The sequence below is a fragment of the Dendropsophus ebraccatus genome, chromosome 3 (genome assembly GCF_027789765.1).
Source record: "Dendropsophus ebraccatus isolate aDenEbr1 chromosome 3, aDenEbr1.pat, whole genome shotgun sequence".
Taxonomy (NCBI): Eukaryota; Metazoa; Chordata; class Amphibia; order Anura; family Hylidae; genus Dendropsophus; species Dendropsophus ebraccatus.
The window spans coordinates 161,806,008-162,094,365 of record NC_091456.1 but is presented as its reverse complement, the minus strand read 5'-3'; the positions used below and the strand labels follow the sequence as shown (position 1 = coordinate 162,094,365).

The 288,358-nt window shown below is 43.7% G+C and overlaps 4 protein-coding genes, 1 long non-coding RNA gene and 1 pseudogene across 8 annotated transcripts; 2 read left to right on the top strand and 4 right to left on the bottom strand.

Annotated features, from left to right (window-relative positions):
* Positions 1–32,891: 32,891 nt before the first annotated feature.
* On the bottom strand, positions 32,892–66,021 carry CMYA5 (cardiomyopathy associated 5). The gene is made up of 14 exons (XM_069963036.1): positions 65,787–66,021; positions 62,827–63,407; positions 57,373–59,231; positions 54,326–54,421; positions 52,933–53,166; positions 50,894–50,916; positions 49,591–49,712; positions 46,525–46,674; positions 45,165–45,311; positions 36,954–37,101; positions 35,827–35,960; positions 35,506–35,605; positions 35,139–35,315; positions 32,892–33,623 (listed from the first exon to the last, which is right to left on the bottom strand). The coding sequence occupies exons 1-14, from the start codon at positions 65,903–65,905 to the stop codon at positions 33,371–33,373; spliced, it is 4,143 nt and encodes a 1,380-aa protein (XP_069819137.1). The 5' UTR covers positions 65,906–66,021; the 3' UTR covers positions 32,892–33,370.
* LOC138787656 (U2 spliceosomal RNA) lies at positions 55,556–55,730 on the top strand (annotated as a pseudogene).
* Positions 66,022–73,695: 7,674 nt separating the features above from the next.
* Positions 73,696–99,402, bottom strand: TENT2 (terminal nucleotidyltransferase 2). Its single transcript, XM_069963035.1, has 14 exons — positions 99,048–99,402; positions 96,634–96,762; positions 93,445–93,700; positions 90,487–90,601; positions 89,964–90,055; positions 87,480–87,546; positions 86,854–86,920; positions 84,619–84,695; positions 81,809–81,937; positions 80,097–80,140; positions 77,166–77,302; positions 75,906–75,997; positions 75,304–75,383; positions 73,696–73,905 (listed from the first exon to the last, which is right to left on the bottom strand). Exons 1-14 carry the CDS (start codon positions 99,191–99,193, stop codon positions 73,828–73,830), a joined length of 1,509 nt encoding a protein of 502 aa, XP_069819136.1. The 5' UTR covers positions 99,194–99,402; the 3' UTR covers positions 73,696–73,827.
* Positions 99,403–104,151: 4,749 nt separating this feature from the next.
* Positions 104,152–111,487, bottom strand: LOC138787416 (uncharacterized). The gene is made up of 3 exons (XR_011362372.1): positions 111,399–111,487; positions 108,464–108,572; positions 104,152–104,329 (listed from the first exon to the last, which is right to left on the bottom strand). It is a non-coding gene; the product is annotated as an uncharacterized lncRNA (long non-coding RNA).
* Positions 111,488–118,798: 7,311 nt separating this feature from the next.
* On the top strand, positions 118,799–212,994 carry HOMER1 (homer scaffold protein 1). 4 transcript variants are annotated; one of them, XM_069964712.1, is made up of 11 exons: positions 118,799–118,916; positions 123,236–123,490; positions 125,985–126,543; positions 148,676–148,832; positions 153,764–153,895; positions 159,837–159,929; positions 170,768–170,910; positions 205,746–205,905; positions 207,743–207,853; positions 209,223–209,303; positions 212,469–212,994. In XM_069964712.1, exons 3-11 carry the CDS (start codon positions 126,539–126,541, stop codon positions 212,655–212,657), a joined length of 1,071 nt encoding a protein of 356 aa, XP_069820813.1. In that variant the 5' UTR covers positions 118,799–118,916; positions 123,236–123,490; positions 125,985–126,538; the 3' UTR covers positions 212,658–212,994. The 4 variants fall into 4 exon arrangements, with proteins under 4 accessions (XP_069820813.1, XP_069820812.1, XP_069820814.1 ...); XM_069964711.1 differs by having other exon boundaries at positions 118,799–118,936; XM_069964713.1 differs by lacking the exon at positions 123,236–123,490 and having other exon boundaries at positions 118,799–118,936.
* A 40,834-nt stretch (positions 212,995–253,828) lies between these two features.
* On the bottom strand, positions 253,829–282,422 carry JMY (junction mediating and regulatory protein, p53 cofactor). The gene is made up of 11 exons (XM_069963034.1): positions 281,344–282,422; positions 275,168–275,341; positions 265,121–265,271; positions 263,615–263,784; positions 261,443–261,608; positions 260,321–260,508; positions 260,034–260,120; positions 259,138–259,230; positions 257,592–258,138; positions 257,059–257,369; positions 253,829–256,194 (listed from the first exon to the last, which is right to left on the bottom strand). The coding sequence occupies exons 1-10, from the start codon at positions 281,989–281,991 to the stop codon at positions 257,062–257,064; spliced, it is 2,532 nt and encodes an 843-aa protein (XP_069819135.1). The 5' UTR covers positions 281,992–282,422; the 3' UTR covers positions 253,829–256,194; positions 257,059–257,061.
* Positions 282,423–288,358: the final 5,936 nt, after the last annotated feature.

Here is a 288,358-nt window from a genome sequence, read left to right as displayed (position 1 = left end):
TCATAGATGGCCCCCTCCTTCCCCCCACCCTCATAGATGGCCCCCTCTTTCCCCCCACCCTCATAGATGTCCCCCTCTTTCCCCCCACCCTCATAGATGGCCCCCTCCTTCCCCCCACCCTCATAGATGGCCCCCTCCTTCCCCCCACCCTCATAGATGGCCCCCTCTTTCCCCCCACCCTCATAGATGCCCCCCTCCTTCCCCCCACCCTCATAGATGCCCCCCTCCTTTCCCCCCACCCTCATAGATGCCCCCCTCCTTTCCCCCCACCCTCATAGATGCCCCCCTCCTTTCCCCCCACCCTCATAGATGCCCCCCTCCTTTCCCCCCACCCTCATAGATGCCCCCCTCCTTTCCCCCCACCCTCATAGATGCCCCCCTCCTTTCCCCCCACCCGTACAGGCTGATAAAAAAACAAAACTTAACTCACCTGACATCGCGCTCCCACGTTGATCCTCTCTCCTCCTGGTCTGTCCCCGGCTGCTGCGCGGCTGCCGGGGGTGTCGCGTCTTATCCCCGGCAGCGCGCGCATCCCAGAACTCCCTGCGCGCCGGAAACAGGAAGTCAGGGCCCAAGGCGCGCAGGGAGTTCTGGGATGCGCACGCTGCCGGGGGTAAGACGCGACACCCCCGGCAGCCGCGCAGAAGCCGGGGGAAAGACGGAGCCAGTCTCTTGTGACCGCAAGCAAAACAATGCTTGCGGTCACAAGAGTGATTGATCGGGGGGCCCCGCGGGCCCCCCTTGTGGCGGGCCCGGTCGCGGCGGCGACCCCCGCGACCACGGTGGCTACGCCACTGTGCCCATACTGTAACACCACCACTAGACACACCTGCCCTCACTGCAACACCAGCGCTAGACACACCTGCCCTCACTGTAACACCACCACTAGACCTCCCTGCCCTCACTGTAACACCACCACCACTAGACACACCTGCCCATACTGTAACACCACCACCATTAGACACACCTGCCCTCACTGTAACATAGCCACCACTAGACACACCTGCCCTCACTGTAACACCACCACTAGACACACCTGCCCTCACTGTAACACCAGCGCTAGACACACCTGCCCTCACTGTTACATCGCCACCACTAGACACACCTGACCATACTAAAACACCATCAAAGACAACAGTGGCTGATGCATAGTGCTCTTCTACCCTGGATGAGGGACCAGTGCTGTTCACCGATGAAAGTTGATTCATGCTGAGCAGAAACGATGGCCGCCAACAATGTTGGAGACGTCAAGGAGAGTGCTGAAATGGTCACTTATGACTTGTGGTTGTATTGGGGGTATTTTAACTGGAATTGGGGCATGTGTGGTTGTCACTGACTTCTATAGATGCTTCAGTGGCTAAGGCTATGTTCAGATGAGAACGATACAGACATATTTTTGCAACAGGGTTACGCCTTAAAACCTTGTTCCTGACATGAAAATCTGATGATGAGATTTGCAACCAGTGTTGGTACTACAATGTACCTAAGACCAGGTTTAGATGAGTATAATTTCTGTATCTGCAATATGACTGCAGACCCCAGCCCGACCACAGCCCTTCCCCGTTGATCTTTGTCTATAGCTGGCATGGGGAACCTCCGGCCCTCCAGCTGTTGCAATACTACAATTCCCATCATGCCTGGGCAGCCGAAGCTAAAGCTTTGGCTGCCCAGGCATGATGGGAATTGTAGTTTTGGAGGGCCAAAGGTTTCCCGTCTCTGGTCTATAGTTTTTAATGATGAAGTCCATGCCTGAAAGAACCGCACCGTGTTTGCTGCAGACTTATCCCTCTTAACAATTACTCTTTGATTATCCGACATTCCTAAAGGATGTGTATGTGACACGGGAAGAACATTGAACAGCTGTATGTTATACCCACTATTCTACTTTATTCCATTGTGTATGGAGACTGGAATATAGCACAGCAATCATAACATGCCATTCATAATCACTTTTATATCTCCTGTCCCTGACATCTGCTTTCTGGATTGCAAGCATATATATATATATATATATATATATATATATATATATATACACATATATTACACATATTTTCCAGGCCGTGATCAGAGACGATTGGTTTACCATTGTGTTACTGCATGCCAGACTTGTTAGTGCGGAGGGTGATTGACGGGATAGGATGTCTGTTCTCCCTCCTGCCAGGGACAGACTTTATTCCTGGGCTCTATCTGTCTTGTGTTTTGCAGACCCTGGAAAATGGATCATCCTTGTTTTAATAGAAAAACATGAGATCCTTGCAAATAGTCTAGAACAACAGCCCCAGTTGTCTCAAAGATAAGTGATAGTCAGGAGTAGGTGTCGGACGTAGGGATTCTTCATGTGTTTTTCCTCACTGAAGTCTGGTTATGTCATCAGGGCTTTTCCTGGACAAAAAGGATTTTGTGTATCACCTAATGAGTGAATGCAATAGAAATCTAGGTAACACAATACTCGCTTAGGACGTCTTATTCAGGGAACACGCCAATCACATTCTTTTCGTTTATTCCTGGCAATATGAACCTACAGCTGGCTGCTGGATCGGTAGCAACTGCTTAATCATTGTAAGATGCCTTTTATACCTTTGCAAAATAACAATTACATAAAATGTACGATTTTATCAGACACGTACTGACTTCTCGATCCACTGGTAGAAGTTAGACGCTGCCAATACAGATTTCTGCGGCGGATTTCCAGGCTAAGTGCCCTGTGTCCACATGAGAATTAACCCCTGTTGTCATTCATGAAGACTAATCCTTGACTTTTCCCTGCAGAATCTGTGGAAATCATGGCACTTAATATGGTGGCAACACCAAAAATCTGCAGATTGTCACCAAAATTTTTGCAGATGTCCATGTGAAATGTTTTATGTCTTGCCATCATGAACAGGGACTTACACTCCTGTAGCCAGTGATCTGGAATTTCTACTAATCTGACATCTATTACCAACGGTCACCTGGAAACAAAACATAATTAAAGAAGAAGTCTGTTGAAAATTTTTATTTAAGTATTGTATTGTCCCCTAAAAAGTTATACAAATCACCAATATACACTTATTACGGGAAATGCTTATAAAGTGCCTTTTCCCTGCACTTTGCTGATTTATGTAGAGGCGCACCAGTGTGTGCGCCGAGGAAGCCTGCGCCAGCTCAGAGCTGGTGTAGGTTTCCTTATCATTTTCCGGTGTGAAAAATGATAAATTAAGCGGACCCGGAGTACGTGCCCCCTGTTCCACCCCCTCCTCGACCCCCCCCTGGCAAAGCTGGCCGAAAATGTCCCGATGCAAAAATTTATTCGAAAAACTGCCATTTGCGCATCTGGCCATTTTCCACCAAAAAATACAACTTTTTGGATGTTAAATGTCACCCTAACTGTTAAAATAACACAGGGAAATCCACAACACCTACAAATGAGGCGGTGCAGGAGGAGGCGACTGACAATCTGGGCGGCCCACTGAGCATTTGCTCGGTCTACCAGATTGCCGGTCCGGGACTGTTTTGACTCCCCCACTGAAGTCAATAGAGATAATCTGCAGCATAAATTGGCATCTTGCACCTTTATTATAGGTTAATTCATGAGTAGATTTTGTGAGAAGAAGATTTTTTTTTTTACCAGCCGCTACTATAATGGTTTGACAAGCAGCAGCGTATCAACCCTATGTGAATATACCCTTTAATTTTTCTGTTCTATAACTTTTCAAAGAGCTAGATGCCCTTCTAGAGTGCAAGTAGTGTTTGTAGCTATGTGTCTTTGGGCCATAGTACTAGACATATACACATATACACATTAGACATATACATTTGGGCAGCTATAGAAAAGGACCCCAATTGCCGATCTGTAGTATTAAGATTGTAAAAGACAGGTCAACATGACACTTCTTACATGTGAAATATAGGCAATGGCCAAGTGCCATGTTGCGGTTACAATGCATAGCTCCTCCGCTGTCTAATAACATATGGAGCATGCATAGGCCAGTGCAATCCTATTAAAATCAGATTTTCTGTTCGGAATGTTCACTGTAAAATACATTCCTTCTGTAAATTTGCAAATCATTGAAATTTTACATTCTGGGATTTGCTGTTCTATCTTCAAAGGCAAAAACTCTGTCAGCTGTGGTGATCAAATGACATGGAGAACAGGAAATGAAAAAAGATCTAGAATTAACCGAGAGACAGCAGTGATTTTATGGAATTAGATACTATTAGTAATACATTTACTAGAAATAGATATACAGTTCTGAAAGGACATATATACTTTGTATTATATTAAAGCGTATTTATAATGTGTTCATTATCCCTGGTAGAGATGCACCTTGGTGTGCTAAGTACTTTATAGCTGGCTTCTCTTAGGCTGTGCCTTGCCTTAAAGTGAAAACTTTTCTATTTCTAGCTCAAAGAAGCTTGGTGCAGGGGGGTGGTAAGACATTCTTTATTCTTGTCCAGGACTATATCCTGGCTCAGATCCATTGACTGCTTTGCCAAGCATCTCTGAGAAGGATGAAGTCCGCACTGTAAAAGTGAAAGGTCTATTAGCTGGTATCTTCTGGGGAATTCCTGGTTGGCTTGGTGGGGTAACACAATAAAGAAGCAATACTTTCCCGTCCCTGACAGCCACCGGACTTCTGCAGCTCCCAATCCTGTCACATCCCTGCTCAGGAATGCACACTCAGCCAGTGAGTGACTATTGCAAAACAGTTTATACTTACCTGTCCAGGCTCCCCGGCATCCTGGTGCCTTTTCCCTGCTCCCCGCAGCCGCCTTCTGGCCCTGACACTTCTGGCCCTGTTTCTTCACTGACAGGCCGCTCAGCTAATCACTGGCTGCTGGGCTGTCCCGTCTCTGTCAGTGATTAGCAGCCTGTCACTGAAGAGACAGGGCCAGAAGTGTCACAGGCAGCCTCAGGGAGCAGGAAACACAGGGAAAAAACACCAGGACATCAAGGGAGCATGGGTAAGTATAAACTTTATTATTTTCTTTGTGAAAGCAAGGACTTCACAGACAATGCTTGCTTGCTTACACTGCTCATCGGGTCGTGTCATACACCCTTACTGTGTATACAGGAATGTGTGGTTGACTGATGAAATTAATAAGATGCACATACAATGCAGCAGTTGCTCATGCAGCCTGGCTGCTTGGTTGATTAAGGGTTCTTTCAGACAGGCCAATTTAAACGAGCGCCGATCTTCTAGCCTATTACAGAGGGCAGAAGAACACATGGAACTCTTTGCAATCTGGGCCTATAGACTTCTATGGCATTTTGGCATGCACCTGGTAAGTGTGCTTTGGCTTATCCTTTTTAACTATATCTTTCTCATTTCCAACTCAGGGTATTTTATATTCTGCTTTAGAAACTGAAACACCGGAAATTTGCATGGAAAACTTCTTTATCCCTTGGTATTCCAGTACCAGCGATGTTTAGCATCCCATGGTAGTTTAGAGGGGAATTTTCAGCTATCTTATGTATAATACTCACTAAAACAGGGATGGGGAACCTGCAGCCCTCCAGCTGTTGCAAAACTGCAATCACCATCATGCCTGGACAGCCAAAGCCTTTGTCTTTGGCTGTCCAGGCATGATGGGAATTGTAGTTTTGCAACAGCAGGAGGGCCACAGGTTCCCCATACGTGCACTTAAAGTCCATTTCTATACCTACAATCTATTCCATTTCCAGTTTCACTGGCTGCAGGTGCTCCGCTATATTGTATTTACATTACTTATGTCCTGTCCCATTACATCCCATTGACTCATTCGTCTGTCATCCACTAGTTACTGGTAATAAAATATCTGAGCTTCCTGAGAATTTCGGTGACGTTCCAAGGTGGACTCCAGCCATCTATAATATGGGCATTTTTTCCTGCAGACGGAGTAGCTGTGTTTTGTACATGAAATTCCTTTCTCGGCAAATAATTTCCACTTTTAGATTTATTGGCCACAACCTTGATTTCGGTAATAACTTCACAATGGATTCCAGTCCGGCGTGATTAATGCACAGCTTGATTCTGATTCATAGTTACGCACTTGTATGGGATGAAAATCACATAAAATCCAAGCACCTTAACCCTTTGTAAAGCCTCATTACATTTCAGTATGTCTATGGAGCAGGATTTATAAGGTCAGATATAAATTCTAAGATATTGTGGAGCCACCAATACAGAAGCACATATCCCCAGAACCATTTTTATTTAGTTTAACGCAATAGCATCAAAGTCTTAAAGGGGTTTTATCACAAAGATAACCTGGTCTAAAATGGTACATTACGTGAAATGTATCAATTTAACATGTCCAGTTTGAGTGCTCATTTGCAGTGCCTTCAGAAGGCATAATCAGGCTGCCAGGCCGCACGAACGATTCCTGTATTGTTTGTGTGGATAAGTAAATGTATTGCTATTGGCCACATCCCCCCCCCCCCCCCCCCCTTTTACACAGGGAGATCTGCAGCTAGCCGATAGCAATATTTTTCAGCGTGGCCCAAAAGATGAGACCAGCCGAGGATCGGGCATTTTCCTGCTCTTTGGTTGATGGCTGTTACTTTTACCCTGACCGATTATAGGCCAAAGGAGCACTGCTAGCAAGGCTCCTATGTCTCTGCTGTGTGTGCAAGCAAGCAAGGGGCTTGTGGGAAAGTTTGATGCATGGTAACTGTAGGGTTACATTTCAGAAAGGAAACCAGGAAGTGATCAAATCCATGGGCGAGAAGAACAGTATAGTGATGTAGATCACTCTGCTATTAACTTTGCTTTGTAAAAAAAAAACCTTTAAGGTCCTTTGGGTACTTTCAACAAACTTTCAGCTGGATGTGATTTGTAAATCTACAGTAATTAAATTTAAAGGGAACCAATCAGCCCAATCGGCTGATATGGTTCCCTGAACCGCTGTATACAGCTCCTGCAGCAGCCGCGGCACGTACTGGCGGCGGCTGCAGCAGGAGCTGTATAACCGGAAAAAAAGCACTTTAATCCCCTGGGCACATGACAGGCAGAGGCGGGGAGATAGTCATCTGGGCGGCTCCTTGCCCTTATCTAGTCACTGCGCTCTGCCTGTCAGTGCGCTCCGAGGGGATGAATGACAGGCAAAGAGGTCCTTTACTGGTCTCTCTGCTTGTCAATCATCCCTCGGAGTGTGCTGACAGGCAGATCACGGCAGACTAGATGACAATAATCCTACATCCCCATACACATTAGAAAAAAGTTGTCCAAACCAGTTTTTATAGTAATCATACTGTCTAATGTATACAAGTATATGAGCCCTCTGTTTTACATTCATTCGGACTTCATTGGTACTGAGATATTATCGTTATTCAAGGGGACCATGGCTCCATACACAAAGTCCAATGGAGCTCGTACAGCTCTGAACTAAAGGCTGCAAACAGACAGATTTTTTGTCCAATACACCATATAGCTATGAAGTCACTAAAACAGAGATGAGGAACCTTTGGCCCTTCGGCTGTTGCAAAACTACAATTCCCATCATGCCTGGACAACCAAAGCTTTGTGGTCCAGGTATTGGTAGTGAGCTGGTTCAGCAGGGACCATGGCATTGAGCTCAGCAATTTCTCACAGCATTGGACTTGGGCTCATGAGTTGTGATAAAAGACAAAGCCTACATCATCTTGTGCACAGTTTTTAGTAACGTGGAAACTTCTTCGGAGACAGAAAACAACTGTTTTCCATAGAATAAATGTATTCTGCCTCATGGCGAGTCTGAGCTGGGAACCCTTTTACTGTTTTACATTTACAACGGAAGCTGAACACACATCTGGGGCGCACATCCATCTGGATATAGGAGTATAATAGATGATAGTGTCCTGGAATCATGACCATCAAACTGAAACAACATGTCGATAAGTCCACCGCTACTGCATACAAGGGTCTTGATGTATATTCCATGCAATCCTATAGCTAAGGTATAAATGGATTGGATGTCTCATACAGATGTCTTTGTGTAACTTTAGAGTACGTAATGGTGAATCAAATACCCACATAAAATGCTAAGGAGCCGAGTCTCATCTTTCATTGACAGCTTAGATGTGTTATTGTGAACTAGTATGAAGGTCCTATAAACATATAGTTGCCTTTTATCTGAATGGCAACTTATGATCAATGTTATTCAATAGGGTCAAGATGTTAACAGCTGAAGACAGAAGGATCGGACTTGTAGTGTGTGTGTGGGTGGAGGGGGGCTCTTGAATACTTCTTAGATGTTGAGTTAAGAGCTAATGTGAGAGCACTTCTAGGTTTTTATAACTAACTCTGATTCCAATAGGTCAGCTATATAGGCACATTCAGCTCTATATGAAGCTCAGTGTTTAGAACCATTTATATGCAAACTTCATAGTACCACAGACACAAATTAGACTGTTTTACGGTGCATTCACACCTACAGGATCCGCCGCAGATTTGATGGTGCAGATTTAATGCTGTGTTCAGTTATTTAAATGAAATCTTCTGCGGATCTGCTGCAGAAAATATGCTCCAGATCCGGTAAGTGTATGCTGCAGATCCCTAAGGGTGTGTTCACACCTACAGGATCTGCAGCAGATCTGCAGCAGATTTGATGGTGCAGATTTGAAGTTGCAGATTCAATGCAAATTCAAATGCAATTCCACTGGCCGAGGAGGGCCCGATCAACGATGTAAACGAGCGGCGATCGCTAGTTCACTAGATCGCCGCTCGTTTACTGGGCCTATTCCACGGCCCGAAGATTGTTGAGCGAGGGCTGCAAGGACATCGTTACCGATGTCCTTGCAGCCCTTGCAGCATCATACATTACCTGTCCAGGCTTCTCCTCCGCGCTGTCTTCATCCCCGGATCCCGCGCGCTCTATCTTCAGAATGGCCAGTCAGCTGACAGGCCACACTCAGCCAATCACAGGCCGCGGCAGTCCCGGCCTGTGATTGGCTGAGCGCTCCGTCAGCTGACTGGCCATTCTGAAGATAGAGTGCGCGGGACCCGGGGATGAAGACAGCGCGGAGAAGAAGCCTGGACAGGTAATGTATGATGCTGCTGCTTGTCAAATCGTTGGTTGCCCGCCGCGCACCGCTATTCAACCGTAGCGATGCGCGGTGGGGGAACAATGTTTTAGGTCTGGCCCTAAATGAACGATCAGCCGATGACACGATCATCGACTGATCGTTCTCTCTATTTCACCGAACGATAATCGGCCGAATCGGGCCAAATGGGGCCGATCCGGCCGATTATCGTTACTGTGGAATAGCGCCCTTACTCTGGGCCATCAAATCTGCTGCGGATCTGCTGCGGATATGCTGCAGATTCTAATCTGCGCCATCAAATCTGCTGCAGATCTGCTGCAGATCCTGTACGTGTGAACGCACCCTTAGGGCCCTATTCCACTGGCCGATTATCGTTCAGATTATTGTTAAATCGTTCGAATCTAAACGATAATCGTTCGGTTGAAATGCAGTTAATGATTAACGACCAAACGAGAAATCGTTGATCGCTTTATAAGACCTGGACCTATTTTTATTGTTGCTCGTTCGCAAAACGTTCACATTGAATAAGACATTGTTCGGTCGTTCGCAGTAGATACGAACACAATAGCGAAGAAATAGCGATCGTTTGAGATCGTTTAACGATTATGCGAACAATACTCGTCCGGTGGAATTGGGCCCTTAGGATGTTTTATAGGGCAATGTATGGAAATTACCTTTAAAAGTCATTTGTATTAGTTCATTGATCGCCTTCCATAACAAATGGTGTTGAGATTAACTATTTTGGTCAGTTGAATAAAATTGCTGTCCTATTTAAAGGTGTGGTTTGCAATTAAGTTCCATTTACTTCAATGAAAGTGGGTTTAAAACTTAACCCAATCTGGAGACAAGAGAGGGGGAAAAGTAGCCATGTTTTTGTAGCACTGGATAACCCTTTTAAGAGTGCCTAGTTAAAAGGGTTATCCAGTGCTACAAAAACATGGCTACTTTCTTTCAGAGACAACTCGACTCTTGTCTCCAGTTCAGGAGCGGTTTGCAATTAAGCTCCATTCACTTCAATGGAACTGAGCAGCAAAAACGTCACCCAAGCTAGAGACAAGAGTGGGGCTGTATCTGGAAGAAAGTGGGCATGTTTTTGCAGCTCTGGATAACCCCTTTAACCCCTTAACGACATCGGGCATAAGCATACGCCCCCGCAGGGTGGGCTTTAACGCAAACGGGCGTATACTTACGCCCGATGTTTCCCCGAACGCTGTGTGTTCACACACAGCGGTCGGGGAAGATGGCCTGCTATAATGTATAGCAGGCCATCTCTGCTCGTCGGCACAGGGGTGATTAACCCCTCCCGTGCCGACGATCGCTGCTATATGCTGATCTACACAGATCAGCATATAGCAGCTGAAAACAGCTTTCCGGGTCATCGGTGACCCGGTGACCCGGAAAGCAATGCCGATTGGTGCTGTCCGAGACAGTACCAATCGCCATTAGTGTCCCCACCAAAGATGGCGCCGATGCCACCCCCACGATCGCCGTGATAGGCCGGCCAGTACCGGACGGCCCATCATGGCAATCAAACTGTAAAAAAACAGTTTTGTCGCGTTCTGCACCCCTCAGCTAGGTAGCTGAGGGGTGCAGAACAGGTGTGTGTGGTGCAGGTGTACCATACTCACCTGATCTGGGCGTCCGGAGCAACGATCTGCGGTCCGCGCCGTCCTCGCTTCTTCTTCGGGTCACTTCCGGGTTCGCTCGGGTCCTCATGTTCGGCGGGCCTCGGTAATCTCCGGCAGCGTCGCTCTACTGCCCCCTAGCGGCTGATCAGTGAATATCATTCACTGATCAGTTGCTTTGGGTTAAAAAGATTTTTTTTTGCGCCCTAACGCCGCTGAGTGCTGATCAGCATCGCCCGTAAGTGCGCCGCTGATCAGCAACTCCTCCTTTTTGGCGTAGGGGCGTTTTTTCCCCCCTATATCCTACCGCCACTGGCTGCTGATAAGTGCCGCACATAAGGGCAGCATTTATCAGCAGCTCCTTTCTTGGCGAAGGGATATTTTTTCTTACTGTCAAAAAAACACGTAAAAAACACTACACTACACCAGACTACATGGAATAAAGTTTTACACTACACCACTACACATTTACATACCCCATATACCAATCCCCGTATAAAGATGGCCCCCAAGGTGTTTTCGGTGTTGGACGCATACGTTATTATTGCCTCCGACACCGAAACAGCCAGTGAGGATGAATGGGGGGATCCTTCTTTCCTCCATTCATCCTCATCATCCTCATCATCCAGTGACGTGTCTGGGGGTAGCGTAGCGTACGATGCCCCCCAGACACGTCTTTTCCGCCAGTACCGTCCCAATAAGAGATGACGGTATGGCGTGAAATTTTACAAACTCTGTGAGAGTACCTCAGGGTACACTTACAGATCCAGGGTACGTGCACACTGCGGAATGGCGAAGGATAACCCTTTGTGCATTCCGCAGCTGGCACCCGCCGGCGGACTGATGCAGGCGTGCGTCTCCACCCGTGTCATAGACTCCATTCTATGCACGGGCGGATTCCGTCGTCCATCCAAAGAATGAACACATTGGACAGAGGGCAGAATCCGCTCGTGCATAGAATGGAGTGTGACACGAGCAGAGACACGCGCCTCCATCAGTCCGCCGGCGGGTGCCAGCTGCGGAATGCACAAAGGGTTATCCTTCGCCATTCCGCAGTGTGTACGTACCCTTAGAGTGTATGAAGGAAGGGACACCCAAATCCAGCCCCCAGATGCCCCCTCCCCCCCCCATCCTCGGAACAAGTGGGAAGATCGTTCGGGAACTGATCTTCCCACTGCTGAATAAAGATTACCACCAGTACGGGGATAACTTTTATACCAGCACCCCCTCTTCTGGTCCCTCGCTGCCCGAGCTACTGTAGCTTGCGACACGATCCGTAAATATCAGAAGCAGTAATAAAGCCCTAATATTTAGCAGCCATGGAGCGGACCCAGCGCTTCTGGATATGAAGGACCCCGGATCGCACCAGGACAACATTTTCCAGGTGACGTCCCCCACACTGGAAAACAGGAGACACCAGAAGAAGTGCAGAGTGTGGCGTAACAGGGGGATCAGGAGGGACGCCATTTTCCAGTGTGCCACCTGTCCTGATCCCCCCGGCCTCTGCATACTGGATCGCTTCAAGGCGTACCACACGTCATTGGGGTTCTACATTATCTAAATTCTGTCCCTTATTCCTATTTCAGGGGTCACGTTGATCCAGGGATTATTCTGATCACCATTATGGAGTCGGGAAGGAATTTTTCCCCTGTGATGAGGCTACTGTCGTCTGCCTTACGAGGGTTTCTTTTTGCCTTCCTCTGGATCAACACAGGTTGAATTTGATGGACACCTGTCATTTTCAACCTTATAAACTAATAATTGGCCCAATACCCCCAAATAAATTAGAATGGTCCCTTTTCCCCAGCTAAGTAGGTATGGCCGCCATTCCCATTAGAGGATGCCATGATGCAATTACAAAGCCTCTGTGCGGCCAGGACAGTAGAAACCCCATTCTGGAAACTACACCCCATAAGGAATCTAACGAGGGGGGCAGTGGGGATATGGCCCCCTGGTGACGGTCACATTTGGGCCGTGAAAATGAAAAAATTGTATTTTTTATTTTCATGGCACATGTTTCACTTATGTGCCCGTCACCAGTGGGGTCCTTATGCTCACTGTACCCCTTGTTGGATTCCTTATGGGGTGTAGTTTCCAGAATGGGGTCACTTGTGGGGGGTTTCTACTGTCCTGGCAGCACAGGAGCTTTGTAATTGCGACATGGCCTCCATCCTCCATTCCAGCCTCTAAATGGCGCTCTGTCCCTTTGGTGGCTTGCCCTCTGCCCATATGGCACATTATATCCACATGTGGGGTATTTACCCTACACGTTTTGTGTTCACTTTCTTTTTTAACTCCTTGTGGAAAAGGAAAAAATCAAGGCTAGACCAACATTTAGTGTAAAAAATGTTTAATTTTTACACTAAATCATTGATCTTGTCTTGATTTTTTCATTTTCACAAGGGGTTAAAAGATAAAAAAAACACTAAATGTGTAGAGCAATTTCCCCTGAGTACGGAAATACCCCACATGTGGACATAAAGCGCCATGCGGGTGCAGGGTAAGCCTCCAAAGGGAAGCGCCATTTGGCTTTTTGAGGCTGGATTTAGCTGGAATGGATTTCGAGGGGCCATGTTGCATTTAAAAGGCCCCTGTGTTTCCAAGACAGTTGAACCCCCCCCCCCCCCCCCACAAGTGACCCCATTATGGAAACTACACCCCTCAGGGAATGTAACAAGGGGTGTAGTGAGCATATGGACCCCACTGGTGACGGGCACAAATGTGGAACAATATGGCGTGAAAATGAAATATTAAATTTTTTACACTATAATGTTGGTTTAGCCTTAAATTTTTCATTTTCACAAGGGGTTAAAAGAGAAAAAAACACACAAAATGTGTAGAGCAATTCCCCCTGAGTCCGTAAATACCCCACATGTGGACATAAAGCGCCATGTGGACGCAGGGCAAGCCTCCGAAGGGAAGGAGCGCCATTTGGATTTTGGAGGTTGGATTTGGCCAGAATGGATGATGAACACCATGTCACATTTACAGAGCCCTCGTGCTGCCAAAACACTGGAAACCCCCACAAGTGACCCCATTCTGGAAACTACACCCCTCAAGGAATCTAACAAGGAGTGCAGTGAGGATATGGACCCCTTGATGACGGGCACATTTGTGCCGTGAAAGTGAAAAAATGAAATTGTTCCCTTTCACGTCACATTGTTCCACATTTGTGCCCGTCACCAGTGGGGTCCATATGCTCACTGAACCCCTTGAGGGGTGTAGTTTCCAGAATGGGGTCACTTGTGGGGGGGGGTTCCAGTGTTTTGGCAGCACGAGGGCTCTGTGAATGCGACATGGCCCTTGAAATCCATTCCAGTAAAATCCAGCTTGCAAAGGCCAATTGGCGCTCCTTCCCTTTGGAGGCTTGTCCTGCGCCCGCTTGGCACTTTATGTCCACATGTTGGGTATTTCCGTACTCGGGAGAAGCTGCGCTACATGTTTGGTGTTTTTGTTTTCTTTTATCCCCTTGTAAAAATGAAAAATGAAGGCTAGAACATTTTAGTGTAAAAAATAGAATTTTTCCTTTTTTACACCACATTGTTCTGAAAATCTGCGAAGCACCTGTGGGGTCCAAATGCTCACTGCACCCCTTGTTACATTCCTTGAGGGGTTTAGTTTTCTGAATGGTGTCCCTTTAGTGGTGTTTTTTAGGTTTTGGCACCCCAGAGCCTCTGCCAACCTGAAGTGGTACGGTCAAAAATGACCAAATATAACGGAGGCGTTGAAATTCACTAGGCGCTCCCTTATATCTGAGGCTTGTGGTTGCGTCAAATAGCGCAATAGGGCCATATATGGGGTATTTCTATAAACTGCAGAAACGGGGCAATCAATATTGGGGTGCATTTCTCTGCTAATAGGTTTATCATTATGAAAGATATTGGATTACAATAAAATCCCTGCACAGAAAATAAAAATTTTCAGATTTCTTACACACTTCGCTTTTATTTTTGTGACTCCCCTAAAGGGTTAAAAAACTTTCTGGATGTGCTTTTGCAGAGTTTGGGGGGTGCAGTTTCTGAAATGGGGTGCTTTGTGGGGCTTTCTAACATACAGGCCCCTCAAATACACTTTGAACCTGAACAGGTCCCTAAAAATATCTGATTTTGAAATTTTACAGAAAATTTGGAAAATTGCTGCTAATGTTTTAAGCTTCCTATTGTCTAAAAAAAATGAAACATAGTTTAATAAATGCCGCCAACATAAAGTAGACATGTTGCTAATGCTATTTAATATATAATTTATGTGGCATAACCATTTTCTGTATAAGCAGAAAGGTTTCAAAGTTTGAAAAATGCATTTTTTCACAATTTTTCACCTTCTTTTGGTGTTTTTCATAAAGATTCGTTATGAGTATCGACTCCATTTTACCAGAAATGTAAAGTACAATATGTCACGAGAAAACATTCTCAGAATCAGCCGGATAGGTAAAAGCATCCTGAAGTTATTAATGAATAAAGTGACACAGGTCATATTCATAATATTTGTCTCTGTCCTTAAGGCCATTTCAGGCTCTGTCCTTAAGGGGTTAAATTGTTTTTGTGAAGGCCAGAAAAATGCCACAAAAAAGCTGTGTAGGCACCCCAATGGCCGTTTTGAACCTTACAATGCTGGTTAGAATGCTTCATTATTTTATGATCAAAAGCCATTGTTGTCTTGCCCTCCAATATTATCTGTGTATAATCGAAAGACGAAATTTCTAATGGGGAAGATTTTTGGAGCCGTTGTGTATTTTAAGGATAACTCCTAAATCTTCTATTCTTGGATTCAGAATGTATCGGCTTGCAGATAATCACTAGGAAGGGAAGCTGTTATTAATTCCATCTGGCCACTTGCTGTGTAAGCAAGAACGATCTGGTAGAAGAAGAGGAGCTTTCAGCTTAGAACCCAGGCTGTGTATTGCCAGTGTGTGCACCTATGAACGGCCCTTGGTACAATGACAATCTATTATTATTATTCACCTAACTGAATGTGAAGCCGTTTTTTTGTTTTTTTTTAACACTGAGCAGTTGTACTATACTAATTTATTGTAGCTCAAAATATAAAAATAATAATAATAAAAAAAAAAGTTGTTTAGTCGTTTGCCACCTCTTGACTAGATGTAAAATTTACACCTGTTTCAGTTTTTGCCCTAATGAGAAAAATTGCTCAAATACACAAAGGTTTTTTTGCACAATAGGTGAATTTCACATGAAAGAACCCTGCAATAAAAGGAGGCACACAGAAAAAAAATCGCAGTTATTAGACTGAATGATAATTTTCCCCCCTGACTCTTGTCTCCAGTCTGGGTGCTGATTTGCAATTAAGCTCCATTCACTTCAATGGAACAGAGCAATACACCCAAACTTGAGACAAGAGTGATGTTGTTTCTGGGAGAAAGCACCCACCTAGATAACTACTTAAAGTAACTTTAAAAATAGTTTTAAAAGGGTTATCCAGTGAAAATCTTCTTCTTTCAAATCAACTGGTTTCAGAAATTTATATAGATTTGTAATTTACTTCTATATAAAAAATCACAAGTCTTCCCACACTTCCAACTGCAGGAAGTGGTGTTTTCTTTTCAGTCTGACACAATGCTCTCTGCTGCCACCTCTGAGATAGAAACTGTCCAGAGCAGCAGCAAATACTGATAGAAAACCTCTCCTCTTTACAGTTCTTGTCTTGGACAGAGGTGGCAGCAGAGAGCACTGTGTCAGACTGAAAAGAAAACAACATTTCCTGCAGAACATACACCAGCTGATAAGTATGGTAAGACTTGAGATTTTTAAATAGAAGTAAATTTCAAATCTATAGAACTTCCTGAAACTAGTTGACTTGAAAGAAAAAGATTCTCGCTGGGTAACCCCTTTAACTTTAGCATTTTCCTTTTTTCCTCCTCGCCTTCTAAGACCCATAAGTCTTTTATTTTTCCACCTACAGGGCCATGTTAGGGCTTTTTTTTTTTAGGAACAGGTGTACTTTATACTTTGGTATTTTTCAATCTGCCGTAAAATGTATGACGGAACCTCCAAAATATCATTTATGGGGTGAATTTGGGTCAAAAAATGTGATTCCCCTAATGTTGGGGGGGTTCCATGTTTATGTAATGCACTTTACGGTATAACTGGCATTTTTCTTTATTCTATAGGTCGGTCTGAACCCAGCGATATGCATGTTTACTAGGTTTTCTTATGTTTTACTATTTTTATTAGCAGTAAAACTTTTTTTTTGCAAATAGGTATATTTAAAATGGCCCTATTGTGACTCTTAGAGCGCTTTTCCACCTACAGAATCGTATGGGGCATCATTTTTTGCGCCATGATCTCTAGTTTTTATTAGTAACATTTTTTTCTAGATCAGATGGATTGATCCTTTTTTATAAATTTTTTATACATAAAATGTATTTTTTTAAAAAGCAATCTCGGCATTTTTTACAGCTTTTTGTTCACGCTGTTCACCGTGTGGGAAAAATATTGTTTTTTTTAATAGATTATGCGATTATGCACGCTACAGTATATTATATGTTAATTAACTTTATTATTTTTATGTTTTATGTATAAAATGGGAAGGGGGAGGGGTTATTTTCACTAATTGGGGGAGGGGCTTTGGGGCATTTTTAAAAAACTTTTATTAATTTTTATTTTTACACTGTTTAGTTCCCCTTAGGGAACTTTTACATTATTACATTAGATTTCATACACTGATCACTGCTATGCAATAGCATAACAGGGATCAGTGTAATCTGCGATCTTCTGATAGAGAACCAAAAAAAAACCTTTTGCTGAAAAAACTCAAAAAAGTACAAAAATGCACTCTAAAAAACTTATAGATGTAAAAATACATATATTACACCAAAAAAATCTTCATACAGAAGAAACATCTGAGTTAACGCACCAATTTTTATAAATGATTAATAAAGTTTATTGAGAAAATTATTTTAAAGAACATGATTATAGAACAACAATTTCATAAAATATTTTTATACAAAAAGGAGGACAACACAAGACTGACAACACAACAAAAGGAAAGGGAAGCCACACAGCTCATGCATGAGTTATTAAGAGAATAGAGAACATGCTTTGACCAACGAATCATATATATCACAAAGTGCTGTATGCATCGTGCAATAGACAAAAATAATGAAGGCAAAGCCTGTACAAGGAATAGGACAATTGTTACAAAGTCAAATTTCCTTTAATTTTTACGTCAGTGACTGAAATACGTCACCTCCGCCACAAGCTGCAGATGCCCCAACCAATATGGCCGTCCGGAGTGCAGTGCGCATGCGTGGATCGCTAAATCGCATTGCAACTGCTACAGCCACAATTACTAAAACAATGATGATGATATAGGAAAGATGTATCTAATGAGATTATGTCTATCATAGGGAATTATTACTGCAAAACATGATGTCCCTGCGTGGACGACCGGAGGCACTGCGCATGCGCCGAAGAAATATATCGGCGCCTGCGCATTGGCTGCAAGTCACCCAAAAGCACACAAACACCCATACATGAGAAGACGAACCTGGAACAACGGGACAAATCCAACCATACAACGTACAGGGGGAAGGTACAAGTTGAAACCCACGTAATTATAGAAAACATAGCCGTAATGGACTGTCATTTCATTATACATCAATATATTAAAACATAATATTGCATATAATCCCCTTAAGCCAATTACATACCCACATGTCAGTACCCCAAATATATACTGTAAAACAAGTGACAGAGCATAAATTCATCAAAATTATTATACAAAAATACATTACAATGCTAAAGTGATACACACGTGCGCAGTGCGTAAGTGAACAGTGAACATACAGAATCAAATTAAATCAAAAACAACCAAACATTATAATAATAAATAATCAATCACGGAGGTAAGGAGTAGAATTCCAGCAGTCAGGCAGTGTGACCGGGACCCCCAGTGACATGATGCGGGTGTCCGATCGGTAAGTGGCAGGAGATACTCCTGTCACTTACACTTAAACGCCGCATTGCGGTGTTTAAGGAGTTAATGGCGGTCGGTCGGCCCGTCATTAATGGTTGGGGTTAGGCTGCTCATTGCAGCCGGTCCCCACCTGCTAGGAAGTGAGGTCAGCTCCTGATCTCGCTTCATAGCCCCCCCCCCACCCCCCGATGGGTTGTACATTTAAGGCCCTTTGCGTTAAGGCCCAACCTGCAGGGGCGTAAATGTACGCCCCTGATTGTTAAGGGGTTAATTACCCACTGCTCTATGCACACCTATGTGTCTCCATGGTTACAGACTACAAACCTTATGTAGTCTGATCCTGCACTTATAGTTTCTTACACATTTCCCCTACTTCTTGCTAACCTGTTTTTTTTACTTGTTTATGATGAGCAACCGAAAAACAAAGGGCCTCATAAACGAGAATAATTTTCATCACAGCTCAGCTTTACCAGAGTCAAGTCATTTAAGAAATGAAAGCTGTACCCTGATTGGTTGCTAGTGCCAACAGTGACCACTACAATGGCGTGACTCGAGCATACCACACCCCCTTGTGGTAGGCTCCACCCACTTATAATATATAGCTATAGAAAGAAGAGAAATACACAGGCTAGGCTTTTGTAAGAAAACATTGTAGTCGGCATTGAGGCATTGAGCGCACTGTTACATGGTATTATTTATTATATGAGATACGGTAAACATACTTATAGTGGAGCAAACTATTTGGGGTCAGGCTAAAGCGGAACAGGAACATTTTGTGAAAATTTGAAATTCTCTAAAACAGGGATGGGGTAGCTACAGCCCTCCAGCTATTACTAAACTACAATTCCTATCATGTCTAGTCAAGGTACGATGGGAATTGTCGTTTTGCAACAGCTGGAGGGCTGAAGGTTCCCCATCCCTGCACTAAAAGGTCTTAACATTTTTAATATCTGAAAATAAAAATATTTTCCATGTACCATGTTATTTTTTTCTTTCCTGAATTGTTTTGCACTATGAAATCTCATTTTACAACATTTCACAGCAAAACATTTGACTGTTCCGCTATAATTCCCATCTTGTTGAATTCTTCTTGGATCCAAGTGTCGGATGCCTTTGACTTTATATAAGTATTTTTTCAATAATGGCTATTTTAACTTCTTTTTTTTTTTTTTGTCTGCAAAACAACATGTTTTTGGACAGGGTTTCCAGAAATGACATGCTGGCTTAGCTCATATCTTCCCAACATCAGTCTTTCTAAGCAGTATACCAGACCGGTTTGGTATCTTCTCATCTCTAAGGCCTATTCCGCAGTAACAATTGTTTATGTGATCGCTATTACATATGGCTGGGTGCTCTGGAGTTCAACATATTTTGTTTCAAGTAATAAAAGTCGATTTTTATTTATAAAAAAGAAAGATGTAAAAAAAAACCACCTGAATTATGGTTCTCTGTAGAGATGAGCGAACTGGGTTCGGGTTCGAGTCGATCCGAACCCGAACGTTCGGTATTTGATTAGCTGGGGCTGCTGAACTTGGATAAAGCTCTAAGGTTGTCTGGAAAACATGGATACAGCCAATGACTATATCCATGATTTCCACATAGCCTTAGGGCTTTATCCAACTTCAGCAGCCACCGCTAATCAAATGCCGAAAGTTCGGGATCGGATCGACTCGAACATGCTCCAGGTTCGCTCATCTCTAGTTCTCTGTAAAAAGGGGATATAGACCTGGATAGCTCATCTGTACTAGTAGCGGCATGGAGCATTTCCCTAGGATGGCTGATCAGGTCAGGGATTTACAAGTGACAATGCCAGCATTTCTTCCATTAATTCTCATTTTTGTCACCTTATTACATGTATAATATTACACATGTATGCACAAAGTGGTTAACGTTTTTTTTTGGACTTTAAAATGTCTGGCCTACTCTTAGGATAGGCCATCAGACTACTCCCATCAAGCCAACTGATCGGCCAATTGAAGAGGCTGCATCCCCAGAATGTTACATCCAGTGTTTTTTATTCAGCGCACCCTAGGGCGACTATGCAGGTCAGTCAGTATCAGACTATGATGCAACATATGGGACACTGGATGCAAAAGAGGCAGCTTATTCCATAACCAACCAATTTAGCTTGTTATTGCTTTGTTCGTATCATGTAAATGGAATGGATATGTGGATGTTTGACTGCTTTGACATGATCATGTGTTATGCAATTGGCATGCTCCCTGAGGTCCTTGGTTGCTTGGACTGGCAGATTTTACTCAGCAGCTTCCATTTGGCCTGTGAGATTTTTAGGCCTGAGTGGTCCATTGCTGGTGTAAGCTGTAGGCTAGTGTATCATGGGATTGTTGGTGGGCCATGAGCAGCCTGTGAAGATGATGCAAAGTGAATCAACTGGATTGTGCCATAGGTGCCAGCACAACATCACCTAGCAAGGCCTTAAGAACATCATTGGGACGCAGAGTAGTGGACTAGGATAGTCTAGGCCAGTCATGTTAAACTCTGGCCCGTGTTGCCACCATTTTTGGCCCGCCAGGCAATTGATTGAATTACATCCGGCCCACCATGGCTACTATATAAGAGACTATGGGGGAGGGCTGGCTACTATATGAGACTATAGGGGAGGCCTAGCTACTATATAAGAGGCTATGGGGGAGGGCTGGCTACTATATGAGACTACTAGGGAGGGATGGCTACTATATGAGACTTATGGGGAGGGCTGGCTACTATATGAGACTACTAGGGAGGGGTGGCTACTATATGAGACTTATGGGGAGGGCTGGCTACTATATAAGAGACTATGGGGGAGGGCTGGTTACTATATGAGAATACTAGGGAGGGCTGGCTACTATATGAGACTTATGGGGAGGGCTGGCTACTATATAAGACTACTGGGGAGGCCTACCTACTATATAAGAGACTACTGGGGAGGGTTGGCTACTATATAAGACTACTGGGGAGGGCTGGCTACTATATAAGACTACTGGGGAGGGCTGGCTACTATATAAGAGACTATGGGGGAGGCCTGGCTACTATATAAGACTACTGGGGAGGGCTGGCTACTATATGAGACCACTGGGGAGGCCTACCTACTATATAAGAGACTACTGGGAAGGGCTGGCTACTATATGAGACTATTGGGGAGGGCTGGCTACTATATAAAAAACTATGGGGAAGGGCTGGCTACTATAAAAGAGACTATGGGGGAGGCCTGGCTACTATATGGGACACATGGGGGGCTGGCTACTATATGATACTATTGGGGAGGGCTGGCTACTGTAGGAGACTATTTTGGAGGGCTTGTTACTATATGGGACACAAGGGGGGCTAGCTTCTATTTGGGTACTACAGGGAGGGCTGGCTAATATGTTGGGCAATTTTGGTTGGGTTGGCTACTACATGGGGCAATATTGGGGAGTTGGCTAGTACATGGGTTGGGGTTTAATCATGTCATAGCAATTTATCATGTCATTTATCATATTGCACAGTGCTGGGAGATGCACACCACTGACAGTACCAGGAATGCAGGAATGCTGCACGCTTCTCTGACAGTGCCAGGCCCACATAATTCACGCTTCAATAATTATCAAGGTTGGCCCACAACTTTGTCCAATATTTTAATTTTGGACCACTGTGTATTTGAGTTTGAGGTGATGTGGCTTAAGCATTCTGTTAGTTTGGGAAGGACACTGGAACAATATGGAATCTAATAAGAAGTCACTGATTGGCTGACCGGCCAGTCGATCGGCAGGCCTTTTCCCCCAAATCGTAACATCATCACAACTCTGGGGGAAATGCCTTCTGGCAGGGGTCCTGGGGCCGGTGACACAAAGCATTATGGGCATGGGGAGAAATAAGGGATGCTTACCTTTCTTATTTTTAAAACAGCCAGACTTTTCCTTTAATCCGCCACTGCAACCAACACCTTTGGGATTACCGAGGACAGAGATTGTGAATGGGATAAATTTCTCACAGAACCTCTAAAATCTTGAAGAAAGGCTTACTAGAAGAGTGAACATTGTTATAAACGCAAACTCTATAACAATGCCAATGGGTTTAGAATGGCATGTCCTGTAGGTGTAATGTGTAGGTGACCAAATACTTTTGCTCATATAGTGCATCTCCAGCAAAAGACAAGGGCATTTTGTTAAAAAATGTAAGCAAACTCCTATAATGCAAAGACTGCACAATTGCACATTTAACACCCTATTGCAATAATTTTAGTAAGCATTTATTTGGAGAAAAGTTGATGTTATTCTGACATCTAGTGGTCAAAGTATAAAAATACAGAAATAAATTAACTGATAGTCCTCTAGTTAGATTAAAGGGGTTGCCCAGCGAAAATCTTTTTCTTTCAAATCAACTGGTGTCAGAAAGTTATATGGATTTGTAATTTACTTCTATTAAAAAATCTCAAGTCTTCCCATACTTATCAGCTACTGTATGTCCTGCAGGAAGTGTTGTTTTAGTTTTAAGTCTGACACAGTGCTCTCTGCTGACATCTCTGTCTCGGTTTTATATGAATCCCCATAGAAAACCTCTCCTGCTCTGGACAGTTCCTGTCTCGGCCAGAGATGGCAGCAGAGAGCACTGTGTCAGACTAAAAATAAAACAACATTTCCTGCAGGACATACAGCAGCTAATGAGTACTTAAAGTGACTCTGTACCCACAATCTGCCTGCCCCAAACCGCTTGTACCTTCGGATAGCTGCTCTTAATCCAAGATCTGTCCTGGGGTCCGTTTGGCAGGTGATGCAGTTATTGTGCTAAAAAACAACTTTTAAGCTGGCAGCCCCGTGCTGTACGGGAGTGGCCTGGATTGTGTATGCATTAGGCTGGCCCTCTCTGTCCCTCCTCCCCGCCCTCTTCATCATTAGGAATGATTGTCTCCTATTCGTCAGCTGTGAGAACACGGCACATGGGCTGGATTGTTAAGACATCTGTGCAAATGTTCAGCATGGAGCACAGATACTCGCATGGGCACGGGGCTGCCAGTTCAAAAGTTGTTTTTTAGGACAATAACTGCATCACCTGCCGAACGGACCGCAGGACAGATCTTGGATTAAAAGCAGCTATCCGAAGGTACAAGTGGTTGGGGGGGGGGGGGGTCAGATTGTGGGTACAGAGTCTCTTTAAAGACTTGAGATTCTTTTAATAGGAGTAAATTACAAATCTATATAACTTTCTGACACCAGTTGATTTGAAAGAAAAAGATTTTAGCTGAACAACCCCTGTAAAACAGCAGCTGTTGTTTGCAATGTTAAACAACGGCCGCTGTTTAACGTGCAGTATCGATTGTAAACTGCTGGCTGTGTGGGTGTGTCTGAAAGTCAATTAACTATTGACTTTCATGCACGCTATGGCCGGTATGACAGTAACACAGTGTGTGAAGTGTCAATTATTTGCAGCTATTGTTTCTAAATAGTGGTCACAAATAATTTACATGTCATTTATTTGTTCGTCACCGTAAAATAAGGACCAACGGCCGTTGTAAATGTAAATGTAATGTAAATTAATTCTGAAAATGCAGGATGAATGTGTGAGCATACATCCCCCCCCCATAGGCCTAGGATACCATAAGTACTGAATGCTTCATTTCTTTAAAGAAAATAAAAAAAGGCAATATGGGGGTGGGGTACAATATGGGGGTGGGGAACAATGTGTGTGTGTGTGTGGGGGGGGGGGGTGTTACAGCAGGGAAGACCGTTTTATTCCCCACTAGACCTGCATAATTCAGACCCCAGAATTTGTTCCCCAGTATCAAGCTCATAATATAACATAGATCCCATTATCAGGCCCCCAGCATAATACAGACCCCAGTATCAGGCCACCTGTATAACACAGATCCCATGATAAAGCCCCAGACTAAGCAAGGCACCCAGAGGAAAGGGCTGGCATTCTTCTTCTGTACCCTGCCACAATATATGGACAGTCTCCCAGGACTGGATACAGCTTTGCCTAGCACCAGCAGCGGCACGGATTTCAAACGCAGCAGGCTGATAAGCCGACCGCTGAGCTGAAGAAGCGCTTTGTTATCACTGTAAATTTGTTCTTCTCTACTTAAAACACATACATGAATACACACGCATACACTTACTTTTTTCAAAAAAGAACCAGGGATGTCTACATATTGTGCCAAGGCAGAAGCTCCTGGTCTTGTCTGCATTGTCACTCCACCTGCACAGTGCAGCCTGTGGACTTGTGAAATATTGTATAATGGCACGCTGATGGTGAAACAGTGTATAAGGTTAAGCTGTTGGGGGAAGTATACAATGACAAGCTGATGTAGGAACCGTGTACAAGGGCAGGGTGTCATTGTACACTGTCCCCCATCAGTGTGTCATTGTACACTGTTCCCCCATCAGCATATCATTGTACACTGTTCCCCGATCAGCATATCATTGTACACTGTTCCCCCATCAGCATATCATTGTACACTGTTCCCCCATCAGCATATCATTGTACACTGTTACCCCATCAGTGTGTCATTGTACACTGTTCTTCATCAACGAGTCATTGATTACTGTTCCCCCATCAGCTTCTCATTGTACACTGTTCCCCCATCAGTGTGTCATTATATACTGTTGCCCATCAGCGTGTCATTATATACTGTTGCCCATCAGCGTGTCATTGTACACTGTTCCCCCATCAGCATATCATTGTACACTGTTCCCCCATCAGTGTGTCATTATATACTGTTGCCCATCAGCGTGTCATTATATACTGTTGCCCATCAGCGTGTCATTATATACTGTTCCCCCATCAGCATATCATTGTACACTGTTACCCCATCAGCATATCATTGTACACTGTTCCCCCATCAGTGTGTCATTATATACTGTTGCCCATCAGCGTGTCATTATATACTGTTGCCCTTCAGCATATCATTGTACACTGTTCCCCCATCAGTGTGTCATTATATACTGTTGCCCATCAGCGTGTCATTATATACTGTTGCCCTTCAGCATATCATTGTACACTGTTCCCCCATCAGCATATCATTGTACACTGTTACCCCATCAGCATATCATTGTACACTGTTCCCCCATCAGCATATCATTGTACACTGTTCCCCCATCAGCATATCATTGTACACTGTTCCCCCATCAGCATATCATTGTACACTGTTACCCCATCAGTGTGTCATTGTACACTGTTCTTCATCAACGAGCCATTGATTACTGTTCCCCCATCAGCTTCTCATTGTACACTGTTCCCCCATCAGTGTGTCATTATATACTGTTGCCCATCAGCGTGTCATTATATACTGTTGCCCATCAGCGTGTCATTGTACACTGTTCCCCCATCAGCATATCATTGTACACTGTTCCCCCATCAGTGTGTCATTATATACTGTTGCCCATCAGCGTGTCATTATATACTGTTGCCCATCAGCATATCATTGTACACTGTTACCCCATCAGTGTGTCATTGTACACTGTTACCCCACCAGTGTGTCATTGTACACTGTTCTTCATCAACGAGCCATTGATTACTGTTCCCCCATCAGCTTCTCATTGTACACTGTTCCCCCATCTGTGTGTCATTATATACTGTTGTCCATCAGCGTGTCATTGTATACTGTTTCCCCATCAGTGTGTCATTGTACACTGTTCCCCTGCACCTCCTGGACAGTACCTGTCTCGGAGGTGGTAGCAGAGAGCACTGTGTCAGACTGAAAAGAAAACAACATTTCCTGCAGGACATACAGCAGCTGATACATATGGGAAGACTTGAGATTTTTAAATAGAAGTAAATTACAAATCTATATAACTCAATGAAAACAGTTAATTTGAAAGAAAAATATTTTGCCAGATAAGCCCTTTAAGCAGGGGCTATCAAAGCAGGAAAATACCCCTGTCCACCTCTGGAGGGACTGATCATGTTTCTACTCAGGAAATCCTTAGATCATTCAGGTCCTGTGACAAGTGCTGCAACTAGCCCTTGCTAACAGCACCTGGCACTTATGGATAACCACACGGCTACCTAGTTAAGGGCATGCCTATCTACTAGGGGGCCATCTACCTACAGACAGAGAGGACACCTACCCAATGACATCCAGTACCTATCTATTAGGTGGCTACCTACCCAAGGATATACCTCTCTAAATGGGAAAACTACATACCCAAAGACATACCGCCCTACTGAGCGTGAACTGAGGGCATACCTGCCTACTGGGAGTGAACTACCTACCTGAGGGCATGCCTTCCTACCGGGGGACTACCTAATAATAAAACTACTGACCTGCTGTTGGTACCTACAGAGGATTGTGTACAGAGGGTGCTAAGAAAATGCAGAGCCTAACAGGTTTTTCGTTTAGATGCTGCGGACATTTTAGTTGGAAGAATTGATCATCATTGATACTATATAAACACATATCTATAGTTCACCTCAGCAGACAGGCCAGATTGACCACAGTGGACAAGATAGATGGATCATCTAACAAAATGACCGGATTACACCCATATATATGGCCCCAAGAAGCAGGATGCTACAGGGAATTAGGTCATGAAATTCCACCTAACTGCATTCTTAAGACGACTAAATAGGTCTGTGCGAGAGTCTGGATTCAGCTGTAAGGTCATTGGTAGTGACAGCTGATATCACAAGGCACAAATAGCATCCACAGATGTTTTCTCAGCAAGACGTGGCAGTAAGGCTCCTGCACGAGGCTCAGGATATGTCAGACGGGTTCGGCTTCTGTACAGCTGTAGCTGCTACTTTACTTTTACTGTCAGTTTAAATTGACTTTGTGCTTAACAATTTACAAAAAATTCTGGGACTTAATAGTGTGAATTAAAGGGGTTATCTAGGATTAGAAAAAAAAACTAGCTGCTTTCTTCCACAAACAGCACCCTTCTTGTCTCCAGTTTGGGTGGGGTTTTGCAGGTCAGTTCCATTAAAATGAATGGAGAAAAAACACACTTAAACTGGAGACAATAAGGGTGCTGTTTCTGGAAGAAAGCGGCCATGTTTTTCTAATCCTGGCTAAACCTTGAAGTACCATTGGCTCAAGATCTTGCAGGCTAGTGTGGCATAAAGAGGTACATGACAAAGCCCCGTAACTTATGTGCTGTCCATTCAAGGCTGATTCCAGAGTTTACCGACCAAAGGCAAAGCTTGTGAATTACGTCCATGCTATGGCATGTAGGAAATATATTTTTAGTGTCAGTGTTTTTTTTTTGTTTTTTTTGCAGAAATCAATAGTACAGGCGATTTTAAGAAACTTTGTAATTGTGTTTATAAGCCAAAAAATGCATTTTTATCTTGAAAAAGCAGTTTGAAGCTCTCCCCCCTTTCATGGTTCTCTTATGGAGAGGGGAGGGGTTTAGGGAGATGAGGCACCAAAACAGGACAACAAAGAGTTAATTTACAGCTACATACCGGGCTATCTCCTCTGAAGTCAGCACTGACCTCTCTGACCTCTGAATACCGGCTTTCACACAGGTCCTGCTGTGTAATCATTTGTTCTCTGCTGTCTGCTGGTGACTTATCTCCCTCCTCCCCCTCCCCTCTCCATGGGTTACACAGGGCCCGACTGATGTAAAAGAGTCGAGATTTCCTGATAATGAGCAGTGAATGAGAGAGCAGAGGGAGGGGGGGACCTGGGGAAAGTCTTTTTTTAATGCAGATAATGGCATATTTACCTAATAAACCCAAATACAAAGTTTCTTAACCCTTAGACGACCCAGGGCGTAGAGTTACGCCATGGAAGTCTGTCCCCAGACGACCTAGGGCGTAACTGTACGCCCTGGGTGTTTCTCCCGCTATAAAGCGTGCTCCGGAGCGGAGCGCGCTTCATAGCAGGTGGGGGCTGGCTACAATCAGCAGCCAGGACCTCACCGGTAATGACACGCTGCAGCGATCGCGCTGACGCGTGTCATTAACTCCTTAAACGCTGCGCAACCGCGGCGTTTAAGTGTAAGTCACAGGGGGAGTCCCCTGTCACTTACCAATCGGGACCCCAGCAGTGTGACTGCGGGGGTCCCGATCGGTAAAACGGACTGCCGGAGGTCTCTCACCTGCCCCCGTGCGGTCCGATCGGCGATCTGCTGCACTAAGCCTGCACAGGCAAGCTCAATGAGCAGATCGCCGATAACACTGATCAATGCTATGCCTATGGCATAGCAATGGTCAGTGTAGAAATCTAAGTACTGTATGTAAAAGTCCCCCAAAGGGACTTCAAATGTGTAAAAAAAAAAAAAGTTAAAAACACTAACACACTACCCCAAAACCCCTCCCCCAATAAAAGTTGAAATCACCCCCCTTTCCCATTATATAAATAAAACATATAAAAATAAATAAACAAATAAACATATAATATACCGTAGCGTGCGTAATTGTCCGATCTATTAAAATATAACAAGGGTCATTGTGACCGGTAAACGGCGTACACGAAAAGAGGGAAAAAAGTGCGTGGATTACCGATTTTATGTTACATTATATATAAAAAAAAATTAATAAAAAGTGATCAAAACGTCCGATCTTCACAAATATGGTATTAATAAAAACTACAGATCATGGCGGAAAAAATGACACCCCATACAGCCCCGTAGGTGAAAAAATAAAACCGTTATAAGCGTCACAATAGGCCCATTTTATTTATACTTAATTGCCAAAAAAAAGGATTTCATTTAAAAAAAATATATATATAACATTAGAGAATCTGTGTAACCTGCATATGGTTGTGTTCGGACTGACCTATAGAATAATAGTGTCATGTCGCTGTTACCATATAGTGCATTACGTAGATACAGGAACCCCCCAAACGTTACCATATTGCATTCTTTTTTGCGATTTCACCAATTTATATCTTCATAAATAATATATTTGGAATTCCATCATACATGTTATGGTAAAATGAATGACGCCATTACAAAGTACAACTATTCCTGTAACAAATAAGCCCTTACAGGGCCTTGTAGATAAAAAACTGAAAGTGCCAGAGCTCTTAGAAGGGGAGGAGGGAAAAACGGAAACACTAAGATCAAAATTTGCGTGGTCCACTGGGTCATTTTGGGCCTGGTCCTCAAAGGGTTAAAATCGGCTGTACTATTGATTTCTGCAAAAAAACAAACAAAAAAAAAAACGACAGTGACACTTTAATATGTTCTCCCATTTTTGTAAATTGTGCCAGATGCATTGGCTGAAGCAGTATGAAGAATCCATTCACAGCAATGACAGATAACCAAATAATGGAAAACAGAACACATCAAGTTCACTTAAAATGTCATTTATTTATCCATAAATTCATAGGTTACTCTGCTATGGATGGGATATGCAGAGTACGGGTAAATGCACACAGACGGAAGTTGCAGAGGCCGTTGCAGATTTCAGTGTGGATTATGCAACAATGAAATTTACTTGTGGATTTTGGTTTCCTCAATGCTTGAAAGTCCACATAATATCTGCAGCTCAATGTCCCTGGGAGTTCTGTGCTTGTGGATGAGATTTTAAAGGGAATCTGCCAGATGTATGTTCTAAACTGATGATGATATTAGATCAAGGAGACACGTGGTACCTTTCATGTATCCAAAAATGAAAAATGCTTTTATTCTCCTGTGAAAAGTGTTCAAAGGGGAATTCTGCTCAGCTCAAAAAATCGGTGTCTGCACTAGAACATGTCCTTTTTTTTAGCATTGGTTTGCATCTTTGTACTCTACTGAAAGTGTGAATAGCCCAATAGACAACAATGTGCACTAACTCGGATACAGAAATACAGATCCGTAAATTACAGAACGTGTGAATAAGGCCTAAGACTAATATTTCATTCTATACTTGTTTTTATCTATTCAGTCTCCTTCCCCCAGTTCTGAGCTGCTGCTTTTGGCTGAAGGCACAAAAAACTGAGTGAACTTTTCTCTCTGTCTCCTCCCCCCCCTCCCCCTCCCTTCTGAGACAGCTGAGGTAAACAAGTCCCTGGCAGGCTTTATCTGCAACTTTGTCGCTTCTTTGTAGGGCAAGTTGCTGATGATCCTCCAGGCATTACAAAGTTGCAGAGACAGCTGGCTAGGGACAGGAGGGAGGAGGAGGGAGAGATGGAGAGAAAAACTTACATACAGTCTTCAGCAAAAAGCAGCAGCTGAGAACTGGGGAAGGAGATTGAATAGATAATAACAAGTATGGAAGGAATTGTTAGTCTCACCATGGGCAGCAACATATGAAAAAATATATTTGAGCTGAATACCCCTGTAAGAGACATTCCAAAGCTCCCAAAATGCTGTAATGTCTCTTTGCTCCCCTTCCCACCCCTGTCCCTGCTTGATGAACCCCAAACAGCTTCAGGTATGGGAGGGGGAATAAGGAGACATTACATCATTCTGTACTTCAGGGGCTTGGGACGTCTCTTCGACACTTAGCACAGGAGAATAAAAGCATTTTCTGGAAACACAGACAGATATATGAACGTTACCAGGTGTCTCCCTGATCTAACAGTGTCAGCAGTTTGGAATCTGAATTGCAGCTGACAGATTCACTGTAAAGTCTCACCCATATTACTATTACAGACAAAATTCCACAGCAGAAAACTTGGCACATATCTGTCCGGTGTGCATTTACCCTCATACAATTCAGATTAGAATAGTTCTATAAGCTTCCAGTGTTTTTTGCAGATACAACATATCTTTTAATGCTACGGCTTTAAAGACTATCAGTTTATGTATTTAAAGTGCAGCTCCACTTCTGAACAAGTGCAGAACATCATGGCAAATGCTTTTTGTTTGCTAATGTGCTAACATAAAAAAAAAAATCCATCACACACTAACTCCAATGGGGGAGATTTATCAAACATGGTGTCAAGTGAAACTGGCTCAGTTGCCCCTAGCAACCAATCAGATTCCACCTTTCATTTTCCAAAAAGTCTGTGAGGAATGGAATATGGAATCTGATTGGTTGCTAGGGGCAACTGAGCCAGTTTCACTTTACACCATGTTTAATAAATCTCCCCCAATAAGTGTAACTGAGTTTCCTGGAAACCAAAACTGCTGACAGCTGTGTTAAAGGGGTTATCCAGCGCTACAAAAACATGGCCACTTTCCTCCACAGACAGCACCGCTCTTGTCTCCAGTTTGAGTGGGGTTTTGTAACTCAGTTCCATTGAAGTGAATGGAGGTTAATTGCAAACCACACCTGACCTGGAGACAAGAGCGGTGCTGTCTCTAGAAGAAGAAAGTGGCCTTGTTTTTTGTAATGCTGGACATCCCGCTGCGAGTATGTAAGGAGACCGCCCTGGTCGGGGCATGTGCCGCTTGCTTTGACATGAAATCCTCTGTGGATCCGGCGTGTGTGTTTGTAGCCTAAAGCATTGGCCCTTCCAAATGGACCCAATCTTAATCAAATTGTCGGTTAAATTGTTTCTGTTAAATCCAGGCTGATGCAGATATTTTTTCCCCCAATAAAATTCAATCTGAAAGTATTTAAAAATATATTTTCCTCTATATGTGATTCTTACAAAAAAATTGTGTTTTCCATTAAATAATTTCACCTTTCAGTCTTGTACAACAACATATAAAAATATCAGGTTTGCTTTTCAATGTCAAAATAATATACAATAAATATCCTTATAATTTATTGTGATCGTTGAAGCTCTGTAGCCACCTACAATTTAATGCGATCCATTCATAAAACATAAAAATCGGCTAATATGTCCTCCACAACTAGTGAATGTCTATTCTTGAACACTATTTATAGGTCTCAATAGTGGCCGGAGCGTAGTTTTTCTGATTCAAAGCTCCAAATGAAATGATAACATTTCAATACTGCCGAATACTGTTTATATATTAAACTCAATCATAAATATGTATGCGGTATGCTCCTAAGCTCCATCTAGTGGTAACTTTTAACAGACAAGAAAGTTATAATTTTTGTCTATGTCTATGCAGGGATTTGAGGCTCCAACATGACAACATAGTGTTAAAAGGTAGATTCCCTTTTACAAATAAAATATCTTCTTTTCCTCTCATGGGGCCCTATTCCACTGGACGATTATCGTTCAGATTATCGTTAAATCGTTCGAATCTAAACGATAATCGTTCGGTTGAAATGCAGTTAACGATTAACGACCGAACGAGAAATCGTTGATCGCTTTAAAAGACCTGGACCTATTTTTATCGTTGCTCGTTCGCAAATCGTTCGCGTTGAATAAGACATCGTTCGGTCGTTCGCAATAGATACGAATGCAATAGCGAATAAATAGCGAAGAAAAAACGATCGCAATTACGATCATAAGTAACGATTATCGTTCAATGGAAATGAGTGAACGTTTTCAGGTCTTTCGCAATAGTGGTCGTTTGAGATCGTTAATCGTTAATGATATGCAAACGATAATCGTTTGGTGGAATAGGGCCCATAGTCTAGTTTGTTACACAATTGGATTCAGTCAGAATTTCGGCATAGTTCAGTTTAACCTTGCTAAGTGGTAATGATTGTCTCCTTAGGATAACAGGAGATATTGACATCAAGACATCGAATTACATGAGTCTACTCTCTTCAAAGAGCTATGCTAAGGCTTTATTGATCTGAACTACTCACAATTCTCTATACAGAGATCAGAAATTCTGCCTACCCTCACAGAACCTACCGCCATTACAGATAATATCCAGCCTGCCCTACATAAATCTTGACCAAAAAACGGAGAAAACCAATCCAAAATACAAACAACCCCCTGAGAAACCGACTGCATAAAAATCAGGTTAGTGCTATGTCTATTGTTAACAGTATGTGTATTACTCCCAAACACCCCCGCACACAGTGACTCTGCTATCGAGCAGGGGCTAGTAAACACGACTTATGGCTTTTTAGCATTTGGTACACCTTTAGGGGTTGGGTGCTAGCTCTGTTTGGCAAAATGAGGCAGTTCAATTCCGGTATGGAGGTGAATCTCTCCAGGGGCCTCCAAGGCAAATGTGGGGTGAGCCGCCTCTGTAAACTTATGCCTAAAGGTGAAGAGCAGCTGCCCCTTCTGGACATTGAAGAAAGAGAGTCTCCCCTTCTCGTAGTCGAGGAGAATCCCCACTCGGACTGGAGGTTCTGTTAAATAAACTTCACTCCATGTCTCCTTGTGGAGGAATCTGTAAGAAAAGCTGGAAAAGGAAATGTGTGTATGGTTATAGATAGTACTGCATAATATTCATAGCGGCAAAAGAGATGGTGCAAGGTCTGTGCTTGAACTGTACAAAATATATGGCCATAGTGTGGAACCTTTCAAGTTCAAATAGCAAACCAGTGTTTTAGGGTTAAAAAAAAAATAGCAATTCTTGCTCAAAGATGCCGAAGGGAAGGGCTTTGGTGTGAAAGGGGTATTACAGCAGAAAATTCACTTCCTGGCGATCTCTGTCCCCCCCTGCTGATCTCCGTATTGGGCCCCGTTGGCTCTGTTATGAATAGAGCCGCGGGTATTGCGCATGACCCGCTTCTATATTCATTCCTATGGAGCAATGGAAAGAGCCAAGTATGCCAGAAGAGCGCTGTACTCGGCTCTCTCCGTTACCTCCATAAGAATACATTGAGCCGCAGGTCAAGTGAATTCTAACTGGAATACCTCTTTAAGGGTAGTGAAATTCGCAAATTTTTTGTGCAACTCTAGTCGTTAAAGGGAACCTGTCACCTGAGAAGAGAGGAAAGAGCCCGCCCGACCCCCGGTGGAGTCCCGGATACTTACTTCATCCTGCAAGTCCCGCTCCAGAAGCCGGAGAAATCGCCGCCCGAGGGCCTGCGCGTGTGATATGTAAATGAGAATGCCCCGGTGATTTCCTATGGACGTCGGACCCATCTCTTCTCATCTACATAACGCGCGCAGACTGTCGGGCGTCGATTTCTCTGTGGAGGGCCCGGCTTCTGGAGCAGGACTTGCAGGATGAGGTAAGTATCCGGGGCTCCACCGGGGGTCGGGCGAGCCCTTCCCTCTCTTCTTGGGCGACAGGTTCCCTTTAAATAAGGTACAAACCACATGTCAAAAAGTGCATATCCATTGTGAGACAACTTGATAAATTTTCAGCAACTGAAACAGCCATAAAGTGCAATCTTTCCCCCCTGGAAGCTGTATGACCACTGTGGACATAACAGGGGTTATGCAACCAAAATTGCTGTGTTGTGTGGACTGAGCTGCGTTCCACCTAAGGTATATAAATAGGGTCACATCGTGACCCAAAAGTGGCAGCATTCACAAGCAGACAGTTATCTGAGATGGCTGTATGCCTAGATAAAGATTCATAGTTCTCCTATGCACAATAAATGTAAATGTTTAAAGGGAAAGGGGTCATTACTATGTACTATATAATATACCCACTGCTATATAAGTGATGTAATAAGAACATCTCTGTTGCCCATCTAAGCAAGAACATAACTGAGAAAACATAGTGTTCTTATGTTGTGTGCTGTATATTATTTAGATGGAGAGGTTTACTATGGAGGTTTGCTACTGCTCTGGACAGTTCCTGACATGGACAGAGGTGGCAGCAGAGAGCTCTGTGTCAGATAGAAAAGAATACACCACTTGCCACATACAGCAACTCATAAGTACTGGAAGATTAAATAGAAGTAATCTGTAACTTTGTGACACCAGTTGATAAGAATGTATGGGAATATGAGAAGATTACCTTGTGGAGGTGCTGGAGCACTGCATACACCATGATGTACTGTCCTGTGTTGTGGCTGATTCTTCTGGCGCGGGATGAAATGTTGCACCAACGCTATATGAACTGCATTCAGTAACCATCATCTCCCAGTAATGGTGTCCTTCAGCTGGCAGCAGCTCCCCGAGAACTAAAGGAATTCTACAAAATGGAAACCAAAAACATAGCAGTTTCCTTAGGGCATATGGAAGCCACTTGACATTTCATAAACTTAAAAAAAACCTTCTAGGCATTTGCATTATGGAAAGAAAGGGGTTAATAAAATGATCTTGAATTTGGATCCAGCAATAATAATCAGATAAAAATACTAAAAGTGTAAGCGTATACCAACCCAACAATGTCACTCTGCTCTGCAATACTGATCACAGTCCCATCCGGTGACAGGTCCATGGCTGGGTGCGCCGTGTTTCTTAGCAAGTGAAATCTGGTACCTGCAAAAATAAACAACAGAATTCTTTTTTACGCGTTTTATTTAGGTTGTGTGTGTTATTACAATACGATAGAACTGAACTGCAATACCACACCCAAACTGAGGACAAGAGTGGCGCTATTTCTGAAATCGTGGCTAACCCTTTAAGAAATCGATGCACGGTATTGTGATATGTGATTGGCTCACAAAGGGGTCACAGGGGCCCAGAGCTGAAGTACTTACCTTTGGTAGATATGAGAGCAGCTTCACTTTGCTCACTTGACCCAAAGGTGTTGGTGGCTTTTACATAGAAGAAATAATTCTCTCCTGGTTGAAGTGAAACCCTCAGCTGCTGATCTTTGATTCCAGCAACAGACCTGAAAGGCAAGGCACTACTTATCACAGGTATTGATGAGAGAACTTGCCAAAAGTTTAGGTTCAGCAGAACCCAAATGCTCGGTATTTGACTCCCAATGGATGGAGAAGTTGGTTGCCTCCCTAGGGCTGCCAGGAAAAAATGGATAGTTGGATCCAGCCTACGGCCTGTGGCCGTATCCAGGTTTTCCAGGGCTCTCTAGGGCTGCAAACAACTTCTCCAGTCATCGGGAGTGATATTCCGAACATTCGGATTTGGCTGCACCCGAATTTAGGGCAAGTTCTCTCATCACAAGTCACAGAGAATGATGAAAAACATACAAGTGCACTTTAAAGTGTCACTGTTGTATTATTATTATTTATTATTTTTTTTCTGCAGAAATCAATAGTCCAGGGAATTTTAAGAAACTTTGTAATTGGGTTTATTAGGCAAATATGCCATTATCTGCATTCAAAAAGACTTTCCCCAGGTCCCCCCTCCCTCCTCTCTCTCTCTCTCTCTCTCTCTCTCATTCACTGCTCATTATCAAGAAATCTCAACCCTTTTATATCAGTCGATCCCTGTGTAACCTATGAAGAGGGGAGGGGGGAAGAGGTAGGAGGAAAATTAGTCGCCAGCAGAGCGCAGAGAACAAATGATTACACAGCGGAGCTGTGTGAAAGCCAGCATTTAGAGGTCAGAGAGGTAAGTGAGGTCAGCGCTGACTTCAGAGGAGATAGCCCGGTGATGTAGCTGTACATTAACTCTTTCTTGTCCTGTTTTGGTTCCTCATCTCCCTCCACCCTTCTCCCTCCATAAGAGAACCATGAAGACAAGGGGGAAGAGCTTTAAACTGCTTTTTCATGATAAAAATGCATTTTTCGGCTAATAAACACAATTACAAAGTTTCTTAAAATTGCCTGTACTATTGATTTCGGCAAAAAATAAATAAACGACAGTGACACTTTAAGGCTATAATCTCACACAGCAGATCCGTTGTACTGTTCACCTTTACCTGAGCCCTTCTCCCTCTGAAGAGTACTGTTTGCACCATTCCAGTGTAAAGGACTCTGTGGATTGCAGATGTGCCGTGCTCCACCTGATGACTGCCATGTCCCAGCAGACTGTGCACTCCTCGGCTTTGATCACTGGGGTGGAGGGAGCTGGACAGGAAATAGGGATAAAACATATAATATTAACATGACAATACCATACAGAATACTTATTACACAAAGTGATTATCGGCTGTATTTAGCTGCGTAATAGGAGTTGCGGCAGCAGACCGCCGCTATCTCCTATGAACTCCCTGGACGATCTAAACATTGTCTGCGGAAGCCCTCCAGCAGCTTCCTGTGCCCCCCCCCCCCCCCCCCACACTTAACCACTTACTGTTGGTGCATGTAAAAGCACCAGCAGTGAGCGGGGAACGAGTTGCTTGCTCCCGCTGATTGTCCTGTGTTATAGGAGCTTTAGAGCTTTACACAGATCAGATTGACATACCCTTTGATTGACATGGATGACCCTATTAGGGCTAATCCACATACAGACTACTTGATGCAATTTCTGCATAGAATTCACACAAAGTGTCAGTAAGGACCATTTTACACAGGCTCCATATGACAGATCAAAGAAGGGGTATGTGGAGCCTCAGTTGCGAGTCTCAAAACACGGGAATAGCCAGATATCCCTCCAGGGAAGGAATCCTATTGCCAAGGGGTGCCTCCTAGTGGGGAGAGCACCAAACCACCCTGATACGTAGTCCCTCAGGTCCTCACTCTGTTGCGAGCTTTGGGACCTAAATAGGGAAACACCAGGGTGGCCCCTGTAAGTCAAAGTCTAACTCTGTGGCGAGTATAATGACATAATACAAGGGTTACCAAGGCTAGGCATCCATCCACAGACTGCAGTTTCAGGGTATTTGCCCCTCATCAGTGTGGAGTAGGATTCTGGCTACTGGGGCAATGAAAAATAGACCAACAAAACACAACAATCACTGAACTCAGGGAGAACAGCCGAAAAAAATCCACATGACAGATCCCTGTGATTGCTGCTTGTCTGCAGGGCCTTTACACAGAATCAAATGGGCGGAGAACATGAACAATTGTTTGATGAGGTTTGTGCAGCAATTAATCTCATCATTATTGCCTGCACATCCAGTTTACATAGGGCTATGCGATCGGGTGACATTGGTCTGTTTTTTTTGTTTGTCAGCTGATTTCGTGCCCCTTTTACTTGATGAGGGGCTCATTCGCCTGTATAAAAGGGCCTTTGGTATCACTTTTTTCTAATTCTTTATGTAAGTATTCAGTCAGTATAATGTCACTGTGTGGTTACAGAGGTTTTGGTGCTGTGTGACAGGAGAGCTGACCATACAATGCAAGCACCCCCAGAATTCTCTGCTACTGAATGTGGATACCCTGTAGCTGTACACATGCGTTGTGAAGGTAGACAACTAGTGGCTTTATGTATAACGTTGTTTTAAACATGGGAAATAAAAAAATAAAAAAAGAGCATATTGCAAAACGGTCAGTGATTACAAAATAATTGTGACAGTGCCTCTTTAAGACAATATAAAATATTCCATGCAAATCCTTGTAAAGCTAACACATAACACATTCATTTCTTCATCAAGGCACCACTTAAATTAGATGAATACTGAGTCTGCCATCCTGTACACTACTATAAGTCCACATAGATGCTCGGGGAATGTTCATCACTTGGCCAAGTGGACGTGCTAAGCCCTGACACCACAACTACAGTATCTGATAAACAACAGTATCAGATGTGCGGGGTGAGTCAACAACAAGGCACATTTGTCCCTCATGTGTTGGTATAAAGATGAATAAAGTTAAATAGAATGGCATTTCACAGAATCACGTACAGCGCCATGTTAGGGGAAGTTATGGGGACCTTACATATTATCATGGAACAGTTGCTGGCAGAGAGTTAAAGGGGGTTTCCTCACACAACAAGGGCTTGTCTTGATACAATTGTGTTCTAGGCAGAGGATTACAGAGCAGGATTATGTCTCAGGGCAACAAAAGCAAACAACCCTGAGGATGTAAAGTTATGTCTCCAGGCAAAAGTAAAGTGATATCCAGGAGAGGTTTTCTATGGGGATTTGTCCATGTCCTGTCATAAACAGAGGTGGCAGCAGAGAGCACTGTATCAGACTAGAAAGAATACACTACTTCATTGAGGGCATACAGCAGCTGATAAGTACTGGAAGACTTCAGATTTTTAAGTAGAAGTAAATTACAAATCTATATAACTTTTTGAAGTCAGTTGATTTGAAAGAAAAAAGTTTCACCGGAGTTCCCCTTTAAGCTTTGTGTACTACAGATAAAACCAGAAAACCTAAAAACAAAACATCAAGACCAGTTAAATGCTCAACAGCACCTGGGATATCTATAATAATACACATAGTGTTTTTTTACATTGATTTTCCTATCAAATTTCTCAATATTTGGAGTTTCCATTCATGGAAGGTGAGAAGGTTCTTCCCTAATCCATGGAAATCTGCCTTTGCACTTAGGGCTTACATGAAAATCCTTTATCAATACTAGCTGCCAGCTCCTGAGCAAATAAGTTGTGTCCAAGATATTTCTACCAAAACAGTTGGTTTCCAGTCACAGAACGACACATGAAACGGGTAACAGCTAAATCCTGGGTGTCTAGCCTCTCGGTCTTAAAGGTTTTCAAGTGTTTAATAATAGGAGATGCCCAGAACTATGCCAGAAATGTGGGGTGCTAAGATGCTGTTCTAAAAGAGGACACATGAAGGACAATCATGAAGCCATCGAAGTAATTCAATCTCTGATAAAGAAGAGTAAGAAACCATAGAAGATATATTCACCCTGAATCATAATGACAGCCAGGGTACATGTTGGTCTTCTGAAATAATGGGGTCTTATATTACAAAAACTGCGATAATATAAGATGGTAAGACCACTTAGATATGCCAGGTCCTTTAATACATGTAATGAGATTAGTTCTGATATTAATCAGCTTGGTTCTTGTACCATATTTATATATGTAATGAATAAATTAGTTAAGTTACTGTACAAACTGAGCTTGTCTCTGGTGCTGCATATATGAACTGAGGTTGATTCTGGTACCATATTTATGTAATGAACCCAGTTCTGTTACTTTACATACTGAGCTTTGCTCTGGCGACGCATATACATTCACCGGCCACTTTATTAGGTACACCTGTCCAACTGCACGTTACCACTTAATTTCTAATCAGCCAATCACATGGCGGCAACTCAGTGCATTTAGGCATGTAGACATTGTCAAGACAATTTCCTGCAGTTCAAACCGAGCATCAGTATGGGGAAGAAAGGTGATTTGAGTGCCTTTGAACGTGGCATGGTTGTTGGTGCCAGAAGGGCTGGTCTGAGTATTTTAGAAACTGCTGATCTACTGGGATTTTCACGCACAACCATCTCTAGGGTTTACAGAGAATGGTCCGAAAAAGAAAAAACATCCAGTGAGCGGCAGTTCTGTGGGCGGAAATGCCTTGTTGATGCCAGAGGTCAGAGGAGAATGGGCAGACTGGTTCGAGCTGATAGAAAGGCAACAGTGACTCAAATAGCCAACCGATACAACCAAGGTAGGCAGAAGAGCATTTCTGAACGCACAGTACGTCGAACTTTGAGGCAGATGGGCTACAGCAGCAGAAGACCACACCGGGTGCCACTCCTTTCAGCTAAGAACAGGAAACTGAGGCTACAATTTGCACAAGCTCATCGAAATTGGACAGTAGAAGATTGGAAAAACGTTGCCTGGTCTGATGAGTCTCGATTTCTGCTTGAACATGACAATGAGTTCACTGTACTCCAATGGCCTCCACAGTCACCAGATCTCAATCCAATAGAGCATCTTTGGGATGTGGTGGAACGGGAGATTCGCATCATGGATGTGCAGCCGACAAATCTGCGGCAACTGTGTGATGCCATCATGTCAATATGGACCAAAATCTCTGAGGAATGCTTCCAGCACCTTGTTGAATCTATGCCACAAAGAATTGAGGCAGTTCTGAAGGCAAAAGGGGGTCCAACCCATTACTAGCATGGTGTACCTAATAAAGTGGACGGTGAGTGTATGTACTGAGCTTGATTCTGGTACCATATATATGTAACAAGCTTAGTTCTGTTACTATCATACTGAGCTTGACTCTGGGGCTGCATATATGTGATGAGCTTGATTCTGGTACCGTATTTAGGTAATGAACTTAGCTCTGTTACTATACATAACGAGCTTGGTTCTGCATATATGTACTGAGCTTGATTCTGGTACCATATATATGTAATGAGCTTAGTTCTGTTAGTATACATACTGAGCTTGGCTCTGGTGCTGCATATATGTACTGAGCTTGGCTCTGGTGCTGCATATGCATACTAAGCTTGGCTCTGGTGCTGCATATGCATACTAAGCTTGGCTCTTGTGCTGCACATATGTACTGAGCTTGGCTCTGGTGCTGCATATATGTACTGGGCTTGGCTCTGGTGCTGCATATACTGTACATACTGAGCTTGGCTCTGGTGCTGCATATATGTATTGAGCTTGATTCTGGTACCATATTTATGTAATGAGCTTAGTTCTGTGACTATATATACTGAGCTTGACTCTCTGCTGCATATATGTACTGAGCTTTGGTGCTGCATATACATACTGAGCTTGGCTCTGGTGCTGTATATATGTACTGAGCTTGGCTCTGGCACTGCATATAGGTACTGAGCATGACTCTGGTACCACACTTATGTAATGAACTTAGTTCTTATATTGATGACTACTCTAATATATAAAATGTTTAGAGTTTTATAATTATTTTATTTAATTATTAGGATTATTTTATACAATGTCTTGCAATATAGGCATCCTGCATGTATCATATATGTTCAGCCAAGAAAGGAACTTACGATAAGGTGGAACCCCACCCTTGCATTTAGTTAAAGATTTACCTCTAGTCATTTGCCTCTTTGTAGGAATAAAAATTGAGAATGCTTTGTTTCCTATTATTTTTTTCTATTTATTGTTTACCACTGGTTCATACCAGTAGACGGATCCCACAAACTGAGGTCACTGGTATACAATAACCTCTCACTATTTACCAGAGTCATGTAGGAGATGTGCTGGAATTTCTGGAATTCAGAGATGTAAGTTCTTTGGCCCTGATGCAGACTCTACAAAGTCATAGATAGTACTGGTCTCCTTGTGAGACAGAGGGGTCTTTTGGACCCCCTCTAGATAAGCCTCTGGCATAAATGATGGAATCCCCTAGTGTGATCCTTCAGTCTTACTATTGTAAGTCATTCTAACCTCTACAAAGGACTATGAGAGATCACTAGTTAGATTCTCACCACTAGGGGCAGTGAGTTCCCCCTCCTAGTCACTGCAGGTATTCCATATGCAGTGAGCTCCCCCTGGTGGCGCAGAACAAAAATATTACTTAATTCTTTATTCTTATACATAGTTCATTTTAGTTTTTAGGTACAAGGAGCACCGCCACCTTAATGCTTCCAAACATGCAATTTTTTCTTCTGTATTTATTGCCAAGTCTGCATATGTCATGAACATCCTACTATCTATCAGCGTGGTCTGTGTTACCTGTGTGGATCATCATCTTTTGATTCCCATCCCCATTGTCTTTTGTATGCATTAGGCTTGTCTTTACCAAAGAAATACACTTTATGGCTATGTTCACACATTGTATGACACCGGGCGTTCCGTGACCCGGCCAGGTCACGGAACGGCCAGTGTCAGATAAGATCCATCCGGTACCGGATGGAGCTGTGCGCTTCATTGTGTGCACTGGCAGGTTCTCTATGGCGACATGTCAGTTTTTTGCGGCGCCGCTAGGGATCCCGGCCGGAGTGTATACTATGTGTTTACGCTCCGGCCGGGATTCCATAGACTGCAACGAAATGTATATTTTAGTATTATTCACGGCCATTGTTGCAATCGGCTACAACGCCTGTACTTTTACAAAAATATACGTTGTGTGAACATGGCCTATGGTTGTATATAAAGAGACGTAATGCAGAAAATATTGATACAATATTTATCAATAGCCAAAACAACAGTATACTTCTTGGCTTGTAGTAAATTTAATAGCCCCATATCTAACATAGATTCTACCGTATAATCTACGTTCGCAGATCATAAGCCAAAATACACTGAGCCTGCCCTATATTCTCACTCAGCACCTGACTAGGAATAGCACTCCGGTCACATAACCACCCACACTTGTTTGCTATTTGAGCCCCTCTGCCTTGCGTTACTCACAGTATATTCACCTTAAGCTGTTTCCATGTTCTAAGTCTTACGAGACGGTAAATGTAAATATATAAGTGAGTCCTGCAAAGATTTGATGGGACAATAGACACATGACACTACTAGGACATTGGCAGGTCCCAGACACACTGTGGAGTCAGCTGCTCAGTAGACAATATTTGCACTCGTATTTATCATTGGGCACTCGTGGTCATGTGCCTAGGGCAGCAGTGTTAAGGGGGGGCTGTAAATATAGCCCAAAAAAGAATAAGCAAAAGCAGCATTCTATAAACTCATATACTTTATGGTTATTACGGCAGTTATAGTGGTCTGTAATTTACTATTAGACATAGGATTCTTTCATTCTATGAAAACGATAATCTGCCGAGTCAGGCTGATTCGGAAGATCATCGCTCCATTGAAAATTCATATGTTGTTGATCACATTTTTTGAGCTGACCATAAAATCATTGTTAATTGTTTGCAAATTACGATCGTAACTAACAACTATTGCTCCGTGTATTATGGTGAGTGATTTCAAGTCGTTCCCAAAAAAGCTCATTTGCAATTGCTTTGTCTAATAGGACCCTTAAATCATCAGCTGCTGGATGCACATTGCTTTCTGTAAAATAAAATAATAAATTTATACATACCTCTCTGCGCACCCAGATGTCCTGCTAGCTTCGGCCCAGTCCCCACAGCCGCCACTGGAACTTCTGAGCTGGTCTATGGAGTAACAGTCCGCTCAGCCATCCACTGGCCAGCTCAGAAGTTCCAGTGGTGAATGCGGGGAGCAGGCCGAAGCTAGCAGGACATCAGGGAGCACTGAGAGGTATATGTAGCTTTATTATTTAACACTTATTAGGTAAGGGCTGCATGGACATCGCTAACGAACGATAGATAGATAGATAGATAGATAGATAGATAGATAGATAGATAGATAGATAGATATCACTTGCTGCGCAATTATTGAGCTGTGTAATAGGCTCAGTAAGCGAGCACCAATCTAGCAGATCAGCAGCGCTGTTGTGGGCCATGTAATACAGCCATAAGAGTGGTTGCCTTCACCAATGCAATGCAATGTTCTCACATGTATATCTGACATGTCACTATTCTACATATAACTGAAATAGGCCACCAGGATCATACTAAGGTAAGGCAATCACAGTAAGATATTATGCTATTAGTGGAGCTTCAAATGGTTTATATTTAACATGCATAGTCATGGATGCAGCCCTAAGGAGTCTAGGAAAACATTGATACAACCTGAGGCTATGTTCACACAATGTATATTCTCGTAAAACCACGGCCGTTGTATAACAGCCGTGATTGTTACGAAAATATACGTTACCTTGCCATCTATGGGATACAGGCCAGAGCGTATGCACATAGTATACGCTCCGGCCGGGATCCCTAGCGGCGCCACAAACAACTGACATGTCAGTTTTTTGCGGCCGCTATTCATTAAATAGCGGCCGTAGAAGACCATGTCAGCACACACTATGGAGTGAGCGGCTACGGCCCAATGCTCTATAGGGTGCTGTGGGGAGTTCTGATGCAGGCGTGCACGGATGCGTCCGCATCAGAACTCTGCGGCTCTAAAGATCATCCGGCCAGCAGTGCACCGTCCAGGATGATCTTTTCGTGGACTGGCCAGGTCACGGAACGGCTGGTCTCATACGTAATGTGAACATAGCCTATGGCTGTATTCCTGTTTTATAGGACTCTCTAGGGCTGCATCCAACTTCTTCAGCTACGAGTAATCAACTGCAGAACGATCAGACTTGAACATGCTGACCATTGCTGGTGGCCCCACATTGAGAACATAAAACGACTATTTAAAAAATGAAATTTGCAGAATTAGTCAAATTTGTTCTGTCCACGGACTACTGGCATCCTATCCCCCTCAGCAATGCTTCTAGTGTTAATAGGATCAGCGTTGCACATACCAGTCCTGAATATTGACTTGTCGCTGGGTAGGCTGCAGCCGGTGTAATTTACGGCCATAACCCAGACACTGTAACATTTATCTGGCTCAAGGTCCTCCAATATGCAGAAACTCTCCTTGACTGTGACGCGGTATTCCTCCAGCAGACCTAGAGTAATAAGATGATAGAAGAGACAACTATAAATCTGGCTGCTATTAATACAGAATAACAGCACAGGTCTCTGGATTGTGTTTCTCAGGATTCTACACAAACACTATGTCCATAGACTATCATGTGGTTTTACAGTTTTCCCTATAACATAAAGAATTGTAATGTCCCAATATGCTCTGCGGTTCTGAATCGGTAATATAGTCCGTCACTTTCATTTCCCTTGGGCAAATTTCATCGGAAGCCAATAAGTCAATCGATACTTTGTTGGCGTAAGAAAGGAAACGAGAGTAACCCAGTCAATTTCAGATACAAGTGGGGGACAACTAATCGATTCAATGTATACTTAAGGTAAGCGGGTTAGGAATTGATTCACAGATTGTTGAAATGGCAGATCAATTGCGTATCTGTAGTTGGATAGTGATGGTGCTCTTGTCTACTACAGTGCAGCAGAATGTATGATAATGTTGACCATCTATGGTATCATTCATGATGATTGAAACCGCTTGTACAGTCGGATAGCTGCTTTTACTCCAAGATCTGTCCTGGGGTCCGTTCGGCAGGTGATGCAGTTATTGTCCTAAAAAACAACTTTTAAACTTGCAGCCCTGTGTCAAATTGGCATTGCCTAGAGTGTCTATGCCGCAGGTCTGCGACACCCTCTCTGTCCCTCCTCACCATTAGGAATGCCCCAGGCAGGATTTCTCCTATTCATCACTTTTCTGAACACTGCACAGGTGTCTTAACGATCCAACACATGTGCAGTGTTCAGACAAGTGATAATAGGGGAAATCTTTCTAGGGGCATTTGTAATGGTGAGGAGGGCGGGGAGGAGGGACGGAGGCATGTCGCAGACCTAAGGCATGGGTACTCTAGGCCACGTCAATTTGACACAAGGCTGCAAGTTCAAAAGTTGTTTTTCGGAACAATAACTGCATCACCCCAGGACAGATCTTGGAGTAAAAGCAGCTATCCGAAGGTACAAGTGGTGTGGGGGGCAGATTGTGGGTAGCGAGTCCCTCTAAGCGTTTAAGGCAGGTATGGGGAACCTTCGGCTCTCCAGTTGTTGCAAATTACAATTCCTGTCATGCCCGGAAAGCTTTAGATGTCCGGGCATGATGGAAATTGTAGTTTTGCAACAGCTGGAGGCCGAAGGTTCCCCATCCCTGGTGTAAGGCTGGACCCAAACCAGACAATCGGGTGCCGAGCTTACCATTATCATCACCTTTCCCTTGAGGCTCCTCCATACAGTACACCTGAAAACAGTCAATGACGTCTTCGTCCCGCATTGTCCAGTACACCGTAATTGAATTGCTGGTTGCGGAGTTGTGTTCTTGTGGCTTTAACTTCGGTGTTTGAGGAACTGCAGTAAAAGAGACAATGATATTTAAAGAGGCTTTACCACAATATCAACTGAAGGGTAAAATGTATTTGATTGGTGTCGTCCGATCACTGGGATCCCACAGGAAAAGTGGACCCTTATCCTCGAGGGAATGAGGCATGAGGGTATATCCTGGACCGCGCCTTCATTCATTCTCCATGGAACCTATGAACATTGCTGAACATGCTGAACCATTCACTTGTTTTACTATGTTTTGAAGGCAATGAATGAAGTGTTGGCCAAACAAGAGGATCTTCATTCTCATCATTGGTCAGACAGCCCCCCCCCCAATCAGCTAGCTATCCTGTAGATTGGGGAGATCTTGCAATCTTGGGATAACCCCTTTAAGGAAAACTTTATTTTCACAGTAGCATGCCATGGCACCTAAGTGTAGAATGGTCTCAGGTTGTTCTCAAGGAACGCCATCAATCCTGATTTGGACCCCCTACCTTCAGGGTCCCTACAGTAGTCTCATGGTCTGACTCTATAACACATACCCCCAGGAATTAGGTATTAAAGGAGTACTCTAGCAATTTTTTTTCTCAACAGGTATCAGAAAGTTATACAGATTTGTAATTTAAAAATCTCCAGTCTTGCAGTACTTATCAGCTGATGCAAGTCCTGCAGGAAGTGGTGTATTCTTTCCAGTCTGACACAGTGCTCTCTGCTGCCACCTCTGTCCATGTCAGGAACTGTCCAGAGCAGGGAAGGTTTTCTATGGGGATTTGCTGCTGCTCTGGAAAGTTCCTGACATGGAGAGAGGTGGCAGCAGAGAGTACTGTGTCAGGCTGGAAAGAATACACAACTTCCTACGGGACATACAGCAGCTGCTAAGTACTGGAAGACTTAAGTTTTTTAAATAGAAGTTAATGACAAACTATATAATTTTTCTGAAACCAGTTGATTTAAAAGAAAAAAACATTTCCCTGGAGTACCCCTTTAATGCATGGAAGTATACTATACTAAAAAACATAAACCCTATACTAGCATTAATATTAAGTATGTATTACTTCCCGTTTAGATAAAAGCCAGGTTAGACATTAGTTAGTATATAAATATAAGCCATATTCTTCTTCTCCTAACACCTGAAGAGGGCACAGGGGTACCCTTAGCCCCAAAAATTCATGCAATTACAAAAGCTAAAGCTTTATAGCCACCTGGTAATGATGAAAGCACCCGGGGTATATGGATAGTGCCGCTGCCTTAGCCTTTAATAATGAGCAGTAAAATTCATATATATGGCTATTACATAGATGTCACATCACAGTGGGGATGTATAAAAGCGTAGAGGCCAAGGATATTCCAATAACTAATAGTCTGGGGACCTGTGATACATTGAGTGCAGCTGAAAAACCTGACGCATCAGCAATACAGAGGCCGGGTGTATGAGCAATGTGGATAATATCTATTATACTTGTAGGTGAAGATGTAACGGACAGCAAAATACAAGCTGTAATACTGAGACCTATAATAATGAGAGCATACAAGCAATATGGCAGGAATACAACTGGGGCCGACTCATGTTAATATTCAGCTGTTAATGCAGCGATGGAGAATTTTCGGCTCTGTAGTTAATAGGCCCAAGGCAATCTGATACATAGTCTTAATGCTTGTCAAAGCTGAGGGAAGGAAATAGAGTTGAGTGAATCACCAATACGAATGAATCATCCTTCATTCATTTAGTCATTGGAAAAAAATTATTCCCTTCTCCAAGTTTGTAGATTGCCTGGAGAAGCTTGGGGGGGGGGGGGGGGGGGAGGCCTACATGACATACCCGCGTGGATCAGTCGGGAGATGTGCGCAGTAGTGGATCAGCATCTAGGCAGCTCCATCAGAAGTCTATGGAACTACATGGACAATTGGCACAATATGGCTATAGTAGACACTCTATGGGAAGGGGAGGGTAAGCCGCAGCCACAGAGCTCTAACTGCAGGTTATGTGCCCCATAATAGGGTTGGGCAGTGATTTTCCATCATCTGTCGGTGGTCGGTCATCTAGAGCTAGCGGCGGGTATGGCCAACAAAAGTATAAAGACCTTTAAGGTGACCATACAGTTTCAATAACTGACAGCCATACAATTGTTTGGCCATCAGTTATCTCTCCTATCCTCTCCATACACAGGAACATTCAGCACGGCTGATCATTCATATGTTCTCTATGGTGAGGGGAGGGGTAAGCTATAACCAGACGGCTCTGGCTGCAGCTTTATCTCTCTGAGAATAAAGGGGTCAGGCAGTGATTATCCATCACATCTGACCCCTATCTCCACCAAAATCATCTATTGCTGGATGGTTGAAAGCGCCCCATACACTTTATTCAGCAAATGGTGGGTATGGCCCTCAAAAGTATAATGTGTATGGGTACCTTTAGAATGCCCCGATCATGTAAAACAGTGTTTTTAACATTTCTACCCGATTTGTAATGCACACGCTTTTATTTATCTCCCCCAGTGTCTTTTTGCTAGTCATAGGAGATTCCAAAAATATTTAAAAAAAAGTTTTTATAGTATTGGTCACATAGCATCCCATCGTCACAGCCTGTGCTAAGAAAAGGAAACTAAGTGAAAACTGGAAAGAAAAGACAATTGTAAGAAGTTTTCCCCTCTGAACAAATCCTAGCTATGTAAAGCTCGCTGAACAAAATGTGCTATATATATGAGATTCAGCCGCAGCGGCCAATATCTTGTGACTCCAAGCAGGTTATCTTACATATCAGTCTTCTAGAATTAGCAAGTGCCGTCTGCTAAGAAGCTTATGGTTTCAAAGTGACGCGTCATCCCACAGCCCTGTCACATTTGATAGATGTCCTCTCCTATGCTTCATAGCTGTTACCGTACGCCACATGATGTATACCCCATATCATTCAGATTCAGTGTATGAGTCGAGTACAGTTCATACCTGGCAGGTGTTTGACTGTCTTCTGATCGGCCTTAGAAGACTTGGCAGCAATGTGATCAAAGAGAGAGAATGCGCTGGGCATCTTGTCTAGAGATACAGTGTTCTCTATGGCTTTCAGTAACCTGTAGGATTAAACACAGAAACCTTAAGGAGACACAATGGCCATTTATACTATGCAGGGACTGAAAGAGTACAGAGAACATTTATGGTGGCTTCTCAATGTCATGAATTGGGCTGGACAAGTTAGACTATAGCAAGAGCAAGATCAATAGTTTTGTTCGGGCAAGATCCCAGAACTTCTAGACAAAAGTAGTCAAATTGCGACCCTCCAGCTCTTGGAAAACTACAATTCCCATCATGCCTGGACAGCCAAAGCTTTAGCTGTAGGAGTTTGACACCCCTGTTCTAGACCATTGGACGCCAAATCAGAAAATAATGGACATAACCAATTCAGAGATTTTCTTTATTATATTATTATTATCTTTTTTTTTATTATTTTGGCCTGTCTTTCATTAGATTTAGTATTTTTTTTGTACCCTGGAACACCTCATAATAAGACACTTCTAAGTTCTGCATCAGAGGCTTCGTTCAGAGCATCTGTTTGGCAGTATGATAAACACAAACGGAGCCCAGAAGGCCCCACCTATTTTAATAGGGGTCTGTCAGGTTTTACAATGGTGTCCATTATTTTGCAGGATTCCATCAGCATAAAAAAAAATATTTTTTTGTTCCATTACATAGTTAATAAGGTTGAAGAAAGACACATGTCCATCAAGTTCAACCAAGGAGGGGATGGATGCAGGAAAGAGGGGTATACAAGGAGGGGATGGATGCAGGGAAGAGGGGTATACAAGGAGGGGATGGATGCAGGAAAGAGGGGTATACAAGGAGGGGATGGATACAGGGAAGGGGGGTATACAAGGAGGGGATGGATACAGGGAAGGGGGGTATACAAGGAGGGGATGGATACAGGGAAGGGGGGTATACAAGGAGGGGATGGATACAGGGAAATACTCTTTACTATAGAGGGAAATACTGTTACTATAGAGGGAGTATAACAGTGAAATAAATCATCAGCCTACTTTAAACTTTGTCAATTGGGCAAACTTCTGCAAGGTTATGTTCACATGTGGCAGATTCCATTTTAATGGGTTTTGCTTCCTCAGTATGTGCATGGATTGTAACAACCTCTATTCTGATGAATGAAGCAGTCAGATCTACCATGTAGGACTATATCCAAATGTTTAGTTGTCAATTTGGAAAACAGACATTTATCACAAAGCACAAGCAAGAAGGACTGTACCTGCTATTGATATCATTGTGAGCCTAGAAAAAGGAAAAGGCAAGAGATTTATAAAGAAAAATATACAATAATGGCATTTCTATACTTAACCTACTCACGACATATATTCACTGTGAATTATAACAAATTTAGAGACAAATTCAGGCTCCCCCATTGGGCCCCCAGCTAGAATGGACCCCCTGCGCCAGGTCACTTGCAGCACCCAGCAGCCAAATGGGCCTTCCCAAGATGAGCAATTGCTGTTAAATGCGTAGCTGTAATTGACAGAACTAGGAGCCATTAGCTCCTCACTCTGCCAAAAACTCTTGTGGCCACAGGGAGCATAATGCCTCTGGCCACAAGAAGCCGCTCCCTCTCCCAGCAGAGTAGGGAGGGGAGATGCCGGAGGACATAGCCAGGTGAGTATGGTGGAGTTCTGCATACTGCATATTGGTGTGTGCAGGTGAGTATGGGTTGTCTTCTTGGAAACTACAACTCCCAACATAACCTGAGACCTTTATAAGTGTACAACATTCTGAGAGTTGTGACTAAAAACTTATTATTTGTGGACATAGATAAGGAACCTACACGGTAAGCTTCACCCAAGCCAAAGCAATTGTCCTTCGATTCATTTAGCCTTATAAAGGTCATTCTGCTTTTCAAACATTCAGACAAATCTGGAATGAGACTGAACTGTGCCTTTCCAGACTACTCCGGAAAATCACAAGACTTGGAGAGTGAAAAAACTTTAAATAATCTACATGAATTGACAAATGTTTTATTAGATTTGGGTTTGGATAATTTCATTGTGAATTTGTCATGATGAAACTATTAGTATTAATCATAGATTTAGAAGATTTAATTGACTGTGCAGACTGTACCACAACACCAGACGGTTCACATTGTCATCTTTATTAAACATAGCATGTGCCAAAACCTCCAGACTACAGAGAATGAGGTGCACAGGGGGAGGTCCACTGATGCCCGAGAAAACCGGGAATAGTAGGCGCTGATGGGCAAAGCTGTGTACTATCACATCATAAATGACGGGAGTCGCAGTACCAGAAAATGCTACTTTATTTGAGATTCTCCAATATGACATACAATTTTAATAAGGTTTTTATGCTGACCAGAGAGGAGTCTTCCTGGGTATTTTCAAACTCTAATTGAGACTCCCATGGCCTCCTCCCTCCCAATATATATGTATCATAACATTTTCTGGTAATACGACTCACATAAATTATTATGTGATAGTACACAGCTTTCCCGATCAGTACCTACCACTCCCGGTTTTCTCAAGCATCGGTGGACCTCCACTTGTGCACTTCAATCTCCATACTCCTTACCATACAACTGATTGTACACTCTCTAGGCATCTGGCGGTGCTATGCTCAGAGTGCGACCGCCTTAGATGCGCAGTATATCACCCCTTTCATTAAGTGATTTATATTATCTGCGGTATTACACTATGTGCGCCCCCTGGTGTTTTTAATCTATTTTCAGTACAAAATCTATAGACTAATAATGGCCGAGAAGGAGACAGCAGATATCAATGATAAGAAACGTAACCTTCAACAAAATAGAAATTGTTCTCCATAGACTCTTTTTAAAAAAAGAAACCACACGTTAATGGTTGTGTCCACCATTCAGCATGGTAGGACCCCCTCAATTGCTAATAACAAGGGACAGAGGGGCTCAGCCAAGTGCTAGTCTAGCGCGTATATTACACACTTCAAATGAGCCCATGCTGTACATTGATAACTAGATGCAACTGGATGCAGCCCTAGGGAGTCCAGGGAAACATGGATACAGTCATAGGCCATTGCTTTAACTCTCTTGCTTCCTCTAAGAGCCAAGAAAATCTGATCAAATAGGAAGAGGCACACAGCTCAGCCCTTGCACAACTTCATTTTAGCAATCAGTGGGGTCTCAGCACCCATAACCCCAACAATCAAAACTTTTAACAGCTCAAGAGTTTGATAAAATTATGCATTTGACACATCTATCCAAAAATCCCTACTCACATGTAATATATATTATATTATATGTTCCGGACTTACACTCAGAAACATGACAGGATCCAGCTCTTCAAGCTCCTTGGCGGCTTTCTCCAGTATTTCCTTTGCTGTATCAACACTCTGCTGGAAACTGACCATCTGATCATACAAATAATCCATCTTCATCTTCTTCACTTCCTCGGATCCTTCCCTCTTCTCTTTGTGGTGGTCAACCACTTTTTGGACCATTTTTTCATTCTCTTCTGTCAGTTTTTTCTCAGCTTCTGAAAAGTTTTTCTATTTAGATAATATGGATTGTATAAATTGCAGTATTCTTGATGAGAAGCTTATTAAAAAAACAACAATATAAAGGAATATGGTATTAGAGAATTTTGGCCATCCCAATAGGAGGGCCTAGTATGCTTCATGTTCCATGCTCCTAAGGTCCATTGGAGACAGTCCTGGGAGATCTGTACTTATAATCCCAGACTGTTCCATGCATTTGGGCAAATAAATCATATTGTAAGGACCCTTTTACAGACGCCACTTATCAGCAACGAGCATTGCTAGAGGCGCTCATTCGGGTTATAATTGACCCAAGTAAGGCTGGGTTCACACTACGTATATTTCAGTCAGTATTTCGGTCCTCATATTGCAACCAAAACCAGGAGTGGATTAAAAACACAGAAAGGCTCTGTTCACACAATGGTGGAATTGAGTGGATGGCCGCCATATAACAGTAAATAACTGCCATTATTTCAATATAACAGCCGTTATTTTAAAATAACAGCAAATATTTGCCATTAAATGGCGGCCATCCACTCAATTTCAACATTGTGTGAACAGATCCTTTCTGTGTTTTTAATCCACTCCTGGTTTTGGTTGCAATATGAGGACCACAATACTGACTGAAATAAACGTAGTGTGAACCCAGCCTCAAAGTGTCAGCAAGGAGCAGGAAAACATTGACTCATCGGCTAGTCGCATATGTTGAGCAGCCCTATAAATCATCATATATTGGCTGCACAGGGAGTGTGCGGCCGATAGCATTGCAATGTATGTAAATGGCAGCACAAACAACACATGGATCGTTTGTGTGGACCGCTCGCTTGTGTGGCCCGTTTCGATAGTTTATAGCCGCAGGTGGCAGAAGATCTATCAGTGTAAAAGGACCTTAACTCAGAATATCATTTTTAAAAATGTACTTCATATGTAAAGTATTGGCCACTGACATCAACAGTGTTGTCTGTGAGAGACCATGGCTTCTACTGTGCACAATTGAAGAAAGTGTATGAATCAAATTAATTTAGTTAACCCTCAGTCCTTGGGACATTGCATGTCTAGGCTTAGGTGGACACCACAAGACTGCCCCCATCAATGAAATATATGCGAGGGCGCCTACATGAAAGATTTATTTACTTCACAAAAAGGAGAATGATGTAGGATGACCACTTACTTCAACGTCATTAAACAATGCCTCCACTCTAGTAACAAAATCTTCCGTTTTCATTGAACGTTCCTGCAGTTTCTCCAGCTGATCCTCCAGATTACTCTGCAAATACAGCACGCATTTAGTGTAGCTACAATGGTTTTTTTAAATCAGATTTCGCAGGGTGTGCCCCCATAATCAGGTGAGGACGATGTCAAGCATTTCTATGTGGTCATGCTAAAGGCCTTATACTTTTGTCAGTGTAGGGTGCATGGGGCTCTCCCTGCTGTCCACCGACAGATGATGTCAGTAGTGATAGGGACCAGGTGTGATGGATAATCACCTGACAAACACCTTAAAGTGAATGTACCATCAGGTACATAGCATTGTGTTTCTTTAAATGTAAGGATCGGCGCTGCAGTGGGGGTACCGGTGGCGTAGTCCTCTTTTTGAACCGCCGTCCGGTTTACGCGCAACCTAATGTACCTAATGATACATTCGATTTAAGCTTCTGTGCAGGATCCTGCTTATACAAGTGTTACCACTTTTATTGTATGCTGGGCAATATAGTAAAGAGAAGAGAATTTATTATACATGTTCAAGAATTGACTTCTTTGTAATATCATTCCCGATATACCATTATCCACTCATGTAGCTCTATGGTAGCCAACACGTTAGAGCATGGGTGGTTATCATGGTATAGCCTGCTCTCATCCATGAAATGACATTGATACAATTTAGAATTGCATTTTTTGTGCAGTCAGGTAAGGTAAAGAAATGCAGGGAAGTGAAGTGTAAATCTATACCACCACATTACTATATAAGATGGTGCTATAGGTTGGAAGCTATGCTAAGGTATTTTATTGGGATAACATAAAAAGTTATTTGGAGGCATGCTTCTGCCAGAGTGTTAAGCCCCTGTCCATGTGCTGTCAATCATATCAGGAATGCTAGAAGTGAATTCTTGATCCCTGCTTAACCCGTGAGGTTTTATAGGCTTTACAAGCATTAACGTTCAGATGGCTAACCATTGGGAAGGCGAACAATGCCTGGGACCTCAGCTTTATCGTAACGCCTGCTGTAACTTAGTTGGGTTAGGGATTACACTGGAATATCATTGAATGCAGAATTTTAATGTAATAAAAAAAAAAGGAAAGCTAATCATTATATTCCAGGTTCTGTATAGGCCGCATTGCTGCACTATTTGTGTATGAGAATGGGAAATTAGATTGTGAACTGCATTAAAGAGGACCTGTCATCGCTTCTCGGCCTTTTGGCTAAGATCAAGTGTAGTATCTGTTCTTATCAGTTTAATATCTGGGGAGCATGTATTACATGGATTTTTAGAACAGGGAGATGGAAAAAGAGCTTTCTCTGTCCTCTCCAGGCATTGACCTGGTATTGCAGGGCTTCCAGGTTCAGTGCACAAAAAAAAGAGGACCTGTCATCACTCCTGACCTGTCTTATTTAGTAAATCCTTGTATTCTCCATGATATAACATTTTAGGAACATCTTTTCTTATAGCTCTGTGATGTGCCGTTCCTTTGCTATTCTTGAGACGTATGAGTAAATAGCCAACTAGGTGTTACCATTTGAAGACGTGGCAATATACTCTGTCTATCACTATCCAATCACAGCTGACAAGACAGCAAGACAGCTTAGAGCTTTGTTCCTTGTGTAGCAGTGTTGGTGTACTGCAGCCACATCTCCCATTAACTTCAATAAGACCTGGGTACCCTGATGCCGCAGCCACACAGGGAACAGAGCCAACTGCTTCTGGCTCCATTCTCACAGTAGTGTGGGTGCCAAAAAGCTGGGGGCATCCTAACAATAAACTATCGATAGCCTATCCTGTGACAAGGCTATCAATTCTTTTTTCCTTTTTATATTTTGGCATAAAGGACCAAGCCCTATTTTTCAAATCTAAACAGTCTCATTTTATGTGCCAGCCCTTAAAGGGGTACTTCAGCAATTTTTTTCTCTTTCAAATCAACTGTTGTCAAAAATGTATATAGATTTGTACTTTACTTTTAAAAATCTTAAGTCTTCCAGTACTGGTCAGCTGCTATATGTCATGCAAGTGGTGTATTCTTATGCATCTAAAACAGTGCTCTCTGCTGCCACCTCTGTCCTTGTCAGGAACTGTCCAAAGTAGGAAAGGTTTCCTATGGGGATTTGCCACTGCTCTGGACAGTTCCTGACATGGACAGAGGTGACAGCAGAGAGCACTGTGTCAGACTGGAAGAAATACACCACTTCCTACAGGACATACAGCAGATGATAAGTATTGGAAGAGTTTAGATTTCTAAATAGAAGTAAATTACAAATCTATATACATTTCTGGTACCAGCACAGTGTAAATCAGCTAAAAGTTGCAGATTTTTACTGAACTAAATGTTGCACATACATTTGCAAGTCTGCTACTGCCAATAACCTGACCTAAGTAAATAATATATTGCCCCCTGTATTAATAAATGCAATAAACTAAAACATTTTTTGAAAAATATAGCTGTTTAACCTTAATAAGAGAAAAACTAAAGTGGCTATTAGGGTCCTGAAAGTGTCAAGGGGGAGGGGTTAAATTTATCTATGCTACATTGTATCTATAATATGACAAGAACCTAAAGTGCTTAAAAGCTCCTGCAATGTAATTAGAATAAGCCACGGATGTAATTTGCATAATATGCCTATATTTTGGCGCCAAAATGAAGGCTGTCCAATAAGGTGGCCGTGAAATAGCCATAAACAGCCATTGCCTAAGGGTCCATTTACACAGAAAGATTATCTGACAGATTATCTGCCAAAGATTTGAAGCCAAAGCCAGGAATGGATTTGAAAGAGGAGGAATCTCAGGCTTTCTTTTATGACCTGATCTCTGTTTATAGTCTGTTCTTGGCTTTGGCTTCAAATCTTTGGCAGATAATCTGTCGGATAATCTTTCTGTGCAAATGGACCCGACTGTCTAGTTTAACTTTCGGCACACATACACAGTTTTATCTCTCCAATGTATTATATATAATTATGCGTATCAAATCAGTCAATCACATTAGAATAAAAATAGATAAAACACTGACCGTCATTTCATTCACCGCAGTCTCTAATGTGGTGGCATTGTGGTCCTTATGGTCACCAAAGATCTTATCAATGGCAACTATTGGGATTTTACACGTTTTGCAATAAGCATCAATCTGAGCCTTTCTGTCCTCTGATATAGAAGTTTCCAACACGTCTTCGGATTTCTTTTCCTCTTCCACCATCTCAAAACCAGATTCTTCATGTTGAGGTGAGGCTCGTTGTACGGCATCCTGAAACAAGTCACTCTCGTGTTCTAAAGACTCTTGATCTTCAAATGTTATTTCCTTTAATAAAACGTCATCTTCATCAAGGTCGTCTGGAGACACAATGACATAATCTAGGTCCTCGTCATTCTCCTTATCTCTAAGCCCCTTCTGTTCTATTGTCCCTGATACTGGACCATTAGCTGTTGGTGGTACCTTACATGTATCATTCAATAGATCTGATTGGTCATCCAGGCGGAGTGCATCTTCACGCACTAATTTTTTTTCTCTCTGCTGATGCTGACTTTCCACCTCCACTTTTTGACCTGCACTATGTGGTAGAGATGGAGATTTTTTGTCTTCAAGGACTATTTCTTTCTGGTTTGCTTCTTTATCACCAAGTGACCCTTGCGACAAAGCTTCGTAACTTAGATACTGTTCCTCTTCGCTACCTTCATCGCTATAGAAATCATCCTCATCTGATTTTTCACCACCCGGTGGGATCTCATCCTTCAAGTTAAATTTTTCAAAATATACCCCTGTGCCATCATCATCTGAGATTCTACTATGGAAAGTCTGATCAGAAGTGGTACTTTCCGCATCTGATCGGTCGTGTTCCTCTTTTGTTTTACCTCCTCTGGCTTCTTCATAAAGATCTGTATAAAGAAAAGCCATGGCAGGTGGTTCCTCAAGGAGTTCAGGGTTTATGGGGTAAGATGTCGGAAAAAAAAACGACTTGGTCAATACTCCTTCTTCTTCACCAAACAAGGTTAGTCCATTTGGCTTCTTATCTTTTTTTTCCAAATCTTCATCGGAGATAGATTTTTCCGGATTAGGAACCTCTTGAAGTAACGCGGTGGCATCACTGTCCAAAGATACACCATAGAAGGACTCATCCAGACTTTGAAGTAAATAAGAGTCATCTTCAATGGATGATTCACTTTTGTTGGAAGGAACGAGTTGTTCTCCTTTAATTTCGACAGTTTCTTGTTCTTGACTTTTAAAGGTAGACTCCTTGGAGACCTGGGCGTCAAATAAAGTAAATTTTTCAAAGTAATCAACATCATTAACAGTTTTATCTAATTCTGTATTTTGGTTGATTCCAGGACGTATAAAGTTCTCTTCTTGTATGGTCTCCTTAATGTTTTGGGTATATTCCTCATAAGAACTAGCTGTTGAAGCGTCCTTGGTACAGGGCTGTTTGGGGATGAGTAAGGGGTTTTCCTCTAAGTACTCTAGTTTATCTTCCATCTCTATGCTTGCCTCCTGGTCTACGGTAGATATAAGATCCGGGGCCATGATGTTTAATATCTCTGACCCATCTGAAACTATACTGAACACGTTGGATTGGGTGCTGGGAGGCTCATTTGGGTCTTTCAGTAAAGCGGCCTTTTCAGGATTACATAATATATCTATCTTTTCTAAAACGCTCCTTAATTCTACTAGGACAAATGGTGGGTAGCTGTCATCGTGCTTACTTGATATCATTTCAGTTCTATTTTCAGAGAATGACTGGGGCATACGTCCCTTTGGTTTGGTGGTGTTTGTGGCATCTTTCTGTGCTGTTTGCTTTTCTGGTACACTCTTTGCTGGGCTCATTGCTTCACTTCCAGTGGTATCATTTGATTCAGGTGGCTTGGGCGTCTTGACCGGCTCTGGAAAATAAATCAGGAATAAGGAACTCAATAAGAATAAGCTCAACGTCTACCAGCAGGTGTCTTACATACATAGGATCCCTTGAAAGATGGTAACTTTATTTTGGCTATTCATATGGAGTGCCTATCTTATCAGTTGTTAGTCGGTATGAATGATCACTAGTATGACACCCTCACACCACTCTACTGTTTCTACTGTAACAAATCGCTGAAAATACACATATATAGGGACACTCCTAAGTATGTAATACAGTGGTACCTCGGTTACTGAACTTAATTGGCTCCGGAAGGCAGTCTGAGAACCGAGCAGTGTCTTTCCAGAGGAAATTATGTAAATGTGTTTAGTTGGTTCCAGCACCCACCAATAATTACCTACAATATCATTTATTACATTGATAAGTGTCCAGTGTAATCCCTACAGTACAGGACAGAACAGCACTATACTGTACAGTACATTATACACAAGAAACATTCAACAAAACCAGCAACTATAGTACAGTAGTCACTAACTCCTTACTCATCCCTTACTGTCTAGAGTCCCCCCCATCCCAGTACTGTAACAGATGGGAGATGGTGGTGCACTGACTGTACTACTACTGTACTGTATATGCACTCCAGCAGTCTTATACAGTACAGGATGGGAGATGGTGGTGCACTGCCTGAACTACTACTGTACTGTATATGCACTCCAGCAGTCTTATACAGTACAGGATGGGAGATGGTGGTGCCCTGACTGTACTACTACTGTACTGTATATGCACTCCAGCAGTCTTATACAGTACAGGATGGGAGATGGTGGTGCCCTGACTGTACTACTATTGTACTGTATATGCACTCCAGCAGTCTTATACAGTACTGTACAGGATGGAAGATGGTGGTGCCCTGACTGTACTACTACTGTACTGTATATGCACTCCAGCAGTCTTATACAGTACAGGATGGGAGATGGTGGTGCCCTGACTGTACTACTACTGTACTGTATATGCACTCCAGCAGTCTTATACAGTACAGGATGGGAGATGGTGGTGCACTGACTGTACTACTACTGTACTGTATATGCACTCCAGCAGTCTTATACAGTACAGGATGGGAGATGGTGGTGCACTGACTGTATTACTACTGTACTGTATATGCACTCCAGCAGTCTTATACAGTACAGGATGGGAGATGGTGGTGCCCTGACTGTACTACTACTGTACTGTATATGCACTCCAGCAGTCTTATACAGTACAGGATGGGAGATGGTGGTGCACTGACTGTACTACTACTGTACTGTATATGCACTCCAGCAGTCTTATACAGTACTGTACTGTATGTGAAGCCTCACCAGTGCTAAACTCACCAGGTACAACCCACCATCCAGGCTCGCAAAACATTAAGATACCAAGTACTTCAAGACTGGAGGCCTGAACTGGAGGCCTGAACTGGAGGCCTGAATCGAGCAGGAGTTTGAGAACCAAAGCAAACTTTCTTTGAAAAAACTGTTTGAGTTCCAAGCAGTTTGAGAACCGAGTAGTTCGAGAACCAAGGTACCACTGTATATGGAGCCCATTCCCGATGAAAGCTTTATTAGGCTTATAGCAAGCATACAATATATTCACTAAAGATGAGTGAATCTCGAGTACGCTTGGGTCCATCCGAACCAAAGCGTGTGGCAATTGGTTACCGGTGACTGCACTAGGGAGCCCTACAAAACATGTATACAGTCTATGGTAAAGATGAGCGAACCGGGTTCGGGTTGGAGTCCATCCGAACCTGAACGTTCGGCATTTGATTAGCAGTGGCTGCTGAACTTGGATAAAGCTCTAAGGTTGTCTGGAAAACATGGATACAGCCAATGACTATATCCATGATTTCCACATAGCCTTAGGGCTTTATCCAAGTTCAGCAGCCACCACTAATCAAATGCCGAAAGTTCGGGTTCGGATCGACTCGAGCATGCTCGAGGTTCGCTCATCTCTAGTCTATGGCCATGGCCTAGGGCTGCATCCAACTTCTTCAGCCATCGCTAATCCAATGCTGCACACTTGGGTTCAGGTTATGCCATACATGTTTATAAAGATACAATATGCATATGTTAATCTGCAATTCCCATCATGTCATGGCAGCCTTCAGTTCTGTACAACATGCTGGAAACCTGACAGATTGCATTATAGTCAATGGGGTCAAGCAAGACAGTGATCCGCATGAAAAAATGGAATTGTGGTGCTTTAAATGGGCACACTGTTAGATCTGCTGGATACTATGGATTGCCTAAGATTGGGAAAGGCCGGGGGGGGGGGGGGGGAACCTTCTGGGAATAATGTAGCATTTGCCAGCAAGGTGAAGCCTAGAGTAGAGTGTGACCTCGAGATCCAGTCATGGTAGTGGTTATAGGAGGATATCAGAAAAAGATTGCTCCATTCTCACCCAAGAAGGAGGCATCATGGTAACATACCTGTGGGTAAACCATCTCCACTTCACACAGAGTATGTGTTATATAGGTATGGATAATAATCTCATGTTATAAAAGATGTAACCACCAACCCAATTGTGAAAGCCATGAGATCTTTCCAAGTCCCCTTGGCTATCTTTACACTGTCTCCCCATAGTATATAAATATATGTTGGGGGAATTCCCTTATAAATATCTTTGACGTATACCACCATGCCATGTTAATAAATTATACCGCACTATGGGGGAGATTTATCAACTGGTGTAAAGTAGAATTGTCTTATTTGCCCCTAGCAACCAATCAGATTCCACCTTTCATTTTCCAAAAATCTGTGAGGAATGAAAAGTGGAATCTGATTGGTTGCTAGGGGCAACTGAGCCAGTTTCACTTTAGACCATGTTTGATAAATTTCCCCCTATATCTTTCGTTTATTGTATATTGCTCTATGGAACATAGCAGTAACCTGCTCTCCTAGATTTTATAGAGCAAATAATAGTAAACTCCATCGTAGACCAGCCATATGGAGACCTTTTGGCATCTATTAGCTAATGGGGGTTTATGGATATGATTACTGTATACCTGCAGCTGTGGCTAATGGGCACAGAAAATGTTACGTGAAAAGAGTCTTATCGGTTATTGTTGACCCTACTTTGTCTACATAGAGTACATGTACATGTAGTCGTTTTATCGGCTGCATTTTTGGTAAAATTGCAATAGAAAAAGTGGAAAAATTTCAGTAAAATCAGGATAGGTTAAGATGTAGAAACAAGTATCTATTCTAAAGATATTACTTGGCATGGTTTCTTCATCTATCTCCATAATTTATCTGGCGTTGTATGAGATGTCAGGCTTCTATGAAGGCTATTAGTATGATGTTGGAAGAAAATGAGAAAAAGAAGCCTAACTTGGTCTGACACCCAATTTGCAGTCTTTGATGAGGAGGTCCTGATCTGTTTACTTCTCCTCTTGATCAATGAGATGAGTCGAGACAGTGACGTACCCCTCTGACAGGTCATTTACCATGTTATTTAAAGGAGACAATATGCTTACCCCATCTGTTTGTCTAAAACAAGGATGGGGAGGGCCGAAGGTTCCCCATCCCCGATCTAAAACATAGATTAAGAAATGATATTGGAAAATCAGGTTCCGGCCTTTGCTTACCTGGAGCGGCACCTGTTGTTTCTTCTGCTACTTTGTCTGGTAAGATATTAGAGGCCCCGGCAGCGGATGGTTCTGGTTTCTCCTCTGGAGGTTTATCAGAGTTCTTTTCTGGTACGTCAGGGTTTTCTCCTGTACAGTCTCCAGTATTCCTTGCAGCACTCTCAGCATTACCAGCTTCTTCTGTGTGGGTGGACAGATGACGTTTGGCTTTTTCCAGGGCTTGCTTAAAAGATTCCCCCATATTATCAGCAGATGCTTTGGGATTTTCAGCACTCTTTTTATGATGTGATGACTGCCGGGCAAACTTTGTTGATGTTGAAGGTCTGACTCTCTTTCTCCGTAGCTTGCCCTCGTCCATGATGAAGATAACCTTGCCTGGAGGGGTACCGGCTGATTCCATGCTGAACACCTCTGAGGTGGTGCTGGCTTCTGAAGCCCATGGTGTGGAGCATCGGCTTGAGCTGGTTTCCCAATGTATCCCGCTGTCTTCACACTGAACGGTCACCATAGAGAAGGCTGGATTTGACATGAGACATTGGAGCTTGGGTTTCACTTCCCCGGTGTTTACAGCTTCCTTTAAACTGGAACAAAGTCAATGGGAACGTTTAGGATAGTGATGATGGGACCAAACCGGATTTATTAATAAACTAGAACCCCGAAATAACTAATTTCTATTAATAAATGAAATGTTATCTTAAAGGGGTACTCCAGAAAAAAAATATTTTTCCTTCAAATCAACTGGTTTCAGAAAGTTACATAGATTGGTAAATTACTTCTATTTAACAATCTCAAGTGTTCCTGTACTTCTCAGCTGTTGTATGTCCTGCAGGAAGTGGTATGTTCGTTTCAGTCTGACACAGTGCTTTCTGCTGCCACCTCTGTCCATGTCAGGAATTGTCCAGAGCAGGAGAGGTTTTCTATGGAGATTTGCTCCTGTTCTGGACAGTTTCTGACATGGACAGAGGTGGCAGCACAGAGCACTGTGTCAGACTGAAAAGAATACACCACTTCCTGCAGGACATAGAGCAGCTGGTAAGTATGGGAAGACTTGAGATTTTTAAATAAAAGTAAATTACAAATCTATATAACTTTTTGAATTTGATTTGAAAGAAAAAGATTTTCGCTGGATAACCCCTTTAAGGGGAGTAGCAGTGCACATTAGTGGTTACTATTATCATATATCAGATACCAACTTTTTGGGGTGAGTAACATGGACAATGGGCATTCACATCTACAAGGAAGGAAGGGCACAGCTATCTGCTTCGTTCCCTGATTTACTAAGATCTCTGTCGGGATGTAAGAGACTTACTCCATTATAAGTCTATGGGGGAACTGCAAACTGAAGGAGATGACAGTAACCGGGGAGTGAAGCGCACAGCTGCGCTTCTCCTGCTTCATTCTAATGATTATTGAGGGGGGGGGGGGGTCTAATCAATCAAAAGTAGTTTTCACATGTCTCTATGACAGGCCAAAAGTTTTGTTAAATGACAGGGACCCTTTAAGGTGACTGAGACTGACAAATACAAACAGAATGTGAAGCTGCCAAGATCCACAAAAACTAAATCGGGACAAGTAGTTCCCTGGACCAGAAAGTCAACCCGTAACCAATACACTATATTATACTCATGTTAATTATAATTTACTACTTTTTTTTTCCCCTAACAGGGCATTCCCCTAAAATTAGAATAAACTTCCGGAAAATGTCACTCTTATTGTAGATTAAAACGGTATGTCTCAAGTAATTCTCCTTGGCACATAGCTTAAATGCCTGACGCTATTTTAACTCCTTAGTGTCAGTTTAAGTCACATATACATTTTATTAAATAGTTTTTACAATTTTTTCCCGCATACTAAATAGCTGCATTTTTTTTGTGGCAACTTTGTATTGTAATTTTTTTTTACTTTTAGAAAAAACAAGATTGTCGGCAGAAAAAGACCACTGGGTCCATCTGGTCCACCCACTTAGTATTCCCTTTTTTTATCTTAGGATAGATATATGTTTATCCCAGGCAGGTTTACATTCTGTTATTGTGGATTTACCAACCACATCTTCCTCTTCCTACTGGTATTACCTCTAGCTATACAGCCCAGCATACCATAATATATACAGCCCAGCATACCATAATATATACAGCCCAGCATACCATTATATATACAGCCCAGCATACAATTATATATTCAGCCCAGTATACCATTATATATATATATATATATATATATATACAGCCCAGCATACCATTATATACACAGCCCAGCATACCATTATATATACAGCCCAGTATACCATTATATATACAGCCCAGCATACCATTATATATACAGCCCAGCATACCATTATATGTACAGCCCAGCATACAATTATATATACAGCCCAGCATACAATTATATATACAGCCCAGCATACCATTATCTACACAGCCCAGCATACAAATTGCTTTCCATACCACCTGGTTGCATTAGTGACACCTAAGGCTGTCACTACCTTTAAATCCTTCTCTTATGATCCTTGATCCTTTTACCCCTTTTATATATCAACAAATTCTTTTAGTTTTATATTTGCCTTAGAAATTAAGAAGAAGGAAAAAAAATGAGAATTATCAACTTGAATGTTCTCAGATCTGCGGAGAAGCTGAAAGGTCAAACCCATAACTGTGACCCAATGCCGGATATGTGCATAGTGTAAATTATGTCACCAAAATCTAACCCACAACTGGCACATCACACATGACAGCATGGGATCATTATGTGACCAGCTTCCAGAATGGCCGGGGAGGGGCAGGCCAATACTCCCCAGCTGTCAGTTCTGATGTATCTTTAAATAGAAAAAAACCCTGTGCGCAGCCAGCTCTGGAGTAACATTCAGGCAATTGTACATTAAGGGGATCTATAAGGGTCAGTGGTCTAGCAGGTGCAGTGCTCCCCACATCCAAGTGCATTGTTTTGGGTCTACGTCAGCTTACCTCCTTGTGAGATCCTCGGTTTCTTCGCTGTTGAGGACAGTTTCAGGTGGGACATCCTCCTCTAGACAGAAGGAGGCTTCAGAAGCCCTATCGGGCTCAGGAGGGCACAAACTTTCCATTCTTCTATAGCCACTTCTTCTGTGGGGTGCGGGTGTGTTCCCCAAGATCAATTCTCTCTTGGTCTCCCCGGAGAGACTGGTGTCATTGCAGCAACAGGAGCAGCCAGCGGCTTCTATTCTCCTGACTAAGGGGAGTCTTAAAATAGACGGCCAGAAAACAGACTCAAACACACATGCTTTCAGCACCAAGTACTGCCTGGCCTGTCCCTTGAGTCTCCCGGCTGGGTCCTAGGGCTAGAGGTGTTGTATAATACAAATACAAACTTCAAGTCTTATTTTATAAAAACCCTTTAAGCAGATAAAGAATAAAATATTACACGTCAAAATGTTTAATGGGACTATAAAGCATATGAGCCAGAGTGCTCAGTGGTTACAAAGAGTGTATCTCGCTCTGGGGGACCTGTCCTGCCTTACCCACACAACCCACTGATTTGAATGGGCTCTGTGTAATGCCTAATGACCCCTGTGGTGGTGCTGCAGGGAAACTGAACACTTACTGCAAAGATGTAATACCACAACAGACCTGAGGATAGATGTGGCGCTCAGCTAAGTTTATTCAATCCTGGATAACCCATTTAAAAATTACTCTAACATATCTGTATATTTTTTGAAAACCAGCACCTGCAACATTATTAAAAAGCAACTCAGCACTAAATACACAGTACGTTCATGCAAGTTTGCATGAAAACATGGGTGTTAAAAACACAGATATATACTGGTACTGGTAGGTACAAGTGTTACCCACACCTCCAAAAAGTGAATGTTTAGTACATGCACAATGTACAAAGCCCAGAAGACCAGCAGCGTGAAGAGGTAATGTATGAACAGTTTAAGGCAAGGGCTGCATGGACATCGTTAACAATGTCCATGCAGCCCTTGCAAAATGATTATCGAGCCATGTAATAGGCTTAGTAGCAGATCGGTGCTCGTTTACATTTTTGATCGGGCCGTCATTGGCCCATCTAATAGTCTACATGTTCTGTCTCTTTAGAAATCCACCAGAATTGTAAATTTTTTCTTTTTCTTTGAGGAGGGGGGGGGGGGGGGGGGGCTGGTGTTGTTGACAGCTAAGACCGTCCTCACATCATAACATTTTCAATATAATTAGATAACAATTTATTGTTATCACTATAGGGAAACACTATAAGGGCAGACTAGATGGACCCAGTGGTCTTTTTCTGCTGACAATCTTCTATTCTTCTATGTTTCTAATCCCCATGATAGTCCATATTTAGTTTCCTTATCATGTAAAAAAATGCCATACTCCAAATTTTAGTTTTAATAATTACCATAAAAGGGGCAATGTAATACAACCATCTTGCTTCTTATTCTGGGGGTCAAATACAAAATTGTGGCACCATTTGAAAAACCTTGTGTAAATAAGGTGATCTCTGCCCTGTACCGATGTTACCATTCCTCCCAAAACTCTAGACTCGTCATCTGTAACGATTTAAAGGGAACCTCTCACCAATTTGACGTCACCCGACCCACAGGCAGCACTTACAGGCTCCTTCTATATAGTGTTAAAGGCTTTGGCATATCAGAGTAATCGTAGATACCATGACTATCTGGGGACAGGGACAAGTCACGATTCTCTGCCATATGAAGAATAGCACTGAGCCCCCCTATGATGTGCTGGCTCCCTGTCATTGCCCTATGTCATTCTTCTATTTGCCCCATTAGCATTGTCTATTTAACCGTAATTGAGATGAATTTTTTGTGTGATTAAATGTGGCGGCTCAATGACAGCAGCTCGTGCTTATTGCTGGCTGATCCATAACCAGCTCAATGTTATTACTGGAAGGTGGTAAAATTACAGACATATATATATATATATATATATATATATATATATATATATATATATGATCATTTATGGGAAAGAAAAATATTGCAAGCCTGAAAACGCTTCTCTAGTAACCAGACAAAAAATGGACAATATCTGGATTTGCAACTAGAAAATAACTTAAAAAAAAATCTAATATGTAATATTCCTTAGGAATGGACAGAACCACCACTAGAATAGAAAATCATCACATGGTGGGCCCTATCACAACAGGAAGCATGGCCATCTAAGGCTGTGTTCACACAACGTAAAAATAAGGGTAAAAAACTTTGGATAAATATGTCCGGAAACAATGATCATGTTATTTATCCAAATACGGACGTATTTTACCCTTAATTTTACGTTGTGTGAACCTGGCCTAAAGGTGTATTCTATAGCTTATACTCTGCCTGATGAGAAGTTATATAATTTCCCAAGCATATGTTCTGTATATAGAGTGTTTCTTAGGATCTGTGCTTGCCGTCAACCTTCATTGTTGTTAAAGGGGTTATCCAGCGCTACAAAAACATGGTCACTTTTTCCCCTCTCTTGTCTCCAGATTGGGTGGGGTTTGGAACTTAGTCCCATTGAAGTAAATGGAGCTAAATTGCAAACCGCACCTGAACTGGAGACAAGAGAGGGGGAAAAGTAGCCATGTTTTTGTAGCGCTGGATGACCCCTTTAACTTCCAGGGGATAACAGATCTGTCTGGGTCATATGATAGCTTTACCTAGTGCTGCACACTCTTCAGTGTTTTTCTATACCATGGGTGTCACACTCAGGCCCTCCAGCTATTCCAAAACTACAATTCCCATCATGCCTCCACAGCCAGTGGTAAAGCTTTGCCTGTCCAGGCATGATGGTCATTGTAGTTTTGAAACAGCTGGAGGGCCTGAGTTTGACACCCACACGGGAGCACTATTGTACTTGCTGTAGTTGCTAGTACTGCAGCTCCTATTCAGATGAATGGGCTGGCTTGCAGTACTGGGCACAGCTATGTACAGTACACATGACCTGCTGTAGAAATAGACAATAAACCTGTTACATGAACAAGAATTCTAAAGTTTTGTCACATGTGCAGTGTCCCAGAACAGAGTTCCTTCTCTTGTTGTTTCCTTCAAAGTGTATCTTTATATCGGAGTCAGTCAATATGTTATTGCCTCTGTTCTGGAAAACTATGGTCCACTGCAAACTGTATGATGTGTCACCCCTTTCAGTATTCAGGTCTGCTGTTTCACTCATTTTCATGTATATTTGGTCCTATATGTCCTAATGGTGTGATGATGCAATGGCTTGGTGTCACGTGAGTGTCCCCTGCTTCCATGGTAACCCCAATGGCCATCGAGCTTTGGCTGGGAATACCATGCGACTTCCTGTCCTACCTCAGTCTTCTCTCCACCTTTAGGGGAGAAGGGTGTGTTGCTCTGTTGTTCCTGAGTCCTATCGCCTACCTTCAAGGGGATAGGGTGTGTGACCTCTCTCCACTGCCAGGAGAGAGATATGTGTGCTCTGCTGCTCCAGTGTCACAAGAAGTGTTCCGGTCCAGTCGGGACCTGGCTGTGTCCTTATTCTCAAGTCTCAAGATCCTCATTTATACTAAAGATCTGGGTGTCGTTCTTCAGTCATTCCTCTCATCATCTTCTCTAATCATCAACAGCAAGTATTTATCTCAGTTTCATTCCGCCCAGCATCTCAACTTCAGTATCACTACTACTCCCATCATCCAGCACACTACTCTCACAGCCTATTGCAGCATCACCCATTACTCCGCCTTATCCAAGTCTGCCTTATACCCGGAGAGACTGTCGCTACGAGTTACCACCGTTATAATAAATACACAACTACAGTCTTTTCTGAACCTTGGCATTGGTGTAATTATTGGTGCCCTGACTAAGGACAACGAAGAATTGCTCAGCCTCCGCTTGGTCAGGTTCCCGGTCTACAGCTGCTGTCCCTCGTGACCATACCGTGACATACTATCAGGCAAGTAGCTAACCAGGTCCCTACCCAGTACTACCACCTACTACTACTCTCAGCGGAGTGGCCCAGCGCACATGCATATTATAGATGTAACAATGCCATGTTGTATATGTGGCTGCTGGATTAGTAGTAGTATTGGGATAGTCTCATTGCTGTGTATCAGTTATATTGTGAGGACATTCACAACCAGCTCAATACACACACATTACTAAGACTTACACTTATTACAGAAGCAAGTGAACTCCATGCACCATGTAACATTAACCTTATCCTGATTTAACAATGAATTATTAGGAATTAAATCTAGTTTATGAGATGTGACCTGTCACCGTACTGTCCACTTCTAAACTTGATGTTTGTATAGACAAGCTGACACCTAGTGGATATCATGGACATGTGTCTTAGGGTCCTATTCCACAGAGCGAGCGATTCGGCCGATTATCGCTCCGTGGAATAGAGACAACGATCAGCCAATGATCTTGTCATCGGCTGATCGTTTACTTAGGTTCAAACCTAAAATCATCGGGCACCGACTGCGCATCGCTGCACAGAATAGCGGTGTGCGGCAGGCAACCAACGATTTCACAAACACCATGCTTTACTTAAGCCAGCACCGCCGCGGCCAGTGACTGGCTGAGCTGCCTGTCAGCTAAGGCTGCATTCCCACGTTCCGTGATCCTGACGGATCACGGACGTGGAATGCATGTACCGGAGTCCCCCCGCGCCCGGACAGCATCTGTAATTAGATGCTGGGAGCGGGGGAGACTGTATTCATAAGCGCCACGCTGTAATGAATCAGCCGCACAGTGCTGTTACTACAGTGCGGCGCTCATGAATACAGTCTCCCCCGCTCCTAGCATCTAATTACAGATGCTGTCCGGGTGCGGGGGGACTCCGGTACATGCATTCCACGTCCGTGATCCGTCAGGATCACGGAACGTGGGAATGCAGCCTAAGGCAGGCCGCACCGAAGCTGTTGCTGCGCGCGGGACCGGGAGGAAAAAGGAGCGCAGGAGGAGCCCTGCAACATGTTTAGGTAAAGTATGGTGTTTAAACAAGGGCTGCAAATAATGCGCCAGTGGAGCGCCAGCATATGCCATGTTATCTGTCAGCTGAGAGTTTATATTTGTCTAGTTTACGTTTTATATTTGTAAAAATCTGGGTTCAATATTCTATGAGATAGCTTATGGATGGATAGAATCTTTGATCATATTATCTGCATTTTTCTGATAGTCTATCCTGGTTGGTTCTTTTTCTTATTCTCTGTGCTGTTTTTTGGAATGTTCCATATCTGCTGTCTGTGAACCCTTTAATAAAAACAGATTGAACATAAACAAGGGCTGCAGGGACATCGGTAATCTCTTTCTAGTCATGGTTCTGGTTTTGGAACATGGGCAGCATCCCATTTAATTATCCCTCAGCTCCCACCTATTCTTGTATAGTTAGGGCTGTATCAAACTTCAGCAGCCCCCGCTAGTCAAATGCCGAACGTTCGGGTTCGGATGAACTCGAGCATGCTCAAGGTTGGCTCGTCTCTAGTCAGTTCCCATCCTGCTGCTGCTGTAACTACAGACCACCACCCTGCCTCCTCCAGAATGATTGACAGCCGGAGGAGGCAGGGCGGTGGTCTGTAGTTACAGCAGCTGCAGGGTGGGAACTGACCAGGCTGCATCACACAGCAGTGCAGAGTTGCTTGTGTGATCTGGAAACTGACAGCACAGATGCATACCTACAGTATGCAGTCAGTTTCCATGGCTGCACAAAACGTACGGCTTTATAAATTGTGCCATGTAAAAGGACCCCAAGACATCTAATATCAATAAGTGTACAGCAACAACATAATCACGATACAAAGGTTTTTTTTTTTTCTTTTTACATAAACTTTATTCCGAATGACAATGTACAAAAGAAAACAAAGAACAAGTTTACAGAACTCTGCAACAACAAAATTAAAAATTATCCTCAACAGATTGACAAATGCACCAACCGTGCTACAAAGGGTCTGAAGGGAATCTTGCTCAGGACTGGATTTCCTGAGGCCTGGAAGGTCCTTAGAGAAATTTGATATGTTATTAAAGGAAAACTCCGTCCCAAAATTAAAAATCCAATGCGGAAACACAATAAAGTAGCTACAGTATACACACCCGTTTCCCAGCAGCACTGTCACCAGCTCACTCTCATCCTCAAGGTCTCTAGTTTCTCCTGGGTTCCTGTGTCATCACAAACCGGCGTGAAGTACCTGCTAAGCCAGTCAGTGACTGCAGCAGTATCCCACCCCAGGCACTGACTGGCTGAGCGGCCATTACTGAGGGGGGACGAGATGTTGCAGGAGCATGAGCTTCAGGAGACTGGCGGGGTCCGTGAGTAGTGATGCAGTGCTGCGGGGACACAGAGACGCGTATCTTTATTATGTTCCCACACTTCCTGCACTGGATTTTTTTGTTTCTGCCAGAGCTCTACTTTAAAGGGAATCTGTCAGCTCTGTACCATGAGAGCTCAAGTGCCAAGGAGGTGTCACTGAGCCACAGGATGCACACCTCTCTTAACAGATTAACGTACAGGACTCAGCTTCCAGCACTGAGCCCTGCATGTCAATCAGTCAAGGCAGGGAGTGGTGGGGAGGGGGCATGCATGCTGCAGCTCAGCATAGCCTCCATAACAGACGAGCTCCAAGCATGCTATATAGAGCTGCCAGACTCTAATTACGAATGGCAGTAACATTTCCATGATTTCCCCATCACTTATATTAAGGAATACATAAAAGAATAGACAACACAATAATGGGATGGGAATACATTATTTCAGCAGCAAGACTTTGAGGAGGGGGACTTTTGTTTTATTTAGGGACTTAAAGGGCCAGTAACAAGTAGTTCATTACAGGGACTTGTCATGAGATAATGGATAACGATTTCATGCAAGAATAACTATTCTCAATAAACGCAAAAGGTGTTCTCTTCTATGAGGATCTGTCAGCTACCCCGCCCTGTTGTTTTAGGTAATGTTTATATCATAATTGTTCATTTACTTTTTCTTTAACCTCCGAGTTGTGCCTCTGTTGCTCCTCTGGGAAATACATACATAAATTGACAACTGAACCATTATGTCCAAAGAATTGTTATATTACAGGGACAGGTCAGGAGGGTGGACAGGTCCACTTTACATTAAACACATCAGGGCAGTTACCATGGCAGGGAACATGAAGAGTTAATGGTTGCTAAGATGGAGAAAAGTGACAGAATTTACAATATCTAAGGTCATCATTAGTGTTGGTCGAATTTACTGTAAATGCAGCCAGATACGACAGCTCGGCCGTTGATTGCTTTAGTCTGCGTAGATAAGTTCTGCTTTCAAGTATTTTAGGTACCTGGAATAGATGGATAAAGTTGTAGGAGACCCAGTAATTTATGAAGACTAAAGCAATCAATGGCCGAGCCGTCATTTACTGTACGTTCACTCAACACTAATCATGATATAGGCACAGCACCTGCATACCTCTGTACAGCTCAGTTCTCATACAACAGTATAGTTCATCCTTCAGCTCTCCTATATATTTTACACAACCTATATAAAAATTAATCTGTCCATACAGATAGAAAACCTCTCACAAAATATTTCCATACATCAATCCTGAACGGAGATCACGGTTTCAGAAGTAAAAAAAAAAGTGGGTGGTCCAGTCCAAAAAAATTCCCTGGAACAAAGAAAAAGTCAGCAGCTACTGAGGTAAACATATTCAAGCTTATATGTAGTCTTTCCTATTGACGTGTAGTATACTGCCAAAGGAGAGCTACGGATTGAGGCGGGCTAGGAGAAGACCATTTAATCAATGTGTAGTGCAATTCTAGGATTTCTCACAAGGAAAAGACAGCGATGGCCTCACGCTCACGTATATTAAATCAGGGTCCAGCAAACACTCCCAGATACAAACAGCAAAACGTACATAATAAAAAGGAACATACTGTGCACACAAAATAATGACTGTCTCTAAAAGTTTCTTCTTTTTTTTATATTGAGGGTTAAAAGGTCATTGAAGTCTTGAGGTGTAAGCATATTGCAGAGGAAAAGTAAAGTTTTTTTTTTTTGTTTTTTTTTTTTAAAGGTCCATCGATAAGACGCATCATTTCTGCTTTCCGGCAACTCTTTGAAGAGGCAGCACGCTATTGAGATCTCTGTTGTCTCTCAATCTCACCCAAGCCTAAAGTGGGGAGGGAAAAGGGGACATTTTTTAGTATAGATTTTGTTTATTAATGTTTCAGCTGCATTTAACTGTGGAGGAAAGACAAAGATATAAGCAACTGTTGTATATTTTATATCAATGGCCATACACCTTTAATAAACGATGGCTGAGCAATCCTGTGTTCCTTATGGGGAGGCTGTAGCTTATCTCTCCTAGAGCGAAGGGGGAAACCACTGACGAACTCTCAGCGCTGTATTACATGACACGATTAACCCTTTCACGATCTGGGGTCATTGATGCATCAATGCCCAGGTTGTGTTTGGACATCAGCTGATGGGGATCATAATGATCCCATAAGCTGATGTCCTTATGTCTGCCCCCTCTCCTCTGTCCCCTGCAGCTGTTACAATCTTGTGACAGCGGCAGGAGAGAGAGAGGAGAGGGCAGAGCGCATGGCCGCACGCCCTGCTTCCCTCCCTCCCCCCGCTGGCCTCCGTAGCCAGGAAACCGGAAGCCTGAGAATTCTCTGTCAGGAGCCCTATAGATTCTGCGGTCGTGCAGACTATAGTATCTATAGGGTTAACTCTCAGCATCGGAGCGTGGCTCCGGTGCTGAGAGTTGCAGTGGGTCCCCGGCTATCACTGTTGGTTGGGTTTAGTCACAGGGAACATCCGGTAATCGTTTGCTTTAATAGGTCACTCAGTGGTCAGTTGAGAGAGCCCAATATACCATATACTGGTGGGTATGGCTGACAAAGGTATAAGGTGTAGGGGGACCTTAAGGACTGGCCATCAATAAATGATGTGCAAGGGTGCTGGGGGAGTTGAACCCCCACAAACATCACCTTCAACTCCCAGCACATCACTTCCTACTAGGACTAGTTCCATACATCATAAATTAAGTACTAGCTGTACCTGCTACTGCAGCTTGCCCAATTAAGTGAGCAGGATGAGCTGCAATGAGTTACATGAGGTACAGCTGCTAACTATGGTACAGAGCTGCCCAAATGCAACCAGCCCTTCTTCAATCAAATAAAAAGCAGAGATGCAGTCCCACCCCTGAAAAATTGGATACTGATGTCCTATCTTTAGTATAGGACACCAGAACGCCATGTACAGGGAGTATGGAGTCATTATATGGCACTCATTGAAGTGTTTACAGCCCTATATTGCTACACATATGAATCAGACCATGATCTACTGATGCATGCCCCGTTGCAGCTTGCATGTATGTTTAGAGGATAACAGCTTGCCTACTATAAGGGTCATGTTCACACAAGGATGGGACGGTGGTGTAAGAAATGCAACATCAGAGTGTGAGGAAAAATACAAAAGGCTCTATCCATCTTCTGCAGTGTGAAAGGAATCGACAAAACCAAAGCGCATTAAGGTGTAATATTCGGCAGTAGCCTCTTACCTTCATGAATTCCTCCTGAATCATGTCAAATTTGTATTTTTCGTGTACAGCTCGAGCAGTGTTTGTTCTGTCAAATGGCTCTACAAAGAAAGGAAAAACTCTCAGTTTTTACATAATATATTCTAAGGACATGTCAAGACCGAGGTGCTGGACCACATGAGAGAGCTGTTTTTTATTGAACACCATGACCACAATTTCTGGGAACCTTTGTTTTCTCACGTGGGCACGGGTCAAATATTGACAAGATTAAACTACAAAGCTATGCCCACCTATGGAACCATTTTAATAGTATGAAGCCATAAAAAAGACTTTGCAGTTGGCCTTGGTAAAACACTTCTTACCATCTATAGCTCTTATACAGACACGTGTGTCTTTATGGTAAGAGATACCAAACCAACCGCATGTAGTCCAATACTGGTCATAATCACAATTATCCTCTACATCTTGAAACACTCATTCAGTAGATAAAAAAGGGAAAGGGAGCTGACTGAAGAGAGTATGACTGCAGGATCAGACTACAGGACTTGTTTGTTGTCTGTCTCCATGGAGATTTATATGTCTAGTTTGTACTGTATACTGTTTGGGAAGCACCATTTCTTTACCTTCCACACAGATGTATTTGTTCCTCCATTCCATGCCATCTGTTCTCTGCATGGCTTTGCCTTCACGGACAGAAATCATCTTGTTTGTCCAGCTGAAAAAGAGAAATACAGCATTATTATGGGCCCAAATATAATCTGCCTTCTTCAGGGGATACACTACAGAGTATATGACAATGTTTATGAACTTTAGGTGCAAAGTACCTATTTTAAATGTCTTAAATGAGACCTGTCACCCCCCGTGTCGGGGTGACAGGCTCCCGACCCCCCGTTACAGCCCTCTATACTCACCTGATCCCGCCACGTCCCGCTTCCTGATCTGGAGATATGAGTGCCCGAAGCCCGGCGCGCGCGCTCATAGGAGAGTCCGATGCCCATAGAGAATCACGGAGCATCGGACTCCCCATTCATTCTCTATGAGCGTCGGACTCTCCTGTGAGCGCACGCGCATATCTCCGTGACCCGGCGGGATCAGGTGAGTATAGGGGGCTGTAACGGGGGGTCGGGAGCCTGTCACCCCGGCAAGGGGGGTGACAGGTCCTCTTTGAGTTGCAATAGTTCTGCAGACCCACAACCATCTCAGACATACTGCTCTGACCGGTCATATACCATGTTATTTAAAGGAGACAATATGCTCACCCCATCTATTTATCTAAAACAAGGATGGGGAACCTCCGTCCCTCCAGCTGTTGCAAAACTACAATTCCCATCATGACTGGGCAGCCAAAGCTAAAGCTCTGTATGTCCAGGCATGATGGGAATTGTAGTTTTGCAACAGCTGGAGGGACGGAGGTTCCCCATCCCTGGTATGAGGTATACAGGTAAAAATAATCACTTGTCATACAGTATAATTAATATCTCCAGTCTTTTTGATCAGATAACACTATAAAAAACATAGATAGATAGATAGATAGAACAAAAAAAAAAAATTGTTTCAGCATGTAGGTTTTAAAATCACTTATTTTTGTTTTGTATTTTATGGAGATTCATAAATAAATGATTTTAGGACCCACGTGCTGGAACTATTTTTTTGTTTATTTTGTCCCTGCATGCAATCCTGGAACACAGGAAAAGGAGGAAGGTATTGTGATTCACTTTTTCATGCATTTTTTCAGCATAATTATGGCAATTGCAGTTTAAAAAGCTATTATATAAAGGGATTGTTATAAGAAACCCTTCACATGTTTTCCTGCTTCCCATGCCTGGTGTTTTGCAGTGGAGTTTTACTCCATCTTAGTAGTTTAGAATATTTGCACCACTTACTCAAATTCAATGGCATAGTATTTCAAGAATCCCACGAGAAGGTCGCCCAGGCTTGATCCATTTTTGGACACATACTTGGGGATATTGCGAGGAGCATGATGGACAAGGTGCAACTGCATAGCAGGGTTAAAACATTCCTGTCAAGGAAGAGGAAAAAGTAATATCAGTATTGCTACATTATATAGACCACATAAATATTTTATATCACATAATGGTGGAGAAAAATCTATACATAAAAAGGGTTAACTCCCAAAGCTTTCCTTCAGAACGGTTTATACTTTATAGTAAAATTGTGCTGTGAGTACAGCATTAGTGTCATCAGTAAGTGCTGTGCAACAGCAGCTCCATATGTACCCCAAAGCTAAAAGATCCCACCTTTAAGGGCCTATTACATGGAAAGGGAGATCAACTAAAACACAGCGGAGACACAATCACATGTTTCTCAACTTTAGTGAACTAGCCTGAACTTCTACTGGGAAAGAACAACCAAGCTAAGGGGTGTCTCTGGTCAAGGAAACCACCTTCAAACAAGCCAAGATCAAGAAGTACATGACTTGGGAAATACTCATGCTGTCTCCAGTAGTATTTTTGCATATTTGTCTTCGCAGGGGGCAATGTTCCTGGATTCATGTGATGGCATCTGCTGTGTTTTGGTTGATCTCTCTGAGGTCAACCATCATATTAGGCTTTGCTCCCACTAGGGACAAATACCATGAAACAGCTGTCTGTGGATGGATACTTTGCTTGGGTATTTCCCAAGCCATGTCATACTCGACTGTGGCTTGTTAAAAAAAAAAAAAAATGGTCTCCTCGACTGGAGACCCCCTTGCCCTTAGCTTTGTTGTTCATCCTAGTAGAAGGTCTGGCTAGTTTGCTGATGTTGAAAAACATGACTGTGTCTCTGCAGTATTTCTGCATTTCTTGTGCCTGTCATTGGGGGACACAGCACCAGTGGGTATAGGCTACTGCCACTAGGAGGCGACACTAGACAGAAGAAGAAGTGACTCCGCCTGGCAGCCTATACCCCTCCTACAGACACCAGGCTAACTCAGTTTTAGTCTAGTGTCCGTAGAGGTAGACACAGGTGCCATGCACCTCCATTTTTTATTTCTTTTTCTTTTCTTTTAGGTTATCAGGGGGACCGTCGGCGTGGGCTGCCACATCAGACGCAGTTCCCCCTGAGGGTGCATGGAAAGTTTCTTTTCCCTGCGCCGGTCACCCGTCCCCCAACGCCCGCTCCCTGCGGCAGGATACCGGTCCCCCACTAAGGTGCGAGGTGACCGAAGGGGTGACCCTGCGCGCACCTGAAGACGCCGGACAGGTGAGTATTCCTGTCCTTAGGTCAGCTCGGGTCTACCATCGCGTGTGGAAGTCCTTCTTTTCTTGGTGCGAACAGAATAATTTTCACCCCTTGGTGTGTTCCACGCCCAAGATTCTTTCCAAGATTCTTTCCTTTTTACAGTCCGGGCTGGATAAAGGCCTCAGTCATTCCACTTTGCGTTCGCAGATTTCCGCCCTGTCTGTTCTTTTTCAGCGGGCTCTCGCTTTCCGCCCCCAGGTGAAGACCTTTCTTCAGGGGGTGGTCCATTTGGCCCCTCCTTTTCGTCAGCCTTTAGAGCCCTGGGACCTTAATTTAGTCCTCGAGGTTCTACAAGGTCCTCCCTTTGAGCCTCTTCGGGAGGTGTCTCTCTGTTTCCTTTCTTGGAAAGTCGCCTTCCTGGTGGCGATTACCTCCATCCGTAGGGTGTCTGAACTGGCAGCGCTCTCTTGTCGCTCCCCTTATCTGGTCCTTCACAAGGACAAGGTGGTGCTTCGTCCTCTTCCTTCCTTCCTGCCGAAGGTCGTGTCTGCATTCCACCTTAATGAGGACATCATTCTCCCCTCTTTTTGCCCTGCGCCCTCCCATCCTAGGGAACGGTCCCTGCATTGTTTGGACCTTGTCCGGGCCATACGGATCTACTTGGCAGTCACTGCTCCCTTCCGCCGCTCGGATTCCTTGTTCGTGGTCCCGTCGGGTCCCCGCAAGGGGCTGGCGGCTTCCAAGACCACCATTGGGCGTTGGATCAGGGCAGCCATCGCAGAGGCCTACCGCGTTCGTGACAGGGCTCCTCCTTTTCGGGTCACCGCTCATTCTACTCGAGCTGTGGGGGCCTCTTGGGCGGTTCGCCATCAGGCCTCAGTGTCCGAGGTCTGCAAGGCCGCCACCTGGTCTTCAGTTCACACTTTTTCAAAGTTTTATCAGGTCCCTATCCTGGCTTCCTCTGACGCCAGTCTGGGCCGCAAGGTTCTGCAGGCCGCCGTGCGTTAGGCAGGCCGCATGGGGATTGTAATCTTCTTTCCCCACCCTCTGGGACTGCTTTTGTACGTCCCACTGGTGCTGTGTCCCCCAATGACAGGCACAAGAAAAGAGGATTTTTTTGTACTCACCGTAAAATCCTTTTCTTGTGGCTTCATTGGGGGACACAGCTCCCACCCTGTTTGAGGTTGTGCTCCCGGGGCTTGTTCTGTTCTTGGGGTTTTCGTTCCCGGGACCAGCCTGGTTTTTTTTTTTGCCTGTTTTCGTTACTACTTTCTACTGCTTGTGACTAAACTGAGTTAGCCTGGTGTCTGTAGGAGGGGTATAGGCTGCCAGGCGGAGTCACTTCTTCTTCTGTCTAGTGTCGCCTCCTAGTGGCAGTAGCCTATACCCACTGGTGCTGTGTCCCCCAATGAAGCCACAAGAAAAGGATTTTACGGTGAGTTCAAAAAAATCCTCTTTTTTCTTCATCCTAGGGGTCAACAGTCATTCCTTTATATCACTACCTGGGCTGAAAGGATGTGAAGCTGCAACTCCACAACATTGTTCAATGAGATCTAAATGTATATCTAGTGTAATAATACATAAGAAAACTTTATATAGATATTGCAGTTTTATAGTAAGGCAGTACTTACTGGGTAGTTCTTTTGTAGAGATGGAAGAACTGGTTCAGGTAGCGCTAAAGAAAAAAAAATTAAACTTATCATCTACACAGTGGGGTAATGAGTGCATCCTACCAAAGCCCTCATCTAACGTGACTTCCAGATTTGGAATCAGCATAATTTATCTTTTTACTCACTTGCATTACCCCCCCCCCATAAGCCTACAAATTGGGCATGCTGATAAATAGAGAGTGCAATAATATAATAGAGAAGACTGCTTAGACTCCAATGTTTGTAGGTTTATAGCAAGGCAATGCAAGTATGTAGAAAGATAAAACGTGCAGATTAAGAATCTTTAGTCCTTAATATAGTATGTCTAGATAACTATGGAGAAAGGTTTTTTTTGCATGTAAATCTGCATGTATTAAGGAGTCTGTGGCAAATGACATCAGGTATCCTGGGAGGCAAGGCAGATGAGAACAGGAATAAGGCATCCATACACATTAGATAAAAATGAACAAAACTACATGTGGGGTGAAAATACCCACATGCCGATAAACATGTGGCTGAAAGCACGACCTCAGCCATCACCCAATGGCTACACAAGGCTCCCAATAATCTCTGCAACATCAAGGGAGAATAAGGGGCATAGTCTCTGCTGCATGCATTCACCAGCTATTGGGAACACTGCCTTAAATATTGTGTAACGCTTGACCGATAACAGACTGTCAATAGTGTTTGAAATTTATGGCCATTAATCATAAGAACATTGGCTCAGTGGTTAGCACTGGAGTCCTCTGTTCACATCCCACTAAGAACAACATGCATGGAGTTTGTATGTACTCCCATGTACTCTAGTTTCCTCCCACTCACCAAAGCGGACAGATAGGTGAACTTAGGTTCCGTTTACACAGAAAGATTATCTGCCAAAGATTTGAAGCCAAAGCCAGGAATGGATTTGAAAAAAGGAGAGATCTCAGGCTTTCCTTTATGACCTGATCTCTGTTTATAGTCTGTTCTTGGCCTTGGCTTCAAATCTTTGGCAGATAATCTTTCTGTGTAAATGGACCCTTAGATTGTGACCAATTTGAGTAATGACAATTCTCCACCCTTTGCACAGCAGCCTCCATAACATGCAGATTTAGTCACAGATTTCATCATGAACAAAACATATTAGCAGCAAAATTCACAATAAACAGAACAAACCCCATTGACAGTATATTTGTACTGAATCAGGCCAGGAGGATATTGCTACTCTCACAAGGATTGCAAATACAGCAGCCTTAATTCATAAAAGTATATAGTGCAATGCAGGCTGAATATAGGCTTTTGGCTCTTTTATATTAGTCCAGTTGTTGACTAAGCAGTGAATGGTAGCTGATGATTGTTTATAGCTGTGGGCTCACAGAGAACTCTGCAAGGCAGCTCAGACCTCTGCAGAGATTTCTTCCCCCTCACTTTAGCCCACTCCCTATTCTCTCCACACAGCCTCCTTGCCTCCTTTGTATGGCTAATCATGCGAGCGGAGCCTTTCTTCACTAATGATGACTGTTCTCCTGCAGAGTCAGTGAACAGCTGTGAGTAACAGTCAGGCCCACAGGGAGAACAGGAACTCTGCAGAACACTCAGCCCCCACAAGACCCAGCGCACTCTTCACTTCCCAGTCTGAGATCCCAGTGCTGTTCCCTTATATGTACCAGAACATTTCTCAAACAATAGTACACTATGCCAGGCTTTTCACTTACTTTGTAAATAGTGCAAAACCATTAAAACAAGACTATAGCTGCTTAAGGTTCCTCGGCTGGCATCATTTATACCATGGTGACCGGCCCATCGCTTGACAACCAGTACTAATGGACGAACGCGGCTCTCTACTGCGGAATGAAAAAAAAACACGAAAAGCACAATTAGCAGTGATATGACATGATATGCAGAATGTGTAGTAAAATCTTCCCTCTTTACGCAATATTTGTATGTATATATATATATATATATATATATATATATATATATATATATATATATATATATATATACACACATACATACATACACACACACACACACACACACGCACTTTTGTTTTTTCCTCCTCGTGTTTAAAAGGCCATAGCGGTCGAATTTTTTCACCTACAGACCCACATGAGCCCTTATTTTTTGCGCCACTAATTGTACTTTGCAATGACAGGCTTAACTTTTGCATAAAGTACACTGCGAAACCAGCAAAAAATTAATGAAATGTGATGAAATTAGGAAAAAAAAAAAAAAAACAACAATTTTTTTTAATTTGGGGAGTATTTGTTTTTACGCCGTATGCCCTAGGGTAAAACTGAGTTGTTATGCATGTTTCTCAAGTTGTTACAATTACAACAATATGTAACATGTATAACTTTTTTATTTTATTTGATGGCTTTTAAAAAATTAAAACCTTTTTAATAAATTAATGTTCCTTTAAAATTGTTCTATTCCCAGGCTTATAGCGCTTTTAACCTTTGGTCTATGGGGCTGTGTGAGGTGTCATTTTTTGCGCCATGATGTGTTCTTTCTTTCGGTACCTTGACTGCGCACATGCAACTTTTTGATCGCTTTTTATTACAATTTTTCTGGATTTGATGTGACCAAAAATGCGCAATTTTGCACTTTGGGATTTTTTGGCGCTTACGCCATTTACCGTGCGAGATCAGGAAGAAAAATAGTTCGGGCGATTACGCACACGGCGATACCAAACATGTTAATTAATTTATTTTTATTTATAAAATGGGGAAAGGGGGGGTGATTCAAACTTTTATTAGGGGAGGGATTACTTAATAATACTTTTTTTTCTACACATATACTAGAAGCCCCCCCTGGGGTTAGGGTTATTCCCCTGGGGGACTTCTAGTATATGCACACTGATCTCTCATAGAGATCTATGCAGTATAGATATACTGCATAGATCCATGAGATCGGCACTCTATTGCTTTCGGCTCGACGGTGTCGATCCCCCCCTGGACACCAGGGAAGTGGCAAAGCTGCATTTAAGCTGTCAGCTTTGACAGCTGCATTTAAAATGCTAATTAGCGGGCACGGCGATCGGACCGTGCCCGCTAATTGCCGCGGTCCCGGGCTACAAACGGCACCTGGGATTGCAGCGTTTCAGAGCGGGGTCGCCACGCGTTAATAATCATTTAACATGGTGGTGGATTTATAATCCTATTCACTGTCATTACTGGAGACTCGCTATTTTGGAAGATATCTGGCTCACATAAGAGTAACTTCACATAGGATGATATTGCTGTGGATTTTACTGTGAGATTTACTCGAGAGAGAACCACTCTGTAAATGGGGGATTGAAACGCAGAAAATGTACCTAATGTGAACTTAGGAAAAAAAAAAAAAAAAAGCACACACAACTATTTTATAGGAAAGGTCCCATGACAATATGTTTACCCCAAGATTTAATGCATCACCTATCCAAAGGACAGGAAATAAGCTGCTCATAGGGGGTAAAACCGTCAGAACCCGCAACAACGGGGCACGCATTGCTACGTGTAATAGCGTTGCACGGCCAATGGCTGATGAATATGTAAAGATAAATTTCCTACATTACCTCTGCCTGCTCCCTGGTGTTCTCTTCGCTTCTCCATGCTCCTTACAGCCACCAGTGCCAGGATGGGACACGGTCAATGATTGCCTGAGTGGCCTGTCACATCAAAGACTGGTGTAGAAGCTTCAGCGGCGGCTGCGAGGAGCGTGGAGAAGCAAAGAGAACACCGGGGAGCATAGAGAGTTAATATATGAACGGACATTGCTAACGATAGCCCTTGCTGCACAACAATCGAGCCATGTAATAAGCTCAGTAAATGAGCGCCGATCTAGCAGTACAGCGCTCGTGTAATATATTGATCAGGCTGTTTAATAGGGCCCTTTTAGAGCATCCCAATACTGCAGAGCACTGTACTTTGCTAGGTTTTGAAGTCCTCTAGAGAGTTAATGGAGCAGTGGCTGAGCATCAGACCCCCACATATTAGTTATTCCCTGTGCAGTGGATAGGTGATCACTATATCTATCTATACATAATAGATATATGGACAATTTTTCCTGTCAGGTGAATGGGTCCTATGGCTACATTTGGTTATACCAAGTTAATTGACCAGAGCAGCTGTAGAGGCAAGATGACTTCAACCGCTATAACGTACAGGAAAAAACTAAACTTTAAAAAAAAAAAAAAAAAAGATTTTTTTTTTTTTTTTAAAAAAAAGGATATGTATGCATATTGAGTTTTACGTAGTGAAACAATATAGGCGATACACTCTCCTTTAAATTGGTTATCCAGCATTAAAAAAACAAGGTCACTTTCTTCCAGAGATGACACGACTCTAGTCTCCAGTTCAGGTGCAGTTTGCAATTAAGCTCCATTCACTTGAATGGAACCGAGCAGCAAAACCTGCACCCAACCTGGAGCTGTCTCTGGAAGAAAGTGGCCATGTTTTTTTTAACGCTGGATAACCCCTTTAGGCCACAATCTACATATTGCTACCTGATCAGGGAGACATAGATGGAAAAAAAGACTTACTGTGTGCATAGGTTCTTAGAAGGAATGTATTCCTGATTCCCACAACATTGTTTACATTCAAGTCAAACTCCACACCACTAAAAGAGAGAAACAGTACTTATCACACCATACATACTATCTACAAAAGGGCAATGATATACTGATCCTGTGTAGATGCAAGATAACCTGCACAGTATTCTAATGGACAAAGTAGTTTTTTATGAGAATACTTGTATAAGGAGGAGATGCCTATGCTGATCAGAGAACTATACATGTGGGATCTAGCTTAGCCATGACATGACATGCAAGGTTAGATCCCAGTTTCCATAAATTACAGTACATACAATAAAGGTCCCCACACACTCAATAACTGTGGGCCAAACAAGCATTCAGCCAACTATTACCTCCCCGTCCCCCCCATACATATGATTGTTCGGCACTGATGAATGTTCTTGTGTTCCCTATGGGGAGGGGTGACAGCATCATCTGTCGGTGGATTCTCGGGAGCCGCTCACACACTTTATACTACAAGCAGCAGATTCAGCCAACATAAGCATAAAGTGTGTGAGGGGGGCCGGCATGAGGGACGGATGGAGCGGTTCGGCCGGCCTCCCGAAGACTACGTCCATTGTCCCAAGATGGCGGACGGGGGTCGACACGAGATGCGGTGAATATAATGCACCACACTTCCGGGTCTAGCGTGGGTGAGGGAAAACACGGGAAAAGGGGCCATTCACATACATAACACACATTACAAAGTTGTATAACTTTGTAATGTGTGTTATTTTGTGAATAATTGTTTAGCACCGCACTACCCCTGTAAGGTGGAAAAAAAAAAGTATGTGGTACCTGTTTAATGACTTCTTGAACTGAACCATACTACTTGCACTGGCTATAGCTTACCAACTATTGCTAAACAAAGCAGGCAGCTCACCTCAGCATGCCTTACTGAATATACGAGCCAAATGATAGAAGAAAAATTGGGATGGCTTTATAGGACGTTTAGTCTTCTGTGGAGATTTGCAGAATGATATCAGAATTCTTTCTGAATAAGCATGTATAGTAATTTAGCAGTGAGCCGACTGCTACCAAGTAGTATCTGATAGGATATTAAAAGCACATGTGGACCACTGGACTGAATTCACTCCCTGTATGAGCAGGGGATATTCAGGTAATAGGGCCAAGTTGCACATTTGATTCCTTAAAGGAGTATCCCCATCTGAAAATGTTATCCCCTGCACACAAGGATTGGTGGTAGCAAGCAGGTCAGTGGGTGTCTAACTACTGGAACACCCCTGATTGTTACAATGGGAACATTATCCCAGCACAGACTGAAATCTGTTCACTCTCTATGGGGCTGCCAAACCGCTGGGGACAATTTTGATTGTTGGGGTTCCATTAGTCAGTCTCCTACCAGCTTGTTATCCATTTCCTGTAGATTGGGGATAAGGTCTTCAGATGGGAATACTTCTTTAATACACACACACCTACAGAAGCTACAACCCATAAATTCTCATCGCAGCAATTGTTTAATATCAATGTAACCCCCCCCCAGGCAGCAATAAGGAAATTTGTATAAACATCTAAATCATTAAGACATCAGACATCCCCCTCATCAGTAATGGACTGTTTACTTCAGATGTTCTTTGTAGACCGTATTAGCCAGACAGCTTTCAGCAAACACTCTGAACACGGCCCTTGGTCATATACACCCTTTCAGCAAACCCTCGGATGTTTTGTGTCAGCTAAGCATTCTGCTGACACAAATACTATGCAGTATGCACAATACATAAGCGTCCATTGGATATTAATGTCTCAAATTTAGGACAACAAGTGAACAGAGCCTTAGAGGGTTTACACAGGGGCAGAGCTCTATATTGTGTAACCAGACCAAATTGCTCCCTTTGGGATCTCATTTTATGCTATACGGTATGATATAATCGATAAGTTCGGAACGCTCTGTTCTCATAGGCATCAGTGCAGCTTTCACTAGTTTTCCAACTATTAAAAGTGATATTGCATGAATATGCCAGATCTACCGATCCTAAGACGGAAGGAGCCACAGCACTAGTTAGACACTGCGGCTCTTTCACAGGGCCGGCCAACTTCAGGAGACTACAAAACACCCTCTTTAATAGAGCAATATTATATAAATCCTTATGGAAGGTGATATCAGAATCACAGGATAAGCCTTTATAAAGGTATTTGGAGAACCAGTTGTATTAATGTCTTTCACACAGAGAATAAGCAACTTACCTGACTTTGTCCCTGAATTTTACAATTGGCACTTTTGCTCTGATTAGTTGAGGTCTCTCAATGTATCCTGGGTAGGAAAAATAAATCATTCTTATATGGTGTGACAATCCACAAAAAAATAAAGCAGGCAAAGTTGTTACCAAAGAAAATCCAAGTTAAAAGGTATTCTGATATTTCACATAAAGTTTTGGGTTGTCTGTGAACTATTATTTATATGCAAATGTGGTATAAAAAAAAAACACAGAAATTAAAGAAACATAGGCTCCTGATCTGATGCCCTGCCATCACTGTGCCTGACCCCGCTTCTCAGCCCTTCCTGCATGTCCCCCCCTCAACCAGCAGGCACTTCTTTGTGTTGATACTTTAGAAACAAGACAGTTGGTATGGCAGCGTCTGGGAATCGGCGCAAATGAGGACAGAAGTAAAAAGACTGCAGCATGAGGAAGAGATTTACAAAGTTTCATCCACTTAAATTGTACTTGCAGATTTATATGGATTTTATCTGTTGCCGATGAAAGGTTATTCTCATGTAAAGTTATCCCCTGGCCACAGTACATGGTATACCAGGCTGATCATGTGTGATTACTGTGTGACCAATTCATGATGAGGATCTGAAAATCACCTACCAAGTCTAGTGTAGAAGTGTTTTTGGAGTAAGCTGAGTATATGCCTTGCTTCTGTTTTCTGATTCATCTGTATTGGGATGGAGAAAAAACAATTAATTATTTGGAAGTACATGTATGTTAAAAGTGTTCTTTAGTATTTGGTTTAACTTGGTTTAAGAGTGTTTTGGTTTAAGAGCGCACAGTTTTTAAAAATTGTGACTTTGTTTAAGAGCATTGCTTTGTTTAAGAGCTCCCTGTACTGGGTGGGAGCGCGAGTGGAAGAGGGGCATGGCCTGCATAGCGGGGTCTACAGCCCTGTACTCTGACCCAGGAAGTCTCCCTCACCTTCCAAATCATAGCAGACCCACTTCAGGCTGGGGCTTACATCAGGGGACAGGACTGTGGAGGTAATCTCTCCATAGCTGTAACCCCCTCTCTCCCCGGACAGAGAGCGCTGCATGTATGTGCCCACATCTACCCTGCTTATTCCTTCATGCTCCCTGCAGTCTCTGTCCACCCTTGTGTTTCCCATCCTCTCCATTCCTGTACAGTAACTTATAATATCACATATTCTGCTGTTACTGAATGTTTGTTTCATTTGTTTTACATGTTATTCAGAAAAATAAATCATTATTTTGGGGTGGGGAACCTATTGTCTGCATTTCTATGATTTCTTATGGAAAAATTTGCTTTTGGTTTAAGAGTGGATTGGGATTACAAGCACGGCCATAGAACGAATTATGCTCGTAATCCAAGGCACCACTGTATACACTTTTGGGGGACTGGTATATTAGAGATTACTTCAGACCCCATTACACTCATTGTAACCTATTAGAAAATGCAAACCAAATCACCAAAATGGCAGAAAGGGGTATATGGAACAGGCTTGGAAGCTGAGCATGCTCCCATATGCAACAGACACCTGCAGCTATCCCTTTGATACCAGGGTCATTTAACGTGTCACTGCTGTTACAAAAAAACATGTCAAAGTTTAGATCAGTCCGGGTCTAAGTGTTCAGACCCATTCCGATCAGGAGAACGAGCAAGAAGTGTTCCCCACTCTGTGTCAGTGAGAAAAGACAGGCCCCAGAGACTTTCATTATATGGTCTTTCATTATGAACACTAAAGACCCTGATCAATCATAACTTTTGATGTCTTTCCAACATGTCAATAGTTTTTTGTAATGACAGTGACACTAAGCTCCTTGCAGTGCACAACTGCATTTAGGTTGTAGCCTTTTTGGTTTCGCCAGACATTTTATGGAAGGGAAGGGGGGGGGGAATTGTGGTTTTTGGAACCCGAGGAGCAAATATGAAAAAAAAAAAAAAAAAAAACAACATGAGGGAAGTAAATGTGCTCACATTGCTAAGCCAATAGACTACTTAGGTCCCATTAGTATTCTTGGAGAAGTAACACTTCCTCAAATTTTTTAGGATATTTCACCCAAACTATTTTGGTATATAGCATCTAAATGATGATTGACACACTGAAACTACCTACATCCACTGCTACCTTTGTTGTTATTAGCACACCGTGGAAGGTGTGGTTCACTGACATATTAAAATGTAGTTTCTGCTATGCATATTCTGCATCTCCCGCCAGAAACGTAAAGGGGCTTTCCGGGCATTATTAGCTTATCTAGAAGTGAGCCGGGGCTTCCAATGTACATAGCCGGCACCCCACTGATCAACTATATTAAAGATTTTTTTCAGGCACAAAAAAGAAGGATACACATCTTAGAGGATGTGGCATATTTATAGGATTTCAGAGCCTCTCATGTATGATATTATATATACAGTATTATAAATAACATGTAGAACAGATGAAACAAACAATAAAAACAGCTAAATATGTAATATTATAAGTCACTGTACAGTATAGTAATCAGCATGTGGTGTATAATGTACAGTAACTGCATAAACCTGAAAAACAGCAGCAGTTTGTAGATACAGGATAGAGATGGAGATACCCACAATGCAGTAGCGTAGTACAACAGGCTAGAATAGAGAAGCAGGGCTGCTGTCAGATCTGTGTGGACAGCATGACAAGGGGTTCAGCATGGACCAATCAGGAAGTGAGAATGACAGCTGTGCAGGACGACAGTGACAGAAACTTTTCTATACAGCAGTGTGTATATCTGAGTGTAAGTGTAAGCACATTATAGTAAAAATGGAGAGGATGGGAAACAAGGGCTGTCAGAAACTGCAGGGAGCATGAAGTAGGAAGGAAGAGGATCTGTCATGATTTGGAAGGTGAGGGAGCCTTCCTGGGTCAGAGTGCAGAGCTGTAGACCGAGCAATACAGACCATGCTCCTCCTCCACTTGCGCTCCCACCCATTACTGGAAGCTCTTAAACCAAAGCAATGCTCTTAAACCAAGTTACAATTTTGAAAAACTGGGGGCTCTTCTTGCAAAAAGCCCTTAAACCAAGGTACCACTGTATATACGTACACACATGTAAGCAGCAATGAAATGAAGACATCACTACGTGTCCCGGTACTCACCGGCTCATCTTTTATAACTAAACACAAATCTGCATCGCTGCTTCTTGTGCCAAACCCGTTAAGTGATGATCCGACCAAGTACAGTCTGCTCTCTACAAAAAGTAAAAGAGGATATGCATCATAGAACAGAACAACATATCTGCAATACTCTACAAGAACATTAAAGGGTAGTCCAGCGGTCAGCCTTTTTTAATCTATTACTGCTGGTTCATATAAAACAATAAACATCCTATGCTTACCTGTCTGTGCCCCCTTGATGTCGCAAAGCCTCCACTTCCAAAACAAACTCCTCTTGGGAGTGGCTGACTTAAACAGGACAGCCCTGCGGTCAGCCCTGAGGCTGTCACTCCCAAGACGAGTTTGTCTCAGAAGTGGAGGCTCTGCAGTCAGCGGGTAACACCAGAGGAGAACAATGGGGGAGCACAGAGAGGTAAGCATAGGATATTTATTGTTTTATATGAACTAGCAGCAATATAGACCACAGGACAAGCCTTTTAATTGAAATCCCCACTGAAGTACATACGGGGAAATATTTGCTGAATTTCCCTCTGGAGTTCTGCCCGACAAATATCTTTCTTCTTGAAGTCAGAGATTTGCTGTTGACAAGCCTGAAACAAGTCCAAAATCTGTTGACTCAGCTATAAGAAAAAAAAGAAAAAAGAATCATTGGTTTCATTATAGCTTCTTATTTATACTGCACTTACATTTTCCACAGAGAGAAAGCACTCACATTCAAATTTTTCAAGGTACACAGATTTCAGTAACAGTAAGCCACCCCTATTATTAGCATGATGTGGGATAATGAATTAAAGAATGTAATAGGGAGAATGACACCTTATGGAGTGCATCTGGAATGAACTACTGTATACATGGTACTATGAGCAGCAATGCCACTATAGTATAAGTTTGTCTTAAAGTCCTGTTACAGCTTCAAGAGGCTATCCAATGAGCTGAAAAGGTATTCCCTTAATATTTCCAAAATATTTTTGTCATTGAGGACATTGGCCATTGCATGCAGGGCTGATTTCTTCCATATGCAAATATGCAAAACAGGAGTCCATGGAGCCTTGGTTGCGAGTCTCAAAACACGGGATAGCCAGATATCTCTAGCCTGTTGCCACGGGGTGCCTCCATGATCGGGAGAGCACCACACCACCCTGATAGATAGCCCCTTAAGTCCCACTAGTTTTTGTCAACGTCTAACTCAAGGTGCGGGTATTGCGACATGACAAGGGTTTGCCAAGGCAGGAATCCATCCGCAGACAGCTGTTCTGGAGTATTTGCCCCTCGTCAGTGTGAAGCAGGATTCTGGCTAGTTGGGGCAATGACAAATTAATCAACAAAACACAGTAATCACTGAAAAATTCCAATGAAGTACTCAATCAAGAGTCTCCACTGATGCCCCCAAAAATGTAAATATGCAAAACAGGAGTCCGTGGAGCCTCATTTGAGTTCAGTGATTACTGTACCTGCCCCACTGTGATTCTACCTGTGATTGTACCTGCCCCACTGTCACAGTGCAGGCCACTTAGGAAGAAAATATCTGACGGAGACTGCTTCAAATTGAGCTATAAACATAGATATATATATATATATATAGATATATATATATATATATATATATATATATGTGTGTGTGTGAAGCGCTTATATATAGAAGAAAATTATGCAGTACTTACATGTCCATGCTCCCTAATGTCCTCCTGGCCTCTCTGCGATCACCGCAGCCACCACTAAAATGTCTCTGAAGTAACAGACAGCTCGGCCAATCACTCATCAAGACCGGACAGCACCGCGGTGAGTGATTGGCTGAGCGGCCTGTCACTGTAGTGACAGCCTTAGAAGCTTCAGCAGCAGCTGCAGTAAGTGGGGAAAAGCCAGAAAGACACTGAGGAGTGTGGACCAGTAAGTATTACTATATTATTTTCTATACACTGTTTTATTGTCCTACGACAGTGCACCTCCTATAACACAGAGCAATGCACGGTCGGCGCCCAGTGATTTTTAAACCTGCTGAAAGAATGATCAACCAATGATCTGCTCCTCGAATGATGCCTGAATCAGCCTGATAATTGCTCTGTGTAATAGGGTCCTTTTACACGGCCCAATGTACGGACATTTACATGCCATGTACGGTCGTGGGGAGTTGCGGGAGGGGCATGTAAAAGTGTCAGCTGACAAGCTAAAGCTTGTCCGGGTGGCTCATAGGTGAGGGCTGTGGTCTGCAGCCGCTGCTCGTATTAGACAGAGCAACGGCCAGCACACCATTGCTATCGTTATCTGGATTTTAGGTCATGCTTTAAAGGGAACCAATCACCTCAAAAATGCATATAAAGCTTAGGAAATGTGCTGTTAGACCACACAGCACACTTCCCACACATGTTTTCATAGCCTCCTTGCCTCCCCCGTGTAAGCCACAAAGTCACTTTATAAAACCGGCGCCCTGTATGCAAATTACCTGAGGTAGTCATCAGGGCGTTGTGCGGATAGCAGGTAGTCACGGTCTGCTGGGCGTCCCCTATCGTCCTGGGCGTTCTTCCGGTTTAATCACGCCCCGTGGGCGTGATTCAAATTGCCCAGTAGCTGTGACGTCACTCGGGAGCGCGCCGTGCCCGACGTCGGCGCGCCTACGTTGTGACGCCGCCGCGCATGCGCAGTACCGCCACTTCCATTCCGGCGGTACTGCGCTCCATTCCGGCGGTACTGCGCCTGTGCAGAACAGCCTCGAAATCCGGCTCACACTGCGCATGCGCGGCGGCGTCACAAAGTAGGCGCGCCGACTTTGGGCACAGCGCTCTCCCGAGTGACGTCACAGTTACTGGGCACAACGCCCCGATGACTACCTCAGGTAATTTGCATACAGGGCGCCAGTTTTATAAAGTGACTTACACGGGGGAGGCAAGGAGGCTATGAAAACGTGTGGGAAGTGTGCTGTGTGGTCTAACAGCACATTTCCTAAGCTTTATATGCATTTTTGAGGTGATTGGTTCCCTTTAAAGGGGTTATCCAGCGCTACAAAAACATGGGCACTTTCTTCCAGAGACAGCCCCACTCTTGTCTTCAGCTTGGGCGGGGTTTTGCTGCTCAGTTCCATTGAAGTGAATGGAGCTTAATTGCAAACCGCACCTGAACTGGAGACAAGAGTCGTGTTGTCTCTGAAAGAAAGGGGCCATGTTTCTGTAGCACTGGATAACCCAGTTAAATCAATCAGCCGACACTGTGCATATTGGCTGATCATTGATTAAAAACATGACCTATTACATGAAAGATCAGACAGTAATCGGCCAAGTACAGCCGATAATCACTGTTTTATAGTACCCTTACAGTATGGCAGTAATCTGGAGTAACTGATGAAAACTTTAGTGAACATGCCTATACAGATGTCAGATGTGAACCTAGGACACCGATTCTGAAGCGGAAGTGTTCAAGAACCAACCCATGTTGACAAAAATCAAGGAAAAAGGTTCATTCCCAGTTTTACCTTGTCATTTGCAACAGGCAAAGTGGTTTCTACTTCGTCAAATAGCCAATTGTCTCCTGAGGATGGAACTCGACCATTTAAATCAGGGCTCTGAGGGGCCTGCCGCAAAGGCATCCCTGGAAAGGAGTATTGGAGGTCATCTCTTAAAGGCACTGACTGGTGAACGATAGAAGGTGGCGGCTGCTGCTGCTGCGGAGGAGGAGACTGAAACCTCTGCTTCTTGGGATCAAACTGATCAAACTCGTCACTTCTCCTCCTGGAAGAAAAAACAAAGAAGAAAAGACGAAATGCATCTAGCACAGCTCACACCACCACCAGATGCCAGGTATACAGAGGTGATCCTACAACAAACAGTACATCAGGTGTATCATGGACAATCCGCGTGAAGGGCACCACTTATATAAGTGAGGAAGCAAACTTTGGGGGGAGCTTACCGTAACAGTGATTCAATATGTAGAATTTGTCTAAGTAAAAATGGTAATCTGGGCAAAAAAGAACCCAAATTCACTGTGCACATCTTAACACTGAACATATAAGATTGACTACAATTCTATATTTATACATCAGATCTACTTACTCCAAATGTAGCTTTTATAACCTTTTTTTTTTTTTTTTTTTTTACACCCCACTATGAGATTACTACTTGATATCATTATCTAAAGGCGTGAATGTCATTGGTAAAAATAATTGCTAGGTCATCCAGACATGTCACAAGTTTAGATTGCACCGATTCTAACCTGGAGATCCGCTCTGATCATAAGTTATAGCTGGCCAAAGTGCCCCTCTGACAGATTACTGGAGGCAGGTGCATAAGATTTATAATGCAGCAATACTCCCTTATAATTCAAAAAAAAAATTATACATTATATATATATATATATATATATATATATATATATATATATATATATAGGCTATAAAGTGGGGCTGCATCACACAGCTGTAGGGTATTGCTCAGGTTCAGGTACAGCAGAGCAGCTACATGTATAAAGAACGCCTTATACCTCTGCCATGTTGTCAAGATCCCTTTAAGATCCAATGTCAGTGCTTACAAAATTACACAGATGATGTGTGCCAGCAAGAAGGTTAGCGTGTGGCTGCAATATAATGCAGCTCCAGATATTAGGTTTTAGTATAAAAACATATACTAACATATATAAGACAAACACATGAGTTACAGTAACCAGAGCAGACTGCTTTGAGACCTATTCACCGCACCGACCCACCCATGACAGCCTTGCAGAACAGACTGCTGGCCTATCCTTATGACTGAAATAGTTTACAGGCACATAAGTGTATATACGCTGAATAGCGTTCTTTACAGCGGGCCCCCAAGAAAGCTAGACTTGATACGATAGAAACAGATGGGAAAACACTGTCACACACGGTTACATCAGCAAGTTTTTTTTTCTTTTGCTAAAAGCTATTTTGATTTAACAAGCAGCTGTAACAGCCCCGTGGAGATCCTGATGGGCCTCACTACTGCGTACCCCAAGGACTCGCATCATCCAGGTGTTACACATGAGACTCACTATGCCGCTTGTTTATAGAGAAAAATACAACGAAGCCGGGACCACATGCAGCGCTCCCATCATAAAACATAACTGGTGATAAAGTAACCATTTTAACCCTCTCTGACCTTTTACTGTCACCATTAAGGGGGTCTTATACTACTTACATAATGACTGCTTTGCCCTTGCGTTAACAGCTAGCTTAACCCTTTGAAATAATTGGTGCTCTCCCTTTCGACTGGGTCAATGAGAGACTGGGAGAACCCGATGCCGTCAGTCCTGGAGACTAAAGGGACCTCAGGGCCGTCTGTTTGGCATATTTTGCTGGTAGCATTATCTCCTTCTATTGGGGGTTCAAGCTGTCTCATCTATACTGAATGGTCGTTTACATACATCAGTACTTTTAATGGAGACTACCTAATTGATGTATGAGCATTCCCGGCCATGGTGAGCGGTCATTGTGCACCTACTGTGATGGGCAGGATTCTGCAGCATGACAATACTTTTGCTGATCTCCTCATTTAATCTCATTCAGGAGTACAACACACACTCGCCATGTAACAATCAGACTAGCTGAGTTTGTATCATAGTTCCATGGAGGCATCAGCTGTAACGTATCTGGAACTATTTTGTTTAAACAGCCTTTTTGGCCACTTTTCGGCTATGTTTATATGTAGCGTTTAATTACCATTAAATAGTGCACATTAAACTATGTGAACATAGCCTTAAACATGGCAATAGTACTGTGTAGCTGCCACGAGCTTTACTGATTTGCACGGTTCCCATGCTCAGCCCTGTTTTTTTCCTGAGCAAAGGTCCGGCTTTATAGACTGGAGGCAAGCTTGAAGCCCCCCAATGTGACATGACTCTATTAGAATCAATGGAACCGCGTCACAGAGGGGAGGGAATATCGACAAACAGGGCGAAGCGGGCGTGCCTCCAGTGCAAAGAAAGGGCCACACCATCAGCATCCTGGCACCGCCACTGATCTATTAAAGGGAACCTGTCACCCCCCGTGCTGGCGAGACAGGCTCCCGACCCCCGCTGGAGCACGCTATACTCACCTGATCCCGCCGGGTCCCGCTTCTGGAGGTGGTCGGGTGACTGAGATATGAGCGCCCGAAGCGCCCGGTGGTCGGGTGACTGAGATATGAGCGCCCGAAGCCCGGCGCGCGCTCCTCAGATGAGTATAATATTCTCTTAGAGAATGATGGAACGTTGGACCCGCCTGTCATTCTTTATGAGCGATGAACTCATCTGAGGAGTGCGCGCGCCGGGCTTCGGGCGCTCATATCTCAGTCACCCGACCACCTCCAGAAGCGGGACCCGGCGGGATAAGGTGAGTATAGGGTGCTCCAGCATGGGGTTGGGAGCCTGTCACCCCGGTACGGGGGGTGACAGGTCCTCTTTAAGGTTAAAAAAGCAACGATGTACCTGATGGCACATTCACTTTAAGCAGTGTGAAGTCTGGGTGCTGCCTTAATTATCGGGCAATCTCAAGTGCTGGAGGTTAGCTGTTAGCCACAAGCCCTCAAGATTTCATGATGTGACAGGGTCTGGTTTTGCCTACATGCCTTGACCAATGGCCGACGTGCTGCAACATTGCCGTTCGCAAGACCAGCCCCATCAAAACAACTGCAACATTGTGACAGAAGAGGTGACAATGGACCGCACTCACTTTCTGTTTTGGAATTGGGAAGGTGGAGAGACCGGATTGACTAATGGGTTGCGATTTCCAAAGGCCCATGGCTGTGGGGACACAGGAGGCATCGCCAGGACATTCCCGCTCATCAGCATCCTAGAGAGGCTAAAAGACCAAAAGGTTATCAAACGCGTCACATCCAACACATACAGGTTATATATTGATCACAAACACCATTGGGGCTTTAACCATTTATAGTTTATATGGGCAATATTGTATTGATATACAGTCCATCTCACTTCACTTCTTATTGCTACAAGCCGTCTACAATAAGAAATTAGGTATCTTTGCAAAATAAACATGAATATTGGGGTCATCAGAAGCTGGCACAGTGGTACACAGCCACTCGGGAGCTGCGAGGGAGAGAAGTACTATATAGGTCAGTATCCCAGGGACACACCGGCTTTCTGTCAAATACGGCATGCTGGTCAGGATATTAAGATGAGCAAGATAATGTGCGTGCATGGGAAGTGGCCAAGTTCAAGCCATTAAAGGGGTTATCCAGCGAAAATCTTTTTCTTTCAAATGAACTGGTGTCAGAAAGTTATATAGATTTGTAATTTACATCAGTCAAAAGATCTCAAGTCTTCCCATACTTATCAGCTGCTGTATGTCCTGCATGAAATGTTTTGTTTTCAGTCTGACACAGTGCTCTCTGCTGACATCTCTGGCCGAGACAGGAACTGTCCGTAGCAGCAGCAAATCCCTACAGAAAACCTCTCCTGCTCTGGACAGTTACTGACATGGACAGATATGTCAGCAGAGAGCACTGTGTCAGACTGAAAACAAAACACTTCCTGCATGACATACAGAAGCTAATAAGTATGGGAAGACTTGAGTTTTTTTGACTGAAGTAAATTACAAATCTATATAACTTTCTGACACCAGTTCATTTGAAAGAAAAAGATTTTCGCTGGACAACCCCTTTAAAATGAATGGAGCAGCTGCTGGGCAGTATAAGGATCCCTGTCAGTGTGTGGAGCGCTGTCAGTGTAGGGATCCCTGTCAGTGCGGGGGAGGGCGGTGTCAGTGTGAGGAGCAGTGTCAGTGCGGGGATCCCTGTCAGTGTGGGGAGCAGTGTCAGTGCGGGGATCCCTGTCAGTGTGGGGAGCAGTGTCAGTGCGGGGATCCCTGGCAGTGTGGGGAGCAGTGTCAGTGCGGGGATCCCTGGCAGTGTGGGGAGCAGTGTCAGTGCGGGGATCCCTGGCAGTGTGGGGAGCAGTCACTGTGGGGATCCCTGGCAGTGTGAGCAGTCACTGTGGGGATCCCTGGCAGTGTCAGTGTGGGGATCCCTGGCAGTGTCCGTGTGGGGATCCCTGGCAGTGTCCGTGTGGGGATCCCTGGCAGTGTCCGTGTGGGGAGCAGTGTCCGTGTGGGGAGCAGTGTCCGTGTGGGGAGCAGTGTCAGTGTGGGGAGCAGTGTCAGTGTGGGGAGCAGTGTCAGTGTGGGGAGCAGTGTCAGTGTGGGGAGCAGTGTCAGTGTGGGGATCCCTGTCAGTGTGGGGATCCCTGTCAGTGTGGGGATCCCTGTCAGTGTGGGGATCCCTGTCAGTGTGGGGATCCCTGTCAGTGTGGGGATCCCTGTCAGTGTGGGGATCCCTGTCAGTGTGGGGATCCCTGTCAGTGTGGGGATCCCTGTCAGTGTAGGGATCCCTGTCAGTGTAGGGATCCCTGTCAGTGTAGGGATCCCTGTCAGTGTAGGGATCCCTGTCAGTGTAGGGAGCAGTGTCAGTGTAGGGAGCAGTGTCAGTGTAGGGAGCAGTGTCAGTGTAGGGAGCAGTGTCAGTGTAGGGAGCAGTGTCAGTGTAGGGAGCAGTGTCAGTGTAGGGAGCAGTGTCAGTGTAGGGAGCAGTGTCAGTGTAGGGAGCAGTGTCAGTGTAGGGAGCAGTGTCAGTGTAGGGAGCAATGTCAGTGTAGGGATCCCTGTCAGTGTAGGGAGCAGTGTCAGTGTAGGGATCCCTGTCAGAGTAGGGATCCCTGTCAGTGTAGGGATCCCTGTCAGTGTGGGGAGCAGTGTCAGTGTAGGGATCCCTGTCAGTGTAGGGAGCAGTGTCAGTGTAGGGAGCAGTGTCAGTGTAGGGATCCCTGTCAGTGTGGGGAGCAGTGTCAGTGTAGGGATCCCTGTCAGTGTGGGGAGCAGTGTCAGTGTAGGGATCCCTGTCAGTGTAGGGAGCAGTGTCAGTGTAGGGAGCAGTGTCAGTGTAGGGATCCCTGTCAGTGTGGGGAGCAGTGTCAGTGTAGGGATCCCTGTCAGTGTGGGGAGCAGTGTCAGTGTAGGGATCCCTGTCAGTGTGGGGAGCAGTGTCAGTGTAGGGATCCCTGTCAGTGTAGGGAGCAGTGTCAGTGTAGGGATCCCTATGAGAGTACGGAGCTCCCTCCCCCCTGACTCACTTGGCATTCTTCTGGTAGGTGAGGTGGGCCTGCAGCAGCTCCGGGGGCACGGCCAGCGGCACCTTACCGAACAGCTCCCCGGGGTGCTGGGGGATGGAGCGTGAGGGGTGCGGACTGCGGCCCACACTGGGGGAGTTAGGGAACATGCTCCTCCCGGCTAGGGCCGCACATTAGCCTGGGCTCCGCCAGGCCGCAACCCGGGGAGTAGCTGTAAATCCACCAGCTGGGAATACGTGCTGTGCGCCTAATACTGCGACTTTCCACACAGACTTCGGAGGAAATGGCGGACACCAGGAAGAGAAAGCTGGAGGGCGGCGACAACACGAGAGTCAGGGGGGAGCGGGCGGCATGGCAACCAAGACATATCACGTGGTGACGGGACGTCGAGTCGTACGCTTGCGTTCCGCCGTTCGCGCAGTGTGGGGAGCGCCCCCTGGTGTAGGAGGAGTCACCTGTGCAGCAGCAGCGCTCCCTGACCTATGCCTCTTCAGCGGCTGCTGCGGGGGCATGCTGGGAGTTGTAGTTGTTAGAGCCATATTTTGTGTGTGTGTGTGTGTGTGTGTGTGTGTGTGTGTGTGTGTGTGTGTGTGTGTGGGTGGGGCAGTGATGGCTGAGCTGTCTGTCTGCTGTTCTCTAAATAAACACTGTTATTGTAACATTCTAATGTGGATTGTGGTAAATAATAAAACAAAAATTACACCAGAGACGTGAAAGAAGCAGCAGCAGCAGCATAGCAGGATTTATTATAATGTTATTATGGAGCTCTTATAGGGCTGTCAGCCACATTGGACCATATAAGATAAGGCTGAAGCACAGAACATATCAGGAAAGACTTAAAGGGGTTTCCCGATTAATAATTACCAGTCCCCTAACCACGGGATAGTAAGGGATTGTGTGTGTGTGTGTGGGGGGGGGGGGGGGGGGTTAAAGCGACTCTGTACCCACAATCTGACCCCCCCAAACCACTTGTACCCTCTGATAGCTGCTTTCACTCCAAGATCTGTCCTGGGGTCCGTTCGGCAAGTGATGCAGTTATTGTCATAAAAAACAACTTTTAAACTTGCAGCCCTGTGTCAAATTGGTGTGGCCTAGAGTACCCGTGTCCTAGGATTGTGACACCCCTCTGTCCCTCCTCCGCACCCTCCTCATCATTAAAGGAGAAGTCTGGCCAAAATTAATTTTTGATATGTTGTTACTTATGAAAAGTTATACAAATTTCTAATGTACATTAATTATGGGAAATGCACATATAGAGCTATTTCCCTTAATTTAGTAGATCAGGAAGTGTTAGAAATATCTCTGAAGAAGTGACGTCACGACCCAGGGTGTAATTCCTATGGAGTGTCCAGCAGGGGGCGCTCTCTATATAGAAGTCTATGGGACTTTATTGTTTCTATGGGTTTCTATGTAATGTAATGTAATGTAGTGTACAGTGCTTTATTGAATGAATACATCTATGGAATACTTTGGGGAGCAAGTGTCCTTGCTCCCCAAAGTATTGCATGAATGTATTCATTCAATACATTCAATACACAGTAAGCCCGCCGATCCGCCGCATTTCCGCCGAATTTCCGCCGATCCGCCGCATTCCCGCCGATCCGGACCATATACATTGAACTACAGCTCCCATCATCTGCTTCTAGTATGAACAGGTGATGGGAGCTGTAGCTGGGTAATGGATATGACATGCCGCCGGGCGCAGGGGGGAGCCGCTCAGTACACAGGAGCGCTCCCCCCTCCTCCTCCTCCTTCCGTGATAACTTCCGCCTATACCAATGCTGAGTCCCTGCCTGGCCGCCGCTCTCCGCTCACATATACCGGCTCCCGGCATCAGCGCGGACACCAGGATGCATCGGGAGCCGGTATGTATGGGGGGGAGAGCGGAGAGCGGCGGCCAGGCAGGGAGTCAGCATTGGTATAGGCGGAAGTTATCACGGAAGGAGGAGGAGGAGGGGGGAGCGCTCCTGTGTACTGAGCGGCTCCCCCCTGCGCCCGGCGGCATGTGATATCCCTTACCCAGCTACAGCTCCCATCACCTGTTCATACTAGAAGCAGATGATGGGAGCTGTAGTTCAATGTATATGGTCCGGATCGGCCGGAATGCGGCGGATCAGCGTGTGGCGGATCGGCGTGAATGCGGCGGAAATTCGGCGGAAATGCGGCGGATCGGCGGGCTTACTGTGTATTGAATGTATTGAATGAATACATTTATGCAATACTTTGGGGAGCAAGGACACTTGCTCCCCAAAGTATTCCATAGATGTATTCATTCAATAAAGCACTGTACACTACATTACATTACATTACATAGAAACCCATAGAAACAATAAAGTCCCATAGACTTCTATATAGAGAGCGCCCCCTGCTGGACACTCCATAGGAATTACACCCTGGGTCTTGACGTCACTTCTTCAGAGATATTTCTAACACTTCCTGATCTACTAAATTAAGGGAAATAGCTCTATATGTGCATTTCCCATAATTAATGTACATTAGAAATTTGTATAACTTTTCATAAGTAACAACATATCAAAAATTAATTTTGGCCGGACTTCTCCTTTAAGAATGCCCCTAGAATAATTTCTCCTATTCATCACCTGTGTGAACACTGCACATGAGCTGGATCGTTAAGGCACCTGTGCAGTGTTCACACAGGTGAGGAATAGGAAAAATACTGCCCAGGGCATTCCTAGTGATGAGGAGGGATGGAGGGGCGGTGCAATCCTAGGCCATGGGCACTCTAGGCCATGCCAATTGGACACAGGGCTGCAAGTTTAAGTTGTTTTTTTAGGACAATAACTGCAACACCTGCCGAACGGACCCCAGGACAGATCTTGGATTAAAGGCGGCTATCCGAAGGTACAAGTGGTTTGGGGGGGGGGGGGGGGGGGGGTTGGGGACAGATTGGGTCACTTTAACGTCTGTGCCCCCTGGTGATCTCCAGATCGGCCCCCGGCTCCTTTGTTTTGAAAAGAGCTGCGGGTTGACATGTGACCCTCTACGGAGCCACCAGAAAGAACGGGGCACCAATGCAGTTGCTGATTGGCTAGGTGGACCTGCAACATCATGACACCAGGTCCTGTAGGCGGACATTGAATGTGTGGGATGGAGGGTTCATGGGCCAACTACAGATGGGGGAGGTATAAAGCATGGCGACCACCTGCAGAGGGGGGATGTATACAGCATGGAGTAACAACTACCGAGGGGAGAGAGAGGTATGGTAACTGCAGAGGGGGATGTATACAGTATGAGGTAACAGCTACCGAGGGAGGAGGGGGTGTATACAGTATGGGGACTACCTACAGAGAGGGATATATACAGCATGGGGGAACAGCTACAGAGGGGTATAAGGTATACAGTATGGGAGGGTCTTACTGCAGAGGGGATGTATACAGCATAGGGGAACAACTTAAGAGGGGGGTGGGAGGTATATAGTATGGGGGGTCTTACTGCAGAGGGAGATGTATACAGTATGGGGGAACAACTGTGTGTGTGTGTGTGTGTGTGTGTCAGTATGGAGGCCTAACTACAAGGAACTTACAGTATGGGAGCCTTACAACAGTGTGGCGGCTAACTACTGTCCAGAGTAGGGCTACAGTGTAGGGGCATTCTGTGTTTCTCTGAAAATAAGACCTAACTCGAAAACAAAAATAATAATATAAGGCCCTGTCTTATTTTCAGAGAAACACAGTACTTGGATGGTCTGCAACTCCCAGTGATAATTCAGTAGCGTACAATGCTCGAGTTTCTGATCACTGTAATGAAGTTAGAAAAGACTATAAAATCACCTGTTAACAACAAAGCTCCAGGGGTGGATGGATGGGGAGCAGACCTCTATACACTATACTCTGAGGTTATACACCTGCACCTAGGTCCCCAATTAACTGCAAAAGGGCTACAACAAATGAAACTAAATAACTATATTTTTAATTAAAACAAAAAGCATATGAACATGGTGAAGGAAACATGAAGGATAAGACTGGGCAGGCAAGGGCAAATAAAGTGCAAAGTGTTAGGCTGGGTTCACACTACGTTTTTCCATACAATTCCATTATAAAAAAAACACGGATCAAAACGGATCAGTTTTTTTTAACGTATACAAAAACGTAGTCGACCTGATTTTTGTGTCCGTTAAAAAAACAAACCTCTTTTGATCCATTTTTTATGGAAGTCAATGGAAAAACAGATCAAAATGGGTGCACACAAAGGCATCCGTTTTTTTGCAAATTAGTAGAAAGACCGAAAAATTCTGACTGATTTGATCCTACAGGAGCATGTCACTGTGTGATATAGGATTTCATATGGGACTTGTTGAAACACTCATTTAGTCGTAAGACTGCTTCACGTATATGTCCTTTATGAAGCCATCCAGCGGAATGCAACAAGCTTGATTTATTACATCCGGCATCCAATCTGGTGCCCAGTAGAGCACAGCATCCGATGTATGGACCTCCTGGCATAGTTGCCCTTTGGCGTGATTTTGCCACGTCAATGCTTTTGATCTGGTGTCTGCAAGTCAGTTTTTAAATATGCCAGATTGCCGGACGTGTGAACTAAGCCTTATAGATCACCCAGTAGTGGAGAAAGAACAGCTGGAGACCAGGCCATCAGGAAATTCATCTGATGGACGTTATTTGGAGTGGGACACAGCAGCCTGTACTTTATAGGAAAACAAGTCTAACATCGGATATGTCATTCTTCTTTTACAATATTCACTGTGGAGGATCAGTGACACATTTAAAACATGGTACAAGTAGAGTGGTTAAAAACAATTAGTTGAACTTTTATGAGCAACGGTTCGATTGCTTATACAGTACACTGCAATACTATAGTATTACAGTGTACTCACATCAGTGATCCACTAGTGTGGCCTACCTATAGCAGGTTGTAATAGTAGGTTAGTATATGTCAGCCACAGAGGTATATGGCATTTTTTTCACCTTTGTGGGTACCATGTATAATTTAAAGTGTACCTGTTGTTATAACTTTCAAAATCTAAATCAACAGTAGATGTGATATAAAGCAAGTTTACAATATAGATTCATTATTTTTTATGTTGTTATCATGCTGTAAAACTAAGCTGAACTTACCAGAAATCCAGGTCCAGTCTCCTGACAGCAGATTTTCTGATTGTGCTTGTTGAAAAAAAAATGTGACTAAGCACAGGAATCACGGCCAGTACAGAGAGCCACAACTCAATGTGTCCATCAGTCACATGACTGCCTTCTCTCTGTGAGCGCTCAGATGACCTGGGATACACAGGACTTCCTATTTTCTGTTTCCTGTTTTATTGAGAAAAAGAGTCAGAAAACAGTAAGTACCGTGTTTTCCATGAGAACTAAAAAAAAAAATGTAAATTGCAAATCTTTTTTTGGTTTAGATAATGAAAATTATAACGACAGGTACACTTTAGGTTTTCACTTAGATAATGGATGGAAAATAGCTACTATGACGTCTCTCGTATACTGTACACACACAGAGGAAGAGATTCTGCCCCACTATATCTCCAGCACACCCTCAGAAGCAGTTGCATCAGCATGGAGGACATTATAGGGCAGTAATGAACAGTGTAAACTCCACATCCAGCACTGGGCTAAGATATGATACCACCAGTTCATGTACTTTCTCTGCATTTCTCTATGTCTCTGTCCAGCCACAACCCTCTCTTTCTTCCCCCTCTTCATTCCATAGATGTCTATGGGCAGCCAATCGGCTGTTTTTCAGAGTTTGGAGAAAGTGGGTCAGCCTGGTAAGGGGAGGAGCAGGCATTATTCTCTGACAACATACAATACAAGATTTCAAAGTAGATATTTGCAGTGACTATTTCAATGACACGTCTGGCTACTTACCCATCATTTCCCGATACAACCACCCAGATGTTATTGCAGAAGTTTTCAGATATTTTTTCAATATCTGACAACTTCGCGAAAAAGACAAAGACATTACGCATAGTAAATAAATGCAATAGTTAACTCCAACAATAAAATCACTTGAGAAGAATAATTAACACTTTAATTATAATCACAGCTCATAGGACGCTACGGTAACTGCCGGATGTTATCACTTATAACTAATTGCCAGAAACATTGTAATGCTCTAAAAACAAATACTATTTGGCGTGTCTTATCCACATGAATTAATATCAATTACTAGCATGCTTATTGTAGTTCTTAACTACTATAGTCCTGTAGGAGAGCAATACAGTACACCTATATGGTCTTCAATATTCCATCACTAGTTGTTGTCCCAGTATTCACAACTACAAATCTAGATACAGGAGGGCTATCCAAATTCCTATGGGAAGTCAATTAGAATAATATATACAGTGCTGAAGAGACAAGCTTTCATTCTGTGTAGTTAGAATAAGGACCACTGTATTCAAGTGTACAACCTTCAGGCAATATAAAGCCTTAAAGGGGTATTCCTATCTGAACTAACATATTTAAAGCGACTCTGTACCCACATTCTGCCCCCCCCCCCCCCCCAAACCGCTTGTACTGTCAGATAGCTGCTTTTAATCCAAGATCTGTCCTGGGTCCATTCGGCAGGTAATGCAATTATTGTCCTAAAAAAAAACAATTTTTAAACTTTCAGCCTGTGAATTGGTGTAGCCTACAGTGTCCGTGCCCTAGGCTTGCTGCCTATCCATCCCTCCCCACCTCCCTCTTCACCATTAGGAATGTCCCAGGCAGTATTTCTCCTATTCTCCTTTTCTCCTATTCTCCTATTCATCAAATGTCACTTGTCTGAACACTACACATGGGCCTTAACCAGGGCTGTATTAACAGCTGCTGCTGCCCTAGGTACTAAACCTGAAGACGCCCCATCTTCACGCACCTATTGGCGATACCAGACCTGACCAATACCACCATACCCCCGACCCCCCTGGAAAGACACCAGATTTACTGGCAAGTCTGAACAGGAGGAGGGAAACTAAAAAAATAAAAACAAAAAAATTAGTTTTTTCTGTCCCCCTGCTCCCTGGTGCTGCCCCCCTGCAAGGTGCTGCCCTAGGCACCGGACCACGGGTGCCTAGTGGTAAATATGGCCCTGGCCTTAATCATCCAGCACATGTGCACTGTTCAGACAAGTGATGATCAGGAAAAATCCTGCCTGGGGTATTGCTAATGATGAAGAGCATGGGGACGAGGAGCGGTGCAGGCCTAGGACACAGACACTCTAGGCCACACCAATTTGACACAGGGCTGCAAGTTTTAAAGTTGTTTTTTAGAAAAATAATTGCATCACCTGCTGAACGGACCGCAGGACAGATCTTGGATTAAAAGCAGCTATCTAACGGTTTGGGGAGTGGGCAGATTGTGGGTACAGAGACGCTTTAACTTGTAGGCCTGGTCAAGGTAAATATTTTTGCTAATTAGTTCATTTAGGAAAACTTGTCACATTCTCCTGATATGTTACTCTTTTCTTCCCATTGACAGCTTCTTGTCTAGGTTATCGTCCACTGTCGGTTCTAAAAGCAGTGGTCTGGCTGGTATATATACACTCACCGGCCACTTTATTAGGTACACCTGTCCAACTGCACGTTACCACTTAATTTTTAATCAGCCAATCACACATGGCGGCAACTCAGTGCATTTAAGCATGTAGACATGGTCAAGACAATCTCCTACAGTTCAAACCGAGCATCAGTATGGGGAAGAAAGGTGATTTGAGTGCCTTTGAACGTGGCATGGTTGTTGGTGCCAGAAGGGCTGGTCTGAGTATTTCAGAAACTGCTGATCTACTGGGATTTTCACGCACAACCATCTCTAGGGTTTACAGAGAATGGTCCGAAAAAGAAAAAACATCCAGTGAGCGGCAGTTCTGTGGGCGGAAATGCCTTGTTGATGCCAGAGGTCAGAGGAGAATGGGCAGACTGGTTCGAGCTGATAGAAAGGCAACAGTGACTCAAATAGCCAACCGTTACAACCAAGGTAGGCAGAAGAGCATCTCTGAACGCACAGTACGTCCAACTTTGAGGCAGATGGGCTACAGCAGCAAAAGACCACCCGTTTCTAGCATGGTGTACCTAATAAAGTGGCCGGTGAGTGTATGTATACTGTATTGCATATGGTATATATATGTATACTGTAGCTATAGCCTACATATTCATATGTATTGCACAGTATACCTACACTATATATCTACACATCTACATTATATCCATATATACACAAGCCAGATCACTGCTTTTAGAGTAGAGTGGTGGTTGGTAATCAAAGGGAGGGAAAAAGCAGTGTATCAGGAGTTGGAGGCAAGTTTGCTAAATAAAAATATTTGCAATAATGTTTAATTTGATGTGTCCTACAAGTTAAACTGTGTTAGTTGACATAAAATACCCATTTAAAGGGGTTTTCTAAGCAGGGAGGTATCTTTATCTAATGCCTACCGATGCACTGAAAATGAAGCATCAGATATACTCACCCACCCCAATCACCTGCTCAGACGCAGCCTGGTCCTCCTTCCTTTTCTCTTCTTCTTGGTTTTTCAGCCTGGAAATCCCGGCTCAGCCTAGTGATTTGTGCCCCTCCATTTACTTGGGGTATCCCTATTCTCTGAAATGGTGGGGGTCCCAGTGGACAGACAAGCCCCCCCCCCCCACACACACACACACACTGATCGGATATTTATCATTTATCCTTTGGGTAGGTGAGAAGTAGGCAAGGATTATTTTCTAGATATTTTATGTGAAATTTTTCTCATTACTTCCTAGTGAAGCAGTTGCTCAATACTGCACTTCCTAAAATGCATTGCTTTCCCTTAGTTCTCAATCACAGTCCTCCCACCGTGCCTACTCCCCTTCCACAGCACTCCTGCCAGTTCCCCACCAAAAGCTGCTGCAGAATGTTACATAACACAGCAGAACACTCTGAAGCAGCTGTATTTATTCCCTGTCGGCTCCTTTGCCTGTGGCATTGTTCCGCACACTATAAATGCAATTAATAATTCCTTAAATCTCTAAATAAAGATATATATGTATATGTGTATATGACAGGGATATATGGTGCTGTAAACTGTAGAAGCTTGTTAGAAGTTTTAACATCACACAGGGGGATGAAGCTAGAGCTCAAAGACAAGATCCAGCAGACCTTTCTTGTGACAGCAGAAGACGATGGCTATTCTTGGAGGGAGAAGGAGTAGCTAGGTAGCTCAACACTGGGATAACACTGAAAATGAAGGACTACACAAGCCAGCACAATGTGATAACACTATATTAATATGCTGTATGTTCTCTTTTTATTATTATCATTATTATTATTATTATTATTATTATTATTATTTTTTAAAGATTGTAGCCCCCATTATGTCATACATGACCTGGGGGGAGGGGGGGCATTTTATCATTATATTATATATTTTTTTTATATTGCTGGTGTACCCTGTAAATGAAGATGACATACTAGCCCTAGCTATACCTCTTCTCTTCAATGAGTCTGTTTTCATGCTTGCAGGGGTTCTCTGGAATGCCCTTGTCATTTGCAGGCTGGACGGACATGTTTAGTCATTTTGGGTGTCCACAGCAATCTATAAATAATAATAAAAGTATCACTTCTCACTGTTGAAAATTGATTATTCATACATAAAATGATTGTGGTTGTTAGAGACAACACATCCAACCTTGGAGCTCATGCGCACACATTGACTCCTAATGTGTCACCCATAGACTCCAGCCCTACTGTACATCCATATCATGTCTCCAATTGTATAAGGGGAGAGAATTCTGCATGAATGCACAGAGAAAAGAAAATTCCAGTATGCTTTATTGCATGACATAAGACAAAGGAAATTTCCCCAGGAGGCGCTGGTTGTATGGAAAAATAGATCTAAAATATGGAGCCATATGTGGCCACCATGCTGTGGCACACAGAGATATAAAGAACGGGGCCTCAGGGATTTGATGTGTCTTCCTGCACATGGCTCTGCACCAATAAAATTAATAAGGCTCTGTTCACACTGTCTGTCTATCTGTGCTATGTGTTAGGGCAATTACCATCAATTAGAGATGAGCGGATTTAAGGCCCTATTACACAAAGTGATTTTGGGCCGTATTCAGCCAATACCGACCGTTATGGCCGATAATCGCTTTGTGTAATAGATGTCGGCTGATCATTGTCTTTTAACATGTTGAAAAACCATCGTTCACGATAGCGGCGATCTGCTGCTGTTGCTCCGTGGAATCTTCTCCTGCTATCTTCTATGGGCTGCCCGGACGTTCTAGCAATCACCTGGTCAGCCCCCCGCAGCTCCCTGCGGCCCCCTCTGCACTTACCTGCTTGCTGCCGACATGTATATTAGCACTGGCAGCGTGCAGGGAGCGAGGAGCAAGCTAGCGCTAACCTGACAGGTAGGTGCTCATTTGCTCCCTCTTGTCGCCTCGTGTAATTGGTAATTTTACAGTAATACGAGCGTATATTTACACCCTGAGGTCGATAAGGGAGTTCAGAGGGGGGCCACGCGGCGACCCTGCACTGAACCGCTGCAATCCCGGGTGCTTTATGCAGCCCAGGACCACGGCTATTAGCGGGCACGGTTCAATCGCTAATTAGTTTTCTAAATGCAGCTGTCAAAGTTGACAGCTGCATTTAAAAAACAGCTTTTCCCATTCCTTGGTGTCTAGTGGGGGGGATCGGCCCCCCGCGACGTGGTCGCGGAGGAGCGATCCCAGCATCTGAAGCCAGCCAGGTTCTGCGTTGTAATGGCGCTGATCCCGGCTCAGCACTCTATCGTTTTCGGCTGCAGCAGCCAAAAGCAATAGAGTGCCTACCTCATTGATCTATGCAGTATTACTATACAGCATAGATCTCTATGAGAGATCAGTATGGATATTCTAGAAGTCCCCCAGGGGAATAACCCTAATCCCAGGGGGACTTCTAGTATAAGTGTAAAAAAAAAGAAAGTTTTTTATTATTAATAAATAATCCCCTCCCTAATGAAAGTTTGATTCACCCCCCTTTTCCCATTTTATAAATAAAAATAAATAAAATTCCAAAATTTGCACATTTTTGGTAGCCTCAAATCCATAAAAACTGTAAAAAGCGATCAAAAAGTCGCATATGCGCAATCAAGGTATTGATAGAAAGATCACATCATGTCGTAAAAATTGACACCTCACACAGCCCCATAGACCAAAGGATAAAAGCGCTATAAGCATGGGAATAGAGCGATTTTAAGGAATAGATCTTTTTTTTTTTAATTTTTAATTTTATTTTTAATTTAATTTTTAATTTTTAAGTTTTAATTTTTTAAAAGCAATTAAATAAAATAAAAGCTATACAAGTTACATATCGTTGTAATCGTAACAACTTGAGGAACATATATATACGCGAATGGCGTAAAAAATAAAATAAAATAAAACAAATGGTTTTTTTGTTTTTTTTTTATTTCACCACACGTTTAATTTTTTTCTGGTTTCGCAGTGTACTTTATGCAAAAATTCAGCCTGTCATTGCAAAGTACTATTAGTGGCACAAAAAATAAGGGCTCATGTGGGTTTCTAGGTGAAAAATTGCAAGTGCTATGGCCTTTTAAGCACAAGGAGGAAAAAACGAAAACGCAAAAATGGAAATTGGTCGGGTCTTTAAGGGGTTAAAGCAAGGTGCTTTGTTACCTCTGCAATCTGTTTATCAACTGGCTGCCTTACAACTGACTGCTGCTCCTCCCCAGGTGTTGGGAAAAGCTGGATCCAGTCCTGGGAAACTTCTCCCAGTTTTTCCAGGACTGTAGAATAGAGAATTTACACCTTTCTGAGTTTCGAAACGCATGTAAATAAATGTTTAGCATGCTTGTTTTTTTTTTATTACTAGAAACATAGAGGCTTGTTGACAGAAAAAAAAACCCTGGTCTATCTAGTCTGCCCTTATATTATTTCCTTTCTTATTATATTAGGATAGATATATGTTTATCCCAGGAAGGTTTACACTCAGTTATTGTAGATTTACCAACCACATCTGCTGGAAGTTTGTTCCAAGCATCTACTACTTTTTCAGTAAAGTAATATTTTCTCAGATTACTTCTGATCTTTCCCCCAATTAGGTATTTTCATACATGCATAATTCTGATACTAAAACATATCATCCTAAAATCTACCCCAGCCTCTCCTCTCTCTCACTATATGTACACAACCAGCTGAAATAATAGAGAAAAAATGTAGTTGCTTGAAAAGGGCCGACTCCAGGTTTTTGCAGGCCCTTGGGTGACAGAGCCTCAGCGGGCCCCTCATTCATCCACTATGCACCCATCATCCACACACTATGCACAATCACTTGAGACACCACTAACATACACAAACACACATTACTGACACTGACTGACTTGACACAGACACTGACTGACTGACACAGACTGACTTACACTGACACACTCAGACACTAACATACAGCAATTACAGCTCAGTCTTCTCCCTCTTTCTGTCTGTCAGGCTGCTCTCCATACTGTAAGGTTGAGGACCTTTAAATCATGTGATCAGGTCCTTCCCCCTTTTCCCTCTCTGTGCAGGTCCTGCTCTTTCTCTGTCTTCTGATGTTCAGCACTGACACTGCACTACAGTGAGCAGGCTAAACATTAGAACACCGGGCCCCTCTCCCTCTCTGGGCCCCTAGAGTTGCTGTGGGCCCCAACACTTGCTCGGGTGGGCCCTGTGCTCGAATTTTCTCCAATATGTAGCAACCCTGTTTTTCACTTTCAGAAACTTTAGAGATTGAAGGGGTCCTCGTTCTCTTAGACTTCTATATTTTATGTGCTTTTAAATCCTTTTATTTCCCTATAATTATTATAGAGAATAATTATTATTTTCTCTATAATTTAGAAAAAAGCCTATTACTCAACCTCTTCCAGTAAGGAACTGTAGGAATTTTCATCGTCATCAAGTTTTTAGTGAAGATTGACTCTGCAGCCAACAGCATAGCGAGAATGACTGGACCCTTGATATCTGTGCAACTAATTCAATTTAACCCGTTCTCTACTGGAGAAGTGTTTATTATTTTGGGATACATATGTCTTTTTTTTCTTCACAGTTTTTTTTAAGTGGAATAACAAAAAACATTAAAGAAGAACTCTGGGCAGCATTGTTAAGAGTCATTCTCTTCTGCAGTTTTCTCCCTGCTGTGTATCTTTTGCTGTTCGTCTTCCTGTGCACTGACATGCCCATCCCACATCTGTATCCTCGGCATGTGCTCAACAAACAAACTCAGTGTGAGACGGAGGTCACATGATCTATGTCTCCTGGGGGGGGGGGGGGGGAGGGAAGAGGCAGCAGAAGACAGAGTTTATTGCAGGTAGGGTAGTTTTCTTCACTTCCTGGATGTCAATCAACTCCTAGTGAGGCAGAACTGTGAAGACACGCTATTACATTATATAGACACATCTGTTTAACTTTTAATGTACTTTTCACTAGAACGTAATTTTCCCTATCCTGAACATCCCTTTAAAGGGGAAGTCCCAGGGAAAAAATAGAGACAGGGGGCGCTTGGGAGTTATGAAACAAAAATAAAGCCTTGAAGATTTTACTAAGGAACAAGCTGGACATTTTCTTGATACCATTGAAAAGAAATCCAGATCATGTGATCAATGAATCACATGATTTGTCAAAAAACAAAAAAAAAAAACATAGATTAAAAAAGCACAAAAACGAACATGCATGTATTTGGGAAATACACTTAACATGTTGAGTCTAAAATAACGGCAGTCATTTAGCAGCCTGGCCTCCCCTTAGTACAATGACGGCTGTTGGTACATTATTCTAGTTTTGGGTTACTAATTGCCCTTTGGATGTGACTTAATTGAAAAGTCCATTGAATTTAATAGTAAAACGGAAAAAGAACGGGGACAAAAGAAAAACTGTGTGTGAACAACTAATAAAAAAACATCCGCTGTTTGCAAAAGACGCCCAAAAATATTTGTCATGATCATTATTCTGAAGTCCGCAGCAATAACGTCCGTTATTCAATACATTGTGTGCATTGGATGTCCGTCTTCCCATTGACTGCATTGCATTGCAGTCAGGTAAATCGTGATAATAACGGACGTTATTTTAAATTTCAAAAGCTGCCGCCTTTTCTCTATCTTTGACATTGTGTGAACAGATTTGCTTTGCATCTGCAACTTCAAATCTGCTGCAGATCCTGTACGTGTAAACGCACCCTAAAAACCATACAACTAATGCATGAACGAAATAAAATAAATAAACTGCTGGCATTTTTACAGTTTTTGTTTTCTTGCACTTTTGAGGTTCCATAAAAGTGCTCTATGGTGAAAAAAAAAATTAAAAATTAAAATAAAATGGTGCATCCAGCACACGCACAAAAAAAAACCTCAGGTTTTCAGGTTGCCCATACAATTACCTGCATTAAACTTACTTTGCACATTTTGTTCAGTAAATGTAAAGTGGGTACAGCATGGTTCTCATTATGTACCGGAGCACCATTGTTGGCATACTGAATTAAGGACTTAATTATAAGGATTTTAATGATGGTGAATTTTAGAGAATTTTACGGCTTCCATCTCTAGCTTCTAGAACACAGCTGTTAGCTGTATGACAGTCAGCAGTGGTTTGTTCCATATTTTACCACATGCATATACAACTGACTTTTGACCAAGAAGATAACCCCTCCCTTAATAAAAAAAAGTGCTGGCCTAATGTAAACTGCTAATTTGTTTCAGGAACCCTAAGACCGTGTTCACACAGTGTGCAGTGTCCCGATACCTGTATCCCAGCAACTAAATACATAAAGTTGTGTGGTTGAGTAATCTCTCTAAAACTACACTAGTCCTATGGATTTGCATGGGTTAACACAGTTCTGTCTTACCACTCTTAGTAAGTGATATGTTAAGGATGTAAGGAACATGGTCACATGACCTTCTCTTCCACCAGAAGTGTGGTCAGAGGGAGGAATCTCCCAGGGTTCAGCCCCTTTTCCTGGTTTAGAACCAATCACTTAAAACCTTTCTTCCCAGAGGGCCAGGTCTACTCCTGTTTGCTAGTTTTTTTTAAAAGGTTTAGGCTAAGTTTGTTCCAGTTCCCAGTTAAAGCGACTCAGTACCCACAATCTTACCCCCCCTCCCAAACCACTTGTACCTTCGGATAGCTGCTTTTAATCCAATATCTGTCCTGCGGTCCGTTCGGCAGGTGATTCAGTTATTGTCCTAAAAAACAACTTTTAAACTTGCAGCCTGTACAAAACGGGAGTATCTGTGCCCTAACTTTGCACAACCTCTCTGTCCCTCCTCCCCACCCTCTCCATCATTAGGAATGCTCCAGGCAGATTGCCTCCTATTCCTCACCTGTGGCAGCACAGCACATGGGCTGGATCGTTAAGGCACCTGTGCAATATTCAGACAGGAGAAAATGTTTCAGTGGCATTCCTAATGATGGAGAGGGTGGGGAGGAGGGACGGAGGGGTGGTGCAAAGTTAGGGCACAGATACTCCCGTTTGGCACGGGCTGCAAGTTTAAAAGTATTATTTTAGGACAATAACTGCATCACCTGCCGAACAGACCGCAGGACAGATCTTGGATTAAAAGCAGCTATCCGAAGGTACAAGTGGTTTGGGGGGGGGGGGGGTCAGATTGTGGGTACAGAGTCGCTTTAATATCTAACACAGATAAGTTAACCATGCTCAAATTGCTCACCTAAGACAAATCTGGGTTGAGATAACAGTGACTACGCACTTTGCGGAGTTCTAGGAAGTTATACCCAAGACTGTCTACACTCTATGTTGAAAGGGCAAATCAACTCTAAAAATCCTGTTCCTAATCCAATAGGGGAAATTGGCTAGACAGAAGAGAAAAGGACTCTTCTGCAAAACTTAAAGGAGTTTTTCTCTTCAAGAACAAAGGGGTCAGGTGGTGATATTCACTCATGCTCGACCCCTTATTTCTACCAACATCATGTGTCGGTGATCGGTGGGGAGAGCTTCATACACCTTATACTGACGGCCATATCCACCATTAGCGGTAAGCGCAGCTGACAAAAGAATAAGGTGTATGAGGACCTTTAGGCATCCCATTTTTCTGACAGAATACTAACATATATCTGGGGTGTACAGCCATAATGTGTGAATCTCTGTTGGGTGAGGACTGTAAAAGCTTATCTCAGGACTGAAACCTCTGCAGGTGCCGCTTCTCATGCTAAGTCAAACACATTGTGCTAAAGTTTCCGCACTGTAGAGAATTTGTAGTATTACATGGTCGACCGTTTCGCTGAATCCCCAGCCTCTTGGCTTCTCTCTTTCTCATAAATGTTTCATACAGGACAGATATCAGTCCTGAAGTTAAATTTGCTTACATGCATTTTCCTATGGTCCAGTGAAGAAGTTCTTCCATCAGGGACTGGGAGGAGGCGTCATGTTTCTTCACCAGCGTTCATCATTCACTTCTGTGCTCATAGCGTGGACAGGGGGATCGGCAGCAGCTCGGTTTGCCAGGATGTCACTGAGCACGGATCATAAGAAAAGGAAAAGATCTGGCAATGTTTTTTATACTGCAGGGATTTTCATCTGGAATTGTGACCATATATCCTCAAGGATGGGGAACCTTTGGCCCTCCAGCTGTTGCAAAACTACAATTCCTATCATGCCTGGACAGCCAAAGCCGAAGGCTTTGGCTGTCCAGGCATGATGGGTATTGTGGTTTTGCAACAGCTGGAGGGCCAAAGGTTCCCCATCCTTGGTGTAGATCCATGAAAGACATGATGCCCTGAGATACAGGCGAGCACCAGTACATAATGAATTATAATGGGAAGGGTTAATATAGAGATAGATGGATGGTCAGAGGTTCCAAGTTTGGTGGCATAGCTTACTTCTAGCTTATAAGTCCCTTACCACTGCAGTAAGTCCTAATGTTGTGGTGGTGGCACAACACTGGAGCGGTTAGGGTGCCCTATGGGTGTCAGGGGGAGTCCAAAGTTGCCCAACCACCCTCATGTGTGCCACTTGAAATAACATACCCTATATAGAGGTGTGCGGCCATCATTGGTACCGATTGAAGTCCCAAGAAAATGGAACCATAGCTTTAAAGCCTCTTAGACTGACTGCTAAAGAAACACATTGGGCCGTGGTATCTTATCTGGAGAGCTTCTGTCTGAAGTGAAAATAAGGGAAGTAAAAACATATTCATGCAATGTTTGAAGACGGAAAGTCCATCGGTATATCAAGATAGAAAGTCCGGCACTCACCATAAGTAGAGACTACGATGATTTATTGCAGAATAGAAGACTCACAGGGAGGGAGACATTGTAGGTGAACACACAAGTTCTAGGACAGCTGTTTCGGGTTTTCCCTTCCTCTGACAGGAAGACTCCTGGCAGAGGAAGGGTAAACCCGAAACAGCTGTCCTAGGACTTATGTGTTCATCTGCAATCTCTCCCTCCCTGTGAGCGCTCTACTCTGCAATAAATCACCGTAGTCTCTACTTAGGGTGAGTGCCGGACTTTCTTTCTTCATATATCGCATGCTCTGTTTCCATCTGAGCACCACAGTGACATACCGTATATTGATCCTGGGCATATACAAAGGACTAGATACATTGTGTGTTACCAGTGCGGGTCTTCTGTCTCTAGATATAATAAAAAAAAACATATTCAGTTTGTTTGTTTTAACTTAATTTTTCTTACAATTTTTTTTTCACATGGATTTTTATTATGTAAAACAGAAATATTGAGACGTAATGGAACATGTTTTAGCATCGGCATTACCATAAGTGAGGGGCAATAAATGTAATAATGGGGCAATATGAAGTCTTTATGTTGCAATACTTTGAACTATTTACATATATTCCTATGGTGTGATGGTCGTGAAGAGTAAATGAACTGTAAAACTACAGTGTTTTTTTTTATTTTTTAACTAAAAATCAAACAAAGGTTAGTCTATTAAACGAATATCCCAATAATCAGTAAAACAATTAAATAACAGGAATTAACACAGTAGTATACAGCTATATTGCTGGTCAGTGAATATACTGTCTATTCAGACACCTTCAGGACCCCCCTTCCCCGCCCCTCCGCTCTTCTAGGAAGATTTTCGAGGTTTCTATGGGAAGTTTTGCCCATTCATCTGAAGAGCATTGTGGGGTCAGACACTTGGGTGAGAGGCTATGGATCACAGTTTTTTTTATACTAGTTCATCCCAATGGAGTTGGATGGGGTTGAGGTTGGGTGTGATCCATCACTCCATAGAGCCCACTTCTCGCACACCAGGGCCCAGTGGTAGCAGCTTTACATCACTCCATCTATCTCTTGGCATTGTGCTCAGGGATGTAAGGCTTGCATGCAGCTGCTCAGCCATGGAAACCCATTTCATAAAGGTGAGGTGAAGTTTTTGTGCTGATTGTAATGCAAGATGGGGTTTGGTCAGCAGAGTGATGGTGACTTTTAGGAACTGTGCACCACAGCACTCATAACTTTATATGGTCTCCTCCACCTAATGACTGAGCTCCTGTGGTTCCTTTACCCTTCATCTTCTTAATAATACTGCTCACAGCTAAAGGTGGGAGATCTAGGAGGGAAGAGATTTCAGGACTTCTTGGAGTGATGGCTCCTGTTACAGTACACACTGGAAATCATTGCGCTCTATAGAACGGCCCATTCTTTCACTAATGTTTGTGAAGGCAGACTGCATTGTGGGAGATGGATAGTATATACCTGGGGGCACTAGATACAGGGGGGCACAATCCTTATCTCTGTATAGTGTGGATAGGGGTGTGAGTGGGATCTCTGACCATGTGCCTAGGCTTCTGCTGGGGATCATGATGATGATGGTAGATGTGTTTGGGTGGGTGAGGATGATGAGGGTGATGATAATGATGATGAGGATGATGATAATGATGATGAGGATGATGATGGGTTTGGGTGGGTGAGGATAATGTGTTTAGATGGATGAGGATGAGAGTGATGATGATGTGTTTAGGCGAATGAGGGTGATGATGATGATGTGTTTGGGTGAGTGGGGTTGATGAGGGTGATAAGGGTGATGATGATGTGTTTAGGCAAATGAGGGTGATGATGATGTGTTTGGGTGGATGAGGATGATGAGGGTGATGATGATAATGTGTTTGGGTGAGTGGGAATGGATTACACAGTGTTGCTGTTATTTCCTCCTAAAGTTCAGCCGCATCATGTCTCCTCACACATCTATTTTTGGTGAGCAGCACAACAAAGCCTCCTCCCCGGTCCTTACTCACCTCTCCCCCGCCCCCCTCCTCCCTCCCCGGTCCTTACTCACCTCTCCCCCGCCCCCATCCTCCCTCCCCGGTCCTTACTCACCTCTCCCCCGACCCCCTCCTCCCTCCCCGGGTCCTTACTCACCTCTCCCCCGCCCCCCTCCTCCCTCCCGGTCCTCACTCACCTCTCCACCGTCCCCCTCCTCCCTCCCCGGGTCCTCACTCACCTCTCCCCCGCCCCCCTCCTCCCTCCCCGGTCCTTACTCACCTCTCCCCCGCTCCCTCCTCCCTCCCCGGTCCTTACTCACCTCTCCCCCGCCCCCCTCCTCCCTCCCGGTCCTCACTCACCTCTCCCCCGCCCCCCTCCTCTCTCCCCGGGTCCTCACTCACCTCTCCCCCGCCCCCCTCCTCCCTTCCCGGGTCCTCACTCACCTCTCCCCCGCCCCCCTCCTCCCTCCCCGGGTCCTCACTCACCTCTCCCCCGCCCCCCTCCTCCCTCCCCCAGCCTCTCTGCCTCTCCCTTCGCCCCTTATTTAGAAACCGCTTCCGGCTGCGCTGAGCACTTTGACGTCATCCCCCACACGGGAGTGACGTCAATGCGGAGGGGAGAACGGGATGACGTTGCTTATTTAAATGTCTCCAGAGCAGAGGGATGGAGAGAAGGTCTGAGCAGACTGACGGCACCGGCCCGGCCCGCATCCCAGCCTCAGAGCCTCGGTAACCGGGATCATCAGGCGGTCAGTGCTGCCATCATTGGCTTCTGTGTACGCTGCACCCGGTACAATGCTCTGTGCTCACTGGGTGCTCATCGTCTGTACATTGCTGTGCACATACCCAGGCAGTGCCGACACAGCTGCAGGGGATGTGCACACAGGGCACACATCCTGCACAACCATAACACACAGGGCACACTCACAACCTGCACACAGGGCACACATCCTGCACAACCATAACACACAGGGCACACTCACAACCTGCACACAGGGCACACATCCTGCACAACCATAACACACAGGGCATACTCACATCCTGCACAACCATAACACACAGGGCACACTCACAACCTGCACACAGGGCACACATCCTGCACAACCATAACACACAGGGCACACTCACAACCTGCACACAGGGCACACATCCTGCACAACCATAACACACAGGGCACACATCCTGCACAACCATAACACACAGGGCACACATCCTGCACAACCATAACACACAGGGCACACTCACAACCTGCACACAGGGCACACATCCTGCACAACCATAACACACAGGGCACACATCCTGCACAACCATAACACACAGGGCACACTCACATCCTGCACACTCATAACACACAGGGCACACTCACATCCTGCACAACCATAACACACAGGGCATACTCACATCCTGCACAACCATAACACACAGGGCACACTCACAACCTGCACACAGGGCACACATCCTGCACAACCATAACACACAGGGCACACATCCTGCACAACCATAACACACAGGGCACACATCCTGCACAACCATAACACACAGGGCACACTCACAACCTGCACACAGGGCACACATCCTGCACAACCATAACACACAGGGCACACATCCTGCACAACCATAACACACAGGGCACACTCACAACCTGCACACAGGGCACACATCCTGCACAACCATAACACACAGGGCACACTCACAACCTGCACACAGGGCACACATCCTGCACAACCATAACACACAGGGCACACATCCTGCACAACCATAACACACAGGGCACACTCACATCCTGCACACAGGGCACACTCACATCCTGCACACAGGGCACACTCACAACCTGCACAACCATAACACACAGGGCACACTCACATCCTGCACAACCATAACACACAGGGCACACTCACATCCTGCACACAGGGCACACTCACAACCTGCACAACCATAACACACAGGGCACACTCACATCCTGCACAACCATAACACACAGGGCACACACACATCCTGCACACAGGGCACACTCACAACCTGCACAACCATAACACACAGGGCACACTCACATCCTGCACAACCATAACACACAGGGCACACTCACAACCTGCACAACCATAACACACAGGGCACACTCACATCCTGCACAACCATAACACACAGGGCACACTCACATCCTGCACACAGGGCACACATCCTGCACAACCATAACACACAGGGCATACTCACATCCTGCACAACCATAACACACAGGGCACACTCACAACCTGCACACAGGGCACACATCCTGCACAACCATAACACACAGGGCACACTCACAACCTGCACACAGGGCACACATCCTGCACAACCATAACACACAGGGCACACATCCTGCACAACCATAACACACAGGGCACACATCCTGCACAACCATAACACACAGGGCACACTCACAACCTGCACACAGGGCACACATCCTGCACAACCATAACACACAGGGCACACATCCTGCACAACCATAACACACAGGGCACACTCACATCCTGCACACTCATAACACACAGGGCACACTCACATCCTGCACAACCATAACACACAGGGCATACTCACATCCTGCACAACCATAACACACAGGGCACACTCACAACCTGCACACAGGGCACACATCCTGCACAACCATAACACACAGGGCACACATCCTGCACAACCATAACACACAGGGCACACATCCTGCACAACCATAACACACAGGGCACACTCACAACCTGCACACAGGGCACACATCCTGCACAACCATAACACACAGGGCACACATCCTGCACAACCATAACACACAGGGCACACTCACAACCTGCACACAGGGCACACATCCTGCACAACCATAACACACAGGGCACACTCACAACCTGCACACAGGGCACACATCCTGCACAACCATAACACACAGGGCACACATCCTGCACAACCATAACACACAGGGCACACTCACATCCTGCACACAGGGCACACTCACATCCTGCACACAGGGCACACTCACAACCTGCACAACCATAACACACAGGGCACACTCACATCCTGCACAACCATAACACACAGGGCACACTCACATCCTGCACACAGGGCACACTCACAACCTGCACAACCATAACACACAGGGCACACTCACATCCTGCACAACCATAACACACAGGGCACACACACATCCTGCACACAGGGCACACTCACAACCTGCACAACCATAACACACAGGGCACACTCACATCCTGCACAACCATAACACACAGGGCACACTCACAACCTGCACAACCATAACACACAGGGCACACTCACATCCTGCACAACCATAACACACAGGGCACACTCACATCCTGCACACAGGGCACACTCACAACCTGCACAACCATAACACACAGGGCACACTCACATCCTGCACAACCATAACACACAGGGCACACTCACATCCTGCACACAGGGCACACTCACAACCTGCACAACCATAACACACAGGGCACACTCACATCCTGCACAACCATAACACACAGGGCACACTCACATCCTGCACAACAATTACACACAGGGCACACTCACATCCTGCACAACCATAACACACAGGACACACTCACATCCTGCACAACCATAACACACAGGGCACACTCACATCCTGCACAACAATTACACACAGGGCACACTCACATCCTGCACAACCATAACACACAGGACACACTCACATCCTGCACAACCATTACACACTCACATCCTGCACAACCATTACACACTCACATCCTGCACAACCATAACACACAAGGCACACTCACATCCTGCACAACCATTACACACTCAAATCCTGCACAACCATTACACACAGGGCACACTCACATCCTGCCCAACCATTACACACAGGGCACACTCACATCCTGCACAACCATTACACACAGGGCACACTCACATCCTGCACACTCATAACACACAGGGCACACTCACATCCTGCACAACCATAACACACAGGGCATACTCACATCCTGCACAACCATGACACACATCCTGCACAACCATGACACACATGACACACTCACATCCTGCACGACCATTACACACATGACACACTCACATCCTGCACACCATTACACACATGACACACTCACATCCTGCACACCCATTACACACAGGAAACATTCACATCCTGCACAACCATTACACACATGACACACTCACATCCTGCACACCATTACACACATGACACACTCACATCCTGCACAACCATTACACATGACACACTCACATCCTGCACAACCATTACACATGACACACTCACATCCTACACAACCATTGCACACAGGACACACTCACATCCTGCACAACCATAATACACAGGGCACACTCACATCCTGCACAACCATTACACACATGCATTCACCTACAGTCATTGTAATCTTCCACCCATGATGCACACTCACTATGCAACCTCTCAGCCTGCACTAGCATCACACATAGGATTGCACACTCCATCAGTCATTGAATGCAGCCTCCTCCTCCTCCTGTACTGACACAGAACTAGTGCATGTGCTATAACGCTATTGTGACAGATGGGGGAGTGTGCACAGCCTCCTATGCACATCCAGCAGCTCTTCTATCTGGGGCCTTCACTTGCATTAGGAGGTGAGTGGCTGCCAGTTTCCTTCTGTTCCTCCAGGCATAGTTGCATAGGTCTGTAGCCATGTTACATAACATGAGGCTTTTCTTGCTGCTGATCTGTAGATCGGGGGGGCATATGCCACAGAAGTCAGGCAATGGGGGTATATAGAGCCAGGTGGCAGCATGCAGACTGTAAATTGCTTATCCTTGTTGTGTTGGTGTAGTCTGGGTGCTATAATGCTATGGCAGCGACCTGTGCATGTAACCCAGCTGGCATGGGATCCAATGCAAGGGCACGGGAAGGTGGCAGCCGGGCTGGGTGGCCACTTGGCCGCGGATTAGAGGCGGCAGGCCGAGCTGCTGAGGGCGGCGCTGTCCTTGCCATCCGGGGTTATTACGGCTGCTGTCTCCGCCCCCCGTCCCCGTTACCCTCCTGTCCCTGTGTATTACAGAGACATGCTCGGTGCCAGCAGCTGAAGGATGGCTGCCTGCTGTGCCCTGCTGCCGCTGCTGCCGCTGCTGATGGCTGCCCACGAGCTGCTCCCTCTGCTGCCAGCGAGCGCCCACTGCTGCTGTCCATGGTGCTGAAGGCGCCGCCTGTGTGAGCCCGGCTCTGGAGGAGAAGCTGCAGCCCCCTGCAATGTCACATTCTGTCATCCCCGACCCTCCAGCTCTGCTGCTGCTGCTCGGCTAGGATCCAGCACCAGGTACATCCCCTGCACTGTATATCACCATCTATTTCATGCATGAACCCCATCATGTAATGCACTAGTGAGATGAGATAGTCTGCAGCACTGTCATAGACCCAGCACCCTATGTATATACCCCAGTATAGGCTCCTATATCTCCTGCTCTCTCCTCATCCCCATCCTACAGGAATATTCATTAGTGGAATAAGAGCTGCAGAATATAATCCATATTAAACTAGTTTTACTTCATGTTGCATAATATAATTTTCATGAATATACAGCAGTATCCTAGCCGTCCTGCTGCAGTATGCCGGTGCTCTCCGAGGAGCAGTCTCCTAAGGATATGGACTTATCCAGGACCCACATCTAATGTGTTCAATGTAAAGTTACATTCTCTAAGCTTCATGAATAATAGGTCAGGTATATACCCAGAGCAGCCGACTCTCATGTTACCATCTGTCCCATGTGTAATGTATCCACTATGCTACTATCTATCTATCTGTGACTATCCATCTATCTGTGACTATCTATTATCTATCTGTTACTATCTATCTGTCTGTGACTATCTGTGATTATCCAGCTATCTGTGTCTATCTATCTATTTATCAATCTGTGACTATCTATTATCTATCTGTTACTATCTGTCTGTGACTATCAATCAATCTGTGACTATCTATCTATATGTGACTATCTATCTATCTGTCTGTGACTAACTATCTATCTATCTATCTATCTATCTATCTATCTATCTATCTATATGTGACTATCTATCTATCTATCTATCTATCTATGACTATCTATCTATCTTTTTATCTCTGTTGTTTTTCTACCTATCTACTACTATGTCTATGTATATTTCTATCTGTCTGTCTATCTCATATGTGTCTATGTATATATCTTTTTGCCTACTATCTAGTTATCTAGATTAGCTATCTAATCTATTTATAGCATCGATCAATAGATCATATTATAAGTCTACTGTCTATTTATCTATCTATTTATCTTATCTTTGTACCTTTTTATTTATCTAAATATCTTCACTATCTGTATATATATAGCTTTCATGTTCCATCTTTCTGATTTTTTTATCAGTCTACTTTCTATCTATCTATCTATTTATCTATCTCCTATGTATGTATGTCTCTATCTATCTATCTATCTATCTATCTATCTCCTATGTATCTATCTATCTTTCTATCTATCTATCTATCTATCTCCTATGGATCTATCTATCTTTCTATCTATCTATCTATCTATCTATCTATCTATCTATCTATCTGCTATGTATCTATCTCCTATCTATCTATCTATCTATCTATCTATCTATCTATCTATCTTCTATCTATCTATCTGCTATGTATCTATCTATCAATCTATCAATCTATCTATCTATCTATCTATCTATCTATCTATCAATCTATCTATCTATCTCCTATCTATCTATCTATCTATCTATCTATCTATCAATCTATCTATCTATCTGCTATGTATCTATCTCCTATCTATCTATCTATCTATCTATCTATCTATCTATCTATCTGCTATCTATCTATCTTCTATCTATCTATCTATCTATCTATCTATCTATCTATCTATCTATCTATCTATCTATCTCCTATCTATCTATCTATCTATCTGCTATGTATCTATCTTCTATCTATCTATCATCTATCTATCTATCTATCTCCTATCTATCTATCTATCTATCTATCTATCTATCTCCTATCTATCTATCTATCTATCTATCTATCTATCTATCTATCTATCTATCTGCTATGTATCTATCTTCTATCTATCTATCATCTATCTATCTATCTATCTATCTATCTATCTATCTATCTATCTATCTCCTATCTATCTATCTATCTATCTATCTATCTGCTATGTATCTATCTTCTATCTATCTATCTATCTATCTATCATCTATCTATCTATCTCGTATGTATGTATGTATCTATCTATCTATCTATCTCCTATCTAGCAAGCTAGCTATCATCCATACATCCAGATCTATCTATCTATCTATCTATCTATCTATCTATCTCCTATGTATGTATGTATGTATGTATGTATCTATCTATCTATCTATCTATCTATCTATCTATCTATCTATCTATCTATCTATCTATCTATCTATCTATCTCCTATCTAGCAAGCTAGCTATCATCCATACATCCAGATCTATCTATCTATCTATCTATCTATCTATCTATCTATCTCCTATGTATGTATGTATGTATGTATGTATGTATCTATCTATCTATCTATCTATCTATCTATCTATCTATCTCCTATCTAGCAAGCTAGCTATCATCCATGCATCCAGTTCTATCTATCTATCTATCTATCTATCTATCTATCTATCTATCTATCTATCTATCTATCTATCTCCTATGTATGTATGTATGTATGTATGTATCTATCTATCTCCTATCTAGCTAGCTAGCTATCATCCATACATCCAGTTCTCATCCTGCTTTGCCTCCTGATACTTTCTCCTTGTGCTCCATAGTACTGGATCCCTCCTGCAGAGAAGTCCCAGGAGGAAGAGGAGGCTTGGTTCTAGCACAGGAAGGAGACCTGGGCGGTCTGCAGTTATTGGTCACACTGGTGCATACTGTATATATGTCTGTGTGTGTGGGAAGAGGAGCGTGGGAAGCGGATCTTTGTCAAGAAGGACATGATTGGAATAAGCATTGGGCTGGCTTCCTAGTGTTGCCTGAAACTACGAGACTCTGGGAGAAGAAGGCACATGAATGCGCGCCTATTTTGGTGGATATACTTTTTTTAATATACAGTTGTTATTTTTTACTACAGTAAGTTCTACATGAAAAGAAAAAACTGCTCGCTCCTTTCATTTGTTTTCATTTTGGAATTATCCTTGGATTTAAAAGCCAGACAATTCACGTATCTGGGTTACTCTGAGGAGTGACGCACGGTGGAGGAGTTTGACCGTCTATGAGACAAAATCTGATTCAAGAAAACACAGAGCAGTGCCGATGGTAGAAGAAGAAAAAGTGTGAAAGTTCTGGACATCACTTCAGTGCAAAATCTTATCTGGGCAAAATGGGGTAAGTGTGCATTCACCCGTCACATCTATGGCATGACCTTAACATGGAGTCCGTCCGTCTAGACATCTATATGATTCATAGCCAAGACTACTTTGTCAGACTCTGTTTTCTTCATGCATAATGTGTACAACCTAAATGCCCCATAAATCAGCCCATAGGATACTAAAGTGACACTAAGGCATAGTTAATGGTAGTAAAGTGACATCATACGTTAGATTTATTGTCTGCCGCAAATACATAAAACTCTTAAGGGAGATTGATGGGACTGTCTGTTTTAATAAAATGTATTAAAGCAACTGGACACTACACCAGATCGGCGCTCCGTATACCGTCACCTTATTAAAGGCATGGTTCACCATTTTATTTTTTTTTTTCAAATCAACTAGTGCCAGAAAGTTTCAGAGATTTGTAATTTACTTCTTTTAAAAAAATCTCCAGTCTTACAGTACTTATCAGCTGCTGTATGCCCTGCAGGAAGTGGTGTAATCTTTCCAGTCTGACACAGTCAGGAACTGTCCAGACCAGTACCAAATCCCCATAGAGAACCTCTCCTGCTCCCCAGACTGGAAAGATCACCACTTCCTGCAGGGCATACAGCAGCTGTTAAGTACTGGATAAGTTGAGATTTTTTTTAAATAGAAGTAAAAGACAAATATCTGCCACTGGCTGCCACCAGTTGATTAGAAAGAAACAAAATTGGGGTGAACTACCCCTTTAACCAGTCGAGTTATATACAACTATTAAAAGGCCTCCCATCAGTATGATGTTTAATGATAGCTGCGGGAGTCCTAGTCAGATTTGCGCAAAAATCAAATATTTTGTTGGAAAATATAAAGTCAGTATATTTAAGGGGTCAGCTCCTCGAAAATGAATAGGTAAAGAGTTAAATACGTGATAGGATGACTGCTGGGAAGTTGAGGCTCACTGCAGCCTCCAGCCTGGGATTGTTAATGGACAAGTGACCTAAGGTCGTGATAGAAAACCATATAAAAGTAAAGTATACAAAAAAAGACTGCCTATATCCGGCATGTCTATGTAGGTAAATAATTCTGAGGGGTCTCAAAACTGGAGCGACAGGAAAGAAAGAAGGATAGATACTTCTTGGACTCAGATGGTCGGCTGCTCACAGAAAATATTAAGATCAATATTCAATAAATAATGTTCTGTGTTGTTGGCGTAAATGATCTGAAATGTTGTTCTTGTTGGGATGTCTCTGAAATGTTAGGAAAGCCTAAAATAAACTTCTCTGGAGCAGAAAAGGGACCTAGAGTAGGCTCAGTAGGCAGGTGTCTATGGCCCCATGTAAAGGTGGGGGGAATAAATCATAGAAAGATGACCTTTCAATTTTCTGTGCTTAATTTCATAGTATTACTCGTTGAGTGCTGTATCTAAGTTGCGGTGACAGTGACAACTATTTAGCACTACCCTGTAATGAAGAGAGATATGAGTTGTAGGAGCTGTTACACTCAGATGCAGGTTAGGTTGTCAGCTGGACCCAAACGTGTAGAGGGGATAAGGCTGAGGGAGATGCTGGTGAATAGAGGGCCAGGGTGCAATTTGAGTAGAGACTTAGGGCCCTATTACACGGGACGATTATCTTGCGAAAAATCATTATATTGTTCGAATTTAAATGTTTATCGTTCTGTGTAATTGCAGGCAACGATTGAAAAATTGTTTGTGTGGCGATCGTTGATTTAGATCTGAACCTAAAATTATCGTTATTCATTCGCTAATCCTTCACTAATCGTTCGCTGTAATTCCACATTGTCCATTGCTTTGCTGGGATCAGAAGGAGTAAACGATCGCAGTAACGATCACAATAACGGTCATAGTAACTAACGACCATCGTTCTGTGTAATATGGAGAAGGATTTTAGGTTAACGATAAACAATCTCGTTTGCAATTGTTTATCGTTATGCTGCGTTTACACGTAACGATTATCGTGCGAATTTGCGCGATAACGGTCGAATTGGAACGATAATCGTACGTGTAAACGCAGCGAACGATCGAACGACGCACGATAAATCGTACATCGTGATCTTTCATCAGGTCAGCAAATCGTCGTTCATCGTACACAAAAAATTCGCAAATCGTTCCATGTGAACAGTCGTTCACCGATTTAACTAATGTGTGAGATAGGCTTAAACGATCGCAAAACGATCGCAGTGCAAATTTTCGTACGATATATCGTACCTTCTAAACGCTGATCGTTATAAAAAAAAAATCGTAAATCCGACATTGCTAATCGTACGATCGGGCCAATAATCGTTACGTGTAAACGCAGCATTAGTCGTTAATTGTTCAAAATCGTTCTGTGTAATAGGTCCCTTACAACTGTCTGATCAGCAGATCCTGATAGCACCATCTGAATGGATTCAAAGTTGAGTCTGTGCACTGCCGCTCCTTCCAAACTCTACGGGATTGCTGAAGATAGCTGATTGCCATGGCTGCCCCGTAGAGTGTAAAAGGAGGGGCAATATTCATACTCCTCCCATTCAAACAGGGGTACTAAGGACCCCCACTCTCCTTATTGCCTCCCCAGCCAGACACATATCTCTTGTCCTGTGCATAGATGATTAGTGGTCATTTGGGATAACTAATATGGGGTACGCTAATGCTGTGTTTACACGTAACGATTATCGTGCGAATTTGCGCGATAACGGTCGAATTCGAACGATAATCGTACGTGTAAACGCAGCGAACGATCGAACGACGCACGATAAATCGTACATTTTGATCTTTCATCAGGTCATCAAATCGTTGTTCATCGTACGCAAAAAATTCGCAAATCGTTCCGTGTGAACAGTCGTTTGCCGATTTAACCAATGTGTGAGATAGGCTTAAACGATCGCAGTGCGAATATTCGTATATCGTACCATCTAAACGCTGATCGTTATAAAAAAAAAATCGTAAATCCGACATCGCTAATCGTACGATCGGGCCAATAATCGTTACGTGTAAACGCAGCATAAGACCTTTCATTTCATTACTATTTCTAAATCAGAGTTGCAGCACTCCAAAGGTGTTTCATGATATCCTTCTGAGCAAGGACAGGACGGACTCGCTTAGGGTTGCATTCGCTTGTCTGTAAATGAACACTGATCTTGGTGGTTAGGCTCGATCAGTCATGCCTTCTGCTATTGCACATGCGGCCAATAATTTTTTAGCAGGTCAGCCAATGAATAAGCATCTACTTGTTCCTCAACTGGTCATTAGCCCTATTATACAAGGTGATATTGGCCTAATAATATTCCTGTCTAATACTAAGGTAAGGCACCCAGGGATCAGCAGGATAGCTGTGAAAATGAAAAGGAAAGGACTCTCCACACCAACCTGTCTGTATGTCCCATAAGGGGATATGGACACCATAGCGGGGTTCCACAACTCTGTGTAGCTGGCTGTGACATCCCCCAGCAATAACAGCTGTTCACTGGTGGTTAAAGGAGTCAGACCCACAGCCATCTGTAGGTACGCTGGTTTCATTTTAAAAGTCATGGACTTTATGAGACACGTTCTTTAAAGAGGTGTTCCAGAATGAACATTCATGTTATGTCCACAGGATATGCCATAGATAGATAGATAGATGCCGTTCCTAGCTCTGTCTCAAGATCAAGGCCCACCATCCAGAGGCGGCCAGGGTGCATCTACACTGTTTTTACAACTCTATGGGAGTTAAGTAAATCATGTAAAACAGTCCATTTACAGCCACATTTGGTGGTCACAGACAGGCTGGAGGGGGTTGGCTTGCCCTTGATCTCAAGATAGGCCCAAGGACCTATAACTATCAGACTATGAAGATGTCATAAAGGATTAAATAGGAATACTCCAAGGTTGTTCTGCTATTTGTAGTCCCCTACAAGACAAATATAGACTTAGGCATATAAGCAGTGGGCAGTAGGATCCAGTAAAGACTCTTTCATCAGATACACTACGCACAGATAATAGTCATTTTTGAGCTACTGAACAATTCACTGTTTCATGATATCAGTCCCATATTGTTTGACAGCTACCTGATGTCGGTCCTGGGTAGGAAGCTATCTGGTCTGTGTTTAGATGATAAATAAAAGCACATGCATAGAATATGATTGTGTAGCTTTCAGAGACAGTTATGTTATTGTAACAGGGTGAGATTGTGTACGCCTGGGAGTAGAGTCCTCTATGGAAGTCACAGGGTGAGATTGTGTACGCCTGGCGGAAGAGTCCTCTATGGAAGGTACTGGGTGAGATTGTGTACGCCTGGGAGTAGAGTCCTCTATGGAAGGTACTGGGTGAGATTGTGTACGCCTGGCGGAAGAGTCCTCTATGGAGGGTACTGGGTGAGATTGTGTACGCCTGGCGGAAGAGTCCTCTATGGAAGGTACTGGGTGAGATTGTGTACGCCTGGGAGTAGAGTCCTCTATGGAAGGTACTGGGTGAGATTGTGTACGCCTGGCGGAAGAGTCCTCTATGGAAGGTACTGGGTGAGATTGTGTACGCCTGGCGGAAGAGTCCTCTGTGGAAGTCACAGGGTGAGATTGTGTACGCCTGGTGAAAGAGTCCTCTATGGAAGGTACTGGGTGAGATTGTGTACGCCTGGTGAAAGAGTCCTCTATGGAAGGTACTGGGTGAGATTGTGTACGCCTGGCGGAAGAGTCCTCTGTGGAAGTCACAGGGTGAGATTGTGTACGCCTGGGAGTAGAGTCCTCTATGCAAGTCACAGGGTGAGATTGTGTACGCCTGGTGAAAGAGTCCTCTATGGAAGGTACTGGGTGAGATTGTGTACGCCTGGCGGAAGAGTCCTCTGTGGAAGTCACAGGGTGAGATTGTGTACGCCTGGTGAAAGAGTCCTCTATGGAAGGTACTGGGTGAGATTGTGTACGCCTGGTGAAAGAGTCCTCTATGGAAGGTACTGGGTGAGATTGTGTACGCCTGGCGGAAGAGTCCTCTGTGGAAGTCACAGGGTGAGATTGTGTACGCCTGGGAGTAGAGTCCTCTATGGAAGTCACAGGGTGAGATTGTGTACGCCTGGTGAAAGAGTCCTCTATGGAAGGTACTGGGTGAGATTGTGTACGCCTGGTGAAAGAGTCCTCTATGGAAGGTACTGGGTGAGATTGTGTACGCCTGGCGGAAGAGTCCTCTGTGGAAGTCACAGGGTGAGATTGTGTACGCCTGGTGAAAGAGTCCTCTATGGAAGGTACTGGGTGAGATTGTGTACGCCTGGTGAAAGAGTCCTCTATGGAAGGTACTGGGTGAGATTGTGTACGCCTGGCGGAAGAGTCCTCTGTGGAAGTCACAGGGTGAGATTGTGTACGCCTGGGAGTAGAGTCCTCTATGCAAGTCACAGGGTGAGATTGTGTACGCCTGGTGAAAGAGTCCTCTATGGAAGGTACTGGGTGAGATTGTGTACGCCTGGTGAGAGTCCTCTATGGAAGGTACTGGGTGAGATTGTGTACGCCTGGGAGTAGAGTCCTCTATGGAAGTCACAGGGTGAGATTGTGTACTCCTGGCGGAAGAGTCCTCTGTGGAAGTCACAGGGTGAGATTGTGTACGCCTGGCGGAAGAGTCCTCTGTGGAAGTCACAGGGTGAGATTGTGTACGCCTGGGAGTAGAGTCCTCTATGGAAGTCACAGGGTGAGATTGTGTACGCCTGGTGAAAGAGTCCTCTGTGGAAGGTACTGGGTGAGATTGTGTACGCCTGGCGGAAGAGTCCTCTGTGGAAGTCACAGGGTGAGATTGTGTACGCCTGGGAGTAGAGTCCTCTATGCAAGTCACAGGGTGAGATTGTGTACGCCTGGTGAAAGAGTCCTCTATGGAAGGTACTGGGTGAGATTGTGTACGCCTGGTGAAAGAGTCCTCTATGGAAGGTACTGGGTGAGATTGTGTACGCCTGGCGGAAGAGTCCTCTGTGGAAGGTACTGGGTGAGATTGTGTACGCCTGGCGGAAGAGTCCTCTGTGGAAGTCACAGGGTGAAATTGTGTACGCCTGGGAGTAGAGTCCTCTATGCAAGTCACAGGGTGAGATTGTGTACGCCTGGTGAAAGAGTCCTCTATGGAAGGTACTGGGTGAGATTGTGTACGCCTGGTGAGAGTCCTCTATGGAAGGTACTGGGTGAGATTGTGTACGCCTGGGAGTAGAGTCCTCTATGGAAGTCACAGGGTGAGATTGTGTACTCCTGGCGGAAGAGTCCTCTGTGGAAGTCACAGGGTGAGATTGTGTACGCCTGGCGGAAGAGTCCTCTGTGGAAGTCACAGGGTGAGATTGTGTACGCCTGGGAGTAGAGTCCTCTATGGAAGTCACAGGGTGAGATTGTGTACGCCTGGTGGAAGAATCCTCTGTGGAAGTCACAGGGTGAGATTGTGTACGCCTGGCGGAAGAGTCCTCTGTGGAAAACACTGGGTGAGATTGTGTACGCCTGGCGGAAGAGTCCTCTGTGGAAAACAATGGGTGAGATTGTGTACACCTGGCAGGAGAGTCCTCTATAGAAGGGCCTAGGAGAGATTGTGTATGCCTAGCGGAAGAGTCCTCTATGGAAGTCACAGGGTGAGATTGTGTACGCCTGGGAGTAGAGTCCTCTATGGAAGGTACTGGGTGAGATTGTGCACGCCTGGAAGAAGAGTCCTCTATGGAAGTCACAGGGTGAGATTGTGTACGGCAGGGTGCTGTGCCAGTGTGTTGGGTGAATCTTACCAATCTAATATGGATGACCAATCATGAGGATAGGCTATTGATTATTAGTCTTCATAACCCCTCTATTGTTCCCAATAGTTTGGCCAATCTATTGTCCTTATGAAGTAGATGCCACTTACCTCGTACCAGGGGGGAAAATTCCTTAATGACTCCAAATTGACAGTCAAAATAAGTCAATAGCCTATATCCAGAAATCAAGTACTTATAACTTATGTTATATTTTCAATAAATAACCAGGCCCCCCTTACATTAGTTTAGTGATTCAGCCATCATTGATATTTGTGCATTGTGATCGGTTACTTTCGTTCTTAGTGCTGTTTTCCTGCAATTCTCTCTTATTATTATTAAGTTGTCCAAAAAATAAGACAGCGTCTTATATTAATTTTCGCTCCCAAGATGTGCTAGGTGTTATTTTCAGGGGATGTCTTATTTTTTCATGAAGAATTCACATGTCACATGCAAAGCAGGGACAGGGCGTATGGTGTGGTGGCTTCCGGCCAGGGGGAGCTCACCACAGTACACTTGTACTGCACAGCAGGGACAGTGTACGGTATGGCGGCAGTCGATGGGATAACCGCAGACTGTGTGCAGCTCTACATCTGGCAGTAGGGGACAACGGGGATGGCAGCAGGCGACTTGCCTGTTAATGCCTTGCCTGCACATTTACAAACGACTGCCGCGGAAGGGAATATTGGGGTTGGTGGCAGGTGATGGTCTTCATGTTCTGCATGCTGCTGTGCAATGGACGGTGAAGGTACAGGACAAAGGGGGCGGGCTAAAAAGAATCCCAGCTACATGCCCTGGTGCTTTGTTTGGCGGGCATGCTTCCAGACAAAAACTTTGCTAGGTCTTACTTTCGGGGGAGGCCTTATATTTAGCAATTCAGCAAAATCTCTACCAGATCTTATTTTCAGGGGATGTCCTATTTTCAGGGAAATAAGGTATGTAACAAGGCAGTTCAGTGCACTGGTACAGACCTTGGTGAGAATTTGTGATTTTACTTGGATATAGCTTGTGACTTGTGGTTCTCATACACCTAACAGAGCCTTAATAGTTTGGCAAAGAAGCTTTGGAGAAGATAGCAGTATCTATATGCACTAATGGCTAATAAAGGCCTAGTAGTAGTAGTAGTAGCAGTAGAAGTAGTAGTATTACTAAAGCTAATATATATATTTATATATCCTTTGCACTGCCACATGTATATGTGTAGTGTTTGTGCTTAGAGGACATGTATAGAGTTGAACGAACTTCGAGCATGTTCAGATTATTTTAAACCCAAGTGTGCGGTATTTAATTAGTGGGGGCTGCTGAAGTTGGATGCAGCTCTAGGGGGTCCTGGAAAACATGAATAAGGCTCAACTCTAAATATGTAAAAAAAAAACAACAATGGGTCCTGTATGGGCTAAGTCAGATGGTGATGGGTCTTTTAATAAAACAACTCGTTTCAGGAGCCTGATGAAAAGCATGGCATAGCTCCTAAAATGCATTGTGTCATTTAAGGTGAAAAATCAGCAAGATAGACGATTCTAACCTGTTAATAGCCCCCTATAGCATCAGGGAGGAAGAAGGTATGTGTCTTACCTTCCTCCTCTGTGCTGATCTCATGCTGTTAGTCGGGGTAAACTCCGCTCTGGAGCACCACCGCATCACCTGGCCCACCCCTTGTAATGATAATCAATGGAGGGACAAGCCGGATGACACAACATTGCTCCTAATGGTGCTCTGGAGCTAACTAATAGCAGCGCCAAGGAGGAAGGCAAGACACATACCTTCCTCCTCAGTGCCATAGGTGGCTATCAGCAAGCTAGATTCATGCAACCTGCTGATAGTTCCCCTTTAAAGGATCCATCATAATCTGAAGATTTCTCTAGCAATACCTTCTTTTAATCTTAGGAGTTATTTGCCGATTCAAATCAACTACAACTTCGACTCCTGGTCCATTAGTATTTTCTAGAGATGAGCGAATACGATTCGATTGAGTAGGTATTCGATCGAATATTGCGGTATTTGAAAGATTCGAATTCAATCGAGTAGTGAGGTGAATACGCGGGAAACATTCGAAAGCCCTCCCATTGCAGTTTTTTTAATCCAATGACCATGCAGGGAGGCCGTACACAGCGCGAAAACAGCGTATACCCTCATTGCATAGCAAAACCACATGACCTCGAATCTTAAATACTTGGCTCCCGCCTCTCGACCGCAGATGAGCTTTTAACCTAGCCAGGTAAAGATCTTGCAGCAGGGAGAGATAGGTTTTAGTAGCGTTTTGGTTAGGCATGATTACTACTGAACCCAAAAGTTCTTTTCAGGGCTAAGATCAAGCGAAAAAGTCATCTCTGAATCCAAAGCACTTCTCAGTGCTAAGAAATAGATGATATAACAGCAGCAGCATCAGGTGTATTCATTCCAGTACCCTGTGTGTACAAGTGACTTATAGTGTCCCTGTTTAACACCACTAAGGGCACGTTATACATATTGTTCCAGTAGCCCACAAAGGGCACCTGATATATACTGTTTCAGTAGCCCAGTAAAAGGCACTTGATACATATTGTTCCAGTAGCCCAGAAAAAGGCACGTCATACATACTGTTTCAGTAACGTTTGTACAGCATTATGCGTGATACGCGCGAATAACATGACGCTCTGCGGACGCACATTAGAATCATGTATGTAACACTGCGCAAGAAATACGAACGAAATGTGTGAACATTGCCATAAATGTTCGTAAAGCATTCGCAAATATTTTTCCTTCGCAACTGCAGAGACTGGCATTATACTGCGATTTTGGGGTGTTAAGTGCACCCAGGCATGCTCCCCCTAATGTCCCAGTGTCATTCCGGCGGTGTTTGCATCATTTAGGGAGGTTTCATGGGGGACTTGGTGACCTCCAAGTGGTCGAATTTTGCTGCAAATTTTTTTCCCATAGACTGTAATGGGATCAAATACTTGTTTGAATAGTCGAATATCGGTGCCTATTTGATTCGAATTCTGGAAAGTCAAATATTTCACTACTCGCTCATCTCTAGTATTTTCCCTTTGCATTCGCACTTCTGTTGCAAAGGAACCCGTGAAAATCCATTCTCCTGTGGTCGGCTCACAAATCTACAATCGAAGTGCACCATCATTTGGTGAATCAAAGGGGGAGATTTATCAAACATGCTAAACAGCCATATATCTGATGGGGTCAGCTGGCTACCGTGTAGAATATTAGTATTATACATACTACGGGAGAATTATCAAACATGGTGTAAAGTGAAACTGGCTCAGTTGCCCCTAGCAACCAATCAGATTCCAAAGAGTCTGTGGGTAATGAAAGGTGGAATCTGATTGGTTGCTAGGGGCAACTGAGCCAGTTTCACTTTACACCATGTTTGATAAATCTCCCCCTAAGTGTCTATCTGAAGGACGTCGGGGCTGTCGAATGCAATAAAACTAAAGAAGCGCCTATCGGCTGTCTCTTCTGCAGCATCCCTGCCATCCCCTTTCCCACTTTTGTGAATAATGGAAAGTTACAGCTTTAAACCAGAGTGTGCCCACCACCCGCTTATACAGTTTTTGTCATTTTTCTCTTTCTTTGCGGCTGCTAGTGAGATTGTGCAGCATTGTGAATGACGCTTTAGGAAGACGGTTCTGAAAACAAAAGCTGCCCATTGCCGTGCCACATGCTTAAATTACATTCGGTGGGGCACCTTTCCATCTGCCCGCACATACCTTTATGCCTCCCGCTATCAAAGTGGTGTCCTGGTGCTTAAATCTGTTACTGTTTGTCTGGTAGGAGATGATTACCTCTGAATGACTATACAGATTACCATAACTACTTAAACTCATTTACGGCTCTGGAAAATGTCTGCATATGAATGCATTGGCATTATAGCTCGTGCATGGGTTACATTTTGCTTTTATTGTCGCAGCTATTATCGGGCTGCTTTTTAGAACAAGGTTACTTTTGATTTTTTTCTTAGTCACCTATTGATTTCTCCTATTTATCAAAAAACAAAAACTGCGCAGTCGTCCACAAGTCTGGCTAGAGGGCAATTTCCAGCCATTGCCAGTTGGTCTCATTATGTCCTACTCAATTTGGCGCTTTGTTCACTTTTCTTTTTTTAGTTAATTTCAATATGTAGGGGTCAATGAAGAAAGCTGTTTGAGTCTAACATTGAAATCGTCTGCAGCCAACAGAAAGACAAAAGATCTGAAGAAGGATTTGGGTTACTGTATGACACCCGTTGCAGCCTCTGTTAAAGTTTATGGATGCAGAAAAAATTATGATAAAGAGTACCAAATAGAGGGCACAAGTGTAAAGGTCTCCATGTATGTTAGCAAAAAAGGGAGCTGATCCTGCCAATTTCGCTATGACTTTCTAACATAATTAATAAGGTTGAAAAAAAAGAACAAGAGTCCATCAAGTTCAACCTACAGAAACCCTACTGTGTCGATCCAGAGGAAAGCAAAAACCCTTATGAGGCAGATTCCAATTTCCCCTATCACAGGGGGGAAATTCCTTCCCGACTCCAAATGGCAATGAGAATAATCCCTGGATCAGCGTCCTATCACTAGAAATCAAGTGCCCATAACTTGTAATATCATATTTATATTATATGACAACATTATGTGGCACAGAGTTCCATAGTCTCACTGCTCTTACAGTAAAGAATCCGCGTCTGTGCTGATGGTGAAACTTTCTCTCCTCTAGACGTAGAGGACACCCCCTTGTCGGGGTTATAAGCCTGGGAGTAAAAAGATCACTAGAAAGATCTCTGTACTGTTCATTCATATATTTGTACATTGTGATCAAATTGCTCCTAAAGGCCCTATTCCACCAACAGATCTGACGACAGATTATCTGCCAAAGATTTGAAGCCAAACCCAGGAGTGGATTTGAAAAGAGGAGAAATCCAGTCTTTCCTTTATGACATGTTCTCTGATTATAGTCTGTTCCTGGGTTTGGCTTCAAATCTTTGGCAGATAATCTGTCGTCAGATCTGTTGGTGGAATAGGGCCTTAAGACGTCTTTTTTCTGAACTAAATAGCCCCAAGCTTGATAACCTGACCTAGTCCTGTAAGCCACCCATTCCCTTAACTTCTTAAGGACGGAGCCAATTTTCGTTTTTGCGGTTTCGTTTTTTCCTCCTTGTGTTTTAAAGGCCATAGCACTTGCATTTTGTCACCTAGAAACCCACATGAGCCCTTATTTTTTGCGTCACTATTTCTACTTTGCAATGGCAGACTTAATTTTTGCATAAAATATGCTGCGAACCCAGAAAAAAATTATATGCACGGTGAAATTGAAACAAAAACGCAATTCTTTTTTTTTGGGGGGGGGGGGGGCTTCGTTTTTACACTGTTAGTCCTATGGAAAAACTGACATGTTATTTATGTTCCTCAAGTCGGTACGATTAAAACGATATGCATAACTTTGCATAACTTTTATATTATTTGATGGCTTTTAAAAAAATAAAACCTTTTCACAGAAAATAAACGTTCCCTAAAATCGCTCTATTACCATGCTTTTAACGCTTTTATTCTTTGGTCTATGGGGCCGTTTGAGGTTCATTTGTTGTGCCATGATCTGTTCTTTCTTTTGGTACCTTGATTGCGTATATGTGACTTTTTGATCACTTTTTATTAAATTTTTCCTGGATTTGATGTAAACCAAAATGCGCAATTTTTTACTTTGGCGAGTTCTTGCGCTAACGCCGTTTACCGTGCGAGATCAGGAATGTAATAAATTAATAGTTTGGGAGATTACACACGCGCCGATACCAAATATGTTAATTAATTAATTAATTAATTTTTATTTATAAAGTGGGAAAAGGGGGGTGATTTAAACTTTTATTAGGGGAGGGAATTTTTTATTAAGAAAAACACTTTATTTTATTCTGACTCACAGTAATTAGAAGCCCTCTGGGGGACTTCTATATACACAGCACTGATCTACCATTGAGATCAATGCTGTGTATATAATAGAGGAATGATCCATCAGATCATTGCTCTATTATGCTGGTCTGCTGCAGACCACATACATGGAGTGCCGAGCCGGGATCAGCATCGGAGCGACGCTGAGCCCCGGCCGGCTTAGTACAAGCATCTCCCCTCCGCGATCGCATCACGGGGGGGGGGGAGATCTCGCACTAGACACCAGGGACAGGGGGCACAGCAGCTATTCAAATGCAGCTGTCAGCTTTGACAGCTGCATTTGAATAGTTGACTAGCCAGCTGCGGCCGCGGCGGCTAATGCATGCGGTCCCTGGCTGCACATACCAACCGGGGACAGTGGGCTGCAGAGAGGGCTCACGCGGGGAGCCCTCTCTGGTCGCCGTTAACGGCCGCATGACGGGTATACCCGTCATGCGTCGTTAAGGGATAATGACCTTTGTCGTCCTCCTCTGCACACGCTCCAGTCGAGCTGTGTGCTTTTTATATACTGTTGCCCAAAACTGTACACAGTATTCCACATGCAATTTATAAAGAGGCAAAACTATGTTGTCATCTTTAGCATCTATGACTCTAACTGATCACAAAAGTGGAGTTTACTGTCCACCAATACCCCTGGGTCCTTTTCAGAAGTAGTTTTACCCAGTGTTTTTTTATTTAGCATATAACTGTTCTTATTATTTCTACGGCCCAAGTGCATAACCTTATATTTATCCACAACTAACTTAATTTGCCATTTATCTGCCCAAGTCCCCAGCTTCTCCAAATCTGTCTGTAATATGATATTATCCTCCTCTGTGGTGATTACTTTAGCCAGTCTAGTGTCATCTCCAAAAATGGAGATTCTACTCTGTAGCCCCTCTACAAGGTCATTATAAATATATTAAAAAGAAGTGGACCCAACACTGAGCCCTGCAGTACCCCACTATTAATTGTGACCCAATCTGAGTATGTTCCATCAATGACCACTGTCAGCTGCATTTAAATGTATTAAGTGCCCCTTTCCCTGGTGTCAAGCGGTGGGGATCTCCCCCCAAGATGTGATCGCGAAGGGGAGATCCCTTCTCCTTACCAGGCCAGGGCTTAACATCGCACTAACGCTGATCACGACTCGGCAATCGATTAATCTGGTCTGCTGCAGACCAGTGTTATACAGCATTGATCTAATTGATCATTGCTGTATTAAGTATACTGCAGTGATCTCGATTTCTCGATGGGAGATCACTGCAGTAATAATAAAAGTCCCCCAGGGTGACTGAAAGTTAAAGTATGAAGAGAAAAAATTAAAAATATAAAATAAAATTCCCCCTCCCCTAATAAAAGTTTGAATCCTCCCCCTTTTCCCATTTTATAAATAAAAACAAATAAATAAATAAACAAACATGTTTGGTATCACAGTGTTCGTAATCACCCGAACTATCAAATTATCACATTTCTGATCATTTCTGAGAGAGGTAAAGTAGACATGGTGGACAGGGCTGTCATTGAGGGTCTTCATGTATTGAAGGTTAGCGGTAAGAGGAATATTACATGGAGGGACCTCATGTCTCCTAACTAAATCATTGAATTAATGAGACGGTGTGTCCACCAATATTAGTATATTGTAAAAAAAGACAAACCTGGGTTTCATTACCTAGCTGGGGACATCACCTCCTTCATTCTATACTGGTTCCTGCAAACTATATTTTACAAATCTTATCAATCAGACAACATAGAGTTGTATATGTGATTTTTTTATTGGGGGTGGCAGGTGTGGACCTTGTCTAGTCAGAGGCCAAATTCAAGAATACTGAAAACTGATTCCAGCAGGATTGATAGCACGCTATACTGATGTGGACTGCCAGCGGTATCCAGGATTTAGTGTTGGGAACAGAAACAAAACACTTACAATAAACCAGTACAAGTATTTGGCAGTAGGCTAATGTTTGGAAATCGTATCGGAAAGGTGCTTCATGTACTCCACCATTCCAGCAGTCATCTATGGGAAAGGCAGGGCTATCAGAACTGAACACAGTAGTGCGGTCTTGGAAGCCTCGGCTTTGGACATTGTGTAGCAGTGGTTAACGGCAGGGCAGCTTCCATCCACTTTCATAGGATCTGCACCGCTGTAACCCAGTACCACCGCTACATAACATATGGACCCATCTGCTTCTTGCCACTGTTACTGTGCCAGCACCCTGCCAATCAGATGGCGATGGCCTTTCTTGGGGACAGGCTATCAATAAGATTTCCCTGGAAACCCCCTTTAAATAATGCAACGCATACCCTGTTTCCCCAGACCTAAAACATGCCCTGAAAATAAGACCTAGTAGAGGTTTTGCTGAACTGCTAAATATAAGGCCTCCCCTGAAAGTAAGACTTACAAAAGTTTTTGTTTGGAAGCCTGCCCGCCAAACAGAATACCAGGGTATATAGCTGGGATTCTTTTTAGCCCACCGCTGTTGTCTCCTACTTTCAACGTCTGTTGCCGAACAGCTGCATGCAGGACATGAAGACCATCACCTGCCGCCAACCCTGATGTTCCCTTCCACAGCCGTCACTTGTAAATGTGCAGGCAAGGCATCAAGAGGCCTGTCGCCTGCTGCCATCCTCGTTGTCCCCTACCGCCAGATGTAGAGCTTCACAGTCTGCCGTTTTTCCATTGCCTGCCGCTATAGTTTACGCTGTCTCTGCTGGGCTGTACAAGTGTGCTGTGCTGAGCCCCCGGAAGCTGCCATACCGTACACTCTGTCCCTGCTGTGCGCATGGCATGTAAATATTCCCTCATGGAAAAACAAGACATACCCTGAAAATAAGACTTAACACATCATTGTGAGCAAACATTAATATAAGACACTGTCTTATTTTCGGGGAAACATGGTAGAGTGATTTATAACCAGGGGCGGTCTTGGCATTTCTGGGGCCCCAAGCGAAGTTATGTCTGGGGCCCCCCCCTCGACACGCGTTCCAAAACAATAGACCGCTGTGTGTTGTCCCCAGTAGTATATACCCCTTGTGTCCTTCCCCCAATAGTATATACCCCTTGTGTCCTTCCCCCAATAGTATATACCCCTTGTTTGCTTCCCCCAGTAGTATATAGACCCCTGTGTGTTCCCCCAGTTATATATAGCCCCCCCGTGTGCTCCCCCAGAAGTATATAGATCTCCTGTGTGCTGCCCCAGTTGTATATAGACCCCCTGTGTGCTCCCCCACTAGTATATAGACCCCCTGTGTGCTCCCTCAGGGGTATTTAGCCCCCCTGTGTGCTCCTCCACTTGGATACAGACCTCCTATGTGCTCCCCCACTTGGATATAGACCCCTGTGTGCTCCTCCAGTAGTATATAAACCCCCTGTGTGGTTCCCCCAGTAGTATATAGACCCCCTGTGTGCCCCACCAGCATTAAATAGACCCCTTGTGTGCTGCCCCAGCAGTATACAGACCCCTGTGTGCTCCCCCAGTTATATATAGACCACCTGTGTGCCTCACAAGTAGTATATAGACCCCCTGTATGTTCCCCCAGTAGTATATAGACCCCCTGTGTGCCCCACCAGTAGTATATAGACCCCTGTGTGCTCCGCCAGTAGTATATAGCCCCCGTGTGCTCCCCCACTTGGATATAGACCTCCTGTGTGCTCTCCAAGTTGTATATAGACCCCATTCTGCTGGCCCAAGTTGTATATAGACCCCCTGTGTGCTGCCCCCAATAGTATGTAGACCCCTTTGTGAAGCCCCAGTAGTCTATAGCCCCCCTGTGTGCTCCCCCTCTTATATAGCCCCCCTGTGTGCTCCCCCCATTTATATAGACCCCCGATGTGCGCTTCCCCCAGTTAAACAGACCCCTGTGTGCTCCCCCTCCCATACAGTATATAACACAATAAAACAAACACTTATACTCACCTGGGTCCGGGCGTCTCCTCTTCTCTTCACTCTTGTGGCCGCAGGAAGGGTTTTCCCTGCGATCACAAGAGACCGCACTCCCCTTGTCCTGGCACCGATGCTCCAGTGATGTCACTGGAGCGCCGGCACCACAAGGACAAAGCTGCCACTTGTGACCGCAGGGAAAACCCTTCCTGTGGCCACAAGAGTGACTGACAGGAAGGGAGCCAATGTCTCCTGCCCTGTCAGTGCTGCTGCATGTAACTATGAGCGCTCATTACGAGTGCTCATAGTTACAGTTCAAATGGCAGCAGCGATCGGGGCAGCGTCTCTGTCCAGTGGTCTTGAGCACAAGAGTGGGCCCCCCTGGATGTTGGGGGCCCCAAGCGATCGCTTGGTGTGCTTGGTGCCAAAGACCGCCACTGTATTATAACTACATAAAATGGACCATTATATGTATTTTGAACCATATGACTATACTGTATATGTAAGGAACATTAAATTGTGTGCTTTAAAACATCACTGTCATTTCATGTAACTATTGACATGTCCTCTAACATGTGAAAAGTTACTGATCACACCAAGTCTCACTCCTGTAATACCGAGATACAGCCAGGGGAGTGAACAGCAGTTTGCTTAATGCCTGACTGGCAGGGACATCCAATTGGTTGGCTCCATAGACTGTAATAAAGCGAAAAAGTTAGATTTGACTGATAGCTGGGGAGTACTGCTGTGCGCTTTCTCCAGCTGTACCCTGGGATCACAGTGGTTTTCAGGAGTGAGACCCGGTGCTATCAATGACTTTTGACATGTCTTTGGAAAGTTCCTTGAAATGACAGTAATGCTTTAGTTGACTAGCTGCTGTATGTCCATCATGTTATTATGCCTTCTCACTCAGAACATGCCGGCTTTCCGAATACATTTTTGAAGCTTTTCCACCCCCCCTTCCCCTCCCTTGTCCTTTCCGCCTTGGGGGACAAAGCACTCAGAAGAAAACCTTCCCACGTAAATGAAAGTGCAACATGAGGAGCTGTCGGTTTTATTTGATTTCTCCAGCCCGTAATTGATTTCTTATAATACCGATTCGGGAGAAGCAGATCTGTAAATTGTCAGCGGCATTAAAATCGCTTTTTTTTTTTTTTTTGAGCCGCATTTTATAATGCAAAGATTAAAACCTCAGTCCATCATATAAGCTGATAAAATATCACTTGTGATTTTCCTTTAAGTCCTGATAAATGGTGCCCATTCCATGTGCTGATTTTTCAAACCCATTTACGATATCAGGAGAAGTACATGCTAAAACTGTTGGCACATTTCATTATTCTGAGATAAGACACAATCTGCCGCTCGGCCGGATGACATCAGCCGCCATTTGTGTAAATCAAGGGCAGGCAAATGTTGACACCCCGGCTCCCTCTTGAATATAAATGTCTGTGTACAATCGGCTGGGATCGGGGCTATTAGTCACTTCTATTTGTATTTACTTCCAATTCAATCTTGATAATTGTACAATTGCACAAGGGTGGTAATTTCCCCGGGGAGCATTCATTATGTGTTATATGTGGATTTCGTATGGGACGTGGTGCTAGTCATGAAAACACCAATGGACTGCCCTGTAATTCACGTTACTCCAGAAGGAAAAAAAACAATGTTAGAGGGGTTTTCCCGAGAGCAGAAAAGGTCCTACCTCTTCGGCTCTCCAGCGCTCCATTTCCTCCCTCTGACTGTCCATGGTAAGATGGGGGTGAGAGCATGCTGTTGGCTTTGCCCACACACAATGACCAATAGCTGCCCGATGTCACCTTGGAAGATATCACCAAAGATGGTCAGAGGGAGGAGGTGAAGCGCTGGAGACCATAAGAGGTAGGACCTTTTTCTGCTCTCTGGATAACCCATTAAGGGTACAAACCCATTTGCCGGATCCGCAGCGAGTCCCCTCGCTGCGTATTTGCAGCGAGACTCGCTGCGGATCCCGGCCCTATACTTTCAATGCCAGACAAACTCGCAGCAGGGATGTACATCCCTGCTGCGAGTTTGTCCGTAGCCCGCCCCGTTAACCCCCTGCCGGCTGGACACGATACATTACCTGGTCCCCGCTCCTGCTTGCTTCGGCGGTTCCTGGCACGGACGTGCCAATCAGTGCGCTGCCCCGCCACAGTGCACTGATTGGCCGAGTGGGACGTGCAGACACCGGGAGCCCTGAAGCAAGCAGGAGCGGGGACCGGGTAATTTATAGTGTCCAGCCGGCAGGGGGTTAACGGGGCGGGCTGCGGACAAACTCGCAGCAGGGATGTACATCCCTGCTGCGAGTTTGTCTGGCATTGAAAGTATAGGACTGGGATCCCCAGCGAGTCTCGCTGCAAATACGCAGCTAGGGGACTTGCTGCGGATCCGGCAAGTGGGTTTGTACCCTCAAACTAGATAAATGAGAATCTCCTCCAAAAGGAAGAGTCAGCCATCTGTTGACAGCAGTTTGACAGTTCTTGCTCCTTGTAAGTACAGAGCAGACTGGTTGTATAGAGAGATGATGCAGCTCAGAGAGGTAAATGATTCTCATTGAAGAGAGTCTCTATACCGGTTACCTGTTTAAAGGGAAAGTCCAGAAAAATAAAAAAAAAACTGCTGCACAGGCAGGGGGTGCAGGGACATAATAAGGAATCTATACTTTCCTGTCCCTGTGAAGCCACGTTACCGCTCCCGAATCCCCACGGGCCTCCTCCAGCTCTCCCTCCTGCAATGTCACTACGCAGCCAATGGATTGCCTGCTCAGCCTGTCATTGACTAAGGCAGAACACCACTGCACTCATGCCATCGAGCGGGCAATCCATCAGCCGGATCATGTACTTACACCCAAGTTGTCACATAGCAGGAAACCAAACGAAAATGAGTTCTCGTGGAGGTCAGACCGCCGGTGATGCGGCACTGCAGGGGCACGGGGATAGGTACGTTTACATTCTTTATTATGTTCCTCCCACCCCCTGCCTGTACTGTAGGTTTTGATTTTGCTGGACTTCTCATTTAATGAATATCAGCATCCCGCCACCATACTTTGTACTGAGAAAAGACAAGAACCCCTTCCTTTGGAGGAGACTCTGATTTGGTGAGTATGGTTTGTTCTAAGGTAGCTTTAAAGTGTTGAAATAATAACTTTTCAGGGGCTTTTACTGAAGACACAAAAATCTGTGTGTGAGCCTTTCTCTCTGTCTTCTTTGTCTCCTCCCCTCTCCCTTCTGAGACAGCTGATATAAACAAGTCCCTGGCAGGCTTTATCTGCAACATTGTAGCTTCTTTGTAGTGCTGGGAGGCTTATTTTGAGGGCAAGTGGCTAACTCAATCACTGTGTGGCTTAATCCTCCCAGCATTACAAAGAAGCTACAATGTTGCAGATAAAGCCTGCCAGTGACTTGTTTACATCAGCCGTCTCAGAAGAGAGGGGGGGGGAGGAGGGGGAGACAGAGAGATAAGCCCATACACAGATTTTTGTGTCTTCAGCAGAAAGCAGCTGAGTACTGTGAGAAGGAGACTAAATAGATAATAACAAGTATGGAATGGATTGTTAGTCTCACCATGGGCAGCAACATATGAAAAGTTATGTTTGAGCGGAGTACCCCTTTAAGGCCAACATCGTTGAGTTTAGCGACATCTCTGACCAGGTCAGGTTGTCTGAGGGCCATGGGTTGTGGTTGCAGTCATAATAAAATTCTATGACATGAGCGTCCTTGACAGAATACATTTTCAGGGCACGCTCCAGTCTCATTTTCTCAAAGCGGTGTCATCTGATCTTCCTTGCCAATATGCAGTCCTTTTAAAACCTGAAGAATATATCCATTATCATAAACAGTCATACAGTTAGATGGGAGTTTTGATGGACTATGACTGTGACCAGCTACATTTAGCATCCCCCTGTATAATCTTGTTAGAGAGTGGGTATATACAGTATATATGCACAAAAAAAATGTTGTTTTTTTAATTTATACTGCTTACACGAGGCTTTGGTTATATCGGGTCATGGTGTCCCTTAGTAACATTAGCCATGACGCTATGTCAGATACATAGCATTATAGAAGCAGCAGCAGACGGACCTCATTGACTTACAGTGGGGTTAGTTGGGTATTTTATTGGGGTTTCTGCTGTACTATATGTTGCAACATTCTTGCCAAGATGTAGACACAGATATCTAAGAGTCATATTTGTACATAGAGAGCTGCCAGCATCCACTAACCTACTAGCTATCAGCTATTTGTTGTGATATGTTAATTAAAGGGGTACTCCAACTCCAAATTCTTTTAAATCAACAGGTGACAAAGTGCCAGAGATTTATTTACTTTTACTAAAAAAAAATGTATTCTTTTCAGTCTAGAGAGCAGAACAGGTTTTCTATGGGAATTTGCTGCTCCTCTGGACAGTTCCTATCACAGACATAGGTGGCAGCAGAGAGCACTGTGTCAGTCTGGACAGTATACACCACTTCCTGTAGGTTTTTTTTAATAGAAGTAAATTACAAATCTCTAGCACTTTCTAACACCAGTTGATTTAAAAGGCCTAGACTATCAAATACGGCCTAATCACCACTTCTCAGTTTTTATAGAGAAGAGTGCCCAGACACCACAGTAAGAATTGAACAGTGGTGTCCTTGTGACAGTCCACAGACTGCAAAAATACCCATAGGCTGCCACTTATGGTGTGGTGTGGTGCCGTGTGACGGCCATTATTGCTGCAGAAAATTGTTTCGGGGGGGGGGGGGGTCTACAGCCATGGATGTGCAGCCATGGATGTTTTTTTCTCCTTGGGAAGTACCAGACCATCCAGGCCACAATCTAAGCAATTGTTAGCATGTCAGGCGTGGAAATGGCTACAAAAAGGGGCCTAGAAGAAACAGAAAAGCATCTAAGTTTGTGGTTGGTTAATGACAGTGGGGCGGTGGGGAGATGGGGCTGCAGTATTTCACCTTTAGTGTTTATGAGAGGGGAGATGGAACTGTATAAAGTGGACATGTTTTACTCACAATTGTGAACTACTCACTTAAGTGGGAGTTGCCATCATGGCCACTACACAGTGTACAGAGCTGTCCTGCTTACGTACAGCTGCTTTCGCTGTGTATGTGTAATTATAGATGGTTCTGGCAAACGGCTTATCAGGTGGACCCCTACCAATCAGATATCGACTGCCTATCCTGAGAATAGGCCATTATAAAAAAAAGTCCTGGAAAACCCCTTTAAGAAAAAACTGCTGAAGAAAGAGAAAAAAGGCCCAAAATATGCAGGTTACACACAACATTTCTGGCTGTACTCCATCTAATCTACATCTACAGCTGCCTAAGGAGCCATTGTCATGTATTTTGTAACCATAGATACCCTTTAATGTTAGTATTCCATATCTAGCCCCATGTTCCTACAGAGGCAATACATTGTACATGGTGGGTAGTGTTCTTGCTATGCAGATTCCCTCAGCTTAGGTATAAATTCTGATACTTTGAAGACTAATGTATGAGCGGCGATGTGAGTCTGATGACTGGAACGGCACTTCTCTTTATAGTGATAATGAGTTATTTTTACCAATCTGTTTGATTGACTATCACTGAGGAATCATACATCTCATTGTCTGCCATAATGTTCTCTGTCTGTCACATATATTCTTCTATCACAAGGTAATGTTTTCTTTTTTTGTTCCCGTAGAGAGCAACCCATCTTTAGCACCAAAGCCCATGTCTTCCAGATTGATCCAAACACAAAGAAGAACTGGGTTCCCACCAGCAAACATGCAGTTACTGTGTCCTATTTCTACGATAGCACAAGGAATGTCTATAGGATAATTAGTCTGGATGGGTCGAAGGTAAAAAAAAATATTTACAATCTTTTTTTTTCCTTTTTTTCCACCCTTATAGTCCATTGGTGAAGGGTCACTTTAAAGGGGTTGTCCCAGAGAGTTCCTGGTCAGAATGGAGAGATAGGATGTGCATGCTGCGGAGGTAGCTCAATGCTAATCTTTGGCAATTGTCATAGACAATGGATTCAGTGGTAACTCGCATGCCCGTCCCACCACTCCATTCTGATGAAAGTCTTGGGGTCCCATTATCAAGATCATGGAGGGTCCCAACAGATCAGACAGTTATCCTCTATCCCAAGGATTGGAGATAACTTGCAACTATGGGACAACCACTTTAACAGAAGTTCCACAGAGATTCTATACACCACTTGCTATGAGTGGCACTGCAAAGCTAAGAGGGTTTCCCAAAATTAAATGTTATGCCCACCCACTGTCACCCACTCCAATCACGATAGCAAAGGCCCATTGTTCCCCAAGTAAATGGAAAGGTAGTGCACATGCTTGGCTTCTACTTCATTTACTGTCTACGGCATGTACTGTTACAAGCAAAGTCAAGTTAATTAAAGGGGTTATCCAGTGTTAGAAAAACATGGCCACTTTCTTTCAGAGATAGCGCCACTCTTGTCTCCAGTTCAGGTGTTTGCTATTAAGCGCTACTCACTTCAATGAAACTAAGTTGCAAAAACTGCACCCAAACTGGAGACCAGAGTGATGCTGTCTATGGAAGAAAGTGGCCATGTTTTGTGGCATTGGATAACCCCTTTTAATGGAGCGCTGGCCAACCATTCACGCTACCACTTAGTTCAGGGAACAACTGGCCATTGTTCTTGTGATCACAGGTGTCTCACCCTCCACTGATCAGCTATTTTATCCCCCATTCTATCCTGTTAATAGGGGAAAACATTTAATTTTGGAATAGCCTCTTTAATGATAGCTGTATACTGCTTCCATTCTAAATGATCCGGACCACCATAAATGACATTATGGACTGATGATGGGATATGGCATGCCATGTTGTTCCAGACATTGTTGGTATTCTCTAAACACAAAGAGGAGACTCTCCACCTACTGCTGGGTTCACAAGCTGCAGTACAGTGCAGTTTTACAAACTGATGTGGTTTTTCAGTTTTTACAGGTATTATGTTAAAAACAAAATATCACGTCATCGGGCATGTGGAAGAAAAGGGGTCCAATAGCATCTGTAGTATAATTTCAAGGCGTAGACAGGTACATAATATGCAGCGTTCCAACCCCAAGCATATACTATAGCCTTGAAATTATACTTCAGATGGTGTTGGACCCCATATGGGTTGTTGGACCCCATAAACTTCAGATGTTGTTGGACCCCACTTCTTCCATACATCCATGCCTACCTCAGCGTGCATCCACCATCTACTTTGGGCAGTTTCTGGAGGATTGGTCCTTTGTTGCTCTTGAAATATATACAGTTGAAGGTGATGTCATGAGGCTTGTCAGATGATATTGATGAGACCCACTGTCATCAGGAGATATAGCCAGAAAGAATGCAGCAGTACGATCCACTTCCCAGGCTGGCTGTTAATTCTGACAATGTAGCCTCATTGACTTAGGATAATTAAAAAAATATATCAGGAGATACAGCTGGGGAGTGGATGGCGTTGCTTCCGCACTCTCTCCCCAACTATATCACCTGAAATAGCTGTGAGACCTGCTGCGATCAATAACTTTTGACATGCCTGATGACAAGTCAAAAGTTACTTTTAATGACAAATCACATTAACAATCACAAAGCCAAAAACTGCAGTGTAGTACCTCATGGATCAGGCATGCTACACACATGCAAAGTTAGAGGCAATTAGAAAGGTCAGATTCATGAAGAATTAGTGTAGTTAAGCTTTTAGTTAAAGGTGTTATCCAGGAATTACTTTTTACAGTGAAATGAGCTGCATCTGGGGTAAAAATGCAAAAACTATATACTCACCTGCCCTATTTCCCCTCCGCTGTGGGAAGCCAGGACATATTGCAAAGCACTTCCTGGTGTCAGGCTTAACATATGGAAGTGTCAATTGGTGGCAGCAGCAGTAACCTCTGCCTCAGCCATTGATTGGATAGGTCAGCACTTCCTTGTGTCAAGATCAAGACCAGTAAGTGCTACACTGTGGGTCCAGGCTTCGATGGTGGAACAGGGGAAGTAAGTACATTTTTTTTTTATAACTTTTACCCCTGCTCTTCTGTAAAAAGTACAACACCCTTCAAGGGCTCTATAGCAGTAAAAGAAAAAAAAATGTTGTGTGACAATTGCAAGAATCCAAACACATTTGGGCCTTCATGCCATAATTTATTTGCGACTTATGGTTGACCACAAGTCACACTATAAAGAGCAAGCTTAAAGGACAACTGTGACTTTGGGGGTCTAACCCTATTGCTTTTATTCCTGTCTAGTTATATGAGATCTTGTAGAGCCCCTGACAACAAGCAGCTCTGTGTCCTGACTATGAAGCTTGGAATTCCTACCAGCACTACATTTATCTCCGTTAAGAAAACTGCTGTTTCAGTGTTGTGGTACATACATCTGCCGGGCGGGCCCATTCATATACATGTCATAGCAGCAGTCTGCTATATTGGTAACATTCGGCATTGATGGAGAGGTGCAGCGTCTTGCAGACATATTTTAAATAAATCCATTCATTCGTGGTCCGGCAGCAGTTTAATTAACTTTTCTCTCGGCTCTAAGCTATATTTGTAAGTCGGAGACTTTGTCAGCAAATACTTGTCTTCGGTTCCCTAGTACAGATGTTTGAGGTTTTGTGATGATTCTGCTTCTTGCTGTGAATGAAACCCGCTGATCCGTTCATTACTGCATGCCTGTATAAGGCGGCTGAATAGAGGAAGCCAAATTATTAATAGATGTGAAGCAAATACAAGCCAAAGCAAACAGATGCATGCTGCGGATAACACGCTACTCTATTAGTGCCCCATTTTATTTTGAGGCTTTAGAATATAGCAACTTTTTTAATAAAAATGTTTTATTGGTTTTATGATCATATAGCAACTTTTTGAATTGATGTATTGGCAGAGCAAGATGTGATATGCGCCCCCTAATCCCCTAGAGATTGCTATGTACACCTTATACCAAATTTCTTACTCCTCTAGACCAGGGGTGTCAAACCTGCAGCCCCCCAACTGGTGCTGAGCTACAATTCCCATCATGCCTTGACAGCCAAAGCTTTTGCTCTAGGCATGATGGAAATTGAAATTTTGCAAAACCTGGATGCTCTAGAGTAGACAGTTCCTACCATGACCAGAGGTAGTAGCAGGGAGCACCATGCGAGACTGGAAAGAATACACCACCTCCTGCAGGACATACAGCAGCTGATAAGTATCCATTATTAGGAGCACAACAGAAGTCATAAAATAGAAGTGCCTGGTTAAAGGGGTTATCCAGTGCTACAAAAACATGGCCACTTTTCCCCCTCTCTTGCCTCCAGGTCAGGTGTGGTTTGCAATTAAGCTCCATTTACTTCAATGGAACTGAGTTTAAAACCCCACCCAATCTGGAGACAAGAGAGGGGGAAGAGTGGCCATGTTTTTGTAGCGCTGGATAACCCCTTTAAGTCTTCCAATTTCTGGCACCTGAGTTATGCTTGTCTTAAAAATTCAGCTGTTATGGTGTATACACCTAGCTGCAATGCTCAAGCACAGGAGGTGTGTGACTCTATGGCACCAGCCTTATGTAATCCCTGGCCTGTTCTGTCTCTGTAGATAAAATAACTGAGACCAATCTTACATACCCTGCCCACTAATGGTCCTTTTACACAGACAGATTTATCTGACAGATTTTTAAAGACAAAGCCAGGAAGAGACTATAAACAGAGAACAGGTCATAAAGTAAAGACAGATTTCTTCTCTTCTCAAATCCATTCCTGGCCTTGGCCTAAAAAAAAATCTGTCAGATAAATCTCTCTGTGTAAACGCACCATGGGGGAGATTTATTAAAACCGGTGTATAGTAGAACTGGCTCAGTTGCTCCTAGCAACCAATCAGATTCCGCCTTTCATCTTTGAGGAAAGAAAAGTGGAATCTGGTTGGTTGCTAGGGGCAACTGAGCCAGTTCTACTATACACTAGTTTGATAAATCTCCCCCACAATGTCTTCCATATATAACATTCAGTATCAGGCATTTGGCATAATAGACAGAAAAAATATCACCGATTACTCAGCAGCATGCTCCTCTGAGGTCACAGAAGGTAATATATACCATACAGCTCTATAAACACAGCTACAATAACAATTTGGTGGGTTTAACATGTACTCAGCTAAGAATATATATGTTATGAGACAGGGAATAGTATAGGAATCTTGTCCACATTTCCCTGGTCATACTTCCATAGGCTGTATCCATGTTTTCTTGGACTCCCTAGGGCTATGTTCACACTACGTAAGTTTCGTAATTATCACGGCCGTTGTTTCCGATTTGCAACAATGGCTATGATTACTACGGAACTTACGTAGTGCTGCCGTCTATGGAATCCCGGCCGGAGTGTGTAGACATAGTAAACACTCCAGCCGGGCCGCTATTCACTGAATAGCACAAACCTGTCAGTGCACACAATGGAGCGTGCGGCTCCGGCTGCGCACTCCATTGTGTGCAGCGGGGAATTGGGATGCTGACGCACACGGATGCGCCCGCATCCCAATTCATCAGTACCGCCTGAGATGATCTTCTCTGACACGGCCGATGTCTTATGCCATGTGAACATGGCCTAGGGCTGCATCCAACTTCAGCCACCGGGAATCAAAGGCTGAATGATCGGACTTAAGCATGTGCCCATCTCTATTCATATTGTATAATATCTGGGTGAAAATCTAAAGAAGCAAGAAATTGGCACATGGGAATTAGTACGGCGCTTATCTAACTTGTTAATGTTTCACTCATTTATGTCTTTTTCTTCTGCCAGGCAATAATAAATAGCACCATCAGTCCCAATATGACTTTCACTAAAACATCCCAGAAGTTTGGCCAGTGGGCGGACAGCAGGGCTAACACAGTATATGGCCTTGGCTTCTCCTCTGAGCATCATCTCACAAAGGTGAGTATACTCACTGCACGATACGGTATGGACATTTGGTCAGTTGCTACAATGTTCATATACCAATTTTTACATGTATTTTAACATCTTAGACATCATATGTCTCTATTCTGCCCAAAAATGCATTTGTAAAATTCCCCAGTATGCAACTCTCTATGAGGAATATGTGTGAGTGACATTCAATGTGTAGTGTATTGGGCTTTTCAAATAAAATTGTTTTTTTAATCCACTGGTGTCAGAAAGTCATATAGATTTGTGAATTACTTCTATTTAAAAAAAATCTCAAGTCGTCTGGTACTTATCAGCTGCTGTACGTCCTGCAGGAAGTTGTATATTTTTTCCAGTCTGACACAGTGCTCTCTGCTGCCACCTCTGTTCATGACATGAACTGCCCAAATCCCCATAGAAAACCTTTTCTGCAGAGAGCACTGAGTCAGACTGGAAAGAATACACCACTACCTGCAGAACATACAGCAGCTGATAAGTACTGGAAGGCTCGAGATTTTTAAAGAAGTAATTTACAGATTTTTTTCCCTCGAGAGTACCCATTTAAAATTGTATTATACTGTATATTATAAGCTTGTATTGTATACTGTATATACAATACGCATTTACCAGTTAACTAAATCTTCTTCTGTAGCAAGCCTGTGAAACCGCAGAGCAAACCTGTATAATAAAATACAAAAACTAGTGTTATATATAAACACTTCTAGGAAGTTTATTCTAAAATTGCTTTTTAAGATAAAATAAAAACTTCTGCATCACCTGTGTTGGACCTAATGGTACCCTAAAGTAATAATGTTCAGCCTGTTGCTTTCCTGCTGTTGCATCGATTTTGGTGAATTGCTTCTAAGTTTTTAGATATTAGAAGAGGTGTTCTGCCCCAGGTCATTAGCCTCTTCTTTGGCTTTGTTGTCCACTGAGACGTACAGTAACTGCGCCAGGTAAAAGCTCTACCATCACTCGCAAACACTGGCGTAGCTACCATGGGGGCAGGGTACGCCGTCGCTATGGGGCCCGGGGGTTCAGGGGGCCCGGGCCCCCGCGTTAAAACATGCCCCCGCCCCCTGTATTGCCGCTCACTATGCATATGCATAGTGAGCGGCCCTGAGCCATCCCCCCGCCCGCCCCGCCCGCCCCTTCTATCGCCGCTCAGCTGAGCCGATCAGAAGCCCGGGAAAGTGCAATGAGCAGCACTTTCCTGGGCTCCTGATCGGCTAAGCGGCGATGGAGGGGGCGGGCTGGGCAGGCGGAGGGGATCGCTGTCCTACTCACCTGTCCGCCGGCCCCAGCAGCTCCTCTCCCGACTCTCTGGTCTCCCGTCATCCTCCGGCACAGGCAGCGGGGTACAGAGACGCTGCCTGTGTCCCGGAAGTGTTCTGCAGCGGCAGATGAGGATGATGGGAGACCGGAGTGTCGGGAGAGGAGCTGCTGGGGCCGGCGGACAGGTGAGTAGCCTGTTTGTTGTTTTTCTGGTCGCAGGGGGGCTACTATGGGGGCACTGGCTACTGTCTGGGGGCATTGGCTACTATGGGGGCACTGTCTTCTATGGGGGCACTGTATGGGGGCATTGGCTACTATGGGGGGCACTGTCTTCTATGGGAGCACTGTATGGGGGCATTGGCTACTATATGGCGGCATTGGCTACTGTATGGGGGCATTGGCTACTATATGGGGGGCACTATATGGGGGCATTGGCTACTATGTGGGGGTATTGGCTACTATATGGGGGCATTGGCTACTATATGGGGGGCACTATATGGGGGCATTGGCTACTATATGGGGGCACTATATGGGGGCATTGGCTACTATATGGGGGGCACTATATGGGGGCATTGGCTACTATGTGGGGGTATTGGCTACTATGTGGGGGTATTGGCTACTATATGGGGGCATTGGCTACTATGTGGGGGCATTGGCTACTATGTAGGGGCACTATGTGGGGGCATTGGCTACTATATGGGGAGCACTATATTATGGGGGCATTGGCTACTATGTGGGACCCTACTCGCTCGCAAATTTTGTGAATTTCTACAATAAGGATGCATTCACACTACAGAATCCACACGGATAACCTCCAGCGAACTCCGTGCGCGCTCCCACTTGATCATCTGGTCCCATAGGCTCCATTCTATGCTAAGGCAGATTTCGCCCTCCGCCCCAAAGAATTGACATGTCAATTCTTTTTTGGGTAGACAGCGGAATCTGCCTGAATAGAATAAAGCCTATGGGAAAACCAGATGTTTAAAGTGTCACTGCCATTATTTTTTATTTTTTTTTGCAGAAATCAATAGTCCAGGCAATTTTAAGAAACTTTGTAATTGGGTTTGTTAGGCAAATATGCCATTATCTGCATTCAAAAAGACTTTCCCCGTTCCCCCCCCCCCTTCCTCTCTTTCATTCACTGCTCTATATCGGGAAATCTTGACTCTTTTACATCAGTCAGGCCCTGTGTAACCTATGGAGAGGGAGGAGGGAGATTATTCGCCAGCAAAGAGCAGAGAACAAAAGATTACATAGCGGGACCTTTGTGAAATTCAGAGGTCAGAGATGTCAGTGCTGACTTCAAAGGAGATAGCCTGGTGATGTAGCTGTAAATTAACTCTTTGTTGTCCAGTTTTGGTGCCAGATCTCCCTCAACCCCTCCCCTCTCCGTAAGAGAACCATGAAGACAGGGGGGAGAGCTTCAAACTGCTTTTTCATGATAAAAATGCATGTTTCGGCTAATAAACCCAATTACAAAGTTTCTTAAAATCATTTACAGGAGCAGGTACTTCTCTCTTTGATAGGAGTCCCTGCTTCTGTACAACAGCCTAGAGGTAAGCAGCAATTTTCTATGCATCTTATGCAACCCAGTCTAAATTAGCCTTAGAACCACAATCAATAGTCGACAGTTACAGGCTATTTAGGGGTAAATTTATTGTTTTAGGGCAGGTGTGTCAAGCTTGCTGTCCTCCAGCTGTTGCAAAACTACAATTTCCATCATGCCTGGACAGTTTGTTTTAGTGGTATTGAGTTTTCCAGAAACAAGACTAATTTAATTTCTGGATGGAGTAGCCCCAAAATATTCCAAACATCATTGGCATCTGAAAAAAAACAAACATTTTTTTTTTGCCTGTATTACTGTATTGAAGTTCACCTCTCTCTGCTGACTCAGTAATGATTCAGCCGACAAAATGACTGCTTCTCCTCTGCAGTAGTAAAAGGTACCAATTTCTGTATAACATGGATGGATTGTTCCTGTATCCTTTCTTTTAATTTAAGCTATAGCCGAGTTTTAACACATGAAATATGGCTCAGAGGGGCAGATTTATTAGGACAGAGGCCTGGGGGAGGATTGGCGCTAGGTGCCATCATTAATTTGAGCAAAGTCTGCTCTGTGCTTCATGCTGCATGGCTCATGATAAATGTCTGTAATACTCAGGCTCAAGCCCTGCATCGGCTCTGCTGTATACAAATGTAGGACAAATTTAGACATTCATATCCACCATGGGTGGCAACCGAAATGGTTGTGAATGATCCCAAAGGGCGACATGAATTTACAGCAGCCGTACTGTCGCTATTCTCAAAATTTTAAGTCTTCCAGTACTTGTCAGCTGCTTTATGTCCTGCAGGAAGTGGTGACACTGTGCTCTCTGCTGCCACCTCTGTCCGTGTCAGGAACTGTCTAGAGCAGGAACAAATCCCCATTGAACATCTCCTCTACTGTGGACAGTTCCGGACATGGACAAAGGTAGCAGCAGAGTGTGCTGTGTCAAACTCGTAAGAATACACCACTTCCTGCAGGATATACAGCAGTTGATAAGTACTGGAAAGCTGTTCTGGCTTTGCTGTAGAAGGAACTTGGTCAAGCATTCATGTATTCTGAATGGTGACCGTATTTGTAAGCCGTTTCCTGACTCCTGTGGTGGCAGCAAATCTCCCCGAGAATAAAAGATCAGGCATTTAAATTCAAAGGTGCCTGATCCATCACTTATCATCTGTTTGAAAACAGCCATTATTTCTAATGTGTATGGGGGCCTTACATGCAACTAGAATAGGGGCAAGGGAAGGTAGGAGTTAGGGGATGTGTGCAGAGCATGTCAAGAACAGTAATGGAGGTTCCCAGTTCTGCAGTTTCTTAGAGTGTTTGGATTCCATTGCTTTGCTAGGATAGGGTGGATTTATAATGGTCCCCACTGCTTCATGTTGCTGGATTACAGAGATATACAGTGCATAATGTACATATTTTAGTATATTCACACCACATTCAGTTTGCATGTTGAACATATACATCAGGAGATATACACTGAACATGCCCTTTTGGCATGTTCTTATATCGTTGACCAATGCAAAAGTGCTCCCTGCTGCCACCTTTGCCCATGACAGGAACTGTCCAGAGCAGGAGCAAATCACCATAGAAAACCTCTCCTGCTGGAAAGGCTTGAAAGAATTTAGAGTCCCCGACTTGTTTCTAGTGATAATTCTTGGTAGTATTGCAGCAATGGCGAGTGATGGCATTTTTAAAACACTGCCACAAAGTGGGTTTCAGCACTTTTGGCATCTTTCTTGCACAGTGCTGATCCCTTTCAAGTAAATGAGCTCGTAGTCCCTGAATGCCCATGACAAAAGTACATGGAAAAAATCTGAAGAATCTACATTACTTACCAGTGCTTCAAGTTAATATTTGTAAATCACTTTATTAACCAAAAGTGACTCCTCACCCTAGAAAAAAAGCTTTGCGTCTCGCTTTTCTGCAATCTGCTGTCCATTGCCTGTTGTTAGGGAAAATCTGTCTCTAGTAACAGCTAAATAAGTACAAATTACAGGTAGGGGTTTAACATGTGCAGGAGAGAGTGAGAGCCTGAAAAAGCCTGGGCTGCTTTTCTGCAAGCTGACCCAGTCTGCCCGCTGAAGATGATCTATACTGTACTTTAAAGGTAAATCAAGGCTTCCGTATCATTATTTCTGCTCACAAACTTAGTGCATCACTATCCCCTTCCCCCTCCATATAGTACTATGTAAATCATTAGCTCATCACAGTTCCAGCCTGTTCAGTCCATGTTCTCTAGCCTTATGTTATGGTATAGCAGAGAAGAGTATGCGCTGTGATTGGCCAGAGATGTATGGGAAAAGAAGTCAGCTCGGGTCCCATCCCCCTGAAATAGAGAGGGGGATGGGACCAGAGCTGTGCGCTAAGGATGGGACTCTCAGGGCTTCAATAATGGCAGTGAAAGCACTAAAATCACATTTATCCTGCCTTTAAGAGCAGAGGGTCTTGCTTATGCCTGGACCATATTGTCCCATACTGCATTCCTTATTGTCCTGTATTTTATCCGTATAGCACATAGCATTGTACCATAGTAGCACAGATGTTTGATATGTGGGGGTACCATCTCTGTATACTGTCAGAAGAAGAGGCATAACCATCTACTTGGTAAGGCTGGGTTCACACTACGTTTTTGCAGTCCGTTTCTGCAAAAAAAGGGATGAAAAACTCATGAGAAAAATGGATGCAACGGTGTACATCCGTTTTTCCATTGACTTCCATTATAAAAAAAAAAAAAGGATCAAAACGGATCAGTTTTTTTAGCGTACACAAAAACATGGTCGACCTCATCCATTTTGATCCGTTTTTTTTTTATAATTGAAGTCAATGGAAAAACGGATGAAAACGGATGCACACACGCATCCGTTTCTTCTATCTGTTTTTATTAATCCGTTTTTTGCAAAAAAAAACAGATGAAAAAAACGGATTGCAAAAATGTAGTGTGAACCCAGCCTAAGGATGGTGCCTTATTTAGATAAAGTACTAAGATCACAGGTGACTGTCTCAATCCACACTGATACACTTGCGTCATGTATAGTACAAGCAGTTTGTTCTTATTACTGTCTTGTGTACCCAAATCTAAGCGTAACCCTTTACTGCCGGACTTAATCCATTCTCCATTTCATTGATTAGTTTGCAGAAAAATTTCAGGAATTTAAAGAAGCTGCTCGATTAGCAAAGGAGAAATCCCAAGAAAAGATGGAGCTGACCAGTACTCCTTCCCAGGTAATGTTATCAATCATTGCTATACTTCATAGTGCATAGTGACCTGCTCATTGTTAAGATCGAATGTCCAACTGTCTTCACATTTGTTTCAAAGGAGAAGTACCTATATCCGTAGGCAAAGCCATACACGCCTACCTCGTTCCCCTGCTGCACCGAAATGGGTGAAATCCGTAAGAAAAATTCACAACAGAAATTGACATTCTGCCGATTTCTATCTGGAAATAGTTTACAGCATGTGGATGAGAGTTGTAAAATCTCATTTACTTGGCTGATACTGTAAACCTCTGCCATAAGTAAAATTTGTGGCTATTCCATTCTCTGTGACTTTTAAAGGATACTCAAGCTTAATGAACTGGTGCCAGTAAGTTATACAGATTTGTAATTTACTTCTATTTAAAAATGTCAAGCCTTCCAGTACTTATCAGCTGATGTATGTCCTGCAGGAAGTGGTGTATTAATTCCAGTCTGACACAGTGCTCTCTGCTGCTATCTCTGTCCAAGTCAAGAACTGTCCAGAGCAGTAACAAATCCTCATAGAAAACTTCTCCTGCTTTGGACAATTCCTGACATGGACAGAGATGGCAGCAGAGAGCACTGTGTCAGACTGGAGAGAATACATCACTTCCTGCAGGACATACAGCAGCTAATAAGTACTGGACGACTTGAGGTTTTTTTTTTAATCATATGACATAATTTGTGCTAATATGTTTATATTTATAAAGTTTCCCAATACAGTGGTTCCTTGGATTACGAGTATAAATCCACTCTTAAACCAAAGCAAATCTTCCCATAAAAAAATCAGGGAAATGAAGACAAATGGTTCCACGCTCCAAATATAATGATTTATTATTCTGAATAACATGTAAAACAGATGAAACAAACAATGTGAAACAGCTGAATATGTGATATTATAAGTTACTGTACAGTATAGCAATCAGCATGTGGAGTATAATGTATAGTAAGGGCATAAACCTGATCACACAGCAGCAGTTTGTAGATACAGGATGGAACTGCAGATCCCCATAATGCAGTAGTGTAGTACAACAGGTTAGAACACAGAAGCAGGGCTGCTGTCAGAGGTGTATGTGGTCACATGACAGCAATGGGGAAAGGGGGGGGGGGGTGTTCAGCATGGACCAATCAGGAAGTGAGAATCACAGAGCTGTGCAGGAGGACAGTGACAGAAACTTTTCTATACAGCAGTGTGAATGGCTGAGTGTGAGTGCAGGCACATTATAGCAGCAGTGTGCATAGCTGAGTGTGAGTGCAGGCACAATATAGCAGCAGTGTGTATAGCTGAGTGTGAGTGCAGGCACAATATAGCAGCAGTGTGTATAGCTCAGTGTGAGTGCAGGCACATTATAGCAGCAATGTGTATAGCTCAGTGTAAGTGCAGGCACATTATAGCAGGGATGGACAGGATGGGATACACAAGGGCTGACATAGACTGTAGGAAGCATGAAGGAATGAGCAGGGCAGATGTGGGCACAGTATAGCAGCACTCTCTGTCCGTGGAGAGACGGGTTACAGCTATGAAGAGATTACCTCCATAGTCCTGTCCCCTGATCTGTAGAGCTGTAGACCCCGCTATGCAGACCATGCCCCTCCTCCACTCTCCCTCCCATCCAGTACAGGGAGCTCTTAAACCAAAGCAGTGCTCTTACACCAAGTTATAATTTTGAAAAACTGTGAGCTCTTCTTGCAAAGCGTTCTTAGTCCGAGTAACTCTTAAACCACTGTATTTGAGTTTTTTTCATTGTTGCACTTTACAAAGATTTTAATGTCAAAATGTAGTATGTATGGTGAATCCAACCGCACAAACTACAACCTGATCCTCATAATGGGTAATGATACCAAATCCATGACTTCTCCCTTCTGACCCCATAACACTAGCCTGTAGATATATACCAAACATCCTATAATAAGTCATATAGTGATATACCAGGATATGTTTGCCTATTGAGTTCTATAGCATACAACACCTCCCGAGCTGACCTGTAACCTTTGGACTCCAGAATAATCTGGTCTACATTCCTGATTCACCATATATATCAGGATCATATAACAGTAACATCAGAATACACGTATTCTAATTCTTATGCAGAAACTTGAGCAGCAACTAAAGGATGGATATTATTATAAGGTGACGCCATCAGTTTAGTTCCTCACTTGTTGTCTATGCACTTTAATCCTGGGCCCCATTGCAGTTGCAACCCATGACCCCTAATGAACATCAGGAACACATATACTGTAGATTCTACCCATAGGCATTCACCTATATGGTAATCTAAATAGGCATAGCAAAAATACATCCAGTACGATGCAATTATCCCATAAATCTGACAAATTCTCGGCCAACATGTCTCCTTTCATCCGGTGTCCCTATGTTATATGGCTGTCGTACTGTTTCCTCCATTCACCGGCCTCATGGATCTGATAGAAGGCCATTTGCATCTGACATCTGGTCATTTCCTGTCGAGTAAGGAATTGGTGGCGGTCCAGTTTACGCAACACAGGTGTCCAAATTGGCTGGAAAAAGCCGTAATCACAGTTGGCATGGCTTAGACGTCTCCACCGAGAGATGAGAGATTGAGAGCCCGCTGACACAAAATTCTAATCCAATTATGTAGATATTGGTCCCATTTATATTGGTTCTCTTGTATAAGAGGGACATGCTATTCATGCTCACAACTCACATTATATTGCTGAAACCAAGCCACGCTGATGGATTACGTATATCCTTCTGGTTTCTTCTACAAGAGTTCTAGGTCATCTCAAGGTGACATGTTGGAAATAACTTTCTTCAAGGTTATCGTCAAACTTATATTGGATTAATTTTGGAAATAAATATAGTAATATTCCTTTCATCCGCCGGTAATGGGTTCTGACGGCTGCCGGACTAATAGATGTTTGGATTAATGGACTAGTAGAAACATGTGAAGTAATTTTGTATAATAATCTAATCTTTGCTCTAGAGCAGTGATTTTCAACCAGTGTGCATGTTCACATGGTGGGGTGTGCCGCGGGGAAAGTTCCCCAAACTATGGTGCCCCTGCAGATCGTCCCGCTGCTGCTGTCCGCCTCACCTACTGGCCGCCTGTAGCGCCCGGATGTGCTCCTCCTATCCAATCAGCGGAGACCGGGAGCGTGGTGCGGGCCCTACGGGTGGCCAGTAGGTGAGGCGGACAGCAGCGGCGACCATCTCGGAGGAGGTGAGGAGGAAGGGGGGGAGAGAAACCTGGGGATGGGGGAGCGAAACAGGAGAAAACATGGGGGGGGGGGGAGAAACCTGGGGATGGGGGAGAGAAGCATGGGGGAGAAACGGGGGGAGAGACAGGGAGAGAAGCATGGGGGAGAGAAACATGGGGATGGTGGAGAGAAGCATGGGGGAGAGAAGCACAGGAGAGAAGTAGGGGGGAGAAGTATGGTGGAGAGAAGCGCAGGAGAGAAGTAGGGGGGAGAAGTATGGTGGAGAGAAGCACAGGAGAGTAGGGGGGAGAAGTATGGTGGAGAGAAGCACAGGAGAGAAGCATGGGGGAGAGAAGCTCAGGAGAGAAGCAGGGGGGAGAAGTATGGTGGAGAGAAGCACAGGAGAGTAGGGGGGAGAAGTATGGAGGAGAGAAGCACAGGAGAGAAGCAGGGGGGAGAAGTATGGTGGAGAGAAGTAGGGGGGAGAAGTATGGTGGAGAGAAGCACAGGAGAGAAGTATGGTGGAGAGAAGCACAGGGGGGAGAAGAAAACAGGCCCAGGTTTCACACTGAGTGAGTATAAATACATTTAGAATCTATATTATTAACTATATGTATAATGTGTACTGATTTTGTGCCATTTTGGTTGGTGGTGTGCCCCGGGATTTTTTAAGTATAAAAACTGTGCCGCAGCTCAAAAAAGGTTGAAAATCACTGCTCTAGAGGTTCTATTCAATCTTCTGCTTCTGGTCTTGTGAGAGTCTATGATATGTGACAATCCTATGCTGGGGGGCAGTGTCAAAGGGAATGTGTCATTAGAAAATCACCTATTGTTTAAAGCGACAATGTCATTTCACAAAACTTTTGTTTTGATCGGTCCGGCTCTGAGTTCTCAGACCCATACCGTTCGGGAGATAAAGCAGGGAGAAGACACGCTGCAGCACGTCCTCTCCCGTCTCTGTGTCACGTGATCAGTCAGACTTAGGCAGGGGTGATTCTAGCCTCTCTGCTGCCCGAGGTGAACTATAGGATGACGCCCCCCCCCCCTGTCAATCCGCCCACATTATAATCCACTACTGCCCCCCCCCCCCACTGCTGTCCCCAATAAACATAATGTTTGGTCCCTTGCTGCACAGAGGATGTCAGGAGAGGAGGGGGCTGATCTTATAGGGGAGGTCACAGCAGCACAGAGGAGGTCAGGAGAGGAGGGTGCTAATCCTATAGGAGAGGTCCCAGCAGCACAGAGGATGTCAGGAGAGGAGGGTGCTAATCCTATAGGAGAGGTCCCAGCAGCACAGAGGAGGTCAGGAGAGGAGGGTGCTAATCCTATAGGAGAGGTCCCAGCAGCACAGAGGATGTCAGGAGAGGAGGCTGCTAATCCTATAGGAGAAGTCCCAGCAGCACAGAGGATGTCAGGAGAGGAGGGTGCTGATCTTTTAGGAGATGGTCCCCCTCTTCCCCCCTTATAGATGGACCCCCTCTTCCCCCCCTTATAGATGGTCCCCTCTCCCTTATAGATGGTCCCCCTCTCCCCCCTCCCTTATAAATGGTCCCCCCCTTATAGATGGTCCCCCCCACCTGTGGCTGTGACTTCCGGCACACGGGGAGCTCTCTGATGCGCGCGCTGCCGGGGACGGATCACGGACGTGGAATGCCGGTACCGGAAACCCCCGCGCCCGGACAGCATCTGTAATTCAGACTGTATTCATAAGCGCCGCGCTGTAGTAACAGCACTGCGCGGCTGATTCATTACAGCGCGGCGCTTATGAATACAGTTTCCCCCGCTCCCAGCATCTAATTACAGATGCTGTCCGGGCGCGGGGGTCTCCGGTACATGGTACAATCAGTGGCGGATTATAATGTGGGTGGCCGCCCGAACCGCCCATATTATAATCTGCCACTGAATGCCGCCCCCAGGGGCGTAGCTAAAGTCTCATCAGAGGCCTCGCGGGCCCCCCTTTGGTAGCGGCCCGGTCGCGGCGGCGACCGCTGCGACCGTGGTAGCTACGCCACTGGCCGCCCCCATGATAACAGCTGGACACTGGACTTAGGGTACTATTACACCAAGCAATTTTTCGACGACTAACGATTAGCGATAAACAATCTTAAACAACCGCTAAGGTAAACGACCCGAAATCGTTCGCCCAATTACATGGAATGATGATCGTTATTTATGATCGTTCTTGCGGTCGTTTAGTCGCCAGTATTGCGTACATTTCAGCTGCAAATTCTTATTCCACCGAACGATGTGCGAACGATGAAACGATAAAAATAGCTCCAGATCCTATTAAATGATCAACGATTTCTCGTTGGTCGTTTAATCGTTGCCTGCTATTACATGAAACGATTATCGTTCAAATCCGAACGACTTAACGATTTTTCGAACGATAATCGCTCCGTGTAATACCAGCCTTATAATGGAGCTCTATGGAGTCTGCCTGATCAAAACATTTGACATGTCTCCATAGCCCTAAGGCTTCCGGGAAAACACGAATACAGTCATTGGCCATAGGCTATATCCATGTTTTCTAGGACTCCTTAGAGCTGCATCCAACTTCTTAAGCCACCGGTAATCAAATGCAGAGCGTTTGAGTTCAGAAGAGTCCAAGTGTACTTGAGGTTCACTGATCTCTACTCACTATCATCATAGATAGTATTATGTTGTTAGGCTATGTTCAGACTGCGTTAGAGACCGGCCGTTCCATGACCCGGCCGGGTCATGGAACAGCTGGTCTGTGAAAAGATCATCCCGGATGGTACTGGCCGGATGATCTTTGCAGCCGCAGAGTTCTGATGCGGGCGCATCCGTGCGCGCCCGCATCAGAACTCCCCACTGCTCACTATGGAGCGTCCAGCCGGAGCTGCTCGCTCCACAGTGTGCACTGACTAGCAGCCGCAGAAAACTGACATATCAGTTTCTTGCGGCGCCGTAAGAGATCCCGGCCGGAGTGTATACTATGGGCCACATGTATCATCCTGCGAACGGATGATTTTCGGCGGAAAGTGCCGATTTGCGTATTTTTTTATACGCAAATGGCCGATTTGCGAATAAAATATTTGCAAATCGGCACTTTCCACCGAGTACGCCAGGGGGGTGGAAAGGGGGCGTGTAGTGGGCGGAACGTAGCTGGCGTAGGTTTTCGGCGGTGCGCACCGGCGCGCACGAGATTTATGTAGAGGCAGTCCGCCTCTACATAAATCTCCGTAGCGCCGGAGCTGCGGGGGCATTTTTAAGTCCGGCGTAAAAAACGCCGGACTTAATAAATGCCCCCCTATGTGTATACACTCCGCCCGGGATTCCATAGAAGACAAGGCAACGTATATTTTCGTAAAAAGTAAGTCCGTTGTTGCAGATTGCACTTGTACTTTTACGAAAATATATGTTGTGTGAACATAGCCTTATGGTGAAAGGTGGCACAGATAGATAACTATTGCAGGATCCACCATTCACAATATCAACCTCCCTACCCAGTGACCTCTACAGAGGTCACAGATCATTCCTACAAAATGCTCCAATTCGGGTCTTGTGCCAGACCATGGGGCTGCCGTAAAGTAAATCTCTAAATGCCGTGCAGTATTTAGTCAGCACATGGCTGCAACATAATAATATATATAATTAAAATCAGAAAAGGGAAACAGCTTGCAAAAAAAACTAGACTCAAAACTATTTGGTTTTAACCAGTTAAAAGAAAAATCATGGTGGCACATTCTTCTTAAGATCTGTATATCCTAACGCCACGGATGGATACGTGGAGCCTATATGGCGACACTGGTCCCTCTGGGTCTCTGATATAGTATTGTAGGACCTCCATTGGCTGCCATACGACCCCGAGATGTCTTAGCCTCCCCTAGAAACATGGCACTTGCTTTTTCTCATAGATTCTGACAGTAAAAATATGTTCCTTTGTAATTCTACCTTTGTTATTTGATCATTTTGTCAGTATGTAAGTGATACAGTTAGGTTGGGTTCCTTACGTTGCATTACACCTTCTGTAGCTTCCCAGACAGAATAAGGAATATGAGCTCCCCCTGCCCTGCAGCCATGTTGTATCACTTTATCACTTATTAGAAAGAAAGATCAAGTCGTAACTTTATGGTAATTTACTTTTTAACATTTTGTAATATTTTTTGTAAAGCAGCTAAAACATTACACCTTAATGATAACATGTAACAGCCACCACTTCTTATGCAGGGTTCCTGCGGTACAAGGTAAGATGGAAGGAAATGACTATATTTTGCTTCGTGGCTCACAGCATCATTGTGTGGGTGATTGGATTTCATCTGTGATAATATTATTCTACATATACAATGCCATGCTTATATTCAGTGCCAATTATACCAGCCTGCATCAGGTATCCGAGCCCGGCATATCTCTACAGCATGGGCATGAAGAATAGTTGCTCATAGTGACCGGTCAATTGATAAGTTTACATAGGTATTTAGCAACCTGATAGTTTGCTATGGGGCATAGCTCTGTGCACAGGTTTCATACATACCCATCTAGAGAATATGTTCTCACAGACAATTTACTCTCTATATAGGAGTCATATATAAGCCAAAGGTCTATTGTAGTGTATTCTATAACTGCACATCCATATATATCCATATATATCTTCTACCCAGAATTCCATTGTGTCCATCACCTGCAGTATATTCTCCTTCTTTTCCCACTTTCTAAAACTCAGCATGGAGAAAGCTAAATTTATCATCTCACTTTCCCCCACATCTCATTCACGATTGATCGCTAAGGGTCCTATTACACTGAGCAATTTTTAACGATTAACGACTAACGATAAACGATTGCAAACAAGATTGTCTATCGTTAACCTGAAATCGTTCACCATATTACACAGAACGATAATGGTTAGTTACGATCGTTACTATGATAGTTATTGCGATCGCTTCTATGATTGTTTATTCCTTCTGATCCCAGAAAAACAATGAACTATGTGCAATTACACTGAGCGATTAGTGAAAACAATGCGGAACTTGAGCAAACGAATGTGGAATTACAGCGAACGATTAACGATAATTTTAGGTTCAGATCTATATCAACGATCAACGACATACAAGCGATTTTTTTTGATCGTTGCTTGCAATTACACAGAACGATTATTGTTTAAATTAGATCGATTTAATGATTTTTCGCACAATAATCGACCTAATAGGGCCCTAATGATGTCTTCCCTTTCCCAGTCCCACAAGTTCACTGTTTCGAGATGACCTTTAATTTTGCTCTTTTTTTGAGACCAGAAACCAAACCTCCAAGACCATACTACCTCCTCGACATTTCCCTATTCTGCTTACATATCAGCCTGGAGTCAAAAATAACATTAGTGCACACATCATCTCCAGCCTAGACTACTGCAACCTCCTTCTCTTTGGCCATCCATTCCAATCCACCCTCAACTCTGCAGTTCTTTTAAGCCAAAAACACCCCTCCCCCACCCCCTCGTTCCCTCTTTTCCTCTTCCCTCTGCTAATCTCTCAATTGGTTAGAGACGACATAGTGGCTGTCCAAAACCAGTCACTGGTAATCCAATGCAGAATGTTTGAGTTGGTACGAGTGCTTACGTGATCTCCCGCTACCCCCCCCCCCCCATGTAATCTCTGCACCCCACAAAACCTCCTTCTTTGCCCCCCTACTCATCATATCTCATGCGTTACCCAAACAAAAGTGACAAATACTGCCATAATGTGCTCATGTAATAGCAATATACAGAACCTCCAAGTAATATGAGATATGCAGTACCCAAATATGTAATGGCATACAGTGCACAATTAATACTGCCAAGTAATGGGGAAATGAACAATAAAGGGGTACACCAGCAAAAATAAAAATCTTTGAAATCAACTGGTGCCAGTTAGTGCCAGATATTTGTAATTTACTTCTAATAAAAAAAAAAATTTGTCTTTTCATACTTATCAGCTGCAATAGAAAACCTCTCCTGCTCTCTAGACTGGGAAGAATACACCACTTCCTGCAGGACATACAGCAACTGATAAGTACTGAAAGACTGGAGATTTTGAAATAGAAGTAAATTACAAATTTTTGACAATTTCTGGCACCTGTTGATTTGAATGATTTTTTTTTTTCCCGTTCAAGTACCACTTTAGGTGTCCATATAATGTGACTAAATGCCAAAGTAAAGAGAGTATTTTCAGGTAGGTACATACAAATGCCAAATGCTCACAACATTCCGTTACCAGAACATTCATGTATACTCATTCTCACTTCATGCATATACTTTCACCTACGTTCATTCTTGTATGAAAACATGTACATTTATATATCTACTCTCATCTGTACTCGCACTACTCAGGAGCATGCACGCTTACTACTGCTAGGCTTCCACCAATATGTACACATGTAACCGACACTCTTTAAGTGTACTTTTATAATGTATACACTCATGCACACCCTTTTATTATAAACACTCTATGTAGATGTATGTGCACAGAAATGCATGCACACATACACACTCGCTACACATGAAGGGGGTGGAATAGGAGAGACTCCTGACACATATGGCACTCAGCTATGCCAGGCTTGTCAGGGTAAGCATCTGCCACGTGTCCCGTCTCCCTCCTGGCCCTCCTTATTGAGTTCTTCCCCTGGTGCTTCCAGTCTGCGCTCAGCCTGTCTTCCTTAATCAGCTCTGTGCCCGATTGGACTGCCAGGCTTTCTTCTTCTCCTCTTCAAGCACTGACTAAAGCTCCGCTCATCCCACATTCAGCAGCCCACAACATCCCCAGTATGCTTCACACTGCCCCTGCCTGCCAGGCATGTCTTTTTCTTCTTTCTCCATGGTGACCCTGCCTCTTCTCCTTCTCCATTTGCCTGCATCTGCCAACAAGTAGTGCTGTCTCCACTCAGGACCTGGCAGTGCCCGTCCAACAGGATTAGGCTGTTGTTTCCTTCCCCTTAGGAGTTAATTGCTGTTATGGCGCTCTTTTTGCCTGCTGAATCATCTTAAAGGTGCTCTCTAGCGAAAAATGTTTTCTTTTTAAAATCAACTGGTGTCAGCAAGTGCCAGGGACTTGTAATTTACTTTAAAAAATTAGATTAAAAAATTTCCAGTCTTCCGGTACTTTTCAACTGCCGTATGTTCTGCAGGAAGTGCTGTATTCCTTCTAGTCCTACACAGTGCTCTCTTCTGCCACCTCTGTCCATGTCAGGAAATGTTCAGAGCAATAGCAAATCTCTATTGAAAACCTCCCCTGCTCTTCAAACTGGAAAGAATACACCACCTCCAGCAGGACATGCAGCAGCTGATAAGTACTCAAAGTCTGGAGATTTTCAAATAGAAGTAAATTACAAATCTCTGGCCCTTTTTTTTCCGCTGGAGTACCTCTTTAAAAAAGAAACCTTTTACTCATTATACCGCCCCTAAATGTTGCCACCTCTAGCTACCTGCCCACCGGTGCATAGTGAGTAGTGCTTCTCTATATGGATCAGCTTCAAACAGGGCAGAGTTATATAGTATAAGAAGGCATTGTCCACAATAGGTATACCGTCCTAATAAATCCTTACAGTTATTTATAGCTAGCATTGCATCTGTGTGTAATAACAGTTTACTAGTCATGTCCTTTATTTATTAGCATTGCATTTCCTATCTTATTACTAATTGTTTTTATGTTCCATTAAAGGAATCGGCAGGAGGGGATCTCCAGTCTCCTTTAACACCAGAAAGTATTAACGGAACAGATGACGAAAGAACAACCCCTGAAGTGACGCAAAATTCTGAACCAAGGGCTGAACCTACGCAGAATGCGTTGCCATTTACACATAGGTACCAATTCAGTTCACGAATCTTGATTAACTGATGTGTATCTGCTAGTAATATGTGACCAGAGTTGTATAATCCTGTATGAACGCTTATTACGGACACTTGATAATCTCATTACCTCCTCAATAGTTGGCGGATCATATGCAATTTCTGATCTCCTGTAGCAAACCGGCCCAGTGTTGTAGCAGGGCGTTAGTTTCTAACCATGTGTAACTGCGTAGACCCTCATTCTGATCAGTCGGTGGTCGGCAATCTGGTACAAGCCGAATAGTGAGACTAAATTCATGAGTGCTTTCTATGGGACTTTGCATTTGTTACTAACCAACCATACATGAACAATAATGCCCCATATCATATATCCCAAGGGTTTTCTGGAATGCGTCTGGGCAGCAAAATCCCATGGATAAGATTGGTACTTCTCTGAGGAAAAAAAAATCAAAACCTTTTTACTAGTCCACTCAGCCCCTGTGAAGGTGTTGTCCTATGTCACACAAGATATTACAAGTGTTCAACCCAAAGTGCTCCTGCATCTAGACAGATGTCTTATACCTATCTGTTACGAGCTTCTTGGAGTTCTTCTTATTCCCTTCCTTAGGCTGTGTTCACATGCAGTATTGTTGCATTATTTAAGTATTGCAGTATTCAAAACGGCCCAAAATGGACAGTTAAAGGGTTTTTTGGGCTTAGAAAAACATGGACACTTTCTTCCAGAAACAGCACCGCTCTTGTCCTCAGTTTGGGGTGTGGGGTTTCTCAGCTCAGTTCCATTGAAGTGAATGGAGCTGAATTGTAATACCACACACAACCTGAGGACAGGGGTGGAGCTTTCTGTGGGGGTGGAGTTTTCTAATCTTGTATAACCCCTTTAACAGTCAAACAGCATTTTTTTTTATATTGGACCAGATTTATCAATCTAAGGGGGAATTCACACATTCCATGATTATAGTCCTTACATAGAAGATCACAAAATATATGAATTTCCCCCTTAGGCTGGGTTCACACTGCTTTTTTTCAGTTCGTTTAATTTATATGTTTTATGGAAAAAAGACAGATTGGAAAAACGGGTGCAAAAACAGATGCAATTGTGTGCAATCTATTTCGATCCGTTTTTCTATTGATTTCCATTATAAAGATGGACCACGTTTTTGTGTACGATAAAATGTAAATACGCCAAACGTATACGTCAAACGGACTGCAAAAATGCACTGCAAACCCGGCCTTAGACAACAAATTTGTGTGCAGCCCTGCTGATTCTAATGACGCCGTGTCATAGAGGCAAGGCGATATTGTCACATTTGAGGGCACTTTAATGGAAAAACAACTTGTAATTCCCATTTATTGATTTTTCTTCCCATTTAGTTTGGTCCTTTTCATCCCCAAAAACGTTTTTTTAAAAAGTATATTCTATAGTTAAAGCAACTCTGTACCCACAATCTGACCCCCCCCCCCCAAACCACTTGTACCTTCAGATAGCTGCTTCTAATCCAAGATCTGTCCTGGGGTCCGTTCGGCAGGTGATTGTTCTAAAAAACAACTTTTAAACTTGCAGCCCTGTGCCCAACGGCCGTGGCCTGGATTGTGTATGCATTAGGCTAGCACAACCTGTTTGTCCCTCCTCCCCACCCTCTCCATCATTAGGAATGCTCCAGGCAGATTATCTCCTATTCCTCAGCTGTGTCAGCCCGACACATTGGCTGGATCGTTAAGACACCTGTGCAATGTTCAGCATGCAGAAAATGTTCCGTTGGCATTCCTAATGATGAAGATGGTGGGGAGGAGGGACGGAGGGGTGGTGCAAAGTTAGGGCACCGATATTGTAGGCCACGGCCGTTTGACACAGGGCTTCCAGTTCAAAAGTTGTTTTTTAGGACAATAACTGCATCACCTGCCGAATGGACCCCAGGACAGATCATGGATTAAAAGCAGCTATCCGAAGGTACAAGTGGTTTGGGGGGGACAGATTGTGGGTACAGAGTCACTTTAAAAAAGGCTGGAAAAAATACCTAAAAATGTCTAAAAAAAAAAAACCAGCTCAAAAACTCACCAGTTGGCAAAAGAATGGCTAAAATGGTTGTTTTTGAGGGTGACAATATGGACCAATTAAAAAAGTGTACACTTTGCCTTAAAGCGAATGTACTGTACCAGCTGTACATCGCTTTTCTGTTTTAACCATGAATAGACCGGGCGCCGTCCCGGGTTCTTTTTCTGAACCACGGCCCGGTTCCTGGGTGCGGCGCCGGTCTGTTACCGAGCACCGGCCCAGCCTGAAGCACTGGTGGGCCAGGAAACCCCCTCCCCTCTATGACTATTGTCTTTTGAGTCTATTCATGGTAAAAACAGAAAAGCATTATATCGTTGGTATAAAAAAACAGCAGTATCCAGAAACAGGAGCATTATTATTTTATAATGATTCCCACTGAAAGATGGTTCTGATTTGCAGGATCTAACAAAAGTGTAAAATTCCATTGTACCCCAAACCCTTCCACTTATTCACTTGGAAAAATGAACACGTCTTATGCATTATAAGATGTCCTCATTTACTCTTTTTAATGACTTTGCACTGATATGTATATATGTTACTGTCACATCAGTACAGCGTATAAGGCATATTATGGCATACATAAACGGCTATACAGAGTCTATTCAGCTGCATCTATACAAGTAACTGCAGCATACACGGACAAAACTAGCAGGAAAGTGCTCCTCAGTGTCCTCCTGGTATAACGTCCAGTAATGTCCATTAGACACAGTATCTTCATTGGATTATATTGATGTCCGTGTGCCTTGTGTTTTTACTATTTATATCAGTGTCCGCATAACGTGTAACACTTTCTTCTTTAGAGTTCTTGTTCATGTGACTTCCATGTATGGATCTGCCCTCACTTTCTTGTAATTTTTAAGTATTCTTTAAAAATATGCATTTTCTTACTAGTTTCTTATGTTTAAATATAATAATATAAGAGCAAGGAATAAAAATTCAGGTATTTGTCATTCCCATGAAAAAATGGTTTGTGGAGGCCCATCTCTTGATAAGGGTGGGTTTGCAATGGACTGTGCACCCTTGTGTGACACATTGGTACATAAATTAAGTAAAAAAAATTGGGATATTAAGTTTTGAGATATATAGTTCTATGGGATAGATAAGAGGAAAGCATTGGAAGGTACATTACTGGGGGAGTGGTCTGATGGATGAATGAAGAGAATGATGAGGGAATGGGAAGAAGTAAACTGGTTAGAAGAACATTGAAGGAGTGGTCTGGTAGATTAGAGGAGTATGGAAAGGAAGGGTGTGGTAGATTAGAGGAGTATGGGAAGGAGTAGTCTGGTAGATTAGGAGAACAAGGAAAGGTGCAGTCTGGTAGATTAGATGAGTATGGGAAGTAATGGTCTGGTAGATTAGCGAAGTATAGGAAGGAGTGGTCTGGTAGATTAGAGGACTATGGGAAGGAGTGGCCTGGTGGATTAGCGGAGTATGAGAAGGAGTGGTCTAATAGATTAGGAGAATAAGGGAAGGTGTGGTCTGGTAGATTAGAGGAGTATGCAAAGGAAGGGTCTGGTGGATTAGCGGAGTATGAGAAGGAGTGGTCTAATAGATTAGGAGAATAAGGGAAAGTGTTATTTGGCAGATTAGATGAGATTGGGAAGGAGTGTCTGGTAGGTTAGGAGAACAAGGGAAGGTGTAGTCTGGTAGATTAGAGGAGTATGGGAAGGAGTGGTCTGCTACATTAGGAGAACAAGGGAAGAACTGCCCTGGTAGATTAGAGGAGTATGGGAAGGAAGGGTCTGGTAGATTAGGAGAACAAGGGACGGTGTAGTCTGGCAGATTAGAGGAGTATAGGAAGGAGGGGTCTGTTAGATTAGGAGAATAAGGGAAGGTGTAGTCTGGTAGATTGGAGGAGAATGGGAAGAAAGGGTTTGGTAGATTAGGAGAACAAGGGAAAGAGTGGTTTGGTAGATGAGGAGAATAAGGGAAGGTGTGGTCTGGTAGATTAGATGAGTATGGAAAGGAATGGTCTGGTAGATTAGCGGAGTATAGGAAGGAGTGGTCTGGTAGATTAGGAGAACAAGGGAAGGTGTGGTCTGGTAGATTAAAAGGGAATTGAAAGAGTGGTACTTTACATTAGAAAACTATGGGAAGAAGTGGTCTGGTGGCGTAGTAGACCAATGGAAGGAGTGGTCTAGCACGTTAAGAGAGCATGGACCCAAAATGCTAACAACAAAGTAGAAAGAAAAATGTAAAATAAAAATTACCGGAAAGCGAGTACTAGACAATGCATGAAAGTCAAGGTGGACAGAATGCAGTACTTATGTAATATCTTAGTGTACGCACTTCAATGCCCTGTACTAAAGCTGCTGACTATGGTGCAATCTCTTCCTCACGTAGTGTGGACACAAATGGTTTTTCGTCCAGTGTTTACCGTAAATTGTATATGTTGAAGGTTGTTGTCACCTCGTACTTTATACTCAGTATTTTATCTACCGGTTTCCTCTACAGTATAAGTGGTGTGCACGCAGTGTATGATTTTCCTCTATTTGTGTCTATGACATTGAGCGTCCTGTTTAATTATTGATCACAATTTCTATTTTTGAAAGGTGACTGCATTATACTATACGTCTATGCTATTTTGCACTCCTCAGTCCGGATGCCTCACTTTGAGCATATAATATATTTATCGTGTTATATTTATGGATTTATAATCCTTTATAATCACTTCAGTGTTTGAGAAATTAGATATCACAAGGTTTTAATGTTTGAATCGTGTACATATATATATATATATATATATATATATATAAAATCATTATTATATATATATATCATCATTTTTTAACCTGGTTCTTGTTATACGGTAAACCGCCACAGGTTTTATATTATATTGGTAGCATGACAATGCAGGAAATGTTTTTAGTATTTTTTATTACAGTGTTTTCCGTGTAACATATATATTTATGCAAAATTTGAAATTTGTATCACATGTGTTTATACAAAAAAAAAGTTTTTGCAGCTTTCTTGTAATTCACATGGTGACTAGACCAATTAACTTTTTGAGACTTTCTGTTCAAAATGTAAATATCTTTGTTTCTAAAGATTTAGGAGTCTAAGGCCTCTTGAACACATGTGTATTAGGGGTTTCATACAAACAATGGTTGTACAGAGCTCTGGTAGACCTCCTGTTGCAATGTATGGGGCCAAACTAAAATACTGTATAACGGAATGCTCCATCAAGAGAATGGATTTTGTAAATAATATTATTGGTACCTTCCATAGAAACAGCTAATAATTATATTTCCACCAACAACCATAAATAAAATATTTATTACGCAGCTAGTCATTCAATATATATCTAATGTATTATCTAAGCTTATATCACCGCATATACAGTAGTTTATTTCTATCTAAAATTGCTGTAATCCTTTTCTTCAGTTGGGTCATGTGATCTCTTGGTGACCCCCTGAAATATTACATGTGTTTCTGTGCTCTCAATGGGGTCTCCATCTAAGCCAGCAGGACCTCCTATATGATGAAACTGCATGGACTGTTTCACACAAGGTTTTTACAGGGGAGAGACACTGATGAGAATTAGACAGCTCCTATCACACAGTTTTTATGACTATAATAATAACTCTACAGTTCTGGGGGGGTATAAAAACATACAATACAATACAGAATAACACACATTACTGAACTGGGGTGTGTCACTGTGTACATATGGGGGAGATTCATCAAACTGGTGTAAAGTAGAATTGTCTTAGTTGTCCCTAGCAACCAATCAGATTCCATCTTTCATTTTGCAAAAAATATGTGAGGAATGAAAGATGGAATCTGATTGGTTGCTAGGGGCAACTAAGACAAATCTACTTTACACCAGTTTGATGAATCTCCCCCATGGTCTCTTAGCTTATATAGAGATATATGAGGATGGTATTGGCTCTAGCTGTCTATGGAAGCTATGCTAATAGGACTGATAGCAGATTTGAAAGGGTTAGGATGCAGTTTGAAATCTAAAAGTCAAGATGGTGGCCGATCAGAGGTCATTTCAATACAGTAATGAACTGTATAGCTGCAGAGCTGAGATGAAACAGTTGGTGCTGCGGAAATAAATTTGCTTTATGTAGAGAAAAAAAATTAGAGAGGGAAGCAACAATTAATGTTGAATCACAATGCACATGATATATCAAGCAGGATTTTAAAAAAGGAGTCGATAAAATTTTTTCCCAAAAAATAGAAATAAAATGAATTATTTCTTCCATTACTAAGTAATGCTTCCATCGGAATAAGCAGGTCTAGCTCTCTTACTTCACTGACACATGGAGAGACTATGGCAATGCAGGAAAAACCATATTCACCTCTAAATCTTTTTAGTGTGTTTTTTTTTAATTCTTTAATTCTTTTTATTCATCTTGAAAGCAATGTGTGTAGCAACTTTAGTGCTTTCCCTAAGTAACACCATTTTAGTAACAAAAAGATTAACTACCTCTTATGAAGTGTGGCAGAGGTCACTCACCATTACCATGAACAGTTTATTCATACATGTTGATAGGATGTGTTAGTAGGATGGTTAGTGTTATATAAGGAAGTGTATGGATCTAACTATGGGCAGTGGTGTCTATAACGTGTTTTATAAGGTGCATTTTTTTCTCTTTAATGTACTCCACATCTTCCACACACACTGCCATATGACAACAGGTAGCCAGTCCTAGAGATGAGCGAACCTCAAGCATGCTCCAGTTCATCTGAACCCGATCGTTCGGCATTTGATTAGCGGTGGCTGCTGAAGTTGGAAAAAGCTCTAAGGTTGTCTGGAAAACATGGATACAGCCAATGACTATATCCATGTTTTCCACATAGCCTTAGGGCTTTATCCAGCTTCAGCAGCCACCGCTAATCAAATGCCGAACGATCGGGTTCAGATGAACTGGAGCATGCTTGAGGTTCGCTCATCTCTAGTAGCCACTATCTCTACACTTCTGTTTCAGTGTAATGTGGTAGGTCACCCTCTAGTGCAAGTATTATAGGTACAGATAGTACTGCCTCCTTGTCTCTCCCGATATGGTGGGTCCTCCTGCTCATTCATTTACACAGACACTAAACAATAAAAGAGAAGCTAGTAAATCCTGGCTGCTGAGCACAACAATTTCCGGAATGTTTCCTAAAAATGATTGGCTCTTATTATAAATAGGAACATAATGTAAGCTCCTTGTCTGACCCATAAACTACCAGCGTCTGTGACTCACTTATTATTCTACTATATGTGGACTATAAATACACTACCGTTCAAAAGTTTGGGGTCACTTTAAAATGTCCTTATTTTTGAAGGAAAAGCACTGTACTTTTCAATGAAGATAACATTAAACTAGTCGTAACTTTAAACAAATACACCCTATACATTGCTAATGTGGTAAATGACTATTCTAGCTGCAAATGTCTGGTTTTTGGTGCAATATCTACATAGGTGTATAGAGGCCCATTTCCAGCAACTATCACTGCAGTGTTCTAATGGTCCAATGTGTTTGCTCATTGGCTCAGAAGGCTAATTGAGGGATTAGAAAACCCTTGTGCAATCATGTTCACACATCTGAAAACAGTCTAGCTCGTTACAGAAGCTACAAAACTGACCTTCCTTTGAGCAGATTGAGTTTCTGGAGCATCACATTTGTGGGGTCAATTAAACGCTCAAAATGGCCAGAAAAAGAGAACTTTCATCTGAAACTCGACAGTCTATTCTTGTTCTTAGAAATGAATGTATTCCATGAGAGAAATTGCTAAGAAATTGAAGATTTCCTACAATGGTGTGTACTACTCCCTTCAGAGGACAGCACAAACAGGCTCTAACCAGAGTAGAAAAAGAAGTGGGAGGCCACGTTGCACAACTAAGCAAGAAGATAAGCACATTAGAGTCTCTAGTTTGAGAAACAGACGCCTCACAGGTCCCCAACTGGCATCTTCATTAAATAGTACCCGCAAAACACCAGTGTCAACATCTACAGTGAAGAGGCGGCTGCGGGATTTTGGGCTTCAGGGCAGAGTGGCAAAGAAAAAGCCATATCTGAGACTGGCCAATAAAAGAAAAAGATTAAGATGGGCAAAAGAACACAGACATTGGACAGAGGAAGACTGGAAAAAAGTGTTGTGGACGGATAAATCCAAGTTTGAGGTGTTTGGATCACAAAGAAGAACGTTTGTGAGACGCAGAACAAATGAAAAGATGCTGGAAGAATGCCTGACGCCATCTGTTAAGCATGGTGGAGGTAATGTGATGGTCTGGGGTTGCTTTGGTGCTGGTAAGGTGGGAGATTTGTACAAGGTAAAAGGGATTCTGAATAAGGAAGGCTATCACTCAATTTTGCCATGCCATGCCATACCCAGTGGACAGCGCTTGGTTGGAGCCAATTTCATCCTACAACAGGACAATGACCCTAAACACACCTCCAAATTGTGCAAGAACTATTTACAGCAGAAGCAGGCAGCCGGCATTCTATCGGTAATGGAGTGGCCAGTGCAGCCACCAGATCTGAACCCCATTGAGCTGTTGTGGGAGCAGCTTGACCGTATGGTACGCCAGAAGTGCCCATCCAACCAATCCAACTTGTGGGAGCTGCTTCTAGAAGTGTGGGGTGCAATTTCTCCAGCTTACCTCAACAGATTAATAGCTAGAATGCCAAAGATGTGCAATGCTGGAATTGCTGCAAAAGGTGGATTCTTTGACGAAAGCAAAGTTTGATGTAAGAACAATGTTATTTCAGATACAAATCATTATTTCTAACCTTGTCAATGTCTTGACTCTATTTTCTATTCATTTCACAACGTATGGTGGTGAATAAGTGTGACTTTTCATGGAAAACACAAAATTGTTTGGGTGACCCCAAACTTTTTAACGGTAGTGTATATCATTCATGCATTTAATGTTATGAATATGTATTATGGTGCTGTGCATTACATGCTTTACATTACAAAGGATAGCATAGATGGATATGGGATGGATGGATGGATAGAGATAGATAGATGGATAGATAAATAGTATAGGGAAAGGAAGCAGCACTCAGTAGTTGTTCAGTTGGTGGCAGTTGGTTTCCACCTACTAGATAGATAATTTGATATATATTGATTGGTGGATAGATATTAGATAGATAGATAGATTAATAGATAGATAGATAGATAGATAGATAGATAGATAGATAGATAGTCATAGATAGATAGATAGATAGATAGATAGATTAATAGATATGTAATAGATAGATAGATAGATAGTCATATATGTTCTGAATGACACAAGATGCAATTAATGAATGTGAATAGTTGCCAAGACTTCCATATGTGCTTAACATGTAATTATGTGTTAACTCAACTAAGTGTGTATATGTGTTTTTATAGTAAACCATACTACATAATATATTCATGTACATACCTAATCTAAGCAATGTGGGACATTGATTTCCTTCTTTAAAGGAGCATATAGATTTCCCATGCTTTAAAAATGAAAATGTGTACATGTCATTGTCAATGCTCTAAATACTGAGCAGCGAGGGATATATATATATATTAGTACTAGATAGCTTTTCAGAATCTGTGTGTATTTCTTATTGTGCACCCATTTGTGTGTTGTGATGGTGTGTATGCTTGGTTGCTGGGTGGCCACCATCTGAGTATGTGTAGCTATACATGTTGAAGTGTTCACAGGAAGGTATATCTGCTATACAGTATGCTGCCTCTTTATACTACACAGTCTTGTTTTAAGCCCTTCCCACTCAGGCAACAGAGAGTCCAGAAGGCTGTAGAAGAAGTCATGCTCCTCCAAGGAATCAAGTCACAAGATAAAAGACGTTCAAGATATGTTCAATACATAGCAAGAAATAGGCTTAGGGTGAGACATAATGTAGCAAAAACAAGAATATACCCTCTAACAGACACCTGCATGTGCTAAAATGTCTCTATTAAATGTATGTTATACATGTAGTGTAGGAACAATGACGGTAGTAAAAACGTGGAATTTTCTGTGTCTATAGAAGTTGAGATTACATTGTTACCTTTGAGTATTATGTGCATTTTAGCTCTACATCTAATTTTCTTGTATCAGTATACAGCATGTATGCAAATCCAATGTCTGCAGAGATGCAATGCAGTCTGTTTCCTTCACTCCTATCCAGCGTTTTCCTTGTTCTGGCGCTGACATTAATGACTACTTCTTAAGTGTTGTTCTGTATAGACTATATATAGACTATTAAAGTTCTTCATTATGCACAATTTATCCAACAGTGTTTTCTTTATCAGAGAGAAAAAATGTGGATGGTAAATACTGGTGTCAAAATCTACAGGCAAAAAAACACAAAGTATTTAGGTACACAGTTACTATGGTTGAAAACCCAATCCATTAGATTAAACTATGGGTGGAGGGAGATCAAATAGTGTTAGAAAGTTAAACAGATTTGTCAATTACTTCAATTTAAAAATCATAAGTCTTCCAGTACTTATCAGCTGCTGTATGTTCTGTAGTAAGTAATGTATTTTTTACAGTCTGACACAGTGCTCTCTGCTGCCACCTCTGTCCATGTCAGAAACTGTCCAGAGCAGTAGCATTATAATTTAATATAGTATAAGCATAGTCTGTATAGAGTCCTAATGTCATGTCATAGACCCGTAAAACATAACATGGTACCTAAGAATCATTGTTCTGTAGTACACATGAGATTAAACACACACACAATCCTCTTGATGTAAAAGTACGGTGTAAAATTGAGGTGCAGTAGCCGGGTCTGGTAACCTTGTTACAGTATAACACAGATCAGTGGTAAAGCCTTTTGGATGAGCCAAAATCAGCCATGCCCAGGGCAAAGATTTAAAGTGTTACGGTGAAAATCTCTTTCTTTCAAATCAGTAAATTTATATAGATTTGTAATTTACTTCTATTTAAAAATGTCCAGTCTTCCAGTACTTATCAGCTGTTGTATGTAGTGGTTTATTCCTTCCAGTCTGACAGTGTTCTCTGCTGCCACCTCTGTCCACATCAGGAACTGTCCAGAGCAGAAGCAAATTCTTATAGAAAACTTCTCCTACTCTGGACAGTCTATATAAAATCTATATAACTTTCTAAAACTAGTTGATTTGTAAGAAAAAGTACCCCTTTAAGGCCCTATAACACCAAGCTATTATCAGCCTATTTGGTCGATTATCGTCTGTTACAGCCGACAATCGCTTGGTGTAATAGCTCCTTTTAAAAGGCAATAGCCATTGTCCCATGCAATAGAAGGGATGGCAGCAGACCGCCGATACCGCCTATAAGCCACCCCGAAGATCTAAAGATTGTCCAAGGATCCCCTCCGGCAGTCACCTCTGACCCCCCCCCCCCTTACCCGCTTGCTGTCGGCGCGTGTAGTAGTACCGTCAGTGAGCGGAGAACAAAGAGCAAGCAAACAATCTTGCTCCTAAACATCACTCTGTGTAATAGGGCCTTTAGTTTATTGCCCTAGTACTGTGTTTAACTACCATAACCAAAGCCAGTTCCAGGGCACATAACCTATTTACACCCCAGGCATGAGGGCTCCTTAATGATAATTTGTGGTAGAGATCACAGCTTTGCACAGACCCATAACACCTACAGGTGCATGATCGGGCCATAGAAGTGACTAGGTCCGTAGTCTGTCTACGATTATGTACAGAAATGTTCAATGTGTGAACGCACCCTAAGTATAATTGGAGATGAGAGAACTAAAAAGTAGACGGGTATGACATATGTCAGTCCCCTTCTATATGGTTGCTATGGATACACTGCCTAACAACTGAAGCCTTTTTAAATGTTGTTGTCAGACTATGTATCCCTACCAATCAGTCTGTCTCATATATTATTTGTCCTCAGGTTTAAAGGGGTTATCCAGCGCTACAAAAACATGGCCACTTTTCCCCCTCTCTTGTCTCCAGATCAGGTGCGGTTTGCAATTAAGCTCCATTTACTTCAATGGAACTGAGTTCCAAACCTCACCCAATCTGGAGACAAAAAAGGGGAAAAGTGGCCATGTTTTTGTAGCGCTGGATAACCCCTTTAATGCAGGAACTACTGGCAGATAAGGGTTAGAGAGCCTTGGCAGTGCCAGACTGCTTTCTCCATCTAGTTTTCACACCCTTGCTAGATTAGATTTTTGTCCAAAAATAGATGACCTCTTTATTTGCTGAATATATAATGTGTTGACTGACTGATATGTAGAAGGCTGGAGGTTATTACTGAAGCCTCGGCTGGTGGATTGCCATGTTTATATACAGGCATGGTAACACTAGAAGTAATAATATTAGTTGGATTGTGTACGAGCTTATCTCCTTGATATATGGAGGCACCTTATAGGAAGACTGTCTATATTGCCTACTGCAACCAATCAGAGCTCAGCTTTCATTTTATCAGAGCATTTGAAAAGTTAGAGTCCCATAGTTGCCCCTTAATACATCTATATTTGCCCAATATAAATGCACCTTTAGGGGTTTTCTAAGTAAGTATGCCAGCCGATTACCAATCTATTGGTTGTCATCAGATGTCAGTGGAATATCTACACTGAAATCCAGGTTATATGTTATGTTATCAATATTGGCTGCACATCCCCGATTACACAGGACAATGTGTGTCCGCTAAACAAGAAGGTGATCAGCCAAAGAACAAGTGTTCTCCGGACCGGACCCATATAATAGAGCCCCTAAAGTGCCTATACACTTTATACTAAAATTGGCCAAACTCACCCACCTCTCTAAGGTGTATGACGGCCTCCTAACTCTCCAAAGACGGACATTGTTGGGGGAGAGAAGGGTCGGGTGTGACTATTAACACCTGATCCTTTTTTTGTCAGAGGGATAAGCCAATGCCAGAGCTATCTGTCTGCAGCTTCCCCCCTCCCAATAGGAGACACGTGACTGTTTAACCGTGCCAAAGATACATGTATACAGGGAAGTTGGGAGAGATAACTGATAAGCACTTGAATAACCCTTTTAATCTCTCCTGTCTTATTTGATCATATTGTTCCACATAGCTTTACACATCCATATATATTAGTCACCCTTCTAGAGGGGTCTACAATCTAATTTATTGCAATACATTACACATATGTGCAAGGATTACATCTGCAATGAGGACCCTGTATTGCAGATTCCATTAAATCTCACAGACAAAATAGCGCAACGTCTGGCGCTATTGTGTCTCATAATGTGCCTGACACCATGATGGAAACTCAACCGACTCTATTAAAGTCTATTGGGACCAGTGAACAGTGTTGATGTATGGCATATGAGAGATCAACATTATTTCCAGTTTTCTGTTCTTATCTTGGACCGAAAATATAGTTGCAGATGTGTATGTAGTTTTACCTAGATTATATATATTAGATTTGTGAAATACCATATAGTTTTGGAGCAAGACCACATAGTCTAGAATAGTTTTTCCATGTTAGGTCTAAACCTCCTTGGTCTGGTCCATAATCCATGGTCTGAACCAAAAAGAAAATAATCCATCTACATAAATATTGTATCTTGGAACAAGCCATTTAATGTCTTGGAAGATTGTGTGGAATCCTTGAGAGCTATTACATTTGTTGGCTTGTACTATGGGGATAGAACAGATGGCATCATAGAAAAATTGCTGATTTCAGACACTTAAGCCATTACTGGCACATGGTATAAGGGCTTGCTGTATAAGTAAGCAAAATACACTATCAACAGTGACTGGAGTCCAGAGATATTCGGCTTGAGAGTGGCACCTTTTCTATGGCCATGTCAAAATATTTTAAAGCGAATGTACCAGCAGGTAGATCACTTTAAGACTTTTATATAAATAGTCTGGAGCCGGTGCGGCGGTTCATTTTTGAACCGTAGCCGGGTTCCTGTGCACGGCGATGGTCTATTTCCAGTCACCGGCCCAGCCTAAAGCACTGCAGGTGGGCCCGCCGGCCCCCAGCGTGGTGAACCCCCTCCCCTCTGTGACACAACTCCATTAGAATCAATGGGGGCGGCCGGGCTCGCCTCCAGTGCTTCAGGCCGGGCCGGTGACCGGGAATGGAACGCCCGGGAACCAGGCCGCGGTTCAAAAAGAGGACCACGGCACTGGCATCCCGGAGCCGGCGCCAGTCTGTTGATGTAAAAGTGTTAAAGCGATGTTCCTACTGGTACATTTGCTTTAAGATATATATGACAAAGTGCATTATGCTAATAAAGTGGTAAAGTTTCTCCTTCTGGGAGTCATAGAAAGGCTTGTGGAGTCTTATAGTACACTGAGAAAAAAAAAAGCAAAGTAACTTTCCTACAAAGGAATAGAGCTTGCTATCTGGTACCACCTATTGGAGGTCTTAGGCTGCCTTAAAACACAATATATGCTATATAGTAGCTGAGCCAGAATCACCTCTAGAAGGAACAAATACCACAAATATGGTTTACATTTATAGCTTGTTAGTTCTCCATGTATGTCATGCTCTGTAGGAGTCTGTTTACACTGTTGGCCTATCCACAGGACACTGATTGGTGGGTGCTCACACCTGACACCCCTGCCAGTCAGATATCCAGCTCCTGCACTACACAACGTATGGGACAAGAAGCAGTTGTTCACTGTGAGGCGGTGGTGATGCATAACTGCTGCTCAGCTCCCATTCAAGTGAATAGCAGCTAAGTTGCAGTCAGGAACGTAGCTACCATGTAGGCAGACCACGCAACTACTACAGAGCCAGGGCGGTAAAGGGGCCTGCTTCCTCCCCCCCAGTGAATCATGGTCTGCCTACATGGTATGAGTGATGTCACTTGTGCGCTGGGGGGCTGGGAGAGTGAAGGAAAGCCTGGGGAGTATACAAGGGGGGGGGGGGGGTCTGGTTAGCATACAGGATTCATGGGGCCCCATACAGTTTTTTGCTATGGGGCCCCATAAATCCTAGCTGTGCACCTGGTTGCAGCCACTGATACAAGCTGCAATATTATAGTATAATACAAGTTGCCATGTTATAGTATAATACAAGCTGCCATGTTACAGTATAATTCCTACAAAATGTGTTTCTCTTAAAGGATCAAGTTTGGAATTCGCAACTTCAGTAAATTAGAAACACTAAAGCATTCTGATTAGTTCCAAATAAAAGATTCATTCAGCCCATGTCTCTCTTTCTTGTGTTTGTCGCCATGAAGAACACATTTTAAGCATCATAGACAGAAAATGTATTCCATGAATGAAACAGTGACCTCAAAGAGTTAAGCGATAGCCCTGTGGAAAGAAGAGGGTTAGCCTGTATTACACAAATAACAATGTAATCCTGTAAGAGGGTTACGTTATGATCTCCAGGAAAGTAGAATTGCAAAACAAGATGGAGTTACATGTGAAGATCTGGAGTTGTCTGTCATGTGCTCTGGGATTAGTAGATATCCGCTTATGTGTCATGCCAATATTTCTTAGCCATCTATAATCATTATAGGCCCAATGACATGGCATTCAGCATAGGTGCTAGATATAGATCAGTAGTGGCTGCCTGTCTACCTGGCCTTGGATCAAGTGCAATGTATACCTTATTTTATGATTGAGCTTAGACACCACTTTAAAGCCCATCTCTAGTATAAATGAACACATATATATTAAACAATATATACTTAGCTGTAGGTCAAGAATACAGCAACGGGGTGGGGGTGGGGGGGCAGGTGGGAGGCTCTGCCACTGGGCACCTGCAGATTATGACTGACTGCAGACGAAGGGGGGCTTTATGAAGACTGGTCTTATATTAGGCCCCACCCCCTTTTCCCTGGCAGGATTCACTAAGAGGCGCATGCCTCCTAGTGAATCCGTCCGGCCGGGCACCCGAACTTGTGCCGGCGTACTAAATTTACACCTGTAAATGGTGTAGATTTGGATCATGATTTACGCCTGCTCGCGGGCATAAATCATGATAAATGAGGCACAGGAGGAGGCCACGCCTCCTTCCCGCCTTATCATGCCCCCCCCAAGCTCCCCCAGTCCGCCCATCGGGCAAGCGGGTGCACGGGAGGCGTACGCCAGGGAGAAAGGGCGAATCTGCACCTTCTCCCTGGCGTATGCCTCGACATATCTTTCATAAATGTCCCCCAAAGTTCTGAATGGGCCCCCCAAGCGGTTCTTAATAATCCCCCTCTCCCTGTCGCTGACTTTCCAGAAAGAACCTGTTCTTCTCCATGAGCTATTGATTGAGTGCTGCCCAAGACACATTCATTAAACAAAGCATTAACTGTCATGTTTTTTTTTATTGCAGAAATCAGTAGTATAAGCCATTTTAAGAAACTCTGTAATAGGTTTCATCAGCCAAAAAAGCCTCCTTCTGCACTCAAGAAGCAATCTCCCAGCCTCCCCCCCTGACTTCTTATCTGTGCATTATCAGGCAAACACGTCTTCATTACAGTGAAGCTCGTGAAGACGGGCTCTGCTCTCTCCATTGTAAGCCTATGAAGGGGGGAGGGGCTGAGGGAGATGAGGGAGCAGGAAGAGGTGACATGAAGGTCAGCTGTTTGTAGACTCTCTGGGCACCTAAACCACAGGATTCTGGGGTCAGAAAGGTCAGTGCTTATCTATGAACTTACTGAGAGAAGATTGCAGGGTGTTGTGCTTTGCAGGACTGCTCCGTGCTCAGTCACTCCTAACAGCCCCTCCCCTCTCCATAGCCACATAATGGAGACAGAAATCCTGCTTCATTTGATGTGAGGGGGGAGGCTGGGAGATTGCTTTTTCTGTACAGAAGGAAACTCTTTTAGTACATAAAACCTATTACAGAGTTTCTTAAAATCGCTTGTACTATAGATATTTATTGTTTTCAGAAAAATGACCCTGAAATGACAGTTACGCTTTAACTATTATAATTAAACTTGTGGGATTCATCACATTTTTGCATATACATTTATTTGGCAAACTTATCCCCTTCTCCTGGTAGGCCCTCCGTTTCCCTCCCATTGTTCACAGCTTGTTGTCTAAGTTATCAACCACCAATCTACTCTAAAAGAAGCGGTCTGGCTGGTGTATTCATAGCTAAACTACGGGGGACATGTGCCTTTACATAAATCCAATGCGCACTGGAGCCACACACACACAAACAAACACAGATACATATATAATATATAATTGTGAGTGTGTGTGTATGTGTATATATATATATATATATATATATATATATATATATATATATATATATATATTGCTTTTAAAGCAGAGCGGTCAACAGTGGCAGGAGAGGAGCAGCATATCAAGAGAAGCAACATTTTAATGAAATTATTTGCAAAAATATTCAACTTTAAGTTTACCTGTGTTAGTTTAGGTTAAAATACCCCTTTAAGAACAAGTACAAAGTCTAAATAAATATTAGGTGAATTAGGAAATGCACAGAATACACAAGAACCACAGTCCATCCATTATACTGTATATGTCCACGTCAGGAAAGCCTCCAATGTACACTACACATGGTCAGATGGAGGCTAAAATTACTTTTTGGCTGCTGAAAATGAAGTGCGGAATTGCATAAATATATCCTTTAAAAGAAGACCTGTGTATTAAATGGATACCATATTAGCCTATGGATGATAGATGCCAATGTACAACAGTCATCACAGGCCTCCATGTAACATATATCTAGTATAAAATAAAGACAAAATATAGGGTGTGAATGAGTTCTTACAGGCGTATTCCCACCTCAACTAACATAGCCAAACTCCTAGGGCTCTACTAGTCAAATATTTTCATAAATACAATCATTTAGCAAACTTGTCTCCTTTTCCTGATATGCTGCTCTTTCCCTTCCATTGTTGAGGAAAAAAGCTTTTATATATATATATATAATATATATATATATATATATATATATACCAACAAAACACAACAATCACTGAACTCAGGGAGAACAGTGTAAAATTCCAATGGAGTACTCATTTACGAGTCTCCATTGATTGTCCCATACAAAATTTGAATATGCAAAAAAGGGGTCCGTGAAGCCTCAGTTGCGAGTCTCAAAACACGGGAATAGCCAGATATCCCTCTCTCCAGAGAAGGAAGCCCGTTGCCAAGGGGTGCCTCCTAGTGGGGAGAGCACCAAACCACCCTGATACGTAGTCCCTCAGGTCCTCACTCTGTTGCGAGCTTTGGGACTTAAATAGGGAAACACCAGAGTTTATATATATGTATATATATGTATATATATATATATATATATATATATATATATATATATATATATATCATAGGGGAGATTTATGAAACATGGTGTAAAGTGAAACTGGCTCAGTTGCCCCTAGCAACCAATCAGATTCCACCTTTCATTCTTCACAGACTCTTTGGAAAATAAAAGGTGGAATCTGATTGGTTGCTAGGGGCAACTGAGCCAGTTTCACTCTACACCATGTTTGATAAATCTCCCCCCAATATCTCTATGCAGCTACATTTCTACATTATACCTCTATAAATATATAGAGTCTGACCAATGCTTTTAGAGCAGAGTGGTGGTCAGCAACCTAGTTAACAATTTGTCAACAATGGGAGGGAAAGAGCAGCAGATCAGTAGGAGACAAGTTTGCTAAATGAATGTATTTGCAAAAATATTTAACCTGAATAGCCCTACAAGTATAATAAGTATTAGGGTATAAACCCACACACCGTATAAGCAGTGTATTTACTGCTGCGATACGCAGCAAATACGCAGCAAACACGCAGCAAATACGCAGCAAAAACGCAGCAGATTATATCTAAATAACTGAACACAGCATCAAATCTGTACCAACAAATCTGCTGCGTATTTGCTGCGTATTTGTTGCGTATCTGCTGTGTATACGGTGTGTGGGTTTGTACCCTTACAAGTATATTAGTTGAGATGGGAATACCCCTCTAAGGTGGCCGTACCCTTTCCATAAGGGTTGTTCATTCAGATGACAGTTCTCTCTCCCAACCTCTCCATACACATGAACATTCAGCAACGCCAAATGTTTTATTTCCCGTATAGGGAGTAGTAAGCTGCTGCCAGACAGCTTAATAGAAGTTTATCTCTTCCAGAACAATAGTGTCTGGTGGTAAAAATGGAAAGAATACACCACTTCCTGCAGGACATACAGAAGCTGATGAGATTTTTAAATAGAAGTAAATTACAAATCTATATAACTTTCTGAAACCAGTTGATTTGAAAGAAAAACATTTTTGCCGGAGTACCCCTTTAAATACTCCTATACTATAGGAATTGGATGTATACATATGATGGATGCCACTTAGTTCATCTGTCATCCATTGGGTTCCTTGTTAAAAATGTATACTGTACAGTATATGCTTTATTTACGGGAATCAGCAAGTCTGTGCTATTCCATTCAGCAAATGACAGTCTTTTAGCTTCCATCCAGTAATAGGGATCTATGGACATGGGGGACTTTTTCCGCTGCATAGGATAAATGTGCACTGCTGACGCTGGATGAAATCAGCCTGATGTACTAGAAGCTATCCCTCAAAGGAACATACCTAGTCATTGTGATACCCCGTGCTATGCCTACTACATAACTATCCCTCAAAGGTACATACCTAGTCATTGTGATACCCCGTGCTATGCCTACTACATAACTATCCCTCAAAGGTACATACCTAGTCATTGTGGTACCCCGTGTTATGCCTTGTGCAGAAGTATCCCTCAAAGGAACAAGCCATCTAAATTGTATCTTTATGCCCAGTCAGCTATGAACAAACTAGGTGACAAATGCTAGTATATAAGATACAGCCTATTTATTTCAGCTTGCATATGGCTTGCTAGCCTTTCTCAGTTATAGAGTTTTATGTTAGTGAATAAGTGCTCTCTGCTGCCACCTCTGTCAATGTCAGGAAATGTCCAGAGCAGAAGACGTTTTCTATGAGGATTTGCTACTGCTCTGGACAGTTCCTGACACGGACAGAGGTGGCAGCAGAGAGCATTGTGTCAGACTGGATAGAATACACCACTTCCTGTAGGACATACAGCAGCTGATAAGTACTGGATGACGTGAGATTTTTAAATAGAAGTAATTAACAATTCTGTAGAACTTTCTGATACTAGTTTTAAAAACTATTTTTTTTTCTCCGGAGTACCACAAAGTGAAGTAAGTAAACCACGAGTCATTGTGGCCATCCGTCTGCCACAATGACTTCTCCGGTGTTAAGTAATGGATCACTCCCAATACCCAAACAGACAGGAAGAGCATTCTTGGGACCATGCCAACAACTCATAATATAGGCAGCATAAAAGCAATGACAGGTTCCCTTTAAGAGACGTCCCTTGCTTTAGCATAGTCCCAATTCCTTGTTGGCCAATAGTTTGCCCACCATATTAGAAAGCTGCATCTCCTTTTCTTAAATGTAGTCATACTTAATGAGCCATGTACATTACACATTGATACAGCACTTAGAGTCTCTGTAGCATCAGCAATAGCTACACTGGCTTGTGACATCAGTAAGAGGGTGCACAACATGTTTGCTGTCCCTCTACAGGTAGCAGCCGGGGGGGCTGTGCAATCTAAACTTACTAAAAGCTGATTTATTCTTTATTAATCTGCTCTTCTCTAATGACTGTAAATAAAACTAAGAATCATGTATATAAAAGGAAATACAGGACGTTCTAATCCCAAGGATGTATTTCATTACTTCAATATGAAATAAAATCCTGGATGCTTATCAGCTAATGGGCAATTAAAATAAATCTGGGTATGATTATTTATTAGAAGTGTGTGGTGTAGCTGGTTGCATACACTAATATCATCTCACAGAAGGCACTGATCCTCATTGGAGAGAGACAGCTAGTAGGCAATGCTTCCTGGGAAAAATATGTAAAATAGCTCCTCTACGGAAAAAGAAAACAGTCTATACAGCCATGGGCCACATTCACACTACGCGAGACAATGGGAGTTCTGTGACTCGGCCGAGTCGTAGAACGGCCGTTATCAGTGAAGATCATCTCAGACGGATAAACTTTATTTCTATTGAACTGGGATGCGGATGCATCCGTGTGTGCCCGCATCCCAATTCACCATTGCACACAAAGGAAAATGCAGCCAGAGCAGCACTCTCCATTGTGTGCACTGTGAGGGTTGTGCGGCCGCTATTCAATGCATAGTGGCCGCACAAAACTGACATGTCAGTTTTCGCTACAGCCGCTAGGGATCCCGGACGGAGCGTATACTATGTGTATACACAAGCCTAAAGAGACAAAAATGGCTGCACATCGCACCCATGGTTGACACGAAAGCTTGTTCAGCTACATTAAAAACCAACATCAGAAGTTAGTATATAATTTGGTCAAACCATATTGCCTCATGTACCATGTGCAGGTCCCTAACCAAACAACATTGTGCTGGTCAGCCAACGCCAGCTCCACAAACCGTGCACAAGCAGGGAAGGGGGGCCACGGAATGGCCCTGCAATGGCTCCTGGGGTTTTGTCCAGTGACATTGGGGTTGCAGGGCCATTCCGGTCTGCACCGGTTCTCACCATCTAATAACAAAGAGAAAGGCGCCAACAAGATCTAAAGGCTTTAATACACAGGCCGATTATTTTTCATGAAAGCTAAGGGACGCATAAATAATCTAGTGATTGTATCTCTGGCCACACAATCATTGAGCCATGAAATCTGCTGTTCAAATTATTGCCACAGGATAGGCTATCAATAGTTGATTATCGGGGTGCAAGACAACCAGCTCTCCTGCCAATCAGCTGTTCAGCACCCACAATACAATGAGAGTAGTTGGCTCTGTTCTCTGTTCTGTGTAGCGGTGGCACCAGTCTACTGCAGCTTCAGCCCCTATTGAAGTGAATAGGACCAGAGGCTGCAGTACACTGATGCCGCCGCTACACCGAGCCAACTTTCTCACTGTAGTGCGAGTGGGTGCTGATCAACAGGGGAGCCGGGATTCTTGCACCCTGCCAGTTAACTATTGATAGGCCATTGAGTGGGTAGGCTATCGATTGTTTTATTCAGGAAAATCCCTTTAATATTTTTTTAGAAACCTGTCCAAATGCTGGTTAACTGTCCATCCCTTTTCTGTATAATAATAACATGAAGCAAATTCACTTTTGCAAGTAAATTACACATGGTGACCAATTTGATGAAAATACCAGTACTGTTTTAGATATGCAGAGATCTCCTCAATCATGTTTTAAAATATACACTATATGGCTGGGTTCACACTACGTATATTTCAGTCAGTATTGTGGTCCTCATATTGCAACCAAAACCAGGAGTGGATTGAAAACACAGAAAGGCTCTGCCCACACAATGTTGAAATTGAGTGGATGGCCGCCATATAACAGTAAATAAGGGCCATTATTTCAATAGCCGTTGTTTTAAAATAACAGCAAATATTTGCCATTAAATGACGGCCATCCACTCAATTTCAACATTGTGTGAACAGATCCTTTCTGTGTTTTCAATCCACTCCTGGTTTTGGTTGCAATATGAGGACCACAATACTGACTAAAATATACGTAGTGTGAACCCAGCCTTAGTAAAACTGACTACTATAAAACAGTGTATGAAGTATAACTAGCGACTATGTCAGGCCAGACGGTAATGTGTATAAATCATTTGAACACCAGGTCTACATTTCAATTATAAAATATAATAGTCACCTAAAAGTGTACTGAACCAATATAATATCATGGAGCCAGAAGCAGAAACAGTCAGAATTATTATTCATCTCAAGGTTATATGGATAGTAGCAATTTAATCATATATCCTGTTCCATTGTGGGTGAACTATTGGAGAAAGGGAACCCAGGCTTTTCAAACCGCTGCCCAGTTTTGTGATCTGCGACAATTTCTCTATTTGCAAACAGGGCCGCCCCATGTGCTGGAGGAGGGCCCAATGTACTGATATCTCCACCCCTGCGTGACGCGTGGCCTTCTGAATCAAGTCTGGCTCTGCTTCTGAGGGAAGTGGCACAATGGCAGTTTTAAACAACAGCGGTTATTATATGAATATCGTCCGTTATTTGTCATTAAAGTGGTGTGTGAACATAACCTAAAGCTGAATCACACATCCAGTTTTTGTGTCAAATACAGAAGAAAATAATCTAAATTCCCAGAAAATGATCTGTTGTTCCTTTAAACTTTTTCTCTTTTTTTTCGATTTGTTCTCCCCCCCTCCCCCCCAAAAAAAACTGCAGTAGAAACCACACAATCAACGGCTTGTGTAGCCTAAAGAGAGTTAGGGTCCTATTCCACGGGCCGAGGAGGGCCCGATCAACGATGTAAACAAGCGCCGATCTGCTAGATCGCCGCTCGTTTACTGGGTCTATTCCACGGCCTAATGATCGTGGAGCGAGGGCTGCAGGGACATCGTTACCAATGTCCTTGCAGCCCTTGCAGCATCATACATTACCTGCCAGGTCTTCTCCGCGCTGTCTTCATCCCCGGGTCTATCTTCAGAATGGCCGGTCAGCTGACAGGCCACACTCAGCCAATCACAGGCCGCGGCGGTCCCGGCCTGTGATTGGCTGAGCGCTCCGTCAGCTGACAGGCCATTCTGAAGATAGAGCGCGCGGGACCCGGGGATGAAGACAGAGGGGAGAAGAAGCCTAGACAGGTAATGTATGATGCTGCTGCTTGTCAAATCGTCTGTCGTCTGCCGCGCACCGCTATTCAACCGTAGCGATGCGCGGTGGGGGAACGATGATTTTAGGTCTGGCCCTAAATGAACGATCAGCCGATGACACGATTTCTTGGAACGATAATCGCCCAAATGGGGCCGATCCGGACAATTATCGTTACTGTGGAATAGGGCCCTTATGCAAGATTAGGCAAGATTGGACGCCTCTGATATTGTAGAGCAGCCCTGTCACTTGAATAAGACTGAGTTTCTCCTCACCCACTTTAAGTTCAGCTACAACACACGTACCCAGAGCCAGACTCCTCTGTATAAGGTTTCGGTTTCCGGGTGCATTACTGAGTTATCTGATAGACAAGCTCATGTTATTACATACACTTTACTCTTAAACACTTCTTAACACCACCAACGCTTTGGCAGATGTCGAAGTAGGCTTGTTTGCTACGTTTCAGCTTTTCACGACTCGAATGTTTATGAAGGAACATGTTCTTAAAACGAAGTCAACTAAACTATAACTTTCTTTTACTTTTGCTCTTACCTTATTATTTTATGAGCTCATCTTACTAACCTATAGGGCAGAGGTCATTGGTTTATTCTGTCCAGAAATTTAGATTGAAACTGTAGACATGAATAAGGGGGAGTGTTAGCACCAGAAATGCGTCGGATCTATTTGGAGGTTTGTCTACTGGTCTTTGCAACATCTGGCCTTATGATTTTGACCAAGGATGGTCAGATTTAATTTCTTGTAAGTCTGCATTAGTTGGAGTCAGATCTTGTACAACACACCCCAATGGCCTTGATGGTGATGAGCTGGTTTTCCTCATTTCTAGGGCCTGGATGTGACTGCTACCTCTGCATTTCAGAAGAGAAATCACCTGACACAGTTCTACACTATGATCCCTGTAGAGAAAAATGCCATTATTAGAGCACATATAGTACTGAACAAATGTTAGATTGATATAGTTCAATATAGTAGACACTCAGAGACCCATATAATGATAGTCCTAATAATTCTACTTGGATGCATGATTATAGATTAAAATAGTTTGGTTACCATAGGAGATATGAGAAGACAAGTTAAAGGGATACTCCAGCGAAAAAAAAATTCTTTCAAATCAACTGGTGTCAGGGATTTGTTATTTACTTCAAATGTGGTTGATTTATCAAAGTAGCTCAGGCTGATAAATTTAGTGCATCTGTAGACTGTCTAGTCTAGTTTGCATCTTGGTGCATCTGGGTACACAGCATTGCAGTTCAGACCAACCACCCTTTCCAGCCATACCATACTGCTTGTCCGGTGGTGTGGTTTCTGTCCTTTTTGATGCAAAGGCATAACTTAATCTGATGACAAAATGCATCTGAAGCTAAATTGCAGAACCCCAGCTTGGCCGCAACACAGTGTACAGTGCTGTCTAATTGGTGAGGTGCCAGGTGTTATTGATATTGATATCCTGAAGATCAATAAGTAATACATTTTGACTAGAAAAACCCTTTAAGAACCCCTGGAGACACGATATCTCACATTTAGTGTTGCGCCATCTGTAGCTCCCCCTGCCTTAGACCTAAACATAGCTACAGTTACTCTTCTTTATATCCAGGTCCACTTCCCCTCCTGTTTGTATTACCATTGTCTTTTAGATTTACTGACCATGTCCTGAAGTCTATAAAAAAGACATTTGGTGTCTGGTTCGGAGCGTTTCAGAGTTCATAGTAATTTATTACAATGGGATAGAAAGTGGAACGATACTGGATGATAAGAGAACATTGGCAGAAGCATGAGGAAGTAAAGTGAGGGAAGATGTTACTGGAACCCGTCTGACAGGGCAGATATTTCTGTAATCATGAATGGAGGTGATAAGAATGTATGCTCTTTATTTAGATGTGTGATTGGTGATGCCTCCTGATAGCATGGCCCACTATGGACATGGAATGCTAGGTTGGATATATGGAATTTTCTTCCTTGGTAAAGTGTCAGCAGATAAACAGGTTGACTCTAACATGTGACAACATTGTGATTTTATTCTGGCAGATATGGGCAGACCCGTCCGTACTATCATACTATCCACTCTGGTTCACACAGGGTGGTTTAGCACGGTTTTTATAGATGAGTTTATATACATGCATAAGAAACTTTTGCATTGTGTAAACTCTACAAGAGTTTGTGCTACAAAGTATGGATTATGGATAGGCACTGTCACTTTAATAAAAACTTTCGAAAGGTCACACATCTTACTGGATCCAGCAGGCCGCGTGCCCGGTATACCAAATCTACATCTGCTTTAAGCAGGTTTAGATTTGAATCAATATTTACACCTGCGAGCAGGCATAAATCATGATAAATGAGGCGTTGGAGGAGGCCACGGCTCTCCCCACCTTGCCGAACCCTCCCGAGCCCCCCTGCCTGCCCATCTGGCGAGCGGGGTATATGACAGGCATACGCCAGGGAGGAGGGACGAATCTGCGCCTTCTACCTGGCATACGCTCCAGCCGTAAGTTTGATAAATGTCCCCCTTTGTTTTTTCTTCTAAGGAGTATTCATCAGCTCTTCAGAAAATGCCATTTCCATAAAATCACAATTGTAGAAAGTCTGCTGACAGAGTAGGGATGCAGCACACCGACTAGAGGAATAGTTCCTGCTAGTATTTAAAGGGGTACTCCAGGCAAACAAGGAGGGCAGGGAGGTTGGAACATAATAATGAACTTATACTTACCCGTCTCGGCTCCACCACTCACTGTAACCTCTGGACTCCTGTAACTCCCAATCCTGTGACCTGCTGAAAAATGCCTGCTCAGCCAATCAGTGACTGAGGCGGGGCATCACTGCAGTCACTGACTGGCTGAACGGGCAGTTACTGTGGTATCATGATGAAACAGGAACCTAGGAGATACAGAAGACTGGAGCGGTGGAGCCTGGACGGGTAAGTATAACTTAAATGTTATGTTCCCAACATCCCCTGCCCTTGTTGTTCTTTTTACATTAGTTTAGAGTACCCCTTTAAGTAGTTTTTTATTAGAATTTTTCCAGGAGGAATAACAGAGGACTCACATAATGTAGAATTTCAGGCAAATATACTGTAGAATCGGTATTTCAGTATATTAGACAAGGCAGGAAAGCTGACAGGTCCCCTTTAAATTACAACATGCCATATTCAACACCTTTTTTTCTGCCAGTGATTGAATATAGAAACATCTAATATAAAATCTGCAATTGTTTCTGATATAATATATACATTACCCTGCGCTATCTCTATCATGTCCATCTAAGAAGCAATGGTGACATCACATCACCTCATATACTGTAATGTAATTTCTGAGAATTTGGGGATATGGAAGCAGAAGCTATTGTATTGTATTGTATTGTAGGCTATATTAGGATATCTTTGTGTGTTCTAAAATAAAAAATCACCTCATCTCCATAGAAACATTAAATATCACTGTATTCAGCACCCTGGATTTTATCCTACACCAAAATCTATTCATATGAGCGACAATCTGGAAAAAAAATAACGAAGGCTTCTTATGATAACTAGAACTGTAACTAGACTCTTCATCAGTGTGGAGCCACAAGCCCCAGCAAACCTTTCAGACCAGAACAATAACTAAAGTATCCAACTACATATCATACAAGTGACTGTCTGTGAATGTTGTAAGCCCAGCTACAATGGGTCCTCGCCGTAGTCTATGGCTGTCAGGGCATGCTGGGAGTTGTAGTGTGTGTGTCAGAGTAGCTGGACAGGTTTAGACTTCTATGTATAACAGAAACTACAGTGTTGTAAGGATGAGCTCACATGATGGACACCAGTGGCACCCAATGGACATTACTGACTTATAACAGGGCCCTTCTGGTTACAGATAGGGGTCTATCATTGCGAAAAATATTGCGGCATACAGGGTTAATTGTCTATAAAAAAAAATTCAGTTTTGAAAAAAAAAAGTTCCTGCCCAGTATTCTCCTTTAAAGGGGTTATTTGGGTAACAAAAACAATATTCTAAACAATCCCCCTTCCCAATACCACCCTATGTCTAATCTACATGTATAACCTATCTTGCACCCTTTCCTTGTTTTTTTCTTATTCTTATCCGCTCTGGATGTCAAAAATCCTCTACTCTAGTCTACTCTGACCATGCTCAGCTCCCTCTTCTTCCTCACTTTTTAGTCACAGGACATCTGATCTCCTCTCTGGGGGCCAAGTTAGCTGTCTATTGACTTGGTAACCCGACCCCCAGGAGACATCATCTGCATCATCTCTATGCACCTGTGCTGCTTCCATAGACTTACATGTGTCCCTGAGCCTAGGTTTCTGTAATATAAAGCGTTATAGTTTTATCTCTACTTGCTGTGAATGCAGGCATACATATGTACCTGTCTTTGTGTCACAGCTCTGTGTATTGTAAGTATTATAGATGTTCTTAGACTCTGGATGAAACTAGAATGTTTTCACTCACAGTCAGCAAGCAGAGATCTAAACCTACACTACACCCCCCACCCCCGGTAAACAGATGCCTGTTGTGTAGCACATAGCTAAACCATGCGCGCATCAGCTCTGCTACATCATTAGCTGGTATGGAACACATATTAGGGAGATGTGATGCAAAATCAGTTTAAAAAAAAACATTCCTGTGTTTACTGTGTAATAGTAATGAAAGCAGTGGACAGGAAAGAAATCTAAGGGGGCAAGTACGCAAATGGACCAATCAGGGAGGTGCATGATGGGAAATGTAGTTTCCTATCTTGGATATAGATCGGCTTTTAAAAAAACTTGTAACTCAGGAACGGCAGCAGCTAGAAAGACAGGAGACGGCTCAAAATACTCAGGGGGACCAACTAGCATTTAATTTGTTTGCTCTTAGGTGGATAACCCCTTTAAGAGTGCAGGTGGGGCTACATTAACAATCACTGGATCATTTGTTTGACCCTTCACTACCCTCATCCTTGTTAGCTAATAGAGAAGAGCAAATCTTGAGCACACTCGGATTTATCCGAGCCCGAGCGTGCGGCATTTGAATACTGGTGGCTGATGCAGTCATAGGGAGTCTATAGATAGAGCCTATGGCCTATGGCTGTATTCATGTTTTCCAGGCAGCCTTAGGGCTACATCCAACTTGTCCGGCCACCTGTATTCAAATTCAACTTAGTTTGGACAGACTGAGCATGCTCGATATTTGCTCATCTCTATTAGCTAGGTTCACGATCAGTCGATGCACAATTATGGCTGAATACAGGCCCTCTTACAGGGTCAATTATCAAAGGTGTAACAATACGCTATGTGTATAAGCCCCCCTCCTACCTTATACTACCTACATTGATGTCTACAAAGCAGAGGGGCCTTTGGGACGTCTTGGCAGTACATCAGCACCCCCTATAGCAGGGATGGGGAACCTTTGGCCCTCCGGCTGTTGCAAAACTACAATTCCCATCATGCCTGGACAGCCAAAGCTTTAGCTTTGGCTGTCCAGGCATGATGGGAATTGTAGTTTTGCAACAGCCGAAGGGCCGAAGGTTCCCCATCCCTGCCTTATAGCTTCTGCTCGTTGTAAGCGACTTGAATAAAACAGTCATTCAGTAAGGGAAAATCCTACAATAATTCTCAGATCATCTTTTTATCAGTACTGATTTCTGATCTCTTTAAGAGCCTCCTCTTCAGATCTTGGGGGAATGTTTGCTTCTCCCGCGTGGAATGATTCCTTATATAGAAAGCTTCTGTCCCTCATAATCTCTTGCTCTGCATTTTTTTGGTGAGCTTAAATAATTGTATGCTTATCTTCTATGCCAAATAATACTCCATATGGTGAAACTAATGGGATTTATTTTTCATAACTGACCTACTTTGCAGCAAATAAAACTGCTTTCATAGCCTTTGGCAGTGAATTCTGATCCGACGCACAGATAGAGAAGGTACTTCTTTAATGACTCACATTAATTCTAATGATAATTTCCAACATGGAGAGCGGCTCGTTCAGCTGGGTTTATGGTCTAACAGCGTGAAATAGCATTGATGTACGCCATTAAATTAATCAGGAGAGCTGGGACTACGTGGAATAAGACTGACTGAGATGTGTTTGTGACTTATTTTAAGAGAAAACGAATTCCATTCGGTGGTTTTGTTTTTTTATTGGTGTTTTTATTACTATGTATAAGAGAATAAAAGGTTATGGGTTAAGGTACCTTTTAAAGCGACTCTGTACCCACAATCTGTCCCTCCCATACCGCTTGTACCGTCAGATAACCGTTTTTAATCCAATATCTGTCCTGGCGTCGATTCAGCAGGTCATGCAGTTATTGTCCTAAAAAACAACTTTTAAACTTGCAACCCTGTGTAATATTGGCGTGGCCTAGAGTATCTGTGCCCTAGGCCTACACTGCCTTTCTGTCCCTCCTCCCCACCCTCTTCATCATTAGAAACGCCCCAGGCAGGATTTCTCCTAATCATCACTTGTCTGAACACACATGGGCCTTAAAGGGAATGTGTCGCCAAGTAAAAAAAAATTTTGAAAGTGTTAAAACTGAATTTGTTATTTTTTTTATTAATTTATATGTGTTTTTAATTTTTTTAACATGTCAGTAAATATGAAAAATTAACAATCTAATTTTTCATATTTCCCAGTGATGGCCACCAGGGGGAGCTCCAGCAGGAAACTGCTGGTAAAAGCAGCCTGAAAAAGGGATGCTGAAAAAAAAGAGGCTGTCCCTGCTCAGCTGCTGTGACATCATCACCTCCCCCCTCTTTTCACAAAAGAACAAAGAGGGGAAAGGTGATATTATGTGTACTGTTGGGCATCGCCATTTTGTTGTTGTCTGCACAGCAGTACAGCTAGAAGAAGCATGTGACACTGCGGACACCAGAGAACAATAGCCTGTACTCTCCTGTGTGTCTGTCTATCTATCTATCTATCTATCTATCTATCTATCTATCTATCTATCTATCTAGCCTACCTGTGCAATGTGTGACACAGCAGACACCAGCGAACACTAGCCTGTATATATATATATATATATATATATATATATATATATATATATATATTTATTTATTTACAGGCTAGTGTTCGCTGGTGTCTGCTGTGTCACACATTTCACAGGTAGGCGGGATATAGAGACAGGGGGTAGAGGCTGGGGTGATGGGAGGGAGAGGCTGGGGTGATGGGAGGGAGAGGCTGGGGTGACAGGGGGCAGAGAGGCTGGGGTGACAGGGGGCAGAGAGGCTGGGGTGACAGGGGGCAGAGAGGCTGGGGTGACAGGGGGCAGAGAGGCTGGGGTGACAGGGGGCAGAGAGGCTGGGGTGACAGGGGGCAGAGAGAGGGGGCGGGGAAAAGTGGGGGGCACAGGGAGAAGGCACGGTAGAGGCAGGCTGGTTCCCCCACACCCAAAACATACAGATAGGTGAATTGTGAGCCCTAAAGGGGACAGGGAGCAATAATTGGCAAAAACAAAAACGATGTAAAGTGCTGCGGAATCTGTGTGCGCTATACAAATAAAAGCATTATTATTATTATTATAACAGTTACAGGAGGTGGTGGGGGTGAGAGGAGGTGAAGGGGAGAGAGGAGAAGATGATGGGGGTGAGAGGAGAAGATGATGGGGGTGACAGAGGAGGGGATGATGGGGGTGACAGAGGAGGTGAGGGGATGCTGGGAGTGACAGAGGAGGTGAGGGGATGCTGGGAGTGACAGAGGAGGTGAGGGGATGATGGGAGTGACAGAGGAGGTGAGGGGATGATGGGAGTGACAGAGGAGGTGAGGGGATGATGGGGGTGACAGAGGAGGGGATAATGGGAGTGACAGAGGAGGTGAGGGGATGATGGGGGTGACAGAGGAGGGGATGATGGGAGTGACAGAGGAGGTGAGGGGATGATGGGAGTGACAGAGGAGGTGAGGGGATGATGTGAGTGACAGAGGAGGTGAGGGGATGATGGGGGTGACAGAGGAGGTGAGGGGATGATGGGGGTGACAGAGGAGGGGATGATGGGGGTGACAGAGGAGGGGATGCTGGGAGTGACAGAGGAGGTGAGGGGATGATGGGGGTGACAGAGGAGGTGAGGGGATGCTGGGAGTGACAGAGGAGGTGAGGGGATGATGGGGGTGACAGAGGAGGGGATGCTGGGAGTGACAGAGGAGGTGAGGGGATGATGGGAGTGACAGAGGAGGTGAGGGGATGATGGGGGTGACAGAGGAGGGGATAATGGGAGTGACAGAGGAGGTGAGGGGATGATGGGAGTGACAGAGGAGGTGAGGGGATGATGGGAGTGACAGGAGGTGAGGGGATGATGGGGGTGACAGAGGAGGTGAGGGGATGATGGGGGTGACAGAGGAGGGGATGATGGGGGTGACAGAGGAGGGGATGATGGGGGTGACAGAGGAGGTGAGGGGATGATGGGAGTGACAGAGGAGGTGAGGGGATGATGGGGGTGACAGAGGAGGGGATGATGGGGGTGACAGAGGAGTGGATGATGGGGGTGACAGAGGAGGGGATGCTGGGAGTGACAGAGGAGGTGAGGGGATGCTGGGAGTGACAGAGGAGGTGAGGGGATGATGGGAGTGACAGAGGAGGTGAGGGGATGATGGGAGTGACAGAGGAGGTGAGGGGATGATGGGAGTGACAGAGGAGGTGAGGGGATGATGGGGGTGACAGAGGAGGGGATAATGGGAGTGACAGAGGAGGTGAGGGGATGATGGGGGTGACAGAGGAGGGGATGATGGGAGTGACAGAGGAGGTGAGGGGATGATGGGAGTGACAGAGGAGGTGAGGGGATGATGGGAGTGACAGAGGAGGTGAGGGGATGATGGGGGTGACAGAGGAGGGGATAATGGGAGTGACAGAGGAGGTGAGGGGATGATGGGGGTGACAGAGGAGGGGATGATGGGAGTGACAGAGGAGGTGAGGGGATGATGGGAGTGACAGAGGAGGTGAGGGGATGATGGGAGTGACAGAGGAGGTGAGGGGATGATGGGGGTGACAGAGGAGGGGATGATGGGGGTGACAGAGGAGGGGATGATGGGGGTGACAGAGGAGGTGAGGGGATGATGGGAGTGACAGAGGAGGTGAGGGGATGATGGGGGTGACAGAGGAGGTGAGGGGATGATGGGGGTGACAGAGGAGGGGATGATGGGGGTGACAGAGGAGGTGAGGGGATGATGGGAGTGACAGAGGAGGTGAGGGGATGATGGGGGTGACAGAGGAGGTGAGGGGATGATGGGGGTGACAGAGGAGGGGATGATGGGGGTGACAGAGGAGGTGAGGGGATGATGGGAGTGACAGAGGAGGTGAGGGGATGATGGGAGTGACAGAGGAGGTGAGGGGATGATGGGAGTGACAGAGGAGGTGAGGGGATGATGGGGGTGACAGAGGAGGGGATGATGGGGGTGACAGAGGAGGGGATGATGGGGGTGACAGAGGAGGTGAGGGGATGATGGGAGTGACAGAGGAGGTGAGGGGATGATGGGGGTGACAGAGGAGGTGAGGGGATGATGGGGGTGACAGAGGAGGGGATGATGGGGGTGACAGAGGAGGTGAGGGGATGATGGGAGTGACAGAGGAGGTGAGGGGATGATGGGGGTGACAGAGGAGGGGATGATGGGGGTGACAGAGGAGGGGATGATGGGGGTGACAGAGGAGGTGAGGGGATGATGGGAGTGACAGAGGAGGTGAGGGGATGATGGGGGTGACAGAGGAGGTGAGGGGATGATGGGAGTGACAGAGGAGGTGAGGGGATGATGGGAGTGACAGAGGAGGTGAGGGGATGATGGGGGTGACAGAGGAGGGGATGATGGGGGTGACATTGGAGGTGAGGAGATGAGGGGGTGGATTTAGCATCGGGGGTCTAATCGGCGCAGAATAATCCTATTCAGACCTGAGAGGGATCCGGGCAGCTGTCAGAGAACCGGGCCGGCGAGGAATCGGGGTGCGCGCTCCGGGCTGTGACAGGAGTGGAATGCAAACCGGAAGATGGGGCAGCCCCGGCATCGATCGGCCGCCGCCGCTGTTTCCACCCGGTGGCCCTGGATGCCGGGGCTGCCCCATCTTCCGGTTTGCATTCCACTCCTGTCACAGCCCGAAGCGCGCACCCCGACTCCTCGCCGGATCAGTGTGCTGTGTGCAGTGTTCAGACAAGTGATGAATAGGAGAAATCCTGTCTGGGGCGTTTCTAATGATGAAAAGGGTGAGGAGGAGGGACAGAGAGGTGTCACAGGCCTGGGGCACAGACACTTTAGGCCACGCCAATTTGACACGGCTACAAGCTTAAAAGTTGTTTGTTAGGACAATAACCGCATCACCTGCCGAACGGACCCCAGGACAGATCTTGGATTAAAAGCAACTATCCGACAGTACAAATGGTTTGGGGTACAGAGTCGCTTCACTTTCCTTTTATTGGATTGGATTGTGGTTCTTCAATTGCTGCAAAACTACAACTTCCAGCATGTTATTACACTCTTCAGCTGCCACAACTTGCTGGGAGTTGTAGTTGTGCAACAGTCAGAGAGCAACACTGGCCAAAGTAATACAATGCACATATCGTGTCCATGTTCAGTGGTTGCCAATAAGTTACAATGTATCCCAGGTGATATAGTGGTTTTTAATACCACTGTCTATTGTGGAGTTTTCAGTCCATTTATTAGGCTGCAGCTGTGGTAGGAAATTGCTGTTCTTTAAAGGGAATCTGTCATTTCTATGACATGCTCAGAGTTGCAGACAAGGGTAGATAAAACACAGAATATCTCTTATTAACTGATGGCTAAGTTATAAAATCATGTTCTCCTTCCAAGCAAAAGAGTCATAAATGTTGTGCTGCGCTGCAGCGTGCATGCCTTGAAGAGTTGGGATTTTTATATAGAAGTAATTCTCTGACACCTGTTTATTTTAAAACATTTTTCTCCAGGGTACCCCTTTAATCCATTGTGTAGCATTTTTTCCTTTGCCAACAGAACAGTTAGTCTATATCATGGCAAGAACACGGCTGGCCTTATGGGGATCATAGATCACCAAATTTCATTGTAAATATATATTAGACAACATGAATCCCTAATGAATAATCACATTCCTAGGAACAGTGTGAAGAACAGGATCAGACCTTACCAGAACAGGTGACCATGCACAGAATCGTAGGTCTTCTACTTAGGGCTTCTGCTTACATAACATAAACTGTCCATTTAGGATGATTTGTTACATTGTTGCACTTTTGCTATGTAACCAGACATTGTTGGTAGTGGTTCAATGCTGTATGTTTTTCAGCCACCGCTGTACATTGTAGTCAGTGTAACTCATTGCTTTGTGTTTTGTGTTTCTATAGCAGTTCTGCCATTAACAAGCACTGGGAAGCAGAACTGGCCACACTCAAAGGAAACAATGCCAAGCTCACAGCAGCCTTGCTGGAGTCTACTGCCAATGTCAAACAATGGAAACAACAGCTTGCTGCGTATCAGGAAGAAGCAGAGCGTCTCCACAAACGGGTGGGTATTGACATCTTGTACCAGAGCCGCGTCATAATGTAGAACTGCAGGTGGAATCTGGGACCCGACAATGCATTACACAAAGTGACCGTCATTCTCATTTCTTGCAATCAAACGGTCTGACTTATTTAATAGATTTACCGCATATTTTTGTATCCTTATTATTTACCTTTAGCATTTTTTGGACAGCCGGAGCTAGCAGGTGCTGAGGCTGAATACGTAATATATTGATCCCTTTTGCCAGTACTGGGTATCAACATCCATTTATGATTTTCTCTGGTTTTAAGGTGACAAGGAAATGTGTTTATTGATAACAATGAAATAATGTTTTTTTAATATTAAGAAATGACAAGTTAAAATTTGTAATTTATATATATAATGGGCTAGGCAGGCCCATTCTAGTGATAGGTCAGGGTCCCCGCAATGGGGCCCCCAGAAGTAAGCAGTCCAGTGAATAGGTGATAATTGCCCTTTGTAGGACAAGCCCTTTATTGGACAGTTACCACAAAACCATCACTGTTATGTTCCTGACAAGTAGCCTTATTATTGCACTTGTGTACTTAAAGAGGTTATCCAGCGCTACAAGAACATGGCCACTTTCTTCCAGAGACAGCCCCACTCTTGTCTCCAGCTTGGGCGGGGTTTTGCTGCTCAGTTCCATTGAAGTGAATGGAGCTTAATTGCAAACGGCACCTGAACTTGAGACAAGAGTCGTGTTGTCTCTAAAAGAAAGTGGCCATGTTTTTGTAGCACTGGATAACACCTTTAGGGTACGTTCACATTTACCAGATCCGCAGCTGATTTCATTTAAATAACTGAACACAGCATCAAATATGTACCATCAAATCTGCTGCGGATCCTGTAGGTGTGAACGCACCCTTAAAGGATTAAATGCAAATGGAGTGAGGTTTTAGTTTTTGTTATAAGTGTGAGGAGTCTAAGCTGAACTTGTGCAGCAGGGCCCATGAGCTATAAGTTACACCTCTGGTATAGTGGCACGTTCTATTAACCTTTATTAAACATGCATTGTACACTGGCAAAGTGCCTCCAACTCTCTAATATGGAGCTAATATGAGTGGGCAGAGACTGATGTGGATGATGACAGTGCCTGTACATATATGTGGCAGCTATATAGGCAACATATAATGGCTAGGAAATTGTTTAATGAGTATGTCTATTTGTTATACATTGCTATTGTAATCACACTATGAATAAAATATAAGAATTATGAGGGAGATTTATCAAACATGGTGTAAAGTGAAACTGGCTCAGTTGCCCCTAGCAACCAATCAGATTCCATCTTTCATTCCTCACAGACTCTTTGGAAAATGAAAGGCGGAATCTGATTGGTTGCTAGGGGCAACTGAGCCAGTTTCACTTTACACTATGTTTGATAAATCTACCCCTGTGTCTTTTTTAAAGAGTTGCTTAGGGACATATAACTTTATATATGGCTGCAGGTGGTGTGTAAAAAAAAAAAGTTATACTCACCTTCCCTTATCTCCTGAAGCTCCTAGTTTGATGTCATCCAGTCCCCACTCTTCACTGATTTTACCTGCTTCAGTCTGTGATTGGCAGAGCAGGCGGATCCTGTTGAGATGGCTTGTCTTAGAAACAGGAAGACATGGTGATGAGTGGGGACCAAATGACATCAGACCAGAAGCTGCAGGGGATCAGAGATGGTGAGTATGTCCCATTTTAATTTTACACCACTCACAGCCATGTATAAAAAATGCCGTCTACGAGCTTGTTTAGTGTTAGCGCAGAAAAAAAACACCAGAACACTTACCTAGAATTTACCTAGAATTATGCCTTGCTGAATCCTCTCTTTCCACAGGTGAGTGAATTGGAATGTCAAAGCAGTCAAGCAAATGCAGTGCAAACGCACAAAACAGAACTGAACCAGACAATACAAGAATTAGAGTCCACACTGAAAAAGAAAGAAGAGGTACAGTACACGTCTCTAATGTTTAAGTGGCATGTAACCGGAGTATATCACAATACTGCATGATACACCCACGTACACAGAATTTCATTCACTGGAATGTGAGGCTCTGCTGACTTTATTCGAGATGACCTAATTTTTCTTCTGTCTATGCCAGATATCATAGGCAAAATTTTACTCTTGAAGTACAGCATATTCCCATTACCATCAAATATAAATTATGATTTAAAGTGACTACATGCTCTATCCCTTAACAACCTTAAAGGGCAAAATTTATTGATGACCTTAGAATAGGTAATCATTATCAGATTGTGAGCTGCTGAAAGTCAACACCCCGCTGATCATCTGCTTGGCAAAGCCATCCCACTCAACAAGTTATTTGGAAAATTGTCATCTTAAATCCCTTATGTGTGGCCCAGTTCATTTGTTCACACAGTATAGAAGCTTAAAGGGGTATTTCAGTTAGGTAAAATACACGTTGAATCATTCCCCCTTCTGGAGACTAACAATTTGTTCCAGACTTTTCATTTTCATTCTCCTTCCCCCAGTTTTAAGTTGCTGTTTTCTGCTGAAGACACAAAAATCTGTGTGTGAGCTATTCACTCGTCTTTGCTCTGTCTTCCCCTCCTCCTCCCTTCCGAGATGGCTCATGTAAAAAGCTGTAAACGGCATCCCTTGCCAGCTATTTCTGCATTCTGTACTGCTGGGAGGGATAATCAGAGGTCTAGTTGCTAGTGACCTAACTGTGATTAACCCTCCAGGCATTACAGAGTGCAGAGACAGATGTCCAGGGAACCATTTATATGAGCTGTCTCAGAAGGGAGAATAGCTCACACACAGTTTTCTGTGTTTTTAGCAGAAAGCAGCATCTCAGAACTGGGGGAAGAAGACCGAATAGATAATAACAAGTATGGAATGAATTGTTAGTCTCCAGAAGGGGAGGTTTAAATCAACATGTCTTTTACCTAACTGCAGTACCGATTAGCAAGGTGTGTCAACAAGATTGTTGACAGTTTCCAATGTCAACCAGCAGAATTTGGAGTGCAGCTCTGTTTCATAAAAGAAGCTGTAATCGTGTCATGTAGGCAAAATTATGTTCATACACGTTCACACCAGCAACCATCGATAGCACTTTTAATCTATAGTAATGCTGGGTGGTGTCTGGACTTGCCACTTGACAAAGTGACAGGTCAGTGAACTGCAAGTCACTAGCGCAGTGTGTAAGGGCACTATTATGCAAACCCCAGAATCCACAAGATCAGTAATGTCTCTATGATGTACCTATAGACGTCTCAGCCAGTGACTATATCACGTTATGTGTTTAGTGATGGAACATATACTGGATAGCTTACTGTCAATCTTGTTCTTTTAGGAAATAGAAAGATTAAAGGAAGAAGTTGAACACGCTAAGGAACTTCAAGACCAGAGGGATTCACTGAGCCAAAAATTACAGGTATCCTTCCAGATCATTATCCCGAACGTCTCTTGACAAATGACTTTTATTAAACCGTCGGGACTTCACGTACACAAAAATAAAGCAAAATTAGAAATATTTCTTCCCCCTCTTGGAAAATGCTTGGCTCAGCGTGAAATGTAAAAATCTGCTTAAATTTTCAGATTCTTTGTATCATTAAAGGAATATTAATACGGACCGATAAGATTCTAATTGCATGGTTCATCCAGAAGCCAATATACGGACACAGCAATCTCGGTTAAATGAATATGAAAGAACGTTTGATAAGCTTTAAATAATTAATTTAAAATAAAGCTGAGGGATGATATAGAGAGTAATGAAAAAGACAGACACTTAATTGCAATAATAAAATGTAAAATATTTTGGAGTCACAGCAGTCACCGCGCGGCTTTGTAGTTGAGGGCAGACAGAGATTAATTACGCTTCTCCGTCTCTCGCTCAGGAGTGTTACATAAATGGGCGCCTCAGTACGGGCGTCTGACTAATTGTCCTAATAGACACCTGCACTTACAACAAAAGGCTCAGACTCCACTTACTTCTAGCTGCCAGATCAAAAAAGGAGAAAAAAATTGGGGAATGATTGGACCATACATGACATCATTAATGGTGTTTGTACAATGAAGCCGGCCCGCAGATCATCCGGTGTCTCCACATCTAATCCCAGACACCACAGTGTTATCATCAGAGAGCGAGGCCGGCCATAGCTGGGGTGATATCGTATTCCATGCCAGCCTCTAGAAAGTATTCACCTTCCCTCCACCATGGTTTTATTCCTATTTACTCCATTTTAATGGGAGGGGAAGTTATATTATTTAATATACTTACTACCCAACTACCAATCTGAAAATGCTAAATAGTCTTTACTGTGACACAAAAAAGTAAGGGCTTGTGCCATCATTAACACACAGTGCCCATGCATCTTTGGCACTCCTGCAGACAATGAATAGACTAAAGGGCCTTTTACATAGGACGATTATCGTCCAGGAGCATTGCTAGAAATGCTCCTGTGGCCGAATAGTAAAAGTGACAACGGTCAGCTGAGGACCGGGAAAACGTCCGATCCTCAGCTGATTGAGTCTTTAGAGCGGGCTTCAAAATGTATCGCTATCAGCCACACATCTTCCTGTGTAACAGATATGTGCAGCTAGTAATGATAAGGGAAACTGATAGCACAGACATGTATATATGTATATGTATGTATGTATATGTCTGGACTGTCAGTTTAAAGGACAACTCCGGCGCTGATGAAAAAAACTGAACTGAAGCTCCAGTTGGTGTCTTCATTTTTTCTTCACTTCCTGGTTTGGGCTTTCCCATGATGCACTTTGTCTCCTGTGATGTCTGACTCTATAGAACTGTTAGGTGGCTCACAGCTTGCTCAGCCAATCAGAGCTGAGTAACCTGAGTCATCTGACAAAGGGAGGCTGGTCTAACAGGGCTTAGACCAGTTTCCCTCTTGATGATGTCATTGTCAGAATATTGCTCCCACAGAACAGCCTGGGGTCAACAGTCATTAGGTAAGAATGAGTTTACTTCACTTCCTGGTGGGAGGTTGAGGGGGAAAAGATAGGGAAGGGGGGAGATAGGTGATTGAAGCATACTACAAAGTTACTGTATTTTCCTGCGTATAAGATTACTTTTTAACCCAGGAAAATCTTCTCAAAAGTCAGGGGTCGTCTTATATGCCGATTGCTGAAAAACTTCAGAACCCGACTGGAGAATCTGCAGTCGCCGCATACGGTAGGGGGAGATAAAAAAAATGGCCACATCCCCGCCATATGCAGCAACTGTGTGAAGGGCAGAGCAAGCTGCAGGCGTCTGGGGTATGGAAAAAAGATACGCTAGAGTGGCGCTGTGCCCAGAAAAACACACCTCTTTCACCTGTCTGGCCCCACCTTGTATCCTACCGGTATTACTGTACCTCCTTCTCTGCCTTTCAGATCTCGCTGCTGTCTGCTGTTTTTTTATTAATTTTTATTTGGTGTGCGTTGGAAGAGGGTTAGTCTTATACAGGGAGTATATCCCAAACTATATATTTTAACTGGAAAATTAGTGGATCATCTTATACACCCAGTTGTCTTATACGCTGGAAAATACGGTATATAACTTTGTAATGTGTTTCAATTACTGGGAAAAAGCTTTTCACCGTAGTTGTCCTTTAAGGATGGGTTCACACGTATAGGAAAAGTGAGTTTTGCAGCGAAATCGACTGCAATTCCTGCTTCTGTCATTTTGTATAGGTTTACATACTCGTAGCGGAATATTTATTCCGCCGCAAGTATGTAAAGCGTTGTCCACCTTAACCATGCTCCAGCCTGCTTCTGTGGCTCCCGAATCCCTGACGTCCTGCTCAGCCAATCAGTAACTGTGACCAGTAGTGGATTATAATAGGGGCGTTTTGGGCGGCAGCCTGGGGCCCTGAGCTCCTGGGGGGCTCATGACCACCCAAAAAGACTTATACTTTCAGTGGTGTACTGTCTCCTGGCTACACTTCCGCAGTGATTTGCAAAAAAATCACAGTTTTTTTAATGGCAATTTTGCACAAATCAGGACATCATGACATTTTCTGTCCTGTACTATGAACGCCAGGCTAGTGCTGCCATAGTTACAGTGGGGTGGGGGGGCCCAGGCTTGGTGAACAGCCCGGGGCCTATGGTAAAGTTATTCCGCCCCTGACTGTGACGGGACAGTGCATTATTGGCTGAGTGGGATGTCAGGGAGCCAGGAGCCACAGAAACAGGCCAGAGCACGGACTGGTAAAGTATTAAATGGGCAGCAGCGGGATAAAGGGGATGTGGTTTACATACAGGGGAATGAAAATTCTTCTGCGAGTATATAAACCCATACAAAATGACAGTACTGGAAATCCAAGTGGATTTCGTTGCGAATTCGCTCGAAATCCACTGCCATTCTGGTACGTGTGAACCCACCCCAAAGATCACAAGCAGCAAATTATACTTACCGTCCAGGCTGCTAAAGATCCGGAATCCAGGTCTCCAATCTTCAGGCCCCATCTCCTCCTCCTTACTTACATTTATGTATGTAGTACTGATTTGATTTTACCATCTTCCTTTATACCACCACCCCTTTAAGACAATGGAATAAAGATGTCGTTGACCTGTTGTTCTCCCTTTTCCCGCGTAGGAAGTGGAGACACATAACAAAGACTTGGAAGGACAGCTGAGCGACTTAGAACAGCGACTGGAGAAAAGTCAGGGCGAGCAGGAAGAATTTCGCAATAACTTGAAGACTCTTTTAGAAATCCTGGACGGCAAAATCTTTGAACTCACTGAATTGCGAGACAACCTGGCTAAGTTGATACAGTGCAGTTAAAAAGGCAAAAAAGGGCTGCCACCACCAACCCTCTTAAAGACGCACCGTCTCTTCTTCACAGCACGGTGGTGGGCTCTGTATCAGAGTTGCACAAAATCTGAATGGGAAAACTCCTTTCCGAGAGTTTAATTGCAAATTTCGTAGTTGGCTGAAGTGTGAAATTGAGACTTGCTTTATTAGCTAACAGAGAGGAAATTAAAAATAAAACTTGAATTACAAATTACCTCCTTATTCCCTTATTGGCCATAACGAACTTTAACACATTCAGTGCCAGGTAGTCCAAAACTCTAGCTCTGAATGTACAAGATTCTTTCCAGTAGTTTTTTTTTTTTTTTTTTTTTAAAGCAATCCATTTCCGGTTTGCAGACACATGAATATATAAAAAAAAAAGATAGTGATTTTCCTTTCTTCCGTTTTTTCCTTTCTTTTTTTTTTCACACATACTATACAGAATATTGCTTTATTTTATAGGTTTTTATTTTGTTCTTTTCTATGAAATACCTGCTTGCAGTGTTTTGTGCAAAAAAAAAAAAAACTACAAAAAAAACCTTAGTGACGGGAGAAGCCCTTTGTATTTTTGTTGAAATCTGAACATTTTCTCAGGATATTTTTGCACTGTCGAAAAAAAAGTGCATTACTAATTCACCTAGCCAGGAGTGAGAGAGACTTCACTTTAACTGACAATAGTTAGAGTACCCTCCTACCCGCTGTATAATGTTCTTTCTTTTTATACCGGAAGATGTCTCTTTACAAACTTCACTCTGGTATTTATTTCTTTACTAGAACGTCTGGTGTAAAAAAAAGTTTACTTTTTTTTTTTTTTTTTTTTTTTGTTTATTTCAAGGCAATTTTATTTCCAAAAAGAAAAAAAAAAGAAAAAAAAAATCGGTCTCATTTTCTTATACACTGTAAAGCCAACTCCAAAGGCAGCTGAACACTATGGAGATTAAAGTTGTTACATTAGTATATATTTGAAGAGTATTACTAAGAATATTTAACAAGAGTTTAATATATGGACTTTTAACTGCATATGAGTATGTTTTGAAATGAATGCAAAAATGTTTACTTATGTATTTTGGAAGACATCATTTCTGAACGTCCGATGCATCTCAATGTACGTAGTAAGTGATACTAGGAAATCCTGTTTGTTCTTAATTATATCTAAGGATGTACCTCTATTGGGAAGCTGTTCATTTTTAATTGATCAAACTGTGAACTCAATTTCTCGGAGATGTAATGATCCCTGTTTAGCCCCTTCATCCATGAAGACCGTTTTCTGCAAAGTTTCCCTGGAACATGGTAATTTCCATTATAAAGATCTCCTTCGGGATAACAATGAAACTCTACCAACATGCCAATGGCTTTTCCCGCTTGGTGACATTTTTCTTGTACCAAGTGCCAGTAATAATGCAAATTAGGCTCCTGAGAGGCAGATCGGGAGACGTTCACAGTGTGTTTCTGGTGCTGCATTTATAAGCATATACTTAGGCACTTGCTGGGTATTAATACCTCAAAATACACATTTATTAGATATAAGCTCTTGTCTGTGTCTTAATGCAAAAAATTGGGCTTTACTTAATGTAAATTTGTTTCAAAAGCATAAAATTACTGTTCATCTGTAATGTTCCTGAACCTGGATGAGCATCTTGTATAAATGTAAAGATATCCTTCCCGCCATGGAGAACCCATCCTTTTTATGTTTCCATAGCTTAAAACTAGAGATGAGCAAACTTATAGTAAGTTTGGGTTTGGAGAAACCTGAATGATCTGAATTTTAATCTCCAGTGGGTGGAGAGGACATCTTCTCCGGCCTCCAGGATTCAAATACAGGGCGTTCAGGTCATGCAAACCTGATCTGACTGTAAGTTCGCTCATCTCTACTTACCATCCACCAAAACAATATACTGTGATCAGGGCCATATTAACAGCTGCTGCTGCCCTAGGCACTAAACCTAAAGACGCCCCATCTTGGGGAGGGTGGTTTTGGCTACATGCATTTCTCTGCATGTAGAAACATTGTCTGAATCGCATTTTTCATGGTTTTTAATGGCTTAAAACATACAATTCCACCATACCGGACCATGGGTGCCTAGTGGTAAATACAGCCCTGACTGTGATATCCACTGAGGTTGCATTCACACATACTGCACACTTAATGCTTCATTCAGCTATTTACACAGCATCATATCTGTAGCTTTAACACTTTATTTTGTCTTCTGTTAAAGGGTATGAACACCTTTGGATTTTCTTTATTCTCACTTTGCACTTATTATGGTGCCAAAATAGTTTCTCCATAGGATGTAATTGATGTTTTAGCTTAGTTTTTCTTGTACAGCCTATACAATGTGCTGTATGAGCTCTATTTTCTTTTTACACTTGTACACAGCTTATATGATTCTCTGCAGCAGACTGATTTGCATCTGCTCTGTCACTTTGAGTGAGCTTGAGTGAGCTGTCCTCCAAGGATTCTCTACCCTTGTCTATTATGTTAGCTGGTTTGATTTCTAAGGAAGTTGAGAAAGCAGGAATTATGTCTGATACATGTATCTTATCTTTGAATGTCAACTAAATGGTAGGAACATTATAATGAAGACTACTTAGAAAGTTGCATTCAGGAAATAAATTAACATAAGTGCAAGAGTGTCCATAGCCTTTAAGTTTATATGTACATCGTATTGACTGAACCGATAGGGTTTAAGACATTTGGTGTAATAAATATAAGTGACGTTTCACCCATCCCTAAATGAAAATAGTCTGAAAATGAAGAGAGAGTCTCATGAGGTTTTTTGGGGACCCAAAATTCTAGATGAAATGCTCTATAGATAAAGCATAGAGACAGGCATCACAGGTTCTTAGGCATCTGTAGAGAAGGGAGTATTAGTTCAGGTTGCCTCAGTGTATGTAAGGACACAATATACACAACTAAATGAGGACTAAAAGTAGCCATACACTTTTAATGTCAATTATTTAACAGTTCTAGGTCCACACCACCCCATACAATTAAATAGGACTGCTTTGGTGGTGGCTTCTCTCTCGCTAGGGTTGGGCATTAAAAATACACTCAAACACTCAACGTCACCAACATCAACTGTTGGAGGAGAGTTGAGAGGCTGCCATACACCTTAGACAGTGAGCCAAACGGACATAAGTCAGTGAATTTGGTCAACTTTAGGGAAGTTGACCAAAGGGCAGGGGGTGGTGGGAACAAAACAATCAAGTGATACTTACCTGTCTGGGTGCCTCCACAGCCACAGTACCAGTGCGTGCAGATGAATTTAAGAACAGATCAAAAAGTGTTGATTTATCAGCAGGGGTGTTAGGTGCTGGACCCTCATGTGTAAGATATTAATGGCCTCTACTGAGCCTAGGCTATCAGTGATAAAGTTCTGTTAAACCCCTTTAAGTAAATTTCTACTTTTACACAAGTGATCTTTTAATAAACAGGAAGATACATTGAATGTCACTGATGTTCCCTTATAGGCTTTAAAGTCCACTAAAGAGGCAGACTGTTTACCCAGCAGTGAATTGCATAGTAAAATATACTCAAAAGCAATAATACCCCTTCAGTCTTCTGCCAGGTGTGGTTGTGTTCTCAGAGTTCTTCAAAGTTCTAAATGAATGTGTATACAATTTTTCTTTCTTTTTTTTTTTTTATTCCAGAAGCAATGACCTTACATGTTGCTGATATCTAGATATAATACTGGTGCAATCTCTGCCTTAACCACTACACTGTAATATACAGAAATCGCCTCTTGCAATCATTGTGGCATTAACACAGATTAAATTATTTTATTTTTTTTAGAGTGAAAAAAATTGAGACTACAAATAAAGAAAATATTCATCTTGTCTTTAGTAGAGATGATTGAACAGGGCCGATGTTCAGGTTCGTACGAACCCGAACCATTGGCATTCGATTCGGCTGCCTTCCCGTTCTGTGGGGAAGGTGGAGACAGCCCGAGAACCGCCTGGAAAACAGGGATACAGCCTATTACCTAGGCTATATCCCTGTTTTCCAGGCGGTACTCGGGTTGTCTCCACCTTCCCCCACGGAACGGGATAGCAGCGGGAGTCAAATGCCGATGGTTCAGGTTCGTACGAACCTGAACCTCGGCCCTGTTCAATCATCTCTAGTCTTTAGTTGGCTCCAAAATGCAGCGTAAAAAAACATTACATGATGTTTAAAACCTGATCTGTTCGTTTCATTCTGAGACTATATCAGGAGAAGGCGCCTCACACAGTGTTAAAGGAGAGGTCGATAAGGATGAAGGGGCTAAATACACGCTGGGGTCATTACAGAGCACTGCCATCTAAAGAACAATAAAAACTGTAACTATACAACCTCTAGTCTACGATTATGGTTGGATCACAACCAATGCAAAGCTTCCATTGGGAGTATCTTCCAGGCTCCAATAGTGATACCCAACCAAGGTTTCCCAGAACATAGTCAGGGATTTCCCAGAACAATTGTCCGTAGGGTCAGCAGAGTGATTTCTTGGCATGGGAGGCTGATGCTTGGCATGGTGCACAGACACAACTGCCAACAAATGGTGGCCAAAATATAAAATTATAGCTATATAATTTTACCCATCATTTGCCTTTTACTTATTTATACAATATATCATTTAACGTATTCTTTGTCCGATTTCTATACAATTTGGCACTAGAGTTTTTATAATAAGCCAAGCTGTCTCGCTGTCCCTGTTAAAGCTCTAATAGTGGCCATATTTGTAATCACCCAAATGCCAAACATCCTGAATGGTGATTCTATCTACTGTAGTTATAGTGATATGGATGTGGGGCACCAGTCACTAAATAGGTAATGGTTGGTATGCATGAACAGGTATATACTTTTCATAGTGAAATCTAAAAGTTGGTTATACGCAGTCAATAGGTGTTGGCCAAACAATGCGATGGCTCTTGATACTCCAATGGACGTTCGGCTAATTGTTCATGTAGTCAAAATAGAGAGAGTGGGTGTAAACTGCTGCCTCTCTATCTCTGTAGGTAGCTTATATTCCTGAGAACCAAAGGATTGGGCAGTGGACCCCCCCCCCCTAGAATTTGATGGGGAGAATCAAGTTCTCTATACAATTTAGACTGTTGGTCAGCCCTATCAAAATTAGTGGTGCAGTCTTAAAGGGGTATTCCCATCTCAGCTTCCCATCACAAGGGGTCCGACCAATGGGATCTTGAATGATCCCGACAACAAGATAAAATCAGCCTTGCAATGAATTGAGCGCTTACTGGGCCTGCATGGCCAACATGGCCTGCTCTCCATTTATTCTGTACTGAACTCAAAAACATTCATAGAGAATGATGTAGCACACGATGACCACTCAATTCATTGCATGGGCAATTGTGTCTCCATTTTGGTCCCAGTGATCAGCTTTTTAGCCCCTATCCTATGGGGATAGCTGAAATGAAAACAACCCTTTAAGAAACCCAGAAGAACATGGGACATGTGCATTGGCTGATATTTGAAACCAAAATATAACTCCCAAAACTTCTTGGAGGATTTTTTTTTTTACTAACCTTACAGCTATAACTAAGATTCTCAATACAATTCTCCATGGCTTGACCAAAGTGAACTAAATAGATGGGAGTACTCTGTAATGAACACCCTCCACAACTACAGCCAGCATTATTCCGAACTGTTAACTGAAGATAACATGAAAACCTTGAAGTGACTTGTTTCATTTCCTCGCTCTAAAGGTTTTAAAGTTGTACTTTTCTCGCCATTTTGACACCATGTATTTCTTTATAATACATTTATTTTAAGAAACATGTTTGAAGGTTACATTGTCTTTTCTTGTTTACCAAATGCAAACATCATCTTATATTAATATTACTGTAAGAGAAGTCATGAGGTGGGGGGGGGGGGGTTGTCAAAGACAATATTTATGTGCATCCATCATTTGGACATGATGTGAATGTTAAGGTTCTAATATGGGAGGGGGTAGAGTTCTATTACCATATATATGTTTTGTTTCCTTCTGTACATAATTTAAAAAATCTATGTAAATTTACAGATACCTGTACAGTGGGCCTAAAACCTTAGGGTGCAGAGGGGCAATCTATCTCCCATGGTGGTGCCCAGAGGTGTTGCAGTTCATTTAAACTGATGTCACTGATTTAAAAAAAAGAAAAGAAAGAAAGAAACCTTCTTAATCTGTTTTACTGTTGGTTTATTTATTTTCTTCTTCTGTCTTGCTTGTTATAATGCACAAAAAAAATGCAATAACTGATCAATCCAGTCAAATGATAAATAAGCCATTTCAAGATTTAACTATAAAGGTGTAATTATTTTCAATTCAGGTAGTCGCTTGTTTCACTGGATGAAAAAAAGACGCAAAAATGGGTTATTCTACTACGTCAGGAGGAAAAGGTTAAACAACATGGCTGCTGTTTTTGGTTTTCTTCAGGCAAAGTTTTATATATCAGCTATACTAGAAATTATTGAAAGAAAAGTTGATTATCTTGTTACAATGGCGCCTGTCAAGGGGGGTGCGGAGGATTCGTTCAAATATGACTCCTGACATTTGTAAATCACTTTGTTTACCAAAAAAGACTCCTTATTCCTGGGGAAAAATAGAGTGCTAAAGTCTTGTCTGCTAATTTTGTCTTCCTCTTAACTGCCTGTTGTTAGGGGAAATTTGTCTCTAGTAACAACTAGATCAGGACAGAACAGGAGAAAATGGGTGAGAGTCTGTAAAAACGTTCACCAAACCTGAACGCCCGGAATTTGATTTCCCGCGGCTGCAGCAGTTGGACTCTAGGGAGTCATGGAAAACATGGATACAGTGATAGGCTGTATGCATGTTTTCCTGGTAGCCGTAGAACTGCATCCAACTGCTGCAGCTACAGGGAATCAAATGCTGAGTGTTTGGGTTCAAAGAACGTTGCTGAAGGTAAATCAAGGCGTCTCTCTTATATTTGGCCCCATTAAGCTCAGGGCACCTGTCCTTGTGTAATCAGCAGTGTACCTACTTCCTGTCCACAGTGCTGCAGTGTGATCTCCCTTTTCCCCTTCTTAGCAGTAGCAGTAAAGTGCTTAGTGTAACCCGCTTCCTTGCTGTGCTGCAGTTTCTTTTAGTCCTGCTCACGTTACACCTCAAAAACTCATTAGTAACCCTTTCTCCCCCCCACATGCCATCTATAGTGCTGGACTCTGTAAATGACCCCCTAGCACAGTGCCAGCCTGTCCAGTGCATTATCACCAGCAGTATGCCATAGCTTAGAGAAGTGTGTTCTGTGCTTGGTCAGGAAAGTAATGGAAAAAAAAGCCCTGTGTGTATGTGTACTACTGACAAACAGTAGCTGTGCACCATGGAAGGGACACTCAGGAGCTTAATAGATGCAGTGAAAGGCCTAAACTAAGCTTGTCAGCACTAAAGTTAAAGGTGTTCAAATATCCTCTGAAACAACAGTTACTTCTCTGTATGCTTTATGAAGAATGGGGGAACAAAGTATTGGAAGGGGGGGGGGGGGAAGAACAACCAAAAGTGACCAAGGGAAGACAAATTGTGTGATTTAGGCCTATGCCCCCCATGGTTCATTTATATTTGTGAAAAGTGAAGGCTTGCCCCAGTGCCGGACTGGCCCACCAGAGGATCCCCAGCTCAGAACCTGTAGTAAAACTGACTGACATGTCATTCCTCACGGCTCCTTTATTATCATTTCTTCTGGTGGGCCCCCGGTACCCCAGTCTGACACTGGCTAGCCCATCTGGTCCAATCCCACAAATGTTCAAATGATTCCATTCTATGTATTAGCGTCCCTCGTATCAGTACTATCTGGTATTTATCTGGCTTATTAATGGTTGAATAATGTTCTGCCAAGCTGAATGCACTTGACGCGCAAATCATAAACATCCACTTTTGCCGTTATAACACCAATGATGTCCTAGATGTGCTGATGGCCGACAAGTCCAGAGACGCTGTAGGCAATGGTAGCACCTTCAGGCCACACAGTCTGCTCACAGTATGACGAAGAACATCTGGAGAAATGGCCGGACCATTGGTTCCACAACCAAATCAAGGTAATGCTGAGCTATTGGTAAACTTGGGATGAAGAATACAGGGGTTAAGCCAACGTATTATGTTACGTCTTGTGGTAAAATTGATGGGGCCCTATCATTCTGCCCTCAATACCTCGTAATAAGAATGTGAGAACGGAATGTTAGAAATATTTTCTAATTTACTGAAAAAGAAAATAATTTATTGATATAAGTTAAAGTCTATCAGTTTGGAAAGTTTAATGTGTAACTGGATTGAAAATTGGCTTAATAATCGTACCCAGAGAGTGGTGGTCAATGACTCCTACTCCGAATGGTCCCCGGTAATAAGTGGTGTACCCCAAGGGTCAGTACTGGGCCCTCTTCTGTTTAACTTGTTTATTAATGATATTGAGAATGGAATTAACAGCAATGTTTCTATCTTTGCAGATGACACCAAGCTTTGTAGTACAGTACAGTCTATGGAGGATGTGCAGATGTTACAGGATGACTTAGACACTCTGAGTGTTTGGGCGTCCACTTGGCAAATGAGGTTCAATGTGGATAAATGTAAAGTTATGCACCTGGGTACTAATAACCGGCATGCATCATATGTCCTAGGGGGAGTTACTTTGGAAGAGTCACTAATGGAGAAGGATCTGGGTGTACTTGTAGATAATAGACTACAGAACAGCACACAATGTCAGTCAGCTGCTTCTAAGGCCAGCAGGATATTGTCATGCATTAAAACAGGCATGGACTCTCGGGACAGGGATATAATATTACCGCTCTATAAAGCTTTGGTGCGGCCCCATCTGGAGTATGCTGTCCAGTTTTGGAACCCGATTCATAAAAAGGTCGTTCTAGAGCTGGAGAGGGTACAAAGACGGGCAACTAAACTAATAAGGGGAATGGAGCATCTTAGTTATGAGGAGAGATTAAAAGAATTACATTTGTTTAGTCTGGAGAAGAGACGTTTAAGGGGAGATATGATTAACTTATTTAAATATATAAATGGCCCCTACAAGAGATATGGGGAAAAGATGTTCCAGGTAAAACCCCCTCAAAGGACAAGGGGGCACTGCCTCCGCCTGGAGAAAAAAAGGTTCAATCTCCGGAGGCGAGAAGCCTTCTTTACCATGAGAACTGTGAATCTGTGGAACAGTCTACCACAGGATCTGGTCACAGCAACAACAGTAGAGGGCTTCAAAACAGGGCTAGACAAGTTCTTAGACCAAAATAATATAATTGCATATGTATAGAACCTATCACCCCTCCCCCTTCCCTGTATCCATCCCCTCTTTGGTTGAACTTGATGGACATGTGTCTTTTTTCAACCGTATTAACTATGTAACTATGTACTATGTAACTATGTATATAAGCACAAAGTATGTGATGAACACGTCTGGGTCCAGAATCGCATCATCACTCTACTGGCATCTCACAGACGTATACATCTTATTACTTATAGACAAAAAAGAATGAAATTAAAATACCATTTGCATTCGCATTCACGAGACACACGAATAAAACTTAAAATGAAGAATTGTTCCTGGAAACTGTACTGGAAGCGAAGAGAACGAGCTGAGAAGCTGTCCGCCACACTGTAACACAAATGCAAATTACTGTAGAACACATAAAGCAGGTGAATGGTCACCATGGCAACCAACAGAAGTAGCGAAGATGAGCTTGTCATTTGGCACAACTTATCTTCCCCAATGTTAGGTGCTGTGTAATATAGGCCAAGCTATCACCATCCACAAACAACAATGCAGCTGACTTAGGGATTATTCCCACGTTCTGTGAAACACGGACGGGGAAGCCCTGCAGTGGAGTCTTTCCCCGCACAAGAGTGGGGAAATTGTTTAAATATTTCGAATTCTGGTCCATAGCACACCATCCATGTACGGACCGTCACTGCAGAACGTCTGAATGCTTCCTTAGTTCTTATCTTTTTGGCCTGTGCTATAGAGAGATAGATAGATAGATAGATAGATAGATAGATAGATAGATAGATAGATAGATAGATAGATAGTAGAATATGTTTTAATGGATCCCGGGTGTAGGACATCATTGGTGGTGGCATCAGTTAGGGCCAGTTCACACAGAGTAAAAGCAGTGGAATTCCATGCCGGAACTCTCCCCTATGGAATCCTGCCTGCCTTTGTGTCATACAGTCTGTCTATGGGAGGGCTTGCGCGCCTCCTCTCTCCACCCCTCTTCACTCAAAGAATTTACATTTTTTAATTTTACTTACCTTGTGTAGAACCAAAAATTGGCCCTCATTGAACCATCATTCCAACCTGTTCCATCAAAAGAAACAGAACTCTACACATACCATCCAACGTCAAAAGGACAAGACAAAGGCCAGATACCCCGCCCCCCCCCCCCAACACTCTAAATATTCCCCGAACCTCCTTATTTATTATCTCCCCCATTATCACCATCAGATAAAAGATCCAAATATACAGTTAGGCTCAAAAGATTACATACTCCTGTTCTTGATACTATGTATTGCCCTCTCTAACATCAATGAAAGCTTGAAGTCCTTTGTGGTAGTTGTGGATGAGGCTCTTTATTTTCTGAGATAGCTGGTAAAGCTGTCCATTCTTCTTGGCAAAAAGCCTCCAGTTCCTGTAAATTTCTGGGCTGTTGCGCTTGAGATCTCCCCGGAGTGACTGAATGATATTGAGGTCAGGAGACTGAGATGGCCACTCCAGGACCTTCACTTTGTTCTGCTGTAGTCAATGACAGGTTGACTTGGTCTTGTGTTTTAAAAAGTGCATAATGTGATTATAACGAAACAGTTCAGTATCTGGTAGTTTGTAAATAGATAAAAAAAGTTATCTTTAGGGGAATACCTTTTTGATTAAAAAAAAGTTCCCTATCCTATATAAAGCTTTATCCAACCACCATTTTTTTTTTTTATAAATTCTTTATTTAGTAGCCACATTTTCCGACAAAGAAAAGCTGAACAATCAGGGATAAACACACCCCGAGCCAGAAAGTCGCGAAAAAAGGCGAAACATTTGGACACGAGAGACATATGAAAATGTACACAGTAGAACAGGTCAGTACAATTTAACACTCATGTCGAATTGGATGAGGAAATACAGTGTCCGCCTGTTCCATGAGTTATTATGATGGCCCGGTGGCTGCTCCCAACCGTCAACCCCTTCGTCCTTTTCAGCTAAAGGACCAGAAAGAGGAACTCCCAGCAAAAGACGCTGAGGTTCAGAAGGCAGGGAGGGGGTGGGGAAAAACAAAGGAGTGGGGAAAGGTGAAGAAGGGTAGAGGACAGGGGAGGAGGGGGGCGAGAAAGCCACAGGGGAGACCGGGGGGGGGGGGGTTAGAAGAAGGGCGAGGGAAAGCAGACGCTACGGAGGAAAGAGAAGGGAAGAGGAGAGGGAGGAGAGAGAGAAAGAAGAAGAAAAAAAAGAAAAAAAAAAAAAAAAAAGGGGGGGGGGAGGGGGGGAGGGGGGGGGGAGGCAGGGGAAAGGAGGGAGTAGAGGGGACAGTAGGGAGGGTCTAAGGGCAATGTCCAGGCCCAGGTGCCCCAACTGTCGCAGGCCCACAAGCACTCAGAGTGATATCTAAATCCCTCCAGCGCTCTGGGAGGGGTCTGGGCACAGCAAGGTTGCATATTCCGCTGTATCCTGGAACTCCATCCAGGCTAGCCACGTACCCGTAAAACGAGCGTTCTGGTCGTGCAGCACCGCGGTCAGGTCCTCCATCCTCATGAGTTCGTTCACCTTAGAGATCCAGAGAGAAACAGGTGGGGGGACTGTGCGTTTCCAGTATAGAGGGACGCACGAGCGAGCCGCCATTACCAGGAAGCGTAGCAGGGAGCGCCTGTATTTTTTCGTGGACAGCTCAGTGTGATGAAGAAGAAACAGGGCAGGCGAGAGGTCCACCGAGGGGCCAATGACCCGCCGGATGGTCTCCCTAACCCCGTCCCAAAAAGCTGCGAGCACCGGACAGGACCAAAACACATGCAGGTGAGTACCCTCCGCAGTCCCACATCTCCAACACATCGGATCTACCTCAGGCCAGATCGCATGCAACCTCACCGGCACCTGGTACCATCGTGTAAGGATCTTATAGCCCGCCTCTTGGAAGCGTGAGCTCACGGAGCCTTTATGGACCAGGGACATAATGTCGGTCCTTTGCGCCGGAGAGAGAGAGAGGTGGAGGTCATTCTCCCATTTCGTCAGAAATGGAGGGGATTCCTGGTCGGGCGGGATCAGCAGGTCGTTGTAGAGAAGTGAGAGTGTATGACGTAGTTGGCCAGACCCCTCGCATAACGTCTCCAAATACGTCTTAGGGGCGGAGAATTGTACGGCAGGGGGGAGAGTGTGTAAAAAGTGTGTGAGTTGGTTAATACGCCATGTACCTAGTGGTCTCGGGTCGGAGATGGCTTCCAAAGCCGCAGAAGACAGCCATGTTGCCTGGGAGATGAAATGGAAGGCTCTAAAAATATCAGCATTCGCCCATGTTCTGAAGCCTGGGTCCGAAATCCCAGGTACAAAATCCGGATGGCCAAGGATCGGAGACATAGGTGAGGTGAGTGGGAGCACGCGGCTGCGAACCAAAGCGTCGGCACAGGCTAGGAGTGTCGGGCCTATCGTCGGATGTGAGCGTAGGTCTGTCAGGGAGGGGCCGGGGAGCCAGGGGATGCAGGCTAGAGGGATGCTGGTGGAGGACTGTTCTATTTGGACCCACGGCTTCAATGCCGCATGTCTACACCAATCTACGACCCGGGTGAGGACCGACGCCAGGTGATACAGATGGATATCCGGGAGTGCAACGCCACCGCTATCTTTTTTGCGACACAGCAAAGTTCGTTTAACCCGAGCCGGTTTACCACCCCAAATGAATCTAGTCTGGGCGGAGGTCACGGCCTTAAGGAACGATTTTGGGACACGCACCGGCAGGCACTGGAAGGCATATAGCAGCTTTGGCAGGAGATTCATCTTAAAAATGGCACATCTGCCGAACCACGTGAACAGTCCCTTGCTCCAATTGGCGCAACAGGACTGTATCGTCGCAAGAATTGGGGGAAAGTTAGCGGAGAAGAGCTCTTTCGGGTCAGCAGTGAGATAGATCCCTAGGTATTTGAGCACCTTAGAGGCCCAACGGAACCTAAAGGAGGCGCAAAGTGACAACACCGTCCCACCGGGCAATGACACGTTAAGTGCCTCCGACTTTGCATAATTGATTTTAAAATTAGAGAGTGAGGCAAAGAGGTCCAGCTCTCTCAGTATGACTGGCAGAGTGACCTGAGGATTCGTGACGAAGAATAGCAAGTCGTCCGCATACGCGGCTACCTTGTGTACGGTGTTGCCCACTCGCAAACCCCCAATATCCTCCGCTCCCCGCACAATTCTCAAGAAAGGCTCTAATGTCAACACAAAGATGAGGGGAGAGAGAGGACACCCCTGTCTTGTGCCGTTGTGGATAGGAAAGCGGTCTGAGAGGACGCCGTTCACCCGGACCGTGGCAGAGGGATTGGAGTAAAGGGACAGAATCCAAGACAAAAAATTTGGACCCAAACCCAAGGCCCGCAGGGTCTCCTCCATAAACGTCCAGTTGACCCGGTCGAAAGCCTTTTCGGCGTCTGTAGAGAGAAGCATGAACGGGGTGCGGTGGGCCGAGGCATGATGGACCAGGTCAACTGCACGAATGGTATTGTCCCGGGCTTCACGTCCCGGCAAGAATCCCGTCTGGTCTAGGTGAACGGCGCCCCCAATAAGGGGAGACAGTCTGGAGGCCAGGATCTTTGCGAACAGCTTCAGGTCAACATTTAACAGGGATATTGGCCTGTAGCTGGCACAAAGGGAAGGGTCCTTTCCCTCTTTGGGGATGACCGAGATGACCGCCCTAGTGGTGTCAGTGGGGAGCGAGGGGCCCCCAGGGAGTGAATTGAAGGCCTCTAGGAAGTGGGGGGTTAGTAGTGGTTCGAGTGCCTTATAATATCCCAGGGAGAATCCGTCGGGACCCGATGCTTTCCCGGACTTGGAAGCCTTAAGGGCTGCACGGAATTCTACGTCAGAGAGCGGCTCTTCCAGAGCAGCGAGAGCTTCCTCAGGGAGACGCGGGAGGCCAGATCGGGCCAGATAGTCCCTGATCCGGGAACGAAAAGAGTGGCTGAGTGTAAGGGGATTAGATTGGTCCGTGGAATATAAAGCAGCGTAGAAGTCGCGGAATGCCCGCGCAATGCCCGCCGGTAAGTGCTCCCGCCCTCCTGAGCCAGTAACAATTTGGGGGACATAGGTACGAGTACGTTGAGCTCGCAGCGCCCTAGCCAGGGTCCGTCCGCACTTATTCCCAAACTCATAGAAATGGCGCCTACATTTCACCAATGTGGCTTTGGCTCTATCTAGTAAATGAGTGCGGAGGGACTCCCGAGCCGCCAGTAGTCGCACCGTAATATCTTCTGTAGGGGCAGACTTGTGGGCCTGCTCTAGGTCTCGCAATTCTGCCAGTAAGCGGGTCGTTTTAGCCGCTTTTTCCCGCTTAAGGCGCGCCCCGTGTTTCACCAGGATCCCTCTAGCCACGCACTTATGTGCCTCCCAGACCACCATAGCCGAGGACTCCCCACCACCATTTGTACTGAAATATTCGGCCAGGGACTGCCTAAGATCTGCAAGGACCACAATATCCTGGATCAGAGATGAATTGAGCTGCCACTGCCACTGCACAGGGTACGGGTCCGGCAGCGCCAGCGTGAGAGAAATCATCGCATGGTCTGAGAATGTAATGGTGTCAATCGCTGCATTTCTGAATGAAGATAAATGTCCGTGCTTCAACAGGAGATAGTCTAACCTTGAGTAGGTATCGTGTACAGGGGAATAGAAGGAATAGTCCCTGTCCCTGGGGTGGCCAAGTCTCCATGTGTCGATTAACTGGTGTTCGTGTAGTAGGGCGTTCATGCGGGACAAGTGTGAGCGACTAACATGTGAGGAACCTCTAGAGGTATCCATGGATGGATCCAACGCTAGGTTGAGATCTCCGCCAACGACCAGTATCCCCTCCTTGAAATCATCAATGGCCTCGAGGTACGTTTGCATCGCATGCGCCTGGCCCGAGTTAGGAAGATAGAGGGAGGCAAAGGTAAACACCTGTGCGTTGATCCTACCTTTCACAAGAATCATACGACCCTCCTCATCACACCGGGTGTCCACGAATTCCCAAGGTAGCGAACGGGATATAAGAATGCTGGTACCTCTTGCTTTCTGGATCGGTGAATAACTGTGGTAGGAGAAGGGGAACCAAGAGTTAGTCAGGGAAAATTTATGCGTGGGGAGCATATGTGTTTCTTGGATAAAGGCAACATGGATATCCTGCTTTTTAAAGAGATTCATCATAATGGAGCGTTTGCCACAATCATGTAGGCCCTTAACATTAAGGGAACCTACTTTTAGGTCACCCTGAAGCCGAGAGGCCATTGCCCGTATGAGAATGGGAAGGGGGGGGGGGGGTGGAGGCGGGAAAAAGGAAAAAGGGGGGGGGGGGGGGGGGAAAGAAAAAAAAAAAAAAAAAAGGGGGGGGAAGGGGGGGTGGGGAGGGGTAGGAGGAAGGGTGAAAGAAGGGGGGGTGAAGAGGAGGAACGTGAGAACACAAGGATGGGAGGAAGGAAGGAGAGAAGGGAGAGGGATGAAGGACGAAAAGGCAGAAACTCGAGAGAGAGAAAGGAGGGGAGACCAGAAGGACAGGACAGGTAGCACTAATACGTGCTCAACGGAGGCAGAGCTCCCAGAAGGAAATAGAAGTAAAGAAAGACAAAGAAAGTTAGAGCGGAGACGTAGAAAACCATGGGGTGAGGGGCCCCGAGCCACAACCAACAGATCCAACAAAACCCTTCAAAACTAAAGGATCACTGAGTTTCCACATCCCCCACACAACAATGGGCGTGAGGGTGCAGAGGACCCAGGGCACAGACTTAGGTTACAACTAAAAACAATGAGAAAGCGTAATTAGGCAACACAAGAAGGCACCAATGGGCACCAGAGTGCAAGGCACATGCGGAAGACAATGAATCCCAGCAGATTGAGCTGAACCGTCCCCATGGAAACACAATGTACGAGCAGGCTAAGATGCGAAGTCCATCTCTGTGTCAGTCCAGCTATAGGGATGGCCGATGAGATCAGCACAGACAAAGTACGAATCCCCTCCAAACAAGTCCTCGCAGATAGCAGGGAGGTAGTATAACTGTGTCGACCCCCTCGAGGCCAGAGAAGTGGAAATGCAGCTGGGCCAATACAACAAGGACGGTTCACGACACAGTAGAGATGTGTTTCTAGTCAGCACCCGCGGGTGCGCCTGGGGAAGGAGACCGGATCATGGAAAAACAATAGAGGTGGACACAGCGGTGCCGGAGTCGCAACTTCTAAGCTTCCATCGGGAGTCCCAGAGAGAGGTCCATGATTGGTGGGGGCGAGACAGGTCGGGAAGGGGGCAGATCAGTGGAGACTCTGGATCTACGGCGGCGCAATTGCGCAGGTGGTGGCGGCAGGTCCACAGCCAGCCAATCTGGAACGGAGATGGGAGGCCTATCCAGGAAGGCGAACAGCTGTGGAAGATCCTCAGGACATCTGAGGAAGAATGTAGCGGAATCCCTGCGCACCATGACCTGGAAGGGATGGCCCCATCTATAGGACGCCCCGGCCTCTTTAATCAGTGTCAGGAGCGGCTGCAGGAGGCGTCTCATAGAGAGCGTGCGGGCGGAGACGTCAGGAAAGAGGCGCACCGACGTGTTCTCATACTGAATAGTACCTGAATTTCTCATGGCCGCTAGTATACTCTCCTTGTCCGAATAGTAGTGTAAGCGGCACAAGACATCTCTCGGCGCGGCATGTTCCCTCGCCGGTGCTCTCGCCACTCTGTGTACTCTGTCAATAGCATAAGTAGAGTCCAGAGGTCTGGAGGTAGCCATGTTGAAGAGCTCAGACACTCTGCGAGGCAGTTCATCACCCCCCTGAATCTCCGGCAGGCCTTTTATACGCACATTGTTTCGCCTCCCTCTGTTCTCCTGGTCATCTAGGAGAAGTGTGAGATGACGGGAGTGTTGGCGGATGCGCGCCATGTCACTCTCCAGGAGATCCACTCTGGAGGACAAAATGGCAGATGATCCCTCCACTGCCGTGGTGCGCTGGGCCAGCTCCTCCACCTCTGTGCGCACCTCCGCTATCGCCTGCTGGTGTGCGGATTCTATGCGGCACACGACCGCGTCCAAGTCCTGCTTCGTGGGCAGGGCCTGTATAAGCTCCCGCAGGAGCTGGAATTCCGAGGGCCGCGTGTCACCCTGTGAGGAGGCCTCCCCAGACAAGTAGCGGTCGCGTGAGGGCTGCGGCCTGGAAGCCCCCGGCCAGTCCATTTGTCCCACATCATCCCCGGTATCGGAGTCTGCCCAGGACACCGGCAGGTGAGCTTGGCTGCTCGGGAGGACACAGGGAGAAGGGGCCGGATGTGCAGTAGGCGCCATGTTGCCGCTGCCGGCGGCCTGTGGACCGGAGCCCGCCGGCTGGAGATACCTGTCTATTCGGGCGGACGCCACCGCCGAGCGGGTAGCCGGGTGCTGGGGTGTCCCCACTGTCTTCTCCTTGCGGTTTGCCATCTGGAGTGAGCTGTAATCAGCTTATGTAAGGGTGGATCTGCGTGCGGTGGCCCGGAGCTCCTGCAGGAAGCGTCCTCACGGCTCCATAGCTAAGCCACGCCCCCCATCCAACCACCATTTGAACTGACTAGATTGAGTGCCCGGTAAAAATTCTGGATTAGAAAAGAGTGGCGCAGCTGATGAGACCTAAACCCAAACAGCTTCCACAGCCAATCCCATAAGCCAAGAGAGTTGAAGAGAGAAGTGTGCATAAAATAGGCACGTGCTTACCCAAGGACATCCAACGTAACAAATCTATGGGGACCTCAGACAAGTTTGGTGTTCTAGAGTGACCCACAACGGTAAGGCCCACTTTTCTAGGTAATGATTGGGGCAAGGCTGGCGGCAGACCCCTATTCCTTCTACTAGTGCATAAAGGCTGACGCAATGACAGGGGCCCCACACAAATGACAAGATCTCCTTTAGAAAGGAAAGTAAACAAGATTCAGGTACATCAATCGGCACTGTTCTAAAAAGATACAATATTTTCGGTAAGAGTCATCTTTATGGCAGCTATACAGCCTAACCATGACAGATTTACAGCCAATCAACACCAGTTTCAAAAGATTTTTTAAAAGATTGTTTTGTTAGATTTACCCTTCAGAGTGGGCTCTCACTTCTGCTATTAGACCCTGAGAGTCACCTCTACGATGAACAGCTGTTTCTCTATTTCAGAGGGCAGAACCAGAGCTAGGCTGTATACCAATAGGGCATACATATTACATACACATACACATACATATTATACATACAATTCCACCATTACTATTCCAGCTGAACACAGCACAGCACATACTCTTGTCTGCTATGCTAGGACATAGTGCTGGGGAAAATGCCCTTAACAGGCTGACTTTACACAGTACCGTAATAGATGGCATATGGTAGGAAAAATGGGTTACTGATGCACTGACATGGCAGGTTGCTATGTGAGCAGAAAGTAAAGAAACAGCAGCATCACAGCAAGGAAGGAGTTACACTGTGCACTGAATTGTTGCTGCAGCTTATGATAAGAAACCAAAGGGTGGTGTGGGGGGGGGAGGACATTACAATGCAGTACTGAGAAGATAAAGCAGCAGGTACACTATATGTACACTCGTATACGAAGGGACAGCTGCCCTTAGCTTTTTAAGTGGGAAGCCTTGATTTACCTCTCAGAAACAGGTAGACAGGCTCACAGATTATAGATACACAGCCTCTCTCCTGCACAATGCAGTAGCTAAGCCTCACCCCCACTTCCTGTGTTATGTCCTATCTGTTACTAGAGACAAATTTACCCCAACAACAGACAGTGGGCAGCAGATTTCAGGGAAGGGAGACACCTATTGGTCAAGACCAAGGGCATCAGGCACATTAATAAATCTATCTGTTTGAGAAAATAAACCCCTGAGGTGTATGTAGGGTTCTTGAAAGGCAGAAAATCTTAGTAAATCAGCCGCATTGTAAGACCGGAGGTTTATTGCGATGACACATGATGAATTTTTATAAAAAGACATTATATAAACTTCCCTTGCAATGATTTTATTACTGCACTGCCTTCCCGATTGTCTGACTCGGTGTGGTAGGAGGACACGTGGGTGCAGACAGAAGGATCTAGATGTGATAACATTTTAAGAAATGAGCAGAATAGTGAATGAAGCAAATACTGGCTAAAATGTTTTGTTATTTTCATTATAAAAAGAAGATGTTTAAGCCAAAGAAGTCCATTAATTTTACTCTTTACCGACAAGCAATTTAAGGATAGCAAGAGATCCATATGTATAGCATCTGCTACCATGGGCAGTTTCCAAGAGGAATAATATCACATGCAGTGAGTGATAGATAGAGCTTGAAGATATCTGTGCTACTGCCAAGCCAAGAACAAGCGTGAAGATGAAAAATACTAGAATTGTTCTGTTATGGGAATCAATTAACTAATTATGCCATAAATTGCTAAATCTGGAATAGGGAAAAAGCGTTCCAGCAGCAGTCCTGGAAATACAACAGGTAGATGCCAGATTTACTCTATTGTTCTTATCCAGCGCCTATAAATGATATTAGGGCTGCATACTGTCTGCCTGACCTAAAAGGGAATCTATCATCTACATGTTTTTACTGATATATATCGTCATTTTTATTTCCCTGTTGTAGATTTTTTATTCCATTCGCTGTACGTGATGTCATCTTGTGCCCCTACAAAAAAGTATTGATGATGACTATCTTCCACTTTAAATACCAATGCTAGTAATGGCCACTCAATCCTTACTCCCACAGCGATCAAGACGTAACTCCATCTTGGCTATGGTGCTCATCCTCTCCTTTAAAGGATGTTCCAAAAAAAAACAAAGGTGGGTGAAAAAAAAATACCTCCTTGATTCAGTGCCATTGCCATTCTCACTAGGTCCCAAATGATCTTCACTTCTTGGAACCCTCTTTACACACAGAAAACACCTATATAAGTCAATCAGTTACTGGAATGGGTCATCATAGTGGCCAATGATTGGATAAGTGTCCATTTCCTTCCATTTTATGCTTCAAGACCAGAAATTGAAGATCAATGGGGACCTGGTAAAGAAGGCGACTTTGGCAAGACAATACATTATACCAGAAGGGACGTATAGTCATGGATTGGTTCCACAAACACGACAACACATTTTCCTTACCTACCTGACCTTCACAGTCTCCAGGTCTAAGAGGTCATGCACGGTCCGTACAGAACGAACTTTGGAACTCCCGACATCATCATTCAGATGATGTCCATATGGCTGTGTCAGTACAGTAGTGAGAAAGTTAAATGAATGATGATGCTGGGAGTTCCAAATTCCGATCTGTAGCACATCTACTGTGCATTGACTTTAATACCAAGACGTGTGAATGCCCCCCCTAAATCTTATAGATCAACTCTGGGACAAGGTTGATCAGATGTTTAGGGTATGTCAAGACCTACATCTAACTAGTAACTGTGAGGCACGATCCTGTCCACATGTGCCAAGGCCAGGCTTGACGAAGGGAGCTGCTGCTCTTGAAACGTCGGGTACTTTGCATGGAAGTTGGACTTTTACTCCCATCCGGGAAGTGTGTCCTGATGGCTACAAGCTGAACTAGGACGCATGTTAAGAGACTCTGCTACCGCTTGCCACTGGGTGATGTAAAATTTAAGTGACTTTATTCATTATGAGACATGTAATTGTCCTTGAAAAATGTGAATGAAAAAAATGAAGTCATAAGCAATTGAAAATCACGGATTGGTGTGGCGTGTGTTCATTTTTTGCCTTATACGGAATCTGAATGTTGGCTGTGGAGCTGCCTAATTGAACACATATGTGAGACCCAGTTGGTAGGATCCTATTCACATATATATATCTGAACGTTTGTTTGGTCTTGTCTATGTCTTTGTGTTTCACTTACAGTAGCACAGCTACCAGTCTTCAGGTTGGGACCGGCCTGCTAAGTAACTAATCACTCCAAGAGGAAGGGACAGCAGGGCAGGTGCCAGCGTTAGGGCTTCATTTGTCCTGTGTCTCTGGTTCCCAGCCTGATAATGTATATCCAGATCCCTGTTATACACAGTGGGGAAGACTTATCAAACATGGTGTAAAGTGAAACTGGCTCAGTTGCCCCTAGCAACCAATCAGATTCCACCTTTCATTTCCCTAAGAGTCTGTGAGGAATGAAAGGTGGAATCTGATTGGTTGCTAGGAGCAACTGAGCAAGTTTCACTTTAAACCATGTTTGATAAATCTCCCGTAGTATGTATAATACTAATATTCTACACGGTAGTCAGCTGACCCCATCACATATATGGCTGTTTAGCAGAGACAAAATTTACGAAAGCAAAGCCAGGTCGCCATTTATTTCCTTCATCTTACTTTAAACGTCAATATACTTAAATAACATTTTGATGATAAATCCTTAAATAAAAAAAAAAAAAAAAACACAGCCATGTTGCTAAGAAACAGATGTACTGTGTGAGTACACGACCGCAGCTCGTATAAATGTACTCAATTTATTTCAGATAGAGTCATGGTGACAAGAAGTAAAATAAAGTGACACTATAATAAAAGAGCATGATATACTCCGTATGCAGCCAAGATGCCAATGATCAGGAGCCATACACTAGTGCTTGAAAGTTTGTGAACCCTGCAGAATTTTTTTACAGCAAGCAGACATTTGACCTACAACTACACCAGATTTTCCCAAGTCTTAGGGCTCGTTCCCACTGAGGAAAGGTAGCGGAATTCCGCGACGGAATTGTCCGCCGCGGAATGCCGTTAGCCTCCCGCTCATAATGGGAGTCTATGGGAGGCGCGCGCTCCTGCCCTGTCCGCGCTGAAGAATGAACATGTTCATTCTTCAGCGCGGACAGGGCAGGAGCGCGCGCCTCCCATAGACTCCCATTATGAGCGGGAGGCTAACGGCATTCCGCGGCGGACAATTCCGTTGCGGAATTCCGCTACCTTTCCTCAGTGGGAACGAGCCCTTAATAGTATATAAAGAGAAGCAAATCAAACAAACTGTGAGTGGCAAAAGTATGTGAACCCTCAGACTCAACAAAACTCCAAGTGTAATGGTGCTTTTACACAGAAAGATTTATCTGACAGATTTTTGAAGCCAAAGCCAGGAATGGATTTGAAAAAGGAGAGATTTCAGTTTTCCTTTATGACCTTGTTCCGTGTTTATAGTCCATTCCTGTCTTTGGCTTTTAAGATCTGTCAGATAAATCTGTCTGTGTAAACGCACCATTAGAGCAGCCGAACAGATGATTTAATCAGGTGTTTTCAATCAATGGGGTTACCATCATGTGTGAATAGGAATCAAAGTCAATGTCAGTGGGGGTCTATAGGTGTAGTACATAGGTATCAGTATACTATAGCAAAGGACAAGTTGCCTAGTGTGATTTGTCCAATGCTATAGGATGCTGATGCCTATGCCATTGTTTTCTGAGTCTGTGTGATCTATAAAGTGTATTCACACTATGCGATCTGTATTCCGCCCATAAGCCATACTTGTTGGTGTACTTTTTGGATAGCATTTACACCACACTGACTCTGATAGTGGGCAGGGCTTGGTCACATGATAGGCCGAGCAGGCCAGGTGATGTGTATACCGACGTAGTGATCACCTGATACTATGGACCTTCTGGTCTGGGCTGCCATGTCTTATTCCATGCTGCATGAGTTCACGTGAGTTTTGCATTTGGCCCCATTATAGGTCGACAATATTATGTATAGTATGTTAAAAGCGACTCTGTACCCACAATCTGACCCCCCCAAACCACTTGTACCTTCAGATAGCTGCTTTTAATCCAAGATCTGTCCTGCGGTCCGTTCGGCAGGTGATGCAGTTATTGTCCTAAAAAAATACTTTTAAGCTTGCAGCCCGTGCCAAACGGGAGTATCTGTGCACTAACTTTGCACCACCCCTCCGTCCCTCCTCCCCACCCTCTTCATCATTAGGAATGCCACTGAAACATTTTCTCCATGCTGAACATTGCACAGGTCCTTAACGATCCAGCCCATGCGCTGGGCTGACACAGGTGAGGAATAGGAGGCAATCTGCCTGGAGCATTCCTAATGATGAGGAGGGTGGGGAGGAGGGACAGAGAGGTTGTGTAAAGTTAGGGCACAGATACTTCCGTTTCGCACAGGCTTCAAGTTTAAGAGTATTTAGGACAATAACTGTCTCACTTGCGAACGGACCGCAGGACAGATCTTGGATTAAAAGCAGCTATCTAACGGTACAAGTGGCTTGTTTTCCCCCTTGCAATGGCAGATGATTGCTGATTGTTTATGATGCTGGGCCCACTATGATAAGCTAATTGTTGGGATAGATTCAATAAAGAAAGGAGTTGGCATGCAGAGACATAAGTGTTCTGAATGTATTACCGTGACAAGACATGGTGCCCTCCATTTTTCACATTGTCAGCTCAGTTTTAGATTGATATTCTACCGTATTGCAGTGTCCTTCTATATTCAGTACTGCATCGTATGCACCACTATGAAGCATTGAAAGTGCAGTATTAAAGGAGTACTCAACTGGTTTCATAAAGTTACGGTATAAAGATTTCTAATTTACTTCTATTTAAAAAAACTCCAGTCTTCCTATACTTATCCGCTGCTGTATGTCATGCAGGAAGTGGTTTATTCCTTTCAGTCTGACACAGTGCTCTCTGCTGCCACCTCTGTCCATGTCAGGAACTGTCAAGAGCAGGAGAGTTTTTTTATGGGGATTTGCTACTGCTCTGGACAGTTCCTGACATGGACAGAGGTGGCAGTAGAGAGCACTGTGTCAGACTGAAAAGAAAACACCACTTCCTGCAGGACATATAGTAGCTGGTAAGTATGGGAAGACTTGAGATTTTTAAATAGAAGTAAATTACAAATCTATATAACTTTCTGAAACCAGCTGATTTGAAAAAATAAAAATTTTGCCCATGCCCTTATAGGACTCCCTGGCCACCATGTAAGACAGTTTAGCAGGGGAGTTCATTAAAGGACAACTCCCGTGGGACCCCCCCCCCCAAAAAAAAAACACAGACACACACAGACACCATACTCACCATCCCTCCGGTGAAGATCGCCACTCCATTAGCCCGCCGTCCGCCTCACCGTCACCGCCGTCCGCCGTCCAGCGATGTCTCTGATTTCCTGGGGATGGAAAAGGCTGCCAGTGCGCTTGCGCACCGGCAGCCTTTTCATTGGCTGGAGCGCATCACATGGCTTCCAGCAACCTCAGCCAATCAGGGCTGACGAAGCTGGAAGCCATGTGATGCGCTCCAGCCAATGAAAAGGCTGCTGGTGCGCATGTGCACCAGCAGCCTTTTCCGTCCCATTCACTCTCTATGAAGACGCCGAGGAGGAAGAAGACCCGGACCGCCCCCCGGCTCTGACGTCGTCGTCACCAGATGCCGCCCGGGAGAAGAGGACCGTGACGATCGTAATAGGTAATGTATATATTCTTTAACTTCCGGGCGGGGGGGTCGGGGGTCCGAAAGTGGGGGAAGGGGGCCAGACAGGGTATTTAACCACATTACAAAGTTATATAACTTTGTAATGTGTGTTAAATAAGCTAAAAAAAAAAGTTTGTGGGAGTTGTCCTTTAAGTCGGAGTAGAAAACAGATATGAAGCCTCTAGAATGAATGCATAAGGAGTCATAGTGGGTTTCAGTACTGATATCAGAGACCTTGCTTTTTTAGGTGTTAACAAAATAGACTGTTTGCTGATAAGGGAGATGTTTAGTGTTAGGGAGGCCATGTATGAAGACGTAAGAAAGTGACTGAACCCTACAAGCCCTTTGTAGGTCCACCATGAAAATAAGGAAACCGGAAGCCAGAAAGGAAATTCTAATTTCTCAGGCGGGGGCTGGCTGGCGTATGTCGATTTTGACATTTTTTTTAGTTTATACAAATCAATGCGATAGATACATATTGCATTGATATTGGTGATCTTTGCAATTTAATACAGTTCCCCTATGGCAGGATGTAACAGTAGATCTGTCAGGTCAGCCACGGAGGCCTAGAGAGATCCTTGGGCTGTCATGGGTTACCCATGATTGCATAGTAGGGGAGTCAATGGGACCCTATCATCAGACCTATTGACCTAAAAATGACCTATTGTTTTTATGTAAAACATATGCTAACAAATTTCAAATTTTTTTTCTTATTATTTTTTTAGTCTTCATTCTGGTCAGTAGGGCTATTATTGAGCTGAAACTTCCTGTTCTGTAGAGAAAACTTTTCAGCAGTCTCCTCCTTATCATCACATTGAGGATTACAATTTACTGTGACACCTGTATAAACCTAAGTCAGGGTCATGTGATTCACAACAAAGGTGATGTTCACAGCCCCTCTCACCTCCAGACTATTGCTTCCTTCGTCTTTGGGGCTGCTGTAAAGCATCTTTCTAAATGCTGTTAACACAGCAGAAACTTGGGTAACTAATAACAATGTACAAAAAGTATATAAAAAATGACAAAAGAAAAAAAGAAAATGTGGTTATTATCTGACTCTGATCAGAAATAATTGGTGACACTCACTTTAAGGGTCCCCATATACCCCTTTATATTTTCGTCAGCGGTACCCACTGCCGGTATAAGGTGTATGGGGCTCTCCCACCCGTCTACTGACAATGATGTCGGTGATGATAGGGGTCCAGCATGATGGAAAATGACTGCCCGACCCTTTTGTTCTGGGAGAGATAAGTTTCAGTCAGAGCTCTCTGGCTGCAGCTTATCCCTCCCCATAGAGAATACAGGAACGTTCCTGTGCATGGGGGGCAGGAGAGATAACCGACAGCTGAACGATCATGTATGGCCACCGTTAGGAAGAATGTAAATGTCCCATAGTGTGAATGTAGTTTGCATCGCTCGCTCATTGTTACAGTACTACTAGAATCACATCCAATATGTAATAGTGTGGACACTTTACTATTAATGTGAAATCTGCATGTGCAGCAAGAATCCAGTTTCTATGACAACTTCCCTCTCTGACTACCTTACATTCCCTTTCCTTTGAAGTCATGCATCTCATTATTATTTCACGTTGTAAAAGACAATAGAGAGAGGTTAATAAAGCGCACATTGTTAGCAATGGCAAAAAGATCCACAAAACTTCTTGTCAATATGCACACTTGGATCCCCCCCCCCCCCAACTTTTATTACTAATGGTTAAGACTTTCCTCATCCCTTTTACCAACCTCTGTGCCCTTGCCACCATGTCTTAAAGGGGTTGTCCAGCGAAAATCCTTTTCTTTCAAATCAACTGGTGTCAGCAAGTGAAATAGATTTGTAATTTACTTCAATTAAAAAAATCTCAAGTCTTGCTATACTTATTAGCTACTGTATGTCATGCAGGAAATGTTGTTTTATTTTCAGGCTGACATCTCTGGCTGAGACAGGAACTCTGTCTCAGTTTTCTATGAATCCCCATAGAAAACTTCTCCTGCTCTGGAGAGTTCCTGTCTCGGCCAGAGATGTCAGCAGAGAGCACTGTGTCAGACTGAAAATAAAACATTTCCTGCAGGACATACAGTAGCTAATAAGTATAGGAAGACTTGAGATTTTTTTTAATTGAAGTAAATTACAAATCTATTTCACTTGCTGACACCAGTTGATTTGAAAGAAAAGGATTTTCGCTGGACAACCCCTTTACAGGGTACCTGCTATGATGTTCCCCTCAACTAATTGGCGTACAAATACTCCTGCTGCCAGAAGTTTGGGTAATTATGAATACAATTCTGTCGGATCTGTGCATGAGCCCTATTGGAGCAGAATAGGGTTCATGCACGGAATCGACCCAGTGTGGTCATATCCAATTACACTAACTTCGGCGGCAGGAGCAACCGCACACCAAGGTGATGTGAGGGAACATCATGGCAGGTACCCTTTAAGAAGATGCTGGAGATATTTCTTAAAGGGGTTATCCAGGATTAGAAAAAGCACAGCTACTTTCTTCCCAAAACAGCACCACCCTGTCCTCAGGATTTGTGTTGTATTACAATTCAGCTCCATTTACTTCATTGGAACCGAGCTGCAAAAACCACAACCAAACTGAAGACAGGAGAGGTGCTGTTTCTAGAGGAAAAGCCCTTTAAGCCATTTGAGTCAATGTGGTCATGATAACCTTATGCAGTTGCTGTTGATGTATTGGCTGCACATCCATGTAGTTCAACCAGATCTTTCAGGGTCTTATAGTATCAGAAAATGTTATTTAAATAAAACATACCAAGTCAAAAGTCTCAGGGCACCTCTTTTTCAGAAACAAAATTGAAAACAACTTATCTGAAAACCCCAGCAAGTATTGGGTGAGGGGCCTATGTCCAGTTTTCCCAGTGGAAAGGTAATCATAACATAGCATAACAAAGCAATACCTCTTGTGGTTCAAAACTTATCTTAAGTTCAAAGGTTCGCACAATTTTCTCCGGCACCTGTTCTTCAGCTCTGTGTTGAGCACCATGGACAACACACTAAACACAGCATATAGCTGTTGTAACTTTCTGCAAGATATATTGCACATCTCATTGTGGCGATCAATTTCTCAGGCAATTCTGTTCTTCGAAATGCTACATGACCACCTTCCCATTGGAAAAATGTGCCTTTCACCCAATATGGCGGCTTTGGATAAGGGGGCCCTGTTTTGGACATAGCTTAAAAGATAGCCCCCCCCTCACCCATTACTTGCTGGGGTATACAGATATGTCATTTTCCCTTTCAGAGTGTTCTGAGACATTTGACCCTGCCTGTATTACTTACTAAAATAGTGTTATTACTAATAGTACCGGCTTCAGTGTACTTTCCTGTGGTTCACCCGAACAGGAAGTTGTGTACTTCTTTAATCTCTGGTTCTGTATTGTCTCCAGCTGCCTTATTCCTCCCTCTCTGGAGACAACACATCATCCTCTGCTGTCACAGGAGGCTTGGCTGTATCTAGTCTCCGAGCTGTATCCGAATCTCTGAGTGCTGTCATCATCTCTGACCAGGCCCTCCAGCTTACATCACTATCTTACATATATACATAAGGAGCATGCAGCAGGTAATGCAACCTTACTGTGCAGTAGTCTGTAGTGAATGAGATGTTCTGCAACAGCTCTGGGCAGACTGTGGAACTATTCAGCATTATTTCTCAGGTGACAGCCTGCTTTTAGAAGGAAGCTAAGTAATCCTGCTCCTGAGGCCCCTGTCACTAAGCTGTTAAAGAAGAAGTCTGGTGAAAAGTTTTATTAAAGTATTGTATTGCCCCCAAAAGTTATACAAATCACCCGACTCCCAGAGCTTTGGGTGCTGTGGCTGCTGGAGAGGATGATGGCAGGGGGACACTGAGGGACACAGGGCACTAGAGGGGCACTGAGCATCCCTCTGCCATCATCCTCTCCAGCAGCCACAGCCCGCACAGCTCTGGGAGTCGGGTCGTGACATCACCATATTATCCAGGAAGTGACAGCACCATGTTATCCAGGAAGTGACATCACCATGTTATCCAGGAAGTGACATCACCACGTTATCCAGGAAGTGAAGCCTTGATGCAGGAGTAAGTGCAGGGAAAAAAAGCACTTTATAGGAATTTCTTGTAATAAGTGTATATTGGTGATTTGTTTGGGGGCAATATAATACTTTAATAAACATTTTCCCCAGACTTCTCCTTTAATGATACAATATATGTGGCTTGCCATAGATTTCTCCCACAGTGGAAATGTAGTAGACCGATACCTCTCTGAGAAAACCACCCAAACTTCTATGAGGCCTTCTCAAAGAAAATGCTCACTATGTATGATGTATTGTGGACTGAAAATAAAGTCTGGATGTCAGGGTCATCTTCTGGAGTGATTTCCCTGTATTACCTGCTTACATATTTAATGACACTGACAACCATGTGATATGCAGCCATATAAAACCCTCTAACAGGACCCTGCTTATTCTACTAGAACAAATCCATATCCTGCTTATTATAAGAGTCTGTGTGCCAAGGGGACATCTTCACACTATGGCTATGGTTTATTGTCAGTGTCGGATCCTCCGGTGGGCCCCTCCCCCACTCCCACTGCCTGTCCAGCAGCTGGGGCCCCCAGACAGGCATAGGATGATGCTGCCTGTCCTCAGTGGGCCCCCAGCTGCAGCAGGATAAATATATGGTTTGTCCGACTCTGAGGAGAGAGCCCCAGCAAAACCATGTCCTGGGTAGTCCCGGGAAGCTCCGCCCCCTTCCGGCATTCGCGATCTCACTCAAGCAGAGCAGGGAGAGGAGTTGCTGGGGCACTAGAGGAACCGTACAGGTGAGGTAAGTATAGCTGTTTTTTGTTTTAAATACAGATGGAGGGGCTGGAGAATGATAAAGGAGGTACTAGTATGCTGATGAGGGGCAAAAGGATGAGAGGGGTACTTCTATGATGATGGAAGGGCAGGAGGATGAAGGGGAAGGAGGATGATGGATGGGTAGTAATATGATGGAGGGGCAGGAGGATGAAGGGGGTAGTAGTATTATGATAAAGGGTGTAGTAGTATTATGATGATGGAGGGCCAGAAAGATGAATGGGTAGTAGTATGATGATGATGAAGGGGTAGTAGTATGATCATGGAGGTGCAGGAGGATGATGGAGGTAGTAATATGATGATGGAGGAGCAGGAGGATGAGAGGGGTAGTAGTATGATGATGGAGGTAAAAGTATAATGGAGGACGAGCAAGAGGATAAGAGGGGTAGTAGTATGATGATGGAGGAGCAGGAGGATGAGAGGGGTAGTAGTATGATTATGGAGGAGCAGGAGGATGAAGAAGGTAGTAGTATGATGATGGAGGTGCAGGAGGATGAAGGGGGTAGTAGTATGATGATGGATGATATGGTCAGTAACTGTGTGATGGTATGTTGAGAGGTACAGTATTGTAATAATATATATTAGTGCTGTTCTGGGGTCACTTCCACACACTGAGCCCCCACATAACTATGTATTCTGATCTCCCACAAAGCATTCAGTGTACAATACACCAAGAATCCTCCAGGTACAACAGCTGCAAGCACTACAACTCCCAGCATTTACTGATAGTCTACATCCCTCAGGATATGCTGGGAGTTGTAGTACATATGAGCTGCCACTGTAGAGATATATAGTGCTGGACCATGAGGGCTGATGGTTGTAACAGATTACGGCCACCAGAAGCTTCTGCACAACAATCAATTATTAAAGGTTTGTTCTGTCTGAAACTACAACTCCCAACATACCCTTCATTAAAGCTTCCTAAGTGTAGGGTATTCTGAGAGTTATAGTTCGACTGAAAACATGTCATTCACTAGGAAATTGTCGCAGATCCAGATGAATCCAGGATAGGGCCGGGTAAGTATGTCGTTAAGAAAGTTAGGCTGGGTTCACACTGCGTTTTTGCACTCTGTTTGACATATGTGTTCAAAGGAAAAAACGTATGCAAACACAGATGGTCCAAACAGATGCTGTTGTATGCCGTACTGCAGGCATCTGTTTTCCATCGACTTCTGTATCTTGAAAATTAAAAATACTAAAAAGGATACAGTAAAAACAGATGCAAAAACGGAGTGTAACACCCCCTCCAATTTCTGCAGCCACCCCGCACTCTCCCCCACTTACCTGCTCGTGGTCGGCGTGTGTAATAGCGCCAGCAGCGAGCGGTGACCAGACATGTAGGCACTTGCTTGCTCCCAGAGATTCCCCTGTGTAATAAGTTTTGCTCCTTTTTTAAATAACCTATAAAGAGATCTACCATATTTTCCGGCGTATAAGATGACTTTTTAACCCGAAAAATCTTCTTAGAAGTTGGGGGTCGTCCTATACGCTGGGGAGAGGTTCGGCGATCTCAGTCTCAGGTAGTGTACATCACACGGCCTGCGACGGGGACGTGCCCCGGAGTGGTTAAATGCTTGTTTTTGTTTTGTTTTTTAATTTAGCTGCAGTTAACACTTTCCGGCGTATACGGCAAACCCCTGACAATCTTCTTAAAAGTCAGGGGTCGTCTTATACGCCCACTCGCCTTATACGGTAACCATTCCATTCTACTCCCTTTGGTAGACTCCTGGTCCCCCCCCCCTTCACCTCCTTTTGGCGTGCTTTTTGGAACTGGAATGCGGGAGGAGGTGTGGTGACAACCTGCCTGTCCCCTTAGAGCAGGCATGTCCAAAGTCCGTCCGGAGGGCCATTTGCGGCCCGCGTTCCGAACTTTTACGGCCCCCCAGGTATCCAGCTTGCTATTATCTGCCTGTGTTATAAAGCATATAGCATGTAGCATGTAAAATGGTCGGCCCTCGCACATGTTCACTTCATCAAATTTGGCACTCTTCGAAAAAAGTTTGGACATGCCTGCCTTAGAGCCATAACTAATGCTATGATTTCATGTTAGTTTTTTGTCACTGTGGTTCATATGCTTTCTAGAAACAGTGTGTGTGGGTCTGTGGGGGAGGGGGCTAGGTATGGCTGGCATTTGCTGAAAACAGACGTGTTTTGGCACCAAAACAACAACAGCCATCCAAAAAAAACAAACAAAAAAAAACACCCCCTAAACAGGCAAAAAAAAAAAAAGGGATCATAGTCTTATATAGATTTGTAAATTACTTCTTTTTAAAAATCCCAACTCTTTTAGTACTTATCAGCTGCTGTATGTCCTGCAGGAAGTGGTGTATTCTTTCCATTCTGACACAGTGCTCTCTGCTGCCACCTCTGTCCGTGAAAGGAACTGTTCAGAACAGTAGAAAATCCCCATAGAAAACCTCTCCTGCTTTGGACAATTCCTGTTACCGAGAGCAGAGAGCACCATGTCAAACTGAAGAGAATACACCACTTCCTGCAGGACATACAGCAGCTGATAAGTACTGGAAGAATGGAGATTTTTAAATAGAAGTAATTCTATAATTACTTTGACATTATAATAGAGTATAATGTAAAACCCCAAAACAATGGAACCCAAAACATAGGTAGACATTACAATTATTTTCTCATCATAATATAAAATAAATGGAAAAAATGTCTATAACAAACAATTTTCGGTTCAAATAAATAACCTTTATTGAATAAAACAAATTAATATTTTTAAGCACCAAAACTGTGAGTATGCAGTTACATTTAATATGAGAGATTGTGATTTAAAAACAAAATATCAAATGGGAAAAACAAGGGAAAAGAGGAATAAAATGAAGGAACAAAAACTAAAATAGGAAAAAAAAAAAAGCAAATGAGAAACACAAAATTAAATATTTTCATCTCATAATATTGCTATATATAAATGTTTAAAAAAAAAAAGATACTTTCATCACTTAATAAATACTTTAGAATAATGGATCGTTTGTTGGAACCGGACATCTCTGCATCACCATTTACAATACAATGTGCATCGGGAAATAGTCATATATTAAAGTGATATCGTCTTGTAGGAGGAGCACAGTGTGCCAACGTTGCTTCAGGTTTAGTATATTGCACAAAGCTATAACATGAGCAGCCTGCATTATCCTATGACAAATTCCCATACAGTAATTAAAAAAAAATAGTCAGCTTACATGTATGAGATCCAACCTATAGGCAAATGTACGGTAGGCATGAGAGAGAGTAATGTTATGTGCCCTCACAGGGTGTGAGCTAAGGAAATCACGGATTGCACTGTCCAGCAGAAATCATGGATATGGAGCTGGAGGGCATAGCAGGCTCACGCTATATGCCGAGCCAAAAGAGAAAACATATCCATAAGATGTCACTCCAAATACTAACCAAACCAAGTAAAAAATAAACGTAAAAAACGAAAGCTCATATATAAAACATTGTAAATAAAAGGGGCAAAATGGAGATTTCAGCTTTTTTTTAAAAAAACATTGTTTAACATATATCATCTAACTGAATCATAAGTAGACAAGTGACGGTAGCCATCTATCCTATGTTTGCAGGAACAGTCTAATGTCAATGAAAAATCATAAAGTGACAGCATATGCCATCAGCTTTCGTCAGTACTTTTAATAAACACTTGTTTACCTCCTGACCATGTAATAACACCACTGGAGCATCTGTTCTTACACTTCAGGAAAAAAAAATATTCTGATTTCTTACCAGGAAATGCAGTCAGATTTCCCGACCCATAGGGTTCTATTGGGCACGGACAATCTTCAAGATTTTTCCTGGAAGGTGTCCGTGCTGGAAAATAGGCCTTGAAGTTTTTGGAATTCTGGCATTAATGCCCCATAGAATCCTATGGGGGCATCCAGAATTACAGACAGCTCTGGAAGCACATCCGGAAACTGTCCAGAATTCCAGGTGCATAGCATGGCAGCCTGGTCCAGCACCAGCACCCAGGCAACTGCCTCCAGTTGCTGATGTCGGCCTTTTGCCTAATCAGGAGTGCATACATTTAAATGCGGCGCTGTGTTTGATAGGACCAGGAGCCATTTGCTCCTGGCCCTGTCAATAACTCTTCTGGCCAGAGACAGCATTATGCCTCCGGCTACAAGAGGCCACTCTCGTCCGACCCCAAGCGATGCGACACACAAGTCACTCATGCTCACAGAGCCTCTATTTTTACAGTCTGTAATGATTTCCTGAAGCCTCCTGAAAGGCTTCCTGATCCGTGGCTATTTTCACAGTCAGAAAACACTGGAAAAAAAGTGTGACAGGGGCCTTAGTGTCATTATGCCACTCCTCTGATATTCCGCCTGGAACAAGAAAGGACTAACTGAGGAACAGCAGAGGAAAGATACAATGCGATTTCTAAGAAAAAATGCTCCAGCATTCCCTGCCAAGTGGACGTCTATAATTTTTTTTCTGCACATACCTGCGTGTGTGTGTGTATGTATATATATATACACATACATACATATATAAACACATCAGCTCAATCACTGCTTTTAGAGCAGAGTGGTTGTCGGTCACCTAGACAATGAGCTTTTAACAAGGGGTGGAAATGTACAAAAATATCAGGAGAAGGCATTTGATAAACTTATTTGCACAATATTTAACTTGATGTCCACTACATGTTCAACTACATCAGGAGTGGGAATACCCCTTTAATTTTTTTAGGTCAGCCTGGCTACCATTAAAAAAAAACAAAAAAACTTTAACGCTGGTAGCAGAAGACTAAATGACGCAACTTCTTATTTAAATAAAATCAATCATGATTTAGGATTGGGAATATTGCCATAAGATGTAGAATTCTTCATTGGAGTTATGTGTAGGACAGTACAATGTCATTGTAAGAGTTACCCAGGAATTTCTACACTTCATGTTATGGTGCTTTACTAAAGTGCTGTGGCTCATTTGCCACCTAAGGGGTCAAAAATAAAACATTCAGCAAATTGTCACATAGCGTTACATTTTCAAAAATAATAAGCAAAATCCATAAAAACTATATACAATTTTACTAGGCATTATAAAGGGCCTCTATAATCCATAAAGTATATGTTGGACCTCAGTTAACATGAAATCTATCTTGTATTATAACATTTATGGAAACTCAGATCAAGAGCGCTCCTGTCGGCCATCACATTCGGAGACCCTGGTGGTATGTATATACCAGCATGCATTGCCCTAGCAGCCTCTATAGACTGGTTGTGCATGCTGATGTGTGCGGGGCATCCAAATACCCAATTGTCAAAAGTATACTATAAAGTACAAATAGAAAGTGCATTACGAGATGAAAATTAGTCAAGAGACTAGTCATGGAAATGAGAAGGACAGAACTGACACATAATCTTATTATAAAAGGTATCGTGTGAAATGTGGCCGGAGAGGGCTGACGCCTGCATTTCTCTTTTCTTTTGGATTTTATCATTGGTCGGACTTCTCCTTTAAGGCCCAAAAACACATTAATAAAAAGTTTTCCATAAAGTTTACATTTACAGATGATGTCAGGGAAGAAAAAGATCAGGCATGTTGGATTGCAAGTTCCCAACCCTTTTCTACATAGAGAAAGAAGCCACCACTAGAGATGAGTAAACTTACAGTTAAGGTCCCCATATACCTTAGACAGCCGTACCCTGCCTGTATAAGGTGTATGGAAAATCACTGCACAGCCTCTTTGTTCAGGGAAAGAAAAGCCGCAGTCATAGCTCTGTGTCTTAACCCTCCCCTTCCCATAGAGAACACAGGATCAATCGGCCATGTCAAACATTCCTGTGTATGGGGAGGACGGGAGCCGATTGGGAGAGACAATGGATTGTTTGGCTGTAAGTTAGTGAAGGTGTATGGTCTCCTTAAGTTTTGCCCCTTCTCCAGGCAGCAGGATTGAAATAGCGAGCAATTAGGTTTGTGCAAATCTGAACCTGTAAGTTTGCTCATCTTTAACAACCAGTATGTCTGGCAGCGGCTTACCTCCACCCCTCCCCCTTCAGCCTTTGTGTGGATGGATTGGGAGAGATAGAATTACATCAAGATACTGTAAATGATAATAATAGTAAAATATATCAAAGCCGCAGAGCGCGGGGCGCAGTCTGTGTGGGTGCCTCAAGTAAAATGAAAGAGTTGTGACTCAGTGGAACATATCCTCCTCGGTGCTCAGGCATAGATGAGCAGGGTAGGGAGCTTCTGATTAAGGAAAACTCTTTCATGTAGGGTTGGAAAAGTGGGTGACAAGTTAATCACCTTTTTTTTTTTTTTTCCTAGGGAATGCATTAGTTGTATTAGGACATGAATTAAAGAACAGCTCCGCATCATCAAAAGATGAGCTTCTCTTCTGAAGCCATCATTTATTCCCAAAACACAGATCTGACCTAGCTGTTCTGTTTTACAGTATGGAGTATAAGGCATGCAGTCGCAACAAAAACACATCTAGATGACTACTGACATGATCTGCTACCATTAGGAACCATTATATAGACTGCCGCAAACATCTATGGGCTCCAACGACATGTAATCTATGAACAGGTTATCTGGAAACCTTCACTAATGGGTATAGTAATAAAAAAAATATTAATATTAAAATGCGCAGAAGAAAGGTTTCACTGTAGGATGGGCTGAAATATTACTGGTTAAAAATGCTAGAAAGGGGAAATTCTGGCACTATCCTATATAGAAGAAATGTTTTTTTGTTGCTAAACTGTTCATAAAGTTTCTTTATAACTTCTGAGTTACATATCGATACATTTATTGTGAAGGCAGAATCATTTTTAGCGATTGTCTAGACAATCCCTTTCCATGTGCTTCATTAGGACATGTGGACTTCGCAGTGGGAGGGGGGGGGGTCACCAAAAGAATCACCCACTGTTGGGACCTGTACTGACCAAGAGAACAGGGGAAATATGTCCCCAATATGAATGATGGAGCGCAATGTATGTACACAGCCGGTGCTCGTATCATCCTTTAAGAAATGTGCATTTCATTAATTTGGGGAGAAATTTTCCTCGGTTCTCATGATGGGACCAACATGTTATTGCTTATACTGTAGATAGGGGATGCAATTTCTGAGTGGGGAGAAGGGGAGTACTTTTAGTACTGAGACAATCATTGGTTGCCAAATCTATCCAAACCAGGGCAAGAATTAGTCTTCTTCCGATCACCCCTTTTTTGTAGCCCCCACCTCACAACAAAGCCTGTCCATGTTTTCGGATGAAGGAGTAAGGGCCCTATTCCACCAAACGATTATCGTTTGCATATCATTAACGATTAACGATCTCAAACGACCACTATTGCGAAAGACCTGAAAACGTTCACTCATTTCCATTGAACGATAATCGTTACTTATGATCGTAATTGCGATCGTTTTTTCTTCGCTATTTATTCGCTATTGCATTCGTATCTATTGCGAACGACCGAACGATGTCTTATTCAACGCGAACGATTTGCGAACGAGCAACGATAAAAATAGGTCCAGGTCCTTTAAAGCGATCAACGATTTCTCGTTCGGTCGTTAATCGTTAACTGCATTTCAACCGAACGATTATCGTTTAGATTCGAACGATTTAACGATAATCTGAACGATAATCGTCCAGTGGAATAGGGCCCTTAAGACAAAAAGGTAAACAAAACTATTTAGTAGACTATTAACTTTTCATTTCCTAATATAACACATGAACCATATACAATACATTTTAGAACACAAAAAAAAAAGACTATGATAAAAGCTGTCACCGCTAGTACAAAGTTTAGATATATTATATCACTGGGGAAAATACACACAGAAACCTGCAGGTATTTTAGAAAGGCACAAATATTCCAAAATGTACTTTTAAACATACATTATGTGCAAAATGCTCAATATTAGGTAAAGGGGTTCTCCTACACATCACGTCCTGAAAGGCTGTTCATCGCTCATTTGACGTTACTAGCATAGGATATATCCTATTACTTTTTATTTCCATGCATCCACCTTGGTGCTGCTGGGCAGAATCAGTCTCCTTCCCCCTCTGGCAGTCAACCATATAACTACCCCTTTTTACTTCCTCTGCAGTAAGCGTCTGCTCAGCTTTCTGTCTTGAGTTTCTGCTCTTTCCCTGACAAGCTGGATGGGAAGATATGTCTATCATCTGCTGTGCAGGGAACAGAGTGTCGCTTTTGCATGCAAAGGCCTGACTGAGTGGGAGTGACTGAGCATGTGTGTCCATCAGTATTTAACTAAGCAGGTGGTCATGCCTATTGCTATACACTACAAGGCTAAGTTCACGGAACGGCCAGTCATCTGAGCCGGTACTGCAGTAGCGGCCGGATGATCTTTAGTGCTGCAAGGTTCTGACGCGGGCACATCCGTGCGCGCCCGCATCAGAACTCCCCACTGCACACTATGGAGTGTGCGGCCGGAGCCTCTCGCTCCATACTGTGCACTGACAGTGTTTTCTGCGGCCGCTATTCAATGAATAGTGGCAACAGAAAACGGACATGTTAGTTGTTTGCAGCGCAGCTAGAGATCCCGGCTGGAGCATATACTATGCCCTGTATTCCATAGACAGCAAGGTAATGTATATTTTTGTGATAATCAATGCAATCAGCATTGTTTTACGAAAATATACGTTGTGTGAACATGGCCTAAACGTTATGTGACTCCATGCTAAGTAAGTAAACACTGGGTTGTTGTTTTTCAACTGCAAATGGCAAATAATAAATAAGTCTGTCTACAAGGAGAGTAATCCTCATCAGAACAAAGTTGAACAAAGTTATTGACTGGTTTTGGAGGTTTGCATTATTGTCCAATCTCTGGGTTTAGTGGGTGTTCCCTGTAATTGATACTTACTCCCTCTTGCACTTGCTTCGCTCCCTCACAGATATTCCTGAACTAATACGCACGCCAAGCCTGAACATCACTAACCTGCGCTGACCACAGACATTTCTAATGTGCTCCACAGAAAATGATCAAGATGCAGGGAAGCAGGATAAGGCTATGCTCACACACCGTAAAAGAAAGGAAAAAAAAATTGTATTTTCAATGCAATAATGATCTCCATTAAAGTCAATGGAGAATTGGTCGGCAGTGCACATACCATACAGAATAATGGCAATAAAGGATTACAGCCATGCTAGTAATAATAATGCATATTATTTATGACCCGCTTTTGCAAAATACAGACTTTTTTCTACTCACAATTATGGCCATATTTAAGTTATTTTACCGTGTGTGAACCTAACCTGCAGGACCAGAATACACAGTTAGTTTACATACCACATAAGACATATCTGCATAGCAGCTCTACACACCATAGTAGGTCAAAGCTATTTCCAAAGTTACTTTAGATTTTAGACTAGATGCATTAGAGCAAATAAGGAATGTATGCAATGGTGCGCGCACCCTTTATAGTCAGTGCAGTTTGGATTGGAAATTGTGTTTTTAATCTTTAATACTTGTCCTGTGCAAGACAAGTTCTTGGATCTATATGAAAACCCTAGAAGTGTGTTTTAAAAATGGTAAAATGTTTGAAGTCTCTTATATGGCATTTATGTTGAAGGGTCGGAACTCTTCAGTGCTTCTACCCTACCACACTTCCTCCCCCTGAACTCTGAATACAGTGGTTTTTATAGCATGGGATTGTCCAGCACCACAAAGTTGTGGACTACAGGGCCCGGCAGTATCTATCCTGATGGTCCCTGCTGAACAGCCAATCACTGGCCAAAGCAATGAACCCTTTTTGCTCAGTGATTGGCTAAAAGTCAAGACATGTGGCAAAAGAGTTGTTTTTTTATGCCAGCCTTATGCCACAACTTTAAAAGAGACCAAAACAAACCAGCATCATTTCTGAGGAACAGGAAAATGAAGATTTGTTACCAATAAACCTCAGTATATGTGAATAAACACTAAGCAAACAATGATCACAGGAGAAGAAGGTGGTGTGGTAGGAATAGAATGAGAGCAGAGACCTAGAACATCAATTCGCTTTCACGTAAAAATAATATCACCCAGGATTTCATTTTGTACTTTATATGTAGATAATCTACACTACATTACTTATCTTGTGTTGAATTGACATATATTTAAAGAACTACTCCATTTTTTTTCTTTACAATCTAGATATTGTTAACGGCTAACCAGTATTCCTGCAGTGTCATCCGTTTCATCCCAGCTGATCCATTCATGTAACCACCAGAAGATTACATGCTTTTATTTGTAACAATAAGTGGTGTGGTCTGTCCTTTGGACTCCAAGATTAGACCATCACCTATAGGATCGCTTCTCACAGGTCTCGGACCCCATTTTGTTGGGGATTTAGGTGCAGATCTGTCATGGTGTTTAAAAACATCAAACTAAATGTTGTTCTAGGTCACCATAAGAGACAGGTAAGTGGTCTACTCTGACTAATCCATAGTCTAGTAATTACCCTAGTGTGGCCTTGCAAGCTATTTTTTATGTAATTTCTATTTCCTGAATTTCACATCCACACCTCTAGATCCGCATTTAAAGGGGTTATCCAGTGCTACAAAAACATGGCCACTTTTCCCCGTCTCTTGTCTCCAGTTCAGGTGCGGTTTCCAATTAAGCTCCATTTACTTCAATAGAACTGAGTTCCAAACCCCACCCAATCTGGAGACAAAAGAGGGGAAAAAGGGGCCATGTTTTTGTAGCGCTGGATAACCCCTTTAATAAGCAAAATCCACAAAAACTAGATACGATTTCCGATCCTTTATCCCACTGAAAACAATGGTGAAAACTTGCAATATAAATGGTATGCTGTACTCCTGTAAACCTGCAGTGCAAACCTGGTTTCAGTCAAGAACTACTGTAATCATCCAGCCTGGTGGGCAAATGGGTGACTGACTCTGGCTAGCCCATCTGTACAGCAGACACTGTGCAGTAATCTGATGATGGGGAAAAAAATCTACTTTCTTAGTGCATTATAGCAGCTCAACCAGAAATGTCTGGTGCCGATGTTCTAGACTGTTTCCAACAGCAGCCAGTGGAATTGTGAAGGCAGCTCTGGAGTACAATGCAGGTTCCAACTAGGTACAAAATATATAAATATAATCACGCTTGTATATGGCCCTTTTGCTCAACTTGAAATGGATTTGTACGTGTCCAAGTACAGTTAGTGGCCAATCTCTCAAATATTTTACATGTACTCGAACCAAAAAAGTGCAAAATTTAGTGAAGGTATTAGTACTGAAGAAGACTAGACTGACAGTTCTCCAGCATACACAGTGCTATGTTAGTGTTATGAGTCGTAGAATAATTGCTTGCATAGTTATCATGTTATAAAAAGGTGAGTGGCGAATATACACACACAAAAAAAGATTATCTTTACATATTTAGCTTAAAAATATGGGAAAAAAGACTAAAATTGTTGCTCTGTATCTTTCTACGTAGTAAGGTCATTAACACCACTTTAGTAAGCCACAAAATATTAGTGACGCTAAAAAACCAATACCGAATATTTATAAATCTATATAAGCATGTTAAATTATAGCTTGATCAAATGCTTAAAGAGTAGCTGTGTCATTAGAACAAACTTCTGACCTGTCTTAGCCACGTGTCAGAGGTTTATATTGGTGGGAGTCCGGGTGCTGAGACCCCATCAATCGCTAGAACGAAGGGGCAGAAGCGCCTAGCAGCGTGCGCTCTCCCCTTCTTCTCCACTCTCAATGCTAATGATGCAATTGAGGGAATTACAATGGCAGCCTATAGAACTTCCGGCAATCACTTCTACCGTAAGTTCTATTGGCTGCCATTGTAATTCTCTCAATCGCAACATCAGCATTGAGAGCTGAGATGAAGGGGCATAATGTGTGCTACTAAACATGTGCTGCTTCGTTGTAGCGATCAGAGGGGGTCTTAGCACCCAGACTCCCACCACAAAAAACTTCTTACATGTCGCTATAACATGTCAGACGTTTGTTCTAATGACAGGTACGCTTTAAAGGGGCACTAATCTGAGGCACTAAGATATCACTGACAATTGACTGGCAGAGCTTAAAGGGTAACTAATAGAGATGAGTGTGACTCGAGCATGATGAAGTAAGATCGCTCAGCATTTGATTATAGGTGGCTCAGGAAGTTGGATGCAGTCCTAGAGAGCCCTGAAAAACATGGATACAGCCTATGACCCATCAGCCTACAATATTCAAATACCGATTAATCCGACTGGAGCAGGATACACATTTAAGATAACTCCATAGCCTGCCCTTAATGCAAGTTGTATACAGAACTGCTTTGCAAGTGTATTTCAATCGAAGTCTATCAGCAATTCCGTATATGTCTCACCTTATCTTCAACTACAGAATTGCACAAAGTTAAAATGTGTATCCTGCAACTGAGACAGAATGAGTTACACTTTAAAAGGGGTATTCCAACCTTTAACACATCACTTACCCTAGAAGTCAGACCACTTATCCACTATTTTGTGAACGGGGAGTATCAGAGGTTGGAAAATTCCTCTAAGAAGGCAGGGCAAAGCCTGATTGATCTGCTCTGCAAATGGTGCAATGCAGGAGGTTTCTGCCTCCAGAGACAAAGCAGTAGCAGCCTTTTTCCTGGCCCATTTGCACTAGCCGGGGCAAAGGGAAACAAAATGAAAACATAATGGACACATTGTTCTGCCTTGGTGCCCCTTTAAATCAGCAGGTTAGTGTATGGTTAAATACATCAACTTAGATGGAATGATCCCCGCTTGCATTTCTCAATAAAGAAAGCAAGGTATGTGTAGATAAAAGTAATATTGCATCTCTGGGGTCACTGAAGAGAACCTTAATCGTCCTATCACAGTAATACAAAAGCCACTTTCTTGTCGTGCAAAGTGAAACCCTAAAATATCGAGGAGCAATAAAAATAAAAATTTACTAGTCACTGACATGTAGAAAAGTACATTACTGGTTTATAACCGTGCATGCTATTGTACTACTGGAAAACTTGGATGCTAAAGCTTCACATGAGCATCATGCCTGCACCTTGGAAATTCTGTTTATCTCTAACGAAAATAGCTATATCTACCAAGCAAACATTATTTTTGGTTTTATAAAAAACTAAGCAAAATATAATTTTTGTGTGCAGCAGCCAAACTTGAAGCTCCGCCTACATCCACACGGGACTGCTGGACACTGCGGGGTTTAGGTAGCCTGCTGGTCATAAATTATTTGTTAGGGAATGCTTTTCCTCATGGCGGTCATCAATCTCTAACCATATCAAAGAGAATATGCACAGTAAATAACACTTTTTTTTTTTTTTTTTTGAAGATTGATGTATAAATATAAATTTAGCAATTTCCTTAGGAAACCCAGTAAGGAAGTCAACATAATATTGCATAAAATAAGACAAAGTAAAAAGCCGTCAAATAATAAAAATGCAAAAATATAAGAATTAGTAAAATGACTAACTGCTCCTTATATACAGTGCGTAGTCAGTTGCATGAGCAGCTATATGTACTCCTTGAACAGCACGGAAGGGGGGGGGGGGGGGAAGCTCTTCGTCCATGACAAGTCTTGAAGAACAAGAGTGCACGAGACATCGACCAAAGTCTCAGGTGTACCTTACCCGACTTCCAAGAGACACAGGATGATATTCTGTAATGTTTAGTAATGGCAAGCACCCAAGCATGGCTGCCTTCACTGTAATGTTACTGCAATCCATTGGATCCTTGACTAGAGTAAACAGCACACAATCTACGTGTTATAATACAGTGTCTGATACTGTTGCTGGACAGGAGGTCAGTTATCGTCACTCTCCTTTACATGGATTGGCTTCAGTGCATCCAGTGATATGGATATTTTATCGATGTCCTTTGTAGACTCTGAATTCACAAATAACTCAATAGTGTTTGCCAAAAAAAAACCCCAAAAAACAAACCTTTGAAATGTCCAATAAGCGACATGAAGATAAAAATTGCATGTGGAAGCGAGGAAAGCTCATAAAATCCAACTTGCCTGAAAGTATCACATGACTTCAATGGCATCTACCGGTTTACAGTAGTAGAAGCTCCGTAATTGATGTACCTGGCGTAATTGCCTCAACGTCCTTTTCTTCATGCAGCAGAAGCAAGTCAGTTTGGCTGTGAGTATCTCAATGGTTCATGAGATCCACCTGTGTGTGCACAAAAAGGAGACCACATCAAGTCTATCCAAGGTACATTACACATGACCTATACTCACCACATACATACACCAATTAGCTGCAACATTAAAGGGAAACTATTAGATAAGAAGCATCACAGAGGATGAAGGTAATGTTCTTACCTTGATCCTCTGCGCCATTTTGGGGAACTTTGTAGTTTATTAGATATGTAAATTAGCTGGTTTGGCACTTGGGCCAGGGCTACCACCTTTATTGCACCGCTCCGCTCTGGACAGCCTACCCCTTCTAATGAATATTTAGGCAGCACTCTGTAGTGACGTCAAATCAGCACTTATCACTGCAGAACGCTGGATGAATTTTCATTAGAAGAGCAGGCTGGCCAGGCAGATCAGTTAACGGATGCTTCTAACCTTCTGATAGTTTCTCTTTAAGACCACTTGCCTTATTTTATAGGTATCCAATCTTGCAACAAAAACAACTCTGACCTTTTGAGGCACAGACATTAAGAACACACTAAATATTTTGCTCATGATGTGTCTGGTCCACTCAGCCAGTCAGTGGCCGAGGTGGGACCCAGGTCTCCGCTCAGACCAGGAAGCAGCTGAGGACCCAGAGATCAGAGTGGCGGTATGCAGCCACCAGCGCTGGAGCAGGGCATGTTATTTCTTTTATCCTCCCCCTCCCCAGCACATTCTGACTGGACATCTCCTTTAAGGCACTGATTCAGGCAAAATGGTGCAGCACACAACAACACTTTGACCAGTAAAAACACCATAAAAGAAACCAGACAGATCTCTTTGTGACGGGGTCCATTAGAAGCTGTATGATGAGCAAGTAAGCTGTGAACTATAAAAATAAGATAAGATTTAATACCAGTTAGTTTTCCCAGTCGGTACAAGGCAAACTCTCGTCCTCATCTTCTGATTCTGGCGAGGCCTCCTTAATCCTTCTAAGTGCTTCGTGTATGCTGCGTGTCAGTGGATCAGTGTCAGGCAGAAGTGTGAAGGATTCTTTTAAAACATCTTTTTGTACTTTCTTCAATTTTACCCCTTTCCTGATTTGAGCTAATATGTTATTACTCTCGTCCTCGTCAACGAAAGGAGCTAAAGTTCGTTGTTCCACCTTCTTCAGATGAAAACTACCACGTTTTAGGGATGCCAGGACTTCATCCATTGGGGAGCTCACTGCAAAAGAAGACAAAGCTCAAGAAGACTATTCTCTCATGAAACAATTGACATCAAAAGTGGCTAGGAATTCTATGGTTTATTCTGTTACTAAAACTAAGCATGAGGGCCTAAAACGTCTAAAATCTCTAGTCCATTCTCATAATTTACAAGTCAGTGAAGCGGCCAACAAGAGGTTTTATGTAAAAATCTGAAAAAAAAATGTAAATCTTAGCTCCATACCTCTTCTTCTTTGCATGCCCTCTAGAGCGCCAGTTTTCTTCAGTTTTTTTCTGGCACTTAGAAGCTGACTGCTGTCAAACAACTGGGACAAAGGGCCGCTAGAAGGTGTCTGGAGTGCAGTCTCTTCTGACTCCTTCTTTACATGAATAACTCTGACTTCTAAAGGATTTGCTTCTTTCTTCTGAGGTGGAGGTGGTGGTGGCAGCGGCGGTGGTGGTGGGGGACAGGACAGTGGAAGCAATATGGGTTGCACAGCATTATTTTCAAGTGTTTTGTGAGTTAAAGTAGGGAGTGACGTTGCTTCCTGAAGTCCAGAGGTATTTACATCAGGAGGTAATAACTTCTCAAGTTTTAGGTTTTCGAGCTTTTCAACCTCCAAAGGCTGTACAATTTCTGGCGACTCCATGTCGGGTATTCCTTGTGTCTGAATACTGACAGAGAGGGACTGTGGTTCATCAACACTGGGGGTAATTCTTCCTGTTGTCCTTCTTCTACTGTGAGCAAAACGCAGTCTTGTTGATTTCAGGATCACTTGCCCAGGATGTCGCTAAATATAGATAAAAATGACACTTGAAAATACAGTGTGAATTGTAATTCAGACTTAAACCCAAAGTTAAAAATCTCAGGGAGGTGGGGGGTGCAGGAACATAATAAAGAAAGTATACTTACCCATCCACCTCCCCTCCACCCTGTAGCTCCTCCAGCTGCAACATCACTTACCCCGTTGATGGACTGCCCGCTGAGCCTATCAGTGACTGGGGTGGGACACTGGTAACTGGCTGAGCAGGCAATCCCTCAGGCAGGCCATGACATTGCAACCAACTGCTGCCCAAAAATGATATCCGGCGGCTGACAGCAGTATGACAGGGACACGTGGATGGGTATGTATGCTTTATTTATTGTGTTTTATTATGTTCCCGCGCCTCCTTGCCTGCCTGAGATTTTTAACTTTGTTGGGACATCTCCTTTAGAAAAGCTTTCCACAACTGTTTTCTAGGCCATTAATAAAAAACTTTTTGGACATGTCACAAGTCAAACAGCATCCACAGTATAAGATTTAAGTTTCAAGACTTAGAAAGACTTAGTAAAAGCACAAACGGAAAGCAACATTTCGACTGGTGTGGTCTTTTATCAAATATGCTTGATAAAGCCCACACCAGTCAAAATATCACTTCTACTTGAATGTGTAATTAAAGCCTTGAAAACTAATCTACTACTGTGAATGCTGTTGGACTTTGGTCAACTTTTGAGATTTCTGACATTACAGAGTACATCCTCTCCTTCTCCCATTGGAATCTACTCACATTGCGGTGCTGTTGGACATTCCTAACTATAGGTCACAAAGACAGGTCAAAAGTTTTTATTTGTCTGGGTTATTCATTCCACAATCAATTAGAAGAACGAGTTGTGGGGGACACTCGCTGAGGTGCGCCTCTCTCCCTACTCTGCGTCTATTTTAGCAAGACGGTTCCATAGACTAACATTATCTTACCTAGTAACAAATCTTGATAAAACTAAGCATACAAATATGCCATGAGAAGCTCACCTGTTTAAATGTACGTAACCTGTCCAAAGTCTTCTGTCGCTCCTGAGTAACCCAAGTGCTTTTGCGATCTTCTTCATCTTGTTTATCTCGTGTCTGAAGAGAAAACACAATTCGTATAAAAATTATGCTTAAAAAGTAAAAAAATAATAATAACTTTGCTGTGTTTGTGCTATATCCTGAGCATGCCAGAGAAAGAAAATCTTGCATTTTATTAGCGTTTAATAAACGTAAAACAATGAACCTAAAAATCTGGATCTTGTGCCACACTTGTACAAAGTTGTACAAGCTAACTTTCCAAGATGGAGGAGGATATGAAAACTATTGTTAATTAACCAACATTTTCCTAATCCTAATCGTATTTTAAGTTTAAATAATTTTTCAGGCCAGTTGAATGTGGTGCATACTTTACATAATTTCTTGGTTATTACTAGTAAACACAACCATCACAGCAGGTACTTTACTGTCATGTAAAAATACTATACAAGAGCCAAGATTAAGACACAAAATATCCAGAACACTTTAGAAACCTTAACAAACCAAAGTGCTTCCTTCAAATCAGATGTTTTTTGAGATTGTACAAATGTAATAAATGAAACCAAAGCCTGTACATTTCATATATTCAACCTTTTTATCATCTTCTAATAAATACAGAAAATCTAATCATCAGCAAAAGTACACATAACCCACAACCGCATTTGTTCATGTGCTACTTCAAATATATAAGAACAACATGGTTTATTTCCACCATGCCTGGACAACCAAAAGCTAAGCTTTGTCTATCCAGGCATTAGGAACTATAGTTTTGTAGCTGCAGGAGGGACATGAGTTTGACCCTCCTGAACTATGACAACATTTCTGAGTAATAAACAGGTCAATAAACAGGATTATAAACTCACTATATGTGTGGCATGGTGAATTCTATACTGCTCATCGGTCTGAAGACGTTGCTGCATCTTTTCACTGTTCTTAGCTACGCAAATCTCCTAAAAATCATCGGACAATACGTTAGTACAGCAAAGAAAATGGATGGAAGTTCACATACTGGAAGCCATATTTATTTATTTATTAAGTATACCTTGAACAGATTTTTTGGAAATTCTTTTGCTCTGGACAAGTAACCTAATACTTTTTGTGCATGACCACCCTTTATTTACAACAGGAAAGTACAGAGAAGGGCATATACCTTTTTGTTTCTGAGGTAGGCTTTTTTAGCTGAAATTCGGCCTCGCTTTGCCTCTAGCTGCCGAACTTTAAGCTGAAGTTTATGCAACTCTTCCCTCTGTAAATGTATGGATGACGCCATGTCCTCTGTCTCTAGCATTGCCTCCATACTTTCATAGGTGTCATAATAAACCACTTCATCTCTTTTCTCTGGTGGTAAAAAAGAATTATGAAAACATCAGCAGAAATAACATGATTCAAGCAACACCTGTGTATGGTCCATGGCCTAGGAAGTGGCACCAACAGATAAGGGGAAGAGCTTCTGATAATGATTTTATCAAATGACCACACAGCCAAGCTGCGCACCAGGGGTCTCTGACCTGTGGCTCTTCTTCCAATTGCTGGAGACCACCGCAATACACACATCTGCCTCACTATAAAGGGCCTTTTATATGGGCTGACTATCAGCCAAGCGCATTGCAAGAAAAGCTCCTGCGCCCGATAATCGGCTTGTGCAAAAGTGACAGTGATCAGCTGAGGACAGGCAAAACGCCCGATCCTTGACTGATCTATCTGTTTAAAGCAGGCTTCAAATTCATAGTCATTGGCCCCACATCTTCCTGTGTAAATGGGACGTGAGCCAGATGACAGTAAAGGGAGACTGACAGCACATCTAATAAAGTGGCTGTACAGCCCTGCTTATGACATGACTAGCAGTGGTCCTACCTCAGGCATCTCCACCAATTCTGAGAATGATGAAGCTGCAGCACTGCATCCCCTTTTAATGGAACCCCTGACCCCTTAGCTGTGCCCAAAGAATGGTACTACAATATGCTCCAATCACTTTCATTCTCAGAATAGGTTGGGGGATCCAGAGCTCGGGGAGACCTGTGACCCCTTAGCTGTACACAAAGGACGGTACTACAATATGCTCCAATACTTTCATTCTCAGAATAAGTGGGGGATCCAGAGCTCGGGGAGACCTGTGACCCCTTAGCTGTACACAAAGGACGGTACTACAATATGCTCCAATACTTTCATTCTCAGAATAAGTGGGGGATCCAGAGCTCAGGGAGAAGTCAATCTATCTGTGGTGTATACAATAGATAAGCATTTTTCTCATACTATGACAAGAAGGCCGCACCTGAGATCTGCCGCTTGATGCTCTCCAGCTGGGCTGTCAGCAGCAGCTCCTCACACTTTAGGATCTCAAACTGTACTTCATAGAGCTGAAGCTGGTGGTCATAATAATCCGCTTCCAATTGGTCTAATACGGCTATTGCTTCTGTTCCACCATGTAAACTCTGCATCTAAATGGTGGGGAAAAAACACATGCGATTAGCTCACAGGAGTGTAAAGAATAGATCCTTACCTAATAAGGGGATCATGGCTCCATTAGCCTGTTTGTCTTGTAAGCTTCCCCGGCTTTTAAATTAAAATAAACAAGTAACAGACTGGAATAAGAAAGGCTAAAAGCTCTAGCTGTGGTGATTGTATGAAGGCATGGAGAATGATGCCAACACTTCAGTGCCCACATCTAAGCAGCGTACACAGCAATGAGAACTCTGCACTGTATCGTAAACCCCATCATGTACATTTAAGTCTGGAAAAACAAAACAGCAACTTTTCTCTTTTAATAGGCAGAGGTGGCTCTTAAACCTATGACAGTCGGATAGAAAAGTATTGTACATTAAATACATTTAGGAAAACTGCATGCCTTAAGTGAGGCACCCCATTCATGGTTTTTTGGACGAATATCCTCTCTGAGACCAATGGGGTGTTCCCTTACTATTGATAAAACACATCCCTTATAATGAAATATTATAAAAGGTAGAAGCATTCCGTCAATGGTTCATAATTAGGGATGAGCGTGCTCAAGTCCGATCATTCAGCATTTGTATACCGATGGCTGAAGAGATTTCTTGAGTTATGCCCAACTCTATTCATAATATAATATATTATAAAATATCAAGCCTTTAGTCTGGGAGATTTAGTAAAACCAGGCTGAATGGGTGCAGTAGTATCTAACTTCAGACCATTTACATTTCAAGCCTTAAAGAAAAGCAGAAACGCTGCAGAGAATATGACGGATTGAAGTGAAGCTCGGAAAGCAGTACAACATGATCTGATACTGAACAGAAACTCACGTGGCCTCTTAGGACAAGGAACACAATAATAATATAAAGTTAGGGAGCCCGAGAACACAAGCTTATGCCAAGGGACTGAACGGGAATAAACCTCAGTATTATAAACTGCTCTGAAGATTATTACCAGAGCAAAGGACACATTTATGGCGCATTGGAGAGTTAGATGATATTTTAGCATTTCCCTTATTTACTGTTTGTAGAAGCCATGGAGGGATACCTTTGTATATGGGACTAATCAATATTAGGGTGTTACACGTGCAAAGAAATAACTTGTACAATAACAACTTGCAAATTGAAATATTTAAAGGGAACCAATCACGTTAAAAATAGCTATTCAGCTCAGGAAGTGTGCTTATAAATAATCCAGCACACTTCCCATACATATCCTTATATCCCCCATCCCTGCAAATGAGAATTTATAATCTTAATCTTATAGATTGGCGCACTGTATGGTAATCCCCCCCAAGTAGTCATCTTGGCGGTGGGCAGGTAGTCACGGTCCCCTGTGCGGTTCGGCAATGTAATCACGCCCCTCTGGACGCGATTTAAACTCCAGTGAAGCTGTGACATCCTCCAGAGGCGTGCTGTAGCGTCTGGCAGCGCGCCAGCTTTCTCATCACGATGCCCACATCACAGAATGGGACTTGCTGTACTGCGCATTTGCAGAATGATGAGAATGGCGGCGTGCCGCCGGACGCTACAGCATGCATCCGGAGGATGTCACAGCTTCACTGGAGTTTGAATCGCCCCTTACGCCCAGAGGGGCATGATAACATTGCTGGGGGTAATTACCATACAGCGCGCCAATCTATAAAAGTAAGATTATACGTTTTTGTTTGCAGGGATGGGGGGTTAAAGGGATATGTATAGAAAGTGTGCTGAATGATTTATCAGCACACTTACTGAGCTGAATAGTCATTTTATACGTCATTAGTTCCTCTTAACATATGCCCTAACAATGTTGAACAAGTACAGTTGCTAAGGGACATATGGAGCGGGCTTCCCTATTCTCAGCGAGCCCTGTGGGCCAACGTCAATTCGCATGAGCATAATACAGGTGCATTAAAGCCGCAAAGCCAGACCCAATTGCAATGACCAAAACGTACAGCATTACATAAGAACAACATGTGATGGTGCTATATAAATAAGAGAATTATAATTATTATTACCTCCTCCTTTAGTGCATGCTTCTTTTGTTCAAGACAGATTTCTTTTGCTCTCATCAATTGCAAAGTCTCTTTAGAAACCCCATACTGAAGCTTTTCCATGCGCTCCACTGCTGCCGTCCACGACGCCTTACCAAACTTTTTCTGATCTGCTCGCATCCGATCAAAGACGGCTTCATATACAAAAAATATGTTTAGAGAAAGGACACCAATAAACCATCAAAGCTACAAATAAATCTCAAGTGAACTAAAGCAACCATGAAGACACACTGTGACTTGTATAAAATGCACTTATTGCAGTCCTATGCTATAACATGGTATGGTAATGGTAACATACTAGTAACACTATGCCAAACTCAGAAGAAGGGCTGACCTTTAAAATATATACCAACCCACCGACTAAACAGGAGCCATAGTATATAGCTAAGTATAAACATGACTAAAACTAGATGGTGCAAGTTTTCCGTATGTTGCAGAAAAGACAGACCTATAGTTTGGGTGCTGAGCGTCGTTGGGAAGAAGCCCTATCAGTTCCTCAACTAGGCCTTATGGACATCCTAGAGTCAGCATACAAAGACACCCTCATTCTGGTGGAATTGACCCACCCTTGTATTTACAGCCATTCCTATACCTGGCTGGCCATGGCTCGCAGCTGATCATTGTGACGGCTGTGTCAACTCTAAAACAACCATAGTTTTTTACTGGAAGTTTAAAGAAATAAATTTATAGAATCTCCATTGCTGTAGACGTATAAAAAAAATTGTAATTGTATAAAAATAAAATTGCACACTTCATTGTTGGGACTGTAACTGAGGAGCACTGGTTATACTGGTACCATACAGAGTGCAGCGCATTGTAGGTTTATCGTATACATAATGCATCAAGGAAAAGTTATATAGGAGCGTCACATCTTTATACACCTATTGCTGTCTGGTATAATGTCATGATGGCATTAAGCGGTTTGCTTAATGTATTCAACACCATTTGTCATATAGCTAGAAAGTTCATTATGTGTTTGTAAGTGACAACAATTGCACATCCCAGTATACCAACTACTCAACTAATAAACGCTGTGCTATAACATGAGATTTATTTAGTTTTTTCCCTTATAATTATTTTTTTTTAATTCTTCAAGTTTAATTACAAGAACAATTCTCCTCCTAGTTTATGATGTTGTATACTATGGTTCATTGGTTTATGGACAATAGTTATTTTTACTTTTTCAGGTATCATAATAAGATATAATAAAAAGGAAATGGACAGGTTCAGAGCCACACATATGTGACCCAGTTACTTTCACAGCAGTTGGTGATTTACCATAACTACCCATCATGCATCTGTTACCTGATTGTCTATGACATGTTTGCTCAATAACGCCGCTGTACTAAAAAATTGTTATTTGTGCAACTCCCTATCATATTTCCTAAAGTTTGTGATGGAGGGGTTTTAGGGAATTACATTACAGACCCAGAACACATCGAGGCAAAGACAAGAAATACATCCAATCACCTTTCTGAGCTTTTGCTGTGATTTCAAAGTATTTTACAGTTAAATCCTGAATGGATAAGACGGCCATGTGAGCTTTCTTCTGCCAGTCCGCATCCTCCTTCTTCAGGCTCTCAATCCGTCTGGGTCCTAGGTAATCATTTTCTATAGAGATCTGCAAAGAAAAGAAAAATGTCATCATTTTGGTGCACAAAAATGCACTAACAATTTCAGTATATTATACCTTTATATACAGTAAACCTGTGTATTGTTCCCCATTAACAACTGATCAAGCATGAGAGCTTTCACTGCAGAAAATCCATTTATAGATTCAAAGCATGTATAGGTACAATGCAGGCTCGGGCATAGACTTCTATAGAAAGCTGTGAGAGTGCTAGATCTGAACTACTTTCAGTCTATGTATGTATAATATATAAAGACATGCACATAAATATTCCTCCAATAGCAATCTCACCTGATCTCACCACACACACACACACACACACACACACACATTTTTCTTCTATTTTACTGTTTTTTATTTTTATTTTTAACTAACCCAAATACTAATAAACCTTTTGTATAAAGATATTTAACTAAGGGCCGTATTACAAGGCCCAATTTGCTATGTAAGCAAGTGTAGGTCTGCTAGTTCAGCACTTGCTTACTGAGTCTATTACACAGCCCGATGATCGTGCAACAATGGCTGCACTGACATCATTAGCAATGTCCGTACAGCTCTTGCAGCGTATATAAAAAATAAGAAAGTTTTACTTACCTCTTAACGCTCCTCGGTGTCATTCTGACCCCTCTCCACTCACCGCAGCCGCCGCTGGCATGTCTGAAGTGATAGGGTGCTCAGCCAATCACTGGTCGAGACAGGATAGCGAGGTGGCCAGTGACTGGCTCAGTGGCCTGTCACTGCAGAGCCTGGGTAGAAAGTGTCAGCAGCGGCTGTGGTGAGCAGGGAACAGACAAGAGAACACTGGAGGAGCCTAGAGAGGTAAGTATAACAGTAATATTATTTTCTATACTCTTTCATCACACCTCCTATTACACAATGCATGACCAGCAGCTGAAAGATAATGATCAGCTCCTTGGCTGATTGTTCTCTAACTTCTCTTTATTACACGGGGAGATATCTGCCAGAACAAATCCATTACTTGTGTGGATCAAATCCATTACTTGCCTTTCCCGTCCACAAAATTACAGACATGTGAATGCAGCCTTACACAGAGCTACAGTTTGGGGTTTTCTTTATTTTTTTATTTTTTACACTATAAATAAAAAAAACTGTGAAACCTCTTTGGGGCAACCACCCAGACTTGTATTAACCCCTTCACGTCAGCCATCTGTATATATACGTTCCTATTGCACATGCCCCGTGCAGTAGGAATGTACATATACGTTCCTGACTGACAGGGGCTTTGTGATGAGAACGGGATCGCTGCAGGGACAGCGATCCCGCTCTCATCTGTGTACAGCACCGGAGATAATGAGCATCAGCTGCGATTCCGCAGCTGACCCCCATTAACCCCTTAGTGACCGCCGAAATGGCGGTCACTAATGGGCCGGTGCCGCCGCTGTATTTCATCTCAGTCACCCTCCCCTACCCCATATACTCACCTGCTCCTGGAGCTCCTTCCTCTTCCGTGTCCTGGCTGGTTATGAAGTGCGCATGCGCTCCACAACCAGCCAAGCTCTGAAAATTTAAAGTGACAGAGACCAATTTGGTCTCTGTCACTGAACTATGATTACTGTGATAGACATTACAGGGGCGCTGCAAACGCACCTGGTGGTCAGAAACTTCTTCAGAAAAATCTGCAGAGAAAATGCTAATTGGCGCTCCTTCCCTTCTGAGCCCGGCTGTGTGCCCATACAGTGGTTTATGCCCACATATGGGGTACCGTTCTACTCAGGAGAACCTGCGTTACAGATTTTGGGGTGAATTTTCCCTCCTGTTCCTTGTGAAATTGAGAAATTTCAAACTAAAGGAACATATTATTGGAAAAATTCGAGTTTTTCATTTTTACTGTCTACTTTTGAATACTTTCCTCTAATACCTGTGGGGTCAAAATGCTTACCACACACCAAGATGAATTCTTTGAGGGGTGCACTTTCCAAAATGGGGTGACTTATGGCGAGATTTTACTCCGCTGGCACTACAGGGGCTCTGCAAACCCACCTGGCGCTCAGAAACTTCTTCAGCAAAATCTGCATTGAAAAAGCTAATTGGCGCTCCTTCCCTTCTGAGCCCGGCTGTGTGCCCATACAGTGGTTTATACCGACATATGAGGTACCTTTTTACTCAGGAGAACCTGCGTTACAAATTTTGGGGTACTTTTTTTCTCTTGTTCCTCGTGAAATTGAGAAATTTCAAACTAAAGGAACATATTATTGGAAAAAATTAGAGTTTTTCATTTTTACTGTGGAATTTTGAATACTTTCCTCTAACACCTGTGGGGTCAAATTGCTCATCCTACTCGAAGATGAATTCTTTGAGGGGTGTACTTTCCAAAATGGGGTGACTTATGGGGCTTTTTCTCTCTGCTGACACTACAGGAGCACTGCAAATGCACCTGGCGCTCGGAAACTTCTTCAGCAAAATCTGCAATGGAAAAGCTAATTGGCGCTCCTTCCCTTCTGAGCCCCGCTGTGTGCCCATGCAGTGGTTTACGCCCACATATGGGGTACCGAAGTACTCAAGAGAACCCGTGTTACAAATTTTGGGGTGCTTTTTCTCTCATGTTCCTTTTGAAAATGAGAAACTTTAATCTAAACGTATATATTATTGGAAAATTTTAATTTTTCATTTTTTTACGGCCTAATGGTGAATACTTTCCTCCAGCCCCTGTAGGGTTAAAATGCTCATTATACCCCTAGATTAATTCTTTAAGGTGTCTAGTTTCCAAAATGGGGTCACTTATGGGGGTTTCCAGTATACAAACCTCCTAAATCAACTTAAAATAAGAACTGGTCCCTAAAAAAATCAGTTTTGGAAACTTTCACGAAAATGTGGTAATTTGCTGATAAATTTCTAAGCCCCGTAACACCCTAAAAAGTAAAATATGTTTATGAAATGAAGCCAGAATAAAGAGGACATATCGGTAATGTGACTTAGTAACTAATTTATGTAATACAACTTTCTTTTTTTAGAAGCAGAGAATTTCAAAGTTCATAAAATGCAAATTTTTTCAATTTTTCATGATATTTTGATGTTTTTCACAAAAAACACACAAAGTAGTGACCAAATTTTGCCACTAATATAAAGTGCCATATGTGACGAAAAAACAATCTCAGAATCGCTAGCATACGTTAAAGCATCACTGAGCTATAAGCGCATAAAGTGAGACAGGTCAGATTTTGAAAAATGAGCCTGGTCTTTTAAGGTGCAAATAGGCTTGGTCTTGAAGGGGTTAAAAAGCAGTCCTCTATGGGGTCAATACCTGGCCTGGATAAGGGGGTGGCTTTCTCAAAAAGGTGTTTTTTTTTTGTGTGACATCAATGTACATCTAAAAGGAGACTGTAACAACAAATATAAATGATTTTACAGTAATATCAACACCTGTTAACACAAGACATCTCTGTACAGTCTCTGGATATTTATTGTTATTAACATAATGGACGGCACTATACAGTGTAACTTATTCCATCTGTTGCTGCTATCAGTTAACAATTCATCTGTAGAGCCATTATTGATTTGTGAGTTAAAATGTGAGTTTTTACCCCCCTTTTTTTAGGCCAAGTACAGCGCACACACTATTATAAAGCTTATAGTGACAAACCTGACTGTATGGAACCTGTCACTGCCCTAGTTTATAAAGGTTTTCTAGGTAAAACATACTGATGACCTATATATAATGCACATTAAGTTTCTTCATATTTACACTTTATGTCCAAAATACTGCTTTTAAAAAAGGGACCACACACTAAAGGCAGTGAGAACAGCAGCTCTGAAGGATATACAAGTGTAGTGGGAGATCCACAGACGACCCGTGTACTTCCGCTCTCTGGCAGACGTTAGCAGCTGTGTTTACATGGATAACAAATTTGCAAATCTAATCTATCTTTAACCTCACACATTTGCATGAAGATGAATGCACTTACCGTAGACCTAGGAACACAAATCTACATCAGGCTGAACTCTTTTACCCACAATTACTCAGTCAGGACAATCATAAAACAAGAGTCTTAGTCTGCAGGACATCATGAAATCATAGAGCCACATGAGAGACATCAGAGAGGAAGAAAAATCCAACATGAAATTACAGATCTATAAATGAAATGCTTCATGTGGTGGAAACAAAGGGCTGAAGAGTGAAATGAATAGCTTGTGTTACATTAATGCTTATGGAGGGAGGAGGGGAAGCGGCTGCCAGTAACCTCCAGCAATGTTTATCTATGGAACTCTTTGAGGGTGTCTGGCAGAGCTCCAAATATACTTTGTCACAATCATCAACATCACACCACTAGCATCAAGATCAATGGATATGTGCTTCCATAGAATGTCCCCTACCACAAGGCTGAAGAAGGCAAGTGTTATCATAGGGATCACAAGAGAACAGCCCCACACTGTTGTTACATAGCACCTATGAAGGGCCACCTTTACATTATCTCATATATAATGGCACCCTCGCCAGACCTGCTAGTGACTCAGCTTCAGCAACCATATGCAGGAAGTCCCCCTGTATGGGAAAATACGTCACACTGACAATATTAGCTACAGCTCAATGGAGGCTGCCTGACGCTGAGCACTGCTCCGGTCACAAGGTCAGTCTGGTCTGGCAGCTCTGCAGGTTTTCCACTATGCATACTTGGTTTAGGCTGGGTTCTCATCTATTGTAAACATGTATCTGTGTTTTTGGATCGGTCCACAATTTACAGACATCATGGAAGCTAAATGTATATACAATGGGATTGTGTTTTGTTAACAAGAAGAAACTGTTGCAGACAGTGCTTTTATGTCTGGAACCCTATAACCAAAGCACAAAACCCCTCAAACTTGTCTTAGGAAGGAGACTAAAACAGGCACAGGCAGAGTTACCAGGAATAGTCAAGTCAATCATTTTCATTAGAAGGTTTTTCCATCATATTGATGGCCCATGGTCAGCGTCAGCTACTTGGCAGAGCAGCGGTACCTGCACTACACAGGAATCATCACTCCATGCAGGCAGCTCTATGTCTAGTGCCTCTGCTCCTACTGAAGGGACCATCAGCTGGGCTGCAGACAACCATACATTGTATAGACCCATCTGCTTCTGGCTGTGTATTACTATGTTATTATAAATAAGTTCAAGGGAGGCCTGGATGCTTTTCTTGAAAAATATAATACTACAAGTTATGGGCATGATCCAAGTTATAATACGTTGATCCAGGGATTATTCTGGTTGCCATTGGAGTCAGGAAAGTATTTTCTCCCTGTGATGGGGCAATGGTCATCTGCCTCATAGGGGGGGGGGGGGTTTGCCTTCCCCTGGATTAACACAGTAGGGTTTCCCTAGGTTGAACCTGATGGATTCTTGTCTTCTTTCAACCTTATTAACTATGTTACTTTGTAATGTGGGTGCAGCGGTGCTGACACCCGATCAGACACTCCTCTCTGCCATCACTGCTGAACTCATCAATCTGGGTTGTGAGAAACCTGCCTCAATCTTTATAATGTTCTGTGAAGAGGAAGGTGGTTTCCACCAGTGTGATATGTGATAAACATTTCCTTATTTATTTATTTTTTATTTGCTACCAATTTACATACAGTCTGCACCCCTTCCTAAACAGGATAAAACAATGCATACTGTGCACAATAGATCCTATACTCATCTTCACCATTTGAAAAGTACACCATTCCTTCCAAGAAAGAATAATGCTACTGTCACTGTCCTCCATGATGATGTTGTTAGCTGTCACATATTCAGGGAGGTTCTGTCACTTACCTTTAGTACATGTCCCTGTACGCCCCTGTCTGATGTATATACATGTCTGAACTGCCTGATAACACTAGATGACTGAATGGGAATACAAGGCCCAGCACAGAGGAGGGAGACGCTGCTGCTCACAGAACTGGATGCTTCAACTTGTAGGTTATCTCAGTAACAGACAGATGTGCCTTGTGGACAGGTGCAGGTTCCCATACTTCTGTCTATATCCTTAGATGCCGTCATCACTGTTTACCAGGGCATCTAGGGGTTATAAGGGCTGGAATTGGAGATTTACCTGAGCTGTCAATCACAGCACTAGGATTTAACTATATTTAGAATCTATTCTTGCACTGCGTCCAATACAAAGCACAAATACCTGGCATGGACAGAAACAGTGGTGAGAACTGTAGTAAAATCTGTAACCCTAACATATGCCCTAATGAAAAAATATGTGGGGGACTTAAAAAGAAAGCACATGGCTTAGGAGGTGGACAAGTGTCGTAGCACTAGTTTTGCAGCTGCTGTAGGCTGCACAGAGTTCAATGGAGAGATGGAAGGCCCTTTAAATCCCTTTAAGTAACAAATTAAAGGTCTGAGTGCACTGTACATGATATATCTACTGCAAAGAGGTTTCCTTCTGATATGTGTAATTCTAGAATGACACAGTTATTTGTCTGCTTTCTTCTCCAAAGATGTAAAAGAATTTTAATTGAATATGCCATTCTGAAATCAGGCCCACGTTGTCAAGTCACATCGACAGGAAATGAGACATCAAAGGCTAGAACTACCTGACACAACTAGGCCGATCAGAGCAAGGCCCATATTTCTTATATAATGAGATTACAATGTGTATCTTAAGGGAAAAGGCAAAAAGACGTTCTCATAGTGAAGAAGTAAACAAATCATTCTTCTCTGAGTCATGTTCAGAAATAGAGAGATGAACGCTACCATATACAACTGAGTAAGATACCTTAATGGAGGTTTCTGTCACATCTGAAGTCTACATAGAGCTGTATATTCTTTACACCAGGATGATAGACGCCCCAACTGTTTGACCTTTTACTCTGCTACCTGGAAAATAATCCCAAAATGCCTCAAAAGCTGCCATACCATGAAAATATTTATGACCTTCAGCCATAATTACCTACTATTGTAGGTGCAAAGTCAAACCTGCAAGGTGTGACTACAAGCTGAACAACAAGATTTCTGTTATTTAAGCGCCATCAACTTCATGTTTCAGTGCTGCACCAACCGTGATGTGACGAAGATGTAAGAAAACCTGCCTTACGGATGCTTCCCTACTGTAATTTGTGGTGAGCAAATGTCAGTAATAAACTGCGAGTGTATAGCTGAACAATACCCGATGTAGGCAAATCACCTAGAACGGCACCTGTCACACCATGAGGGACCTCCAAGTCAGGGGAGTAAGTCTGACAAAAAGGTATCAGGCACTGATCACATACGGATTTGGCCACTTGGCTTTAAACGGGCACTGTCATAAAAATAATTAAAAAAAAAAAAAAAAAAAAAAAAAACTTCACAGGGACACGTCAAAAGTTTTGGTTGAGATAATCCACTAGCGGATATATCCAGTCCTATGGGAGTCTCAATGCTGAGACCTTCATGGATCAAGAGAAAAGGCAGAGAGCAGCTTCCCTACTGTCATCCATCTCTGTCCAGGCTGCCCCATAGATTTATAATGGATCTGCCTGGACATAGAACGCTGCAGCCCCCATTGAGCAGAAAAACAAGTCAGAAGGCAGCGGGAAGTGCATTCATGGGTGTATCTACAGCTACAGCAGCTGCTATGAGGCCCAGCAGTTTTGGGGGCCCGCTCACTGTACTGAGTTGAGTAACACGTTGGTGGCTTTCTGCAATCTAGCGATACTATGTTGGTTTTCCGATATTGTTATGCCATCATTCATATGTATGGTGCAACTTCCATTTCCTAACACTATAACATTCTGTTATGGGGCCCTTTAAATTCTGAATAGGCTATAGTGCTCAGACCCCCACTAATTTACTTATTTTATTTATGATAAAAAAAAACAACAAAAAAAAAACAGATAACCTGTAATATAATAGTGGGACCAGACTCCCAGGTCCACTCCGCGACCCTGAGAAGGACGTACTCTTCTTTCTCTTTACACTGCACACAGATATGGGTGCACAGACACATTCGTTAGCTTCAAGCTTAAAGGGCTTATCCAGTGCTACAAAAACATGGCCACTTTCTTTCAGAGACAACACAACTCTTGTCTCTAGTTCAGGTGCGGTTTGCAATTAACCTCTTAAGGACATAGGACGTATGCGTACGTCATATGTCCTCACTTGCACTTCAAAGCGGGGCCGCGCGGCGGCCCCGCTTTGAAGTACCGCGATCCCGGGTGCCGCGAGTAGCCCGGGACCGCTGCTATTAGCGGGCACGGTCTGATCGCCGTGCCCGCTAATTAGCTAATCGGAGGCAGCTGTCAAAGTTGACAGCTGCCTCCGATTACCGGAGGCAACGTTTCCCTGGTGTCTAGCGGGGGAGATCGCTCCTCCGGGACCTTGTCCCAGAGGAGCGATCTCCGTTACTGATGCCGGCCGGGGACGCGTCCAAGATGGCGCCGTCCTCGGCTCGGCACTCGTTCGTTTTCGGCTGCAGCAGCCGAAAGCAAACGAGTGCCGATCTCATGGATCTCTGCAGCATATCTATGCTGCAGAGATCTCAATGAGAGATCCAAGTGTATATACTAGAAGTCCCCCAGGGGGGCTTCTAGTATATGTGTAAAAAAAAAAAAAAAAAAGTGTTGTTAATAGTAAAAAGCCCCCTCCCCGAATAAAAGTCTGAATCACCCCCCTTTTCCCAGGTTTTAAATAAAAGTAAACAAATAAATAAATAAATAAACATGTTTGCTATCGCCGCGTGCGTAATCGCCCAAACTATTAATTAATCACATTCCTGATCTCGTACGGTAAACGGCGTCAGCGCAAAAAAATCCCAAAGTGCAAAATTGCGCATTTTTGGTCGCATCAAATCCAGAAAAAATGTAATATAAAGCGATCAAAAAGTCGTATATGCGCAATCAAGGTACCGATAGAAAGATCACATCATGGCGCAAAAAATGACACCTCGCACAGCCCCATAGACCAAAGGATAAAAGCGCTATAAGCCTGGGAATGGAGCGATTTTAAGGAACGTATATTGGTTAACAACGGTTTGAATTTTTTACAGGCCATCAGATACAATATAAGTTATACATGTTATATATCGTTTTAATCGTAACGACTTGAGGAACATGCATAACAAGTCAGTTTTACCACAGGGCGAATGGCGTAAAAACACATTTCCCCCAAATAAAAGAAATGCATTTTTTTTTTCAATTTCACCACACTTTGAATTTTTTTCTGGTTTCGCAGTGTACTTTATGCAAAAATTCAGCCTGTAATTGCAAAGTACAATTAGTGAAGCAAAAAATAAGGGGTCATGTGGGTTTCTAGGTGGAAAAATGCAAGTGCTATGACCTTTTAAACACAAGGAGGAAAAACCGAAAACGTAAAAACGAAAATGGGCCATGTCCTTAAAGGGTTAAAGGGGTTATCCAGCGCTACAAAAACATGGCCACTTTTCCCCCAACTGTTGTCTGCAGTTTAGGTGCGGTTTGCAATTAAGCTCCATTTACTTCAATGGAACTGAATTTCAAAACCTGCACCCAAACTGGAGACAACAGTAGGGGGGAAGTGGCCATGTTTTTGTAGCGCTGGATAACCCCTTTAAGCTGCACTCACCTCAATGGAACTGAGCAGCAAAACCCCACCCAAGCTGGAGACAAGAGTGGGACTGTCTCTGGAAGAAAGTGGCCATGTTTTTGTGGCACTGGGTTATCCAGCGCTACAAAAACATGGCCACTTTCCCCCTACTGTTGTCTCCAGTTTGGGTGGGGTTTTGAAACTCAGTTCCATTGAAGTAAATGGAGCTTAATTGCAAACCACACCTGAACTGGAGACAGCAGTAGGTTGCAAAGTGGCCATGTTTTTGTAGCGCTGGACAACCCCTTTAAATCCTGAAATTACATGAACAGTGGCAGCAATGGATAGAAGCCACTATCTTTTTATAACTAACAAAGTGTCCATTTATGAATCTATAGGGATAGAAAATCTGAAAAAGGAATACCTTGATCTGCTGCCTCCGTAACATGGCCAGCTCCCTCATGTCTCGGAAGGGCTGTAACAAGTACTGATAAAATTCTGTAGTGGCTTCTACAACAGCATTGTACGCTTCATCCTCCATCTGATACAACTCCAGGAGATCAACCATGTTTTCTGTGGCTTTATGTTTTTCCAACAACTACAAGGAAATAAATATATATTTTTAGGGCAGAGAAATAATAATCCCATAATAAACATTTCTGTTTTTAAGGCTACAGGTTTCTACCACATTTAAAGTACTAGATAAGCATCCTATTCATACACATGTATGAATGTCAAACCCGTAGCCCTCCCACTGTTGTAAAAGTACAATTCCCATCATGCCCGGACAGCTAAAGCTTTGGCTGTGCAGTGTCCAGGCCTGATAGGAATTGTAGTTCTGCAACAGCTGAAGGGCTGCAAGTTTTAATGACAAAGTGTTCAAGTTCTGTAAAGCCTGGTGCACTCGGCTTTGCTATGTACAGATGGCGAGATTACTGTAAGGCCTCATGCACATGGCTGCATAACGGTTCTGTCCTGTACATATGGATGGATCAATGGGCTCATAACAGACCTCCTCACAGCACATTACATCTAGGGAAGAATAATTCTATTATACAGCACATATGGCAGCGCACAGGGCTTACAGTCCTCTAGTATGGAGCGCTGCTACTGTCTCACACATACAGCTCTGCAGTCTGTCCCATCACTGACAACTGGTCATCTAATGAATCTACATCCTACCAAACACAATGTTATAGAATACCATGGACAAATCATCGGCCCTTAAATATATGACCACTCTCTGTAAGACAAGACTTTTCAGCCTATACTCAAAGACCTCAGAAAAATATGTAGAGACGATACAGATAGGACTGGTCAGTCAGTGACAAGTGTACCATGGTGTCTACTGAAGTCTAAGAACTTTTCTGACCAAATCTGGTGCTGTTTTGAATCTGCGCCGTACTTTTCAATATATATCATGTCTGAGAACAAAGCATTAAAAAGTGGTTGAACTAAAAGCAAAGCAAGCAGGTCATGTTTATGAGAGGATTTTACAGGCTTTTACTATTGATTATCTAACTGAAAGGGCAGGTCTATGAGGACTCATAAACACGACCACATTATGTACAGAGCTATAACAGAGCACCCATAGAGGAGCAGGGGGCCTTTCTGTAGTCCCGCAAGCTTCTGAGGGTTCCTGTTCACTTGGATTTAGTATAAATCTGACATGCAGTGTTGTAGCATTCTTCTCTTGAAGCATTGCCTCTATACAAAACAGTGCCTGGCTGATGTGTCACCCGGCGGAGAATGGTACAGAGGCACACAGCACTGCATGACTCTACCATGTGCATGGTACCTACAGACATACCAGATAGGGGGGGGTGTCATCTCCATAACCAGTGTTCCCTTGCTTCTTTCAATTGTAAGCACACACTACAAACTGGGATTACAGATTTCCACAGTGGATTTTATAGGACATGCTGCAATGTTTCTTTTTTCTCTACTGCATGTTAAAAATATTCCTTGGCTTGCATTGCACCTTGTTATAGAAAATATGCCACACATTAACAAGGCTTAAAGGGGTTGTTAAAAGTGTATCTTCTAACCGAATTGTTGCCATGTCACAAATTCTGATCAGCGGCATTCACGTGCTAAAATTAAATGGATATTCCGCTCAAACTAAATTTTTTATATGTTGTTGCCCTTGGGGAGAACATAAGAATCCTATTCTTACCTTTCTGTGCTTCCCCAGTGTCCATTGACGCATCTTTGGGTCCTGGATGATTGATCCCACCACCACTTTAAAGATGGACTTGTCTCGGCAGTGACAGCCCGCTTAGCCAATCACTGACTGAAGCAGGACATCACTACGGCCAGTGATTGGCTGAGCAGGAGAAAGAAGCATTCAGTGGTGGGCCTGAAGGCACTGCAGGGGGATCCCAGGGGAGCATGGTGAGGTAAGAATAGGATGTTTATTATGTTCTATATAAAGGCAGCAACATATATAAAATTTTAAAGGGCAGAGTACCCCTTTAAGAAGTCAAAGCAAACAGTATATGGACTTCCAGGAAATCTCACAGACCCGCACTGTGAATTACTATACCGCTGTGTGAATTTCAGCAATATACACAGCAGCTCATCTATACATATATTACTATGCTGGGACTGAGCTGCAGTACCTGCTGGAACTTTCAAGGCCTCTTCCTTCTGCCCACGGGTGGGGTGCCAAACGCTGGACTTTGATGGCACATCCTAGGCATAGGTTATCAATGTAAATGACTAGAACACCTATCCTATCTCCGAAGGCCATCAGACCATGAGATATGTGACATGGCAGCAGTAGCCATTTTTGGTTTTTGATTCCGTGCCAGTAATGTCACCGTCATCAAAACAAATGGAAATAATTGACATTGGTTCTTGTGTCCCTTTAAGTGCATTTATATATTTACGGAAAACATCTATTGCTGGCTGCTGATCAAGTCTATTATGGAGGAAAAATCTGAGCAGAGCTGTGTGGGAAAAGTAGTTGTAACAGACAAGAGTTCAGCAGGCCCCTTACAGCAGCGCTGCCCAATTTTCGGCTCTCCAGCTCTTATAATACTACATTTCCCTGCATGGCAAGACATCTCAGTGATGTAGTTTTGCAACAGCTGTAAAGAGACATGTTGGGGAACGCTGCTGATCAAGTAATGTGAATAAGCACCATATAAACCTAGAGGACATGGCATGAGCTAAGCCTGTGATCTCAGTGCAATCCTCCATGATAAACGTGCCACTGATATGAACTGAGCGAGCTGCCAACACAACATGCAAATAGCCAACAATTCTGGCAGGCTCATTGCAGCGTGTAGTAATTGGTTACAGTGCCCGCTCTGTTCTGAGGGCACCGCATTAGCCGCACACACTAGATGAGGGACACAAAGCACTGGCTGAAGTATGAGAAGCTGCGAGCTCACAGGAACACTGCCGGAGCTACACAATAACTTCCCTCCAGCTATTTTCTATCATGAACTTTGGATCTTTCAGAAGAGCGGTAAACAGTGTGACCTATTCTAGTGACAGTGGGAAAAATGCCCATGTTATACCCAAACAAGGGGGGGCTCGGGGTCCTACACTGCAGCTCTGATGGCACAGAACCTCTATTGTTTACTAAGGGTTTCAGCACAGGATCTGCTTTTAGGCTTTAGGCTGCGGACTAGACGATACACTATGACAGGCTGTACTACTGAGACCCTCGCAGATTTCTTTTCTTGGAAATATCACAGAGGATTCTTAATGATTTATTGAAGAGACAAAAAGGGATCACAGAATGAAAGCGGAGCCCAGGGAGGAGGATCAATATGGAGACACTAGACGTCACTGTGCTGTCCATATACCAGCTACTCTCTAAGGCTCCGGTTACATCACATGTCACTTCCACGCATGGAGGCATATGGAGTTCATAGCACATTATGTAATAAGGTAGAATGAAGTGTCATGGCTGAACAGATGGTTTTCTATACATTTCGCTATTACGTCTACAGAGAAATAAACAGCCTGGCCCCGAGTCTTATGACCCAAATTAGTGTCTAATGGAATCTAAAAGTGAAGTAAACAATGATGTAACCCCGGGGAGGATGGGAAAACAGTCCAACTCCTTATATGTTTTCCATTATTACAGCAACCATACACATCAGGTCTGTCAGCTGACTATTCAGACCCTCCCCCTGGTGGTAATCAGTAGGGATAAGCCGCCACTAGAGGTGTCTGGCAGCAGCTTCTTCCTCAGTACTTGTGTGGTTATATTAAAGGGGTTATCCAGAGCTACAAAAACATGGCCACTTTCTTTCAGAGACAACATGGCTCTTGTCTCCAGCTCAGGTGCGGTTTGCAATTAAAGGGGTTATCCAGCGCTACAAAAACTTGGCCACTTTCCCCCTACTGTTGTCTCCAGTTTGGGTGGGGTTTTGAAACTCAGTTCCATTGAAGTAAATGCAGCTTAATTTGCCTCTATATGCGGGAGACGGCCGGGGGGGCCCCTATACGCGGGAGACGGCCGGGGGGGCCCCTATACGCGGGAGACGGCCGGGGGGGCCCCTATACGCGGGAGACGGCCGGGGGGCTCCCTATACGCGGGAGACGGCCGGGGGGGCCTCTATACGCGGGAGACGGCCGGGGGGGCCTCTATACGCGGGAGACGGCCGGGGGGGCCTCTATACGCGGGAGACGGCCGGGGGGGCCTCTATACGCGGGAGACGGCCGGGGGGGCCTCTATACGCGGGAGACGGCCGGGGGGGGCCTCTATACGCGGGAGACGGCCGGGGGGGCCTCTATACGCAAGAGACGGCCGGGGGGGCCTCTATACGCAAGAGACGGCCGGGGGGGCCTCTATACGCGGGAGACGGCCGGGGGGGCCTCTATACGCGGGAGACGGCCGGGGGGGCCTCTATACGCGGGAGACGGCCGGGGGGGCCTCTATACGCGGGAGACGGCCGGGGGGGCCTCTATACGCGGGAGACGGCCGGGGGGGCCTCTATACGCGGGAGACGGCCGGGGGGGCCTCTATACGCGGGAGACGGCCGGGGGGGGCCTCTATACGCGGGAGACGGCCGGGGGGGCCTCTATACGCGGGAGACGGCCGGGGGGGCCTCTATACGCGGGAGACGGCCGGGGGGGCCTCTATACGCGGGAGACGGCCGGGGGGGCCTCTATACGCGGGAGACGGCTGGGGGGGGGCTTCTGATTTCTGACCCCCCTCCTGCTGTCATAAAATACAGATAAACTGCTACCAAACTACAACTTCAAAGCTGTTAGGGCATGCGGGGGGCTGCAGTACTGGCTGTGACAGCATGCAGGGAAGTTGCGGTACTGGCTGTGACAGCATGCAAGGGATAACAGTTCTCCTCCACCCTCCCACACTAGGCTCCACTCTGTTGCCATGGTAACAGCTACCCTACACTAGGCCCTGCTCAATCTCCATGGTAACAGTTCATCTTTATCTTTCAGCATTAGACCCAGCTCGGTCACCATGGTAACAGCTCCTATCTATTCTCCTGCACTAGGCACTGCTCGGTCGCCATGGTAACAGCTCCTATCTATTCTGCTGCACTAGGCCCTGCTCGGTCGCCATGGTAACAGCTCCCCTTCATCCTCCCACACTAGGCCCTGCTTGGTCGCCATGGTAACAGCTCCTCTCCATTCTCCCGCACTAGGCCCTGCTAGGTCGCCATGGTAACAGCTCCTCTCCATTCTCCCGCACTGGGCCCTGCTCTGTCTCCATGGTAACAGTTCCCTTCTACCCTACAGCACTAGGCCTCACTCGGTCTCCATGGTAACAGCTCCCCCCATCTACCGCACTAGGCCCCGCTTGGTCTCCTTGGTAACAGCTCCCCTCTATGCCCTGCTCGGTCGCCATGGTAACAGCTCCCCTCCATCTTTCCGGACTAGGCTCGCTTGGTTGCCATGGTTACAGTTACGCTCCCACAATAGGCCCTGCTTGGTCTCCATGATAACATTCAACTCCAGCATTAGGCCCGCTTGGTCTCCTTGGTAACAGCTCCCCTCTATGCCCTGCTCGGTTGCCATGGTTACAGCTCCCCTCCATCTTCCCGCACTGGCCCACTCGGTCGCCATGGTAAGTTACCCTCTCACACTAGGCCCTGCTTGGTCTCCATGGTAACATTCACCTCCAGCATTAGGCCTACTCGGTCACCATGGTAACAACTCCCCACTGTTCTCCAGCACTAGGCCCCGCTCGGTCGCCATGGTAACAGCTTCCTTGCATTCTCCCGCACTAGGGCCCACTCAGTCGCCATGGTAACCAACCCCCCTGCAATCTCCCGCACTAGGTCCCGCTGGTCGCCATGGTAACAGCTCCCCTCCGTTCTCCCGCACTAGGCCCCGCTCGGTCGCCATGGTAACAGCTCCCCTGCATTCTCCCGCACTAGGGCCCACTCAGTCGCCATGGTAACACGGCTCCCCTGCAATCTCCCGCACCAGGCCCCGCTGGTCGCCATGGTAACAGCTCCCCTCCGTTCTCCCGCACTAGGCCCCTCTCGGTCGCCATGGTAACAGCTCCCCTCCGTTCTCCTGCACTAGGCCTCACTCAGTCGCCATGGTGACAGCTGCCCTGCATTCTCCCGCACCAGGCCCCGCTGGTCGCCATGGTAACCTCCGTACCTCTTGCAGCCTCCGGCGGGCCCGCTGCAGCGCCTCCTCGTAGCCCTTGTGCCGCAGCTCGCTCAGGCTCTCGTAGTACTCCTCGGGGTCGTCGCTCTCGGTGAACAGCACCTGGGAGAGGATCTTCCATCCGCAGGTGTCCAGGGCATGGCCCAGGTAGTGCTGCAGCCGGCCGCACAGCTCCTCCACCAGCTCCTCTCCCAGCTCCGGGGCCCCGAACAGCACGGACCACATGCCGGACGGCTCCTCGGGGAAGGCGGGCAGGCAGGGCTCCAGCTCGGCGCTGACGGAGCACAGCAGCTGGTGCACGGCCCGCAGGTCCTGGAAGGAGAAGAGGCCGGCCCAGCTGCAGTCCTCGTCCTCCGGCTCCCGGGCCGGGCTCCCCCCCGTGGGGGTGTCCCTCCGCACCGGGCTGCCCCCATCCGGCTCTTCCCTCCTGGAGGGGCTCCGGCCGCTGCTGCTGCTGCCCCCTTTGTCGGCGCTCCGCTGCCGCTGCGCAGTCCGGTTGTGACAGGTGATGGCGAACTTGCCTTCTACTTCATTCCAGGCCACTATGAAGACAAACTTATGGCGCTCCTTCTCCTCGAAGACATTGGGCCTGACGGCGACCCAGTCCGACTCCAGCGTGTCCTCTAGGGAGAACGACATGTCGCCGCCGGGGCAGCTCTCTGCTCATCCGCCGCGGACTAGCTCGTGTACGTGCGCGGCTGCGGCGGATGGATCCCTGTGAGTGGCGCTGCGCCCGCTGCTGCTGTCTGCGGCCGGATCTCTCTACACTTGTGCCCCTATTATTATTGTTGTCATCAGCGGCCGCGCTGCTCGGCGGTCACGTGACTGGGCGCTTTGTTGACGGTCGCCCGGCAGCGGCCCCGTTCTTCTTCTTTTCCTGCCGCCCTCGTCCGTTTTGTCTGCGGCATGACCTCCTCGACTTTCACCCGCATTACGTCTTATAGCGATCGACCGGACAGCTCGCCGTCGTCGTCGCCGCCGCCGCTAGCCTCCTCCTCTTTCTCCCTCAGCGACCTCCCCTTCTCCGGACGACAGAGACAACAAAGCTGTCAGGCCGGTGCTGACGTCACGACCTGTGAGAAGGAACGTAAACATGCGCACGTGTCCCGTGCTCTGCCGCGCATGCTCAGAGTCGGAGCTCGGTCATGTGACCAGCACGTAGCGCCTCCTCTGCTGCTGTTGCTCTCAGTCTATTGTTCTGTGTGGTCAGCCATTGTGAGCGGCAGACAAGTCGGCTGGATAGGTTTTTAGTGACGTCACATTGGCCCAGATTTACTAACAGAGAGAGCAGAGGAGAAGAGCTGTGGGATGGCTGGGATTTGTAGTCCTCTGCAGTCACAGCTGTTATGGCACTGGGTCTTATACTCCATTGTCTGGCACCATAGATGGTTATGGTTTTCCTGGGGTACACCTTGTACAGTGCTCAGCCTTATAGTGCTTGGGGTGCCTGTAAAGACATTTTTTTCTTAAAGTTTTTATTAACGAAAAAACTTTTAAAGTGTTCAGAAAAGTTGTCAGAAGTTTTTATTGGATGGGTTTGCAGCACTGTGACCCTCATTGATCTTTAGACCTAGCCAGGAGAAGCACACGGCTGGGCACTTCACTCCCTGACTCCACACTCAGTCCATCTGATTGCAGGACAGGGGGCCATAGACTTATAATGCAGGCCGACTCGGAGCAGCAGTCCGGGTAGTAAAGCACACAGACCATCAGTGACAGCAAACCCCCGAGCAATGTGTCCCCATGCCTGAGGAAGGGACTCGTCATTCAGATAAAGGATCCATCTTTTTCAAAAAATCTAGTGGGAGAAACTTTCTCTTCCGGCAGGAGATCAGCCCCCCCCCCCCCCCATACTGTTTTTTTCCACAGGGCATTGTGCCATCCTGACCGATCAATTACTACACATCCCGGACCCCAGCAATATGCGCCATATCAAAAGTTTTTTTTCCTTTTTTTTATGTGAAAGTAAAGCTTTAAACAGTTCAATAACAGGATTTGGCTGGAGCTAGTGTAACACACAAGCTGAAGTATGGCAGGGTTTGGAACCTGTAAACTCGGCTCTGACCCATGTCCTGCCACTAATGTGAGTGGGACCTGCATAGGAGCAAGTGATGATAGCCGGCCGGCATCACTTACTCCTATGCAGGTCCCACACACAGTGTCTCCTATAATCTCTTGAGCACCGTATACCATGTTGACAAAGGTCGTAAATGACCGAAACACCCTGTGATATGGTACACTAAAACTTATGTTAAAGTGACTGTACCACCAATAGGGTTCCATAGTTTCTAATGAAGTCACGTCATGGAGGGGCTGGGGTTTCTTCCCACTGGGAAGGTGGTACAGTCACTTTAAATCCTCGCTACCTGTGTTTGATACTGTAAAAAAAATCTTTTAAGTGCATAATATAAAAATTAATGGAAATTGGTGTGCAGTTAATATTGCTGTATTCATGATAATCGCTTCAACTTGCACCCCCTACTTTGAGTGTGCAGACATAGCATCAACTATAAAAGGTGCTCTGTGCTGAACCTCCTTTTCCTCTCTGTAGAGAAGCAAACCTAAAGTAATACCCCCTCCTCTAAAAGGTTTTCATCCCTGTCCTCATTATTACAAAAATACTTCATTCACTTCAATGAAACTAAGCTGCAAAACCCACACCCAAACTTAAAGGGGTTATCCAGCGCTACAAAAACATGGCCACTTTCTTTCAGAGACAACACGAATCTTGACTCCAGTTCAGGTGCGGTTTGCAATTAAGCTCCATTCACTTCAGTGAAACTGAGCAGCAAAACCCCGACCAAGCTGGAAACAAGAGCAGTGCTGTCTCTGGAAGAAAGTGGCCATGTTTTTGTAGCGCTGGATAACCCCTTTAAGCTCCATTTTCTTCAATGGAACGGAGTTTCAAAACCCCGCCCAAACTAGAGACAACAGTAGGGGGAAAGTGGCCATGTTTTTGTAGCGCCGGATAACCACTTTAAGACAGGAGTGTTGCTGTTTCTGGAAGAAAGCGGGCATGTTTTTTATACCTAGACAAGTGTATCTGTCATGCTGGCCAGTGAGTTCCTCTGTTAAACGAGAAGTCCAGGTCTCCTGGTCGCAATGCGACTGACCCCCCCATTGCATCCAATGGGTTTTGCACCCATTATGGTCTCATTGCGGGTTTGCATCAAAGAAGACCCCAACTTCCAGTTCAACAGAGGAACTCGCTGGCCAGCATGACAAATACCTATTGCTCACAGCTAAACCTGGAACAAACACAGTTCCAAAAACGAGAACACATCATAAAACAGAATAAGTTTTCGTTCACACTATGTATTTTTTAATTAAACAACATTCATTGTTGCAGGTTTGTAACAACGGCTGTTGTATAATCACAGTGGCCGATCACATTTACCCTTAAGGAATCCCAGCCGCAGTGTATACAAACTGTATACACTGCAGCTGGGATTCCGTGCGGTCACAGAGAAAACTGCCATGTCTGTTTTGTGTGGCTGCTATTTAGTGAACAGCAGCTGCACAAAATAAACCACACAATGTAAAGTGCGGCTCCTGCCATACCTTACATTGTCTGCTATGGCTAATTGGAGTGCACATACACCCGAATGTGCGCGTATTCCAATTAAATTGAAGTGATGTTAACCCGGCCCATACTGCAGTTTTACCAAAACCAGGAGTAGAACTAAAACACAAAGATGCTTATCGTTTTCTAGCAGCCATGATGGATTTCAAATGATTTGCTGAGCGTGTCTATTTTTACTATATAGCACGCTACACTATTCAGGCCATCAAAAACTGGCAGAAAAAAAACTAATCAAAGTGTCCACTGATCCACAGGAAAGAGACTACTAATCCAGTTTTGTCCATATGTTCTTTTAAGGCACATGGGCATCGTAAAGGATGGGGGAGTGAGCAGGGACAGATGTTGGTGCATTGCCTGTATAACACTGCAAAATGTGGCGTCAGTCATGTATGTGATTATATTTACATCCAGTTTCACATATGTTGTTTTTCATTTTTTACTAAAAATTCTCTTTCAATATAGGTTGAGCCTGTCAAGAAATGTAGATGAGCAGATATTGTATCATATATATATATATATATATATATATATATATATATATATATATATGGCTGGTTATGCTGCTTCTATAGTTATAGTGTAAAGCAGGGGTAGGGAACCTTGGCTCTCCAGCTGTTGCAAAACTACAACTCCCATCATGCCTGGACAGCCAAAGCTTTAGCTTTGGCTGTCCAGGCATGGTGGGAGTTGTAGTTTTGCAACAGCTGGAGAGACAAGGTTCCTGACCCCTGGTATAAAGTAATCTTTTGCATGTTGGTTATCAACTTGATCAGTTCCCATTACTTTCCATCGTTCGCATTGATATCGCTACATTCAGATCATTAACATCACTAAGTAACGTAATAGGTAGCATGCTAATTGTTTTAATTAGAATTACTATGGCAGGTATCAGTGCAATGACAGATCTGCTGTCTTTAATCTTCGGATTACACATGTCCATCCCGAGAAGCAATAAATTAAGGTCACCTCACCCATTAACATTATGAAGATCATTATGAGAGGCGTCCCTGATCACATTATCTTGTAAGACGCTGACAGGTTTATTTTAAGAATTCGCCGAGGCTTGTTGTTCTCTAACATAAGCAATTCACTTCCTAAAATGTGCAAAATTCAGCAATAAGATCTGTATGGTTGGCCGGGTTCACGCACAGGAGGAGAGGCGGTCTCCATTCTAAGGCTGTGACGCTCACCTGGTGCAGTGAGATGGAGGTTGCAGACTTGTTAAAAGGTTTTCTTTATGACATGGACAATTTAAATAGGATGAAGAAGAAAAATATTAGTGCTACTCTTCTACCTAATCTCACTGCGCTGCTTATTTCATTGCTGAACACAATGAATGTGGGTTTTGAGATGAGATAGTAAGTGGAGATCACTAGGATCCTGGAGAGTAATTGTTCTGTTTTTTGTTTTTACCATGGCCAATTACTAAATTATCTTCATTACTGCACAGTTGCACAGTATATCTCAATTACTGCAGTGCTGCACAGCATATCTCCATTACTGCACTGCTGCTCAGTATATCTCCATTACAGCACTGCTGCACAGTATATCTTTATTACTGCACTGCTGTGCAGTATATCTCCATTACTGCATTGCTGCAGTGTATTTCCATTGGTGCACTGTTGTACAGTATATCTCCATTACTGCACTGTTGCACAGTATATCTATATTACTGTACTGCTGCACAGTATATCTCCATTACTGCAGTACTACACAGTATATCTCCATTACTGCAGTACTACACAGTATATCTCCATTACTGCACTGCTACATTGTATATTTCCATTACTGCAGTACTACACAGTATATCTCCATTACTGCACTGCTACATTGTATATTTCCATTACTGCAGTACTACACAGTGTATCTTCATTACTTCACTGCTGCACAGTATATCTCCAGTCCTGATCTGCTGCACATTACATCTCCTTTCCTGCACTGCTGCACATCATATTTTCATCCTTGCACTGCTCTACATTATATCTCCACTCCTGCCCTGCTACATATTACAGCCCTATTTCTGCACTGCTGCACATTATATCTCTGTTCCTGCACCGCTGCACATATCGCCATCCCTGCACTGTTGCACATTATGTCTCCACTCCCTCCAGTGCTGCACATTATAATCTCATTTCCTGCAGTGCTGCACATTATCTCTCATCCCTGCACTACTGCACATTATATCTCCATCCCTGCACTGCTGCACATTATAATCTCATTTCCTGCAGTGCTGCATATTATGTCTCCATCCCTGCACTGCTGGACATTTAATATCCACCCCTGCACTGCTGCACATTATATCTCCACTCCCTCAATGCTGCAAATTATCCCTCCATCCCTGCACATTATATCTCCACCCCAAAACACTGCTACACATTGTGTCTCTACTCCCTGCACTGCTGCACATTATAATCTCCTTTCCTGCACTGCTGCACATTATCTCTCCTTCCCTGCACATTATATCTCTCCCCCACTGCTGCACATTATATCTCCACCCCTGCACTGCTGCACATTATATCTCCATCCTTGCACAGCTGCACATTATATCTCCACCCCTGCACTGCTGCACATTATATCTCCATCCTTGCACAGCTGCACATTACATCTCCATCCCTGCACTGCTGCACAGTATATCTCCATCCCTTCACTGCTGCACATCAAATTTCTACTCCTGCACTGTTATATCTCCTTTCTTGCACAGTCTGCCTGTATACCAGGTGTATTGATGAAGTCATCACATCACCTTGTATGTTCATTTGCCATTGACAGCTGAGGATGCTGCTGCTTTGTGGTTAAAAGTAATTTTGAGCACATTATCTGGCATGTAGGGATATAAGCAGTTTCCAGCATGTAGCCCTCTTCCCCCTGCTGGAATAAGCCTCAGTCTAGGCTAAAGTGATGACAAGTGATAAGACTGGCTCCTTTTAGTCCAGTCTGGCTTAAAGGAAAAAGATTGTTAGTTAAAGCCCCGTACCCAGCTGTCTCTTAAAAAACGTGCAGACTGTTAAAAAGGATTGGCTGAAGCACAGATTACACGGGTCGCGTGAAACTTAATCCAATCCCTAAAATCTCAATTTTGTGCATAGAGCCTTAAAATGAAAGACAGTATGGAAATAAGTTGTATGCACTATGTAGGATGGATTATACGTGCAGCTTAGATTTAGTAACATTATGCGTCTATTATTTATCCCTTTGCTGCAGAATTCACAGTTTTATTGATCTGGGCTTTCTAATGGCTTCTCCACAGTGGGATCATATCCAGAGCTATGCCATTGTTGTTCTAGGCCCTCATCCAAGATTTCAATCCTGGCTCGGTTTCCACTGCTGGAAAGTTGGTTACTGTGCGTTCTCTAAGGACACGTCTTCTACTGTTCTGCTCTTTTGTATTTAACAATGCCAGCCTTGGGCGATATACCTGAATAG

Excerpts from the sequence above, each read along its gene's own strand:
- JMY (XM_069963034.1), bottom strand. The coding sequence starts at position 281,991 with ATGTCGTTCTCCCTAGAGGACACGCTGGAGTCGGACTGGGTCGCCGTC. Across the intron at positions 259,231-260,033 it reads TTCACCATGCCACACATATA|ACACGAGATAAACAAGATGA; the intron begins GTGAGTTTATAA and ends TTTTCTCTTCAG. Across the intron at positions 257,370-257,591 it reads GGGCATGCAAAGAAGAAGAG|TGAGCTCCCCAATGGATGAA; the intron begins GTATGGAGCTAA and ends CTTCTTTTGCAG.
- CMYA5 (XM_069963036.1), bottom strand. The coding sequence starts at position 65,905 with ATGGAAAGTTTGTGCCCTCCTGAGCCCGATAGGGCTTCTGAAGCCTCC. Across the intron at positions 63,408-65,786 it reads ACCGAGGATCTCACAAGGAG|TTTAAAGGAAGCTGTAAACA; the intron begins GTAAGCTGACGT and ends ACTTTGTTCCAG. Across the intron at positions 35,316-35,505 it reads GAGCAGAGTGACATTGTTGG|AATTCCTTTAGTTCTCGGGG; the intron begins GTTGGTATACGC and ends TCCATTTTGTAG.
- TENT2 (XM_069963035.1), bottom strand. The coding sequence starts at position 99,193 with ATGTTCCCTAACTCCCCCAGTGTGGGCCGCAGTCCGCACCCCTCACGC. Across the intron at positions 84,696-86,853 it reads AAATTCAGGGACAAAGTCAG|TGGTGTGGAGTTTGACTTGA; the intron begins GTAAGTTGCTTA and ends TCTCTCTTTTAG. Across the intron at positions 75,998-77,165 it reads TACTATGCCATTGAATTTGA|CTGGACAAACAAGATGATTT; the intron begins GTAAGTGGTGCA and ends TCTCTTTTTCAG.
- HOMER1 (XM_069964712.1), top strand. Across the intron at positions 153,896-159,836 it reads CTGAGCATCATCTCACAAAG|TTTGCAGAAAAATTTCAGGA; the intron begins GTGAGTATACTC and ends TTCATTGATTAG. Across the intron at positions 205,906-207,742 it reads CAGAGCGTCTCCACAAACGG|GTGAGTGAATTGGAATGTCA; the intron begins GTGGGTATTGAC and ends CTCTTTCCACAG.